The sequence below is a fragment of the Vulpes lagopus genome, chromosome 2 (genome assembly GCF_018345385.1).
Source record: "Vulpes lagopus strain Blue_001 chromosome 2, ASM1834538v1, whole genome shotgun sequence".
Lineage (NCBI taxonomy): Eukaryota > Metazoa > Chordata > Mammalia > Carnivora > Canidae > Vulpes > Vulpes lagopus.
The window spans coordinates 140,263,115-140,502,942 of NC_054825.1; the positions used below are offsets into that span (position 1 = coordinate 140,263,115).

At 38.9% G+C, this 239,828-nt stretch overlaps 2 protein-coding genes across 6 annotated transcripts; both read left to right on the forward strand.

Annotated features, from left to right (window-relative positions):
• The first annotated feature begins 14,136 nt into the window (after window positions 1-14,136).
• On the forward strand, window positions 14,137-20,456 carry C2H9orf40 (chromosome 2 C9orf40 homolog). Its single transcript, XM_041740910.1, has 2 exons — window positions 14,137-14,762; window positions 18,831-20,456. The coding sequence occupies exons 1-2, from the start codon at window positions 14,331-14,333 to the stop codon at window positions 18,987-18,989; spliced, it is 591 nt and encodes a 196-aa protein (XP_041596844.1). The 5' UTR covers window positions 14,137-14,330; the 3' UTR covers window positions 18,990-20,456.
• A 40,117-nt stretch (window positions 20,457-60,573) lies between these two features.
• Window positions 60,574-215,760, forward strand: TRPM6 (transient receptor potential cation channel subfamily M member 6). 5 transcript variants are annotated; one of them, XM_041744711.1, is made up of 41 exons: window positions 60,574-60,810; window positions 67,098-67,246; window positions 82,670-82,798; window positions 107,364-107,443; window positions 110,538-110,576; window positions 113,773-113,950; window positions 116,866-117,079; window positions 118,698-118,822; window positions 122,011-122,182; window positions 127,186-127,354; window positions 128,194-128,317; window positions 131,044-131,116; window positions 131,241-131,341; window positions 133,824-133,958; window positions 135,027-135,080; window positions 137,561-137,701; window positions 142,281-142,415; window positions 143,815-144,095; window positions 145,330-145,558; window positions 148,046-148,198; window positions 154,319-154,465; window positions 156,758-156,886; window positions 158,304-158,555; window positions 160,161-160,335; window positions 160,543-160,657; window positions 164,548-164,741; window positions 168,176-168,308; window positions 175,789-176,915; window positions 177,109-177,221; window positions 181,438-181,561; window positions 185,721-185,812; window positions 187,297-187,355; window positions 188,915-188,940; window positions 192,508-192,558; window positions 194,025-194,090; window positions 195,919-196,205; window positions 196,534-196,616; window positions 197,356-197,561; window positions 204,351-204,402; window positions 208,992-209,098; window positions 211,241-215,760. In XM_041744711.1, the coding sequence occupies exons 3-41, from the start codon at window positions 82,766-82,768 to the stop codon at window positions 211,372-211,374; spliced, it is 6,108 nt and encodes a 2,035-aa protein (XP_041600645.1). In that variant the 5' UTR covers window positions 60,574-60,810; window positions 67,098-67,246; window positions 82,670-82,765; the 3' UTR covers window positions 211,375-215,760. The 5 variants fall into 5 exon arrangements, with proteins under 5 accessions (XP_041600645.1, XP_041600644.1, XP_041600646.1 ...); XM_041744710.1 differs by lacking the exon at window positions 67,098-67,246; XM_041744712.1 differs by lacking the exon at window positions 67,098-67,246 and having other exon boundaries at window positions 195,922-196,205.
• The last annotated feature ends 24,068 nt before the right edge of the window (window positions 215,761-239,828 follow it).

The window sequence follows — 239,828 nt, forward strand, 5'->3', positions numbered from 1 at the left end:
TTTTAATATTCATTTCCTTATTAGGTTGAGCAATTTATGTAAGTGTAATGCTCAGAAAGAGGTATCTTTAGTCTGCCAGTCAGTAGGTTTTCAGCTGGCATACCAGACAGGTCATTGGCAACAATCCAAAGTTGGTAAAAGTGTATGATACTGAACAACTGCAGCCCCTTGGGCCCTACTAGGTTTCAACTTAAAGAACCAGGGATCTAGGCCCAGGAACTCAGAGAATGTGAGTCCAGAGCCCCCATTAAACCAGCGGCTTTGCTATAGGTGGTAAACTGGGGCATGAAGTTTACCCCTAAAGGAATAGCTGCCATTTTCTCATAGCACCAAAAAGCTGCCTAGGGCCAGGCCAGCTACATTCCTGAATATGCTATTTGACTTGGAAGGCTTGTTGGGTCCTTGTTGCTGCTTTAGTCATCAAGTTCAAACTGACCTGCCTCCAAAGGAGAATGTCAAACCAAAGAGGCATTCAGTCTCAAAAGCACAGTCACAGATTAATAGTTTCCCTGTTTTCTACAAAGGTGTCTTTGGTGATTGTCAGGCAGTTGATCCTACTGTCAAGTACCTGGCTGTGGCCTGTGAGAATTTAGGCAGCCAGCCATTAAGTCTTTGAAGCTGTGGTTTCTCCCTCCTGGAGTTCAATACCATTTCTGCTGGCCTGCCCAGGAAGGGACAGTCCATGCAGTAGTCCTTGAATGTGACTTACTGGAAGGAAAAGTGCAGGCAAATAATACGTCAAATCCATTGTACATGTTTTGAATTGGCCCAAAGCGCCTCAGTGAGAGGTTATTTTTGAGGTGTCTGACTCCTTGGTAAAAAAAATAAAAACTGATTTTTTTTTTTTTCCCCAGGTCTGAACATAGGTAATTACAAAGGCTTTACCTGGCCGGCTCATAGAACAAAGCTGGCCTCCCTGTACCAGACCTGCTGCATAGCTAAGGTGCTGCAGTCTCTAGTGGGACTTATAATCAAGGGCTCAGGCTCTTGGTCATAGCTTCGGTCCTAGCCCTGTGCCTCCATTCAGAGCCGCTTTATCAGAGGCTCTGGGGGAAGCCTTCCTCAGGCGCCTCTGCTGAGACCTGCTTAGAGGAAGGAGAGGGGTTAGCATGAAGGCACATTTCTGCACCTTGACTTGGTGCTTTTCCCATGCAGGCCCTCCTCCTCTTTCACCCCATCCCCTCAGGTCTACAAGCCTGCAAGAGTTTTTCTGGAAATCCACCACGATGTCTGCAGATCCACCTGCCCCTTGACTGGGGTGGTGGTCTGTGGTCCGTAGGAGACAGTGGAGCAGGGAGGAACCTATGGTTTGTCCAGTAGAGCCTCTTGCTTTTACTATTGAAGTGATTAGAGGTTGCACCTGTTATTTTCATTTTGGCTCCTTGTATCAACCTGCTATCCCAACACTTGGCAAATCAGCTCTCCTGGCTCAGGTGAGCCCCTAAAAATTTCTGCTTCCTTCCCACTGTAAGCGCTGTCCAAAACTATCAGTTGAATTCTTGTCTTTTTCCTCTATAGGATCATAGACCAAGAAGTTTAACAAGTACATCAGGAGCTACACCACAGCCGCAACAGACCAAGTGACCCCAGCTGGGAGGCAGGGCAGGCTGGTCCGTGGAGACAGTGGGAGGAAGTGGTAGGAAGCTAACCCAATTTTCTCCATTGACCTCTGGCTCCTGAGTTTATGTGCCCGAGCACTGCTGCCACTTCCTCCCCGTGCTTGCAGCATCCAGTGAGTGCCCAGCCCCCAGGGCCCTTTACTTTCTGCTCATGCACATGCCATTGTGCTCTCCGGCCCACAGTCTTCTAGCTTTGGCCACTCTGGCACCCAGAGCCCCAACTTCACTGCCAGCCATGTTCAGTGGTGGCAAGACTGTGCACTAATAGGCAAGGCTTTTTCCTCACTTTCCAGTGGCAAACTACACTCACTTCTACCAAGTGGACTTCTATTTTCAGATCACCCAAAGCTCTATATTGAATAGCAGACTCCTCATTGCTGACATTAATCTCAGTTGAGGACTCTCCTTAGCAACCATAGCCTTATTGCCTACTGGCTGAGGTCACAGGGCTTGCTGCTGTATGGTGATAGCATCCCTATCTCTTCTTGCCAAGAAGAGTGAGCAAATTTAAGTGCATTTGAGGGACTTAGCTCAAACCCACCTCTAGCTGTTCAACATTAACAGGATGCAGGGGAATCCTTGCTGTCCTGCCATATTTATCATAGGCAAGAGCGTTTGCTGCTGTATTCCAGGACTCACATTCCTGAACTGGCCTGCCTGTAGGACCCTTGTCCTTCCGAATCCAGAATGCCAAGTCTGTCAGCATCCCAGGCTTGTCAACAACTGTTGAGTCTGGGGTTTGGTTTTACCCTGTTGACAACTGAAGAGTTAGCCTATTAGTTTTGTGTGTGCTGACAGAAGACAGAAGTTACACAAAAGTAGAGTTCTTATGTACCCTTCACTTGGCTTTTGCTCCAAAAATAACATTTCATAGACCCTAAGACAGTAATCAAAACCATGAAATGGACATTGGAACTATTCTGTTACTGAACTATAGACCTTGTTTGAAGTGTGCCAGTTTTTGCATGCACTTTTTTAAAAATCCTTTTAAACTTTATCTCTAAAATGGACTTATTGACAATATATACCTAAGTCTTGCCTTTTTATTCATTCTGCTCTTTTTTTGGTATCTTGTAACTGGGTATTTTAAGCCATTTACATGTTAAAATAATTACTGACATAGGTGAATTTAAACCTACCATTTTGCTAGGTTTCTACTTGGTTCCATTTCTCCTTTTTTCCTCTTTTCTCACCTATTTTTGAACTATTTTCTTGATTTCATTGCCACTACTGGCTTATTAGTTATAGCTCTTTACAAACAAAAAAAAGTTTCAATGGTTTCCCTACGGCTTCCAATATATTGTTAGCTTGTCACAGTCTACCTTCAAAGTATTTTACCACTATTTAGCTGTAAGAATTCAACTTCTTACAATATACTTCCAATTCCTTTCTCACATCATTCATGCTACTGTCACACATTTTAATATGCATAATAAACCCCAGAAAACATTGTTACTATTTTTGCTATAACTGAATTCTTTTAAAGCAATAAATATATTTTTTGTTTTTTATAGTTTCTTGTGTGTGGTGTTTCTAAAATATCTCCACAAATTTCTCCCTTTGCTATAGTTTCATTCTTCTCCCTCTCAAGGTGTGGGCGGTAGAGACTCACTTCTAATGCATAGATGGAGGTAGAAACGTGGGATTTACACCAGCCCCCATCAGCAGCAGCTATACTGTACGTAATACTTTAAGCCAGGAGGACTTCCAGCCTCCTGATCTGCTCCAAGTCTTTCTCTTGAGCACCCAGTGGAAAGCCATGAGAAAAACCAAATCTTGTGAGTGCAAACATCCCCTGTGTCTGAGACTTCCACTATTCCAAACTGATATGGTAACCCACAATTGCCAAGAATGTAAATTTTTTTGCAGGTCATAAAAGTCATTGTACCTTCCATTTTTCTCTCAGGTCACTTAAATTAAGAGAGACAAAAAAGACATGTCATGAGGGCATTCACCTAACTCTGGAGAATCCCATGTGATGAAGAAACAGTTATACGTGTACAATGAGCTTGGAAGTGGGTCCCCCCAGCTCCAGGCAAGCCCGCTGATGAAGCCCCAGCCAACATCTTGACCGCAACCACATGAGCAACCCTAGTCAGACCCTTTAAGTCTGAGCTGATGTTGAATTCCTGACCCACAGACAGAAAATGGGTCAGGTTTGTTCATTTAAGCCACTGAGTTTTGGTGTAATTTATGACAAAACACTTCTCATTTCTTTGTGTGCATCCAAGTTTCCATCTGGTAGCAAGCCTGCACCTTAAGAACTTCCCTTAACATTTCTCGTATCTGGTCTGCTAGCAATGCATTCTCTTAGATTTTGTCTGACAAATCCTTTATCTTAAATTTTATTTTGTAAAAGACTTGCTGAATACAAAATTCTGGGTTGACTTTTATTCATTAAAGATGTCACTATTATTTAGATGAGTACTCTGCTATAATCCTTACTTTTGTCTCTCTGAATGTTTTTCTTTTTAAACTGGGTGCTTTCAAGTAGTCCCTCTTCAGTCTTCAGTAGTTTGACTATGAAATGTCTACGCATGTATTTGGTTATCCTTTTTGCTGTAACTGTGGCTGATGTTATTACTTCAGAAAAATCTTATCTCTTCAAATATTCCTTCTGCCCTATTCTATCTTTCTAGGACTTCTATTGAATGTACATTAGATGGCTTGTTATTGTCCATGATTCCTGGATGCTCTGTTTGGAGGTTGCTTTTTATTTATTTTACTATTTTAATTTTCCTGTTTCCTCATCTTCAAGTTCCTTGAATCATTCCTCATCTGTGTTCATTCTAATAATGAGCTGGTTAAGAATTTTCCATCTGTTATGCTTTTTAATTTCAAGCATTTCCATTTATCTTTATAATTTAATTTCCAACTCTCTGCTGAAATTCCCTGTGCATCAATGCATGTTGCTCAACTTTTCCACCATATCCTTTAATATATTACAGGAATTTGATTGATAAAGATTGATAATCCCAATATCCTGTTCACTGGAGTCTACTTCTGTTAATTGCTTCATCTCTTGATGTTTTTGTTTGCTTTCTCCTATTGCTTTTTCCCTGAGTCTTGAAGTATTGAATTCTATCTGTTGTGTAGAAAAACAACAAGCAAACAGAGATAAACAGTATTTAGGCGTGGGTATAAATATATGCCTGGGATGCTGAGTCATCTTGCAAGAAATTGAGCTGGGGGACACCTGGGTTGCTCAGCGGTTGAGTGTCTGCCTTCAGCTCAGGCATGATTCTGGGATCCTGGGATAGAGTCCCAGGATCAAGTCCTGCATTGGGCTCCCTGCAGGGTGCGTGCTTCTCCTTCTGCCTATATCTTGCCTCTCCCTCTGTCTCTTATGAATAAATAAATCTTTTTTAAAAAAATAAACTGTACAGTATGTAAGATGGGAAAATATTTTTAAAAGTTGAGTTGGGCTTGCATTTTATCTACAGTGCATCATGGGCTTCATCATGGGTTGAAGTTACAGCAGTAACTTGTTACCTTGTGCTTAGAGTAGAGGACACAATGCCAGAGGGTTTTTCACAGCATTGTTGCACACTCTCCAGCATTCAGCTGTGTCTGCGTGCCTGTGCCACAGAGGCGTTCTTGCTACACGCTCCTACCTCTGCCCCAAGGGTAGACTACTCTGTTCCTTGTGAGTCGGTGCTAGATTCATGATAGAGAAAATGGGAATTCATGTTTTCTTAGTGTAGCCTCTGTCTTAGGCAGGCTCTGTCACCCAGGCCTCATAGTGGGGTTTTCTCAGCATTCCCTATGTATTTGTGGTTGGTTTTAAGTAGGAATTTCCTTTTGCTTCTACTTTTCCTCCAAGGATCTTTGCCCTTGTCCTGGGAATAAGGTTTTCCTACCCCTCCCCTGAGGCAGAGGAGTTTTGCTTCCACTCCTTCCCTCAAAGAAACAATGTCTGTCCCTTCCAGTCTCCTGCTCTACCTCGTCTTTGTCTTGAACAATAGAAGGCTATGAAAAAAATCTTATGAATGTAAACATCCTTTGTGTAAGAGACCCAACTATTCCAAACTGAGATGCTAATCCACAATTGCCAAGAAAGAAAATTTTTTGCAGATTTCTTAGCTTATAAAAAAATAGCCACTTTGGGGATCCCTGGGTGGCTTAGTGGCTTAGTGCCGCCTTCGGCCCAGTGAGTGATCCTGGAGTCCCAGGGTTGAGTCCCATGTCAGGCTCCCTGCATGGAGCCTGCTTCTCCCTCTGCCTGTGTCTCTGCCTCTCTCTTTGTCTCTCGTGAATAAATAAAATCTTTTTTTTTTTAATTATTTTTTTTTATTGGAGTTCAGTTTGCCAACATATAGCATAACACCCAGTGCTCATCCCATCAAGTGCCCCCCTCAGTACCCATCACCAAATAAAATCTTAAAAAAAAAAAATAGCCACTTTGAACACAGAACTCCTACATCAAAATCAAAGGACAATTTATAACTTATAGGAATAACATTAGCCAGAGTATTAATTTTGTACAGTACCCTGAGACCCAAATCTCACAAAATGACACAAGAGAACGCTAGGTGATACCTGCACAAGCACTGAGTTGCATTACAGGAGAACTTGGAGCTTAGGAAGCCTTACTCTTTTATGATGGGCACATAGTAAGTGTGACTGACTTTTTGCCCTAGAAGAAGATACTATGCTAGATAGTAAATAAACCTACCCTTTGTTCCAGAAGGAGACACTGTCTCTATATTCCAGGCCTGTTGACTGTACACATATCCTTGAAAAGATAATCTAGAATAAAGTGACCCAGTACCTCTGCTTGCAAAATATGCTGAAATGCAGAAACTTGTAACCCACACAAAATACCAGTGTCACGAGATAATGAGATGGCCCAAAGATGTGTCCCATATGCCCTCTACCCATGTTTCCTAATATCCCACCCCACTGATTTGTGATAACATTCTTGTCCCAGGAACATTTTATGCAATACCAAAAGAATGCACATACAAATGTGTATATGTACTTGTATATAACACATTATTATATATCCTCTCTGCTCTTTCATGTTTTTGGCTTATATATACTATTGTGAACCTTACTTTTTGACTTAATATGTTTTGCCAATTGTTCTATATCCATACACATAAATTCCTTTAATAAAATCTGTATGTCTCCATGTATAATACACACACAATGCTAACAAGTAATGCTGAGGTTTTTTACAACCTTTTGCTATTCAGCATTACATTACAGTGAATAGTCCAGCACATTCTCAGTAGACACATTGACACATCTGCGTAATTTCTGAAGGTGAGCAGTGCATTTTAAAATTTTCATAGATGTTGTCAGATAGCTCTCTTAAAAGGTTACATTTTAAAACAAGGAGAGTGTCTGTTTCTCAATATCTTCACCAACACAGTCTATTAAACATTTTCATGATGGCCAAGGTGATGTTGGAAATTGCATTGAAATCTTTTGCAACTTACAATGTCTTTGTTTTTTTGTTTTGTTTTGTTTGTCTGTTTTGCTCTTTATTATCATGGGCCGCCTGGGAAGGAAGAAACAGTGTGGAAAAACACAGAATAGGTCAGTATCTTAGCCTCACTATTCAGCGTGGTCTTCACTTTTTCATTCACCCCACAAACATTTATTGGGAATTTGCACTGTATCAAGAACAAGGCTTGATCTTGGGGATTCAAAGGTCAGAAGTTATTGTTTCTCCCCCCAGAGCTTACGCAGCAGAGGAAAGGTGTCAAACAAGTCATTACCTCATTGTAAGAACTGAGATCACCATTATAAAGTTATAAAGGACAAGTGCAGGGTACTCTGAGCAGTAGGGAGGTGCTGACTTAGAGAAGAATGCCTTAAAGAAATGGTATTTGAGCTGAGACCTGAAGGAAGAACAGAACTTACCAAACACATGTACGGATATAATTAAAGATCTCTACTTCATTTTTAACTGTTCCTGCTATACCCTAATTTACTTGTACCCTAATTAGTACAAAGAGGAAAACTGGCATTTTTCCAGTCTGGAATAAAATTTATACATTTTTCTTTATACTGGCTGAATTCTTATAGAATAACATCAGGTATGTCATAGTCAGTGGTTTGAATATTACAAGGTTGATGACTTGTTTGTCTTATACATTGATGCTAGCTACATATTAATAGATATGAATGTATGTGTGTATAAGTACAATTTCCTACAAGAAACAAGGAAACAGGCATATCTCAAAGTTAAAAGTTATATAACCTTGAAGTCAAAGTAAAATCTTACAGGTAGGCATTGTTTGCTTCCAGTCAAGATGGAATAATGGACCACATTTACTCTCTCACCTAAAACAACCAAAAACCTGGGCACGATGTGTAAAATAACTGCCAACAAAGGAGACTGATAAATGAGAGATAGAAACAAGGTGAGCCCTACTCTCTCTCACTTTGAGTCTCCAGGATATGGCACTGGGTGGGGACACCTACACAAAGCCTGGCATTGTGCCTGAACTGAGGACAGGGAGTTGTTGACAGTCCAGGAAAACCAAGGCAGCTAGAGTCTGCAGGACAGAGTAACTGAGAGGAGGAAACCACACACAGAGCACTCTGGAGATCAGAGCAGAGCACCCTCCTCCACCCCCACCTCCTCTGGCCAAGAATACTGACCTACAGAGTACTGATCAGTGCATGTGGTTGAGGGAACTACCCAAGGGTAGAAGAAGAAGCACCAACAAGCAAAACTTATAATACCTGGTATCCAATAAAAAATTACCATGTATGCAGACACAGAACAAAATAACACCTATTATAGAGAGGAGAAAGAATCATCAATGGAAACCAACCCAGAACTGATACAGATGTTAGACTTAGCAGAGAAGGACATTAAAACAGAGAACATAACTGTTCCATGTGTTCAAAAAGTTATACAGAGATGTATTATAGACCAACCTTGAACTTCTGAAGATAAGTCTGGGATGAAAAATACAGTGTATGAGATTAACAGCAGAAAAGGCATGAGAGAAGAAAAGTAAATCATAGCAGTAGAAATTAGCCAAAACACTAAGAGAAAAAAGGCCACATTGACTTTCTTGGTGTCCCAAGTTCAAGTCAGACATGCTCTTGCTTTAGCACATTTGCACTTCTTACTACCTTCACCTATAACCACTCACCATTAAAATTCAACTCACCCCTAATTTTCCTCAGGTCGCTGCTCAAAAGTCTTATCTGAGAGACCCTTCTTGACCACCTAATATAACCTCTGCCAACCTTATTCTGCTTTGTTGTTTCTCAGCACTTGACAGATGTACCTTTTTACTGTCTGTTTCTCTCAATATAAGCTTCAGTGGGGGAAACATGAGACAGGGATTTTTGTTTTGTTTATTGTTGCAACTCTTTGAGTTTTCCCTGGTCCTTAGCATATGCTATATTTCAAAGAATAAATTAATGAGTGAGGTTGTGAAGGGGTACAGTTCTATTCCTGATAGGAGTACCTGGTTAGATGAATGATGGGATATAGGAGACACAAGAATGGACTATGAGATGCTTGTGAAACATCCAAGCGAAAATGATGAAAATGATGAATAGTCATTTGTTCAACAAATACATACCGAGCACCTGATCCATGCTGGGCACTGTTCTAGGTGCTTGAGTGAAAAAACAAATAACCTTACCCTCAAGGAGCTTACTTTCTAGAGAAGGACACAATAATAATAATAAATAAGTGAATCATGTAACAGATGGGAAGGTGATATGTGCTCCAGAAAAAAAAAAAAAAAATCAGGCAAAGGTAATCTCAAGAGTCCTGGGCAATGCTGAGTGAGTTGCGACTCACTGAGAAGTTGACAGCAGTCTGATCCTCTGGGGTGAGGTTCATCAGCAAGCTAGCAATATTTGCCAAGGAGTTCTGAGGATTAAATGAGGTATGTAAAAGGTCTGGCAAATACATAGTCGCTAAAAAAAAAAAAAAAAAAATGTTTAAAACCACTTCCCCACCCAAACTGCTGTAGGGCTTTAATCAGTCTGAAACAGGCAAATTTTTAAGATAAGCAGAATGTTTCTGAGTGTGCATCCAAGAGAAAAATTTCCTCTTTGTTGCTTTGCTGTTACTAGTGAGTTCTGAGTCATTATCCATGAGAAGTACTGGGGAAAGAAATCAGAGAGCTGTTTAAACAAAATTATAGGATAGGGAGAAGATCCTATTGGACTAATATGAAAATGTACCTGGACGGGGTGAGGATGGGAGTGAAGGGCTGCAGGATTTCTGCTTGAAATGGTACTTTAAGTGTTAACTTCAAACTGTGAAACATTAAAGATGTATATATCGTGATCCTTAGAGCAACAACTGAAAATTCATGCAAAGTGGTATTTAACAGATTAAAATTAAATTCAAAATGATACTAAATTAATCCAAAAGAGATCTAGAAAGAAGGTTTAGAGTCAAGAAAGGGTAGAGACAGCAAGTAAAGAGTAAAAGAATAGACCAAAATCCAGTCATATCTATAATTTATATCAAGTGCTAAAGCACTAAACATTCTAATTAAAATACAGAAATGGTCAGAATGTCAGGAAAACATGATCCAACTATACATGATGTCTGACTCCAAGAGAAACATTAAATATAAAGACAGATAAACTTAAAGTAAATGGATGGGAAAAAAGATGTACTATGCAAATGGTAAGCCAAAGGGGGCTGGAGCTGTGATGATATCAAACATAGATGACTTCAAAATAAAGAACATTACCAGAGATAAAGAGGAATGTTTCAAAAGAACAAAGGGCTAATACATAATAGACATAACAATTGTAATATAGGTGTACCTAATAAAGGTGCTTCAAAACACACAAAAACTGACAGAACTAAAAGGAGAAACAAAAATTGACTGTCGTTGTTGGATATTTTAACACCTATTTCTTAGCAATTCATAGAACATTTAGGCAAAAAACAACAAAACAAAACAACCCAAATCTGTAAAGACATGTAATATGTGAGAAACACAACCAACCACCTTGACCTAAGTGACACTGAGAGAGCACTCTGCTGAATACTCGCAGGATATTATGTTCTTTCCAAGAACACATATTCCATGTTCCATGATAATTCATATGCTGGATCATAAAATAAATCACAACAAATGTAAAAGGATTAAAATCACATACAAAATGAATTAAATGGAAAGGAATTAAACTAGAAATCAAAAGAAAGATATCTAGGAAAACCTCCAATACTTGGAAGGTCAACACAAATAGTCCAGAGGTAAAAAAATAAATTAGGGAATGTAATGTACAAGCATAGGGAATACAGTCAATAATTCTGTACTAACTTCATATGGTGACAGATGGTAACTGCAATTATCACGAGGACCATTTCGTAATGTATAAAAATATTGAATCACTATGACATACACCTGAAAATAGGATACAACATGTCAATTACACTTCAGTTAAACCAAAAATCATGAACGAGTATGCTTGCAGCACACTATTCCTCACTGCAAAAATCTGAAAAATCTCAAATGTTTATCAATAGAATGGATTCATATGATGGTATACCATACTCAGTATAAATTAATGAAATACGATTATATGCACAAAAATATAAAATAAGGAAAACAGTAAAGCAAGCAGCTCAATATTTTAAGTGGACAAAAGATTTGAACATTTTACACAGATACAGAAAGCAAAAAAAATCTATCATTAGTCAACATCATTAGTCACTAGGGAAATGTAAATTAAAACTATAATAAGGACCATGAGATATCTAGTTAGAAAGATTAAAAATAAACTCTGATCATACCAATTGTTGGAGAGCATGCGTAGGAACTGGAACTCTCATACACTGCTGATGGGAATGTAAAATGGTATAACCACATTTGGCGATCTGCTAGCAAGTTAAACATACACCCACCACATGGTCCAGCCATTATTCTCCGAGGTATTTTACCCAGGAGAAAAGAAAGCCTATGTCCATAAAGCCTTACACACAAATGTGCTCAGCAGCTTTATCTGTATAGCCCCAGACTGGAAGCAACCTACATGTCCATCAACAGATGAATGGAGAAACAAGTTGTGATAAAGCCACACAATGGAGAAGTACTGGGTAATAAAAAGGAAAGAACATGTGATAGCTGAATGAATCTCAATAGAATTGTGAAGGAAGCCAAACAATAACAGTATATATGATTCTGTTTATACAAAACTCTAGAAAATGCAAATTAATCTATAATGACAGAAAGTAAAGCGGTGGTTAGTATATAGGATTCCGTTTATACAAAACTCTAGAAAATGCAAATTAATCTATAATGACAGAAAGTAAAGCGGTGGTTAGTATATATGATTCCATTTATACAAAATTCTAGAAAATGCAAATTAATCTATAAGGACAGAAAGTAAAGCGGTGGTTAGTATATGATTCCATTTATACAAAACTCTAGAAAATGCAAATTAATCTATAAGGACAGAAAGTAAACCGGGTGGCTACATTTGCCAGGAAGGAGCCAGGGGTGGAGGGAGGAATTACAAAAGGGCAAATGGAAACTTCTGGGGGGTGACGGGTATGTGTATTATTGTAACTGTGGCTATGGTTTCTTAAGATCTTATTTATTTATCAGAGAGAGAGAGAGAGAGATTGCACATGAGTGGGGGAGAGGGACAAGCAGACTTCTTGTTGGACCATAAGTGCAACATGGGGCTCAATCCCACGACCTGAGCAGAAGTCAGATGCTTCACCTGGGCCACCCAGCCCTGACCCCGCTGTACCTATTGTTTCACAGGAATATACATATGTCAGAATTCAGCAAACTAAACACTTTAAATATATGCATTTTATTTTATGTCAGTTAGGGCTCCATAAAGTGTAACACACACACACACACACCACACACACCAGCAAAACCAAAAAAGTCACTTAGAAACACAGACAGCAAAATTACAAAGTAAAGCAAAGGGATGGCTGATACAAAATACAATTATTTTGTATTTTGAATCAGCCATCCCTTTGTATAGCATTTACCTGGAGAATAATTGTATAGCAATTACCTGGAGTGGAGGAAAGGGAGGAAGGCAGGCACCAGTTGGAGAAGCATGTGGGAACGCTCTCATGTTCTGGTCCAAGTAATACTCCATATGCGAAACTAGGTGCTGGGTATCTTACTACCATTCCTTTATCTACATATATATATTTTTTTAATTTTATTTATTTGAGGGGGGTGGGGTGGGGAAAGGAGAAGCAGGCTCCTCCGCTGAGCGGGGGCTGAGCAGGGAGCGGGACGCGGGCCTCCATCCCAGGATCCTGGAATCCTACCCTGAGCCTCCCGGGTGCCCACCCACTACGTGTGCTTCACACAACCTTTCTCTACACAGGATGAGGTTCACAATTTAGAAAAACAAAAGAGAGTCTGCGGTGAGGACCACAGAGGAGCGGACCTCCATTAGCTAAACTGCACACCATTTTACCATTATTGGGAGGCACAACCCTCAAAACCGTTCAAATAAAATGAAGATCTTCCACATCTGATCTGTGTGACCTGTTCCTGGGGGACTGAGGAGTCACCAACTTCAAAGAAGGAATGGAAAGATCAGACGGGAGAGCTAGAGTCTCACACCCTCACTTGGCGCCTATCAAGTCCTGGGTTGCCTATCTTCTCGCGACCTTGAGGCTCAGGGGCCACGGGGCAAGTGACATACAGGTTAAGCACTGACCACCTACGAGAACAGTTACCTGCCTTGCACTTCCTCTAGAAGATCCCTGCAGCTCCCTTGCTCCTCTTGGTCGACTTGGCTACTACCTTTATCAACCGCGAAGATACAAGCTATACAGTAAGGTCACTGCGCCCATCCCCCTCTGTTTGCTTGGTAGCAATAAATTCCGCCCTGGGGGCGGGGGGAAGGTCTTGGAATCTCCCTTCGCATCCTCCGAAGAAGGGAACTCTGTGCGCTTCCCACGTAATTTAAGAGCCAGGCAAGGTCTGGTTCGGTTGGCCACGGGAAAGCGCCGTGCTGCAGGCTTGGCTCCGGGACGAGCTACTTTGGAGAGCACATGTCCTCCGCGGCCTCACCAATGAATTTTTCATCGAAAGGTCTTCGAGGAATGCGGCGCCTACTGCGCTTTCCGCGACAGCCAGCGCCAGGCACGCCCTTCGTCCTGCTTCGTGTCCGCGCGCGGGCCCCCACCCCGGGCCAGCAGTCCGCCAGCGGGGGCCGCTTACCGTGGCTACCGCCTCAGCCCGTCGGCTCGCAGGCGGCCCCTCGGCGAGGGACCCGAACCTCCTGGAAGCGTCCCCGAGGGGAAGACTGACAACCACACGTCACAGGTCTGAACCCCGCACCGCCTCACCGAGTTCCGGGACGCGCACGGCCGCTCCCCGCCCCCGGGGGAAGCAAGGTCACGCCCTCCGGCCCCTGGGCCTTTAATAGGAGCGGCGGCCGACTTCCCGCCTCCCTCCGGGGCTCGCACTTCCGGCCGCGGGGGCGTTCGGGAGCGCGCCCTGCGAGCCTCCACCAACCAGCGGCTCCGCCCGGCCGGCGCGAGGGCGCGCGCGCGCATTCGTGCGCAGGTTCGAATCTCCGCCGCTTCGCGGTTTGCTCCCAACGTCCGGCAGCCGCTCGGCCGCAGCGGGGGCGACGCGCGCGGGCAGCGCCGGGCCCGGCCGCCCCGCCCCCCGCCCTCCCTCGCGCGCCCAGCCCTCGCCCCCCGCCCCCCGCCCCCGGCGTTATCGGCGCTGGGCCTCCCGCGCCGGGCGGGCTCCGCCCGAGGCCCCGGGGCCCATGGCCAAGCGGCGTGCGGCCGAGCCGCTGACGTTCCACGTGCCTTGGAAGCGGCTCCTGCTCTGCGACTTCCCCGAGGAGCCGCCGCCGCCGCCGCCGCTGTGGATCCCGCCGCCGGGGCCCTCGCATCCCGGGCAGCCTGTCGGCGCCCCGGAGCTGCCCCGAAAGCGCAAAATCGACGCCGGGGCTATGACTGAGCCTTCAGCTTCGCCCAGCAAGCGTCGCGACGGCGGGGACACCGGCGTTCCGGGCGGCGTGCAGCGTGAGGGCCGAGGCCTGGAGACGGGCGAGCCGCCGCTGCAGCAGCCTCCCGTGCGGCCCCGCGGGCCGGGGGAGGAGCCCCGGGGCGCCCGGCCCCCGGGGGGCGGCGGCGACGACGGGGCGGGGCGCACGGAGCCCCGGCGGGGAGACTGGGGGGCAGCACCGCGCCAGGTAGGGGCTGGAGGTCCGCCGAGCGCCCCGGAGGGCGGGGGCAGCCAGGCGCGCCCGGGGAGGGAGCAGGTTGCCCCCTCTTGATTCGCGTTCAGGAGGCCCCAAAGAGCCGGGGTCCCCGACTGCCGGGCTCCACACGGTGGGGGTCCTGTGGGCTGAAAGCACTTGCCAAACAGACGGTCGGGCGAGGTGGACGTGGGCTTGCACCGTCAGTGCCTGTGCTGGCAGGAGGGTGCGGGAGCGTGGGGCACGACAGGCCTGCGAGCTTTCTGGAGACCTTGCCCGCGAACCGCGGCAGGTCTGCTCACCCCAAATGGAGCAAGGTGTAGCGCGCCTTGCGTGGCTTAACGATGATTTCGTGTAGAATTCGTGATCGAGTTCTTCCCTAAGAGGGTGAACGATCTGGTAGCCATCCATTGGGTGGCCTGTAGGCATGGTACAGCACTTTGGGCAGAGAGAGGAAGGACCTCGCTCTCTCGGGAAGAGGCCTTTAAAAACTCACAGTGTTAAATCGCATCCTGTGATTATTGTTGAAGATTGATTTGGATCCTAAAGTAAAGCTATGCTAGGGTCACTTTTAAGCGTTCTTATTCTTTGGAAACGAGCCTGCCCCATCTCTGCACCTGGGATGTAATTTGTCTAGGTTTGTGCTGTTCGGTATGGCAGCCACTGCCCGTGTGGGAACCACTGAAGACTTGAAAAGTGACTGGTCCAAATGGAGATGTGCTCTAAGTATAAGATACACTAGATTTCGGAGATCTCAAAAATATATATATAGATATATATTTTTAAGGATTTTATTTATTCACGAGAGATGCACAGAGAGAGAGAGGCAGAGAGACACAGGCAGAGGAAGAGGCGGCAGGCTCCCTGCAGGAAGCCCGACGCGGGACTCCCTCCCAGGTCTCCAGGATCACGACCTGAGCCCAAGGCAGACGCTCCACCGCTGAGCCACCCAGGCGCCCGGAAGATCTCAAAATTTTTCCATTGATTACCCATCGAAAGAACTTGGAGATACTGGATTGAATAAAATGTATTAAAATTTACTTTTTTAGTATAGCCACTAAAAAAGCTTAACATATTTTTGGGACAGCCTTGGTCTAAACTTAGGAATTGAGGCTGCTTTTTGGCAGTTTTGTGTGTTGACTTACCAGGAGTTTTGGGAATAGAAGAACCAGATATAGGGCCAGAATTCACCAAACTCTTGAAGCACTACATCCTAGCGTCTATCTCACATTTTTCCATTGTTTTAATTATCTTATGCAGAATTCACTAAATGCCTTGCTGGAAAAAAGTGAACTGAGATTCCTTTGGTAGGACTTCTTGATGAAAAACCCAATAAAATGAGAATTTTATAGATAGGAAAGGACTTTTTCTGTGTGGGTGAGAAATTACCTTCGGATGATAATGATGAGCATTTCTGGATGAAATTCTAAATTGTATATATTTCCACCTCCAGTTTATTGGAATTTAGAAAACTTGAGAATTTTTTGTTAGACTTTTAAATTCATATTTCTTTTAGATGTTCAAAATCCAGTTACTTAAAACCAAATGATAGCACTTATGTTTTGAAAACAGAATAATTAGAATTTCCAATTATATCATTTCTGTTGGCAAAACCTAAAAAAACAAACAAAAACCCCAGAATGATAGTCATCCAGACCTGTTTGATACAGAGATGACTACTGTGTAGTTTGAAAACCTTTCCTCTTCAGACCATGTTGGTGCCCCACCCATACATAGGCTTGTCTTTTCTACCAGAGTATTCTGACTGCAGTATGCCACAGATTGATAAGAAGGAAATATGGAAATTGTAGGAAGGCAAAGAAGGAGAATTTTTTAGTGGACTGATGTACCTTCTTAGAATCTCTTAGTCACACCTGTATCTGTCACAGCAGTGACTACATCTGGCAGCTCTCTGCTTCCTAGTCACTACAGGCCCATAGCAAGGACTAAGCTTGGCCATAGGGATACCTTTTTCACCAAGACAATCCTTGTGCTCTTTTCTTTCAGCAAAAGCCCAGGAATCTTTATGTTTATTCCTTTTGTTAATTCTGTTCACAAGCTTTTTGTCTTCTGCAAATTTAAGAGAGAAACATGTTTCCTCCAGCACCTCTCTTTTGTGCCTCCAGAGGTAGAGGTTCTTTGTTTTAAGGGATTTGTAGCAAATTACCAGGATACAGGGTATGACAAAATCATGGAAAAGTTAAAAAGGCTTTTTTCAATTTAAGCAGTAAATGTCTCCCTGGTTCCTGGCATTCAGAATAGAGCTTAAGTCCCTACCCTCACTCTTGGGATCTCATTTAGGAGAAAGTTTCTCAGATGTGTCCTTTCTGCATTGAGGATTCAATTTAAGCAGAATAATGGTACCTTTTTTTCTGTCCTAGAACCTCAGAATATTTTTTGAGTTGTCTCAAAATTTTTTGTTAGCTTTTTCCTAGGATTTTGTTTCAGTGTTTTTAACCAAAGAACTAAAGTCAGACCAGGTATTTCTTCATTAAATATTTATGTGTTTTCTCATGATAGTGTCACTTTATGCAGATTCATTGCTCGGTCTGTGCTCTCATTGTTAGCTATTTTTATTGGAAAGTAGGCAGAAATGTTCTTTTTTTTTAAATATTCCTACGAAGAAAATAATGGATGACTCATGGGTTTCTTGGGATATACTATCTAGCACTGTTGAGCAATTACACTACTAATCCTTAATTTGAAAGAGAGGCCTAGGGGTACCTGGGTGGCTAGTGGGTTAAGCATCCGACTCGATTTTGGCTCAGGTCATGATCTCAGGGTTTTGAGATCAAGGCCCAGGTTGGGCTCTGTGCCAGGCATGAAGCCTGCTTAAGATTCTCTGTCTCCCTCTCTCTCTGCCCATCCCCCCTTAAAAGAAATAAATTTTTTTAAAAAAGAAAAAGACTCTTGCGTTTTACCAATGAGGAAACAGACTTAGATCAAGGTCAGAGTTAGTGGATGGTGGAGTTATGCAAACCCAGGTCTCTCTTGAGGCAAAATTTGTGCTCTTAGCTACTCGGTTATACTGATGTCACTATGGGATCTTTTTGGGCTCTGTTTATAAGTAGGTAATTAAAACGGTCAGCTTGGAATCCTGGATACAATTCCAGGGCTGCTTCCTTACACAAAGTATTTTGGGGATGCTTTTGAAATTCTGTGTTAATTTTAAACTTCATTGGAACATCAGTTTCATTTCATAGTTACTTGAAACAATAGTATAGCTATTCAGAGGAACCTGTTGAATTTTAAAGGAACCAATACTCAACTTGGATTTATCAGTGTTAGTATATTGATTTAAAGTCCTGCTGTGTACCAAATCTTGTATCTTTATAAATATGCTAAGTAGCAAGAAAATCTGAAACTGATTATTAGTCAAAAATTTTTTGGCAAGGTGTCAAAATATTTTAGCCTATGTAAAGTAACAGTTCCTTAAAATACCAAACCTCAGGGGAAAGACCAAAAATAAGTTTTAAGATATGTTTGTGTTACTTAAATAAATTGTTTTCCACACTGAAAGGTAAAAAAAAAAAAAAAATTAAGACCATTTTCCAACATTTTCTTTGGTTGAAAAAGAAGAAAATTATCAAGAAGAGATGTTCTTGGAAGAAATTCTTTTAAATTTAAACTACTAACAATATTTTTACAAATCCGTGAATATGAAAATGCACAGATTTGATGGAGTCCATGAAGTACTTTGTTTAGGCAGAATTTAAAGTGTGTTTGTTGAAGAAGCAAAGTAAAAGGCCACAAAATCTTTTTTTTTTTCCTAAGATTTTATTTATTTACTCATGAGAGACAGAGTGGGGGAAGGGGGGGGAGGCAGAGGGAGAAGCAGGCTCCACACAGGGAGCCCGATGTGGGACTCAATCCCGGGTCTCCAGGATCATGCCCTGGACTGAAGGCGGCGCCAAACTGCTGAGCCACCGGGGCTTCCCGGGGCCACAAAATCTTAATGTGTGTTTGCTTTTAAAATAAGAAAATTTGTTTCCTGAAAGGAAAAAAAAAAAAAAACTTTCTATAAGCCTTTGATGTGCTTTCATCTTTCTTTTTTCCCTAAAGCTCAATGAAGAATTTTGGCAGTATAACACCTTCCAGTACTGGAGGAATCCTTTACCACCTATTGATCTGGCCGACATCGAAGATGTGATTGAAGACAACTCAACAGAAGCAGCGCTTCAGGGCAAGAATGAAGTGGTTGAGATTGACATGGAGTCCTGACGGAAGGAGCTGAAGAATAGGTTCTTCTTAATTTGAGGAGACATCTCAAGTGAATTTACATATTCTTAAGAAGAAAAGTTATTTTCCATACTTGATGTGATACCATTCCCAAACCTGAAAAATGAGGAACAGTTATTTTAAAGATAAATGCCTATAGCCACTACTGAAACTCCCAAAAAGGATTTGTCAAGGATCTAGTACAGTTACAGGGGAAGTATTTTATATATGTACTCTTGCAGAGAAATTTATGTTTAGACTCTAAATTCGAAAACTTTGATCTCATAAAAAGGAATTCTGACAGTTTTAGAAGTGGGAAATGTTTAAATATTCTTCTCTGTACCAAAAAGTCAATTTGTGGTACATGAAATGAGTATTGTTTTATAATAACTTATTAATAAAATGCTTTCTAGTACATTGTATTGACTCTTAGTTGAACAAATAGCCCACTTAAACATCTATGCAAACTTAAAATGTGGGAGATATTTAAAGGTGGCATAGTTTTAAGAGAACTTTCTAAATGTAGAATGTAAAGTAGTGAGAATTTCAATTTGGGTAGCATGTTTGCATAGTTTCCAGTGTTTGATATTTGTTTAACTCTACTTTGGGGAATCATAAATGGATAAAGAGCAATGAGAGGCAAATAGGTGCTTTCCTCCCCCTTTTCCCAGGATAAGAGGAAAGAAATTCAGTTGTATTTCTTAATTTCTTGGTTTTGAATTGTTTTGAGGGTATGGTTTTTATTGCTTATTACTTTAGACTTGTAGTTCTCAACACTGACAATACTTCAGAAATCCTTGCCTGAGCCTCAGTGGAGAGATTCCTGTTTAATTGTCTGAATGGGGCTTGGGTATAGCTATTTTTTTAAGCACCAATCCTCCTTTTCCCCAATCCTAATATGCCGACAGCTTTGAGAACCACTAGACAGACTAATGGTAGTTTTTCCTGTTTAAAGGAGATAACTAATTAGAGATGAAGCAGCTCCTCTTAATTAGCTTTGTTTTTATTTCACTCTTTCAGTGGCTTTGTTACAAGTAAGTTATTGTGTTATTACTATTTCGTTGTTAACAAAATAAAGTAAGCAGTTTGTGTTTGAGTATCAATGATTAAGTTAATTAACTTTTGTACTACATCTAGAATGTTGGCTTTGTAATCGAGTAACTTGTCCTTGTATATATTTTGTTGTTGATAACAGTGGATCCAAAATTCAGAAAGGATGATAAATGCTAATGAGAGGGGGGAAAAAACCAATTTGTGTATACTGTAGGATTTAAGTATGGGTTGACTTTAAGAATATTCTAGAACAAAAGACATGTACCGTGGTTAAGAATGAAGGCTTTGGTGTCAGACGTGGTTCAAAGGCTTGTACTGCCGCTTTCTACCTATGTAACATTAAGCAAATTATTTTTCATCTTTAAGCCCCAGGTTCCTTAATTGTAAACTGAGAAACAATAAATAGTATCTACCTCAGAGAGGTTATGTTTATTGTCGAGCAATGTACTAATACTAAGTACTTTACCTGCATCGTTTAATTCTCATAATAACCTTATTGTAGGTACAAAAAATAGTATAAATGTGTTTTTTGTAGTTATACTTCATTCTACTTTAAGTTGCAACTAGAAGTTTCAGGATACGGATTGGAATTGAACTAGCAAGGATGGCAAGCAAGTGGGGGAAGCATTTAAATTACTGCGGGGGGGGCGGAGAAAATGGTAAACTTTCTTCCCCCTTCTTTTTGACCTGAGAGTAGGAAGGGGTCTGTTTTTGTTCACTGCTCTTCCTTGTGCCTGGGACAGTGCCTGTCACACAGTAGATAGTCAATAAAAATTGCATGAATGAATTAGTTAAGTTTTCTTCTCTATTGATGGGAAGGTAATGCTAATGATTTTCTAGGACCATATCACAAAGCTACACATTTTACCAAAGATGTGCATATAAAAGATGTGTCACAGGGATCAAGCAGTAAAATGCTGGAAACATAATAATGTAAAAACTGAGACATGTACACCTAATGAACTTTAGGAGGTAGTCATTTACTTTAATGAGAAATTTCATAGGATACTACATTGCAGGTGAGTGAATAGGATTTTCAAATAGTAGCTCAAACAGGGATTCTTGGCTGGCTCAATTGTTGGAGGTATGCAAACTCTTGATCTCAGGGTTGTGAGTTCAAGGCACCCATCAGTGTTAAAGCTTGAAGAAAAAAGTAGCTCAGACAATCTTTTTTGAGCATTATGTGTCAAATAGCATACAAAACTAAGGTAAAGATTCAGGGAAAATATTTGCTATCCAGGTTGAAGGTTGAATGTTTTTATATAGGTACATATATTAATGTAAACATTTAAATATGTTTAAATATAGAATATGAATATATATGTAAAGATGTATACATATGTGTATATAGAGATTGATTTTAAAAATTCCATCCTTTTAGAAAAATTTGTTAGTGAATCTCAAGATAATTAGGCAAAATTGCATGGTGGATAAATTAAGATAGAAATTTAAAAATTCTTTTTTAGTTGTATACATTTCACCCAGATTCCCTAATATAACATCTTACATTACCACAGTACAATTATGAAAATGAGGAAATTAATGTCAATATACTTCTATAATGCTATTATGAGGACATGGAAAGAGTTACCTCAGGCAACTCTTAATAGGATATGTCAAAAAATGGACAAAATGTATAGACTAAGTTTTGCCATCGTCTCACTAACATCCTTTTTCTGGCCCAGAATTCAATCTAAGGTCACATGTTCTATTTTGTTGTAAAATCTTCTCAGCCTCCTTTAAGTCAATTCCTTGGAATGTATTTGCCTTTCATGACCTTAGTACTTTTTGTAGAGTACTGAGTACTTTTTTGTAGAGTATAGTTATTTCATAGGGTAGCCTTCAATTTTGGATTGTCTGATGTTTCTCATAATTACACATTTTTGGTAAGAACTCCATATAAGTGTTGTATCCTCAGCGCGTTACGCCAGAAGGCACTGGATGTCAACTTGTCATTGGTTCCTGTAACTTTGATTACTTGATTAATGTAGTGTTGGCCATTTTTTTTCTATTATAAAGTTAATATTTTCTAATATTTTCTCCTACATGATAATTATCTCTTGGAAGATACTTTGAGACTATGTCCAATTTCTCATCATATTCTGCCCATGAATTTTAGGATATGTTGATTCTTACATGAAATATTTATTGCTCTTGGTATAGGTCAAATGGCAACTTTCTATTTCCATTATCCCTCCTATATCTATTAATTGGAATTCTGTAAAGAAAGAACTTTCCTTTCACCCCCGTTTTTTATTCAGTGACTTAATAACAGCATATATTAATGAGCACATATTTTACTCTATGAATTATAGTGTATTGCTATCATTACTTTGTTACACAAATTATCCCAAGAGATTTAGCCATTGGGAGGCCCTCTGAGTTGGTCTTTGTGCCCTTCCTCTTTTTTTTTTTTTTTTTTTTTAACATGTTATTTATTGTGTGAATACTGGTTAACACTGGCAATGCACTTTTGCATTTACGGGGTTAATGGATGGAAATTGTGCCACTGGGAAATGTTGTGTTTTCACTGAACAATGCTGTGTTTTTGAACTGAACAAAAAGAGGAAGCCTTGGCATCCTCTTCAGAGAATAGGGATGCTAAAACCCACCTCCAAGGAGCAGAGTGGGGATGAAATGACATGGTGGTTGTGCAGAACCCATAGTAGGCACTAAATATATATATCTCTTCCTTGCAGTACATGAAATGCACGTTTTTGCCATCTTCCTGATAGGTAGGTAGGTAGACTATTAATGACCTCTAACAATTCCTGAAATTAGGGCAAACTGACTGATTACTTTTAAAGAATTTCAATAATTACCTGGAGGCCACAGATCTAAACAACAGTGTTCTAGCAATTTCTATTTATTGATTGCTGTATCTTGTATCTTTTTGATACAACCCTGTGGTAAAATTCTAAAATAGGCCTCAAGATTCCCAGACCACAATATATTACCCAGTCATTTAATCAAACACTGATTTAGATACTACTGTGAGAAATTTGGCAAATGTAATCAAAGTCCCAAACCAGTTGATCCTAAGATGAAAGGATCCGTGTGGGTATGACTTAAATCACATGAGTCCTTTAGGTATGGGTGGACAGATGAGAGACAGAAGTCAGGTGCAAAATGTGAGAGGGATTTAATATAAGAGCAATTCTGGCTTTGAAGATGAAGAGAGCCATGTGATGAACCTGGAAGCTGCCTCCAGAGGCTGAGAGTGAGGCCTGTGGCAGCCAGCCAGCCAGCAAGGAAACCGGGACCTCAGTCCTACAACATCAAGAATCTGAATTTAGCCAACAACTTGAATGAACATAGATGTGGATTCTTCCGTGGAGCCTTCAGAGAGGAATGCAGTGCGCTGGCACCTTTCCACTTTGTGGCACTCTTAAACAGAGAGCCTTGCCTGTCAAGTGGGACTTCTGACCTACAGAACTGTGAACTGATTGGTGTGTGTGTGTGTGTGTGTGTGTGTGTGTGTGTGTGTATGTTGAAGCTGCTAAGTTTGTAGTAATTTGTCTGCAGCAATAGAAAACTTATATAGACTATCATTTTTAGCACTTCCATACCTTCTTACACAGAGGTTTTGGCACAAACATTTCTCTCATTTATCTCCACTCTAGTCTTGGAGTCATTTCTCCAAACAGCCCTGGTGCTTTACTGGAGAGTGCTACTTAGAAATGATCTGGGTGCAAGATTTACTCATTGTACTGAGTATCACTGCTTCTAGATGCTCTCAACTTGACAGAACTACAAAATGTATGTGTATACAGCTATATGTATTCCATCTATCAGTATGCTTGTGCCTATATCTGTATATAGACTTAAAAAAATCCCACATGATCTCATACTGATACTTCCAATCCCTATCCAACACCATTCCTCTCTTAATTCCTTTTAAAAGTAGACTTCATATCCACTATTTACTTTTATTTATTCATTCATTTATTTCCTAAATCCTCAAATACACAGAACACAATTTAGAAACTGCTAACCTTTAACTACTGTACCAAACAGGCCTGCTAATTGCAGTAGAATGTATGTACTTCTTGTGCTCAGCTTTGGATATTCAGTTAACATTGTCTCTAAAGCTACTTAGGTTAGTTCTTTTCTATCCTTCCCTTCAGAGTGATTGCGTTATTGTAATACAGTTGGATTCATTTGTTTCTAGATCAGTTTTGATTCCCCATCTCTTTTTTTTTTAAGTTTGTAAAACATTCACGTGGTTCTACAAATCAGAACTATACAAAAATGTATAATTGGAGATGTCACTCACCCTAACTTGTCCTCCCCCCATTTTCATTCCCCTGTTTTTCCTACTTTGTTCCCTTTTACTCCCCTGTAAATAAATAATTTCATTAGTTTCTGATTTGTTTTTACTGTTCTTCTTTTGCACTAATGGGCAGATATACATATAATTTCTATATTCCTAAAATACAAATTTATTATAAACTGTGATTCTAATAACTGGATAATAGACATAGAAAATAGTTTACAAAAGAAAAAGTATATATAAGCATAAAAAAATAAACATGTCTGCTTAAGTGTGATCCCAAATTTTAAACAAGAATATTTTTCTGTATAAATTGGCAAAAGTTGCAGATAGCACTTTATTTTTAGTAAAGCCGTTCTGAAAAGCTGCTTGGTAATATGCTTTAAGAGCCTTATCATAATCTTTGAACTAGTTTTCATTCTGTATCTAAAAATATGTCTTAAAGAAATAATCAGAAAACTAGATGCAAACATATACATCACTGTAATAGTAAAATATTAGAAATATCTTAAGAGAATTGATGGATAATTAGAATATAATGAGATCATAAATTGATGTTATTAAGAGTTTTAATGATATAGAAAAATGCTTACAAATAAAACAAATAGGAATGGGATGCTTGGGTGGCTCAGTCAGCTAAGCATTTGCCTTTGTTTGGCTCAGATCATGATCCTAGAGTCCTAGGATCAAGATCCACGTTGGGCTCCCTGCTCAATGTGGTGTCTACTTCGCCCTCTCCCTTTGTCCCTCTCCCAGCTCCTCTCTCTCTCTCTCTCTCTCTCTCTCTAATAAACGAATCTCTATAAAAAAGAGAAAAAATTAAGACTTTCAGACCTGATCAAACTCTCCCACTAATTGCAACTAAAAGCCCAACTAAAATACATTTGTAGTCTCTGAAAATTAAATGAAGGCATTATTGGATAGGGAATGGAAGTTAAACTTGGCAAAGCAACTCATGCAGAGTAAAGTTTTAGGATTTTATTTTTTACTCTTTCCCAGCTTTGATCCAAGAGTGACCACCCAGCAGAACTGCAGTGGCCAGCATGAGTAACCCAAACTCTGAAAGAAACTTGTCTTTGACCAGAAGACCAGGAGAGGGAGCTACTTTGAACAAGAGTGGAGGAATGGGGATGAGAGGGCTGGGTAAGTAATCCCACATTTCTGTATATAAACTGGTACTAGTCCCGGGCTCATTCTGGATTTTTTGTTTGTTTGTTTGTTTGTTTTGTTTTTAATTACTTTTTTTAAAAAGTAGGCTCTAACTGAGCTAGCCAGGCACCCCGATCCTGGGCTCATTCTTAAAGGACACATATCTGAGATAGATTGTGAGCTATATAGCAAAGACTTTGAAACTAAAAGACAATATAAGCCTACACTTAAATCCCTCACTAATGTCTAAGTGATACATGCATGGGACATGCCTAAAGCAACATAGCCAAGCATTGCTTAGACCTTAGAACCACGCCCATGGAAGAAGAGACAGTACTTACAGTATGAACCTAACTGGGTTGAGTAGGGAAAAAATTAATATCGTCTAGAATATTTTAACATGACCCATAGTCTCACAAAATAATATTCAAGACACAATACAAAATACTTGACATTAAAAGAATGAAAGAAAAATGTGGCCAGTTTTAAAGGGAAAGATAATAGTCACATGTAAATCATCAGGAAAATGTGACCAATTTTCAAAGACAATCAACAGATATCAAGTCCAAGATTACCCAAATGTTAGAATTACTCCAAGTTTTTTTAAAGATTTATTTAAAGATTTATTTATTTATTTATTCATGACAGAGAGAGAGAGAGAGAGAGAGAGAGAGAGGCAGAGACACACGCAGAGGGAGAAGCAGGCTCCATGCAGGTAGCCTGACATGGGACTTGATCCCAAGTCTCCAGGATTACGCCTTGGGCTGAAGGCAGCAATAAACCACTGAGCCACCAGGGCTACCTGAATTACTCCAGATTTTAAAGCAACTATCCAAACTGTGCTCCATAAAGAAAATGAACTGAATGAAAACAAAATTTCTCAAAAGAGAAATATAAACAATTAGAAACAAATGAAAATTTTAGAAGAGGAAATACAATACCTAAAATAAAAGATTTAGTAAATGTGCTAAGCAGCAGAATAAAGATGACAGAGGAAATAATCAGTGAATGTGAAGATGGATCAATAGAGATTGTCCAATCTAAAAAAAGAAGAAAAAAAATTAAAATGAACAGAGCCTCTGCAACCTATGAGACAATACCAAAATATGTATGTATTTGCGTCACTGAAGCCCTAGATATTATGAATGACTATATTCCTATACATTTGACAATTTAGATGAAGCAGACAAACTGCAGACTTCAAAGACATAAACTACCAAAGCTCATTTAAAAAAGAAGATATTTGGAATAGCTCTTTATCTATTAAGGAAATTGAGCTCCTAGTTAAAAACCTTCCAAAAGTAAACCTGCAGACTTACATGTTTTCACTGGAGAATTGCATCAGATATTTAAGGAAGAAATAATATAATCTCTTACAGAAAAATAAAAGAGAACACTTTTCAATTCATTTTATGAGGTCAGCATTAGCCTGATACCACAACCAGGCAAATATATTGCAAGAAAAATCTACAGATCAATACATCTTATGAATATAAACACAAATTCTCAAAAAATATTTACATACCTAACAATATATTAAAAGGATAATATAGGGGATCCCTGGGTGGCTCAGTGATTTAGCGCCTGCCTTTGGCCCAAGGTCTGATCCTGGAGACCTGGGATCGAGTCCCACGTCGGGTTTCCTGCATGGAGCCTGATTCTCCCTCTGCCTGTGTCTCTGCCAATCTCTCTCTCTCTGTGTCTTTTATGAATGAATAAATAAAAATATTTTTTAAAAAAGGATAATATAGAGAGAAGAAGATAGTGGTAGACTAGGAGGACCTTAGGCTCTCCTTGTCCCACAAACACAACTAGATAACTGTCAAGTCATCCAAAATACCATAGAAATCGACCTGAAGACTGACAGAACCCCAGAAAGAACAAACTTCACAACTAAAATTCAAGAGGTTGAAAGTGGATCAAAGAAAGTAGGAGGTGCAGAGATGTGATTTTGGGGAGAAAAGTATCATGTGCTGCAGAGGGGAGGGAGTCATCATTATGGTAAAAAGCAAGAGAGGAATACACAGGAATGCACAAGGAGAACCCTTCCCAAAAGCCATTGCCTAATTTCTGAAGATAAAGGGCTGAATTTAATGAATTTTTGCAATCAGTGGGGCTTAAAGCCTGAAGTTTTAAAAGACAGAGGGCTTGGCGGGAATAGGGCCCGGAGGGCACTGCACCTGCTCCTGGAAAGAAGGCAGGCAACCAACCCAGACAGCTTGGCAACAGTGATCTAAAGAACACCTGGAGCACACAGGGAAGATTGTTTACTCTTCTCCAAGTGCATCCCTAAGAGGCAGCATTCATGAAGATACCTATTTGGGAAGCAAGGAGTGCCTGGCAGCACCATTTCCCTCTCCCACCCCTCAGCATAAACACAGAGTCACCTGCAGGAAGCAGCACATTACTGACACTCATTGCCTAACTTGCTTACACCAAGCCCCACTACCCTGTGCCCTAGTGGAACAGCTCTTCTCAGTCATGCTTGCCTTAGTCCCAGCACAGCAGACACCACTTCCAGAAGACCAGCACAAACTTCTGCCCACACCACATCTCCCAACTAGAGAGTTCTGCATAGCCTCAGTTCTGGTAGGGATGATGTCAGGTCTCATTTCACAAACAGACCAGAGCACACCCAGTTAAAACTCACCACATTCAGGCAGGGGCCTCTGCAGATTACTGGCCTAAAGGATAAAACAGGCAAAACAAAATAGCAGAGTGCACACAGCACACACCAGATTCACTCTAGAAGCTCCAGGGCCTGGGCACTATGTGACTTTTTCATAAGGCCACTAATTTCAGGAGCAAGAGACATAACTAGTTTTTCTAACACATAGAAGAAGGCAGAGACAGAGAAAATGCTAAGATGGACGAATTTATCCCGAATGAGATAACAAGATAAGGCCATGGCCAGAGAGTTAAGTGAAACAGATATAAGTAACATGCCTAATGGAGATTTTAAAGCAACAACCAAAAGAAAACTCACTGGGCTTGAGAAAAGAATAGAAGACATCAGTGAGACCAGTACCAAAGAGATAAAAGAGTTAAAAAATCCATCAGAGTTGAAGAATGCAGTAAATGAGATTAGAAATAGGCTTGATGCAAAGAACAGCAGGCTGGAAGAAGAGAGGAACAAATTAATGGCCTCTAGAGTACAAAGTAATGGAAAGTAATGAAGCTGAACAAAAGAGAGAAAGAAGAATTATGCAAAACAAGGATAGACTTGGGGAACTCAGTAACTCTATCAAATGTAATTAACATTCGTGTTATAGGAGTCCCAGAAGAAAAGAAAGAGTGCAGAAAATTTATTTGAAGAAACAACAGCTGAAAACTTCCCTAATCTGAGGAAGGAAACAGACATGCAGATCCTGGAAGCACAGAGAACTCCAATCAAAATCAACAAAAGTAGGCCAACATCAAGATATATTGCAATTTAAAAAAATGTATTTTAAAAAACATATCATGGGGCAATGACTGGAGGCTCTTGGCGTCTTAAAAGCAGCAAGACGGGTGCCTGAGTGGCTCAGTCAGTTAAGAGTCTACCTTTGGCTTAGGTCATGATCCCAAGGTCCTGGGATTGAGCCCCACATCAGGCTCTCTGCTCAGTGGGAAGTCTGCTTCTCCGTCTCCCTCTGTGTGCTCTCTCTCTTGCTCTCAAATAAATTTAAAAAAAAAATTTTTTTTTTTTAAAGCAGCAGGACAAAAGAGTCATTAACTTACAAGAGAAAACCTATAAGGCTACCTGGAACTTTCTCAACATAAACTTTGCAGGCCAATATTCAAAGTGCTGAATGGGAAAAACCTGCAACTAAGAATACTCTGTCCAGCAAGGCTATCAGTCAGAATAGAAAGAGAAAGAGTTTTCCAGACAAAAACTAAAGAAATTCATGACCACTAAACCAGCTCTGAAAGAAATAATAAAATGGACTCTTAGAATAGAATGGAATGGAGAGCCTGAAAGTGACAAAGACAAGGAAGGATCAGAGAAAATCTCCAGAAATAACAACAAAACAAGTAATAAAATGGCAATAAATACATATCCATCAATAATTATGCTGAATGTAAATGGACTGAACACTCCAATCAAAAGACATAGGATGCCAGAGTTGATAAGAAAAACAACACTCAGGACACCTGGGTGGCTCAGTGGTTGAGTGTCTGCCTTTGGCTCAGGGTGTGATCCTGGAGTCCCAGTATTGATTCCTGCATTGGGCTTTCTGCATGGAGCCTGCTTCTCCTCCCTCTTCCTGTGTCTCTTCCTCTCTCTCTGTTTCTCTCATGAATAAATAAATAAAACTTAAAAAAAAAAAAAAAAAAACAAGACTCATCTCTATGCTGCCTACATGAGATTCATTTAGAGCTAAAGACACCTGCAGATTGAAAGTGATGGGGTGAAGAAACATTTATAATGCAAATGGGTGTTAAGTGACAAACGGATGTCAAAAGTCAGAGTAGACTTTAAAACAACAAAGAAGGGCACTATATAATCAATCATAAAGGGAACAATCCAACAAAAGGATATAACAATTGTAAATATTTATACACCCCAACATGAGAGCACCCATATATATAAAATTAATAACAAATATAAGGGAACTAATTGATAATGATACAATAATGATAGTGGACTTTAACATCCCACTTACATCAATGGACAGATTATTGAAGCACATAATAAACAGATATATTCAGAACATTCCAACCGGAAACAGCAGAATACACATTATTTTCAAGAGCACATGGGATATTCTTCATAATAGATTACATATTAGGTCACAAAACAGACCTCAACAAATACAAAAAGATTGAAATCATACCACATACCTTTTCTGACCACAATGTTATAAAACTAGAAATCAACCATAAGAAAAAATCTTGAAAGGCCACAGATACATGAAGGTCACACAACATGCTACTAAACAATGAATGGGTCAACCAAGAAATCTAATAAGAGAAAAAATACATGGAAACATATGAAAATGAAAACAGAGGTCCAAAATTTTGGGGAGGCAGCAGAAGCAGTTCTAAGAAGGAAGTATATAGCAATACAGGCCTACCTCAAGAAATAAGAAAAATCTCAAAAAACAACCTAACCTTACATCTACAGGAGCTAGAAAATGAACAATAAATGAAGCCTACAGTCATCAGAAGGAAGGAAATTATAATAAAGATTCAGGCAGAAATAAATGATATAGAAACTAAAAAACCAAAAACAACAGAAAAACCAACAAAACAATAGAATAGACCAATGAAACCAGGAGCTGGTTCTTTGAAAAAAATTAATAAAAATGATAAACCTCTAGCCAGTCTTGCCAAATAAAAAAGAGAAAGGACATAAATATGACATATTCAAAGTGCTGGAGGAAAAAACTTCAACCAAGAATACTCTACCCAGCAAAGTGATCATTCAGAAGGGAAGGAGAGATAAAGAATTTTCCAGACAAGCAAAGCTAAAGGAGTTCATCACTACTAAACTGGCCTTAGAGGAAGTGTTAAAGAGACTTCTTTAAGCTAAAAAGAAAGGACACTAATTTGTAACAATAACATATGAAAGAATGAACTTCACTTGTTAAGATAAATGTATAGGAAATGTAGTTGTTTAATCACTAACAAAGCTACAATGAAAGTTACAAAACAAAAGTACATCACAGAAAGACAATTATAAGAGAATATTATGAAAAATTATATGCCAATTAATTGGACAACCTGGAAGAAATGGATAAATTCCTAGAAACATAAAAATTAACAAAACTGAAATGGGGAGAAATAGAAAATTTTAACAGACCAATCACCAGCAAAGAAATTGAGTCGGTAATAAAAAAAACTCCCAACAAACAAAAGTTCAGGGCCAGATTGCTTCACAGGCAAATTCTACCAAACATTTAAAAAAGAATATCTACTCTTCCCAAACTATTCCAAAAAAAATAGAAAAGGAATATAAACTTCTGGATCCAGGGAGCCGGGGTCCTGATACTGGGGATACTGGGGGTGGCTGCCCTTCCCCAAACCGCGCCCTCAGCTTGAGCAGCTCCCAGGGGACTGGCCTGGGGTCTGGGGCCGTCAGAATAAAGCAGGCAGCATTGGGGGACGGGATCATTTCTTCCCCCCACGAGGGCCCTAGAACTCTCCCTGGGGGCCTCCCTTGTGCACCCCAACCCTTCCCCGCCCCATGAGGGAGGAGCCCCCACACCCCCCCTTCCCCACCCTATGTATGTCCTCCTGTTGGACTTTTGTAAACAGTGAGAAATAAAAGCAGGTGGACACAGAAAAAAAAAATTCATTCATTCTATGTGGCTAACATTATCCATTTTTATTTATTTATTTTTTATTGGTGTTCAATTTGCAAACATAGAATAACACCCAGTGCTCATCCCATCAAATGCCCCCCTCAGTGCCCGTCACCCAGTCACCCCCACCCCCTGCCCACCTCCCTTTCTACCACCCCTTGTTAGTTTCCCAGAGGCTGACATTATCCTGACAGCAAAATCAGGTTAAAGACTCCATTAAAAACAAAACTACAGGCCAATATCCCTGATGAACATGGATGCAAAAATTCTCAATGAAATATGAGCAAACCAAATCCAACAATACATTTAAAAAGTCATTCACTATGATCAAGTGGGATTTATTCTTGAATTGTAAGCATGGTTCAATATTCACAAATCAAGCAATGTGATAAAACACATTAATTAAAGAATAAGAACCATATTATAATTTCAATACATTAACAAAAAAGCATCTGACAAAGTACAACATCCATTCATGATAAAAACCCTCAACCAAGTGGGTTGAGAATGAACATACCTTAATGTAATAAAGGCCATATATGAAAATCCCATAGCTAATATCATTCTCCATGGGAAAACACTAAGAGCTTTTCCTCTACTGTTAGGAATAAGACAGGGATGTCCATTCTCACCAGTTATTTAGCATAGTACTGGAAGTCCTAGCCAAGCAATTAGACAACAGTAAAATCAGCAAGGAAGAAGTAAAACTTTCACTATTTGCAGATGACATGATACTCTATATAGAAAACCTGAAAGACCACCAAAAAAACCCTGCTGGAATTGATAAATGAATTCAGTAAATTTGCAGGATACAAAATCAATGCACAGAAATATGCTGAATTTCTAGTAATCTATAATGAAGCAATGGAAAGAGAAATTTATCAATCCCATTTACAATTGCACCAAAATCAATAAGATGCCTAGGAATAAACCTAACCACAGAGGTGAAAGACCTGTACTCTGAAAATTCTAAAATATTGATGAAAGAAATTGAAGATAATACAAAGAAATGAAAAGACATTCCATGCTTATGGATTGGAAGAACAAATATTCTTAAAATGCCTATACTATCCAAAGCAATATACACTTTTAGTGCAATCCCTATCAAAATACCAACAGCATTTTTCACAGAGCTAGAATGAACAATCCTAAAATTTATGGAATGACAAAAGACCTTAATAATCAAAGAAACCTTGAAAAAGAAAAACGCAAACCTGAGATATCAAAATTCCTGACTCCATGTTGTATTACAAAGCTGTAGTGATCAAAACAGTATAGTACTGGCACAAATACACAAATAGAACAGAATACAAAACCCAGAAGTTATCCCACAACTATATGGTCAATTAATCTTTGACAAAGCAGGAAAGAGTAGCCAATGGGAAAAAGACCGTCTCTTCAACAAACAATGTTGGGAAAACTGGATAGTAACATGCAAAGGAATGAAACTGAACTACTTCTTATACCATATACAAAAATAAATTCAAAATGGATTAAAGACCTAAATATGAGACCTAAAACCACAATAAGTCCTAGAGGAGAACACAAATACTAACTTATTTGACATTGGTTATAACATCTTTCTAGATATGTCTCCTGAAGCAAGAGAAACAAATGCAAAAATAAACTATTGGGATTTCATCAATTTAAAAAGCTACACGGTGAAGGAAACAATCAACAAAACTAAAAGGCAATCTATAAAATGGGAGAAGATATTTACAAATGACATCTCTGGGGGTGCCTGTGTGGCTCAGTCAGTTAAACATCTGCCTTTGGCTCAAGTCAGGATCCTGGAGTCCAAGGATCGAGCCCCGAGTCGGGCTCCCTGCTCAATGAGGAGTCTGTTTCTTCCTCTCCCTCTGCTCCTTCCCCTGCTCTCACTCTCTCTTTCTCTCAAGTAAATAAAATCTTAAAACAAAAAACCCCACAAATGACATATCTGATAAAGGGTTAATATCTAAAATATATAAAGAATTTTAAAAAACACAACACACCAAAAACAAATAATCCAATTAAAAAACAGGCAGAAGACATGAATAGGCATTTTTTCAAAGGAGACATGGATGGCCAACAGACACATGAAAGATGCTCAACATCACTGATTATCAGGGAAATGGAAATCAAAACTACAATGAGATATTACCTCACATTTGTCAGAATGGCTAAAATCAATACAGAAACAACAGGTGTTAGTGAGGATGTAGAGGAAGTGGAACTCTATTGCATTACTGGTGGAACGCAAACTGGTGCAACCACTCTGAAAAACAGTATGGAAATTCCTCAAAAAGTTAAAAATAAAACTACCCTAGGATCCAGCAATTGCACTACTAGATATTTATCCAAAGAATACAAAAACACTAATTCAAAGGGACGCATGCACCCTGATGTTTATAGTAGCATTATCAACAATATCCAAATTATGGGAACAGCCCAAGTGTTCATCAACTGATGAATGGATAAAGAAGATGTAATATCTATATCTATATAAAGAAGATGTGTTATACGTATATTTGTATATATATGTATATTCATATATATATATGCTTTAGGGATGAGTAATATTCTGTTATATATTATTATATAATATACACATGTTGTATATATTATTATACATATTGTATATATGTCATACAATATGTATAATGTATATGTATGTACAATGTATACATATGTATATGTATAATTATACATATTGTATATATTGTATATATTGTATATATGTATATATGTATTGTATATATTATTATACATATTGTATATATAATATGTACATAACAACTATATATAATATATACATATATACATAATATATAGTATATGTATATATTATATAGAGTGCTATTATTATTATTTTTTTAATTTTTTATTTATTTATGATAGTCACAGAGAGAGAGAGAGAGAGGCAGAGACACAGGCGGAGGGAGAAGCAGGCTCCATGCACCGGGAGCCTGATGTGGGATTCGATCCCGGGTCTCCAGGATCACGCCCTGGGCCAAAGGCAGGCGCCAAACCACTGCGCCACCCACGGATCCTAGAGTGCTATTATTATACATATTGTATATATATTATATATAGTATACCTATACATATTTTGTATATATTATACAATATTATATAATATATATACATATTGTATATATTATATATGTAATATATATAATAACTATATAGAGAGTTTTATATGTTATGCAATATTATATAATATATAATATACATATTGTATGTATTATTATACATTTATATATATTATATAATATACATATTGTATGTATTATTATACATATTGTATATATTTATTAATTATACAATATGTATATATTACATAGAGAGTGCTAGAGAGTGTTATGCTAAGCAAAATAAGAATGACAAATACCATATGATTTCAGACATATGTGGAATTTAAGAAATGAATGACCAAAGGGAAAAAAGAGAGAGAGAGAGAGGCAAGCCAAGAAACAATTAGTAGAGTAGTTAAGGTAACTACAGAGAACAAACTGATGGTTACCAGAGGGGAGGTGTGTGAGGGGATGGTTTAGGTAGATGATGGGAATTCAGGAGTGCATTTGTTGTGATGAGCACTGGGTTTTGTATGGAAGTATTGAATCACTATATGGTACACCTGAAACTAATATACTGTATGGTAACAAACTGGTATTCAAGTAAGAACTTGAAAAAATAAAAGGATAATACATAAAAAAAATAAAATAGATACTCCTCTCTGATCTAGTAGAATAAGTTGAATAGATATAAACATCATTCTTTTGTCCTATTATGCTAATTCTGATTTTTGTTTGTTTTTTATTTTAAGTTAGAATGATGTTGAATATTTTATTTGAGTATTTCTAAAGTTTAATGAGTCTTTTGAACACTTGGAATTTTTTAAATAGTATTGCTCTCCATTAAAGTGGCTCTATATTTTTAATCACCTCTTTAAAATATGTTGGCTTACCCTTTAGAAGAAAGGCGGTAATTATTATAATTACAAAGGACGTTATTACATAATTCTGTAATGCTTATTAAAATTTGAAAACAATATTTCTATTTTTATTAACATGATAGGTTTTCTAACTTGAGCTTGTAAAACTACAGGTGCAAAAACGTGGGTGCATCCAGTAATGTCTAATGTCACTCCAACCCTAAGCTTTACAGGCATCATTTGATTACTGTCTGCCATTGTTAAACAAGCACCTGTAAAGTCTTGTAGGCAAAGGGATTAGTGTAGTACATGGCTCTCTATCTGTACATAACTGTAAGTTAATTTTTAATCTATTTCTCCCATTCCTCACTCAGCACCTTTGGAAACTGCCAATCTGTTCTCTGTATCTGTAAGCTTGGCTTATTACTTTATTACTTATTTAATTTATAGATTCAAAATATAAGAAATCATACAGTAATGATCTTTTTCTGACTTTGACTTATTTCACTCAGCAAAATTCTTACAAGTTCTATCCATGTTGTTGCAAATGCCAAGATTTCATTCTTTTTTGGTAGCTAAATAACATTCCATTTTATATATATACTACAGCTTCTTTATTCGTTCGACCATGGGTGGAGACTTAGATTATTTCCATATCTTGGCTATTGATAAGTAATGCTGAAATGAACATAGAGTTGCATATATCTTTTCAAGTTAGTGTTTTGTTTTGTTTGGACAAATACACATGAGTGGAATAACCAGATCATATGTACTTCTATTTTTAATATTTGGAGGAACTTCCATACTGTTTTCCATAGTGGTTTTACCAATTTACATGTACACCATTAGTGCCCAGGTGTTTCCCTTTCTCCACATCCTTGCCAACACTTACTATTTCTTGATTAATGTTGCAGAGCCTCTTTTCAGAAATGCACCTGTTAGCCCAGATATGTCTTCTTTGGAAAAATGTCTATTCATATCTGCCCATTTTAATTTATTTATTTATATTTGTTTCAAATTTTTATTTAAATTCTAGTTAGTTAACATATAGTTTAATATTGGTTTCAGGAATAGAATTTAGTGATTCATCACTTACATATCATACCCAGTGCTTATCACAAGTGCCCTCCTTGGGATCCGTGGGTGGCGCAGTGGTTTGGCACCTGCCTTTGGCCCAGGGCACGATCCTGGAGACCCGGGATCGAATCCCACGTCGGGCTCCTGGTGCATGGAGCCTGCTTCTCCCTCTGCCTATGTCTCTGCCTCTCTCTCTCTCTGTGTGATGACTATCATAAATTAAAAAAAAAAAGGGCCCTCCTTAATACCCATCACTCCTTTAGCCCACCCCCCACCTCCCTTCCATCAACCCTCAGTTTGTTCTCTATAGTTAAGAGTCTCTTATGGTTTGCCTACATCTCCTTTTTCCCTTCCCCTATGTCTATCTGTTTTATTTCTTAAATTTCACATATGAATGCAATTATATGGTTATTCTTAGCATAGTACACTCTAGCTCCATCAATGTCATTGCAAATGGCAAGATTTCATTCTTTTTTATGGCTGAGTAATAATATTCCATTGTATATATACACCACACCTTCTGTACCCATTCAAGAGTTGATGGACATTTTGGGTCTTTCCATAATTTGGCTATCATTGATTATGCTGCTATAAATATTGGGGTGCATTTTACCCTTTGAATCAGTATTTTTGTGTCCTTTGGGTAAATACCTAACACTGCAAATGCTAGGTCTAGGGTAGTTTTATTTTTAACTTTTTAAGGAACTTCCATACTGTTTTCAGAGTTGCTGTACCAGTTTGCATTCTCATTAATAGTGTAAGAGCAGAGCTGCCCAATTTTTAATTGGACAATTTTTGCCATTAAATCATTTGAGTTACTTATATATTTTGGCTAATAGCCCTTCATCAGATATATGATTTGTAAATATTTTCTTCCAGTCAATAGGTTGCCTTTTTATTTTGTGGATGGTTTTCTTTCCTGTGCAGAAGCTTTTTAGTTTGATATAGTACCACTTGTTTATTTTTGCTTTTGATGCTTTTGCTTTTGGTGTCAGATTCAAAAAATTATTGCCAAGACGTATGTCAAGGAGCTTACCATCTACATTTTTTCTAGGATTTTTATAATTTCAGGTCTATGTTCAAGTCTTAACTGATGCTTTTAAGCTTTTTAAAAAGTAAACTGTACCACCAATGTGGGGTTTGAATCAATGACTTCAAGATCAAGAGTTGCATATCCCATTGACTGAGCCAGTGAGGTGACCCTAGTCTCTAATCCATTTTGAGTTAATTTGTGTGTGTGGTATAAGATAGTGGTCCAATTTCATTCTTTTGCATTTGGTTGTCCAGTATTCCCAGTACCATTTATTGAAGAAATTATCCTTTCCTCATTATATATTTGTGGCTCCTATGTTGTTAATTGACTCTATATGCATGGATTTATTTGGGGTTCTCTATTCTGTTGATCTATGTGTGTGTGTTTTTTGCTATTACCATTACCATTACTGTTTTAATTAACATAGCTTTGTAATATAATTTGAGATGAAGATGTATGATGCCTCTAGCTTTGTTCTTTCTCAAGATTTTTTGGCTATTCAGGGTCTTACATGGGTTCATACAAATTTTAGGATTGTTTGTTCTATTTCTGTGAAAAATGCCATTAGAATTTTGATAGGAATTGAGGCACCTGGGTGGCTCAGTCAGTTAAATGTCCAACTCTTGTTTTTGGCTCAGGTAATGATCTCAGGGTTGTGAGATTGAGCCCTGTGTCAGGCTCCACTGGGCCTGGAGTCTGCTTAAGATTCTTTCTCTCCCTTTCCCTTTGTCCTCCGCTCTCCCCAGTCTCTTCTCTTAAACAAAAAAGAATTTTGGTAGAGATTGGATTGAATCTGTAGACTGCCTTGCAGAGTTTGGGCATTTTATTTTATTTTTTTAAAAGATTGTATTTATTCATCAGAGAGAGAGAGAGTTAGAGAGCGAGCGAGTGAGAGAGAGAGAGCACAAGCAGAGGGAGGGGCAGAGGCAGAGGGAGAAGCAGGCTCCCGACTAAGCAGGGAGCCCAGTGCAGGGCTTAATCCCAGGATCCTGAAATCATAGCCTGAGCTTTAACTCAGGCAGATGCTTAACTAAATAACCCACGCAGGTGACGAAGTTTGGACATTGCTCAAGACAGCTCAGTCTTGAGCATGGAGCATCTTTCAATCTGTGAGCAATGGAATGTCTTGTATTGTTCCTGATCTTTAAGGACAAGATTTTAGCTTTTCCATTGAGTATGATGTTAGCTTTATCATTCTGAGGTACATTCCCTCTTACACCCATTTTGTTTAGAGTTCTTATCATAAATGGTTGTTGAATTTCACCAAATGCTTTTTCTGTATCTATTCAGACAATTATATGTTTGATGGTGATGTATGACATTGGCTGATTTGTGGATGTTGAACCATCCTTGCATCTCTGGAATAAATCCCACTTCACCATGGTGTATGATTTTTTAAATATAGTTTTAAATTTGGTTTGCTAATACTCCATTGAGGATTTTCCCCTCTATGTTCATCAGGGATATTGGCCTGTAATTCTCTTTTCTTATGGCATCCTTGTCTGGTTCTGATATTAGGGTAATGTTGGCTTTGTAAAATGAGTTTGGAAAAGCTCCATCCTATTCTGTTTTTTGGATAAATTTGAGAATGACTGGTTTTAATTCTTCCTTGAAAGTTTGGTGGTAGAATTCACCTGTGAAGTTGTTTGGTCCTGGACTTTTATTTGTTGGGAGGTTTTTAATTACTAATTCAACTTCCTTGCTGATGATCATTTTTTTTAGATTTTCTCTTTTTATTATTCAGTCTTGGTAGGGTATATATTTGCAGAAATTTATTTATTTCTTCTAAGTTATTTACTTTGTTGGCATATAATTGTTCCTACTAGTCTCTTATGATTCTTTGTATCTTTCATTTCTGATTTTATATATTTGAGTTCCCTGTCTCTTTTTCTCAGTGAGTCTAGCTAATAGTTTGTCAAAGGTTTATCTTTTCAAAAAACTAGCGTTTAGTTCCATTGATCTTTTCTGTTGTCTTTTTAAATCTCTATTTTATTTATTTCTGCTCTAATCGTTGTTATTTCCTTCCTTCTACTAACAGTGAGCTTCATTTGTCTTTTTTTAAAATAATACATTTATTTTTTATTGGTGTTCAATTTGCCAACATACAGAACAACAACCAGTGCTCATCCCATCAAGTGCCCCCCTCAGTGCCTGTCACCCATTCACCCTCACCCCCCCCCCGCCCTCCTCCCCTTCCACCACCCCTAGTTCATTTCCCAGAGTTAGGAGTCTTCCATGTTCTGTCTCCCTTTCTGATATTTCCTACCCATTTCTTCTCCCTTCCCTTCTATTCCCTTTCACTATTATTTATATTCCCCAAATGAATGAGAACATATAATGTTTGTCCTTCTCCAATTGACTTATTTCACTCAGCATAATACCCTCCAGATCCATCCATGTTGATGCAAATCGTGGGTATTTGTCATTTCTAATGGCTGAGTAATACTCCATTGTATACATAAACCACATCTTCTTTATCCACTCATCTTTTGATGGACACCGAGGCTCCTTCCACAGTTTGGCTACTGTGGCAATTGCTGCTATAAACATCGGGGTGCAGGTGTCCCGACGTTTCATTGCATCTGAATCTTTGGGGTAAATCCCCAGCAGTGCAATTGCTGGGTCGTAGGGCAGGTCTATTTTTAACTCTTTGAGGAACCTCCACACAGTTTTCCAGAGTGGCTGCACCAGTTCACATTCCCACCAACAGTGTAAGAGGGTTCCCTTTTCTCCGCATCCTCTCCAACATTTGTGGTTTCCTGCCTTGTTAATTTTCCCCATTCTCACTGGTGTGAGGTGGTATCTCATTGTGGTTTTGACTTGTATTTCCCTGATGGCAAGTGATGCAGGGCATCATCTCATCTCATGTGCATGTTGGCCATGTCTATGTCTTCCTCTGTGAGATTTCTGTTTATGTCTTTTGCCCATTTCATGATTGGATTGTTTGTTTCTTTGGTGTTGAGTTTAATAAGTTCTTTATAGATCTTGGAGACTAGCCCTTTATCTGATACGTCATTTGCAAATATCTTCTCCCATTCTGTAGGTTGTCTTTTAGTTTTGTTGACTGTATCCTTTGCTGTGCAAAAGCTTCTTATCTTGATTAAGTCCCAATAGTTCATTTTTGCTTTTGTTTCTTTTGCCTTCGTGGATGTGTCTTGCAAGAAGTTACTGTGGCCGAGTTCAAAAAGTTCAAAGAACCAACTTCTGGTTTTGTTGATCTGTTCCACAGTTCTTCTGATCTCGATTTCGTTGAGTTCTACCCTAATCTTTATTAACCCTCTTACACTATTGGTGGGAATGTTCTGCTGGGTGTAGGATCTATTTGCTGTTTTTTCTCTAGCTCCTTTAGGTGTAAGGTTAGCTTTTGTATTTGAGTTCTTTCCAGTTTTTGAATGGATGCTTGTATTGCGATGTATTTCCCCCTCAGGACTGCTTTTGCTGCATCCCAAAGATTTTGAATGGTTGTATCTTCATTCTCATTAGTTTCCATGAATCTTTTTAATTCTTTCTTAATTTCCTGGTTGACCCTTTCATCTTTTAGCAGGATGATCCTTAACCTCCACGTGTTTGAAGTTCTTCCAAACTCCTTGTTGTGATTTAGTTCTAATTTCAAGGCATTATGGTCTGAGAATACGCAGGGAACGATACCAATCTTTTGGTATCAGTTCAGACCCGATTTGTGACCCAGCATGTGGTCTATTCTGGAGAAAGTTCCATGTGCACTTGAGAAGAATGTGTATTCAGTTGAGTTTGGATGTAAAGTTCTGTAGATATCTGTGAAATCCATCTGGTCCAGTGTATCATTTACAGCTCTCGTTTCTTTGGAGATGTTGTGTTTAGAATACCTATCGAGTGTAGAAAGCACTAGATTGAAGTCACCAAGTATAAGTGTATTATTATCTAAGTATGTCTTAACTTTGGTTATTAATTGATTGATATATTTGGCAGCTCCCACATTCGGGGCATATATATTGAGGATTGTTAAGTCCTCCTGTTGGATAGATCCTTTAAGTATGATATAGTGTCCCTCTTCATCTCTCACTACAGTCTTCGGGGTAAATTTTAGTTTATCTGATATAAGGATGGCTACCCCTGCTTTCTTTTGAGGACCATTTGAATGGTAAATGGTTCTCCAACCTTTTATTTTCAGGCTGTAGGTGTCCTTCTGTCTAAAATGAGTCTCTTGTAGACAGCAAATAGATGGGTCCTGCTTTTTTATCCAGTCTGACACCCTGCGCCTTTTGATGGGGTCATTAAGCCCATTCACGTTCAGAGTTACTATTGAAAGATATGAGTTTAGTGTCATCATGATTTTTATTCAGTCCTTGTTTTTGTGGATTGTTCCACTGGACTTCTTCTTGAAGGGGAATTTTAAGAGTCCCCCTTAAAATTTCTTGCAGAGCTGGTTTGGAGGTCACATATTCTTTCAGTTCCTGCCTGTCTTGGAAGCTCTTTATCTCTCCTTCCATTCTGAATGAGAGCCTTGCTGGATACAGTATTCTTGGTTGCATGTTCTTCTCATTTAGGACCCTGAATATATCCTGCCAGCCCTTTCTGGCCTGCCAGGTCTCTGTGGAGAGGTCTGCTGTTAGCCTAATACTCCTCCCCATAAAAGTCAGGGATTTCTTGTCTCTTGCTGCTTTAAGGATCTTCTCTTTATCTTTGGAATTTGCAAGCTTCACTATTAAATGTCGAGGTGGTGAACGGTTTTTATTGATTTTAGGGGGGGGGATCTCTCTATTTCCTGGATCTGAATGCCTGTTTCCCTTCCCAGATTAGGAAAGTTTTCAGCTATGATTTGTTCAAATACATATTCTGGACCTCTGTCCCTTTTGGCGCCCTTGGGAACCCCAATTAAACGTAGGTTTTTCTTCCTCAGGCTGTCATTTATTTCCCTTAATCTATCCTCATGGTCTTTTATTTTATTTTATTTTTTCCTCATGGTCTTTTAATTGTTTGTCTCTTTTTTCCTCAGTTTCCCTCTTTGCCATCAACTTGTCTTCTATGTCACTCACTCGTTCTTCCACCTCATTAACCCTCGTCATTAGGACTTCTAGTTTGGATTGCATCTCATTCAATTGATTTTTAATTTCTGCCTGATTAGATCTAAATTCTGCAGTCATGAAGTCTCTTGAGTCCTTTATGCTTTTTTCTAGAGCCACCAGTAGCTTTATAATAGTGCTTCTGAATTGGCTTTCTGACACTGAATTGTAATCCAAATTTTGTAACTCTGTGGGAGAGAGGACTGTTTCTGATTCTTTCTTTTGAGGTGAGGTTTTCCTTCTAGTCATTTTGCTCAGTGCAGAGTGGCCAAAAACAAGTTGTATTGGGAAAAGGAGAAAAAGAGAGGAGAGAAAGAAGGAACGAAAAGAGAAAAAGAAAAAAGGAAGAAAAAAGAAGAAAAAGAGAAAGAGAAAGAAAGGGAAAAAAAGGGTGGGGGAAGCAAACAGAAATCAAAAAGCAAAAAACAAAACAAAACAAAACAAAAAACCCACGGTGGGTATCTTCTGATTCTGTATACTTTAAGTCCCTTGACTTCCCCTGGAACTTGTCCATCTAGCTGGTCTTCTGGGAGAGGGGCCTGTTGTGCTGATTTTCAGGTGTTAGTGCTTGGGGGAGCTGCTCAGCCCCCTGCCTGGTGCAGGGCTCAGTGGGTGATGTTTATCCTGTTTATCTGGTGAGGCCACTGTGAGGCTCAGTAGGGGTTGTTTACCCCATGAGGCCCGGGGAGGAACAACCGCAGTGGCCGCAGCCAGCTCTGGAGCCCTGGAGTCAGCTCCGCAGTAACTAGGGAGCTCTCTGCAGGGCCTGGATGCTCTGGGGCGGGGCTGCTGATCTGCTCAGCTCGGGGTAGGAGCGTCCTCGCTGTCCTGGACCCTCCCGGCCTCTGCCTGTCCCGCGGGGAGGCCGGATCCTGGGCTGTGTCCCGCCCTGTGCTCCGGGGCCTGCGCTGTTGGATTCGCGCTCCCGCCCCGCAGCCCCCTCCGCGGAGCCGCCGCCCGAGCCCCTCCGAGCTGCTCCGGGTCCCGCCGTGCGCGCTGCAGCCCTTAGGGAGCTCCGCGCACTCTCCCGGGGCGCAGGTGCCTGTTAGTGTCCCCGGGAGCCCAAGGGCATCCCCGCCCTCCTGGGTCCTGCTCTAACTCCCTGCGAGCCCCTTTCCGCGGGGAAGGTTGGTGCAGCTCCTGCTTCTCCGGGACGGGGCTCTCCTGTCCTGGGGACACTCGCCCCGGCCTCAGCCCGGCTCCTCGTGGGCCCCTCCCCCCTGGAGGCCTTTTGTGTCTTTCTTTCTTTTTCCCCGTCTTCCTACCTTGATAGAAGCGCGAACTCTTCTCACTGTAGCGTTCCAGCTGGTCTCTCTTTAAATCTCAGGCCGAATTCGTAGATTTTCAGGATGATTTGAAGGTTATCTAGGTACTTTGGTGGGGACAGGTGACTTGGGGACCCTACTCTTCCACCATCTTGCCCCTCCTCAGTCTGTTTCCATTTGTCTTTTTTATCTAGTTACTTGAGGCATAAAGTTAGGCTATTTACTTAAGACCTTTTAGTTTCTTGAGGTAGGCATTTATTACTATGAACTCTCCTCTAAGAAGTGCTTTTGCTACAACCCATAAATTTTAGTATGTTATATTTCTATTTTCATTTATCTGAAGTTATTTTTTGATATCTCCTTTTATTTCTTCAATGACTCCTTGGTTATTCAGTATCCTGTTGTTTAATCTCCACATATTTGTGTATTTTCCAATTTTCTTCATGGAAATTAATTTCTAGTTTCATACTATCATAAGAAAAAAATGTTTGATATGATTTCAATCCTTTAAAATTTATTAAAACTTGTTTTGTGGCCTAACATATGATCTGTCTTGGAAAACATTCCATATGCACCTGAGAAGAATGTGTATTCTGTTATTTTGGGATGGAATGTTCTATAAATATCTGTTAAGCCCATCTGGTCAAATGTGTCTTTTAAGGCCAATTTTTCCTTATTGGTTTTCTGTTTGATCTATTCACTGATATAAGTGGTGTATTAAAGTTCCTTACTATTATTGTTTTTCTCTATTTCTCATTAGATCTGTTAATATTCATATGTGTGTGTGTGTGTGTGTGTGTGTGTGTATATATTCCTATGTTGGGAACATAAATATTTACAAATGTTGTATTTTCTTGCTGGATTTACTCTTTATCATTATGTAATGTCTTTCTTTGCCTCTTATTAGAATCTGTTTTAAATTCAATTTTTTTCTGATATAAGTACAGCTACCCCAGCTTTCTTTTGGTTTCTATTAGCATGAAATATCATGTATATGAGTCTCTTCTAGGCAGCATAGAGATGGGTCTTGTTTTTGCACTTATTCAGCCACTTTATGTCTTTTGATTGTATAATTTAGTCCATTTATATTTAAAGTCATTATTGATAGGCATGCACTTATATATATTAATAATGACTTTAAATGTAAATAGACTAAACTTACCATTTGGTTAACTACTTTCTGGCTGTTTTTGTAGTTCCTCTGTTGTCTTTTCTAATTCTCTTGCTTTCTTCCTTTGTGGTTTGATGAATCACTTTAGTGATTATCTAAAGAAAGGCTTATATTCCTTTCTTTATCTTTTGTGTATTTACTTTAGGTTTTTGTTTTGTGGTTACCATGAGACATATATAAAAATTTATACCTCTAATAGTGTATTTTAGCTGATAAAAACTTAAGTTTGATCCCACTGGAAAGCTCAACATTATTATTCCCCCCACCACATATTATGTTTTTAATGTTATGTTTTATATCTTTTTATCTCATGTATCCCTTAATTATTGTAATAGCTTTTAGTACCTTTATTTTGTAACTTTCATTGTAGCTTTGTTAGTGATTAAGCAACTACCTTTCCTATACATTTATCTTAATGAGTGAAGTTCATCTTTCATATATGTTATTGTTACAAATTAGTGCCCTTTCTTTTTAGCTTAAGGAAGTATCTTTAACACTTCCTCTAAGGCCAGTTTATCTCTCCTTCCCTTCTGAATGATCACTTTGCTGGGTAGAGTATTCTTGGTTGAAGTTTTTTCCTCCAGCACTTTGTATATGTCATACCACTTCCTTCCGGCCTGTAAGGCTGTTGGTGAAAAATCTACTGATGGTCTTATGGGGTTCCCTTGTATGTAAGAAGTTTTGTGTTGTTTGTTTGTTTCCTTTTTGTTGCTTTTAATATTCTCCCTCTGTCTTTAACTTTTGATATTTATTTAATTTTTTAGAGATTTTTAAATTTTATTTGACACAGAGAGAGAGAGAGAGAGAAAGAGGGAGAGAGAGCACAAGCAGGGGGAGTGGCAGGCAGAGGGAGAGGGAGAAACAGGCTACCATCTGAGCAAGGAGCCTGATGTGGTGCTCAATCTCAGGACCTTGGGATCATGATCTGAGCTGAATGGAAATACTTAACTGACTGAGCCAACCACGTACCCCAACTTTTGATATTTTAATTATAATGAGTCTTGGCTTGGATTTCTTTGTGTTCCTCTTATTTGGAATTTTCTGAGCTTCCTGGATCTGGATGTATGTTTCCTTATCCAGGGTAGGTAGGTTTCCTGCCCCTAGTTCTTCAAATAAGGTTTCTGTCCCTTTCTCTCTCTGTTTCTTCTGGGACTCCTAAAATATGAATGTTAGTCTGCTTGATGTTGTCCTGTAAGTCCCTTAAGCTACGTTCATTTTTAAAATTCTCCTTTTACTTCACTACTCTGATTGATTGCTTGCCTTCTAGTTAACTGATCCTTTCTTCTGCTTCATCTTGTTTATTGTTAAACCCCTCTATTGTTTTTTTTTCCATTTCAGTTATTATATTCTTCTGCTTTGTGACTTCTATTTGGTACCTTCTTCTTCCTCCTCTTCCTCCTCCTTCTCCCCCTCCTTCTACTCTTCCTCTTTCTCCTCCTCTTCCTTTTCTTCTTCTTCTTCTTCTTCTTCTTCTTCTTCTTCTTCTTCTTCTTCTTCTTCTTTTCTTTTCTTTTCTTTCTTTCTTTCTTTCTTTCTTTCTTTCTTTCTTTCTTTCTTTCTTCTTTCTTCTTCTTTCTTTTCCTTATCTCTTTGTTGAGGTTTAATTTTGTTCCATTGTTTCAAGTTTAGTGAGCATCTTTATGACCATTACTTTAAATTCTTTACCAGGTTAATTATTTATCTCCGTTTCTTTAAGCTTTTTTTTTTCCTGAGATTTTATCTTGGTATTTCATTTGAGACATCTTTCTCTGTTTCTTCATTTTTCTTTATACTTTGTGTTGGTTTCTATAGCCGATGAAACAGCTACCTCTCCTAGTCTTGAAGGAGAGGCCTTGTGTAGGAGATGAACTTGTTGCTCAACCCACCTTGGCTCTTAGTTGTCTCTCAAATGTTTGTACTTGTTCAAGCAGCCTATTATATTTTTAATAGCTCCCACTCATTCAGGATATGCCAAGACCTGTCAGTGTCCCAAAGAGGAAGATCTTAGCACCTAGATTCCAGCTGACTGAATGCCAGATCCTCAGGCATCAGCTTTTAAACCTGTGCAACTATATACAGTCCTGTTGGACCACAAACATAAGGCGCATTTGTCATCAAGGGCTGGGTGATCTGGAGGTGTCCTCTGCACAACAGTCACAAAAATCAGGGCTACAGATCTGTATAAAAGCCCTTCTCTGGGAGATTCTAGCAAGCTGAAACAAGGCAGAAGGAGAGCACCAAGGTGGCATCCATAGCCTCAATTCCTGGAGAGCAACTCTATAGGCCAGTAAATGTGTGCCAAACCTGCAGTGTGATCCTCAGGCCAAAACTCCAGGACAAGTAAAGGAGCCTCCTTCATAGAAGATTGGGGGTTCTTCCTCAGCTTGCTATCTGTGTAGTACTTTAGGGGAAGTAGTCCACCAAGAGACATCTTTCTGATTGTCATCATCCCATGGGACCTAGGACTGGAAGCACCCCTGGCCATTAGAGTTATGTGATCAATAGTTGTCTCCTGGTTAGCAGCCACAAAAACTAGTGTTGCAGAAAGATATCTGTAAAGCTACCCTTCAGGAAACAGTGGTGTTCCAGAGCATGTAATCAGTAAGCTTGAATGTAATACATACCCTCTGAGGTCTCTGGAAAGTTTTCCAGTCAGCCCCAAGATGCATGTTTAATTAGAATCCTGTCCCTGAGACCTCAGTCATGATAATTAGCTAATAGGGCTCCTTCATGGTAAGACTGAGTTCCTGGGTCTGTTGCCTCTTGCTTTGCTCTGGAGATGGTAGCTGATTAAGAATTATTTTTCTATTGGTTATAATCCTGTGGGACTCATGAGTGGAAGCCCCACAGGCCACCAGAACCAGGTTATATTAGAGGTATTCCCTAGAAGCAGTCACAAAAATTAGGAAGCCAGACAGGGATATGAATATCTTTCTGGGTGATACCAATTTTTACAGTCCCATGGGTGCAGGAACAAAAGTTCCTCTGGGCCCCAGAGTCAGGAGATCAAGAAGCATGCCCTAGGCAGCTGCTGCAAAAATCAGGGCACCAGATGCCTGTAAAATCTCCCTTCCACAAAATACTGAGGCTTTGGAGCATAGCAAAGAGAAAGTATGAAGATGGTACCTGTCAGTCTCCATCCCTGGAAAGTGTTTTGGCAAGCTCCTAGATATGCGTGTTTAGTTGGATGCCTGCCTCTCAGACCAATGCTTTTAACAAAAGCGCATGTCCCTTCTTTACTCTTTAAGTCTGGGTGTGATGGGCTCCCTTTGGTTTAAGGCTCCAGAGAGGTGAGTCTGAGCGCATAAGCCCTTTGAGAGGTATTTCTCAGTCTTGTGTGTCTCAGGGCATGAATCCCATTGATTTTCAAAGTTAGATGATTTGGCAGCTCATCTCTCAGGTTCAGGTCTTAAAAGTTAAGAGTGTCTAATATGGTTTGTAAGCCTTCACTCCTCAGGAAGAAGCTCTGGATTTTGAGTTAGTTCCCAGTTGTGGGTCTCCTTGAAGGGGATGGAGTTTAATTGCAAGATTGTGTTCTAGCCTTTCCTACCTGGTTTGATGTTGTTTTATTCTAATTAGCCTGATGTGTAGTTGTCACTCAGCCAGACTTTAAGCTTTTTAAAAGGAATATTTTTCCATATGTAGCTTTAGCCTCAGTGTTGGAACAGATGAATTCAGGATCTTCCTATGTCACCATCTTGAATGAGAATGCTATAAATTAATTTTTTAAAATAATGAATATTCTTTTCCTGACTATATAAATATATAATTATATAAATAATAAATTCCCATTTTGGAAGTTCATGAAAGCAAAGAAAAATAGAAAAAATTAAAGACTTTTTATGTAAAATATAAAATTAAAGTCCTATATATAATAGTTACATACATATATATAGACACACACACATATATATAATTCATCATTATTTCTTTATTTTTACATTTTTATTTAAATTAATTAACATATAATGAATTATTAGCTTTAGGGGTGGAGATCAGTGATTCATCAGTCTTATATAATACCCAGTGCTCATTACATCACATGTGCTCCTTATCCTCATTTCATCACCCCTACCCTCTCCCCTCCACCGACCCTCAGTTTGTTACCTGTGATTAAGAGTCTTTTATGGTTTGTCTCTGTCTCTGATTTCATCTTGTTTTATTTTTCCCTCCCTTCTCCTATGATTCTGTTTTGTTTCTTAAATTCCACATATGACTGAGCTTATATGATAATTGTCTTTCTTGGACTTACTTCACTTAGCATAATATTTTCTAGTTCCATCCATGTTGTTGCAAATGACAAGATTTTATTTTTTTATGGCTGAGTAGTATTCCACTGTATATGTATACATTTTTTTTATCCATTCACTGCCCATGGATATGTGGGCTCTTCCATAGTTTGGCTACCGTGGATATTGCTGCTATAAACATTGGGGTGCAGGTGCCCCTTCAGATCACTACATTTGTATCTTTGAGGTAAATCTCTAGTAGTGCAATTGCTGGGTCATAGGGTAGCTCTATTTTCAACTTTTTGAGGAATGTCCATACTGTTTTCCAGAGTGGCTGCACAAGCTTGCATTCCCACCAACAGTGTATGAGGGTTCCCCTTTCTCCACGTCCTTGCCAACATCTGTCGTTTCCTGACTTGTTCATTTTAGCCATTCAGACTAGTGTGAGGTGGTATCTCATTGTGGGTTTGGTTTGTATTTCTCTGAAGCCAAGTGATATGGAATATTTTTTCATGTGGTCTGTTGGCCATTTATATGTCTTCTTTGGAGAAATGTCAGTTTATGTCTTCTGCCCATTTCTTGATGGGATTATTTGTTCTTTGGGTATTCAGTTTGATAAATTCTTTGTAGACTTTGGATAGTAGCCCTTAATCTGATATGTCATTTGTAAATATCTTCTCAGTTCTGTCAGTTGTCTTTGGTTTTGTTGACTGCTACCTTTGCTGTGCAAAAGCTTTTTATCTTGACAAAGTCCCAGTAGTTCGTTTTTGCCTTTGGAGACATGTATAGCAAGACGTTGCTGCAGCCAAGGTGGAAGAGCTTGCTGCCTGTGTTCTCTAGGATTTTGAGGGATTCCTGTCTCACATGTAGGTCTTTCATCTATTTTGAATCTATTTTTGTGTATGTTGTAAGGAGATGGTCCATTTTCATTCTTCTGTATGTGGCTATCCAATTTTCCCACACCATTTGTCGAAGAGACTTTTTTCCATTGGATATTCTTTCCTGCTTTGTTGAAGATGAGTTGACCATAGAATGGAAGGTCCATTTCTGGATTCTTAATACTGTTCCATTAATCTTTGTGTCTTTTTTTTTTTTTGTCAGTACTACATTGTCTTGATGATTAGAGTTTGGTAATAGAGCTTGGAGTCTGGCATTGTGACACCACCAGTTTTGGTTTTCAACATTCCTTTGGATACTTGGGATCTTTTCTGGTTCCATACAAATTTTAGGATTATTTGTTCCAACTCTGTGAAATAAGTTGATGGTATTTTGATAGGGACTACATTGAATGTATAGATTGCTCTAGGTAGCATAGACATTTTAATAATATTTATTCTTCTAATCCATGAGCATGGAATGTTTTTCTATTTCTTTGTGTCTTCCCCAATTTCTTTCATGAGTGTTTTATAGCTTCCTGAGTATACGTCTTTTGCCTCTTTGGTTAGGTTTATTCCTAGGTATCTTATGGTTTTGGATACAATTAGGGTTGACTCCTTACCTTCTTTTTCTTCTGTCTCATTGTTAGTGTATAGAAATGCAGCTGTTTTCTGTGCATTGATTTTATATCCTGCTACCTTGCTGAATTCCTGTATGAGTTCTAACAATTTTGGGGTGGGGTCTTTGGGAACATATGTTTCTATGGAAACATATAGAGTATCATGTCATCTGCAAAGAGTGAGAGTTTGACTTCTTTGCTGATTTGGATGCCTTTTATTTCTTTTTGTTGTCTGAATACCGAGGCTAGGACCTCCAGTATTATGTTGAACAGCAGTGGTGATAGTGGGCCTGCACTGTACACTGTACAAGGGGTTCTTGACCCCAGGGGAAAAGCTCTCAGTTTTTCCCCATTGAGAAGGATATTTGCTGTGGGCTTTTTTATATGTATTTTATGATATTGAGGTATGTTCCCTTTCTATGCCTACACTGTGAAGAGTTTTAATCAAGAAAGGATGCTGTACTTTGTCAAATGCTTTTTCTGCATCTATTGAGAGGATCATATGGTTCTTGTCCTTTCTTTTATTAATGTAGGGTACCAGATTAATTGATTTGCAGATATCCCTTCCAGCCCAGGGATAAGTCCCACTTGGTTGTGGTGAATAATCCTGTTAATATACTGTTGGATCCTACTGGCCAGTATTTTGGTGAGAATTTTGACATCTTTGTTCATCAGGGATATTGGTCTGTAATTCTCCTTTTTGGTGGGGTCTTTGATTGGTTTTGGGATCAAGGTAAAGCTGACCTCATAGAAAGAAGTTAGAGGTTTTCCTTCTATTTCTATTTTTTGAAACAGCTCCAGAAGGATAGGTATTAATTCTTCTCTAAACATTTGGTAGAATTCTCCTGGGAAGCCATCTGGCCCTGGACTTTTGTTTGTTGGGAGGTTATTTATTTATTTATTTATTTATTTATTTATTTATTTATGAGAGACACACAGAAAGAGGCAGAGACATAGGCAAAGGAAAAGCAGGCTCCCTGCAGGGAGCCTGATGCAGGACTATCCCAGGACCTCCGGGACCATGCCCTGAGTGAGCAAAGGCAGATGGTCAACCACTGAGCCACCCAGGCACCCCTTGTTGGGAGGTTTTTGATTAATGCTTGAATTTCCTTGCTGGTTATGGGTATATTCAGATTTTCTATTTTTTCCTGTTTGAATTTTGGTAGTTTATATGTCTCTGGGAATGGATCTATGTCTTCCAGATTTCCTAATTTGTTGGCATATAGTTGCTTATAATATGTTCTTTTAATTGTATTTCTCCAGTGTTGCTTGTGATCTCTCCTCTTTCATTCAGGGTTGTTTTTTGCATCCTTTCTCTTTTCTTTTTGGTAAGTCTGGCCAGGGGTTTATCAATATTATTAATTCTTTCAAAGAATCAGCTCTTAGTTTCATTGATCTTTTATACTGTTCTTTCATTTCAATTTCATTGATTTCTGCTCCAATCTTTATTATATCTCTTCTTCTGCTGGGTTTAGGCTTTATTTGCTGTTCTTTCTCCAGGTCCTTTAGATGTAAGTTGGGTTGTGTATTTGAGACTTTTCTTATTTCTTAAGAAAGGCTTTTTGGCTGTATACTTCCCTCTTAGGACTGCAAGCAAAACCTTTGCTGCATCCCAAAGGTTTTGAACAGTTGTCCTTTCATTTTCGTTTCCATGAATTTTTAAAATTCTTCTTTAATTTCCTGGTCGATACATTCATTTTTTAGTAGGATGCACTTTAGCCTCCATGTATTTAAATTATTTCCAAATTTCCTCTTGTGTTTGAGTTGCAGTTTCAAAGCATTATGGTCTGAAAATATGCAGGAAATGATCCCAATCTTTTGGTACCAGTTGAGACTTTATTGTGACCCAATATGCAATCTATTCTGGAGAATGTTCCATGTGCAATCAAGAAGAATATGTATTCTGTTGCTTTAGGGTAGAATGTTCTGAATATATCTCTGAAGTCTATCTGGTCCAGTGTATCATTCAAAGCCCTTATTTCCTTGTTGATCTTCTGCTTAGATAATCTATCAATTGTAGTGAGTGAGGTGTTAAAGTCCCCTACTACTATTGTATAATTATTGTTGTATCTTTAATTTTGTTATTAATTGGCTTATATAACTGGCTTCTCCCATGTTAGAGGCATAAATATTTATAACTGTTAGATATTCTTGTTGGATAGACCCTTTAATTATATAGTGTCCTTCCTCCTCTCATATTACAGTCCTTGATTTTAAATCTAATTTGTCTGATATAAGGATTGCCATCCCAGCTTTCTTTTGATGTCAATCAGCACCACTCCTTTATCCATTTATCTGTCGATGGACATCTGGGCTTTTTCCATAGTTTGGCTATTGTGGATATTGCTGCTATAAATATTGGGGTGTGAGTGTCCCTTTGGATCCCTAGTGGTGCAATTGCTAGGTCATAGGGTAGCTCTATTTTCAACTTTATGAGGAATGTCCATACTGTTTTCCAGAGTGGCTGCACCAGCTTGCGTTCCCACCAACAGTGTAAGAAGGTTCCCCTTTTTCCATATCCTTGCCAACATCTGTCATTTCCTGACTTGTTCATTTTAGCCATTCAGACTAGTGTGAGGTGGTATCTCATTGTGATTTTGATTTGTATTTTTCTGATGCTTAGTGATGTGGAGCATTTTTTTCATGGGTCTGTTGGCTATTTGTATGTCTTCTTTGGAGAAATGTCTTTTCATGTAAAGGAAATATTTTATTTGAAATATACAAGCAGGAAGTGCACACACATGAGTATATATCTCAATGAATTATTACCTAGAGAACACACCTGTGTAAGTACCACCCAGATCAAGACATAAAACAGAATTAGCACTTCAGATGACTGCATCTTTCCAGTTCCCCTCCTACCACCAAAGGTAATTAACATTTTGACTTCTGTCATTCTAGATTTGTTTCTGCATGTTGTTAAACACACACACACACACACACACACACACACACACATATGTAATTTTCTTTTGTGTTGGCTTCTTTTACTTAATATCATGTTACTGAGATTTATCCATTTATCACATGTAGCTATTTAGAATTTATAATTGACCCATTTTACAATTGAAGGATGAGTGAGTTAGGATGAAAGAATTATAATTTTATATTTCAACCACTCCTTTTTCTAATTTTAGCTTTTTGAGGAACAACTGAGAAGCATAGTTATATATTTTTAAACTATACAACATGATGTTTTGATATATATATATCTATACTAGAATGATTACCAAGATCAAAATAATTAACATATTTATCATCTGACACAGTTAAAGTAGGTAACTCTTTTTTTGTAGTGAGAATGCTTCAGCAATACTCTCAGCCACTTTCAAGTATATGCTATTGTTATTAACTATGGTTACCACCATGTTGTGAATTAGATCTTCAGAACTTATTCCTCTTATAACTGAAAATGTGTGCCCTTTGACTTTTCCCTTCCCCAGTCCCTGGCAACCACCATTCTATTCTCTGTTTTTATGAAATCAACCAAGCAGTGTGTTAAATGCTTTATGTATGCAATATTATTTATCTTCATAATAATCATAGACTTAGGTCTTCATTCATTCATTCATTCATTCATTCATTCCTCTTCAATTAACAAATACTTATTTATACCCATTATATATCAGGTACTCACTCTTCTAGGTGTTAGGGAATCAGCCAAAAGAAAGAGACATATATCTGTGAATAATAGTTAAATAGTTAAAGTGGATAAGAATCTTTTTTTTTTTTAATTTTTATTTATTTATGATAGTCACAGAGAGAGAGAGAGAGGCAGAGACACAGGCGGAGGGAGAAGCACGCTCCATGCACCGGGAGCCTGATGTGGGATTCGATCCCGGGTCTCCAGGATCGCGCCCTGGGGCAAAGGCAGGCGCCAAACCGCTGCGCCACCCAGGGATCCCAGTGGATAAGAATCTATGCCTTCCTGGAGCTTACACTTTATAAGCAAGATATTGGTATATTAGATAAATGTCGCTGAGAAAAATAAGGCAAGGAAGGGAGTATAAGGAGCTGGTGATGAAGGAGGAATGTTTGTTATTTTATTTTATTTATTTTATTTTATATTTTGAGAGAGAGAGCATGAATGGAGTGGGGGAGCAGAGGGGGAGTGAGAATCCCAAGCAGACTCCACATCCAGCATGAGCCTGATGTGAAGTTCATCTCACAACCCTGGATCATGACCTGAGTCAAAATCACAAGTTGGTTGCTTAATCAGCTGAGCCACCCCGGCACCTCAGCATGTTCACAATTTTAGATTGTAAGTGAAGGAATATATACCACTGAGAAAATGACCTTTGAGTCCAAGCTTAAAGGAAGGGAGGGAATAAACCATGCATAGAAGAGCATTCTATGCAGAAGAAAAGGCAAGAGTAAAAGCCTGCAAGAAGAAGCTTTTTGGTGTTTTGAAAACAAGAAGGGTGGTGTGGCTAGAAGGCGAGTGCAAAGAGACAAAGTTATGCAGGCAAAGGTTGGGTCAGATCTTGCAGGCAACTAACTATAAGGACTTAATTTTTGCCTAAATGAGACAGAAGGCACTGGCGTCTTTGATCAGAGGAGGGACATGGTAGGACCTACATATTAACAAAGTCATTCTGTCTGTTTTATTGAATGGGGCAAGGGCAGGGTGCCCTGCCATTAGCTATTAGTATCCCCATTTGGCAGGTCAGGAGAATGAGACTTGGACATGACCCAGGTTATAAACTCTTAACAAACAGAGCAGCAGCATCAGTATCATCTGGGACCTAGAAATGAAGACTCTCAGGCCCTACCCCAGACCAGCTGAATTCCAATCTGCACTTTAGGAGGAATCTCAAGTGATTTCCATGTGCCTTAAACTTTGAAAAGCCTTGGTCTAAACCTCTGCAATATACTGTTGAAGCTCATTGACCAGGGAAGAATACTATTGAAGGGATGTTCTAAGAAAATGTTATTTGGTAGCATATAAATAGAGAAGAGAAAGAGAGATCAACCAGGAGGAAATTGTAATAACCCAGAAGTGTGGGGCTGAATAGCTGAAAAGAATAACAATGGGAGTGAAAAATAATTTTTAACAAGGAATGGAAGGAAGTGTTTTTAATGAAGGAAAAAGCCCATAAAACTTAGGCAATGATTAGCTATACTCGTGAGTGGAAAGGGACCATGAGACAAAGAGATAAAACATGATACTGAATTTTCAAACCTTGGTAAGAGAGTTACTGGATCATTCCTGGAAAAAGAGAAGTAAGAACAGGGATCGTGAGGATGAAGTCAAGGCAAGTTTCAAATTGCTGAACCAAACTTGGTGTTGGTTGCAAACGTTCAGCAGGTAGTCAGGAATCTCTGAATAGAGAAGACTTGGAGCTGAACTACTAGTTTTGGAGTCATTTGCCTAGAGGTGCCTATTGAAGCAAAGTGAGTGATTGAGATATTGAGGGAAAAGACAGAAGTAGACTGACCACATACCTAGGACCAACACCCATTTTGGGAAGGGTAGGAAGCAGAAGAAGGGCAGTCAGTCACAGAGGGAAGTAGAGAGTGTAGTATCTTAAAATCAAAGACGGTAAGAGAGTTTCTCTTTGGCTACATGCCATGGAGGTTAGGAGAAATCAAAGAAGATGTATCTTAGCAACAGACAAATCAAGCTGTTGGTGTATTTCAAAGAATGATTTCACAGGAATGAAAGCCAGAGTCTTATACAGAGGGTGGGAGATCAGGAAACATGATCTTCACCCTTAGAGATGTCCCAATCACCAGAAAGGTAGACAAGATAACCCTATTAGGTAATTATCTAAGAACATGCACTTACTGACAAATGAACAGTTGTATATGTATGATTCATATTTTTTTGTAACCCATCAATGTATTATATAGATATATACATGGTTCTAGGATTTGCAAAACTCTAAATGAAAGTCAAACTTCAGACAAGATATATTTCTTTTTGGCTTTTTTGAAAAACCTGATTAGAATTTTTTGGGTCACATTTTATCTAACCAGTGCACACTTTTGCTATGGCTCTTATTTTATTGTTCTAATTGCTGATTACTTAGTGTAAAAGATATGTTTTTTGTTTGCTGTTTGTTTGCTTGTTTGTTTTAGGTCATCTTTGCTGCTTAACAAGTGTTACTACAACTGTGACTCCATTGTTATGGAGCACTAAGGGGGTCCATTAAACAATCAGCCTCGTGTAAATGACCATCACATGACCAAGAACTACAGCCTCATGGGGCCAAATGTCACTCAGTGATGCCAAGTCAAAAGAATGCTTCAAGAGCTGCTTCTGCAGTAAAAATCACTCGTGTATCACTCATGGGATACACTCTCTCAGAATCATAATAGAATTTATTTACTCTAAATAAATATTTGATAGTGTTCTATTTAATGACTTCCTAAAGATCAAATATACCAAAATATATCCTTCTTTAAAAAAGAAAATGTGACTGAGAATATGAAAAAAAGCGTGAATATTAGTGTTTGCAATTCCATTTTTTTTTTTTCAAAGAAGTCAGGAATCAGGAACACTTTCATTGTTGTCTCTCCAGCTCCCTGCACTGGTGATGGCTCTATACTGGCTCACCTCACACTTACACTTGAGGGGCTGTGTGTGTGCAGATGAATTGAATGCAAACTCTGGAGGATAAGAAGCCAGGGAGGCAGCAAGTGTAGTATTTCTTCAGAAATGAAGGAATAAGGGTTTACGCTAAATGAGAATAAACAGAAGCTAAAGATAAAATGTTGTAATGAAAATTAGAGAGTTCTGGTACATATCTTTCCAAGTTGTACTACTTTCAACTTAAGATTTGGTCTATTAAATGGGAATAAATATGGTGCCTATCCTATAGCATTGTTGTGAAGAATAAATGAGAAAATAAATGTAAAGCAAACATACGATATTTTATAGGTGATTGAGAAATGACAGTGGTTGTGCTCCTCACACATACTCTCTCTCCTCCAAAGCATTTATTGGGGAAGAATTGTATTTACTTTCTCTCCTGTGGAAGGAATTTGGGGCAGGGTAGAAGTTGGCAAACCTATGGAATCTTTCTAGAAAGGAAGCAAGACGATGGGAGAAGCAATAGTTCCTACCTCCTCCAGATGCCTGGTTCCCACAGAAATCTGTGGGTTGTCCAGCTGTGACAGTGGTCTATGGGGCAGTGTGTTCTCTGCATCAGAGACATTCCCTGCTTGGTTCAGTTGCTAGCTCTAGGCTTTAATTTCCTGTCCTTCATTTCCTGTATTCTGTCTTCCCTGTTTCTTTTGAACCTAAGATGGGATTCCTTCTCTCTGCCCAAATGCCAGATATGCAGAGTTCATTTCTTTGGGACTTCTCTGCACCTCAGCACCAATTCTCAGATGAGGGTAAGGATGAAATCAATCGCAGGTAGGACTCAGCTAGCATCCCAGGATGATGCTTAAGGCTTAGGGTTATGGCAGGTATTAACAAATTAAAGCATGAAAAGAGAGAAATTTGATTTGACCACATAAAGTTACTGTTGGTTTCAGGCACTTGCATTTCTTTATCATTTGTGTCTAATTACCTTGTAACACCACATATATATGGCTATCATTAACCGACTCTGACTCAGTTAAACCTGTACCATGATCGTCTGTTCATTTATGTTTATTGCACTATAATGATAGTAACCTTATATTATTTGTAATAAAAAAGGTAGTGATATTGTATGTTGTTCAAAATAGTCCATATTGTGTTTTGCCATAACATGGAGATACTATAATCCTTTCCTGATACTCTCACTCTAAAATCTACTTCACAAGCCCACCCCCCGGAGACTACATTTCTTTTTTCCTTTCCTTTATTTTGGAGACTACATATTTTTTTTAAAGATTTTTATTCATTTATTCATGAGAGATACAGAGAGAGAAGCAGAGGCACAGGCAGAGGGAGAAGCAGGCTCCATGCAGGGAGCCCGATGTGGGACTTGATCCTGGGACTCCAGGATCATGCCCAGAGCCGAAGGCGGGCGCTAAACTGCTGAGCCACCCAGGGATCCCTGAGGCTACATCTTTTTAATGCTTCTCTGGGGTGGTAGTTCTTACCCTTTTCTCCGTGTGTCATTGACCCATTTAATTAAGCATTTGATGAACCCTAACAGCCTTTTTCCCAGAAAAATGCATATAATCCTAAATTTTACATACAATTCAGGGTTCAGAGAACCCTTGGTTGCATTAAAATCTAGGTTAAGAACCTCAGTTCTGGAAGATTTGGAATTTTTTTCTTTTTTTTCATATGGACAACAGAGTAATAATTACAAATGAGTATTTGGTGCTTACTATGTGCCAGGCACTGTTGGAAGGTGACTTAAAACTTGCACGTGCATGCATGTGTGCATGCACACATGTGGCATTTTTTTCTCCAACTTCTCAACTGTTTGTTTTGACCCAACAAAAGGAAATGAGGGAGTAGCAATAAAGACTTTAAAGTGCTCATCATTTTAGGCATCCTAAGAGTATGTGAGATTCACTTAGAGCACTTGCTAAATTTCAGAGACAAAGCAGTGTATGGGTGTAGAGAGAGAAACTCGTTGAATTTATTTGGAATTGTTTTACAGCTTTGAAACCACTCCCATTTGTGGTGGTGGTGTGGAGGGTGGGGTGGCGTGGTGATGCAGCTGAGTTCCTAAAATGAGCTTGGCAATTCGTGGAAAATACCTCAGGAAGGGTGATAAGAACTCTGAGTCATCAATTTACTTCTAAGTCAGTAATCTAAGGGCTATGAGGAAAATGAAGTTTATAGCATGATAAACACAACCGACAGCTAGCTCTGAAGTTCCATACTCAGCACTATATTTAAGACCCAGTTTTGGCTTTCCTCAGCCACTCAACAGGAAATGCATAATCTACTTTGCCCTCTTGGCGGAGTGGAATACCACCTAAAAGAAACCATGTGTTTGCAGATATCATATCAGGCTTCTGTTCACAAGATACTGCACAATTTATGTAAATAAATCTCTGCCATTTCTTTCTCAAATCTTAGGTGGAATTCCCTGCCCCCCCAACTCCTGCTTCTTCTAGAAGCATTTATGAAGAAGCATTTATGTAACAATCATCTAAGAACAGGAATAATCCTTGATGGCTTTCTGGTGCCTCCAAGTTCTGTACATGGATTAATTAGTTTTTCCAATCTTTCCATACCCATGGTTTCCAGAAAATGAGAAAGGCCAGTTCAAAAGGGCACTGAAGTTCTTAGACTCAAGTATGGTGGGGAAGAAAACAGGGCTGAGGGAACCTAGGGGCCCTGCAAATGTTTCCTATCAAAGTTGGAAATTTTAAGAAACAGGATCTAAATGATAACCCATCTTTCAAGGTAGGGCACCAAAACGAAAGGTAAAAACAAACTCTTTTATACTTCGGTGAAAATAACCACTAACAAAGTTGGCAGAGGTTCTAAATGAATTTTTATTTTATCTAACTTAACGCCAAAGTCGAGCTTCGCTTGCTGAACAGCCACTCAAGGAGGACAGTGTATTCACAGTGCAAATGCCCAGGATCAATGCGGTTCTCTCAGCAGATTTGCTGCAGCTGGGGAGCTCAAGCAGCTGATGACGACAGGAGCAGGAGTGTTAATCATTTCCCCGACCAGGCGATCTTAGTCACAAGTTCCAGCTAAAAGTGAAATCACCCCCACCTTGGTTTAAAAACGGCTAAAAACTTTTTACTCCGTTCACGTTGCAATTTCTCCCTTTCAGGTTAAGCACATGGAAATTTGTTCAGCAATTCTTTTTACGGCACTATTTCCATTAGCTGCTCCCACAAGCTGGAGTTTATCTGATTGTGGGGTAGATGGAAACTTCAGTATAAAATTCAATGGCCGAAGGCTGAGTGAAGTTTACCCTGGCTGTGGTTATGAAGAGGGTAAGTGAATGAAACTCTTTGTTGCTCTTGTGTTTATTTTCTCTTATACTAGATTTTATACACCATAAAATGTAAAAGGCATACTCTTGCGATTATACTTAACCATGTAGATTTGCTTGATGATCATTTTTAAGTGATCGCAGGCCAAAACCAAGATATTAAAACACCCAATTAAGCATGCATGCCAAACAAAATTGCTTCAGTTTCCTCTTGAAAAAAAATATTTTTATTAATTAAACAGCCTGTTTAGTTAATTGAACTGTTAGTGAAATGTCTTTCTGCGTTGATGGAAAGTTGAACTCTTCAGTAAATAGATTTCTTCAAGGCCTAGAATAGTGCTGGGCACTTAGAAGATTTTGTGGAAGTAGCTAATGATTATTTCTCTTTCTTTTTTTTTTTTTTCTGTACTACATAAATTGGTTTTAGAAGGTATTTTCCATGAACTTGGGCAGCCCGGGTGGCTCAGTGGTTTAGTGCTGCCTCCGGCCCAGGGCCTGATCCTGGAGACCTGGGATCGAGTCCCACATCGTGCTCCCTGCCTGGAGCCTGCTTCTTCCTCTGCCTGTGTCTCTGCCTCTGTGTGTGTGGGTGTGTCATGAATAAATAAATAAAATCTTTTTAAAAAAATCTTATGTACTTGATATACCAGTGATGAATGAAAAAGGAAGTAGATAAGGTTTTTACGAAAATAATTTCACATTTTCCCACTATATTCAAACTATGATTCCATTTTTGAGAACATTAACAAGCACTTTTCTTCTGAATATTCAGAAAATTACTGAGATGACACACATGTTTTACAACATGGCTCATCATTGTGAAAATCTGGAAATAACCAAATAAATGTTCATGAACAGGAAACAGGATGGTGGCTAAATACACTGGAATACTACATAACCCATAAAAAGGATGAAGAGAATCTGTATTTATTATTTTTTAAAGATTTTATTTATTTATTCATGAGAGACACAGAGAAAGAGAGAGGCAGAGACATAGGCAGAGGGAGAAGCAGGCTCTATGTAGAAAGCCTGATACGGGACTCGATCCTGAGACTCAGGTCATGCCCCTAGCCAAAGGTAGATGCTCAACCACTCAGCCAACCAGGAGTCTGGAGAATCTGTATTTATTAACAGGAAATCAGTCCATCTTATATTGCCAAGTTAAAAAAGAAAAAGCAGTTTCTAAAAATAGTAAGTATAGCATATTTTCTTTCTTTCTTTGTTTCTTTCTTTTTTTCTTTTTCTTTTTTTTTTTTTTTTTTTGGTAAAAATAAATACCAATATCTACATTTACAAGTCTGTAGGAATATTCACCAAACCATTTGCAGTAGCTACATTTGGGGAGCTGAATGTGAAAGTTTTCAATCTACTCTGTAGTCATTGGAATGCAAGTGGTAGGGAATTTATTTACTGCTAAAACCGCAGTGTATAGAACTGTGTTTGGTACTTAATAGGCATGCAATAAATAGTGTTGATGAAAGAATAAATGAATGAATGAAGAAATTTCTGTAATATTTGAATTATTTAGAGGTGGCATGGGTAATTTGTAAGCAAATAAAATCCACAAAATACCTTAATTTTCAAGTATAAAAATGATTTAGAACAACGTCCAAAGTCTCCAATATGTCTTTTCCGCTTTTTGCAATGCTTTCCTTCCTTTTCCTAGCTAATTTTGTTTCAAAGGAAAATGAAAATGTTGTGGTGCCTGTGCTCCCTTAAGACTGTCAGCCTAGGCTTCTTACTTTGGGTTTGATGTCTGCCCTCCCTCAGAAATCTGTGCATCTCACATCCCAGATTGCTGCTTATCTTCTTACGCCCATGGCCCCTTTCCAATGTGATTACAAACCCTGGCAATTCAGACCCTGTCTCACAATCCCTTCTGTCCTCAATAGTTAGCACAGAGCCTCACCAACAGTAGGAGGATAGTTTTGTGGCTGGGTATTCTTTCTACAAACATCTGGGCAGTTACAAATAATGGAGAATTACTGTAACAATAGGCACCCAGTGCATATTTGCTGAAGGAATCACTGGGGCTTGATTCTGGCTCATAATCTCTGCATATACAGGTGATTAGATTTGGTTCTGAGGGAGGTATGAGGAGGCTGTATCAGTTTGGGATCGTTTTCATTGCCAATAATAGAACACCTAACTCAACTGGAAGAAGCAGAAGAGAAAGGGATTTTATTGGCTCCCAGTGTAGTTTAATTGGGACTGTACCTGGCTTGAGAAATAGCTAGACACTGTGCTTCAAAATGACATCTCTGTCTGTCTTTCTCTTATTCTGTTCTCAGAGTTTCTCTTTGAGATTATGAAATAGCTGCCCAAATCTCTTCAAACTATATTCTTTTGATTTCAGTCCAGTAGAGAAGATGCCTTTTGCTTCAGCAGCCCTAACTAGAAAACTAAATCAGGACCCTGGGAGTAAAGCAACACTAACTGTAGCTAGGAAACTTCATGTGTACTGTTTTCATGAGCTTTGTGGACTGGGGGTAAAGCTTCAAGCAGGCTAGGTAGACTGAGGATAAGGGAGAGGTGGAGCTCCAGGGAAAAATCAAGGCTGTTGCCATAGGAAAGGGAATGGATGTCTGATAGTTGAATGTAAATGCAAAGGAAGATGATTATGTATCATTCTTTTCTTTTCCACTCTCCCTAAATAAATGCATACAAATATGAGTAAATAACAGATACTAGCTCTATAAAGATGTCCATGTAGGTACTGTTACAAAGGTAGCAGGTGGAAAGATGGGGGGCGGGGGGCTGTCTGAATCAATCAAAGCCGGAATCCTAGTATGGAGCAATGACTCTCAAATTTGTTCCATATTGAAATTACTGGGGCTAATTCTGATGCCCATGCCACTCTTGATAACCATTATATCAGAGTATCTAGTGTCAGGATCAAGTAAATTGTATTGTAGCCAAGTTTGGGAATCAGTGATCAAGAGAGGTATCAGAGAGGATTTAGAGTAGTTTTAGAGGTACCTGAAAGTGTGCTTTGAATGTAGTAGATCCTCAATAAATAGTCTGATAATAGGATTTACAGGAGGAAAAGAACATGACTGAACACAGCAGGGGGATATTTGTGAACTGGCTACTGTATGTAGGCATCACATTCATTTCTTGACGTATATTTCTCCCTTGATCTTCAGAGTCAGGATTAAAAAATACACATCTCTATTTACAATGAGGCACTAGAGGTTCAAAAGATAAAACTTGCCAAAAGGCCAGCCAATGAGTAAAATAGGTCTGTTGGTCTCCAAATTGCATATCCTTTCACAACACTATAATTGAAAGTGTCAGACATGGGTTTATTTTTTTTTAAGATTTTATTTATTTATTCATGAGAGACGCAGAAAGAGAGAGACATTAGAGGTTCAAAAGATAAAACTTGCCAAAAGGCCAACCAATGAATAAAATAGGTCTGTTGGTCTCCAAATTGCATATCCTTTCACAACACTATAATTGAAAGTGTCAGACATGGGTTTATTATTTTTTTTAAGATTTTATTTATTTAGGGGATCCCTTGGTGGCTCAGCGGTTTAGTGCCTGCCTTTGGCCCACGGCATGATCCTGGAGTCCTGGGATCGAGTCCCGCATGGGGCTCCCAGCATGGAGCCTGCTTCTCCCTCGGCCTGTGTCTCTGCCTCTCTCTCTCTCTCTTTCTCTCTGTCTCTCATGAATAAATAAATAAAAAAGATTTTATTTATTTATTCATGAGAGACACAGAAAGAGAGAGAGGCAAAGATACAGGCGGAGGGAGAAGCAGGCTCCAAGCAGGAAGCCCGATGGGGGACTCGATCCAGGGACCCCAGGATCACTCTCTGAGCCGAAGGCAGGAGCTAAACCACTGAGCCACCCAGGGATCCCCATGAAAGTGTCAGACATGGGTTTAAAGGCAAACTCAGATTTTAGATGTAGCAACTAAACTTACCTGACTAAAGAAGGTATATGGAACAGGCATGAAAGCAGTTCTTAACAATTGACAAAGATGACATTATCTGCAGTATGGTTTGGCAAACTAGAGCCCATGGGCCAAATTCAGTCCACAGCTACCTTTTAAACAAATTCTTATTGGGATACAGCCATGTTCACTGTTTACGTATTGTCTGCAGCTGCTTTTGTATTATAGCAGAGCTGAGCAATCATGACAGATACCATATGGCTTACAGAGCTTAATGTATTTACCACCTAACACTTCACAGAAAAAGTCTGATGACCTGTGACCTAGAGTTTACATTTTTGTGTGATCAGCAATTCTGTGAAGGGATGAGATTGCTGTTACCAATTCAGGACTGATAATATTTTTTACTGCTGTATGAGTTGGATTCTGCAAACATATACCTACTCATTCATTCAATCAGTTAACATTTATTGAGCATTTATGAAGTACCAGACACTCTGAACTCAGCCTATTAGGCAGATGAAAGAAAATGGTTGAAATATGGTACAATGAATTTTACAGTGAAAAAAAGGATACTGAGGTATGATAACATTTCTCTCTACCTCTAAGCTACATGAGGAGAGGCTTTGGTTCTGTTTTAGCTTATCATTGTGTGCTCAGTTTCTAGCAGAGTGCCCAGAAGGCAGTAGGGGATCAAAAAGCATTTGATGAATGAACTAATGAATCAGTTAATATGACCGAGGTAACCATCAGATGCTAGGAGAATGCACAGAATCCAAACTCCAATAGGATGTCAGGTTATGAAACAAAGGAAGTGGCAGAAGTCAAGGGGGTGGGGCAGCACAGAAAGCAGGGTTGTAGGAGTTCAGTGGACCCATTTTGGAGGCCAACCACAAAGCCTACCACCAGGGGACTGGACGGAAAGAGAACTATGAGCCTAAGCAATATTTGGTTGGAGATCTCATGTGATAAATAAAATAGAAAACCCTCTCCAGTTCCTGACTCAAACACCTCCAGAAGCTTCTACAGGATAAGATTAAGTCCTTTGGGGCACCTGTATGGCTCAGTGGTTGAGCATCTGCATTTGGCTCAGGGTGTGATGGCAGGGTCCTGGGATCAAGTCACACATCAGGCTCCCTGCAGGGAGCCTGCTTCTCTTTCTGCCTATGTCTCTGCCTCTCTCTCTCTCTCTCTCTCTCTGATTCTCATGAATAAATAAATAAAATCTTAAAAAAAGAAAAAGATCAAGTCCTTTATAATTTGTTCTCTGCTAATTCAGTTTCATTGCCCTTACTTTCCTATGCCAGTTCCCAGTGTCCAGTTTGATACTTTCTGATTGTGCTTCATTCAGTCTTAACTCTGTGCTTTGTAAAAAGATATGCTCTCCCCTTAGGATGTCCCTTCCTCCTTCTCTAATCCATACTGCTCATCCTATAAGGCCCAACACAACTATGACCACAAAGGCAGATTTTTCTCACCCACCCATAATCATACAAATTATGGTGAACATCCTTGTGTTGTTCCCTCCTAGACCTAGTATGAGCTTCCGTGATGTCTCATCTCTGGATTATATCACACATTCACATCCACCACTCACGCTCACACACTAGGTCAGTACTGCCTTGGGCTGGTTTGAATCATTTCATGGGCTAATGCTTTGCAGGAAGTTTCATTAGAATGTGGGTTCCCAGAAAGAGGGAGCATGAGAGGTTTTCTCATATTCTCTAAGTACCCAGAACAATATGTACACAATATATGAGTAGACTCTTAAATACTTATTGAATAAATACATGAATGAATCAGATGAATAAAAAGTTATGAGGTTGGAAATGCTGCCAAAAAGGGAAGTCAGTGAATGGAAAATAATTAGAGATGGTTTTAGGATGGGAAAATAATTAGTACTTTGTAATTAGAGGTATTCTAAAAAGCACGGGTTTTGAGGGAAAATATTTAAGTTTATTAAAAAAAATTTTAGTAGAAATTCAGACATGGGGAAATGAATTAATTGACTTCTCAGTTTAGGGTACTTAATCATCATTGATCTGTGTAAGGTACTGCTCTTGTTTTTATGCATTCATTTATTTACTTATGTACATATTCCTTACTGTCCTCATTACTTATTGCCATTCCCCATCACTACCACAGGAGTGGCTCTAATGTGGTTAGTGTGTATCCTCTTTTTGTGTCTGTTTTTGAAAACAGTGTGTTTTGTTTTTTACCATGTATTTAAAACATTTATATATGAGGTGATGTGTTCTGAACATCAATCTGGTTCTTACCTTTTTTTATGAAGCGTTAAGGTGTTTAACATCTACACATATTGTATAGTATAGATCTATTGTTTCTAATTGCTACATAATACTTCATGAAGTGAATTTACGACATTTCAGATTTACACCTCCAGTGATGAAAACCAATACCACCTCCAAACCTTTGTCGCTACAAATTATGATGAACATCCTTGTGTTGTTCCCTCCTAGACCTAGTATGAGAATTTATTTGGGAAAAATCTCCAGGAATGGCATTACTGGATCACAAGGTATATATCTATTTAATTTGACTAAGGAGTACCAAATTCCCCTGCAGAATGGTGGCGCTAGTCTACGCACACATTCCCTCTCTGTCCCATAAAGCAATGTGTGGAGTTTCTATAAACTACAACCCTACTATACTTAGTGTTACCTAGCTTGCTAATTTTTGCTAGTCCAACAGTTAAAAATTGATATTTCATTGTTGTTTTAATTAGTGTTACTTTATGAAAGAGTTTCAAAATCTTGCTTTATTCCGTTTCTTTGAGGGTTTTTTTTTTCCCCCAATAAATTGCCTATTTGTAAATATTTTTTTACTTTTTTCTAAGGGAATTCTTGTCTTTGTTGTTATGAATTTACAATTAAGTGCTTATTAAGTCATTTTTTTCAACCAAGAAAATTAACTTAAATTGTAGCACTGAGTCACTTTGCTGAATACCTCTTAACTACTTTATTATTATTAAACATTATTTCTGATTTTGAGATACTAGTAGTGGCTGCATAGTTTTTAGATCTTCCCAAATCCCCACATATAAAAATGATTTTATAAAAAATTAAAACCCATGAACAACATTTGCAACAAAACTAAGTAGACTTTAGTCTCTATTCTGGCATGTGAGGAGATTAAAAGTTAAAAAATTAAAACCCATGAACAACATTTGCAACAAAACTAAGTAGACTTTAGTCTCTATTCTGGCATGTGAGGAGATTAAAAGTTGCCATTCCTTTTTTTTTTTTTTTTTTAAGATTTTATGTATTTATTCATGAGAGATACAGAGAGAGAGAGAGGTAGAGACATAGGCAGAGGGAGAAGCAGGCTCCCTGCAGGGAGCCCAAGGTGGGACTTGATCCCCGGACTCCAGGACCATGCCCTGGGCAGAAGGCAGGCGCTAAACCACTGAGCCACCCAGGGATCCCCGAAGTTGCCATTCCTGATGCCACATAACAAACTGAAAGTTAAAAACTCTTCTTTGAAGAAATATAACTAGGAACTTCTGAAACTGAAGTGCAAAGAGAAAAAAGAATGAAAAAGAAACAGATATCCAGTTCCATGAGACAAGTACAAAATGTTTAACATAAGCATAAGGGGAAAGAAGGAAGGGTACACAGAAATATCTGAAGCAATAATGACGGGGAATTTCCCCAAATTCATAACAAACACCAAATCACAGAACCAGGAACTCTGAGAACACCAAACAAGATAAATAACAAGTGAATTGACAAGTAGGAAACTCCAACTACAATAACCACAATTGCCAATAACCACAGACCGTGTATACGATCATCATCTATGTAGGAGATGGGAAAGGGAGATAATGGGTGGCAGGTGGAGTAGGAACAGGAGAAACTCAAATGAGCCAACAGATATTCCCTGAAAATTATGGTGTTCCCCTGTTTGGACCCTTCTGGAAAGAGGCTATAGAGGGTTCATTTTAAGAGTTCAAAAGTCCCTTTGCAATAGCTAATTCTAGTTTTGTAGTTATTAAAGACTATTAGAGTTATCTGAAGAGACAATTTGAAGAGGCCCTTACTGACCAGAGATAGGACTAATTGCATTTCAATAATGATAAGAAAAATGATAGGAACTGCACTGGATTGCAAATTAGTTATCTGGTGCTGTGTAACAATTGTTCTGAAGCTTTGCAAAGCCAGACACATTATATCACACAGTTTCTTGGAGTCAGGAGTCCAAGAGCAGCTTAACTTTACCTCTGTCTCAGAGTCCCTAGTGAGATTGCAGTTAGGCTGCATTTGTACAACCTATATGGACATTTGCATCTGGGTGTGGAAGATCCACATAAAAAAATCACTCATGTTGCTCTTGGCAGGATGCTTCTCTTCTTCACCATGTGAGCCTCTCCATAGGGTTGCTTACAATGTGACTTCCCTCTGAGTGCACAGAGACAGTGAGAGCAGTCCAGTGAGTGAGCACCAAGGATGGAAGCCACAGACTTTATAACCTAATCTGAGAAGTGACACACCTTCACTTCTGCTGTAGTTTATTGGTTACACAGACCAAATCACCTCCTTATGGTAGGGGACTATGCAAGATGTACAGGCCAGAAGGTAAGAATCACTAGGTGCCATCTTGCATTCCGGCTCCTGTAGTGTGAAACCCATCAGATATGCTTATATCCATGAGTTCACAATAATATTAAAAAACCAAAAGCCAAAAAACTAGTTGGGCTCCTGAGAATGACAGCCAGCTATACATTATCTTAAAAACTAGGGAAATGAAAGAATCAAGCTTTCCTATATGAACTATAACCAGAGTAGATGAGTGAAGGACTCTTCCTATAAAATTATTTCAGTTAATGAAATGAAATGATAGGGTTGGAATATTACCCATATTATAATCCCCCAGTAAATTAATGAATTTAGGCATCGAACATGAAATGCTGCTGACAATGAAGAAGAACAAAAATTAGACAGTATGTGCCATATGATGAAAGAACGCACCACCACCTTGACCTTGCCAGACTCAGTGCACGCTGAGTCTCATCAGGCCTTTGAATTCAATCGTCAGTTTGCACAGAAGTGAGAGGAGAAACAGTATAGTTATACTGAGAATGTGCAACCATCACAATCCAGACTGGAGGTCTCTTTAAGCCAAATGGCCTGGGTTATTCGACAGAAAAAGTGTAAGTATAGAAAGGAATGGAGAGGAAATACAAACAGCATAAATTAAAAAACCAGTTAAAGAAATGGGCAAGACTGTAGCAGCTCGGAATGCATTCTTGGTTGAGGGAATTATAAAGAAATACAAGGAAGTTATCAAAGCCAGGATAATGGAAGAAGGAAGAGGGTGATTATTATGTAATAATAAGGGACTGTAATTAAGTTGGGGCACAGGGAGAGGTTTCTGGGCAGCTGGCAAATTTTTCTGTCTTGACCCAGTCAGTAGGTAGGTAGCTACAAGAGTGTTTACCTTATAGTCATTCACTAAGGTATTAATTTGTTTTAAGTGATGTCCTTTATCTGTGTTTTATGATAAAAACATTTTAAAATTTATTTTATTATTTATTTACTTATTTAAATATATTTTTAAAGATTTTATTTATTTATTCATGAGAGACATACAGAGAGAGAGAAAGAGAGAGAGGCAGAGGGAGAAGCAGTCACCATGCAGCGAGCCTGTTGCGGAACTGGATCATGCCCCGGGCCAAAGGCAGGCACTAAACCGCTGAGGCACCCAGGGATCCCTATTTATTTATTTTATTTTATTTTTTTTCCTATTTATTTTTTTAATTGAAATTCAATTAGCCAACATCATTAATTTCAATATTTTTAATTGATATTCAGTTTAAAAAACCATTTTTGAAGATAATCTGTGAATGTAGTAAAATATTCAAACAGTGGAAAAATTCAGAAAGTGAAAGGTCAGTTTCCTTCCCAACCTATCAGTCCTTGAATTTTCTTCCCCAAAGGTAGCCATTGTCACCTGCTTCTTGTGTATCTGTCCAGAGAGATCTTACGCATATAAAATCTCACACAAATACATACGGGTGCTTCTTATATATGTATATATGAGTGTGTGTATATATGGATGTCTGTACATATATATATAAATATATAATGTATAATTCCCTCTTTCATTTTAAAAGCATAAACCATAAAATTAGAATGCCGTGCACATGTTCTGATCTTTATTTCACTGAATATTTTGTAGACTGTTCTCTATCCCATAGGGCCAAATTAGATAAAAATTATAAGGTCAGTCCCTCTTTCTAGGCTACAACCAATATATTTTTACCTGTAAATAGCAGTTTACATAATCAGGTGCCTTTTCTAAGAATATACTTTATTATGTCAGTAGACGTGCTCCGACTGTCTCAATGTGGAGATACTGCTCATATTGACTTTGAAGGTACACATTTTTCACAAAATTTAAAGTTCATTTGTCCTTTTTTTGTATCAGCTTAAACAAACCTGCTCACCCTTTGATTCAGAGAAGATAACCCTAAGGGAAGGGTGGATTCTAGAATTAGCAAAGTGCTCCTTCAGCATTTCCCTTAAGGAACTCAGAAGCATTTTATGGCAAGTGTCAAAACACACGTGTGACTAACCTTTGTGCTTCTCAGTTGATAACTGCTTGTTTGTGGTGATAGGTAGGATTAGAGGAGACAGACATGCCTTTAAACTCCAATCTTGGGCTAGTAAATGTTTTCTGGGCATCAAATCACATTAAAAAAAAAAAAGAACTTGGTGAGGTATTTTAACTATTTCCTTTTCATTTTTAAAAAATATTTTATTTACTTATACATGAGAGACACAGAGAGAGAGGCAAATACATAGGCAGAGGGAGAAGCAGGCTCCCTTAGGACCCTGATTTGGGACTCAATCCCAGGACCCCAGGATCAAGAAGACTTGAGCCAAAGGCAGATGTTCAACCCCTGAGCCACCCAGGTGCCCCTCTTTATTTCCTTTAATATTTTTTGCTTTTTCAGTCACTTAAGTAGTATCTCTTGAGTACCTACCCTGCATTAAGCAGTGGGCAGTGCCTCAGTACACCAAGGAAAGAGGTACAAAGACAGAGCTTACAGTCTTGCTGGAATTCACGATACACACACACATAAGGAACCGCTAGTGAATGAGATAGTATGGTATACATCTGCATGTTTATCTCAGTGAATGTAAGGCATGTGTTAACATATGTAACACATAGAGAATATATGTGTATGCTAAGTGGTGTGGCACAGATCATCAGAAAGCAGGCAAGATGCAGTTTGGAAATGATGTGGAGGGTTGGTAAACCAAAGCAGTTGGAAGACGATATGAATCTGGTTGTTGGGCAAGACTGCTGCAGAAAGCTCTAGAGCTGAGTTTTTCTTTTTCTTTCAAAATGATTATAGATTTACAGGTGGCAGCAAAAATAGAACATGTTCTCCTAATCATAACAGCTTACATAACTACCGTACAATATCAAAACTGGCATATTGACGTTGGGGCAATATACAAATCCTTTCCTGTTTTACATGTACGTACTTCTGTAGACCTGAACTTTGATAAATGAAGTTTGGTAGACAAAGAAGAGGAATGAGGAAGGACTTGAATAAGCAAACCTCACAGGGTAGTTAACTTTCCAGAACTGTCCTCTTTCTCTCTTCTTCCAGCTTGTAGGCATCCCACATAATCCTAGGTCAATTAACCACACCTTCCCCACTGGGGGTTGGCTTTCTACCTCCTCTTCACAAATGTTCCCAAGCACTTCCTGCTGTGTTCTTATTCCAGCCGTCCAAACACAGGCAGTCTCCCTTCCAGAAATCATTTACTCTGTGAGCTAGTTTGTTGAGAACCAATCTTCCCATGGATACAGAGGTACATGGGTGATGAGTTCCCCACCCTCTCTCCAGGCCTATGTGACTCAGAATGTAACTGAGCCTTAGTGAGAACAATATCTGTCATTGCTGTACATGGTGGTAGTGCAGCGTTTCTGGGAGTTCCCTTAACATCAGGAGGATTCTCTGATGTGTCAGATGGACTCCTATCTTAACAGGTCCTGTTCTATTGCTACAAACTGCCACTGTGTACAGTGGGTAATGTTAAAGGGAAAGCCCTTTTTTGATAGTTTTAATGACACCAAATAAAATCTTTTGTAATTCAAGTATCAACTCAATTAACTATCAGTTCCTTAAGAATGAGATAGGAGGGATCCCTGGGTGGTGCAGTGGTTTGGCGCCTGCCTTTGGCCCAGGGCGCCATCCTGGAGACCCGGGATCGAATCCCACGTCAGGCTCCCAGTGCATGGAGCCTGCTTCTCCCTCTGCCTGTGTCTCTGCCTCTCTCTCTCTCTCACTGTGTGCCTATCATAAATAAAAAAAAATTAAAAAAAAAAAAAGAATGAGATAGGAAGTGCAAGACAGGGAGCTGATGAGAACTAGGTGGAGAGACACTGAAAAGAGTTTCTAGAAAGAAACTCAGAGAAGTAATTACCAGGGATTTATTCTTCATATTCTTTCTCTCTTTCTGTCTCCTTTGTATCTTTCTGAATTCTCCAAATTCTCTATGACTAGGATGTACTGCCTTTATAATCAGAAAAATTAGAGTGCTTCTGAGATGAAAGAGGTGCATGCAGATTTGTTTTGTTTGTTTTAAAAGATTTATTTATTCATGAGACACACACACACACACACAGAGGGGCAGAGACACAGGCAGAGGGAGAAACAGGCTCCTCACAGAGATCCCAATATGGGACTCGATCCTGGATCCTGCGGTCACGTCCTGAGCCAAAGGCAGAAGCTCAACCACTGAGCCACCCAGGCATCCTGTGCATGTAGATTTGTAGATGCAGTTTCTAGCATGGCTGGAAGGAGATGAACAGGACCCTGGGGCAGTGTGCTCCTTAAGGCAGAGTTGAGCCCCATTCTAGCTCCAGCAGCATCAGGTAGGAGCTCTGAGCATATCCAAGCACATACATGATTCGAAACTTTAGAAAGGGGTGTCTACGCAGAAAAAAGAACAGAGGCTGCCCTCTCTTTGGTTTTCGTGATGAAATATGAAGCCACCATTGACACCTGCAGACTAGAGTCCTGCCAGAGTCAAAAAAGGAAGCCAGTTCCTTCCGGGTCACAAGCCCTTTAAACCCTGGGTTTACATCATTGTTCTGGAAAAAGTTACACTGGAAACCTTGCACTTCCATTAAGGCAATGTTGACAAACATCCTGCTCTTTCAGTTCTTGAACTAAACCTGCTATCACTAAGTGCTCATGCTCAGCTAGGGAGAAAGAAGGGCAAGTGTCCAGACATTCTCCGAGTAAGAGCCACCTGAAGTACTTTTGTTTTCTTAGGTAGTCCTGATACTGATTTGGTCCCATGATCATCATTATATATCCTTTTCCATTTCTGCAAAGAGCCTCAAACAGCAGTGATTGGGCTTCCTGTGTCCTATGTTGTCCTATATGGGACTTTTTTTTAATTTTAATTTTCTTTTCAAATTTTTATTTAAATCCCAGTTAGCTAACATACAGAGCAATATTGGTTTCAGGAGTAGAATTCAGTGGTTCATCACTTACATACAACACCCAGTACTGATCTCATAAGTGCCCTCCTTAATTCCCATCACCATCTACTCCATCCCTCCATCAACCCTCAGTTTGTTTTCTATCATTAGGAGTCCTAGAGGGGACTTGTAAGTCTATAAATACTTATATCAGTCCCTTTCAATACAGCTTATATCCCGCAGGAGTGTGTCTTCTAATCCTGCTCATTTTACTGATGAGATACATTATTTGCAGTAATCACCTTCTCCTTTGGTGGTTTTTGATTTCAATTATGCCCTTAACAACTTTGTAACACGCTTTATGGAAATATGATACTAAAATTTGTCCATGTCTGGTTTCTCTCTGTAGATACAGTTATGCCAGCCTAAGCATACTAATGCTATAAACAATTAAAATGTTCCAACTTGTTTTGTTCATACTTTTTTTTTTTTTTAATTTTTATTTATTTATGATAGTCACACACAGAGAGAGAGAGAGGCAGAGACACAGGCAGAGGGAGAAGCAGGCTCCATGCACCGGAAGCCCGACGTGGGACTTGATCCCGGATCTCCAGGATCGTGCCCTGGGCCAAAGGCAGGCGCTAAACCACTGCGCCACCCAGGGATCCCTGTTCATACTTTTTAAATGGGAATTCCAGAGCAGCATAAAATATACTTAGCAATTTGTATCTGTTTCCTGATAACTTTTAAAGTAAGAGAGGGTAATTTGGAGGAGTATGATACTTTACTAAAGAGTTAATAGATGATAGAACTCTTACTTCCATTTAGTTGGGTTGAAAAAATATTTCTTGCATGCTGGGCCATGTAAATGCTACGTGATACAAAGAGAAGTGGTTCCTATCTTTACAAGGTGTACAATATATTCAAAACATAATAAAAATTGATGAAAGCTGTTAAATGAATATCCCTTTTGTCATTACACCAAGGGAGATCTGTAATAGTCAGAGGCCAAAGTGATTGAGAAGAACCTCTTGGTCAAAGGGAGGAAGGTTGTGGGAAGGATTGTGGGTGGTGTAGGTAGGCTGACTACAAAAACATGGACCCTCTTGAGGATAAAAAAGGATGCTATTCATATTTATGCAAGAGGTACTATATGGGTCTCTTTTCAGGCAACAGGGAGTTACGGTGTCCCTCATTGAAGACCAAATTTAAGGAGAATTGTCATGAATCTGAAGGGTAGAAAAGTATATTAGTTTGCATGGCTGCCATAAATAGATGTCTTAACCAATGGAAATCTTATTGTCTTGTAGTTCTGGAAGTCAGAAGTTGAAAATCAAGGTGTCAGCAGGGTTTAGTTCTTCTGAGAGCTGTGAGGGAAGGATCTATTCCAGGCCCTTCTGCTTGGCTTGTTGAAGGTTGTCTTCTTCCTGTGTCTTCACATCATCTCTTCTCTATGCATATCTATGCACATGTCCACATTTCCCCTTTTCATAAGGACACCAGTCATTTTGGATTGAATCCAATTTAATGGCCTCATTTTGACTTGTGACTCTGTAAAGTTCTGTCTCCAAATAAGGTTACATTCTGAGGTTTTGGGGTTAAAACCTCTACATACCTTTCTGCGAGGGACATAATTTCAACTAATAACCGGAAGGATTGTAGAAAATTGGCAAGAGCATCACAGTAGTAGAGAGGTTAACATCTGGATAGTTGGTGGGCCCTAGCTTCCTAGTACACATCACAATCAGGAGGAAAATCTAGATTTTAATAAGATGGATGGGAGGGAATAAACAAAATGAAGGATCATGAAAGAAACAGAGACTTTTACTTTGGGGCATTATTTGTGCTCCAAGAGTCCTCTTTCCAAGTGGGCAATAAAGATTGGAGACTGGTGACAGAGGGATCTTCAAGTGACAGTTGACTAGAGCGTACTGAGGACTGTACCATGGGATTCATGTGTGGGAGGTACCACAAATAGGCTGGCCAAATTCTAGCACATTAGATGATAATTCTCTGTTATGAGACCTGATTTTCTTTACTTATGAAATTAAAGCTATTTTATCCTTTTCCTGTCTCCACAGGGATTTTAGGGTTTACAGAATAATAAATACGATGAATTTTGAGCTCTGTGGAAGAGCCATCTTGATTTAAATCAAAGTGTCCATAATAACAAAAAGGTTTGGGGCAAGTTCAAGAAATAGCATATAAAATTGATCACTTACCCTTGCAGAATGGTATGCAGACAAAAAGTCAGGGAGAAGAATGTAAACTTTGCTTGGTGTAGGTATTAGGGGCTTAGATCTAGAAATATTGGGCCTTCATGTTCTTGCAAAGTGTAATCCGTGTCTTTGTGTCATCACTGTGAAAGGCCAATGGGAAACATCATACATGCTATGACAATATGTGGATTCCTGCTGAAATTCACATAGAAATGTTTTCATTTTTATGTTGTTGCTCTTTCATCATTTATCTTGATCTCTACAAGTATTGATGGAATATACATTTCCTTGGCAAAGAAAAAAATGGCACCAGGGTTGGTGTGTTCAATTGAACAACCAAGCCAGAACAAAATTATCCTAACCTGTGTGGTTGAGCAGCACCAGGCTATGGAGTATAATACCTAAATCATAAAACATAAAAAAATAATAGCCCTGGTACTGAACTTTGGGCTCAAAGGGTCTGGGAAATGGGTGAAATTCCTCAGGGAATTTATTCATTAGGGAGAATAAATATCAGAGAAAGTATAAAATGGCAATTTCAGGTAATCCAATGAGTCATTTCAAGATACGTGAGATTTTTCACTTTTAATTAATTTTAAAAATCATAAAAATAATAAGATCACAGTACAGAATACTTGGAAAAAACAAAACGGAGCCATTTCTAATTTTTTTTCTATGTAGGTTTTTTTACATATTTGTACTCAAGCAGTCTGTATACTGTTCTAGCTCCCTTTTTGGCCTTCTTTCAGAATCTTCATTATTAGTACTTTTCAACAGCTACATAATTACACATCTAGTAATTTAGTTACTCCTCTAATAAGCCAATTTCTAACATATAATTTTGATACGAATATCTTACTATACCAATTAGCATCATATGTAAGGTTCTTTTGGAGACAAGAGTTCAAGATGTGATCTTTAAGCTAATTTCTAACATATCATTTTGATATGAATATCTTACTATATCAATTAGCATCATATGTAAGGCTTTTGGGGGCAAGAGTTCTAGATGTGATCTTTCTGGGACACAGGGTGGTGAAGCCTTTATGACAGCATTTTATTCTTGAGTAAAACAATCTCCATTTTACCAGAGTAGTGAAGTTCCTTATTCTAGCCCTCATATGGGCCTGCAGCTTTGGCCTTCCCCCTCATATAACACTACCCTAGACCACCATCCGGAGAAGAAAGATCATGTGGAGAGACTAATCAACCCTCAGAACCACACAGCCAATCCTCAGGATTTATTTACTTAAGGGGGCTAGATAAATTTTGTGGTTGGATTACAGCAATTCCAGATTTAATACCTAAACCTAATGACCTTGTCTCAAAAAGTTTGAATTATTATATCTTCAAGGTTTCGTCTAGTCAAACCTACATTTTTTCTGTCTTTCAGTTTTCTCACCTAAAATGGAAAAGCAAAATTTCCTAAGCTACTAGAGTACTTGTTCCATGGATGAACAACTATGATTCACCTTTCAGGGAAAATATAATAGATTGTATAGTGTTTTAGGTCTCCCCCCCCCCCCAACCAGATGGTGGTCTAGGGTAATTTAAGAGAAAAGAACTAACGGTTAAAATTTTAGTACTGGTAGACATTTCCTGTCAAATAAATATATTCTTGATTCTGATATATGCAAGTAATAAAAACCAACTTCTGATTCATAGAGTTAGTTATCGAACTAAATTTTTAATGAATGCTCATTATGTTCAAGGTGTGTGTAAAAAACAAAACAAAATAAAACAAAACAATGGACCTTTAAAGCCACACAGACCCGTGTTCAAATTTTCATTGGCTTCACACCTTACAAGTTGAGAAACTGGTGAGACTCATAATGAAGATTTCTGACCTTCAGTGAATCCTCACAGATTTTGTGTGGAATAACAGTGAGGAAAACAACAAGAAAATAAACTGAGTTAATGTATTGCTTCACAACAAGTAACCCCCAAATTTAGTAGGTTAAAATGACATTGGTTGATTATGCCACACGATTCTGAAAGTTGTCTGCGTACTTCTTTTTTTTTTTAATTTTTTAATTTATTTATGATAGTCACACAGAGAGAGAGAGAGAGAGGCAGAGACATAGGCAGAGGGAGAAGCAGGCTCCATGTACCGGGAGCCCGACGTGGGATTCGATCCCGGGTCTCCAGGATCGCGCCCTGGGCTAAAGTCAGGTGCTAAACCTCTGTGCCACCCAGGGACCCCTATCTGTGTACTTCTAAGTGTTGACTGGTCTCTCCACCTGGTATCTCTACCCTGGTATCTCTACCCTGGATGGTGACCTAGGGTAGTGTTATGTGAGGCGGAAAGCCGAAAGTGCAGGGCCACATGATGCCTAGAGTCAGGAACTTAAACCATGTTGCTGTGGCCATGTTTCATTGGCCACAAGTCTGGCCAATGAAAGTTAGGGCTGTGGAGAAGAGACTGGGCCTCTTCATGGGGATTGGGAGGGCTGTTGCAAAGTCACATTGCAAAGGGGTGTGTGCTGGGATGGGAGGAGTTTGTGATCACTAAACAAAATATAGTATCAAGATGTTTGTTTTAAAGATGCTGAAGAAGATGGTATCTATCAGCTGGTCTGGCAATTTGTTAGAGGTGCTCAACCTGTTTTAAGACCCTTCTTTTCTTCCCTTAAAGAATCGTTCAAAGTTGAATGTGAAGGTACAGTCCTAATGGAGCTTAGGTTTGGTGTCATTGTCTGTAATGCATATTTTAAAAGAGCACCTAGAGCTGCCTGAAGCTACCAAAGTAGGCTTGTGTAACAGCCTTGTGTGGTAGGGGAGCCTGGGGGCTCAGTCAGTTAAGTGTCTGCCTTCAGCTCAGGTCATGATTCCAGGGTTCTAAGATCCCTTGCTCAGCAGAGGGTCTGCTTCTCTCCCACCCTCTGCTCATGCTGTCTCTCTCTCTCTCTCTCTCTCTCTCTCTCGGGTAAATAAATAAAATCTTAAAACAAACAAACAAACAAACAAAAAACCCCAACCTTGTGTGATAGGATGTTCAGTTAAATTTGAATTTCAGATAAGTAATGAACAATTTTCCAATAAAAGTATGCCTTCCCTTGTTAACGGTTTTGCATATATTCTTCTAGAACTTTCCTGTAAATATCCCAACATATACATGCAAATCTTTTTTTCCAACCTACACATATAAACCTTAAAAAATGAAATATTTACTTTTATTAGTTGCCCTTTTCCCTTTCTACTTATGTACATTTAGATTTAACTCATTCTTTTGAAAACTGCATATTGTTGCATGGCATGTGCACACCAGTTTACTTACGTCAACGTTCACTGATGGCTGTGTTATTAGTAATCTTTCTTCATTATGGAAAGTGACACTACATATATCCTTATAGACACATCTTTGTGTATTTCTGAAGTATAAAATCCTAGGATTGGTGCTGTGTTGAAACAGGATATGCCTTGAGACTGGAATGTTAAAATGCCTTCAAAAAGTGTATCATTTAAAATCATCACCAAAAGCATGTGAGAATTCCTATCTCTCTACCTTGCCAGCCATCATTATATTTTTTTAGAGATTTTATTTATTTATTCATGAGAGACAGAGAGAGTCAGAGACATAGCAGAGGGAGAAGCAGGCTCCCTGCAGGGAACCTGATGTGGGACTTGATCCCAGGACCTCAGGATCATGACCTGAACCAAAGGCAGACGCTCCACCACTGGGCCATCCAGGCATCTAAGCCATCAATATTTTAACCTTTGCTTATGTAACAGGAGGAATAATCCATTTTCATAGCAAGTAGAGAAACAAATTGGGAGATTTCCTTTAAAAGCACTGAATAAGAGGGAAGTTATTTAATAAGCAGAAGAAAATAGATTGCTTCCTTTCAAAAGGAAATTCAATTTGTAGCTGTTTGAGAAAATAAATGCATGAAATTCAAACCCAACCCCTTGGGTCTGAATACTAAAGTCTAAGAACAGAAGCAGTTACACACACGAATGGACTGGGAGAGCTGAACTGCATCCCTCATTACTAGCGATACACCCTCATCTGACTTCTTCAATTTATCACCCATACCTTTAAACTTTCCCCACTGTGGAACACACTGTAGGCTTATCATAGTTGCTACTACCCCCTTCAGAACACCACTGCCTTTGTTCTGTTTCCTTTATGCCTCAGAAAGGAAAGGAGTGACCACCCAGAGTGAGGACCACAGACCAAAGATGATAATATGCCCTGATGCATTGGGCAAGACTTTTCCCATGGTGCTCTTTCTTCTCGCTGCAAAGGGACAGAGCTATTTTATTCCCCTCAACCATCCCCCACCCTGCCCCGTCCCGCCTTGGACTGTCCAGAGAGGATGGGAAATATAACCGTGCAAAAGCCCCAGCAAACCTCACTCCTGTCCAGATAAACCCAATCAAAACCAAGTCAAAGCTGAAACAACTTTCTTCAAGGGAAGAATGTGTATCTTAGAAACCACCCCTTAATGGCCTCCCAATTACTGGGACTCATTAAGGTCTTAACACATTTAAAAAAAAAAATGTTGTCATCCCCATTTTTCTCTGCTGAAAATTCAGCTGTTCCTTTCCATTCTGAAATCATTAGTTGACTTTAAAAGTTGGAGCAGTATCTTCAAACCATGTTGGGTCAGGAATCCAACATTTACAATGTCCAGGAGACATTACAAGGGAGATCTGACAAAGACGGCGACATTGGAGTTAAGAATGGGAAGAGGGAGACAGGGATAAGGGAGGGCAACAAATGAGAAAGTATAACCTTGTTTCTATTGACGAGTGTTACCAATGGCGCCCCAGGTACTGTTTCATTTTTGATTGTTCCTCCTCCTACAAACTCAAACTCCTTGCAGACTGGACAATGTCTTATTCATCTTTGTTTTCCCAGCACCCAGCAGGATACCTGACAAACAGTCTGTGCTCAGGAAATATTTTTTGGCCTGAGTCAAGCCACACTAGACTATTACTGAACATTTTAAAGTTTAAGTTTCAAAGCTAGTCTCTGGGCAGAGGTATGTTTGTGGCCAGGAGACTTCTATAGATAAGCCTTTAAGTTGATCAGGGAGTTTGTGAAAGATACAGATTCCTGGGCCCCACCCCAGAGATTCCAATCCCCATGGTCTGGGATGGGTGGGTGGGGCCCTGGGAATCTGCAGTTTTAACAGATGCCTCAGGTGCTTCTGATACAGCTTGGGAACCTAAGGCAGCTTGTAAACTAGCACATCAGATGCCATAAACCCTGGAATTTCCCTGGTATATCTTTGAATGGCCCTGGTAGTTTAGACTTTGTGTCTTGCTGCTTGATCAGAAAAGAACATCTGACCATACTAACATGTAAATTTACCAAAGAAATTGCTAGAAGAGCGGTCACAGTGGACCAAGATTCCTAAGTATCTCGGGTTCCAAATGTTCAGTCTTCTCGGTGGGTCTGCATATTTTTGAGAGCTTCAAGTGTCTAGTGCAGCGAGAAACCTAATGGGGGAGATATTTGGAGGAAAACCAATCAAGATGTGCTTACCTGCCTGAGGGGGCCTGCTGAACCTGTTAACTGCTCACAGATCATTAGCCTTTTGAAGGAGATGGATCAAGGAGAGGAAGGGTTCTATGTGTTAACAGGAAAACCAAATGTTACTACACACACGAGGTGTTCAAGTTTTCTAATAAACGTTCATTAAAACTGGGCTGAGATATGGATATGGGACAAAAACCTGTGAACCGAGTCTGCAAATGTGAGCTCACTGGGCAGAAATTCATAATGGACTAAAAGGGTAGGTGCCCCTGATCCGAGGTCAGTAATCTGGGGTGAACGGCCAGGATTGTTAACCGCCGCACTTGTAATTACAAGTGAGCATCATCGCCCCTGCCCACATACTGGGACCCACCCACAGTCAGGGACCCAACCTGAATCAAGACTGCCCAGCTAGGAGAACGCATGGAAAATAACAGAAATCAGGAAAGCACTTGCGTGGTACTTTATGGATTTCTTGGTTCCGTAGAAGCTCTGAGAGGAAGGTGGGTCTATGTGCTGCCATCGCCACCACGCAGAGAAGTGAACTCTGGCCAGAGGGGTCGCGGGACCTACCCAGGAACTCCCAGACCGTCAAAGTGGTGCCCTGGGGGCCAGCCTCTCCCGTCCCCCCACCACAGGGACGCCACGGGAGCAATACACACCACACGGGTGGGTGTTAGGGCCCCTCCTTGGCCCTCGCTACACCCCTTCCACTCCGGGAAGGTAGGCATGCACCTCCCTTCTACACAGGAGGCAAATGAGGCGAAAAAGTATCTTGACACATCTACAGGGCAGTAAACGGCGGCGTGCGGAGGTGGAGCCCAGACCCGACTGCACAAGTCGGAGGCGCAGATAAGGCTTCGCGAGCGGGGCCTGCAAGGCAAGGATGAAAGCGCGACCCGCTGCCGAGCGCTCGCAGGTAGGCAGGGCGGCCCGGGGCTGGCGGGGCGACAGGGCCTCAGGCCGGGCACCCGGGGCGGGGCGGGCGGGGCCGGTGGCGCCCGTATCTCGCTGGGATCTGGAATGGCTGGGACTGAGGAGCGCCGCCGGCGTGCCAGTGCCCGGGCCCGCGCCCGATACCATCTCTGCGGTCTCGGCGAGCGCAGGAAGGGCGGCCAGCGAGGGGCAGGCCCCGCAGTCCCGGCCCCGGCAGCTGGAATGGGGCCAGCGCGGAGGTGGCGGCGGGGCGGGAACCCTACGGGGCGCGGGGGTCAGCGCAGCGCGGGGCGCGCGTCCCCGGAGAGGAGGCGGCGCGGCGGGCGGCGGGCGGCGGGCGGCGGCGGGCGGCGGGCGGCGGGCGGCGGGCGGCGGGCGGCGGGCGGCGGGCGGCGGGCGGCGGGCGGCGGGCGGCGGGCGGCGGGCGGCGGGCGGCGGGCGGCGGGCGGCGGGCGGCGGGCGGCGGGCGGCGGGCGGCGGGCGGCGGGCGGCGGGCGGCGGGCGGCGGGCGGCGGGCGGCGGGCGGCGGGCGGCGGGCGGCGGGCGGCGGGCGGCGGGCGGCGGGCGGCGGGCGGCGGGCGGCGGGCGGCGGGCGGCGGGCGGCGGGCGGCGGGCGGCGGGCGGCGGGCGGCGGGCGGCGGGCGGCGGGCGGCGGGCGGCGGGCGGCGGGCGGCGGGCGGCGGGCGGCGGGCGGCGGGCGGCGGGCGGCGGGCGGCGGGCGGCGGGCGGCGGGCGGCGGGCGGCGGGCGGCGGGCGGCGGGCGGCGGGCGGCGGGCGGCGGGCGGCGGGCGGCGGGCGGCGGGCGGCGGGCGGCGGGCGGCGGGCGGCGGGCGGCGGGCGGCGGGCGGCGGGCGGCGGGCGGCGGGCGGCGGGCGGCGGGCGGCGGGCGGCGGGCGGCGGGCGGCGGGCGGCGGGCGGCGGGCGGCGGGCGGCGGGCGGCGGGCGGCGGGCGGCGGGCGGCGGGCGGCGGGCGGCGGGCGGCGGGCGGCGGGCGGCGGGCGGCGGGCGGCGGGCGGCGGGCGGCGGGCGGCGGGCGGCGGGCGGCGGGCGGCGGGCGGCGGGCGGCGGGCGGCGGGCGGCGGGCGGCGGGCGGCGGGCGGCGGGCGGCGGGCGGCGGGCGGCGGGCGGCGGGCGGCGGGCGGCGGGCGGCGGGCGGCGGGCGGCGGGCGGCGGGCGGCGGGCGGCGGGCGGCGGGCGGCGGGCGGCGGGCGGCGGGCGGCGGGCGGCGGGCGGCGGGCGGCGGGCGGCGGGCGGCGGGCGGCGGGCGGCGGGCGGCGGGCGGCGGGCGGCGGGCGGCGGGCGGCGGGCGGCGGGCGGCGGGCGGCGGGCGGCGGGCGGCGGATGACCGCCAAGATGAAAGCAGATGCCATCTCGGCGCGGTCCTGAGGAAGCAGTGCCCAGCGCACCTGGCGGGGTGTTAGCGCCCCACCTGGGCAGGAACCCGCGGCGGCTGACGTCACCCCTCCCTCCGTCCCAGCTCCCTGCCCCGCCGGTGAGGGGAACGCAGCTCGGGGAGGAACATAGGGATTTGAACCCAGGGCAGTGCTTTGGGACACTAAGAACGCGGTGTCCATCCGCACAGGGCATTTTGATCATTCCTTCCTAGGGACGAGGGGTCACCCCTAACTGCCGAGGTGGGAGCCGGGTTCCTCCATTTCTTTCCCCGGTGTAAAGTTTTGATGTGAATTTTCCATCTGCTTTGGTTTCTACCACAACTGGTAAAGCATTAAATAATCTGGCTACACTGACATTCGGGTTTGGCTGCAAGAATCTGGGCATTTCCTACCCACCCCCCCACCCCCCCCTCCTTTCCCCCCACCAGCCCCTATCTTGTAGGAATTATAAACCATTCCAGATGAAACTCCGCATGAGCCTGCTTTTGGGGGCCGAAATCAGGGACTAGTACTTTAGTATTAAGCTTGCCCTGATAGACAAGGGTATGAATGGCACTTTGAGTTGATTGTACCCTGGCGGAGAAGGAAAAGATCCAGACAACACACTGGTGATTTGCCACAAATGTTGCTCTTATCTTGACTATTTACCATTTTCTGTCTTGGCTCATGGTTGTGGCAGGGCCTCCACGTCAGAACTAACTGTAACTGTCAAGAGCTTGGTAAATATTGGACCTGAAATATGTCTCACCTCTTTTTCTTTCTCCCTGGATTTTTCAATCCTGGGTGTTCAGGATGGCTGAGCAGCCCCCACACTCTTAGAGTGATTTTCATTACACTTCTGTAGACTCATTCCATGTTAGAACTCCCAAATGTCCATCCTCCCTGTAACTCAGTTATTTCATGTCCCATCAGAAATCTACCAACTATTTCCTATAAAAAAAAAAAAAATCAGGGGCACCTGGGTGGCACAGTCACTTAAGTGTCTGCCTTCAGCTCAGGGTGTGATCCTGGGGTCCTGGGATTAAGCCCAAAGTCAGGCTGGCTCCCTGCTCAGTAGGGAGTCTACTTTTCCCTCTTCCCTCTGTGGCTCCCCCTTGCTCATACTCTCTCTCTCTCTCTCTCTCTCTCTCTCTCTCTCTCTCTGCCAAATAAGTAAATTTAAAATTAAAATCTTTAAAAGAAAATCATTCTTAGGTAAGATATTCTAATATGGGTCTTAGTTGTGCTTTTTTCCCCTTTTTTACTTCCTAGTTTTATTGAAGTTGTATAATAGTCAACTTCAAATAATTCCATAAGATCTGTTACTAAAAACAGCAGAACCCTCAATCATTTCCAGCTTTTCTGAAAGAGCAATAACATTCATCTCTTTAGCTTGTTGGTACTTACTCATGCCTCTAAAATAATACTTATGTGAGTCCTTCTTGATTTCTCAGGTGTAGCCATGCTTTACCTTCCAGATGGGATATAAGGTTTAGATTTCCTTTGCATTTCTGCATCTGCCATTCACATGATCCTTCCTGTTCCTACCATCTACAGAATACAGTTATCCATAATTTTTAGTTAGGTCAATATTTAGTCTGGTCAACATTATTATGCCTTCCTACACATACACTATTAAGAGCTGAATTATGTAGTATATGATTACTCCTCCCTTCTAACTTTTGTTTTCCTCCAGGAGTGTCTGGTGTGTGTTTCCAGAATTTTCTATGGAGTTTTCACTAATTTAACTGACAAGTTTTTGCCAGTTGCCTAAATCTTCTCTCAAGATCATCCTGTGTAATACCCATTTTAACCAATTTTATTCTGAGTACAGCTTTCTGACCTGCATTGCCTATCCAGACTGATTGGTCTTGATGTTGGATGCACAGCTATTACTTTGGGCTCTGTCTTCAGTATCATCATGGGGATTTCCTTTCCCTCTGTTACACTGGTTCGTGTTTCTTATATCCCATGTCCTCGTGATTTTTTTCTGTCATTTTGGTGGAATACCTTTTCCAGTTGCACTCTGATAAAGGATGCACACTAAGTACATTGAATTGATGTATTGTTATGACAAATTATCCTTGCAGACTTTTTTTTTTTTTTCCTTAAAAAGGTTCTGCTAACAATGCAGAAATAATTTCTTGTGGTAAATAATTCAAGCACTATTAATAGAAATTCCAAGAGTTCCCTTTTTGTCCCTCATCCTCATCTCTTTCCAATCCAGAGGTATTCAAAGTGTCGGATTTGGAACATTCAATCATTCTTTGGATTCATTCAGTCAACAGATATTTATGAATTTATGAGTGCCAACTAGGTGCTAAGACCTGTTCCAGAACTTAGGAATATATAGTGAACAAAACTTATTTTTGAGCTGGAGAGGAATGGTGTGATGCTTTTCGATGCTGGAATTGAGTCCACTGCAGCTTTGGTTAGCTTATTTTTCTTCTGGAATATGAACATCATATAATCAAGGCTCTCTTTGTCTCTGTCTCTTTTTCTTTCTCAGTATAAAATCATGACCACTACAAATTAAACTTCATAACTTGCCATTAGAGCAACATCATCATACCCCTGAGATGTAGAAATAGTTTTCTGAATGGATAAATGAAATGTGGTGTGTTTACATATACACATGTACTCACACACACAATGGAATATTTAGCCTTTAAAGAGGAAAGAAATCCTGACACATGCTACAACATGGATGGACCTTAAAGATGTTATGCTAATAGGCAATCATCAAAAGATGAATATTGTATGATTCCACATATATAAGATATATAAAGTAGTCCAATTTGTAGAAAGAAAAAGTAGAGTGTAGGTTGTCAGAGGCTGGGGGGAGAGGGAAATGTGGTAAATAATTTATTGGGTGTAAAGTTTCAGATTTGCAGGATGAGAGTTCAGGAGATTGGTTGCACAAATGTGTGAATATGCTTAACAGTACTAACCTGCACACTTAAAAAAGTAGTCAAGATGGTAAATTCTATATTATGTGTATTTTGCCACAATTAAACAGACAAGCAAAAAGAAACAATGGTAAATTCTATATTATGTGTATTTTGCCACAATTAAACAGACAAGCAAAAAGAAACAAAATGCACATAAACTCCATAATGGGATTCATCCTTGAATCTGATGAGGATGATTGAATCTACTTGCAGCTCCTGCCTGGAATCCAGGATTTTCAGGGTGAGTGCAAGGTGTAGCAATGGATTGCCCTGGGAACTTTCTTTTGATGCACTTAGCACCAGAACGTTTGGCAGGTTCCATTGTTGGGGTGGCCTAATGCCGCTCTCCCTTTCTTTCCGTGGTATTTCCATATCTCTGGGGAAGAGGTCCTCGGTTATTTATAGTACAGATAAACTGAGACTATTTCAGAGTGCCATGACCAGTTATGCAATTGGGAGCAGTGAGAAGTGGTAGTTTTGTTTGGCTTAGAGGTTACATTCTTTTTCTGAGTCTGCAAGCATGTGCCTCTTGAGAGCCTCCTGATTCATTTCCATTGGAAACGAAGATGTTGACTTGGTAGCACAGGCAGATACCTTCACCAGCGCTGGTTTCCCTGCATTTTCCATGTTGGCGTTCCTTTACAATCCTCTTTAGAGTGACCCTGTGCTATATGCTGGATCCCAGTCTTGAAATGCTCCAGGACTGCATAACGGTCAGGTATCCCAGGACTTGCTATGGCGTGTTGACTGGAAAGATTGGCCTGGTGAATTTGGTTGTGCTTTGTTCTACCTCTCTCTAAGCTATATATGGCCAACATATAGAATTTTATTCCAGGGGCACCTGGGTGTCTCAGTTGGTTAAGCATCCAACTCTTGGTTTCAGCTCTGGTCATGATCTCAGGGTTGTGAGACCAAGCCCTGCATCACTAGGCCTGGAACCTGCTTGGTATTCCCTCTCTCTCCCTCTGCTCTCCCAGCCCCCCTAAAAAAACCAAACAAACAAACATAGAATTTTCTTCCAGGCAAACTCAAAGCCCAGTGGGATGAATGACTGGGCAACCAAAGCTCTCTCTGCATTTTGCTGATTGTAGATTCAGAGCTTCTAATAATGGTCATTTTTGATGTGAGCAAACCACCTGGTCAGGGGTGGAAACACTCCTGTCAAAAACTTCTGTTTTCTGTAATAGGTGTGTGAGGTGACCTTGGAGAAAGTACACTTCCTTGGGATTTTATTCTCCTGCCATGTGTGCAAGATTAACATTCTTTTTATCTTTCCTAGTTTTGGAGTGTGTTGGGATATGGGCCAGGAGAGCCCCCTCAAATTGCCCATAGCAACTAAAGACACTTAGAGCTAGGCAAAACTTTCCTTGTGATTAGATTATATAGCCTGATTATCACCATTTTGGAATGTCTGGCATGTTTTTTATCACTGGTTTTCCTTAGGTGTAATCAAAAAGGGGCAGAATGTGGTAATTAATTCTCTAGAAGTATCAGCAGGAAGGTGAGAAGAGTAATAAAGGGAGTAGTTGGAAAAAGTAGTTTTACTGCTGGCTGCATGCCCTTCTGCCTCAGGCAAGCTACCTCAGTTTCCTTAGCAGTAAAGCAAATACCACTATTCATTGGCTACTTCCTTCCAAGAGCTGTGAATGGGTTTTGAGGAAGCAATTCCTTTGAAAATTCAATAAAAGACATGGATCAGGAGCTCAAAAACTCAAATTCAAAAACCAGGCCTGCTGGGGACTCAGGTTCACTGGTCAGTGTAAGCACTGAGCAAACATGGCTGCCCACAGTTGGCCCCAACTGACTGTTGGCCAAGTTGAAACACAAGCCCGCATTCCAGAAATGCAGAATCTGGCAATTGTAGTAGGAAATGCAGATACATAGGTTCTTTCTTGAGTGTGAAACCTCGTGGTTTTCACATTTCATTAGTTACTTCAGAAGATTTTTGGAAAAACTTTGCCAGTTGAATAAAACACATTTTTGGTCTGCTTTCTGCCTGTGGGCTGTTATTTATACAAATACAGTAGTCCCTTCTTATCTGTGGTTCTGTTTTCTGTGGTTTCCCTCAATCGGTCTGGAAGCAGATAATCCTCCTTCCAACAAGTCCTCACGAGGTTAAGTAGTTTCTCACTCCATCACAATGCCTCCGTCATTCAGCTCTTTCAGCTCACTTCATCTCCTCACACAGTCATTTTATCATCCCATGTCATCATCATGGTCATAAGGATGAGTTTATACAATAAGATTTTGAAGGAGAGAGACCACATTTATATAACTTACTGTAATTGTTTCTTATTAGTTATCATTGTCCCTAATTTATGAATTAAACTTTATTTTTTTATATCTATTTTAGCATTCTATTTTATACTTTAGATTTTAATTACGGTAAGCAGTCTTCTCTTTTTCTTTTTTTATAGTTTATATTTTAAAGTCCAAATTCAATTAACATATATTGTATTATTAGTTTCAGAGGCAGAGGTCAATGCTCATTACATCATGTGCCCTCCTTAATGTCCATCACCTAGTTAACCCCTCCCCAACCCCCTTCCCCTCCAGCAACCCTCAGTTTGTTTTCTATGATTAAGAGTCTCTTATGGTTTGTCTTCCTCTCTGATTTCATCTTGTTTTACTTTTTCCTCTCTTCTCCTATGATCCTGTTTTGTTTCTTAAATTCCACATATGACTGAGATCACATAATTGTCTTTCTCTGATTGACTTATTTCACTTGGCATAATACCTTCTAGTTACGTCCCACATTGTTGCAAATGGCAGGATTTCATTTTTTGATGGCTGAGTAGTATTTCACTGAATATGTATACCACATCTTTTTTATCCATTCATCTGTCCATGGATATGTGGGCTCTTCCATAGTTTGGCTACTGTGGACATTGTTGCTATAAACATTCGGGTGCAGGTGCCCCTTTTTGGATCACTACATTTGTAATTTTGAGGTAAATCTCTAGTAGTGCAATTGCTGGATCTATTGTAGCTCTATTTTCAACTTTTAAATTAAACTTTATCATAGGTATGTTTGTATAGGAAAAAAATATAGCATACATAGTCATTACTATCTGTTCTTTTAGGCATTCACTGGGAGTCTTGGAACGTATCCCTCATGGATGGCGGGGAGGGGGGGTTCTGCAGTTTTCCGTGATGGGTCAGTCTTTCTCTTTGCCTATGCTGCTCCCCACACTTAATTTTTGGGTTATAATTCACGTATCACTTGATTGATTGATTTATAAGTAGTCTTCATGCCCAATGTGGGGCTTAAACTCACAACCCTGAGATCAAGGGTTGTATTCCCTATCACCTGAGCCAGCTAGGCACCCCTAATTCACCTAAAGTATACAATTTAATGGCTTTTAGTAAACTCGCAGAATTGCACATCTATCAGCACAGTCAATTTTAGAGCGTATTTATCATCTCTAAGAGAAATCCCACATCCCTTAGCTGTCAACCCCTAGTCCCTCTATCCTCACCAGCCCTAGGCAACCACTCATCTACTTTCTGCCAAGCAAGTATAGATCTGCCTGTTCTGGGATATTTTGTATAGACAGACACATACAATATGTACTCCCTTTTATCTAGTTTCTTTCATTTATCATAATATTTTCAAAATTCATCCATGTAGCATGTTATCAGTACTTCATTTTTTGGTATCACTGAATAATATACCATATCATATTTAATTTGTCCATAAGCTGATGGACATTTGGATTGTTTTTTGATCTTTGGCTATAGTGAATAACATTGATGTGAATATTTGTATACAAGTTTTTGTGTGGACTTACAGGTTCATTTCTCTTAGGTAGGTACCTAGAAGTGGACTTGGTAATTCTACGTTTAGCCTTTTGAGGAACTGCCAGACTGTTTTCCAAAGAGACTGTGCCATTTTATATTCTCATGAACAATGTATATGATAGTCTCAATTTCTCCCCATACCTTATTCTTACTTTTTGATTATAGTCATCCCAGTGGCTGTGAAGAGGTACCTCATTGTGGTTTAGATTTTCATTTCCCCAATGACTAATGATGTTGAGAATCTTCATGTGTTTATTGGCCATTTGTTGCCCTCTTTGGAGAACTATTTGTTCAGATCCTTTGTGTGGCACTTATTTTTGACCCAACTCTTGGGATTTTCTCCTGATAAACGCACATTTCATGTCTACACAAAAGGGGGATATGTTCTAAGACCACCCAATGAATACTCGAAACTGTGGTTAGTATCAAACCCAATACGTACTATTTTTTCCTATATGTACATACCTATGATAAAGTTTAATTTTTAAATTAGGGATAGTGAGAGATGACTATCAATAGCTAATAAAGTTATGTGAATATGGTCTCTTTCAAAATATCTTATACTGTTCTTAACCTTCTTGTGATGTGAGATGAAGTGAGATGAATGAAGTAGACATTGTGACATAGCATTAAGCTACTATTGATCTTCTGATGATTTGTTAGACTGCAATTGACTGCAGGTAATTGAAACCATGGACAAAGGGGCACTACTATACACAGTTTCCAGGAGTTCATGAGCCTCTTAATATTTATCTATGTATCTGAGGATACTTACAGAAAGCATGCTATATAGCAGGAGTTTTTCTGGGAATTTCATAAGCTTGATCTTATATTATCTACTCTATTATCAACCTCATGGGATTCATGTGAAGATCAAATGTTCAGGAAAGTGATTTGTAAATATTAAAACACTCTACAGCTTCAGGGATTGCTGCAGGTACAATCTCCATAGGTAAGTGAGAGTGAAATTAAGTGGTTAAGTCTCCATGAACTGGAGACTGCCCATATTTGAATCCTAGTATCACTTTTATAAGCCATTGTGTTTTGGGGCAATCATTCAACTTCTCTGATTCAGTGTCTTCATTTGTAAAATGGAGATAATAACTGACCTACTTCCCATATTTTCTTGGGCAGTTAACAAAGTATTTTGTCTTGTGCAGGTGGGTGCACAGAAAGTGCTGAATAAATTGTTACCCTGCTGCTGTGGACTAAATGTTTGTCTCCCAAAATATATATGTTGAAGTCCTAATCTCTTATGATGGTATTTGGAGGTGGAGCCTTTCGGAGGTAATTAGGTCTTGAGGGAGGAGCCTTCATGGTTGGGATTGATACCATTATAAGAAGACACACAGAAGACATGATCTCTGTTTACCATGTGGAAATACAGTGAGAGAGTAACTATTTTAAACCAGGAAGATGACTCTCACCAGAGCTCGACCGTGTGGGCACCCTGATCTTGGACTTGTGTTCCCTGGAACTGTGAGAAATAAATGTTTGTTGTATAAACCATCCAGTGTATGGAATTCTGTTTATAGTAGCCCAAACTGACTAAGATAGCTGCTATTAATATTATCTTAAATGGAACTAGGCATATTATCTTATAGTGGGACATAATATATCTTATTTTTTTGTAATATATTTTTCATAATATATCATATATATATATATTTTGCAATTAGTGAGGTTTTTTGCAATTATTTTTTTAAAGATTTTATTTGAGAGAGAGGGAGAGAAGGAGAGCTCAGAGGAAGAATGAGAGGGAGATGCAGACTCTCTGCTGAGCAGGAAACCCGACATGGGACTCAATCCCAGGATCCTGAGATCATGACCTGAGACAAAAGGCAGATACTTAACCAAGTGAGCCACCCAGGCGCCTGAGCAGGTTGATCTTTGAATATGGAACTATCTTCCTTGCTTCTGGAGAAAATGGATGTCCTCCATTGATCTTTTAAAGACGTTTTTGTAAATTAAATCTTATAATCTTAGGAAAGAGAATTTTACTCCCAGAAGAATTAAGTCCATAGGGTACTTTATAGATCCTTGGCCTAGATAGTTAATTCTCTCCAAACTTTGTCACCACTGTTAGGGTCTGCTTTAAAGTGATTAAAAAAAACAAAAACAAAAACAAAAACAAAAAACAAACAAAAAATAAAAAAACAAAGAGAAGAGGGTCCAAAGTCTTAAAATTTAAACTTTCTAAAATTTGTTAGTGTTTATGCCAGCAAAGTAGGAGGAAATGGTCAATCGGCTTAAGACTTTGTAGGTCGGATCTTTGCTCTTGAATGTAATAAACAGGCAAACCATTCAGTCTCATATTTTGGTCTCTTGAGCTGGTAGCCACTGGCCTTAAGAGGGAAACCACATTCTTGAGAAGCAACTTGTAGAGAGGAGACTTTTCAGATAGAAATTGTGTCTTGCTAGCTGGTATTTGAGTTCAGGAAATATGGAATGTCATAGGTGAGAGGTAAAGCCTGGGAGCCATTTACCCAAGAGAGCCTCTACTCTGTGGAATCTTCTTGATGTCAGAGTCTATCATCAAGTTTAGCTGAAGGGAAAAGGTCTATAAGGTTCAATCTACCAGAGAGTCTCTGAAAGTTCCTGGGATACTGATGTTTTGTAAGTTTTGTTCTTTGACCTACAGACAATGTGTGTGTGTGTGTGTAGCTTGAGTTTTGTTAAAGAAAAATTTTTCACGATCCTTGTTAAAGATAGTAAGGAAGACCTTATTCAAGAGGGTTTGTTCCAGTGGGGGTTTTGCAGTAGGCCAGAGAGATGGGACTCAACTCCAAGTACAGCAAGAAGTGGAGATTTACAGCCAAGGAGTAGGGTAGAGGTCAGTGGGTGGAAAATTGCGAGAGAAAACATCAAAGCCAGAAGGATTCTTGCTAGACCAACTCAACAGGATTCTTGCTGAAGGCAGGCCAGAGTGATCAGATACCAAGGGTGGGGGATTTTCACTAACTGACCCAGCAGATTCTTGCTAAAACTGCATTAGCGGGACCAAGAACAGAGCCCAAGGTTGGTACCTAGTCAGAAAAAGGACTCAAGTCAGAAAGAGCCTGAATCAAGTTCGGTCAAGGAGAGAGTCTTGATCAGTTTGAAACATGAGGTGACTAAGGTAGGCTATTCCTCCTTATGTAATACAATCACGAAATACTGTGAGCATTTGAGTGACACATCCTTAAAAGAGAAAAGCTGCTTTTCTTTAGTTTAATCCTTTTTTTTTTAATAATTGCCTTTTAATTATAATAATTATGGGTCATTTCAAGGTCTTTTCTTTATGGATATAATACATTTCTTTCCATTTTACAATTTAAGAAATTTCTTTAATTTAAGAAATTAAATCCAGAAGAAACATCTTGGTGGACTGAAACTCCGTGAAAAGGGAAAACTGCTCTGTAGTTTGGCTCCTCAGTGACTTAGGGAAAGGCATTGTGTGGTAGATTTCTTCCCCTTTCCTTCCCAAATTGCATTGAAAGAATGGTCAGTTTCTAAACAACATTGGAACTTTTTGAAGATCAGGTATAACAGCCAGAAACAGAAGTTGAGAAACTATCCCAGCAAATGATAATTTCTCATCTGCCAGCTTCCATTACTCACAGAGCTCTTGGTATCCCACTGACAAACTTGTGTTTCTCAACTTCCTGGACCACACTCATTTTACTGAAGCATCATTTTCCTTCTGGAATACTAGTGGAATTAGTTATTCTGGATGAGAATTCTTTTCTTCTGAAGAAAACAAAACCCGATTGCTACCCCACTTTTTTTTTTTTTTAAGATTTTATTTATTTCTTCATGAGAGACATATAGAGAGAGAGAAAGAGAGAGAGACAGAGAAATAGACAGAGGGAGAAGCAGGCTCCATGCAGGGAGCCTAATGTGGGACTCCATCCCAGGTCTCCAGGATCAGGCCCTGGGCTGAAGGCAGTGCTAAACCGCTGAGTCACCTGGGCTACCCTGATTGCTACTCCACCTTAAATCTGTTAGCTTAAATTAAGATAAAAATCTTAAAGGTCCCTGTCTTTTTAAATCAACTTACCTATCTCAAAGGTGCTTTTTAAAAAGTAAGCTGAAAATCTTAAAGATAAGGATAGAAATCTTACATTAAGGTTTAAAATTTAGGGGAGGGAACATTCTGAATTGAGACCTAGCAGAAATCGCTTGGAAGGCTATCTCCCCAAATCGTACCCTCTGCAAACAAGTGTGTTTACCCTCAGAGATGATTCCTGATCAAATATAGTTAGGGGAACAATGGATAATAATGGATTTCTGGAGAGTCACACTGGTTGCATGTATTTATATAGCCATAAAACATTTTCTTTTCATCCCATGTAATACCTTTGTTCTCTAGGATATACCTAAGAAACTCTGGTATAATCCTCAAATGTGTACTCAGAAGTCAGGTAGACAATGAGGATAGAACAAGACAGTTCCCTGTATTCCAGGATTTAGAGTATAGTTGCTCTAAATAGGTTATAAGGGTAAGCACAGAAGACTTAGTGGCACATGGAAGGAGATCCTGATTCAGAGATTCAGAAAGAGAGTTTCTATGAAGGTTTTCATGATGTTTCTCTTGGTGGAGAAAGAAGGGCAGTGGGGAACAGTGTGGAAAGAGCAGGAAGTGGATTCAGGGAATTCAAAGTTGTTTAGTATATTAGATTGTAGGGATTGAAGTAGAAGTAGGGAGAGACAAGAGATGAGGTGAAAGAGGGAGCAGCTCAGATGTGGTAGGTAGTGGGCTGTATACCTGCTGAAGGACTTTTAAACTATCCTAATGATGTTGGGGGAAACACTGAAAGGTTTTAGGTGAGAATGACATGTTTACCTTTTCACTTTAAGTAGGCATTCCTGCAGAGAAAGGATCAGAGAAGGGAAATCTGGAGGCAGAAAGACCAATGGGAGGCCATCTCACCAAGAATTCATGGTGACTTTAGAATAGTGGCAATACAGATACAGAGAGGTGGCCTGATGCAAGAGGTATTTAAGAAATAAAATCAGTAGGTCTTGGTGATTGACTGAATGAGAAATAAGGATGGAGAATTAATGATGGTGCTCTGGTTTTTAACTTGGACACCTGGGTATACTGGTGAACACTTGGGGAATATAGTATAGTTGGGGGATAGGTTTGAGTGAGAGAAACAAAGGATACAGATTTGGACAGGTTAATTTGAAATAGGATACTCTTCTGTTCCTTTTTAAACCTGGTGAGATAAGGAAGGTAGGTTTTATATATCCCCCAGCCAAATTGCATTCGATGAATGGACTACCATAGTCAATGGGCGACAAAACACAAACCTCTGTACTCTACCTCCAACCTCTGTTCTTTCTCTACTATAACCCATGACTTCTCAAAGAGGATGTGACTTTTACAGATAACAATCAGAAAACCAGTACTTTTTTCATTGAAATGCTTTGGTTGAAGTCTTCTCGTCTTCAGTTGTCTTGCTGCTATTCAAATACTCATGTATTTTCAAAGTTCTGTTGGAGATACTTTATCACTTCTGAACATTAAAGCAATTTTGGATTGCTTAAGGAGATTCTTGTTCCTCAGGCAAGTAAATTTTTTGATATTTTATTTTATTTTTTAAAGATTTTATTTATTTATTAGAGAGAGAAAGAATGAGCAGTGGGGGAGGGACAGAAGGAGAGAGAGAGAGAGAGAGAAGGAAGCAGACTCTTTGCTGAGCAGGAAGTCCGATATGGGGCTTGATCCCAGGACCCAGCGATCATGACCTGAGCTGAAGGCAGGCGCTTAATCGACTGAACCACATAGGTGCCCCTATTTTATTTTAAAATTATTTTTAAATTGAAGGAATTTGCTCACTTCAAATTTTTTTTGGAAGGAAGTTGAGTATTAATAATAAAAAAATACCATAGTTCCCTAAAGCAATTAAAGTGCATTAGTGTATTCTCTAATGTTTAAGAGTTGTTAGTAACTCATACCTTTTGCTTATAAATTGGCACAACCTCTATGGAGGGCAATGTGGCAATATTTGAATTCACTGACATATTACTAGTAGGATTTTATCTGGTAGATATACATGCATGTGAAAGCTGTGCTGTGTATATTTTAGCTAAATAAATTATGGGACTTCCATACAAAGAAATACTGGTCAGTTCCCAAAAGAATGAAAGAACTCTGTGTACAAATATATTAGGATGTCCAAATTATTAATAAGTGACGAAAAAGCAAGGTACAGAATGGTATATATAATATGCCTCTATATGAAAAAATCATTTTTTGGTATACGCTTATAATCTTTGGCAGAATACATAACAGTTCATTTGGGGGAAGGAAATGGATGTCTGGAGTATAGGGGTAGGAGGAAGAGTTAATTCCCCCTGTATCATCTATTATACCTTGTGGATTTTATATCACTTTCAAAGTTATCTATTAAAAAAAAAAAAAAAAGGAGATCTCTGGGTGGCTCAGCGGTTTAGCGCCTGCCTTCAGCCCAGGGCATGATCCCAGAGTCCTGGGATCGAGTCCCACATCGGGCTCTCTGCATGGAGCCTGCTTCTCCCTCTGCCTGTGTCTCTGCCTCTCTCTCTCTCTCTGTGTCTCTCATGAATAAATGCATAAAATCTTAAAAAAAAAAAAATGTTGCTGAGTCCTGGCTTCTGTGTTCCACAAATGATAGAGTGAAGGCTTAGAATACAAGGACCAACATTATAGCAAATCTTTTTTTTTGTTTCTTTTTTGCTATGTGGTGGCTAGGCACATAGTTGTATATGGTGTACCTGAAGTGATCATAATTAAATTTTTTAAAAATGAAAGTGCCCATTTCTAAGTGTGGCTAAAGAAATGCTCATGAGAATTTATAGCTGGACAGCTGGACATTGTTCTAACAACCTCTGGGGTCAATCATCCGGGAACAGAAAGATTTCTCTGGTTTACTGATAGAAACTTCTTACCTTCCTCTTTCTTCCTGCTTCCTTTCCTCTCAGTATGCCTTGCCCTGACAGTCCGACTGCCCAGTGATCTCCAATTATGTTCATTCTTTTCCTTTATCCTAAATTCCTATTTGTTTAGTCTAGATGTCTGCAGACCCATATATTCTGAGGCACACATTTTTAGGTTAGTGTATTGGGGACATCCTTGGAATATCATGTTGCAGTTTGCTCCATAAGATGTTCATTGGGATACTATTGTTGTTCCCCATCTGTCTGAAGTTTGGTGGATCCCCTATTGAGAGAATATCTCTTATATATTTTTAAAAGATTTTATTTATTTATTCAAGAGAGACACACACACACACACAGAAAGAGAGAGAGAGGAGAGAGAGAGAGAGAGAGGCAGAGACAAAGGCAGAGGGGGAAGCAGGCTCCATGCAGGGAGCCCAACAAGGGACTTGATCCTGGGTCTCCAGGATCATGCCCTGGACTGAAAGCGGTGCTAAACTGCTGAGCCGCTGGGGCTGCCCATATCTCTTATATTTTGTGATCCATAAAACATACAGTGTATTGTTGTGTTGTACTGTGAAGTTCCAGTAATAATAAACGGGACCACCATGATTGCACATGTAGATCTCCTATCTTCCTTCTTCTCTCTTGATAAGGGGCAAAGAGGAACGCTGAGATTTGCAGCCTTCAGAGCAAAATGAACCGACTTCTATAGCACATAGGTAATAGAGTCTTGGACAAAATTACTAAAAAGGAAAAATTTGTCATCCTCTCCTTGCCTCTATCAGAAGAGGAAGCATTTTCTTCAAGGTTGAGCCCTCCTCCTTGGCTTTTCATACTATTTCTTCACCCTACACTCCAAAGTCTCTAAAGTCATTTTCATTCTTTCTTACATCTTCTCTCTCTCTTTATTGACTTTTCTTTTATCTACAAATAACGTCTAGGTTTCCTCAACCATAAAATAAGTTTTCTTTCAATTTTACCTCTTAAACATATTGCCAAAGTGCTCTAGAATTGGTATTTGGTAGAACCTGCTCCTTCTCCATTAGGAGGTAGTAATAATTGTACCCATCAAACAGTTGTGAATATTACTGTAGCTAAAGTACATAAAGAACTTAGCATAGCCTTTGGCACATACAAAAGGCTTACACTGATGATGGCTTTTGGCTTTTGCTTTATATCATTGGTTTAGTGGTAATACTGTTTTTCCCAGGGTATATTACACTAGCTGCCTCTTGTTTTGCAGCCTATTTCCTTTTTTTAAAAAAATAGACTTTTATTTTATTTTAAAAGTAGGCTCCACACTGAGTGTGGGGCTTGAACTCATAACCCTGAGAACAAGAGTCAGATGCTTAGCCAACTGAGCCACCCAGGCACCCCTATAACCTATTTCTTAAATCTTCCTCAATCTGCTCAGTGATCATGGACAAAATCTGCATTCCTCTTACTTTCTTGTCAGTACTAAATGTCTTAGCTTTTCTTTGAAACATCCTACTGGCATACTAATGCAAATTTTTTTTGAAGAGAGAAACTTTCTCCATTCTCTACTTCAGGTATCATGTCACAATCCTGTTTAGTAACTCTTTGTTCGTTATTCCCTGAACTCTTCTGCACCCTATGCTTAGTTATTTCTGAAGGTGATTGGCTCTTTCATCTTCTATATTCTCTGCTCCCCAGTGACCTTAAGGTTTTACCATAGGTGTTCTCTGAATTCTCTTCCAGGCTGAAATATCTGCATCTCTCACCACCATGGCATTCTATCACCACCTCCCAAAACTTTTGTCACCTTTCAAGAACTTTCCCAAATCTTATGTTCTCCTTGAAGCCTTCCCAAATATCTGCAGGTAGAGAGACTTCTTCTTCCAAGGAGTCCCAGATCCTGCTCTTGTGCCATACTTGATATATATTTATGAACATAGATTTTTTCCCCTTTGGTGTTGGTGTTGGTCTTTGGGACACAGCTTTATTTATTTTATTAGAATAATATATACCAACCAAAATATTTTTGAATGAATGAATAAATGAATGAATGAAGCTGTTATTCTTAGAGATATCAATATTTCAGAGGAAGAATAGAGAAATGGATAGAATATACTCTATCCTATCAGATATGGGTTCTGAAAGGCTGATCCCCCACTAATCATGCTTCTGTGACATCTTTAGATTGGAGAATTTGATATTTGCAATAAAGTCAACCATAAAGCTAGAAATGAATACAATCAAAATTATCTTTCATAAAGCATCTCATAAAGCATAATATGTGAAGATTTGATCTCTAATTGCTTTTTCTCTATGTTGAAACTTCTTTTCAGTTTAGCACCAGATTCCATAGGGGTTGTTGCAGTACTACCATGCACTCATTGGAGTGAGATGTGTAGAGTAAGATATGGGTGTGGGGCCTGAGACCAACAAGGAAACAGTACTCTAGTGCAATCATGCAATCACTTTTGGGCAGTGGTTTCTTAGGTGTGGTTCATGGACTCCTGGAGGGTCTTCAAGACTACTTCAAAGGGTCCTCAAATTCAAAATTATTTTTATAATGGTACTGAGACATTATTTGCCTTTTCTACTCATTCTCTTGTGACTGTACAGTGTTTTCCCTAGGTTACATGAATTCACAGTATCTACAAAGGCTATTAAGGTACTATTTCCTTTCCCAATTATGTGGCAGTGTGAGGCCAGTTTTCTTAATATACTTTAAGCCAAACCACTTATTGCAACAGATTGAGCATAGAAGCAAATATGAGAATCTAGTTGTCTTTTTTTAAAGATTTTATTCATTTATTCATAGACACACACACACACACACACACACACACACAGAGAGAGAGAGAGAGAGAGAGAGAGAGAGAGAGGCAGAGAGAGGCAGAGACACAGGCAGAGGGAGAAGCAGGCTCCATGCAGGAAGCCGGACCTGGGATTCGACACCCGATCTTCGGGATCACGCCCTGGACTGAAGGTGGCGCTAAAATCACTAAGCACCCCAGCCCCCCCCCGCCCCCCCACCGCCCCCCCCCCCCCCCCCGGGCTGAATCTAGTTGTCTTAAGCCAGACATTAAAGATATTTTTAAAAATAAAAGACAACTCTTTTCTCTTTAAAATCTTTATGAAACTAAAAAAAACCTTTATGAAACTTAAAAAACTTCTTTTCATAAAAAATATTTATGTTAACATAAATAGGTAAGTAGATTTATTACTGTTATATAAAATGAACTAATGAGTAAATATCTTAAAAAGTCCCGATTCTAAATTTTGATACATAAGTATTGGTAGACATATTCATATAAATTAAAGCTTTTTGGAGGTCCTTGGTAATTTCTATGAATATGAAGGGGTCTTAAGACCCAAAAGTTAGAGAACTGCTGCTCATGGGCATTGGGTACTCCTGAAAGAATGGCATTGAAGTTGCTCACACTCAATTTTTTTCTTTCTTCTCACCTTTCTTCTTCTAGCTCTTATTCTTTTAGCAAAAATTTAAAATTTTTCCAAGTTAAATATGTGGTATGTATCTTTACTGAATTTCAAGAAGTAAAATCCTTTTGCAATATTCTTTCTGCTGTGCTGCACATACATAAACCTTACAATGGGTGATCTAAAACTGCCTTTAACCTGTAATTCCAAATAAAATGTCATAGTCCCAGAGTATGGTGAGTTTCCTAGAAGTCAACTATTTAAGAGGATAGCTTCACTAATAAGGACACTTGTGGTAAGAGAATATAGTTTCATCATAAGAAAAGGCTTGTTAGACTATGTAGTTCGCTTGGATGAAGTCCTAGTAAAGTTTTGGATAATTTAACAAGATATTTGGAGCATAAATAAAGACCATCTGTATATATGGATAATAAATTCATGAATATTTTGGAGAAGACTAATTGTGTTACAGAATTTATTTTCCTTTTGTGCCTGTGTTCTTGGTCTCACCCCTTCCAAGAATGAAGAGGTAGACCAGATGAAGAGTGGTGGGCAGAAAAGCAAAGTTTATTGAGTGATAGGTACAGAGCTTCTGGAGAGGGAGGGGATCCAAGAGGGTCGGCACCCTAGTTTCTATGTCTAGGAGTTTTTATGGGCTTTTTGGTAGGCTGTTTTGATTTGTTTAACCTGTCACTCAATCAGGTTTGTGTAGTCTATCACATGGGAAAGAGTGGAGGGCTTCTTCCAGAGTGGTGTAAAAATCCTTTTAAGGGTGGTTTCCTCTTAGGGTTCAGCCCCTTATCCCTGCCTTTCTTCCAATTATCCTTCATTAAAGATGCATCCCATTTGAAAACTTTAACAGATTAGAGTAGTTATATAGCAAATAGGCCCAGCATTCAGTTAAATTCTGTAGGTTACTACCCAGGGACAGTTGTAAAGAATACTCATAAAGGAACTTCCTATTTCTTTTTCCCTTCTTATCAAAATGATTTAATATAATCTGCGATTATAAATGTTTTATTTGCATGTTTTATTCCCCAGGGGACTGGATAAAGCTGAAGCCTGTGTGATGGCAGAGGAAAGGATGTCTCCTCACTGCTATTTGAAACTGTGTTAGTACTGACATAATGAGGACTTTCACCAGTGTGGGAAGGGAAGCGAAGGGACAGGCCAAGACATCAGTTTAGTTTGAACCTTTATGATATGCTCGACTTGGCTGGTCACTGTTGAGTTCTTCCAAGTCCCTATTAGGCTCTGTGAAGAATTCATAAATGTTTTACTCATGTACTTATGAGTTTATATAATGTAGACCTTCATTCTGAAGTTCTAAATGCCTTGGCTCAACGAGGCATTTAGAAATGTTAGCAAAATTCCTCACTTAAACAGGTGAACTGGCATTTTAGGAGATTTTGAGTTATTTAGTTGACATTCCATTTTTAATGATGTTACAAAAAAAAATCATTACCAGCAAAAATAGCGTTCACTTTTTTCTACCTCAAAGGAAGAAATCATTTAAGATTATTTTTTTTTTTTCTGAAGTATGCCTAAATTTTGCCTGCTGGAAAGATTATTTACTGGAAATGAGATTCACTTGGGGCAGTGTGGGTGAACCAGATCTTTGAGTTTTGGTTATTTTAGGTTTCAACACCCTTTGCCTGAGACTGTTAATCTTGGATCAGGTGAGTCCTATGCAGTACCCTGTAGAATGTGTACAGAACCCCACAGAAGACCCTGAGCTGACCCTTCCAGGTGGATGGGCTTGCTTTGCACTGAAGCTGTTCCCTAAGTCAACAGATTGTGCCGTCAAAGTCTATTCTCCTGTGACTCAGTTTGAAGAGGTCCTTGCTCCAGAGGAGAGGCCATGTAGAGGAAATATCAAATGTCCATCTGGAGTCTGAAAATATCACTTCTCTTGTTGGTGCCTTCTGGTGCCTCCCTGAATATTGTAGATTCCAAGATTACATGAGCTAGCACTGTATCTTAATGTAGGTTAGGTTGATTTTAAGAGAAAATGAATTAAGTACAATGATGCATTGTTCATGCTATGATATGTATAAGATAGTGTGGGGAACATAAAAGGGAATAAGTCCGTTTCACTTGGAAAAGCATTTCTTAGACATTAGATTTTTTTTTAATTACAAAAGAGTTTTTAAAAAGACAACAAATGGCCTGTAATCTGTGTTCCCTTTCACCCCCAATCACACAGCCCTCTGGATGTTTAAAAAAAAGAAAATTCATGCACACATGTAGAATTCTTTTTTTTTTTTTTTTTAAATTAAGGAATACCTCTATTACTATGCCTTCTCAGAGATTCCCCAGAGAGAGAAGCTGTTCTCTGGAAGACCTAAGAAGCCCCAATATAGCCTCACTTTCAGTGAGGGGAAGGGTTAATTCACATATAGCTTTGTTGGAGGATTTGTTTTTGGACATTTCTGTGCTAGTGGCCATCACTTCAGGCCTGAGATTTTAAGTAAAATCTGCTTATATTTTAGGATGAGGTACATATTGAGCCTGAGACCAAATATATATATATGTTGTATATATTAAAAATATATGTTTATATTTTTTATATTATATAAAAAACACCCAGCTTTCTAGCTGCCGTGATGGCTGCAGAAATGGCATAATCTCCACTGTCAACCACTACCCATGAGAGTTGGCTGCTCCAAGTGGCAGAAGCCAGCACATCAGGCATTTGTCCTCAGTAGATTTGGACCATTGAATTAAAACCAACAAACTTTTGGTTTCTAATCATTCTCTGTTGTCCTGAACACTGGGGCCTCTTCCATGTATGTTTCCGAGTATACTGAAAAGGCTACCATTATGAGGTAGAGGGGAAAAAAGTAACATTAGAAGTTGGGACTTATTTAAAACTCTTGGAATTTAAGCCTGCGTTTCTTTTCCTGTAGTTTTGAGATAAGATACTTGAGTTACAGGAGCAGAGTTTTCATGTTCTTGTTATGGCACTGGTTTCCTGTTTACACCTTTGAAGGGAAAATTGTATTCGTGGATTCCTGAAGTTCTAATTTAGGTGTGTTCATTTTGTTGTTCTTTCAGTCATTATTGGGTTGGGCCCTGGGGCAACAGAAACGACTGGCATGGGGCCTATGGGTGCTCAAGTCTAGTGGGGACAGTGGACCTGGAGAATCATTCATTTTTAGTGTGAGAGGTTCCAGGGAGAAGATTTGGAGGTCAAGAAGTATTTTTCTCTGAAAAAAAAAAAAAAAAAATCAAAGTTAAGTTCCCTGGCCACCCACCCAAAGCTAATTTTTTCTTTTTGATATACCAATAGCTAAGCTTTATAGAACCTTTAATAAGTCCCAGGGAGAATTCTAAGCCTTTAATTTATCTATTCCTTTCAACAGACTATTATTACTATTATCTCTATTTTTAATATATGAGCAAACAGGCATGAAGAAATTAATTTGCTCAGGTAGTCCTACCAGTCAGACATCTAGTCTTGTAAAGAAATGAATGGCAGCACAGCCTGCTTAATTTGTGGATTGAGGCTCCTGTCTTAGGGACCCTTTCTGGAGCTCTTTTGAATAGTTGATTGGTGCACATGGAAGTGTAATGATATCATTTCATTATCTGTTTGCTTCTTTTTATTCCAAGTTCCAGCAGAGGAAAAAAACCTTGCCTTGCCTGCTATAGAATTCCCAGCATGTAGCAAGGAAACCTATAAAATATATTGGTTGAGTGAATTCAGAATGAAGAGCCCTTTGAGACCATACCAATTCCCTTTGGCACTTTTCTCAGCGCTTTGCAAAAATTAGGTACTTAATAAATGTTTGCAGAGTGAGTAAATGAAATTGTTGGTTTTTGAAGAAGGGACAGGGCTTACTGATTCTAAAAGATTATGTCATTTCTTGTAATAAGTAGATTTTGAGTTCACTTTGTTTAGTTCATTCCAAGTTCTGTGACTCTGAACTTTTCAAGTTTGTATGTTTTTAGTGATTTACCAATTTAGCAAATGTCTTAAAAAGCTACTGACTATGCAAAAGGGATGAGAGGTAGAATGATTATAAGATGATCTGAGCTTGATTTGGGAAGTTTTCTTGTTAGATATGTTCAAAATGCACAGGAACCCATCAGTCAATGCCACCCCTGCCCCCAAGCTTCCTTTTTGCTTAACAACATCTGGATTCTGGTTATATGCGGTTCTATTCAGTAGTCAACACTTACATTTAGGGTTGGTGAATATTGAACAAAATCTATGAGTTTAACATTAAAGTATCCAGAGAGGATTCCATAAATGCCTCGTTTTTAATTGTGGGAGAAGAAAACTTTTCCTCTGCTCTCTTAGGTTTGATGGCTGGGTCTGTGAAATAAACTAACAGAAGAAAGGATATAAATATTCATTTTTTAATATTATGGTCATGGCAGTATCACAGGAAAACAAATGTAAATATCCCCAAAGTGGTGATATTCGGGAATTTACATACCGTCTTATTAGGGGGAATGTCGGGGGACATAGCCAGCAATTTAGAAGAGAGCAAATGATTTTTAGAAAAGATGAATGGTCTCTTAGAAGAAAAGATGGGAGATATGATAGTTTGTGACAAGGTTTGTCTGGGTGTGGTGTTGACTTCTACTCCCTTCTCTTGAGATAAGAGTCAATCCTTTCCGGTTAATGAAATTCCCAGGGATTTATGACAATTGAATTCCTTTTGGAAGCTCTGTCTTTAGACAGATAAAGAGAGTTCAGAGAAAGCCTCTCACTGCATTTGCTGTTTTTCAAGTGCCTACGGCTCAAAATAACCTATACACCAAAGCCGCATGTTTTAGGGTGGCACGTCCTGAACATCTGGGACCAGCAGACAGCATGATAATGAGGCTGCACAGCTGGATTTGTAATCCATTGTCTGGTGCAGTGCATTTCCTGCAACTCTAGGATGAGAATAGGTGTCAGAGTGAGATGGGGACTGCACTAACATGGGGTTTGCAAAAGTCCCCTTATAGATTCCTGTTCACCACCCTTTGGTCACTGCTGTAACATGTTTGTTTATCAAGTTATATCTGTACTTATATTTTCATACCATACAGAGCTAAAATGTTTTCATATTAGGAGAAGCCCAAACCCATCAGTTGGTTGGGGCCTGTTGTAGATCCAGTGTCCTCTGCTTCTGGATTTACTACAGCTTATGGAAGAGCTTGGCTGTGACTTGAGTTTTGTACAGTGGGAGAGGATTTATTAAGAGGATGAGCAAGTACCAATGTCCCACCTGGGTTCAGGCATGGCTGTAGGTTGTGCAAATCGAAGCAGCACAATCCATCGTAAGCCATGCTTACAGAATGTGTATCAGATTGTCTTAATAAGGAGGTAAACTGGGGCAAGCCCTAATGACCAGAGATTGAATTTATTCCAGAGGAACAAAAGAATTGCAATTCAGGAAAACACTGTAGCAAGCTACAACGTGAGTCCATTGAAGGCCCGGGGTGGCTTATAATTACGGGCAAGGTGTGCAAAGAGGGGAAAGTACAGCTGTGAATTCATTGGCTTGAGGATGGGGAAAGATTCTTGGCAGATATTCATTGATCAAGAGATAAGTCTCAGTCTTCTGTAGGAAATCAGTGTTTCAGTTTTTAAGTTCTGTTCCTCTGAGGGTACATGTGTAAGATTCTACTTTTCATATCCTCCGGGTCCATTTTAGATTAAAATCCTTTCACAGAATCTTGCTGAGGTTCTAGCTTCCATGAAATCTTAGCCTACGTGGTACTTTATGAGGTAGAATTTTGAACTTTGAGAGCTTGAAATTCACTCAGTAGGACTATGGTAAAGATTTTAAGGTGACTTTTAGCAGAATTAAGGGAATGCTTTAGTTATGACATTACTTCCTTCCTAGAGTTTCATACATTTATGGACATTTTGCTGAAAATAAGATTATGGATCTATTAATTTTGTGAATATTTTTGTGTTCACATTTGGCTTATTTGTGTCTATGTTGTCTGTGATAGAAGTCAATAAATGCTTAGCCTATTTGGGGCTCGTCTTGGCATTTTAATTCATCTCCATGATATTTAAATATGTTTTGCCTACCTGAACTACTGTGGTTACGTTGCTTTCTCACTTAATTATAATATAAAAATAACGACACTTTTTCTTCAGTCCCAGAAATCCTGGATTGAAGGAGTGTTCAACAAGAGAGAATGTAACAAAATCATACCTAGCTCAAAAGACCCTCACAGGTACAATTTTTAATTATATTTTTCATTTTGAGAACTGTTTATAGAAACTTAGAGGTGATTTGTCTAGAGGATTTAATAATATCTGTAATATTAGCATTTATTTACTTTTATTTTTATTTAAGATCTTTTTATTTGAGAGAGAGAGAGATCATGAGCAGGGGGAAGGGGCAGAGGGAGAGAGAGAGAGAGAGAGAGAGAAGCAGATTCTTCTGCTGAGCAGGGAGCCCATTGGACCCAGGGCTCCATCCCAGGAATCTGAGATCATGACCTGAGCCAAGGGCAGATACCCAACCAACTGAGACACCCAGGCCCCCTAGCACTTATTTATTTTTAATATTTGTTTCTTTGTCTTTATAAAAATAATACGATTATTGTAGACAACCTGCTAAGATCAAGAATCTTGTCAGTTTCGTACCTTACTCTAACCCTGGTGCCTTGGACAGTGCTGCATAGTGGGCTCCTGAAAAACATCTGTTGAATGATCTAATGAGGTATAAAGAAGAAAAAATTTATCATAATGACATCACCCTGATGGAGCCACTGTTACTAGTGTGGTAGATTTCATTTCTTTAATGCTCCTGTTTCTCTTAGTGGGAGAATAGAAATTAGGGGGTATTATGCTAAGTAAAATAAGTCAGAGAAAGACAAATACCATATGATTTCACTCATATGTCAAATTTAAGAAACAAAACAAATGAGCAAAGGAAAAAAAAATGAGAGCGAGACAAACCAAGAAACAGATTCTTAACTATAGAGAACACACAGGTGGTTACCAGAGCGGAGGTGGGCAGGGGATGGGTGACACAGGTAAAGGGGATTAAGAGTACTCTTGTCATGATGAGCACTGAGCACTGTACAGAATTGTTGAATCATTATATTGTACACCTGAAGCTAATATGATGTTGTATGTTAACTATACTGGGATTAAAATTTAAAAATTTAATTAAAAAAGAAATTGGAGAAATATCTAGTGCTGCATCCATTCTACCACTCCATTCTCTGCAACTTCTGAACATCGCATATTCAAAATATTGTGGATTGTTCCTTACTGCCAACTCAAGCGTTTAGGGAAAACAGTGACAATAGAGACAATTTGGGATATTTCAGGACACTGTGCTCAGATTATGTGGACAGTCCATGTTTTCCCCAAAGGCTTTTTGCTTGAGCAGGTAATGGACAGCAGAATGGAATGATCTGAGTTTGACTGCTCTCAGTTGCTGAGAACCCTTTGGAAGTTCTACTCTTGGAACAAAGTTCAAAACAGCAGCCAGTGAAAGATAGGAGAATAAAAGGCTATGGAAAATTCCCCAGGGTAATTGGGTTCATGAAATTAAGATTGGGTGGCATTGCCCTTGGAGAGTAGAAATTAAAAGGAAAGGAAAAATAGAAGAGCATTATTTTAATTAGTAGGACTGCTCTATTTTTAGATTTTTTTTTTTTTTTAAGCATTTGGTCTTATATTGATTTAAAGTTTAGAAATCACAGTTGTAAGCTGATGAAGGGTAGCATGGTGAGGCCACTGAAATTCTTGTTCTTTGGGGATGACTAAAACAATGTTCCTTGCCTTTGTTAAATATTTACTAGCCCCACCCTCAGTGAATTACCTGGGGTTTGTAAGCCCCATGATTGGAAGTTCTCATTTTACCCACTTATAATATGTTTACAGAATGGCAAGATAAACTTGTTTTTTCCCTTCATCTTTTATGATCTCTTTTAATGTGATGGTGGTTACAATGGCTGGCTGAGCTCAGGCAGCTCCTTCTGCTTCTGTAAATGGAAAGTCATCTTTATAATCATCTTGAACCTGATGAAATCTGATAACCTATAGGCCATTAGCCCACAGACTCAAGAAGAATATCAATGATTATAATTCCATGTTACAGAGTGGTCCAAGATCTACTTATTTCATGGAAAAAAGCAGTCTCTAGTTCTATGGGATTGTGAAAAAAAATGAATGGATGATTATGGATCTTCCTATGCCAGCCTTTTTCTGAGATCTCAGTAAGAATCTCAAAATTGTAGCTTTTATGAACTTTTCTTCCTGATGGTGGACAAAAAAAGGTGGTAGTTCATGTTTTTAAAATTAGATAAAGTTGATCCTTTGCTGATAATTTTTGTAGTTCCTAATAAGAAACTAATTGGATACACTTGATTACAATATCTTTTTCCTTATTTTGAATTTGTTGTTGAAATGAAGCTTCTGAGAAAAGACAATCCCAAAGGGCTAGGACAGGAAGAAGTGAAAGGCCCAAGTATTTGTTTCTGAACCCTAATTCTGTGAATACTGTCTTTTCTTTAATTGTTTTAACTAGTATTCTCTTCTAGTTAAAACTTCTTTATACCTAAAATATGATCTTTGATGATCACAACGATCCCCCAACTTCAGAAGTTTCTTTTGAATCATAAAAAGAAAGATTAATAAGGATAATACTTATAATTATACCAACTGTCTTTTGATTTGATGGTGTTTTATGGTTTTAAAATGATTTGTATATAAACATATAAATATACAATAGTTATTAACAATTATATATAAATTATATAAAATTCATATACAATGCATAAATAATATATCATTATATACCCATATTTATATAATTATGTGTTTATATATTATATATTTATAAATATATAAATGTTTTTTCTTTATTCTCAGAATTCTAAGATTCTGTTATCTTCATGGTATAATGACATAGTATAATGACAATGATAGTCACCATTATTATATATACTGCAATGTACCACTGTAAGACACATTACACACATCATCTCAGGTAATCCTCTTAATAGCCCTTTAGGCCAGATATTACTTTCAGATGTGAAAACCAGTGCTTAGAGGAATTGTTAAATCAATGAGATTTCAATCCAGGTATTTAGGTTCCAAATTCAGCATTCTGTTAATTAGGTCATGGTTGCTGCAGTGTAATTATATTTGGGAAATGACATATTGGAGGAATATTTGGGGAATGATCTATGAGTACTCAGCAAACCCTGATTTTTAGACCAGGGAAAATAATAGATATTTATGGTATAAACATTAAATATGCTTTCAATATTTCACTTACCTAACAGAGGTTTTGTGTTTTTAATTTAGATGTACTACAGGATGTCAGGTCTGCCATAATTTAATCAGGTAAGACAGACAAGTAAAATTTCTTTTAATATTTAGACACTCTGATTAAAATTTTTTGGGACAGTTTTCTCACATCTTGAATGGATTCAATGTAGGGACTTTATTGGTGCATCCTATTTACCTTTCCAAAGGAAGTTTTAAAAAAGAAATGTGGGATTTTTTTTTTTGAAGAACAATTATTTGAATGCAGTAGATAGATTACTTGATTTACTGAGACATGTAAGTGGCAAGGGCCTTTAGCAAGAACTTCTACCAGTTGAAATACTTGTATAGCATTACATGTTCATTTGACCTTGTTATATTTTATTTGTTTTTTTTTTTTTATTTATTTTTATTTTTTTATTTTTTTGAGAGAGAGAGAGAGAGAGAGCAAGAGAGTGAGACTGGGAGAGGGTGGCAGACAGTGGGGCAGAGGGAGAGGGAGAGAGAATTTTAAGCAGGCTCCATGCTCAGTGTGGAGCCCAACATGGGGCTCAATCTCACAACCTTGAGTCATGACCTGACTGAAATCATGAGCTGAACATTTAAGCCACCCAGGTGCCCTTATATTTTAATTGGATAATTAAGATGGTTTGTTCACATACAGCATTGTATTTGATCTATGATTTGAGAGTGATATGTGTTAATGTCAAGCTCTAATTCTGACAGCGGTTTTGATGTGTATATGTGTGTTTCTCCAATACTTCCAGGTAATTAACTAAATCTCTGGGTATATAGTAGCAGATGCTATAGGTTAAGAGCTCAGTCCTACAAGACTACCTTTCCTTCCTGCACTTTGGGTGCCAACCACAAGTCCACATTGTCCCCTGTGCTCACTGTTGTCCCACGTTGTCCCCTGGCTCAACTGCTGAGCCACCCAGGCATCCCTGGACATGGAAATTAAAAAAAAAAAAATTGGGGGGGGGGTAATTGGTTTATTCTATGGGATCATTGTGCCATAACTTAATGAAATGACCTGGTAGAAACTGGAATAAAACTATGTTAACTCAGATCAAATGGATTAGCTAGAAAAATACTTAAAGCAAAGTGGGTTCAGACTGAAGAACAGTCATGTGGAAGGTTAGTTATTTATCTCATCAAGTATGAATTATGGTTGCCTCCATTCATGTTCTGTTTAGAAAAAGCCACAGTGAAATGCATCATTTAGTTTATGAATAAATGTTTTTCCATTTTGAAGACTAACCCTCATTCTGAAAGATGACTAAGTGATACATTTCTCTCTAACAGATTCCTATTATGTATATTGTGTACATTTGAGATTATTTCGCTACTCTTTGGTTCAAGAGCCCCTCTAGTGATACCTGAGCCTGGGTGACTCTGAGGTTGAGCATCTGCTTTTGGCTTAGGGAGTGATCCCGTGGTCCTGGGATCGAGTCTCACATCAGGCTCCCCGCGAGGAGCCTGCTTCTCCCTCTGCCTATGTCTCTGCCTCTTTCTGTGTCTTTCATGAATAAATAAATAAAATCTTTTTTTTTAAAGCCCTCTATATAGAATTCTAAAATGGTCCTCTGACTTCTTGTCATCCCATTTCCTTGCTTAGCTGAACCTCATAACCTCTATGTGTTTTTATGTTGCTTTTCACATATACACACACAAAAACCCTGAATCACTTATAAAACTGAATTTCCTCTTGGTATATAATAGGTATATGATCTAATGTATTTGATGCAAATAATTTCCTTGGTCTGCAGATGTGTATAGTTTTTCATTGCTACAAATTTTAAACTTCCATATGCTCAAATTTTAATTTTTCCTTCTGATTTTTTCTAATTCACGAAACATGAGTTTATTGTCCTTTCACCAATATGATTATTACTATATTTTGTTAGTTTTTATATAGTTCTGGATTCAAAAAGATTTAACCTTTTAATTGCTTATTTTGTTACATAGTGGAAATAATGTCTATGTATCTGAAATAGTTTTTAAAACTTTTAATTATTTGCAAGAATATTTATTGAATTTTCCTTCTTTTGTAATTATATCACATATATTAATTTATTATTTATTTATATTTATAATCAAGCCTCATTTATGACTCTTATGTTAATTCTGTTTGCATATAGCTCTGAAGTTGAATCTTTTTTGCATTGATGAATATTCTTTCCTTTTGATGTGCATATTATGTTTTATATGAAGACATTTTCTGACTCTCCTTAAGTGTTTATTGCATGTTAGAGATTTTTAGTTTTTTCTTAACAGCTTTGTTGAGATATAACTGACCAAAAAACCGCCCATGTTTAAAATGTACAATTTGATTTTTTTACCATCTTAACCATTTTAAGTGTATCATTCAGTAATATTAGACATATTTCCGTTGTGGTGCAGCACATCTTCAGAACTTTTTCATCTTGCAAAAATAAAACTGTGACAATTAAACAATAACTCCCATTGGCTACTCCTCCCAGCCCTTAGCAACCACCCTTCTACCGTCTGTCTCCAAGGATTTAACTACTGTATATACCTCATATAATTGTAATCATACAGCACGTGTTTCATGACTGGCTTATTTCATTTAGCATAATATCTTCAAGGTTTACCCATATTGTAGCATATCACAGGACTACTCCCTTTTTAAGGCTGAATAATATTCCATTATATGTATATGCCACATTTTGTTTATCCATTCATCTGTCAGTGGACACTTGGCTACTGTGAATAACACTCTACTTTTAAATATTTATATTTAAATAATAGTGTTTTAAAAAATATTCCCTAAATGATTTTAACATGCAGCTAAGGGAGAGAACCACTTGAGGGTGTTTCTGAACTCAAATGATGGGGCACCTGGGTGCTCAGTCAGATGGGCGTGGGCCTTTGACATCGGGTCATGATCCTGGGGTCATGGGACCAAGCCCTACATTGAGCTTCTTGCTCTGCAGGGAGCCTGCTTCTCTCTCTCCCTGCCAACAGTGCCTACTTGCACTCTCTCTCTGTTAAATAAATAAATAAATAAATAAATAAATAAATAAATAAGCATAAATACATAAATACATAAATAAATTCTTTAAAAAATGATAAACTCAGAAGATAATCCTAGTGATATAAATCTAATATAAATCTTAATGTGAAGTTCTAAAAATTTGTTCATATATGTCATTTATATATTACCCTAAAAAATGTAGAAACATTACAGCTATTTTCTATTTTGACATTGTTAGTTTTCTATTCTGAAACTGGTTTTCATCCCATCTTTAAGGTGTCACTGTGGTCGATTGATTGGAGACCATCATGGGCTAGATTATTCCTGGACCATCTCAACTGCCAACGATAATGAAAATGAGCAATGGTCTGTTGAAAAGCACACGACGAAAAGCCCCACAGATACGTTTGGCACTATTAATTTTCAAGATGGAGAGCATACCCACCACTCCAAGGTTTGCTAATAGCTCACATTATTTTTGCTAGTTTTTTTTTAAATTTATTTTTATTTTTTATTTTTGCTAGTTTTTAACAGAAGATAACCTCCAAATGTTTCTCCAAATTGTATCTCCAAGTGTAGATGATCAGATGACTGGAACCTGACCCTTCTCTTTCCTTTCTGTCTGAGAGACTTTGTACGTTTCGCAGGTGTGGTGTGGCCAGCTCTTAATTTGATGTCCTTTAGCAAGCTTATGCCTTCTCTATAGGAGAATGGCTTATTGCTCTTGAGACAGTTGCCAAAGGGCTGCCCTTTTCTTAAGGAATGGAGAAAAGTCACTGCCAAAGAGATGGTTTTAGCTGAAGCATGGCCATACCAATTATTAGTAACTTGTGGCTGTTCATGCCTGCTGTGTCCTTGTGAGACGAAATGCAGGAATTAGGTTTTCTAGGCCAATTTTTCTCCTGTCCCTAATATGATAATCTTTCATGTAATTTGCATAGTACAGACAGGTCAGCTATCTTGCAGATGTTTTTTCTTGAGCTTGTTGATCACCTGCTGCTTTTTTAGAGGCAGATTTCCCTGGAGAAACTGCAGGGTGTGTCCATCTCAGGAAAGCCTCAAATCAGCTTTACCTTGGAGGGTGACCATCAGTTGGATGGATTTGAAACAACAGTTCTTAATAATGTAGTCATAATCAAGTTTCATAATATAGTTTTACCATAATAATTCCAATTCTTAATCCTCTTGCATTTAGCTTTGTGCATAGATGTTTTCTTTAGATGGTGAGAAAATTGCCTTTATTCTTCTCTGTGATCCTTTTTGGAAGCTGACTCTTCTGGAACCCTGTATGTAATCTTCCCCTTTCGCTTTAGTCTTCTTCCTTTTGCTTTTATGTTTATTTGTATCATCTTCATTTCCTCATTTTTTCATCCATTTGACAAATATTTATGAGGTGCTCATACTTTGCTGTCCAAAGAGCATACATTCCATGTATTAACATTGCTTACAGTCTAGTGAGGGAAACAGGAAATAAATATACAGTTACTACAGGTGGGGGCAGGGGCAGAGAATGCTTTGGATGGACATACAGGGTTCTTCAAGAAAATGGAAAGGGTAACTCCTGTTTTTCTGGGGCAGTGTGTGTGTGTGTGTGTGTGTGTGTGTGTGTGTGTGTGAAGGAAGCCATCTGAAAGTAGGGACCCCTAAGCTGAGATCAGAAAGGTGAGTGAGGTGTTTGGTAAGAACACTTTGGGCTTGTGGGAAGGCCAAGGGAGAGTATGGTGCATATAGAACAGAAAATATGGTTCAACAGATCTCCTGATCACTAATAGGTTTTATACTTAGCGTTAGATTGCCATTACATCCTGAGTACCTGAGTGCATTTTACTTGGTTTCTCAGAAGAGAAGAAGCTATTCCTTTATATTTAAGCCCAGAATTGTTCTTCATGTTTACGGTGAGAGGAGCTGTGAGAGTTGGTTACTTATCTCCCTCTGCTTTCCCATACCCGGTTTTATCCCTCCCACCTCATTCTACAAAGGATTTGAGGAGAATTCAGGCCAGTTAAGAATCTGCCTGAGTTAGTTATAAAGGAGGGGGTGGGGGAAAGAAAGCCATTAACCTTTAGCACCATTTTGGGTTGGCCTTTGGAAGAAAAGACTAGTACTGATCATTTAGTTGATCAAGGTTGTTTATCTGAAATCTCAGAGTATCTGCTAGGAGTAGAAGGACTTCTAGATGAAAGAAAGAGGCACCCAGGAGAAAGAGGTGAACCGTTGAGCCACATCAGAGCTGCCTCCTGCCTTTGTTCACCATGCAGAGCAACACAGACCATTTCACAAAGGTCAACTTTTATTTTTTCCCCTCCTACCTGAATATGTAGGAAAGCCATGGCAACTCATTTCTTTCACTGACCAAGTGAATCCTGATCATCTTTAGGTTCTATTACCTACTGTGATGACTGTACCAACTCAATGTTTAGGAATTCTAACATTTTAGTAATTAAAGGGATTGTGTTTTAAGAATTTCAAAGATGAACAGACAATTGTTTTAAGTCACTATCACATTCTGGAAGATAAGGCAATAATTTTCTCTGCATATATCTGAAGAGCAGCGCCTGTGATTCTTTTTGGTTTTCTAATTCATGGTTTCTTATCCAGGGATCAGGTTCCCTTATCCAGGCAAAGCTGACTTAATCTTAGTGTTGTTTGGCTATGCTTGAGGCTGGCAAACTCATCTCAATATGATTTTAACAGTCTGAATGTGGCTGCATCTGTTGGAAAAAGAGAGCCAGCTATGATCTTAGGAAGAACACAAAATGATTCCAGTCTAACCTGCTGATTAGAATTTCTCTCTTCTTTTGGTTACACTGACTAACTAAAAATATGACTCTTGTGAAAAGTATTTGTTTTAGAAAAAGATGTTTTTGGTGGGATAATTGTATATAAAGGGAATGGTTAGAATGTAAAATTTACAGTAAAATAAATATACATTCTCCTGGATTATAATTCAATTTAAATTGTGGAAATACATGAAATAGTCAAGTAAATTAAGTCATAGGATGTATGAAAAACCCCATTTTACCTATTTCTAAAAGCCTTTTTTCTTTTAAATGGGTTTCCTGGAGTAGCGTTTTTTGCCAGTTTGAAGTATTCCTGCCTCATCTTAGACCTTCTAGAGAACATTGGTGGGCCAACCCTGAAAGCCAGAGGAAGCCTTCCTACCGTGACTTGTAATTCCCAGAAGGAACTTACAGGGGGTGTGGGATCCTTTCAAAGTAAATGTTTCCATTATACAAAGATGAACTTTTAAAGAAATCTCAGACACTTCCTTTTAAGTTTTGGCTATTTCAGCTGCCCTGCTGTGTGCTCATTGTTACTGGCATATAGTTTTTCCTATTTTATGTACATGTGTATATGCATATCTTCCAGTATATTAGGACTTCTTATGATACCAAGTTGGATCATCTGTTACATTTAATGTTGAAAGAGTGGAAGATGGAATTGCCAAAGCTGGTGATCTCTGTCCATGGGGGCATCCAGAACTTCAAGATGCCCTCCAAACTTAAAGAGATCTTCAGCCAAGGTTTGGTCAAAGCTGCAGAGACAACAGGAGCATGGATAATAACGGAAGGCATTAATACTGGTAAAGTGCACTCCCTGCTTCAGATTCTTTTGTTTTTTAAATTCCCTCTTCTAACTCAATCAGGCAGTATGGCACCTAATATCTGCTCTACAGTGCTCCCAGGAGACATGGTGGCATGAGAAAGATGAAAAGTGTAGTAACTAGAAAAAACCCCAGAAGAGTCATAGACTTTCCTGGAATGTGTTTTTATCATTGTTAAAACATGCTATTTTAATACAACTTTGAGTAAACTTCTGGCAAAGAAAATAGTCTTTTCATGAATTTTAGACTATGGTGAGGTTTGAAAGGACATGGAATCCATGCAAGTATGGACAGTGCAGGCTTGGGTGTGAGCTAAACTTGCTAGGGTAAAGTCAATAACAAAAATACAGCTGAGAAAATTTGAAGATATAATTGGCTTTATTAAGCAATTCATGAATTAGGCAGCATTCCATATAGTAAGTAAAGAGAAGTTGTACAAAATGGAAGGCCTTTATGGGAAGGAGGGTGGGGCAAGGAAGTTATTAGCAAAAGAAAAGGGAGGATTGTTCCAGGCAAGGTCACCTTCCCTTAGGGGGAATGACAGGGGGTCTAATCATCTTCCTTTGTGGATGGGAGAGCCTTGTGATAGATTATCTCTCCTTGGTGCTGATCAGAAAATTTCTAATTGAGTGATTAAGACTGCATTCTGGGGGAGGTTGGAACTGCAGTTAGGTTAGGTTAGGTATTAAGCCCCAATTTGATAACTTTGCTTAAGTGATTCCATTTTGGGCTGTGGTTTCCCTTTTAAACAACACATGCTTTATTTCACTTACCCCTTTTTTGTGAGTTTTTTTTTTTTTTTTAACATTTTAGGTTAGGACCAATTAAGGAACACATATAATAGTGTGAAGACTATTGAAATACTTCATATAAACAAAAGAAATAAGAAATGAGACCTACCTGAAGCTTTCTTAAACAATAATCCGAATCTGACCCCATTCAACCACAAATCCTTGGGGTCCGCATGCTCAGGGTGGGACATCTGGACCATCAGCTTCACCTCATTACTCAATTCTTGTCTGTACAATGGATTAAATAAAATTAAAGTTTCTACTTAAAGTGTAAATACATGTAAACCCTTTAAAAAGCTACTGGTGCATTGTAAGAGTTTGGTCAGTGCTGGCTATTATTATTATTGTTGTTATTATTAATTCCAAAAGGGCAAATACGAATGCATTAGTTTTGGAATGTTTATGTATATAAAGCTATTAAATTAATTTACTTCAATGAAGCAAGGGGCATATCCACAGGTTGTTTTGTTGGGGCAGTAGAGAAGGTTAGAGGAAAAACAAAATAGAGCATTCATGTTGGCCTTGAGGACTTTCTGGTCAGTCAAAAATAGGGGCAGAACTGAGGTTGTAAGCAAAAATTGCCCAAAGGGAGAGGAGAATTGTTCAGGTAAAGAGGTCAGAGATAGGAGAAAGAGGTGTTAAAAGAGTAGAGGAAGCAAAGATATCAGAAATTCATTCCACTGTGCCAGTAACTTTCCCTAAGAATGGCCCTTTACATATTTCTGCCCATTTGTCTCTTTCTAGCAGTCACGGTGTTTTGCATGATTTTTGTGTTAAAATTTCATCTCTAAACTGATTGCTCATAGGCGTGTCCAAACACGTTGGGGATGCCCTAAAAGCCCATTCCTTCCAGTCCTTGAGAAAAATCTGGACAGTTGGAATCCCTCCTTGGGGTGTCATTGAGAACCAGAGAGATCTTATTGGAAAAGATGTAAGTAGACAACCTATTCACAACAAAAAGAAATGAATGTGTGTCCAATTGCCAATTCAGCACTATACCTGGGTATCTAAAAGACATCTTGAATGTAATATAACCCAAATCAACTTTTGTCTTCCCACTTGCCTTATCTTAGAAAATGATGATCCCATTCTTGCAGTTGTTCAAGCCAAAAACATTAGACTCATCCTGGAATGATCTCTGTCTCACACTGCAAACCTAATCCATCAGTAAATTATCTCAGCTTTACTTGAAATATAAAAATATATCCAGAATCTGACCTTTTGTCATTACCCCCACCATTACTGAGCAGGTCCAAGACACCATTTTGTGTCACCTGGATGACTATAGAAATAGCTTTCCCATTTCTCACCCTTGTCACTTCTTCTAATCTAAGCTCAATACAGTAGCGAGAACGATTCTTCTAAAATATAAATCAGATCATGCTACTCTCCTATGAAAAACCCTTCAGTGGCTCCTGTCTTGCTCAGAGTAATAGTTCAATTTCTTGTAGCGGTGTGTTTGCGATAAAACAAGGAACATTCATAATTTGACCCTCCTCTTCCCTATCTTTTAGGACTCTGCTTTATTCATTCCTGTGTATCGATTCTTTCATCCTGTTTTTCTATAGGGAATGGACTTGTCTAAGACTGTTTATAAGAATAGTGTATATTTCTGATAAAAATCTCAGGTATTACAAAGGGTAGGAAGAGGAAAGATAACCACTATTAATATCTTGGCGTGTATCATTCCAGAATTCTAAGTATGTGTACATATGTATAGTAAAAAAGTTTGTATGAAAAAAAGTGGTAAAAGAAACCCACCAATGTGAATCTGTTTTTTTAGCTTAACTATTTAACAGTTACTTCTCTGTCATTAATATAGACATGTATATGGTTTACCTTAACTTTCATTTTGAAAAATTTCAAACATATTAAGGAGTAGACAGATTAAAATAGTGAAATCCTATGTACCCATTTCCTAGCTTCAACAGTTATGAGCTCAGAGTTAACTTTGTTTCATCTATCCCTTTATCCATTCCCTACCTCTTCAGTCCAATATTTTGAAGCAAATTCCAGACATCAAATAATGTCACTAGTAAATATTTTAACCAATATTTCTAATTTAGCAGTTAATTCACCAGTACTTTGATATTTCTAAATACCAATAAGTAGATATTTCTGAAATATGTGGACAATTAAAAAATGCATAACCACATTGCCATTTTCATATTAACATTTCAAACTAACAATTCCTGAATATCCTATAAATTGGTAGTTTGATCTAAAAGTATGATCAAATGCAAGTTCTTTTGTGTGTGCAAGTTTATACCATAAGAGATGTGTCCTTCCCTTGTAACATATGATTGTTTTTCTTTTCATGATGTACTTGCCTAGATTCATGATCTCAACTGAGTTGCAAATGCTGATATTTAATTATAATATTCTTTCTTAAAGGGAAACATTTTCTCATCAACCATTTGGTTTACCTTGTGGTATAGTTGTATGGGAAAGGGCAGAGTAAATGCTTGATTCTTTCTCTTTATTTTCCAATTTTCAAAGCACTGATTTGTTATTTACCTCCAAGGTGAACAATGAGATTTTTTTTTTTTTGGTTCCTGAATTGAAATGTATCAAACATAATTTATTTAGTATATTTCAATTAATTATTCTATTCTAGTTATTACTTTTAATTATGCCCAAATTGTCCCATTTTGGCCAGTGGAAATTTTTCAAGTTGTCTTGAGTCCTTTTAACACAATTCTAGTTGTTTTTCATTGCTTCTTTGTGTTTTGGTATGAAAAAAGATTTCCAGGCTAATAATGTATATTTTTTGCTCCTTGAGAAATGACTGATTTCTTTTAGTGGGAAATTGTATTCTGGGGACCAAGAGTGCATTCTGATTTTTCATGCCTGATAATGTTCTACTGAACTGTTATACTTTAATAATAATATAATTTAACCTTTCCTCTATTATTGTCCATTTTTACTTGCATAAAAACGATATTAATAGTGTGATAAGATGCTTAAGATGTATTAAATCTATCAATTATTTTCCTTTTTGGTTTCTGGTGTCAGTGTCACACTTAGGAATTAATAAAGATAACTTTTAGGGATGCCTGGGTGGCTCAGTGGTTGAGCGTCTGCCTTCGACTCAGGTCATGATCCCAGATCCTGGGATCGAGTCCCACAACAGGCTCCCTGCATGAAGCCTGCTTCTCCCTCTGCCTGTCTCTGTGTCTCTCATGAATAAATAAATAAAATATTAAAAAAAGATAACTTTTAAAGACTAGTGTTGGTAAAGTTTATAGTACTTTTCCCATCATTATTTCTTTTAAGCCTCAGAAGTACCCTCTGCTGTAAGAATTATTATCCTCACTTATACATGAGGAAAGTAAGCCCGAGAAAGGAGACAAGAGTTACCCCGAGTTAAAATTAGGAAATAGAAGAGTCTGGACTTAAACTTGTACTCTCTGACTCCAAATACTGTGCTTTTGTCTCTAAAAACAAGTAAGAATTGGAGTAGCTTAAGGAAGAATCCACAAGTATCAATAAAGATCTGGATGTAAGTTTTATGGATGGATATCCATTCACTTGGTTGGCTGTTATTCTTCATTTCATTTGGAATACTTGAAAAAAAAAGTGATATCACAATATTGTTCTCGAATAGGTCTACTGAAAGGCATATTTTTGGGATAGTGATGTAGTCTGCATATCACTGCACCTCTTTGAATTGTTTTATAATGGTATGAGACAAGATAAGTACAGAAATTAAAAATAAATATTTAGAACCATTTTTAGCAATGTGACAGTGCTGTGATGTCTAAGCATATGGCCAGTGGGCTTATTGTGTTGAGCACAGTGTGTGTGAGAGTTATTGAACTTATGCCATGAGTCTTATGTAGTATGAGACCTCATCCTCATGTAGGATGAGAGAGACCTCATCCTCGTGTAGGATGAGCCAAATGCTGGTTACACATAGGACCACATACTAATCCATCAAAAAATGTGATATTAAAAAAAACAAATTGATCCTTCATCACAGATAGCGTGACAAACACTGTTCTAGGTAGTACTTATTAATCTTGGCAGGAGCTCTGTGGTGCTGGACAGGCCTTATGGAGCATTTGAGCCCAGGGAAGGACCTTGAGTTCTGAGCTTCTCATCTTTACTGTCTTCCAGGTGGTATGCCTGTACCAGACTCTGGGCAACCCCCTTAGCAAGCTTACCACACTCAACAGCATGCATTCCCACTTCATCTTGTCCGATGATGGGACTGTGGGCAAGTATGGAAATGAGATGAAGCTCAGGAGGAATCTGGAAAAGTACCTCTCTCTGCAGAAAATACACAGCCGTGAGTACCAGAGGCTCAACCAATAGGGCCTCGCTGGGGGGCTGCTCTGGAAAAAGGCACTCCTTCGTTATCCATACAGAGTAGAGACATCCAAGTTGGTCCTTGCCTTAAATGAACAAATGTGAACCCACAGCCAGAAGAAAGCAGGATGTGAAGTGGTGTGGAATTGTGCGTGACAGGAGAGAGGAAGAAGTCTTAGAGGACATCATAGTCATCATAGAGGTTTTCTAGAACAGTGGAGACTTTAGCATAGCCCCCAGCTGTTTGTAGGGTAGGATGAGTGGAAGATGCTAGTGTGCTTGTGGGGAGTATTGATGCCAGAATGGGAATGACTGAAGAGCAGTAAGGAGGCTGGCCTGAGAAGAGTGGGGCATGAGTTTGATCAGCTAAGATGGCATTTCATGCCCCAGATAGGGAAAGGTTAAAACCAGACAGGGCTTTTAGAAATAGGGACCTTTGAAAGTTTCAGTGTTGTGTGCTGCTTCCAAGGGATGCTTTGAGATAGCCATTTTGGTAGTGTTAAAAAAAAAATTCAGCTGAGTATACGTAAAGATCTTACTGGTCTTATTTAGTGATTCATCAGTTGGGCAGCATCCCATCTGGCAGATGGAGAGGAGTTCCAAGGAGATAGACAGAATAGAAAACTTTTATGGGCAGAAGGAGGTGTGTCAGGGGAGTTATTCTGACAAGGAGTGGATTGTTTTGGGCAAGGTCACCTTCCGTTGGGGGAAGGTGGAGTGGGGGTGGGGGCAGATGACCTCAATAGTGCCAACCAGGTAATTCCAGACTGACTGGTTAAAGGTTACATTCCTGGGAGAGGTTGCAACTGCAATTAGGTAAGGTATTAAATCTTGGTTTGCTGTTGTGGAGCTTAGCACAAGTGACTCTATTTTGGGCTTGTTGTCTCTTTTTTTAACAGTGGTACCTATAGGAGGGAGAAGGGAGGGGAGGTGTGAAAAGGTAGGTGCTGCCTGAAAAAATGGTGACTTTTCATAGAAGGCAGCAGAAAGTGGGCCTCTGCCTCTTTTCATGAGTTAAATCTTCCATAAAATGTTCCCACCCTGGGGGCAGAAGACCAGGGAGCCAAAGCCCCTTGAAAGGCTCAAGTCCTCTTCAACTTTTGACTTTTGGCCAGAAGTGCTGAATGTCCTTTGAGTTTTTTTCACCTTGATCTCCTGAGGCAGACTACTGTCTACTACTACTGTCGATGACCTTGGCCAAGGAAGTTAATATTTGTTGAACAGTTTTCTTAATATAAAAGGGAAGGAATTGCCTGCCCTTTGTTGTGAGAATTGAGATAATGTATGCTTGCTGTGCCTAGGATAGTGTTGGGTACATCGTATGCCCTCAGTAAATATCTGTTTCTTTCTTTTATCTTCCTTTGATATAGGCTTAATTTCCTTTTTGGGAGGGTAGGTGTGGGAGGGACCCTTGGAATTGTTGCCAGTCACTTAGAGCTTAGTGTGAATGAGGGTTGGAGGCTTATTTATGTAAGAAAAGGAGAGAGAAGATCAGATATGTGGTCCTCTGTGGAGTAGGTGTGAGTGAGGATAAGGGAGACCCACAGAGGAGAGGAGAGGAAAAGAGAGACAAGGAGAGGACTGGTTAGGGACTGGCTCTGAAGAAGAGTCCCATGGGTGAGGGCTCCTTTAGAGGTCTGAACTATCGATTGCCTAAAATATCCTGTTGCCTCTGTTGACCTATGCTCACCACAAAAATTGCTCAGGGGTTTCGTACAGCATCAGAATGTGTGCCCCAGGAGAGCAAAATCTTATCTTTCTTATTGTAACCCTGCTGATTCTCCATTTGTGGATGCGTGGATACAACCTGAAGCTTGCATATAGCACCAAGTAACACTTCTACTTTCAAAGATCTTGAAACTGAGGATTTATTCGGAGAGTTTCGCTTTGTGTGTAAAAGAATGTAGAGTCCATTTCAGTGGATTGGTAACATTATTCTAACAAGAACCAGTATGAAGGAGCAAAAACAGTAAGGTACCTACACACACACATACACACACATACACAGGGAAGGAAGAAAGGAAGGAAGAAGGAGGAGAAGGACAAGGAAGAGAAGAAGAAAGGAAATAGAGGAAAGGAAAGGAGGACAAAAGAAAAAAGCCCCCAATGACCTCAAACTCTTACATATCAAAGCTGATCTTTGTGCCCACAATGCTCACTAGGGAGGTTTTCTACTTGTATTTGTACTGCTCAAAAAGGATTTATTTGGATGGAATGAAAATAGTTAAATATTTTGTTGATTTCTTTCTTTCTTTTTTTTTTTTATTATTCAGCAGGACTTCTTGCTTGGAGTCCCTGGAAAACCCTTGATATTGGCCAAGAGTACTTAGAAAAAACCCCCAAAAATCAAAACCCCCTAAACCCTGATATCATAAAGTTGCTATAGGAATTCCGGGGTTTCAGCTGTTTGAAATGTGGCCAATGTCAGTTCCTAAGAATAGAAAGCATAGGATCAGATGCATGCATTAATGCCATGGTATCTCTTCATAATCCAACTGACAGTGGAGAAGAGTGCTTTCCTAGGATGTCTTATTATAGGAGCTTTTAATTTGGAGGCATGATATCATATTCTTGCCTAACCCTGGGGGCCAAGAATAAAAGCAGTTGTGTAGTGAGATTTCTCAGCAAAAACTTGACAATTTTTTTTCCTTTTTAACAAATTTAATTAGCATCAGTAAGATTCTTTTTGTAGAAGACAATCACAAATATTTTTATTTTTGTGGGAATTAGTTATTGCTTCAAGAAAGATGTACCCAGTAGAAATTGAATTCCCTTTTTACCTTATTGATTCTTTTGTGATGGTAAGAGTGCTATATACTCTCATATTCAGATAAAGCAAAGATAACATATAGGAGAAGGAAAGGTTTTCCATAATCTCCCAATAAAACTAGCCATTGTCAACATTTTCATATATATGCTCTCAGAAATTTTCTTTCCTTTTTCAAAAAAGATTTTAATTAATTTATTCATGAAACAGAGGGAGAGAGAGAGAAAGAGAGACAGAGAGAGAGAGGCAGAGGGAGAAACAGGCAGGGGAGCCTGATGGAGGACTTGATCCCTAGACCTTGGGATCATGCCTTGAGCCAAAGGCAGATGCTCAACCACTGAGCTGCACAGGCATCCCTATTAGGAATTTTCTACACACACACAGAGCAACATTTTTTAAAAATGTTGAACACTAGATTTATATAATAACCATGCTTCATTTGTAGTCTTCTCTCTGCCAGTAAATATGGGTACATTTCCACATCAGTAAGCCTAGTTTAACACATCTTTCAGGGCTGCATAGTATTTCATTATATAGAGCATAAGAGACTTTCTTACAAAAGTTTTTTTCCATCTGTGTCATTGTCTCTACTTCTCTTTCTGCTCCTGGCTCTGTCCCTCCCTGCCAGGGGTTTTACACACACATAGTCACCTGGACACCCTAGCCTGTATGTCCAAGCTCTTATCTTCCCCTCCCTACATCCCAGGGTCACTGTCAAGTATGTCCTGGGGGAGAACATATCTGGGGCATAGGCCCGACATCCCCTGGAAGCAGGAATTTGGGGGTCTAGGGCAAGTAGGGGAGAGGGCACAGGCTTCTCTCAACCATTGGTCCTGTAGACCCTGCACTGTGAGGGGGTGGCATGGCCAGAGGAGGGTCTGTTAAAGGGCCTGGGATAAAGTCCTCTGATGTCCAGTGTGAGCGTGGTATTGCCTGCCAATTTTACTTCTTTAGAAAAGTAAAATAAAATGTTGATTTAAATATATCAGTACATGTACAGCATAAAAGTTAAGTAAGTCTATAGAATAAACAAGTTCCTCAAGTTTTCCCCAAATCTTTCCTTCCCTTCTCCATTATTAATAGTTTGATGTGTACCCTTCCAGAGTTTCTGGTTATATATATATGTATATATATATATAGTGTAGAATGAATATATATACACATAAATATATAAAAATGTATATATATATAAAATGTGTATATGTACAAATATTTATACACATGCATGGATATGGATATATCTAAATGTATACACGGGTATGTACATATAATAAACATTTATGCACACATATACACATGTATCATGCAAGCACATATAAATACCTGTACATAATGCAAACATTATATAAAATACATACTCATGTATGTGGTTTTAAAAATATAAAAAGGTGGGCAGCCCAGGTGGCTCAGTGGTTTTGTGCCACCTTCAGCCCAGGGCATGATCCTGGAGACCCGGGATTGAGTCCCACATCGGGCTTCCTGCAAGGAGCCTGCTTCTCTCTCTGCCTGTGTCTCTGCCTCTCTCTCTCTCTTGTGTCTCTCATGAATAAATAAATAAAATCTTTAAAAAAATGTATAAAAAGGATTATACTATACATATATCATTCTGTAACTTTTTTTCATTCAATATCTTCAAAAAGAAAGACTCCATGGTCTTTCCTTTTTTTTTTTTTTTGGTCTTCCTTCTTTAATAAAATGTGTACTCATGATAAGAAATTTAAACAGTGAAAAGTGGAATACATTGAAATGTAAAAGTCTGAAAGTTATCCATTCCATCTTGTTCTTAGAAATATCATCATTAGAAGTTGATTAGATTGGCAAGTTTGATCATTTCTGGAGATGAGTGATAGTTATATTGGGATCCATATTTTTGTTTTTCAAAATATGCTTGAAGTTTTCCACAATGAAAAGTAGAAATTTCTTGAAGACTAATTTTTTAAAAAAAATTTAAATTAATGAAAATCTTTGGCTACTTTGTTAAATGGGGAAAGCTTGAAGAAGCTCTTACCATATTTATGCAAGTTTATTGAAAGTCCAAGCTTCTGGCTTGGTCTTGAACTAGGGAAGCCTGAGTGAGTCAAGGAAGGAAGAGAGGTGAGCTTAAGTATTAGGTATATGGGGTAATTGAAAGACTTGTGTCCAGGAAAGTAACATGGATGACTGGCCAATATAGGGTTTCTTTGTAACAGTTTGGTATTGTCTGTCATCCAAAACAGGCTCAAGACAAGGGGTGCCTGTGGTGGGGCTGGTGGTGGAAGGAGGTCCCAATGTCATCCTCGCTGTATGGGAGATTGTGAGAGACAAAGACCCGGTGGTGGTGTGTGAAGGCACAGGCAGGGCTGCCGACCTCCTGGCCTTTACCCACAAACACTTAGCAGATGAAGGGTGAGTGGCTGACTCCTCAGTTTTTAAACCATGGTAACTATTTATTCCTCCATTTTAGTTCTTTAAGCTCTCCATTTATGTGGGCCACATATCTTGGAGGCCAGAGATTGAGACTATAATTAATTTTTCAGTGATTTTTATATGTATTAGTTAATGCCAGAATGCCCTTCACTGATGTAAGTTGCTGTTTCCATAGCTGAAGAATGGCCTGTCTCTCTCAGGAGCTCTAGAACCCTGTGTGAGCTGGGGTGGGGTGGGGTGGGGGGAAGGGGTAAAAGCACTTTCAAGGTGGGAGTGAGGGAGAAGACCAGTGCTGGACCTAGATCACCTTCGGATTCATTTCCCATTAGGAAAAAGAGCAGGAATTGGGGAAATCAGCATCCTGGCATTAGTATACATTGTGTTTATTTAAGGTTTTCTTTAGCCTTTTCAAATAAAAAAGGTGGTTTCTCTCTGGCCATCCGTCTATCTAATGTGATTCTTCCAATTTTAAAAGCGTGGTCTTTCTCCTGTGTTAAGTAAATCTAATGCCTATGAGCTAAAATATTGACCCCACCCATTTACTTAATAAGCATGTTTTAGAAATCTGTCAGCTCCAGAACCTTGCCCCAGAGTGCATTCTTTCCAGGATCCTAGTAGATCCATCCATGCTTGCTTTCAAATTCAGGCTCCTGCTACCTTGCTTCCCTTTGCTTCCTGCTCACTTGCTCTCAGAGCAGAACTGTGCAAGGAATCCTCTTCAGTAGGGTTGGACACACAGGTGCTCCCCCGCTGAAGTTGCTGGCTCCATCCTTTCTCTGCATTGTGCTGAGTCATGACCATTTATCTCTCTCTCTCAGGGCCCTACGTCCTCAGGTGAAGGAGGAGATCATCTGCATGATTCAGAATGCTTTTAACTTTAGTCTTAAACAGTCCAAGCACCTTTTTCAAATTCTAATGGAGTGTATGGTGCACAGGGATTCTGTGAGTATGATGAGTTGATAACTCAACTGACTTTAAAAACTGATAATTTGTATCAGTTGTAATATTTATTTCCACAACTTTTAAAAATAAGGAGTTTTTTTTTAAGTTTTATTTTATTTTTAAAAGTAATCTCTACACCCAACTTGGGGCTCACACTCATGATCCCAAAATCAAGAGTCACACACTCTTCCGACGGAGACAGCTAGGTGCTCTCGAAACAAGGAGCTTTTCATTTTAATTTGATTGTATAGAACTCGGTAGAACTTGACTGTTAGTTGGGTAAACTTGGCTTTTTATTTCCTCCTCTCCCCACCTCCTCACAATGCTTCAAATTTCAGAGTGCACTTAGGAAAAAAACTTAGTATAAAGTATTACAGAAAGTGACCACATTTAGTGAAGATCACACATAAATATTTTCAGAGGGTAAAAGAGCAGCTCCATGTTTTAAAAGAAGTCTAATCTGCTGGCTTAGATGACTGCATCATAACATCCCAGTAGGTCCTGCAGGTGATCTTTGGGAACGCACTGAACACTGGGGAATACAAGTATATACTCTGGGACAAATGAAGGCCATAAAACTATGGTCTGTGAACATAATGTAGATTCAGGAAAAGATTTTAGTGTTTTAGGGTACTTTGACCCAAAGTTTTATCAATGAGTTGGATGAGATGAAGCCAACAATTATAGTAAATATGCAAATATGTCATGATTCACAGTGATCTTTCTAGAATTCAAAGGCTAGACCAAATCATTCAAGATTTTGATAATACTTAAGCACCTGGCCTCAAAAACAAAAACAAAAATAAACAATTGAACAAGCTCAGGGTGGACAAAGCATAGCTAAACATACATGACAAACACTTGGTTTCAGCAGACCTAATAACAAAAAAATAACAACCATGTCTACAATTAACATGTTTTCAGATGTATTTTTTTCACCTTGAAGTGGCCCCATGAGTGAGTTCAATATGGCAGTGATCTTTTATTCCAGTTTCAGAGATGCCAAAGCTAGAACTTAGAGAATTTAAGTGATTTGCCCAGAGTCATGTGGCTACAAAATGGTAGAACAGAAATGTGGGGTCAGAGATGAAATCTTGTATGCGGTCTACTGCATTTGTTATTTCTCACAAAAACCAATAAGAAATGGGCATCTAGGGGTGCCTGGGTGGCTTAGTTGGTTAAGCTTCTGACTTCGGCTCTAGTCATGATCCCGGGGTCCTGGGGTTGAGCCCTGCAAAGGAGTCTGCTTCTTTCTCTCCTTCTGCCTGCCACTTTGCCTACCTGTGTTCTCTCTCTCTCTCTGTCAAATAAATAAATAAAAAATCTTAAAAAAAAAAATAAAGAAAGGAATGGGCATCTTAAAGAGATTTGTGTCTTCCTGTTATCAAAGAGAGTAATGTACATGTAATCATCAAGAGGAAACTAGAGTAGGTGCCAAAGGTTTGCACTTCTTAGGAATTAGGTCTTCAGCTCCTGCATAATTAAGAGCTGATTTTATTCATGCACATAGAGGGGCGAGCCAATACTTGAATTGTGGAAGCAAAGGTTTTCTACCTTTGTGGAATCTTAGAGATTATTTAGTGGGTTCCTCTCACCTTGTGGATGAGGAATCTGAGATTCAGTGGCCTTAAGATGTTTCCCCCAGACTGACTAGTTAGTGGTATATCTGGGCTCACCAGACTTGACTCTTTTTGTTGAATAGTTCCCTTGACTATATAAAATATATTTTCATTTTTAAAAAAGATTTTATTTACTTATTCATGAGAGACAGAGAGGCAGAGACAGGAGAAGCAGGCTCCATGCAAGGAGCCTGATTTGGACTCAGTCCTAGGACCCTGAGATCATGCCCTGAGCTGAAGACAGAAGCTCAACCACTGAGCCACACAGGCATCCCATAATTTCATTTTGAAAGACTGAGATACATTCATTAACTGCAGACAATCTTTTCTTTTTTTCTTTTTCTTTAATTAATTTATTTAAGGAGTGAGGAGAGGCAGAGGAAAAAAGAATCTTAAGGAGATTCCACATTAAGCATGGAGCTCTAAGCAGGGCTCCATCTTAGACCTTGAGATTGTGATCTGAGCCAGAACCAAGAGTTGGGCACTCAACTGACTGAGACACCAGGCACTTTTATAATCAGAAATAAAATTCTTGTCTTAAAAAAATTAGCCTCATGGCAGGGTGCACTGGACACAGACATTGTGAAGATTATTTGTGCTGCCCTTTCTACTCATTAATTGCATTGTAATTGCCTCATGTATTTTGTGACTGAATCCTTGAGGATTCACCTCTCATTAAAAAAAGCAAAAATCTTAGTTTCTAAGATGAGGTAAACAGAAGCAATATATTTTGTGATATCTCTTCAAAAGGAATGATTTTTTTTTCATAAGGAATTGATAATGAGTTTCTTTTTATCCTAGTGAATGAGTAGTAAATTCAGTGTATTAAATTTTTTTTATATGTTTCCTGTAGGATAGGTAGATTTTTCAGTTTTTTTTTCTCTCTAAATGTTCACAATTCTCCATTAACCTATGTAAGAAGTTTTCTATAAGTAAAAAGAGAGTAACTAATGAAGAAGATTAACTCTGTGTGGGTTTTTTTTTTTTTTTTTTTTGCATTGTTTTGGTCAATTCATTACCTCTAGAACACATTTTGTGGGTACTTTTTGAAAACATTTCTTTGCTAGTTTCCAAAATGTATGGCTTCCTGTTTCTCAACTCTTATAGATTACCATATTTGATGCTGATTCCGAGGAGTCACAAGACCTTGATTTAGCAATCCTAACGGCTCTGCTCAAGGGTGAGTGTCTAAAGAGGGTTACATTTCTTCCAGATTTCCTCTTTTCACATTCCATGGAACTTGGTATTTTTTTAATGTTGATATTTTAAATAAGATATATGATTGTTCTCTTCTTTTACCCTAGGCACAAATTTAGCAGCATCAGAACAATTAAATCTGGCAATGGCTTGGGACAGAATGGACATTGCCAAGAAACACATTCTAATTTATGGACAGCATTGGAAGGTATAGTTAAAATGAAGTTATTTTGGAAAAATATTTCATGTGTTGGCTTGTAAGGAGGAAGTCAAAAGAAAAAATTGGCAGAGAGATAGATTGGTTTGAGAGGAGTATGGAGGTAGCTTCTCTGTAGCTGGGTGCCCAATACCTGAGACATTTCTCTCATCAACTTTGCCTCCCTAAAATCATTTTTTCCTCAGGCTAATTGAAATTGGTAAATGGAAGGATGTTTTACTTATTTTTTTAAATGGCTGGATTTTTATATTGTTATTTAAAACTTAAATTTTTTTCTTATTTTTGCATTGAAGTGTCATGTACTCACAATAGAAATAAGTGAAAACAGAGAAAAGCAGAAAGAAGAGATATTATCTATAGTGCTAATGATAACTACTATTAACATTTCATTTTTAAACATTGCAGTTGTGACCATACCACAAGTATATTATTTTTGAGTCAAAATTACACATGCATATTATTTAAGAAACATCTAATGGTACTAAAAGGCAACTAAAACAACAGTAGTACTCTGTCCTGCTAATCACAAAAGTGAAGTAATTTTGACATTTTTTTATTGTATTGACATTTATAAATCTCCATATTTTTAAATAAGTCATATTGCTATTTTCTGATTCATTCATTTTAGAGACCTCTCCACTTTTCTGTCTATGGTCCTGTCCTCACTGCTACAATCTGGACTGGTTGCCTGCTGTTCCTGGTTCTGGGCTGTCATGCTGGGATCCACCTTCATCGTATTGGAGATTCCCTTTGCCTCTCTCCTGTGTTAGAACACCTGTTTTCCGTATCCCATTTCTTCTTCCTTGATTTAATCCTTTGTTTCAATGAGATGCATCCTTCAGTAACTGTCTGAGTAAAGGAACATGGAACATAAATATTCTGAGAACTTAGATGTTTTGATATATTTTAATTAAAGATCAGAGCTAATTTTCTTGAATAATTTTGAATGCTTAGCTTTTAGCATTCAACACTGCTATTGAGAAGTAAAAATATTTGTTTTCTAATCCTTTGACCATTTTTTTTTTTCCTCTCTGGAGGTTCAATAAATAATCTTTCCAATGTTTTGAGATTTCACAGTGCTGTGTGCTGTTGTGAGTCTTTATATCCATTATGCTGGGCATATGCTTTCAACTTAGCAATCATGGGTTTCCATGCTGGGGCCATCTTCTTTTCTCTGTTCTCTTTCTGGAATTCATAGCATTTAAATGTCGGACCTATGGACTGTTCCTCTAATCTTTTTTCCTTTTATCTTTCGTATTTTTCCTTTGGTAGATTTCCTCAACTTTAATTTTTCATGCCTTATATGGAGCTATTAGTTTCTGGTAGCATGTTATTAATTTCTATGAGCAAATTTGTTCTTTTTTTTTTTATTATTTTATTTTATTTTTTTAAGCATCCTGAATATAGTATCTCATAGTATCTATAGGACCTTATTTCACTGATAGTAATGATAGTTCTTTTGAAGTTTTCTTCTTCTGCATTGTCTGATTCTTACTAACTGATGTTTTGTGGTGTGTTTATTATGGACTTTTTATGTAAGAATGGAGGAGAGAAAGCTCTTTAGAAGTTCTGAGCCCATAGGTAGGGCTTAACTGTAGGTTTAAGCTTCACAGAGGTCTGATCTGGCTTCCAGTTGCTGGGAGGACCTGAGATGACAGCATATTCCTGCCTTTTCTCTTAGTCCCTTTACAGAAAAGAATCCTCCAATCCCCTGCTTGGATAAGATAAAAGCCCTCCTGCTAGTGCATAACAGAAGTCAAAAGGGGGAAGATGATTGGGAAGTCCTCTACATTAGGGATTCTGTATGTGTACATTTATTTCATCCTGGAGCCCCCAGAATTCTGTGGCATAGATTTTTGTGGTTGTTGGCTTTTTTGCGATTCAGTTTCTGGGGACTTTCACCTTTTGGGTTTCTGGGGATTGCTAAGTCAATTACCATTTGACTTGTCTGCTTTCCAACTTCCAAAACGTGACACTATGGACCTCCTTGTTCTAGTGGATTCATTTCTTAAAAAAAATTAAAAAATTAAAAAATCCTTTTATTGTAGTTTTATTGAAGTTTTAGGTCAAAGTAAAATAAGTGAGTGTGTTTAATTTCCTGTTTATATTCAGAAACTGGGTATTTAAATGAAAATGTACCAAGTTAGAATAACAACAACAAAGAAAGAAACCTTGCATTTTTATTAGAATTGCATTAAACCTGTACATTAATTTGGAAAGTAATGAGATCTTTATAATTGTCAGTCTTCTAGTACAAGAACAGATTTATTTAAAGTATCTTTTATTTCATCAGGTTCACTTTTGGCTATTTCTTCAGTCAGGTCCTGAACATTTCTTAGTAAGACTGTATTTTATGATCATTGTATCTGCATTGTTTTCAGTTCAAATATATGTAATTCTTTAGTTATTTCTACTTTTTAAAAAATTTCTACTTTCTATATCTCTTATTTCTACCTTTATTTATTTGTTTAAGGCTGGTGCACTGGAACAAGCAATGTTAGATGCTTTAGTGATGGATCGAGTGGATTTTGTGAAGCTCTTAATAGAATACGGAGTGAACCTACATCGCTTTCTTACCATCCCCCGACTGGAAGAGCTCTATAACACAGTGAGTATTGGAACATTCCATCAATCACCTCCCTTAAGATTCATTTATTAATTAGCTTAAGATTTAGCGTAAGCTAAATATTGAATGTTCAAGCCTCATTGAATATTGACGTACAAAGATAGGTTAGAGAGAGACAGATTTCTCAACCAACGGACATTCTTACGAAATCCATTTTATCCTCTAGCCATGTCTGCGTTTCTTATTTTAATTAATTACACAAAAGAGAAACATAAACTAAATTAAGAAAACAAAACAGTAAGACCATAGTTAAAGCCAATGATGTGAGTAAGAACAAATTGCTTTTATTGAATTGTTGGAAGCATCTCCATCTATGGCGGCTGTTAAAATTCTGTTCCTGCAACTTTCCTATGCAAACCCTTTATTGAAACCAGACCAGCTTACTCATTGTAAAAACACCAATTGCTCAAGCCAACCATGCTTCTTGAAATGTACTTCCTTGTCCTTTGAATCTTACCCTTTCTTCAAAGCCCTCTTCAAGCCCTTTGTGAATATTCCAGTTTACAGTGATCTATTCCTATGGTACAGTTTTTTTGCAACTCTTTGAGCACACATCTTCGTAGCTTATTTTTTCATGTATTTTTCATGTAAGTCCCCTGTCTCTTCAATTAACTGTGAAAACTATGACGAAAGTACTTATATTCTTCATTGACTCTCTTGAAAGCTGTATTGAACATAGTAGTGATCGATAAGTAATTGTTGATGGAATGTAATTGTGTGATGGGGTTTGTAATTGTGTAGTTTATATATGATAAAGGATAGTTATAAATTAAAATTTATTTTTGTCTCTTGAAAAAAAGTTTTTACCACCTACATCTATATCCTTTTTTTTTTTTACATCTTTGAAAAATATTTCAATCTAATTATATCTTCTCTTAGGAAATAACTTACTTATAACTAATTGGGGTAAGCTTCATAACTAAAGATGTTAAAGACAAATTTCAGTATTCTGGGTTATTTACATATTCTGAAATAAAATATTTTCGCCCTAGTGCATGGTAATTAAAATTAAAATTAAAATTAAAATTTTTCTTTTCTTCTTTATTACAGAAACAAGGACCTACTAATATGCTCTTGCATCACCTTGTCCGAGATGTAAAACAGGTAACCTAATTATGAATGTGTACAAACTTCTTTGTGTATTGCCTTAGCTTTGTGATTGAGGTGTTGCCAGATTTTGCTTCATAAAATGTAGATTTGGAATTTCTAGAGAGTTACCTACCCTCTTTGACTGAACAATTCATCACCAAACTACTCTTTTTTTTCCTTGTAATTTATTTTATGTTTTAAAAGATTTGATCTACCAAGTAAGTGGCATTAACTAATAATTATTGTCTCTTATAAAATATGAATTGGAGACATACAGAACTTTCGATCAGAATTTTACCTCAATATAATATAACTGTATTTCCAGTGATAATGATACTTGCTGAAAAATGAAGAAATTTCCTTGTTCTGTCATGTTTATCAGAGGACTAATATGTGATTTTCATTGTCTTGTTATTGTTTTGACTATGAGGGATGGTTTGGGATCCCTATCTTCTTTTGTGAATCTAAGCATTGTTCTAGGGAGCCAGGATGAATCCCACTGCTCTATACCCTCACTCACGTTTTGCTCATGGTGTTTTCACCAAACTTTGAGTTAAATCAGACTTAAAATAATCTCATCATCTATTAGTTATCAAACCTTTAGCAGTCTCTTATGCTTTAATTCTTTCTCTTTTAGTCGCCAAGAACTCTTATTCACATCTGCAGAAAACTAAGAGAGACATTTTTGTCCCCATAATTAAAATCCATCCATGGCACACTTTATAGTACTTCATCATTTCTCAGAAGTCTGGTATCTTGATGGAGAGGGTGTGGGCTTTCTGGCTATGTTGACTTGGTGGGAGAGCCAGAGTAAAAGGACTGTAGAGGAAGACATTTAGTTGGCAAATTAAAAGTAAGCAAAAGCATCCGTACTGATGTAAATTTAGTTTGCATGATCAAAATGATTTTAGATTACTTCCTTGAACTTTGATTTCATTACAGTAAACTGAAGAAAAGGGAATAGAATAGGTTAAATATGCTCTTAACTCTTAGCAATTAAGAGCATTAGTTTTGGTGTTCCCTGAAAAAAGTAAATTATGAGTGTATTTACATTTATTCATATATGTATCAGTGTAATAAGCTCAATAGGTGAAGGGGATTAAGAGGTACAAACTCCAACTATACAATAAATAAGTCATGGGAATGGAATGGAATATACAGCATAGGGACTATAGTTCAATAGTATTGTAGTAACTTTGTATGGCAAAAGATGGTAACTAGACTTTTCATGAGGATCATTTCATAATGTATAAAAATATTAAATCTTGTGATATGCACCTGAAACTAATAGGATATTGTATGCCAATTATACTTTAAAAGGTACTGTGAGTGGGAGTTGAGAAGTGACAGTTAAGAAGAGGTAGTAAGGTGGAGTTTTAAGTGGTCAAAGTAATCTTCATTTGGATTAAGACCCTGCCAACCTGTGCTGTTTTGACACAGCCTCATGTTTTGATATCTTATTTTGTTCCCCATTCCATGTTCCTTACTTCTATTTGTTCTACTTCTATTTTCAATCTTCTCATTTTGTGTATGAATCAATCAACATAGTGCAAAGTGCTCTAGAAAGATTGAAGATCTCACCCAATGTTAATTTTGGATCACATATATTCAGTATATTGAAGGGGAGGAAGAAATATTCCTTAGCTCAAGGTTCTTCCAGCTAACCTAAGAATGAAATTTTACATGAGACAGATTAACAGGAGAAAAAACCCCCGAAGTTTTATTATGTGTACACATAGGCCCAGTAATGAAATGGAGACCTCAAGAAATGAGCAAGACAGGCAATTTTTATACTTTTCAGATAAAGAGACAATAAATCTGTGAAGAATTGATAGAACAAAGAAAACTTAACTTCAATTAGTAAGGAATTCTAAACAGAATTTTGGCTGGAGAAGTAAATTAATAAAAAGTAATGAGGATTGCTTATACAGCCTTCTCTACTCTGAATTTCGCATCTCTGGTGATAAGTATGTCTCTTTACTTCCTGGGGCAAGGAGGGTCCCTTTCACATGGGAGAGTTATTTACTGCCTTCAGGGAAACAGAGGAGGGTCTGAGTGTTCTTCTCATACAGGCTGTCTCTTAAGTAACTTTTATTTTAAATAATATGTCAAAATTGCAAATTTTGGCAATATCCTCCAGTAATTTTACTCCTATTGTAGTAGTTATATAATTTCCAGTTAAAAACAATCTTTTATACTATATTTAAGTGTATTTTATTATAAAGTGTATCTATGCATGAGAGAGAGAGAGAAAGAGAATAGAATGAGCAGATATAAGCACACACTTGATGTGTGTGAAATGAAAAACACATTAAGGCTAGGGTTTTCCATCTGAGCAAGCAGACTATCAGTAGTTGGTCACATTAATCAATCAGTTTGTAAAGATGACTGAAATGTATGAACTGTCTGCAGTTGATTGGTTATGTCCTAACAGATGGAATAGGAGAAACAAAAAGGGAACTGAAAGTTACAATCCTTACATGGTTTTGTTTCAGCATACCCTTCTCACAGGCTACAGGATAACACTGATTGACATTGGATTGGTAATCGAATACCTCATTGGTGGAGCATATCGAAGCAGCTACACTAGAAAAAGTTTCAGAACCCTCTACAACAACCTCTACAGAAAACATAAGGTACCACAATTGATAAGTACCCTTGTAAAATATGGGATAACTAGAAGTTACAATTTTAGAAAAATGGCTTAGAGAGTTAGCATGGGAATAGCTTCTAAAATGGACATCTGTGTTTATCGACATTTATTGAGTCTCTGCCACATGTAAATTACAGTGTTGGCTTAGGATGAACATAAAGATCAGGAGTTTAGAAACTCTCAGAAGAAACAGATTTATGAATAACCAGCCATCATACAGAAGAGGATACAATATGTACCATATATAAGATCTATATATATATATAAGATTTTTTTTTAAATTTTTTTTTAATTTTTTATTTATTTATGATAGTCACAGAGAGAGAGAGAGAGGCAGAGACACAGGCGGAGGGAGAAGCAGGCTCCATGCACCGGGAGCCTGATGTGGGATTCGAGAAGCAGGCTCCATGCACCGGGAGCCTGATGTGGGATTCGATCCCGGGTCTCCAGGATCGCGCCCTGGGCCAAAGGCAGGCGCCAAACCACTGCACCACCCAGGGATCCCTATATATAAGATTTTATTTATTTATTCATGAGAGACACAGAAAGAGGCAGAGACATAGGCAGAGGGAGAAGCAAGCTCCCCATAGGGAGTCTGATTCAGGACTCAATCCCAGGACCCTGGGATCACGATCTGAGCCAAAGGCTCAATCACTGAGCCACCAGGTGCCCTGTGCTATACTGACATAGAAGTAATGTCTTGAGTAAGATTTAAGGGAGAGATGACCAGTTCTTTTCTTTCCTTTTGAAAATGCAGAAGGCAAAAACTTTTTTTTTTAAAGATTTATTTTTATTTATTTATGATAGTCACAGAGAGAGAGAGGCAGAGACACAGGCAGAGGGAGAAGCAGGCTCCATGCACCGGGAGCTCGACGTGGGATTCGATCCCGGGTCTCCAGGATCGTGCCCTGGGCCAAAGGCAGGCGCTAAACCGCTGCGCCACCCAGGGATACCTGAAGGCAAAAACTTAATGGGCTTATATCTATAAACTCATGAGTCCATAATCTGGAGATGACAAATTTGGGACAGGTGTGTTGGGGTTATACTGGAAAATGCATGCAGTGTGTACTATATGTAAAAATATACATCGTATATATTTTATTTTCTATGAACATTTTGAAAGTTTAGGAATGAATTGCTGCCTGGTTGATTAGCAGAGAAAATGTTGTTCATTTCTTAAAATCACCACTATTGCCCAGTAAACCAAAGAGAGCCTTTCTTCTTAGAGGATAATGGACGTGTTAGAAAAGATAGTTTGGAGCATTTGGGGTTGAGAGATGAGCAGGGACAGTGAAAGGCACAGTTCTATGGACATCAGATTATGTTCTTGCAGTGACAAGGAGATCTTTGTTGCCATCAACATGTTAGAAGATTGTGAAGGGTAGACTGGAAAGGTGGTTTGGAGTGGGATCACAGGAATATCCAGAATATTGAGCCACTTTTGACTTTTATTTATAAAGAATCAGGTGAAGTGAAGCCCAACTTGTCTTTAAGAAATAAAAGAACAAAACAAAAGGACACTCAAGTGTCATGGAGAAAATGATCTTCACTGAGATTTCAAAGGCAGAAAGACATACTTGAGGTATTAGCTCCTTCAGCTAAATGAAATATACTTTGCTGTGAGGTTACCTGTGACAAGTATGAGGACCAACTATGCTCTTGGTGTAGCCCAGTGGGGAGCTTGCTGGCCACGTACCTTTAGTGCTTTTTGTCTTTTGAAATGGTGTGAAATTACTTCCCATTTCTGTTTCCTAGTGAAGGAGTAGAATTTATTTAGGAAACTCATAGTAAATTAGAACATAGCAGTTACAAATATATGGTTTAGAGTCAGAGAGATTTGGGATGGAGTATTAGTTTTGTTCATTAGCTGTGAAATCTTGAGTAAGAAGCTTAACCTCAAAAAAAAAAAAAAAGAGAAGCTTAACCTCTCCATGTGTCATTTTCCTTATCTATAAAAAACAAATATCATAAATTCGTCAAAAGGATTAGATAAAATAACACCTGGAAAACCCATATTCTGGGTACACAGAGATCACAGAGTAACTGTTAATAATAATATTGTGATTACTATTGAAGATGCTATTAATCCTATATCACAATAATAATGATAATAATTTGAGTATTATATTTTAGAAGTCACGATCCTGTCACTTCTCTATCTAATATCCATAAAATGCAAACCAAAATAAATGAGTAAATAAAGTAACTTGAGCAAGCACTGACATGGACTCCAGGCACTGCATTTGCTACTGAGCCTTGTGTGGGTGGGTGCAGCCCAGGGGATCCCCCAGGAGGCCACATGCCACTGGGTTCAGAAGGGGGCCAGGCCACGGATGTACTTTAGGCAGCACAACCCTGAGTCAGTGTGCCAGGCGGGGAGGCTACTATGAGAAGTCCTCCACTAACCTTTCTGTATCTCTGGATAATATGCCTTCAGAAATCTTGCTGAAGATCTTTTCCTTCTTTGGATGCTGTGACCCTGCTATGTACTGGATGTGTGAATAGGCGCTTTGATCATATGGCTAATGACAATTTTATCAGAATCTCTTCAACTGCCTTTCAACCTAAAAGATCTCATTGGAAAGTTATTTGAGCCGGGAAGACCACTGTATCTGTGAACTTACTATTGGTTAAGGGTAAAGAAACTGGATATTGGAAGAAAGAATATATTATGACACAAAGAACGTCTGCAAAAGCAGTGCTAGCTCAGGTTCTCAAACCTGTCAACCCTTACCTAGGCCTTCCAGTTAAAACTGAAGACAACCTCAGAATACCTAAGTTGGGTAATTATATTGAAAGAAAAAATATTGCAAAAGAATACATCATGGAACACATTGACCTTCCCATAAATGATTTGTCAGTGATGATTATGTGGTATGGCAAACACTGGCCACAGCTAGCCATGTTGTCGATCTTAGATTTTACGTTATGACAACAGTTTTTATGGACCAGTCTAAAACCACCCCCAAAATGAACCTTAGTAGCACTCTTTTTTTTTTTTTTAAGATTTTATTTATTTATTTGTAAATAAATTTACAAATAAATAAATTTATTTGTAAATAAATAAATAAAAGGCAGAGACACAGGCAGAGGGAAAAGCAGGCTTCCTGTAGGGAGCCCGAAGTGGGACTCGATCCTGGGACCCCGGGGTTCACTCCCTGAGCTGGAGGGAGATGCTCAACCTCTGAGTCACCCAGGTGTTCCAGTATCGCTATTTAATTGCAAGTTAGTATAGTAACTTAACTGAATCCACCATGATTGGTTGGGACAGACTCATTCAGATCTTCTGCCTATACCCAGGCCTCCTGGTGGGGCTATGGTAGAGGAAGGAAGAACTGACTTTTGTTATGGCAAATCTTCATTTCTATCACCTTGTGGAAAAGAGCACATTAGGCTCAGCCACCGTCCCCTATTAGCCACCTCTTCATACCCTGCTTTTGGATGACAACCCAGAGTATTGACTGCATGGCCGCCAAAAATAATACAGAACACCTACCTTTTATTGGAAGAGATAACCTACCTTGGAGAACTGATTTTTTTCTATGGCTGTATAAAGAGTTGTTCTATAATGGGAATAACTTTTGGATGAATATGTGAAACCCTTTTGGTGCTTGAGTTCCTTGGTATGCATGAGATTTCTGGGCCCTCCAATGGTCCTAATTTCTTGGGACAGACTTATTATGTTGGCTATGTGGACACAGAGGGAAAAATGCACATGATGTGTGCATTAAAGAGACAGAATGCTTCCTCGTCAGCCGGGTCTTTAACTGAGGATAGCAAAACTACGCCACTGGTTTGGGATATCATACTAAGTATTAGCAGGAGGTGACAAATTACCGTTATTTTGGACTAACCACTTTTGTTCTTTGGTGTTGGAAGTTGAAATAGAGCAGTGGTCTGTTTGATGCCTTCTTATTTCAATAAATAAATAAATAAATAAATAAATAAATAAATAAATAAATAAAGTAGCTCAAAGCCCATGGTTTGTATCATCCATTTCTGTATCAGCCCCTATAAAAATACTTCTTTTTGTTTCTTACTGATGGAAGTTTCATGCTGATAAGCAATAAATCATGTTGTCACTGGGCCTAATCACTGGAATTCCGGTGGTGATACATAACATCTGGAGAAGTTCCATAACTTTCTAACTTAACCTTGGAGTTGTTTGTGAGTGGGAACTTTTTCTTGTCAGAACTGTGCATCTTTATTGCCTATTCTGAGTTTGTTCTAGGTTCAATCATCCATTGATTTTTAATGGAATTTCCACCTAGAGAAGGAATGCAGATATGTAATAGGGAATGAAATAGCATGTTCTCTAAGATGTTAGGAAATAACAGTGTGCTTAATAAGGAAGAAATTGTGAGAGGCTTTTGCTGGGGGAATAATTAAATACTAATCATGGGCTAGAGATAGAACCTTTGGATTCTTGGTAGGACACAGTATCCTATTTTGTTTTCATTACTGTCTAGAAACAAAATGTTAATTGTTTCCATGATAATCTTCTTTTCCCTTTTTGTTCTATTTTGTTATTTTTATTTTAAAAATAAAATGACACCTGCCAGCGAGTGACCAGTTTTGCTCAAAGTCTTTCCCAGCCCCCTCTTCACCGAAGACACCCCTCAGGAAATCGAAATGAATCTGCAGAAAGTACGCTGCATTCCCAGTTCATTAGAACTGCCCAGCCTTACAAATTCAAGGTACCGCTTTATTTCTTTTTAGACATGAAAATAAAACTGTTCCTGCAGGCTAGCCCATTTCTTCATTCAAAGTTGGAGAAAGGAGCTACCCATAGGCCGGTGGCAAGTACCATAAATGAATGGGTACAAGTCAACAGCATAACAACAATTTAACAATGTGAGTGATGGTGTTAATCCAACTCTCCCCATTTTACCTCAGTCCTGCTTTCCTCTGGGCATGAATGCTTTTGCTCAGGAGTTTCTGTATAAAAGATTCCTATGTTGGCCGAAAGAGGTTTGCTTTCCATAGCTCCTAGGATGAAAGGGTGTTTTATAAAATTACCCTTGATTACCATCAATGAATACAAATTTCCTTTTATTTCTAGAAATAGAGGAAGCTTATAATTTTCTCTCTTATCCCCTTTTATTAAAAAGAATAATTGTCTAATCTGGTTATTCACCAGGCATTATGTTGGGTACTTGGTTGAATTTGGGATGCAGGTGGGTGGAGAAAGTATAATGATGACTGAGAAATGACGCCCCCTCCTCAAAGTAATAGCCATATTGCCATATAATGAATATTGAAATATAAATGTGTACACAGGGATACAGAAGAACATGAAGGTTGGGGAGTGGCATTGAGATGAGCTGTAAAGGATTAGTTTATCCAGTAGAGAACAGTATTTCATTATTACATGCTACTATTACTAGAGGAATATAATCAGACTAAAGGAAGGGAAACTTAAAACCAATCAGTTTGGGTGCTTGTTGGCGATGCTAGTAATATTTTTCTAAGGGAAAGATAATGAATTTATTTATAAAGTCAGGTTAGAGGGGTTTTTTTGTGTGTGTGTTTTTTTTAATAGTTCTCATTTATCCAATATGTTATTTCAACCATTTCCTTAAGAAATTGAAAATTGTCATGTAGCTATTGGGTCTATCTCAAAGGTGTAGTGTTTTAAGTTGTGCTAAATGAACACAGGGTATCTCAGCTTGTGAACCCTGGATCTATCAGATACAACAAGAAATAGATCACTAGGACAGCCTGGGTGGCTCAGTGGTTTAGTGCGGCCTTCAGCCCAGGGCCTGATCCTGGAGACCTGGGATAGAGTCCCACGTCAGGCTCCCTGCGAGGAGCCTGATTCGCCCTCTCTTCTCTCTCTCTCTTTCTCTCTCTCTCTCTCTCTCTTTCTCTGTGTGTGTGTCTCATGAATAAATGAATAAAATCTTAAAAAAAAAAAAAAGAAATAGATCACTAAAAGGCCAAATTTTTGGTTTCTGGTTTATAAAGTTCTATTGTTGTTTCTGTCTCTTTTCAGAGATTTGAAAAATATTCCTAGAAATACCTGAGATGTTTCATTGGATTGAATGTCCTGCATCTGACTCTTATGGAATCCATTCTTATTTTATTTTCCAACAGGAAAAGTCTGTAGTTCTTCATAAGTCAAGGAAGAAGTCAAAAGAAGAACAAAATATATCAGATGACCTTGAATCTACTGGCTTTATTTACCCTTACAATGACCTGCTGGTTTGGGCTGTGCTAATGAAAAGACAGAAGATGGCCATGTTCTTCTGGCAGCATGGAGAGGAGGCCACGGTCAAGGCAGTGATTGCCTATAAACTCTACCGAGCCATGGCCCAGGAAGCTAAGGAGAGCAACATGATGGATGATGCCTCAGAAGAGCTGAGAAATTATTCAAAGTAGGAGTTCTCTCTTCACTTCATACTAAACATCGACAGTTCTTAGAATGGTTAGATACTTTTATCTCCCTCGCCTTAGACTTTGTAAGATGTGTGGACTTTTTGCCTTGCATTTCCTGGGCCCTCCCACTAGTAACAGTCTTTAGGTATTTCAAAGTGCCTTGTGGAATAAAGGGAAAAGAGGTAGCCCTCTAGTCAGGAGATGTGGCTTCCAGTCCTCATCCAGCTGTTTACTAATTGGCCAGATTTTGAGACTATAGATTCCTCCCACAGAAGGTTCAGTTAATGATTTTGAAAGTCCCTTCCAACTCTCAAACTCTTTGACACTAAGTTAAATGAAAACTTGTTTACTTTCAGTACCTCACAGGCAGGGAAGCAAATAGAGGTGTTAAGTATCAAAGAAGCAGAGTGTGATGGCAAAAGATAGAAAGGTTGGAAATGGTTTTGATTTTTTGATTACTCAAGCATTATAAGAGAGAGGAAAGAAGCAGAACTAGTGTTCATAGAAAGTAATGTATAATTGTGATTTTAAAAATTCCAGAGAGTAACAGCATCTACTTTTTAGAAAAAACAACCCTCCTGAAAATGTCTCCACATCTAGCTTCTTACTTAAGTCATCTATGTATTTGCTAACATTTTTTTAAAAAGGTGACTCCATGATTTCCCTTAATTGCTTATTCAGTATTCAACAGTTTTTTTCTGTCAAAAAATTCTTTATTAGTTCTTGTCAAGGAACCCCAAACCAAGCTCTATGTAGTCTTTTTTTTTTTTTTAAGATTTTATTTATTTATTAATGAGAGACATGGAGAGAGGCAGAGACACAGGCAGAGGGAGAAGCAGGCTGCCTTTAGAGAGCCCGATGTGGGACTCAATCCCAGGACCCCGGGATCACAACCTAAGTGGAAGGCAGATGCTCAAGGACTGAGCCACCCAGGGGTCCCCATATATAGTCTGTTTTGCAGAATGGTTAGGCTTCTCCCCGGGGATAGATAGTTCAACAACTCCTGGTATAAACCAAATTCTGTATGCTGCAGTGTAAACCCTTTTGTAAAGGGAGAATGCCCATTTCCTGTGCAGCAACCACATTGAAAGAGCTTCTGCAATCTGAGGTTATTATGTTGCTGTTCATTCTTTTGTGTTTGATCTTTCCTCAAGTCTCCTAACTAATCTTTTAAAATGTTTCTGGGACTCTCACCTGCATTTGTTTTTGCCATTCACCACTGTGTCATTACAGACAGTTCGGCCAACTTGCTCTGGATGTGTTGGAGAAAGCATTCAAGCAGAATGAAAGAATGGCCATGAAACTGTTGACCTATGAACTCAAGAACTGGAGCAATTCTACTTGTCTGAAACTGGCTGCATCTGGAAGATTGCGGCCCTTTGTTTCACATACTTGCACCCAAATGCTACTGACAGACATGTGGACCGGGCGCCTGAAAATGAGGAAAAACTCCTGGTTAAAGGTACATTCACTTACACGGAGAACAAACTGGTGGCTGCTGGAGGGGGTGGGGGAGAGGTTGGGCAAAATGGGTGTAGGGGAGAGTGAGATACGGGCTTCCAGTGATGGAATGAGTAAGTCACAGGGATGAAACATATTGCATATGGAATAGAGTCGGTGGTATTATGCTAGCATTGTATGGGGACAGATGATAGGCACACTTGCAGTGAGCACAGTGTCACCCATAGAGGTATCAAATGACTATTCTGTACGCCTGAAACTAACGTAACCTTGTGTATCAACTATACTTCAATTTTTTTTTGTTTTTTTTTAAACTATACTTCAATTTAAAAAAAGATATATTTGCTTGCTTTATAGAGTTTAATATTCGTTTACTCTGAATGTCTGTGCTCTTGAGTTCATTTTCCCCTTGTTCTGGAAGAATATATTCAGGAAAACCAGTTAGTATCTTTGGTTCTCATGAATGAGCTGGGACAAATACTTTATCTTCCACTGTCACAGTTTCTTTTCAGAAATGGGGATGATTATACCAGCTCCATCCGTCAAAAGGCATTTCCTTGTGCAGGTGCTTAGAAGTTTAAAGCAGATACAAGCATATACAAGATTTCATTCTTGGCAAACTCCATGGCCTCTGATAACTATAACAGAAGTAAATGAGCCTTTTTAGTGAAATTTTTTTCAGTTTAAGAATATTAATTGGGGGACTCCTGGGTGGCTTAGTGGTTGAGCATCTGCCTTTTTGGCTCAGGTCATGATCTTGGGGTCCTCGGATGGAATCCCACATCAGTTTCCCTCCGGGGAGTCTGCTTCTCCCTCTGCCTGTGTCTGCCTCTGTCTGTAATAAATAAAATCTTTAATAAATAAAATCTTAGAAAAAAAGAATATTAATTGGTAACACACTAAATAAAATTAGCAATTTCTGTTCTGTTCATCCAATGTAGGTTAGATGCTCTATTTTATAAAGCTTCCTGATACACCTATTTCCAGATTCTTCTATCCATCGGAGTTTGGCCTCACCTCTCATCTTGAACTATCAAGAGTAATTTAACTACTAAAGACATTTCGCTTTGGACATCAAACCCAAGCCTAAAGCTTTAGGTTATGGTCAAGCTTATGAAATACATATGCTCATAAACTGAATAAAAGGGGATAAAGCATGAACATTAAGGGCTATAGAGGACAAAAATTTTACTTTTTGTACACTTAAAGTGTATGTCCCAAATAGAATGATTTTCTTAAAAATATTTTTCTGTGGGACACACTAGAGAAAACACAAAGAAATAAGATATAATATACAAAATATATAAAAGAAATAGCACATTTGAAATCCACTAATAAGATTGCAAAAATAGGATAAATGTGAACCAAAAATTATTTCATATAGATTCCTCTTTTGTTTTTTCAGTTTTTTTTTTAAGATTCCTCTTTTAAAAATATTGATGAAGTAACAATTATTTCTAGAAGAAGTTCTCTTTTGATCTATTGATTTCAGTTTTAGAAAAGATGAAGCATAGAAGTGAACAGGTCCACCGCTAGCTACACAATCTCTGACAATAATTCTTTTTAAATGTGCAGAGAACAAGATAGGGTATAGATGGCTGGGAGTTTGAGGAATAATTTTCCCCATAGCTGTGTTCTGTACCTACTTCAGTTTACTAGAAGCCTTTTTTACCTAGAACTTAATACCATTTTGATCCTCATGTAATTCTATGCATAACGAGACTTAAAGGAAGCAAAACTGAACGTTTTGCCCCAAAATGTTGTGTCAACAAAGAAGCCTGGATTATCTACTTAAAATCTCTGAGCTGCTGGCAGTTCTTCTCCATGCCTAGATCCTAATTCATCAGTTCTTGGCTGGTGAGTTTTAGGAAGACATTCCAAATGGCTTTCAAGAATTATGGAAGCGATATGCTCATGTTCATTGAAAAATAATATTTCTCACTGCCTTGCCCCTAGGGATAAATAATAATAGTGTATATATATTTTTAAACCTTTAAATGCATAGATGTATATGCACATATCTTTTCTAATTTTTAAATTTCTTTTTGTACAATAATAGTATCACATACTATATATTGCTATATAACTTGCTTTTATTCACTTAACAATATGACTTGGATATCTTCTCATTATACTAAAAAGTGTTTTTATCTTTTTAAAGATTGCATAATATTCCCCGTTTGTTAGGTTGTCTCACACCAGCTATCCTTCTATAGACAGATATTTAGGTTGACAGATTTTTTTGGTATCACACATAACACTGCATTACACATCCCTGTACACATATGCTTGAATTCATGACTATTTCTGGGGGAGACACTGCTAGATTTGGAATTGAATTAAAAAAATATCTATAGAATCAGGGTATGAACTGAATTAGGGATACGCCTGGTACTTTATGTATGTTAAAGTCTTCATTTTGTTATTTGACTAATACTTGTGCCTTGTGTGACCCTTACTACTTATTTTGCTTTATTTTCTTTTAAAGATCATCATAAGTATTCTTTTTCCACCCACCATTTTGTCATTGGAATTTAAAAGCAGAGCAGAGATGTCGCACGTTCCCCAGCCCCAGGACTTCCAGTTTGTGTGGTATTATGGTGACCAGAACCCCAGCAGTGCGAAAGAAAGCGCTTATACGGTTAGTACGATATCATTGTGAACTAAGTTTTCATGGTTTTGACTGCACACAAACATACACATTCTTAAAGTTTGTTTATTAAATAATTTATTTAACAAGCTTAATCATATTATCTATGATCAGCTACAACATGTATGATGCATCTAATTATGATTGAGCAAAACTGGGAAAGTCTTTATTATATCTTGACAGCTTCTTAATTTTTCATTTTCTTTTGTGACTAGTAGAATAAATAGAGTTATTATTTCTCTAAAATTACAATGAGGAAGAGTACCTGGGTAGCTCAATCAGTTAAGCATCAGACTTGATTTTGACTGAGGTCATGATCTCAGGGTTGTGAGATCAGCCCCATATTAGGCTCTGCACTGAGTATGGAGCCTTCTCTAAGATGCTCTATCTCCCTTTGCCCTCCCCTACCTCTCTCCCTTTCTTAGAAAAGAAAAAAAGAAAAAAAAAGTTACAATGAAGAATGCCTCATATCCTTAAAATCTTTATTTTTAAAGATTTACGTTTAGATTTTACATTATCTTCACTGTTCCACTCCAAGTTTTTTTTTCTTTTTCATTTGTTGTATCCAGTGACCAAATAATGTCACGTGAGTCCCTGGATGTATATACTTTCCTGAGTAACTTAAGATACTGCTCTTGCAACACATCTTCACTGGAGGGTCTCCAGTATGCTGTCTCTGCATATATATATATATTTTTTTTTTTTTCATTTTATGTCTCAGCTTGGATCATTACTTATAAAATTATTACTGAAGGTGCAGTGAACATCTCCCCTGGTACTCAATACTTTCATGAGGCATTTTTAGTAGCGTCTTATTGGATATACTTTTGCACTTGTGAAGTATTTGTTACAATATTTAAAAATGTACTCAATAAGTATTAAATATTAAATGGAAGATAAGCAATTATAATTCGTTTGTATGGCTGACAGCTGTTGTGATTGGGTGAGCATCCCTTCTGATTAATGCCTCTATCAAATCAGATGTTAAATATTTTGACTATCATGCCTATTTGGGTATATATATATATATTCTTCTTTTCTACCCTCTCCCCCTTTCTTCCACTCTCACTTTATTAAGCCTGATAGTTCTATCTGGGGTTCTCAGAATACAAGATGGCAGGTGCATTCTAACCTCTGTGGAATGTGTGAGCAGTTATCTTATAAAGCTGGGCTAATTGAGTTGTCACAATTGTGATTGTACTGGCTAGATGATATGGTCAGTGAGCTTAGACCATTTCAAAATTTTTTAAGGAAAGATAAGAAATGTAGTATTGACTTAATGCCTCTAGAAATAACATGAAGTCTTTATATGTGAGATATTTTGTTTGATTTTGCTTATTTATATGTTCACGTTTAGTTTGTTGAAATGAACAATGGAGAAAGCTGCTTATTTAGGTACAGCCTACCTACTTAGTCCCTATCTATCTCTATAAACAAACATAAATATGTTGTCAGTTTAAACAAACATGTAAATATGTTGTCTGTTGGTAGCAGATAGTACTTTGCAAGTGGATGTGACTTCACTTTTGGCTCTTACAGTGTTCATGGAAAGGTAAGGTCTCATAAACACTCAAGGCAATAAATGGTTAGAGCATGCTACTAAGTAGCCATTCTTAAAGGGAAACTTTTAGAGAAGGAAGTCCTTCCTTATATGGCAAATAATGTGCTTTTAAGATAAAAAAATATAGTAAGTTCTCACAGTTCCCAGAAAAATTAAACTTTGGCTGTAGTATAGTGGTCCTATTTATAAAATTGCCCACCCGGATGACTTGGATATGGCCATATTGATTTATTAATTCCAAGAATACTTAATGGCCACCGTCCATGTGCCAGACAAGATATGATGTTCTGGGAACACTGCGGTAACTAAGGCAGATGTGATCCCTGTCACCATGGAGCTTATAATCAGATAAAATATCCATTATACCTCAGCATTATTCAATTTAAAACATTTATTAAAAAGTGTCTCAAACCTGTTCTGTTATGAATGAATTATAATCACAGTAATGATGTTCTTTTGTCTCTGAATTTAACTAGAACAATATATTTTTTTAAGATTTTATTTATTTATTCATGACAGACACAGAGAGAGAGGCACAGACACAGGCAGAGGGAGAAGCAGGCTCCATGCCGGGAGCCTGAGGTTGGGACTTGATCCCGGGATCCCAGGATCATGCCCTGGGCTGAAGGGAGGTGCTAAACTGCTGAGCCACCTGGACTGCCCAGAACAATAGTTTTTAATTGTCTGCTTGGTGTTTGGAATTTTGCTAAACAGAGAGTAGGGGCAGAGTCAGCATTTGATGGAATGTGTAATTTCACAATGCTAATTAAATATAATGTGCTTGATTAGTTAAGGAACACAATTTGTGTTATATATTTTGGGAGAAAAGTGAAGACAGATGAGACATAGATGTACTTTTAGTGGATCTTTGTGCTTTGTCTTTGTGGTAATAGTGGGCGATAATTAATATAATGAAAACACAACTGGTAATTGGAGAAAGGAGGCCATTGTCCTCAAGCTGTATAGACTCAACTACTGCATCTGTTTTTTGAGATTTTATAAAAGTCCTTACTGAAGTCTCTACAGGCAAAAGAACTTTGCCATGAGCACTTTAAATCTTTCTAGTGCCTAACTCTTTGAAAGCATGACTTTTGATGGCATGAGCTTTCCTAGGAACAAATTATAGCAAGATGGCAGAATGACTTAACCAGAGGAAGAAGATTCTTCTCAATTGTGTCAGTTGGTAAGGATTACAGATTGGTGGCGGCTTCATGTATGAGGTGATGAAGCTAGGACTTGATGTGTGGAACTAGCATTTCCATGGAAAGATAGTAAATAGGGGTACAGAGGCAGTAAATGCAAGATGTATGTTAAGCATTATAAGTTCTATGGTTTGGCTAGAGTCCAGGTAGTAGTGGATATGGGACAAGGAGGGAATATTTGCAGGTATAGCTGGGAAAGTAGATTGAGGCTAGATCCTGGAGACTCTTGTATATCCTATGAAGGAATGTGCTGTTTTTTTTCCTGTAGGTAATGTATAGCCAGTGGATTCACATAAGCAGAGTAGCAAGATGATGTGACCATTAGGAAAATTACTTTGTCTCCAGTATATGGGATGATGTAGCAGGAAGATAGGCTGAAAGCAGGGAGAGCATAGGCTGGTGTACCCATCCAGAGGAGAAGGATTAAAGGCTTTTCCCAGAGTTAGTAGCAATAGACATGAAGAGGAAAAAGAGAGATCTTAGATGAAGAGTCAAATAATATTTGAAAATGGGGCATAGATGAAGGGAGATAGAAAATATGACCAAAAGTTTGATGGTTAAAACAAGGCCATCTTGAAGGGATATGAGAATTTTTAGAAAAGGAGCAGGTTTGGAAGTAAAAAGACAAGTTTAGTCTTAGACATGTTGATAAACCATAATGAAAAAATATTTTCCAGGGACACCTGGGTGGTTCAGCGGTTGAGCATCTGCCTTTGGCTCAGGTCGTGATCCTGGGGTCCTGGGATCGAGTCCCACATTTGGCTCCCCACAGGGAGCCTGGTTCTCCCTCTGCCTATGTCTCTGCCTCTCTGTGTGTGTCTCTCATGAATAAATAAATAAAATCTTAAAAAATTTTTTTTTCTGAAGTTGAAGAGTAATCTGTTTTATCAGAACATTGTTAAGTGGGAAAGATGGTAGTAATAGCAATGGGAAATAGGTATGAACTGCAATAGAATTGATATAGTTATAATTTTATTCTATGTGCCTGCTGATCAGATTCCTGTTAGAAAGAGGAAGGAGGACAGGGGAGAGGGGAGAGGGTTGGGGGAGAGGGAGGGACGGAGGAGGGAGGGAGGGAGATAGAAAGAGAGTTTGATTGATTATATTGAGGTTTGAGTAGAATAAAAGTTAAGTAAAACATTTTTGTCTTTACCTTCTTCTAAGGTGGGGGAAGGAGAGGACATCCTTTTTTTTTTTCCCCCTTTTTTAAAGATTTTATTTATTTATTCATGAGGAAGACAGAGACATAGGCAGAGGGAGGAGCAGGCTCCCTGTGAGGAGCCTGATACAGGACTCAATCTCAGGACTCTGGGATCATGCCCTGAACTGAAGACAGATGCCCAACCACTGAGCCACCCAGGTGCCCACACTGTTACTTTCTTTTTATATATATATAAATTTATTTTTTATTGGTGTTCAATTTGCCAACATATAGAATAACACTCAGTGCTCATCCTATCAAGTGCCCCCTTCAGTGCCCATCACCCAGTCACCGCCACCCCCTGCCCACCTCCCCTTCCACCCCACCTAGTTTGTTTCCCAGAGTTAGGAGTCTCTCATGTTCTGTCTCCCTTTCTGATATTTCCCACTCATTTTTTCAGGGGAGGACATCCTGATTCTGAATTTATATTCTTTTTATTTTTTAAGATTTTATGTATTTGTTTATTTATTTGAGAGAGATAGAGATAGCAAGCCCAAGCAGGCAGAGTGGCAGGCAAAGGGAGAGGGAAAAGCAGACTCCCTGCTGAGCAGGGAGCCCTATGTGGGGCTCAATCCCAGGGTCCTGGCATCATGACCTGAGCCAAAGGCAGACCCTTAATTGACTGAGCCACCCAGGTGTCCCAGAATTTATATTCTTACATTGTCTTTACCATGATAGTTGATGACTCGGAGTTCAACTCAGAGAGGCTCAGTGAGGACTTTATAATCCATACCAAACTGTCAAGAGTAAATAAGATTTAATGAGAAACACCTAGAAAAAATAATTATAAGTCATTTAATAAAATAGTCATTACTGAAATTGCTTTCTGGGGTCTTTTTAAAGTGGTACAGATGTCATTAAAATCATAGTAAATGATGACTTTTCTCATTGGTTCTAAGCTATTTTAACTCTAGGCAACTTCAGACCTATTAGGAGCTAGGTCACTTCCTACACCCTTAGGTCACAATGCTGATTTCACAGCCCCAAATGATATAAGTGACAGCAGTTAATTAGGCACTGAGGTAGCCCATCCTGATGCCTGAAGCCTCAAAAATTACATTTTATCAATTTTATGGACAATTCAAGCAATAGTTATTCCTAGGCTTCTAAATCTTACCAGTCTTGCAGGTGTGACCCTAGGCAGACATCTTTTGTGGATAGGTTGAAGAAATGTATTCATCTAAAAAGCATCAGAGAACATTCCTTTCTTTTAATATTTTTTCAGATCACAGAAGTAATGCATTTCCTATTTAAAAATTAGAACCACACAGAGCTCTGTGGAGTAGAGTAACATCTCTTTTGCTTCTCTTTTATCATCCGTAAGTTCTCTCTTCCCTAAAGCAACCAGGTTACAAGTGATTTTTTTTCTTTTCAATTCCCACCCCCCCACTTTTAAAAGGCTCTTCTCTGTACATCTGTGTAGTCCATCACACAACCACTTGTCTGCCACACAGATACTTACTGCTCATCACTGACAAGGGTTAACCTCCTTGGACTGACATTTTGAGTCAACTGATGAAAGATTTGATGCTTTCCCTAGAAAAATGCATGTACAACACAAATACTTGCAAATAGTTGCAGGAGGTTCAAGAAACTTGAAGCTCAGAGAGTGCAAGAACTTGAGGCAAAGCACTTCTGCTATAAATGAGTGGAGAACCATTTCTATCAAAGCTGGAATTCTAGAACTAATGCTGTGCCTGAGTTTCCTAGGAATTGGAAAATTTATCACTGTTGGGTGTCCATTTTGTTCTCCTCTGTGATGGAAATAACTGTATTATCTATTAAGGATTTCATGGGGATTTTTATGATATTTTTAGGTTCTAAAATACTGATAAAGGAGACAAAGCAGAACAGGAACAGGGATCATTTTTAAATCCTTGGAACTATGCTTAGTTTGTCTAGGTTTCATTATTGGAGACTAAAGCTTGCATTTCAGACATGTCCTGTGCTCCTTACCCAAAAGTCCAAGATTTATACAGTACATATAGTTTTCTTTCCTTCCAAGATGAAGATTATAATTTGGGAGGTGAGTGCCAATTAATTTTAATATATTTATTATATTCATATATATGACATATTTTGGATGTTCTCAAATGTCAGTATTTTACTTAGGACTCTGACAATAAATGATTATATTTATTTTGCAGAAAGACTATGATTTGGAAAGAGGCCCTGATGAGAAACTAGATGAAAATCAGCACTTTGATTCAAAGAGCGATCCCCAAAGCCTTCCATGGACCAGGAAAATCTATGAGTTCTACAATGCTCCAATTGTCAAGTTTTGGTTTTATACGGTTGGTCTCATTGAAGCAATTAAATATAGTCTTCATGCTGGACAATAGTTAATGATGATTTTGGTAATGATATGCCCAATTTGCCAACTTGTGATAAAATGTAGAAATGCCATGACGGGGGCGGGGGGGGGGGGGGGGGAAGCAACAACGAGAATGACAAAGTAGGAAAGAGATTGGAGGGAGGTGAGGAATTAGAGCAGATCACTCCTACTATGGGAGTGAAAGAACAAGCATTTTCTTCTTTCCTGAGTGCTTTTCATTGGCTCTGCTGGAACTGGAGCATTTGAAACTTTGTGGAACAATCCTTAACAACAGTGGTTGTAGAATTAAGTGATGGAGGTGGATTCTTTTCTTATCTTGGGCAAAGAATTCAGCAGTTGAGTTGATTTTCTATTTGTAAGAATAATGTATAACATAGAGGAAAAAATGCAAAACTTTTACTTTTTATCTTCAATAGCATATGGTTATAAATATATAGAGGACAATAAAATTTTAGAGGACAATAAATTTATGAACAAATACTACATCTTATATTGATCACAGTGATACAGAGAAATCATGAACGGCACTTTAAATGTAATGAGTGCTTTCCAAATTTATTTAATAGCATTTGTTTTTCTGATGCTTTATATATACTCTAAATTGTTCATGGCCAAGATTGTGTCTTTCTAAAACATATGAAGTGTGATTTTAAAAGGATATTTATCTAAATGTGTCATATTTCAAAATATATACTTTTTCATTCAAACATTTATTACATATACTTATGAAATGCATACACAGTTCTGTTTGATTTCAAAAATCAAATCTTCTTTCAAATGATGAAGTTTCACCCTTTTTGTAAATATGCAACAAAATATTCCAAAGGCTCTGATGGTAGCTCCAAGAGGTTTTTAACTCAGAGACAGCAATACCCATCATGCCTGTCCCGAACACCACCTGCTGTAAATATCATTGCAGCTGTAGTTACAAGTGGTTTTAACTATTCTATATGTAGAACTTAACTGAGAAAATAACATACCAAACTTAGGTAGAGCTTAAAAAGATCTGAGAAATAGGGATTCAGGTTAAAATAATATGATTCATCTCCTTGAGAATGAACACACACACACACACACACACACACACTTCTTTCAGTTGATCTGGGCCTTTAAAACATCTGTCGATCAGTGAACACCATGGACTGTCACTGTCTATTTAAAGAACTGCACTGTCTCATGCATTGTTGGTTTCGGTCAAAATTGGTAAAGCCTTTCTGGTGGATAATTGAGTAATATGTGTCACTGTTTTAAGTGTGTATGCCCAACGATTCTACTTCTGGAAATGTATCTTAAGAAAACAAAGACTTCAGATAAGATTGCAAAGCTATTAATCATTATGTATATGTGTGTGTGTGTGTGTGTGTGTGTGTGTGTGTGCTTACTGTGCCTTAATTCTTTGAAAATATTAGAAATCTAGGTTTAATATAAACAGTAATTAAGCGTGAATTTCTTGAATGTCTACCATGTGTTAGAATACTCATGCTGAGCGCTGCAGATAAATATGTCGATAATCTTTTAATTACAAGGATTCACAGTTAGACAATACTTTTCTACTAACCAGTAGGTTTTAATTAACATAAAACTACCAGCAGGAGCATCTGGGTGGCTCAGTTGGTTGGGCATCTGCCTTTGGTTCAAGTCATGATTTCAAGGTCCTGGCATCAAGCCCTGAGTCGGGCTCTCTGCTCATTGGGGAGTCTGTTTGTCACTCTGCCCCTTCTCCCTCTTGTGCTCTCTCTCTTGTGCTTTCTTTCTCTTAAATAAACGAAAAAAAAAAAATAAAAACAAACAAAAACCCCAAACCTCCCAAGCAGAAGTAAATCACAATTCATTACATTTGAAAATAGGTACTTCCTGATACTGCTCATTGCTGTACTTGGGACACACGTTTTCTATGCTTAGATGGAGGGGAGAGTGTGTGATTCCCTCTCACCTTGTTGATTGCCTGACAGTGACCATGCTGGCATGTGCAGAGTTCTGGAAATTCTGTTCAGGAGCCAACAAGATGAGTCAATGCCCCCTTCCATGCATTTGAGAACAATGACCTTCATTCCTTCCATTAAATCCTGTATTAGAAAGCTGCAGACTCTTGTGCTTTCCTTAAAATCAGATTAAAATCAGTCCCAGTTATATTTCCATGTTATTATGTTAAAGTTCTTATGTGTGTGTTTCTGCTTGGCTCTTTGTGTCTGCTTGGCATTCTCCATTATGACTCTCACTCATGTCTAGGGAATGTGTGTCCCCCTCATAGATGGCATATTTGGCATTCCTCATGCTGTTCACTTACACTGTGTTGGTGGAGATGCAGCCCCAGCCCAGCGTGCAGGAGTGGCTTGTTATCATTTATATCTTCACCAATGCCATTGAGAAAGTCAGGGAGGTGAGTCATCCCTTCTACCTTTGTCTTCTACATCTCTGCAAAGAGGTATTTTGGGCTCATGATGAAAACGGACAGCGGGTCAAGGGTGGGGGTGAGACAGACAATGCTGATCTTAATTTGCTTGCCCTAGGAAGGGTATTTAGGGGAAAATCTCTGATCTTAACCCTTACTCCCTGCCAGATACTTTTCTGGTTGCTGCTCTTTGAAAGCAATTATTTTTGTAGAAGTCCTAGTGTGTTTTATCAGTCTTAGAGTGATGCTATCTAATTTTTGCTGTTAGGCCCTCCATCTATTTGATGTCCCAGAAGTTTTTTTTTTTTTCGAGTAAGATTGATTTTTATAGCCTACCATTGCTTGCATACTGTCAGCTCCATTTCACACTAGGCCCAGAAATGACTAGAGTTGTGCAGTCGGTAAATAATTCATTTATAGCTTTTGAATTATTTTACTAAACACCTTTGAAAATTGAAGCTGAAAATCCCTGAGGCAAGTAGTCCAAAAAACAAAGCAATACAAAATTTTCATTTTTAGTTTTGCAAATGAGTCACTTAAAAAAAAAAAGAATTAGCATCCATGCAGTTGTAACTGCAATCATGTATAGTTACAAGTTTGTTTTATGCATCAATGTATATGTATCTCAGTGTGCATATATCTCTATGTCTATGCATTTGTATACATTTATTTTGTCCCAGAGCTAATATGACTACTATACTAAGTAAATGTATTCTTAGTAATTATATGTATATTGCTTGCCTGTTACCACTGTGGAGTTTATAGAAAACAATTCAGGAAAAAAACATTATCTGAATTCACTTTTTTTTTTTTTTTTTTTTTTGCTTCAGGGAAAAAAGTTAATTATTTTAAATTTGAATTTGTCTGATAGTCTATTGCAAGGGTAATTTCTTATAGTGATTTATAATATTGCATTCTTAGTAATTTCTCAAAAACCCACTAAATAGCAGTAGGAAGACTAGATTGCAGGATTCGTGGATTTCAAACCAATGTCCTCTGCACTTGGCTATCCCTCACGAAAATAGAATTGTAGGTATATAGATCCTCTGTAATACTGGGTTTTAAAATGTCTTGGTGGTCCCCTGTGTTAGCTTAGGATTCATGAAAGCTAGGAAAAGCTGCTCCTTTTTTTTTTTAAACTTCTGGTTTGTTTTTCAAACTGCTGGTTCACACTAGCAGTGACATTAAAACACACTTGTTTTACTACTTGTTTAACTACTAAAATTATTTTAGTAGTTCATTAGCCAAGGATAACTGAAGTCTATAAAATATCCAAGTGACCTAAGGTTTGGTGGGATTCAAATTTCTCTGTAAGCAAGCACTTGATGTACCAAAGAATGTTATTATGAGGCTCTTGAGTTATATACCGCATTCTTTAAATTTCCCTCTTTCTTTCTTCTTTTAGGTCTGTATTTCAGAACCTGGGAAGTTTACTCAAAAGGTGAAGGTATGGATTAGTGAGTACTGGAACGTGATAGAAACTGTGGCTATTGGCCTGTTTTCAGTTGGCTTCGGCCTCCGGTGGGGCGATCCTCCTTTGCACACAGCGGGAAGACTGATATACTGCATAGACATCATATTCTGGTTCTCACGGCTCCTGGACTTCTTTGCTGTGAATCAACATGTAGGTCCATATGTGACCATGATTGCAAAAATGGTGAGTATGGTCTGCTTATATATTCTGGGGTCCTTTGGACCCCAGATGGTTCTACCTACTTTCATGGTTTACAAAAGTTTAACTTTTAGAATTATTTACAGAAGCCCAGACATCCAGCTCACTTCATCTCTGCTTTCCTTAAAACCATGAACTTGTATTTCACAAATGTCCTAGGAGAGTGTATTGGCTCGTTGATTTGGATACTCTGCTTATTAGCTTTTTGGGTAGGGGCCAGATAGTATGATTGAAGCAAATTTGTCTCTAAGCATGGTAATTCTTGGGGGTGAGGTTTATGTGAGGATAGCAGTAATATTTTCTGCTAAAGTATCTCCTCACCCTTGGCCAGCTCTTAAATAGTACATATTATAGTACACACCCAGTTCTAAGTACTTTGTACCTATTAACTCAATCTTCAAAATGACTTTATGAAATAGGTACTATTATTATCCACATTTTACATATAAGGAAATGGAGATTAAGCAGATCTCCCAAGGGCATAAGTAGGGAGGTCAGGTTTCAAATCTGAACTACCTGTCTCTTTCACCTGAGCCTCCTGTGCAGGTGGGTTACCCTTCTCTAACAGGCTCTGTAGAGGGACCTGAGACCCACCCTCTAGGAAGTACAGTACTTCCAGATCATCTTTGGTTGTTCCTTCTGAAATACCCATTGGCAGGGAAGGGACAAGTTCTAGAGAAAGAATCATAATGTGAAAACAAAGAAGAACAGAAAAGGGAGTGTCTTCTGGACTCCAAAGACAGATTTTTCTTTCTTTACACTTTTAGACTGGCAATGTTTTCTCTGATTTTGGTGACATTGGTATTTACCAGACAGGCTATACCGAGGTAACTAATATATCTTAGTGACATAGTACAGGTTTATTTCTCCCTAATGCAAAGTGTAATGAGTGTTCATGGGGACTGACCTCTACCCTATAAGTCAGGGATCCAGAATCCTTCCACCTGGTGATGGAGTCATGTCAGCATGTGGCTTCCAAGGTCTCCTATGATGGGGAATGAGAGGGATGGAGAAAGTCCAATGGCTTTTAACTGTTCTGGACAGGAAGTAAAATAACTTCCCATCACTCCAGAGGCCATTGGCTAGAATAGATCATAGGGTCCCAGCTTTGTGGAAGGTTGGCTAAGAAATGCCAAGGAGCTCATAAGATACTCATGGCATAATTATCTCTGCCACAGTGAACCAGTGGGTTGAGGTGATGTACATTTAGTAAGTGAAATGAATCTGACTTGATCAGTTTCTCAGACTCTAACCAACTCCTGAAGATAATCCTAGGAATAAGGATTTTTGACTAATTTGAATACTCCCTATTTTTTGTTTAAGCACAAATTCTTTACCCTCAGCACATTTCTGTTCCTCCGTAGACCACATCAACATAAAACATGTATAGAGAGAAGGAGGTGATTTAGCCACAGGAAGCCCAGCTCTTCATGGACTAGGGCATTTTGGTCAATGACTAGACAGTCTTATTATTGGAGGTGTAATTATGAATGATGCTAGCGCTTGATTTTGTTTTAAAACAAAACAATTTGATTTGTTTTAAATTTCAAATCTGTGGTAAACTTCTGGTTGTGCCTTGCTATTTTGCAGACAGCAAACATGTTCTACATTGTGATCTTGATGGCCATAGTCCTGTTGAGCTTTGGAGTGGCCCGCAAGGCCATCCTTTCGCCAAAGCAGCTTCCATCTTGGAGTCTTGCTCGAGATGTTGTATTTGAGCCATACTGGATGATTTATGGAGAAGTCTATGCTTCAGATATAGATGGTGTGTAGGGGATTTTGCCATCATGGAGAAATCAAACCTTTGTGGATATTCAGAGTAAAAGAAAAAAAATCTGGAGAATACTCATCTGGATCTTAAAGATGCCGAAAATTGGCGGTATTCTGCTAAGTTAATGTGCTAAATATTTGTGTAGAACCATAGGACTGTGATTCATCTTATCTCTCATTCTTTTAAATTCTTTATTTGTAGTTTGCGAAAGCCGCCCGTCTTGCCCTCCTGGTTCTTTTCTTACTCCGTTTCTCCAAGCTGTCTACCTCTTCGTACAGTATATCATCATGGTGAACCTGTTGATTGCTTTTTTCAAGTAAGTTATTTTAATTAAATATGGTTATTTTATGTAAATCAAAATTAATCAAAATTAAATCAAAATGATTTCATTTAAATCAAAATCTATTTTGAGTATGAAACCTTTGGGTTTTCTGTGTTCCTTTTTTTCCCCTTTTTCACTGTAGTTTTGACATATGGGCATGAAACTACTGGTAGATAGGGAACAGAGCACAAGAAAAGAGGAAAAAACAATAAATGGAGAGAAATTAATAAAAGCAGAATGAAAGGAGAACATGCATTGTAGTAAAGCAACGAATTGGAATCATGGAAGAATAAGTGTCTGAGATTGAAAGCTGACAGTGGGGTTCTTGTTGACTTTTCCTTTCTTGGCTCTAGTGTATCTTATTCTCTGTTTTCTTCTAGCTCACTTTTCATTTCCTCTCAGTCTGCTTTTCTTTTCTTTTCTTTTTTTTAAGATTTTATTTATTTATTCATGAGACACACACACACACACACACACACACACACACACAGGCAGGGACACAGGCAGAGGGAGAAGCAGGCTCCATTTCAAGCAGGGAGCCTGATGTGGGACTCAAATCCCGGGTCTCCAGGACCACACCCTTGGCTGAAGGTAGCGCTAAACTGGTGAGCCACCTCGGCTGCCCTCAGTCTGCTTTTCTGCATCATCTCCTCCTTAACTTGTAACATTGGAATGTCCCTGGTCCCAGACCTTGCTCATCTCTCTCTCTCTCTCTCTCTCTCTCTCTAATAAAGGTTTCTGTTTATTTGTTTGAGAGAGAGAGAGAGAGAGAGAGAGAGAGAGAGAGAAAGAGCACACAAGTTGTGGGGAAGGGCAGAGGGAGAAGCAGGCTGCCCACTGAGCAGGGAGCCCATTGCACGGCTCAATCCCTGAGAGGACCCTGAGGACCCTGAGATCATGACCTGAGCCAAAGGCAGACGCTTAACCAACTGAGCCACCGAAGCACCCACTCATCTCTTATTTACATTTTGTTTGGTGATCTTGGTCAGTGTCCTATAATGCTGACAAATTCTACTTTATGTTTCCATCCCCTATCTCTTCCTCAGAGAGTCCAACCTCACAGATCCAGCTGCCCACTTTCACTACCAGTTGGATGTATAATAGAATTCTAAAATTCTAAATGTCCAAACTCTTGATCTCCTCTCTTTCCCAGCATATATTTGTCATCCTTCCCAAATCTATGCAGAAGACCACAAATTTCTGTCAAGTCTCCATTTCCCCAGCTGTTCAGATCATAAGCCTTGGAGTCATTCTCAATACCACTTGTATCTCTGTCTCAAAACTGTCAGGAACTCCTGTTGGCTCTGCCTCCCAACAGATCATCAATCCAACCATACTGCTACCAGAGAGCCTCCTACTCATTTCTCTGCTTCTATCTTTGGCCCCATATTCTCTTATCAACATGGTAGCTCCTAGTGACCCTTTAAAAACATATGTCACATGATGTCACTACTCTGCTCCGAACCCTCAGTGGCATCCCATTTCAAAGTTCCTGCAATGACCTAGAGAACCCCAGTGATCTGGCTTCCCTGCTGCTTTTCAAATCATGCATCACACTCCTCTTCCCCTAACCCTTTCCCCTCCAATCACACTGGCCCCTCATAGGTTTTCAACAAGCACAGGTGTGTTTGTAGTTGCTATTCTCTCTGCCTGGAGTGCTCTTCCATCACCTGCTGGTGTGATCCATTTTCTTACCCCTTTCTAGTCTTTGCTCACATGTTCCCTTTATCATTAGCCCTAACCTAAGGATGACATTTGAAAGTACAGCCCCTTTTCCCTCAGCCATCTCTTTGACATGCCTGGTTTCCCCTACTCTTCTTTCTTTATACCCACTTATAAATACAAATATATTTTATAATTTATTTATACTTCCCCCCTTCCCTGTTTATGGGTCTCCTTTTCAGGAATATAAGCACCATAAGGAAAAGATATTTTACTGTCTTTTTTGCTGATGAATTTTTCCCAAGAAGAGAAGAGAAATCAATGCGATGGGATCTAACTAAAAAAAAAAAATAATAAAATAATAATAATAATAATAGAGAGAAGCAAAAATAAATCAGAATACTTAAAAAAATGACTATTGCAAATACATGGGGGAAGACATACCTTTCTGCTTGTCACAAGATTATATGATAACTGTCATCTCTTTTTATAAACTTCTAACATTTACTGGTATTTAATGTAGCTATTTTTTTTCGACATTTCGAATAATATTGAGTGTTAAGTATGAGATTTTTGTTTCTCAAAAATGATAGGTTGAGTCAAAAGAAAGGTTAAGAAATCCTCACATAGACCAGTCCTCTCACTCTAGAGAGGAACACAGTGAGGACCAAACAAGCTGAGAAACCCAGATCTGACTACTTGTCCAGGGGTCCATTCCAGATTCTTTATATCGAGAATTACCAAAACCCTGAAATACACTGTGAAGATTGCCACCTGCTGGTGGGCAGGCTGTAGTCAGACTTGGAGTGACAGCAGCATTTTTTTTTTTTTTTTTAACATTTTTTAAAATTTATTTATTTATGATAGTCACAGAGAGAGAGGCAGAGACACAGGCAGAGGGAGAAGCAGGCTCCATGCACCGGGAGCCCGACATGGGATTCGATCCCAGGTCTCCAGGATCGCACCCTGGGCCAAAGGCAGGCGCCAAACCGCTGCACCACCCAGGGATCCCGTGACAGCAGCATTTAATCTTGGTTCTCAAACTTGCTGGTGCAGCAGAATCACCTGGACGGGTTCCTGAGACACAGATCACTATAATGTCTCTGCTGCAATTTCCAGTAGTTCTGGGCTAAGGCCAGAGAGTTTACATTTTTGACATGTCCTCGGGTGATGCTGATTCTGATTCAGACCACACTTTGAGAACTCCTGTGAAAAACCACTTTTCTATCTTTCCATCATTTACTTGATGGATTCTGTGAAACTTTCCCCTTCCTCTTTTTCTAAGCTAACTTTCTCCAGAATAGTTCTGGCTACTTCTCTTTATCCTTGCTCAAGTTTAGGGTTTCCTGTATTTTTATTGGCTAATTTTGGCTGTCCTCCTCAAGTACGACTTTGCCATCTTTCTCTAAACAAACTAAACATTAGCCCAAGCAGAATGTTAAGGCAGACATTCCATTGTGTCCTCTCCCCACTCCTATCCTGTTACAAACTTCACATTAAGTAATTTGGGATGATAGGTTGTTTTAGAATAATTGTACCACCCACCACAACTTCCATCACTGGTTCTATAACGGTATTTATTGTACTATCTGCATTTTAATATTGATGTCCTTAAAGTGATAATCCAAGGTAGCCTACCAATTAAGAGGTTATATTCATTGTAAAGTTAATGTAAACAATTTTATCTACTTTCTAAATATAAGCTCTGCTTCTTGGTATTTTAGGATGAACTGAGTTTTCTTCCCCATCACTTCTTCATTAATATTCTTTCACTTGAGTATTTTAACTAGGATTATTCTATCAGTTCTCACATTTGACAGTAGGAGAATCTCTTCATAAGGTTGATGATATAGAAACATTAATGATTTTATAATTTACCATTCTGGACCAAAAAGAGCTTCTTCTTTGAGAAGAGATGGGGAACCAAGAATAGGACAGAGGGCAGTTATATGTTCATTGCTTTTAAAACATTAGCATTTTCTCTGTGATTGTAATTTCAATCTTTTGTTTATTATTCTTATGAGCATTACTTGATTGTAGAAGATGATTAAATGCATCTTGTTTGGCTAGATGAAGAATCACAAGTGCAATAGCTATAATTTTTATTGACTAATTGCTGAGAATGTCAGGCAAACCAGTCATAAAAGTTGTAAAATAGAGAATCTGTTATGTTTCAGGATGCTATACTAAAACATTATCCCTCTCTTCACTACAACGTACAGTAATGTTTACATGGATATGAAATCCATCTCCAATAAGCTATGGAAATACAATCGCTATCGCTACATCATGACCTACCACCAGAAGCCTTGGCTGCCCCCACCTTTCATCCTGCTGAGCCATGTTGGTCTTCTCCTTCGCCGGCTTTGCCATCATCAGGCCCCAAATGACCAAGAGGAGGGTGATGTTGGATTAAGTAAGTTTTCATTGGTGGGGCACCAGCATGAGAGTAAAGAGTGGAGATCTGAGGTGAAAACACACAGTTCAATTTAGGGCACAGGGCGGAAGGCTCTGGGGGGGTCACTCAATATATATATATATATATATATATATAGAGAGAGAGAGAGAGAGAGAGAGAGTACTAGCTGAAGACCTGGGTGGAAGGAAATACATTGATCTCATCAGGTGGTGGTAGTACCTTTTGAGGAAATTAACCAATACTCTGGAAAAAAGGAAGAGGTTAAGAACAGAATCTCTCCTTGAGTGTGGAAAGGCTTTATGTTACTTGGAAAAAGCTGTGTTTTCTCCTTTCACCTGGGAGTTCATCAGAGTGACTCCTGGGGAGCAGTCACAGTGAACTGTACTCGTTGCCTGTTGTTGAAGATGGAATCCAAACAGAAAGGAGTCACAGAAGGTCTCATGGACGGAGGGAAATTGATAAGACAGACTCGGCTTCACTTATTAACCAGAGTCCTGATTCTCTGCTTCCTAATCTACTGAGAATGGAGGTTATTCTGCATAGTTGCTTCATATTTTCAATTCAAGATGCAGAAACGTAGATTCTTGTTTTCCTTTTCTTCTTCTTTCTCTTCTTTTTGCCGTACTTAAGTCTGCCTATTTTGAGAGTCTCCTAGCTCATTTTGCTTATCCACATCTTCACTGCATGCTATGACTCTCACACTAATTGTTATAATAGAGTATTTCTTATTGTGGATTTACAGACCTATTGTAGTTTCTCTCAAGCAATTTCACAATTGGTACCAGGCCCATTTCTAGATAATTCCTACACATAGAGAAAAGGGGTGGCATAAATTCACAATTGTTATCTCCATTCCTACATCCAAAATATCCCTGAAAACAGAAAGCTTTTTTTCTTCTTAAGTTACAGATTCATTTGGACAAAAGAGGCTGATGGGACTCCTGTGAAGCCGTTTATTCTCTTTATCTATTGTAGCATGAATATTCACTGGTTTTGCTACAAAAATAACGTGTTGGATTGTAGGGTACTGCCCTCCCCTCAGTTAGGGGTTTTACTTCATTTATGGCATATGCACTATATTATCTTTCCAAAAGGAGAAAAGGAAAATTCTGAATTCTAAAATATACTGGGTTCCAGGAGTTTCAGATAAGGGATTGTGTACTCTTCCATTTCCCTGGGCTCTTAAGGGGACAGGTATTATGACAAGGTTGATAGGATGATATGCTTTTGTTCCTGCTGGTAATTGGCTTAGTGAGGTATTTTTCTCTTCTTAAGTCACTTTGGAGATTTACTTTTCTTTTCCCTCCTGCACTCATCCCCTCCATAGATTCAGACTGTATGAGGAAGGCAAAGCACAGATGAATTACTTTTTAAAAAAAGATTTATTTATTTTAGAGAGAGGAGATGGGGGATGGATAAGCAAGGGAGATGAAGAGAGACTCTCAAGCAGTCTCTGCACTGAGTGTGGAACCCCATGCCGGTCTCAATCCCACAGCCCTGAGATCATAACCAGAGTTGAAATCAAGAGTTAGCCACTTAACTGATTGACCTACCCAGCACCCTACAACGGAAGTTACTTTAAAGGCTTATAATTATACTATAATCTTTAGGCTTCTAATAGAGAGCCATCGCAGGCATTGACTGAGGACTATTGTAATCTAATAGGAGAGTGTCAACTAGGGGAGAGATCCTGGAATTGGTTGGGATTTGGCCAGATTTTGGCTTAACCTTCATCTGCACTTGTAGGAAGATTCTGGTATATAATTCAAGTAAATTTCTGATGGATAGAGGTGTGTTCATCCTGAGTTCTGAAAAAATCTTGAATTTTTGTAAAACTTCTTCCAATCCTCTAGTGAAGATTGACGTTTGCATATGGGGCAGCAGTGCCACCTGGTGGAGAGTCACAAGAATGCTCCACATGTGCAAGCTGCACCGGTCACTGGAATTGATTGGTCTTTGGGTTTTGTTTTCAGGAATCCACAGAAGGATCAAATCTTGATCACTGTAAAATTTCTCACTCATAAGAGATTCCTTAATGAAAATGAGTATTTAGAGTTTTGGGGGGTGGTTACTGGATTTTTTCAGTATCTTAGCATTCTTTCACACCATAAGATCGGAAAACATTGTGTATTGCAATTGTGGACATATTTTTATGGCTGAATATTGTTTTCTCTTTGCCACGCTTTTCAATTTAAAATTTGTATTTTTGTCTCATTTTATTGGAAAATAATGAAATGTTTGGATTTCTAGTAAGTTTGAAGGAACTCTGATGTTTTTTTTTTCCTAATTTAAGTGAAACCACTAAAGGAAGAGAATGCTCCCTTTTTAACCTTTTGCAGCACCATTTATATATTTTCCAAGTGTTAGAAACTTGTTCATAAGCTAGTATACCTTTCTGTTAGATCAGAATGAGGGCCAAAGGTGGTAGACGAAATGTATCACTGAAGTCTGACAATTGAATTGTGTTAGCTTCGCAACATCATGATAATGTGTCTTTTTGTGAGTTAATTATGATTATGTCAAAGAAAGTGGATAGTCTCAGTCAGTGGCTGGCAATAATGTCTCTGTTTCCAATAGAGTAACTTAATGCAGTTAACCCTTAAGCAACATGGGGGTTAGGGGCACCAGCCACCTGCGGACTCAAAAATCTGTGTATAACTTTTGACTACCCCAAAACTTAACTAATAGACTTCTGTGGCCCAGAAGCCTTCCTGATAACATAAACAGTCAATTAATACATATTTTGGGTAATGTATGTGTTATATACTGAGACTTACAATAAGGTGAGCTAGAGAAAAGGTTTATATTAAGAAAATAGTAAAGGAGAGAAAATACATATACATCACTTGACTGTATTTACTGGGAAAACAACAAAACAAAATGAACCATAATGCATACAAGTGGACCCCCACACTTCATGTTGCTCAAGGTTCAAGTGTATACACAAATTCAGTGTAACAAGGTGAAACTTTCTTACACTTGCTGGATTAATTTAACAGACTTCAACTTGATCTTATCTTGATTTTAACCTACAGGTTGCTTATGTAATTTTGATAGAAAAAACAGGTGGTGAGGAAAAATGACAATGAGATTCTTTCCCCATATGCATATAAATATAATGAAGCTTGGTTAATGTGTAGATACAGTCTACCCTATGAGCATATTGAACAGAAAGTGTTCCTCATGAGTCATCTTCAAATCCCCACTCCTGTTTTTAGAATAATAGGAAAGATCCAAACTGGTATTTCTATTTGTTTCTGCATAGTGCTTCTCTATTACTATTAGGAATTTGGTGTGACGAAGCAGCAAAGTTTATCACACAAGCTATACTTTATTTTCAACACAAATGGAAGAAAAGCCACTCTTATTCTGTATCAGCTTCCTATTAAAGACAAATAATGATTTTTTATGTGCCATACTTATTTACATAGAACTCTATCTGAGTGAGGAGGATCTGAAAAGACTTCATGATTTTGAAGAGCAGTGTGTGGAAATATACTTCCACGAGAAGACGGAAAGTCTGAATAATAGCTATGAGGAACGAATCCGAGTAACATCAGAAAGGTAAAAGATAAGTCTTTTTTTTTTTCCAGCTCCTCAAACCTGCTTTTTAAAAAAAGATTTTATTTATTTATTCATGAGAGACACACAGAGAGGCAGAGACATAGGCAGATGGAGAAGCAGGCTCCATTCAGGGAGCCCGATGTGGGACTCGATCCTAGGACCCTGGATCACGCCCTGAGCCAAAGGCAGATGCTCAGCCACTGAGCCACCCAAGCATCCCCCCAAACCTGATTCTACTAAGAATGTCTGAAGAAGTAGAAAGATGGACTTTCAAAACCTAGAGGTTTGGGTGCTCTACAATCTTGTCTAGTAGCATATAGTATTTCCATAATGGATGTGTATTTATTGAGCACCTCCTATGTTCCAGGTGCCCTTCCAGTCACCAGAGATAGTGAATAAGAGATAGTGAATAAGAAGAGACAGTCCCTGACTTCATAGGACTAGTGTGTGCAGGCAGAGGGGTCAGGGGGCAGGGGAGAAGTAATACACAGAGAAACACATGCAAATATGCAATTTAATATCAGTTAAAGAACAATGAAGAAAAAATCTAGTTGCATTTTTTCGATGGTAGTGAGGGGTCTGCCAGAGTTGGAGGCGGGGGTGGGAGGCAGTGGTGGTGTTGAGTGGACTCTTCGACTTGGGCCTGGGCGGTCACGGAGGAGTTGGAGGAGGAGAGACCCGAGGGAGGTAGGCCAGATATGCAGTGGGATGGTCCCCTGGCTGCAGGAACAGCCAGTGAGAATGCCCGCGGCAACAGTGTGTGTCCACCAATGGTGGGTTGGACTGGAGAAGCTGTAGGGCTGCGTGCTGGTTGCACTGGGGAGACAAGGGCAGGTGAGGTTTTGTTTTTACATGGGGATAACAAAAGAAATGTGTATGGTCCTGGAGATAATTCACCAGCAAAGGAGAAATTGCAGGAGCAGGAGGGAAGAGGCGATTGGCCCCAAGAAAGGGCTTAATGCCTGGGCTTCCCACACCCCCAGCAGGGGGGCCAGCAGAGAGGTGGCAGCTAGGGTATGCCTGTATGCATTTAAAAAAAAAAAAAACCCAAAACAAAAAACCCACAGAATTTTTTTGTACCCAGAAGCGAATTGACAGAACTTAAATGTGTTCCTTTATTTTCGAATATACACGGACCTGACTATACAATGTTATAGCTAATTATGCATATATTTTTTCTGATGTCCAAATGGATAGACAGTGAATCCTTAAATGTGGCTCTCTGTAAAATTGAATTACATGAAGAACTCCCTAAATGGTTTGCTATGGGTAGAAGTCATATTTCTGGACTTTTCAATTGGTATCATATTATGTAAATGTGTATTTAGGTGGCTGGTTGAATGTCAGACCAAATTTTATTTTGAGGAAAAGATATCAAATAAAGGTTTGCGAGCACACAAATTTTATTTTCCTTAAATAATATCCTCAGGCCAGAGCTTGATGAGCTTTTCTTACCTTTTTCCTCTACTGCACATTCTGCCTCCTTGGTGGATATGCTATGCTCACTGAGTCCTGTGGGCCAGCCTGGCTCTCTGTTTCCTAGGAAACACATGCCCAGATAGCAGTTTAGAGAGCCCGGGTAAAGACCTGCTTCTGTCACTTACTGGCTCTGTGCACTTGGGCAAATTTACTCTGGGCCTTTGTTTTCTTATGTGTAAGATGCACCCAAAAATAGACCTAGCCCTTAGAGGTACTGTGAGGATTGCATGAAGTAACAGAGATGGACTATGTGGCAGAGTGCTGATCGATAGTAAGGGTACAGTGAAAGTAACAATAGTCTCCCCAAACTGTGAGTGTGATTTCTTTTTAAATACATATTTTCTTTCAAAACTTAAAAAGAGAATAAGTACATGAGATGAGATGACCTCCTTGCCCCAGATTATGAATGAGGACAAGGTCACAGAAAGCCCCTCCTTTACACTGTAAACTAAAGATTTTTAGGTGGTCAGATATGGACAGATTTAAGTTCTAGGCAAATGCCTTCAGTTACAGTGTGGATTCGAGGTGTCGGAATCGGAAGTATGGAGATAGCAGGGGTTGATGCAGCAGGAGGATGAGTGACGGGGGCTAACCAAACCAGCCATGGTAGGTTTGAAAGGACATATCTGAGTCTAATTTGGGCTGTTTGTATAACAAAGTGCCAGAGGCTGGGGGGGCTTGTAAGTAGCAGAAAGTAATTGCTCACAGTTCTGGAGGCTGGGAAATCCAAGATCAACATTGTTGGGTGACAGCCCCCTTCTGGGTTGCAGACTTCTCTTGTGTCTTCCACATGGCGGAGGGGGTGAGGGAGCACTGTGGGGTTTCAAGGCACAAATCCCATTCATGAAGACTCTACCCTCATGACCTATTCACCTCCCAAAGGCCCCACCTACTAATACCATCACCTTTGGGGGGTTAGAATGCAACATATGAATTTCAGGGAGATCTAAACATTCAGACCATAGCAGAAAGGATGAATCGAGGCATGTTTAGAAAGGGCGAGTCATGAGGGGAGTTAGGGGTTGGACATGCAGCCAAGGGAGAGGGTGGAGTCCAAGATGACTCTCCTATCTGTAGCAGGAGTAATTAGGTGAAAAATGGCATCACCATGATAGGAAAAAAAAAATGTGCAAAAAACATGGGTAAGGGGCAAGCAATGAGTTTTAGCTTTGTTGAGCTTGAGACTCTTGTGGCACATTTAGCCAGAGATTTCTGGGAGGCATGTGAGGCTATGAAGTCCTGAGGCCAAGATTGAACTAGACAAGGAGATTTGGGAGTCATCTGCCCCTTGTGAGAAAATAAAACCATGACAGGGGAAGTGATTATGCCCAGGAAGCAAGAAGGATGAGGAAACTCAGTGGGCTGAAGGTGGAACCCTGGAGGAGTGTCAACACCTGTGTAGCAGAGCAGGGAAGAGGGGCTTATGGGGAAGATTAACCAGAACCCACCAGAGGAGAATAAGGAAAACTAGGAAATGGTATGAGTCAAATGGATCCAGTGTGCAAACTTGAGAACTAGACATTTATGAACAAGTAATTCAATAATAGTAGTAGTGGTGGTGGAGGTGATTGTAATATGACCAGCACCATCAATCATCATATATCATTATATCCCTCTTGAGTCTTTTCCTTGGGTAGAGGAAGGAATAGAAGGTAGATGGCTATGTAGCTTCTGAATAGTATTCTGGAGGCTTTCATGGGTTCTAGAATTTGATTATGAATGCCTAATTTCACTTTTCAAAACATCATCATTTCTCCCTCATGCTAGAGCTACCTCACCAGCCTTCTAATTGCATGGTCAGCCCTGTTGAGGTCATCTCTGGGGAGTTCACAATGGAAGCACGAGAGGGATGGAAGAAGACTTCCCTGAGGTAGCTTGAGCTAGTTTGAAGAGGAAGGGAAAGGAGATTAGGAGGATATTTGCACAGCTGCCTACCTGTGAAGGAGAGATCACCTATATCCTTGCAGAATTCAGTGAGTGAGTTGTGAGACCTGAAATTGAGAAGTATTAGGCTGTTTTATGTCCTCCTTTCTCTGGAACACTGGCTACTTTTTGACCCTAGCAACACAAACCAGCATTTCTTGCTTTCTGTTCTATGGAGTAAGATGTTAATTGGATATTAACATCTTTTGGATATCTTTTGGATTGGTTAATTGGATATTAACATCTTATATTTTGGAAATATTGCATTTAGTTTTTTAAATAATTTCTGCACCCAATGTGGGGCTCGCTCGGACACACAACCCTAAGATCAAGAGTTGCACACTCTACCACCTGAGCCTACCAGGTGTCCCTGGGAAATGTGACATTTTAAAACAAGTCATATTGTGACTCAGTAAAGTTATCATTGGAGCAGGTCCTGTCATCCTGTCATCATTTTACTTTGAAACCTTATTGAGAAACATTTGTGAGCACCCCCAGCATGGGAAATGTTGGCATAATTTGTTTAGCACGTCCCATGCTTCTAAGGCCTCTGTGAGAACTTTGCCTAGATCTCCGATGAGTTGCTCAGAGGTGCCAGAGTGCCGGGGTTCATGCTACTAGTTGTGGAGTCAGACTGTCTGGGTTCCAAGCTTCACTCCATCTCTAGCCATTTAACTGGCCACATGAACTAATCTCTTTTATGAAAGGAGTAATAGGAATGCCTCCATTATAGGGTTGTTATGCAGATTAAATAAAATAATACTATAGAGGCTTGTAACATGCCTGGCACCTAGTGAGCACTCAGAGAATATTACAATTATCATGATGATTATAATTACACTCCTTATAATCTTATTTTAAAACATCTTCTCCAAGGACCCACAGTAAAACAATAACTATACTGGTCTTCCCCCCACCCTCAGATTGTGCTCAGGGGAAACTAAACTTCTAAGAATTTATTTTACATGTCAGAATTACTGAAAGTCTAGATTAAATTAACATAGGTGGTGGTTGAGGAATATGATTAAAATATGTCTCATGGGACATAATGCTTTAGGGAAAAAAAATAAGCAAGAGAACCCGATGTGAGGGTGACCAGGTTATTTGTCTAACCAGTCTCTATTGTCGAATGTTACCTGTTGCTGTGAATAGTTGCTGGTTTCTATTGTATCCATTTGATGTGACTGCTGCTAATGGAACTTAATGAGCCTCCATTACTGCTGTTCAGACTGTTCTGTTTTTGAATTAGATGAAACACTGCACTAAATGGAGAGGCTCTAATTAAGCATATTTGGAAGGGAGTATACATATATTTTGTGCTCTTTCCCTCATCGTCTCTGCCAATTCTTGTTTTGCAGGTTCCAGAAGGTCAGGAAGCATTTATTAAGCCTCTACTTAGTTACAGAAGTTGAATTCTATAGCAGAAGTAAGAAAGAGAGGGTCCTACCCACGATATAATTAACACAGAAAATATCAGCCTCTTTGTTCTTTAATTCCTATCTGCCAAGCTCCCAGAAAGAAGAAATGGAGGATTTCTCAATCCATGCCACTTGGGATACATTCTAGAGAGGGATGTCTCACACTATGTTGGGGAGTGCTTCTGCAGCTGAATGCTAAGTCCTTTATAGCATAATCACTGCTTCTTCCAGGCTCCACGTAAGACCAGGGATCATTCTTAATTTTTGCATATGGTCATGTCAGCCATGAAACTGTTGATGAGATTCCCTCCCTTGCTGGGTTGGGTTTTTCCCCCCACCCTGTATTTCTGTTTATCAAAGATGTTCATTATTGAGAATTGGGCCAGAATATCACTTATCCAAATAAAAGAATAAAACAGGGAAAGAAAAGAAAGAAAAAATGTCATAAGTCAGAATGCACTGTGAACATTTTGTTCTTTTTTCCATTTAGTCTTCCATATATTTTTAGTTAAAATTATACAAGTTGGGGCCGCCTGGGTGCCTCAGTGAAGTATCTGACTTTTGATTTTTGTCTCTGGTCATGGTCATGAGATTTGAGTCCCACGTTGGGCTCTGTGGTCTGCATGGAGTCTGCTGGAGATTCCCTTTCTCTCTGCCCCTACCCCCCTCAAAATAAATAAATAAAATCTTTAAAAAAATTATACAAGTTTATATGTTACCCACCTTTACACACCAAAAATACTTTTCAAATAATTGTTATTTATAAATATTTTTTAACTTCTATTGTTTCTCAACTTACAAAGTTTTTATACCAAATTTAAAAGCATAGAATATAGAACATAACAGACATACACATCCCCATGCCTACCATCAGAAATAGCCAAAGGAAATTACACTCTACAATGTAAGTATGATTTTTAATGGCTGCGTAATATTCTATCTCATAACGCAAGGAGTATCTGTCTGCGTTAGCATAGTGAAATCATAGTCTCTTTATGTACATTGCTTAATTGAATGTCCCAATGTTGCAGCCTTGTCACCATTTAGTTATTTTAATCATTTGCTAGGCTAAACAAAAAAATACTGTTACAATGTAGAGGAATCTATCATTGTTTTAATTTCCATTTTCCTGCATGCCTAATGAGGTGTAATATTTTTACCATGTCTCTTTATCTTTTGTATTTTATCTTTTGTGAATTGTCTGTTCACGTCCTTTGGAGTCTTTGTAATTTTTTCTGTAACAATTTGTGAAAGCTATGATTTATTAAGGGATACAAACATCACATTTATTAGAATAATTTCTAACTTACTGCTTATTTTAAAATTTTATATTTTTATGTGTATGAGTTTGTTTTTATGTAACCAAACATGATGTATTTTGTAATTTGTTGTATTGTAAAGCTTAGAAAGCTGTATTAGTTTCTTAGGGCTGCCATAAGGAAGTATCAAAAATTGGGTGTCCTATGACAGTAGAAATAAAGCAGAAATAAATTGTGTCACAGTTCTGGAGGTTACAAATCCAAAATCAAGAAATCGGTAGGGCCATGCTTCCTCTGATGACTCTAGTAGAGAATCTTTCCTTGCTTCTTCTAGCTTCTGACATTTACTGGCAATCCTTGATATTCCTGAGCTCATAGATACATCACTGAAGTCATAGGGTGGCTTCTCCCTGTGTATATTCACTTCATCTTCTCACTGTGTCCAAATTTTCCTTCTCTACGGACATCAGCCATAGTGGCTTAGGGCCTACTCTAATGACCTTGTTTTAACTTGGTTATCTCTGTAGAGACCATATTTCCAAATGAGGTCTCATTCTAAGAGTACTAGGTGGTTAGGACTTCAACCTATTTCTTTTGGGATGGAGAGCACAAAACCCATCCTGATACAGAAATTTTTACAGATGGACAGATAATATTAACCAACATCTCCTTCATTCTTTTCCCTGTCTCTGAATCAGATATTCCATTTAATTAGATTCTATTTTCAATTTAACTTCTGACTTTCACAGCTGAAAATATCTTGCGTTGCTTTTACATGAATCAATGGCCGGACATTATAATGTTGAGTTAAAGTATTCAAAATGACTTCAAAAATTTGCCACAGGCTTTCTCAGAATGTAGGTCTCTTAAAATGGGTTTTGTTTGAAGCTTGGGAAGCCTATTTGAACTGTAGACTTGGATTGTTTTTAAGATCTATACGTTTATTTTCTAATTACATATTTACATACATTAAATTCTGTTCCTCTCATTCTGGCTTCTTCCTCCAGATCTTTTTTTCCTATCCAGAATAGCATAGTGCTTGTCACTAGGAGATTTGGGGATGTTTGTCATGTAAATTAATGAATGTATTAACGAATACAATAGAGCTGATGCATGGAACTTTTGGAGGGATGACTAGCAGGAAGCTGGAAACATGGTTGTGAGATGTTAGAGAAATAAGGGCTAGAAAAGGAGACGTATCATGTCTCCTCATTGGGGCAATAGTGGGAATTATAGGAGGGCGTGAGGTCACCTGAGATGAGAAGACAGAAGACTCACCCAACTTGGGGAAGCATTTAGGCTGAGGCAGCTCCAAAAGATGGAAATAGGACAGGAGGAGAGCCAGGCAAGTTCCCACTGGCTTAACGTGTTTATTGGTTTTCTCTCTCCCTTTACCATCAGGGTTACAGAGATGTACTTCCAACTGAAAGAAATGAATGAAAAAGTGTCCTTTATAAAGGACTCTTTACTGTCCTTGGACAGCCAAGTGGGACATCTGCAGGACCTCTCTGCCCTGACAGTGGATACCCTAAAAGTACTTTCTGCTGTTGACACCTTACAAGAGGATGAGGCTCTCCTGGCCAGCAGAAAACACTCTACTTGCAGAAAACTTCCCCACAGCTGGAGCAATGTCATCTGTGCAGGGGTTCTAGGCAGCGTGGAGGTCTCTGGGGAGAAGAAATACCAGTATTATAGCATGCCTCCTTCTTTGCTACGGAGCCTGGCCAGAGGCCAGCACACCCTGAGAGTACAGAGGGAGCCCCTTCTTGAGATCACAGACAATCTGAGAGAGGCTTCAAATATAAGAGATGAGCAGGAAAAGCAAGAAACAGAAACTGCTATAGTTGCTCCTGGGGTGTCCCTTCATGGGCAAGGGCAGTTTCTCTTGGTCCCTTCTGATCTAAAGCGAGTTCCTTTCTCTGCAGAATCTGACTTGCCTCTGTTCAGAGCATCCATGGAAGCAGGTACAAAGGTGCTGGCAACTGAACAGGTCCCCCAGGGTGAAGTGCCTGTTCATCTGACTTGGCAGACCCCAGCTGTCTCAGCTCAGGGCTCAGTGGCCGAACCCGAGGCACGGTACAGGTCAATCGCTCAGACACCGGCCAGACAAGACGAGGCGGAGCAAAGTCTCCCCACTCTGATTTGCACATCTGTGCCAATGCAAGTGACCTCCCTCCCCTCCCAAGTAGAGAGCATGGGAACTGGAGGTGGATATGTGAACTGGGCATTTTCAGAAGGTGATGAAACTGGTGTGTTTAGCATCAAGAAAAAATGGCAGACCTGCTTGGCCTCCACGAGTAACAGTGACTCTAAAGAGAGTGGCCAAGGCCAGAGGCAGATCCGGGCCAGATCCCTATCTGATAATTCATCAAGCTTGGCCCCTAGTAGTGACTGCTCAGAGGTAGGACCATGGCTACAGCCAAACACATCCTTTTGGATCAATCCTTTCCGCAGAGATAGGCCCTTCACTCGGAGTCATAGTTTGAGATTCCACAAGGAGGACAAACTGAAGATCTCTAAGATTAAAAGTAAGAAGTGAAATTATTATTTTTTTATTTAAAAAATGTGCTCTTGAATTATTAAATTTTATGCATTGCTATTATTTTTAAAAAGATGACCTCTGAGTGTATCCTCATTCTCCCCCTTCTCCATGGCCTGTAAAAAACCAAATGGTTTCCTGCACAATCTTAAACTTTTTCATGCTAACCTTTTCCCTTACAGATCTTTCAAGATCCTCAGAGATAGGGCAGTTAGCATGGATCAAAACAAAAATGCTAATCAAGGATAAGAGATCGTCAAAGAAAAAGAAGAAAACACAAGGACTACAGGTGCCAGTAAGTGTCTTTTGTGTTGTTGGCGATTGAGGTAGTAGCCTATCTTTGTTGGATTTCTCTGACTTTTAAAGCACCAGGCACACTATAAAATGGCACTGTACTGGAAGGAGTGAAGATGTAAATTTAAGAGTCATCAGAGTGGATACACCACAGCTCATTTATCAGCTCACATGTTGAAGGACACTTGTGTTATTTTCAGTTTTGGGCTATTCCAAACAAAGCTGTTATGAACATTTGTGCACAAGGCTTTGTGTGGACATATGTTTCAATTTCTCTTTGGTAAATATTTAGGAGTGGAATGTCAGAGTCATATGGTAAGTATTTGTTTAATTTTAGAAGAAACTTCCAAACTGTTTTTCAAAGTGGCTGTACCATTTTACATTCCCACCAGTTTATAAGGAGTAGTTTGTAAGTGTTCCTGTGGTCGACGTTCTCACCAATCCTTAGTATGCTCAGTCTTTTTAACTTAAGCCATAGTATGGGGTAGTTAGTGGCATCTCATGGTGTTTCATTTGCATTTCTGTAGTAATGAGTGCTGCACGGTGTCTTTTATGTGCTTATTTACCATCCATTTTCTTTTTCTTTTCTTTTTTTTTTTTTTGGTGACCTGTCTATTTGAATATTTTGTCTGTTTTAAAAATCGGGTTGTCTTCTTATTAAGTTGTCAGAAGTTTTTCTAGATATAAGTTCATTGTTGGATATGTGTTTTGCAAATATTTTCTCTTGATCTTGCCTTTTACTTTTCATAAATATCTTTTGCAGTGTTTCCTTTTTTTTTTTATGTTGGTGAAGTCCAGTATTTGTTTTTTTTTCCTTAAATAGTCTATGCTTTTTGTGTCCTATTTAAGAAAATTTGCAAAACCCAAGATCACTAGTATTTTCTCTTATGTTTTCTTCTAGAAGTTTCATAGTTTTTTCTCTTATTTTTAGGTCTAGCACCCATTTTGAGTTAATTATTGTATATGATGATAGGTAAGGATTGAGGTCCCTCCTTCTTTTCCTTTTTTCCTCCTCTCTCTTTCTTGCTTTGTTCCTTCCTTCCTCTTTCTCTCCTTTCCTTGAATACAAATAACAACTTTTCCACCATGTTCTGGTAAAAATATTGTCTTTTTCCTCTTGAGTTACCTTTTGACATCTTTGTCAAAAATTAATTGACCATGTATATCCTTAATATGTATGGATTTATTTGAGTCTATTCTATTCCATTTATCTATGTCTAGGATAATATTGGACTATCTTGAATACTGTACTTTATATTAAATATTGAAATCATATAATGTGGGCCTGCCAAAGTTTTTCTTCCTTTTCAAAGTTCTGTTTTTTTTGGTGTTTTGTTTTGTGTTGTTTTGTTTTTTGGCCATTCTAGTTTCTTTGCATTTCCACATATATTTAGACTCACTTTGGCAATTTTTACAGAAAAGCCTACTAGGGTGAGTGGAATTGCTGTGAATCAACCTGGGGAGAATTGGCATCTTAACAATAATAAGTTTTTTGTTCCATGAACATGATATGTCTAATTATTTAGATATTTCTCAGTTTCTCTCAGCAGTGTTTTGTAGTTTTCAATATACAGTTCTTGCATGTTTTTAAAGATGTTTCCCTAAGTATTTAATATATTTTATTTTATTATAAATGCAATTATAAAAATTTCTGATTTTTTGTTGGTGGTATATGGAAATACATATATTTTAAAGATTTATTTATTTGAGAGAGGGGGAGAGAGAATGTGAGCTGTAGGAGGAGGGGCAGAGGGAGAGAGTCTTTGAGCAGATTCCTTGTTGAATGTGGAACATAACACAGGGCTTGATCCCATGACCCATGAGATCATGATCTAAGCTGAAACCAAGAGTTAGACACTTAATCAACTGAGCCACCCAGGTGCCCCTAGAAATATATTTTCAAAATGTTGATTTTATACCACACAGTCTTGCTAAATTTACTAATTTGTTTGAGTAAGTTTTGTTGCTTCTATAGGATTTCCTATATAAGTGGTCATGTTATCTACAAATGAAGATAGTTTCACCTTTTAAATTTACTTTTTACTTTTTATTTATTTTTCTTGCCTTCTTACACTGGCTAGAATCTCTAGTAAAATATTGAATAAAAGTGGCAATAGTACATAACCTTTCCTTGTCTCTGCTTTTAGGGGGGAAGCATTTAGGCTTTTACCAATAAGTATGATTCGAGCTATACCTTTTTACGTAAATGCCCTTTATCAAGTTAACTTCCCTTCTACACCTAGTTTCTGAAAATTTTTGTCATTAATAGAGATTAGCATGTGTCAAATGCTTTATCTGAACCTACTGACATAATCAGATGGTTTTTCCTTTTCATTGTTAATATAACTAATTATATTAATCAATTTTATAATGCAGAAGTTCTATTTAGAATATTAAGTAATATTAATATTTTAATAAGATTTTTTGCATCTGTATTTTTGAGAAATATTTGTCTATAGATCTCTTTTCCTGTAATGTCTTTGTCTGGTTTTGGTATCAGGGTGATGCTGGGCTTATTGACTGAGTTGGGGTGTTCCCTCTTCAATTTTCTAGGTGAGTTTGTATAGAATTGATACTATTTCAATTTTTATTGTTTGGTAGAATGGTAGAATTAACCAAAGAAATCATCTTTGTGGGAAAGTTTTTAGCTACAAATTCAATTTCTGTAATAGAGATAGGACTATTTAGGTTATCTGATTCATCTTGAGTGAACTTTGTATCTTTCAATTTGTCCATTTCATTTAAGTTGTTGAATCTATTGGCATATAGTATTTATAATATTGTTTCCTTACTCCCTTATTGTCTGTGGGGTCTGTAATGACATCACTTCTCTCATTTCTAATATTTTGTATTTGTATTTCTCTCTTTGTTTCATGATTAGTCTGGCTACTGGCTTATCTGCTTTATTGATCTTTTCAAAGAACCAGTACTTGGTTTCATTGATTTGTCTCTGAATATTCTTTCATTGATTTCTGCTCTATTATTTCTTTTGTTTTGTTTACTTGGGGTTTAATTTGCTCTATTTTTTTTCTAGTTTGTTAAGATAGAAGCTTTGGTCATTGATTTAGACTGTCTTCTTCTCTAATACAGGCATTTAGTGCTATAAAATTCCCTCTAATCATTGTGTTAGCTATATCTCACAAATTCCAAAGTGTTCTGTTCACATTTTCATTTAGTGAATCTTTTTATTCGTTATTAAGTAGCCTTAGATCTGACTTAGTAATTCCATAGGACTTCATCTTTCATGATCTTAATGCCCTGCTTCATTTTTCCATATAATAATCTGGTTGCATTTTTTAAAGCACCTCAGCTCTTTTTAGAATGAGAAGCAGAAGCAAAGAGAAAAGTATTAAGAAAATTATGTAAAATTACCTTTTTTTGCAGGGGAAGATTTAGCTTGTAAAGACTCTTTTTCAGGGAAAATGATATGAGTTGCTGGAATCTTACAAAATATGAATTCAATAGATTTGTTTTTTTTTTAAATGAAAGTTTTTTTTAAATTTTTTAGATTTGTTTTTTTGCAATCATTAAAGTGGCCAGAATTTAACTAGAAATTGAAACCAGGCTTGGGTACTAATAACTTGCATTTGCTTATTGCTTAGTATTTTGTCAATTTATCTCATTTCTTCTCTGTCTTCGGTTAGTACATATGGCAGCCATTAGTGTTGATTATCTGTTATTTTAATGACAAAAGGAAAGTGGCTCACAGACATTAAGTCATTTATCGAAGTTCACATAAAGTTATAGATCTCTAGAATTCCAACACAAGTCCTTTTTGGATCCAAGCCTTATGGTTTTTTGCTCTATGCCACTGGTTCTAAAATTGTGGTCTTCTATCAGCAGTATTAGCATTATCTGGGAACTTGCTAGACATGCAAGATTCTTTCTCCCTCTAGGCCTACTGAATCATGAATCTTGGAGGTGGGAACCAGTGATTTGTGGTTTAGCATTGCCTTGAGTGATTCTGATGGACACTCAAGTTTGACGACTGTTGCCCCCACCCTTGTTCTCAGTCATGACCACAAAGAATAATCATGGGTGCTTGTGTCCTGCCAGCTTGACTAATGGAAATTTTCAAAGATTTCCAGGTGATTCTAATGCGCAGCCAATGTTAACAACCACTGCTGTTCACCATAGTACCTCTATGAGTCACATTAATGACTCAAAATGTTTTCAGGTTGATGTCACTGTGTTCCAACAAGTGTCTTTCTCTCCAGGTCATAACGGTCGACACCTGCTCTCAAAATGACCAATTGGATTCAGAGCCAGGAGAAAATAAAATCTCAGAAGAAGAGGTCTGCAGCAAGAACTGGCTCACAGTGTCCAAATTTAATCAGATAAGTATGTAACAGTCTAGACTCTTGGATCTCAAAAACTGTGAGAAAGTTTCCTCATGATACTCCTGGACCACCCAAACTTAAATTCAATTAGCCAACATATAGTACATCATTAGTTTCAGATGTAGAGTTCAGTCATTCATCAGTTGCATATAACACCCATGCTCATCACATCACCCCAGTCACCCCATCCCCTCATCCACCTCCCCTCCAGCAACCCTCAGTTTGTTTCCCAGAGTTAAGAGTCTCTTATGATTTGTCTCCCTCTCTTTTATTTTCCATTCAGTTTTCCCTCCCTTCCCTTATGATCCTCCACACTATTTCTTATACTCCGCATGTGAGTGAAACCATATGATAATTGTCTTTCACTGATTGACTTATTTCATTTAGCATAATACCCTCCAGTTCCATCTATATCGATGTAAATGGTAGATATTCATCCTTTCTGATGGCTGAGTAATATTCCATTTTGTGTGTGTGTGTATCTGTATATATGCGTATATATGTACACATCTTTTTATTCATTATTAGGAAGCCTTAGATCTGACTTAGTAATTCCATAGGACTTCATCTTTCTAAGGCTTCCTAATAATGAATAAAAAGATGTGTACATATATACGCATATATACAGATACACACACACACACATACATAAATACATACCATATCTTCTTTATCCATTCATCTGTTGAAGGACATCTTGGCTCCTTTCATAGTTTGGCTACTGTGGACATTGCTGCTATGAACAGTGGGGTGCAGCTGCCACTTCATTTCACTACATCTCTATCTTTGGAGTAAACACCCAGTAGTGCAATTGTACAACTTCTTGATCAACCTTCATACTGTCTTCCAGAGTGGCTTTACCAGCTTCCATTCCTACCAGAATTGTAAGAGGGTTGCCCTTCCTCCATATCCTCACCAACATTTGTTGTTTCCCGTCTTGTTAATTTTAGCCATTCTAACTATTCTATCAAGCAGAGATGAGAGAATGAGAGGGAGGCAACATTCATTTAGAAAAATAACTTTTTGATTTTTAATTTTTATGAAAAGGACACAATTTCTGTTCATTTAATGGAATAGTTGTTGAGATCCAGAGAGGAAAAATTAAGGTTTAGATAGTTTCATATCCAGAGCTGTTAAACCTGGCTCAGGGAGTGTTCATTTAATCTGATGTATGGAGTGGGGTGATCTAATGTTATAAATTCTTAAGGTTCATGAGACATTGATATGGACCCTTACACAGAAAGCAGGATGAATTGTGGCTGGTTATTTATTACAACTGACATATAGTATTTATTCCATGGGCAAATATCCCTTAATGGTGTTTGTAAAGGAGAAAAGATGATCAACTAGCTATGAATGAAAACTATGAGGTAGGAAGAGAATGTGAACTAAGACTCGACAAGTGAGATAAAGCCAGATTATGGTCAGAATTGGGAGCAATGGTCAGAACTTTGAACTTCTTGTGTTAAACAATAAGAGACCTTTACTAATTATTTTATTTGCTTTCCCACATTTGAGGTTTATTCTTACTTAGGCAAAGCCCTATGCAAATATTTGACAGGGAGCCTCCCAAGTAGGGATACAGGGACCCAGGTTCTATCCATGTTGTAGCTCTATCATGTTCAACATGGGGTTCTGCAGGACACCTCCATAGCTGCCATGGCAAGAGGGAATGCAACTGGTATCCAGATTTTGTTTATCCATTCATCTATCAATGGACACTTGAGTTGTTTCCACCTCTTTGCTATTGTGAATAATGCTTCTATTACATGAGTGCAAATACCTTCTTCAGTGTGACCTCTTCTCTACCTTTAGTTATGGAGTTTGTTCTGCTGGTCTTCAGGTCAATTTTTGGAGTATTTAGGATGATTTGATAATTATCTAGTTGTATTCTTGGGAAGAGGTGAGCCTAGGGTCCTTATACTTCATCACCACCTTCCTCACGCTCCCTTTTACTAATTTTTAAACAGGAGGAGCTATGTGATCAGGACTCATAAATATTTAAAATAATTTGGAATACTAAAACTAAGGTACAAATAGACACTGTATTGAAATTTATGATATTATGCTTCTTTAAAACCTTGCTTTGTCTTATGCTTGGTGGTTGTCAACCAATTGCCTATTTTGTACACCTTACACCTCTCTTCTCTAGGACATTTGACAATGTCTGAAGACATTTTTGGTAATGCCAATTAAAGGAGGTACAGGTATTCTTGACCTCTAATGGCTAGAGGCCAGAGATGCTGCTAAACATCCTACAATGCATAGGATAGTGTCTTTCCTTCTGACAAAGAATTATCCAGCCCAAAATGTCAGGGCCACAGTTGAAAAACCCAAATTTATATTTTAAAATACTCAATTGTCTGTTAAATCACTGAAAATCAAGTGGACTCTAAGCTGAAAGAGACATTAAAAATTAAATTATTCAGAACTCCCTTAACCTACAGATATGACTTGATAGCTCAATTGTCTTGCCTTAAATCACAGTTTATGAGAGCCTGTAATATTGAATAAATCAGGTCCTATGTCTAAAGATATGATTCTAGAACCAATTGCAAATGTATTTATTTATAAATGTTTATTTATATTTTATATTTTTATAAATAGTTTAACTGATATTTAAGTTATTATGTCTTAAACTATTCAAGTTCTTTTTTGATTGAGTTATAATTGACATAACATTGTATTAGTTTTATGCGTAAGATGTAATGACTTGGTATATGTATATATTGTGAAATGATTACTACAATAAGTTAACAGTAATCACTTCACATAGTTATAATTTTCTTATAATGAGAACTTTCTTAGATCTATTCTCTCAGCAACTTTCAAATATACAATATTGTTAATTATAGTCACCATGCTGTACATTAGATCCCCGAGACTTAGTTATCTTACAATTGGAAGTCTGTACCTGAGACCACCTTCACCCATTTCACTCAACCTCCACTCCCAAGTTATTGAAGTTTTTCCTAATGACTTTCGAATAGAGAAAGATGCAGGTGATAGTGGGGATTTGGGGAAAGAATCTCAAGTCTGATGATAAGAATGGGAAAGAAGATGTAGGGAAATAGGCTGACTCCAGGCACCAAGTTAATCTGAGGAGATAAGGAGGCCCAGTATCTACCTTGAACTACACTCTGAATAAGAATTTCATTTTTTTTGAAGTGTATCTCAGTTACGAATTAATTGAAAAAGAATTTAAAAATAAATTTTGAGGGTTGGGTGATATGCTGTCAGGTAGCTCTTCCTGAATACAAAAAGTTCTGAGGAATGTAACTATGAAAAGGAAGTTAAAAATAATATTTCTTATAAATATTTTATCTTAATTTTAATTCTGTGCTCTCAGTAAAACCATATTGATCATATGATATATATGCTATTCAAAAATATCATATGACATTTTGTGATTTTTTTTTCCAATAGGTTTTTTTTTGCGCTTTGTGTGTGTGTGTGTGTATTTTTGTCACAAAATAATTAGAGAAAAAAGTTACTGGTACCCCCTACATTTAGCCAAGGACTCTTAATAGCATTATTCACAGAATTAATCCAATTGAAAAATTATTATTGAGCACTTACTGCATGCCTGTGATTTTATAGGTACCAGTATGAAAAATAACGACAATAATGATCCTTGCCTCCTTTTTAAGAAAGAGCTGAAAACGAAACACATCTCCTGGCAATCTTTTCTATCTTTTGCTTATGTTTTGTTTTATTTTTTCAAGTAGGCTACTATGATGCTTGATACAATTGTTAAGGAAGGATTTCTAACAATTTGGAATGACCATTTTATGTGTTTTAAATAAAGCATGGACAATAGGGTGCAGGAGAAGGTGAATGTAAAAAGAATTGGTAAAAGTGTTCTGCAGGGAGGATTCAAGTTATGGATCATTTAATTCTTGACTTTGATTAGGGAGCATAAATGATTATAAATGCACATGAAATTACTGATGAATAGAAATGTTGTAGGATATATAGCTTTCAACCACTTGAGAAAAAAAAGGACAAAAGAATCTTGGTACCACTTGCTAAAAAGAGAAAAAGAAGCTATATTCAAATTTAGATGAATGCACTATGTTCAGATCTTTCTATTTAGGAATGTGATTTGAATGTAACACATTTTTATGTATTCTCTAATTTTTTTTCTTTCTTTTAACAAGGTCTAGAACCCTCTCTATATCAGAAAATGAAAACTAAAGAAAAGGAACAGCATGCCATACAAGTCAGTGATTATTTAAAGCAGTCTCAAGAGGTAAAAATAACTTATTTGATATTAAAAAAAATTTATGCACATACTCCTCTAACTCCTTGACCATGTCTGTTTTACCTTTACGTCCCTTAATTGGCTCCTACTTTTTATTGGTATTACATTTAATCCTTGCTTTGCATATATGTTCAGTTTTTTCACTCCCCTCACACTGCCCGCCACCCCCCCACACACAACCTTTATGCTTTCCTTGTTGTTTTTCTCCATGCAATTTATCTGTCCACCTAGTAATTTATGGTGGGTGTTTTTAGCATGAAAGATAAATAATTCAGAAATTTTTGAAACTGTTTTGAAATATATGACTGTTGCCATGTGGGAGAAAAATAGGTATTTTCAATACGTGTTAAGAGGCGGAGTTAGAGTCAACATATAGAAACTACAGGGAGGCAGATTTCAGCCCAATTTGAGGAGGAATTTTTAGCAATTGGAACTTTCTAAGGATGGAATGGTTTATTTCTGGAAGTAGTAAGTTCCTTGCTTAGGGTGGTTAGTCAAACAGGCTGAGCAAACCTCTTTGCAGATGTGTCGAAGGGGCTTTGGGCATTGCAGGGTAAAGGACCCTCCGACACTGAGGTTTTCTGATTTTATGGTCATTTTTCCTTACTATCCGCAAGTATGTGCCTGTTTTACTGCCATATACCATGTGGGAAGCGTGGTCTAGTTAAACTAACCCCAAAAATCTAATTTTGGTCTTGGTTTGAACATTATTTCTATGAACTTGGGAACACTATCCACATTACTTTTATGTATGTATGAAGTTAATAACCTCATGAGTATTATCTGTGGAAAGTTTTGAAAATAAAATGTAAGACTGCTTGCAAGTGAGTGGAGGCAAGAACCTGTCTGCCATGTGCTAGGTTTCAGAGCTCTGTATATTAATTAACATCTGAGCTTCATTAACTGTATCTCTAAAATGGGGCTAATGCCATCCTTTTGAGACTATTGTTTGAGGATAACAAAATAACACCAGAGCAAATGCCTAGAGTGATACGTGGAATATAGTAGGTTTCAAGAGTAACAGTTGAATCTAAACAGGAAATAGAATGATAAATTCAAAGTAATGTTATTCTAAATAATCATCCACTGAAACAACAATGTTTGGACAAAGGACATAGAGATATAATGACTGATGTTTCTTGTCAACTTAGATCTTCATCCCTTCTTTTTTTTATCATTAACTGTTTACTCTCATTTCTGCAAAAATCATTGTATAAAATACATTTTCTCTATGATGTCCCCATAAAAGCAATTTCATTCTATTAAAGTCAGTCAACACACTGAATTATGCAGATATTGTGCTAACATTATGCATCTTTCCAACTTGAGTTGAGTGCGTCCAGTAAGAGAAATATTGAGCTGGAGGAAGGGTCAAAAAAAGAAGTAAACCTCCAAGGCATGTGTTTTGCAAATGTATTTCTGGGGTTGGAGACTGTTGGGTGAACATCTAATGACCTTTCCCTTTTTCTTAGGATCTGAGCAAAAATTCATTGTGGAACTCTAGGAGCACTAACCTCCCTAGGAACTCCCTGTGAGTATTTTTAAATGTGTTTTAAGTATCCTTGGCTGCTATTTTTTTTTAACCTTATTTGGAACAAAGGTTTCATTGGGTCAGAAAAATAGGGGGGAAAAGTATTTCCAATGACAATATTTTTCTTTTGTCAGCCAGAAGGAAAATAATTTATTCTCCAAGTTTTCCCGTCTCTTGGCAATAAGAGCTCCCTTAAATGCCTTTTAAGAATATAATGAAACATGTTCTACCACAGCAGCTTAACCATTTGCCTTTTCAATGTCAAAAATAAAAGCACATGTGGAATAATGAGTATCCTATCTTTTCTGACAGAAAAGATTGTGAAATTTGCATTAAAGAGTAGGAACAAATCTGTCTGACCTAAGGAAAAAGACTGAAGGCCTGATAGTCTTCTTTTTAGATTATTTTTTCAAATTTTTAATTTTAGTTTATGAGGTTGATCTTTTTTATTTTTGGTTTCTCATGAACATTCGAAGTGTCTGTCTTTAAAGCAGAACCCATTGAGGATTAAGCCAAAGGGAAGATAGGGATCAAAAGAGAGAGGAGCTAGCAAACTCACATGGTTGGAGGCTGGAGTATTTTCCTGGAATTTTGTTTATTCAGAGCAATAAAGTTTGAAAACCAGCCAAGCAAAGTTATTGCATTTCATTTGGAGTGTTTTCTGGACTTTTCTAGTTATATCATCAAATTGTCCATATGGCTATGGGAGCAGAATTCAAAACCATCTATTGTATGAAGGGCCAGTTGATACCAAGTAGGTGGAACATGACTTGGAGTTTGCAGCCAGCTCTATTTGAGATGGACTTTTTTTCTGGAACTCCCATCCAGGCAGGTCTCTGTGCAAGCCTGCCTCTAGACTTCAAGTGCACATGACTCTCTCCTCCCAGAGGTTTGGTAGTTTGTGCTCATGCAGAGTAGTGGGTTATTGCAGCATGAAATTAAACAATAATTGTAATTGTACTCTCTTCCCTAAGGACCTTCAATACCAGAGATATTCTTTGAACACATTTATTCAGACTTGCCCATGGCCACGTGTGCACTTGAGCAGGGCAAGTAACAATTTGCAGAGAGCTAATTTCAGCCTGCCAACATTTAGGAGCCACGTGGGCTAATGAAACTGATTTGCAGGCTTGTCCGGAGACATTCGCAGACTCATTTGTAGGCATCTGCTTTGCATAGTTCAGGAACCCTTTAGTTTAATTGATCCAGAACAACACAAACACAGTTAAATCTTATATATATCTTGTGTTCATATAGCTAATTAAAAACAAAATCCAACAACTGCTTTCTGGTTAGCTTAGGGCATGCACTTTAAGTGAATTGCACACATATGCAATGCTCGTTTTTCTATGAAAATAGTTGTAGGGTTGTAAACCATTTCTCTACTGATAGAGATTGGGGTCCAATGACACTTTTCTTTCAAAAAAAATAACACACACACACACACACACACACACAGACATATAGATGCTGTATTGTTACTGTTGCACTTACTTTTCCTTTCTTTGGTCATTGAAAAATTTAAAGCATTATCTAAACAACTTTAATTTTTCAAACAGGTTGAGAAGTTCAAATGCAGCTGACAGTAAGTTTTTATATTTAAAGATCTTATTCTTTTCAACTTATTGATGGTGACTTTCGCTCTCCTAGATTTTCATAGCTCTTGAAATTCTATATGAGATTTTTGTCTAGTGTATGAAGGAGAACTTTCAGTAGAAAAGTAGAAAGTTGATTTGTCTTTCTCCATGTAAATAAGGACTGAGGTCTTGTTCACAGATATTTTTAATTGCCTAGTTCTGACAGTGATTTTCCAGTGTTCTCCATCAGTGAGGGTGTTGCCACTGAGCTCGTTTTGACTCTTGGACAACTCTTACCATCACTCTTTCACATATCACTCCTGAAGAGCTCTTCATGTTTTTTTTTTTTAAGATTTTATTTATTAGAAACAGAGAGAGAAAGAGAGAGAGAGAGAGAGAGAGAGAGAGAGAGAGAGAGGCAGAGAGGCAGAGACATAGACAGAGAGAAACAGGCTCCATGCAGGGAGCCTGATGTGGGACTCGATCCCAGGTCTCCAGGATCAGGCCCTGGGCTGAAGGTGGTGCTAACTAAACCACTGAACCACTGGGGCTGCCCCAAGAGCTGTTCCTCTTTATGTGGACACCTTTTCCTGCCTGGCCTCCGTAGGACTCTGTGGTTGAGTAGGGCTGGGTCGTGTGAGATGACTCCCTGGCAAAGCCACTGTCAAGGCTGTTCCCAAATTCTACCATAGACTATGAGCTCCTCTCCATGTTCTTGACCTCGTGATGTGGATTGGGCTCCTTCCCTTCCATGGCCCTGTGCATCCCACTCTGTTTTCCAGCAGCTTCTGTGCAGCAGTCCTTCTCCTCCAACTACAAACACACTTAAGTCATTTTCCATACAGAAGAAATAACCATTTTCTTGATGTTACCTAACTTTCACACTGCCACTCCTGTCCACCTCCAAATTAATGAAAATACGTTATCATCTTCCCTGCCTGGTGTCTGTGGCCACCATGACTGAAGCTGCTAAATCACACAACCTCTTTTTAGACCTCATGGAACTTGCAGCATTTGACATCCTTGACCATTTTATCCATTTTTGAAGTTTCTTTGAGGCTGTTCTTAATTGTATTACTTTGTTGACTGTTGTCATTAATCACTGACTCTTCCTTTACCCAAACTGGGACTCTGAGTTCATGTGCAATGCCTTTCCTTCCCAGTCATCAACTCTGCCCATCTCAGCCATCAGCTTTGCCTCTGTACTACCCACAGCCCCATCCTTAGAACCTGTGTTGCTCTACCCCACAGCTTCTGCCTTAGGGCCTCTAACATTTTTTTTCCTATATAAAAAGTTTTGCCCTCCATTTTATGTTAGCATTCTGTTTGGTTTCTCTCCATTTGCACGTCCCCATGCTCCCACTGGAATTATCTTTCTGAACAATAAATTGTCACCTATTTTGAAGCTTCCAGTGGCTTCCCGTTACCTACAGGATAGGCTGCAAATCCCTTTAGTCGTTTTCAGTGCTCTTGACAGCTTGGCCCTCGTCCAGATTTCCAGGCTCATGTTCATTCTTTCACTCAACATTTCTGCCATGCAGAATACCACCACCTATCTATTTACCCCTTCATTTGGGTGTCTACAAGGTATCTCAAACAAAACATGCCACATTCCTTACTTATCTTATGAAATGGCAACTGCACCTTTCCAATGACTGAGGCCAAAGTCTCCATCATATTTGACTCCTGCTTTCTCACATCCCCACTTCCAAACCATCAGTAAATCCTTCAAAATTTATCAAGAAACTGATCACTTTGCTACCTCCACATACCACTCTTTATACCCTCCTGGATCATAGGATTACCTCCAAACTATTGCTTTCTGACAGTCTGTTTCCAGACCCCAGCCAGAATAACACTTTTAAATCGAAAGTCAGATCGAGTCACACTTCTGCTCAAATGGCATCTTATCTCACTCTGTAAAAGTGAAGTCCAAACGTGGTCTACAAAGCCCTGTTGATCTGCTGCTTCTTCTCCAACTCTCCAATTCCATTTCCTGTCAGCACAGTCCATTCTGACTATACTCTCCGTAGTCCTGCCTCAGGACATTTGCACCTGCTGTCACCTCTGCCCGGAATACCCTTCAGTTTTCCATATGACCTATTTCTCCCTTCAGGTCTATGCTCAAATTTCACCTTATTACAGAGGTCTTGACTTGCCATCCTTAAAATAATAACCTCTCTGATTCTCACAATTTCTAGCCCTCTAACTAACTAACTAACTAACTAACTAACTAACTAACTATATATATATATATATATATATATATATAATTCCTTATATATACATATATAAGGAATTAGTCCCTTATATATATAAAATACTGTATGCACTATATATTTACATAATTATTTATTTTCTTTTTCCTCTCATTAGAAGGTAGCCAGAGACTTTATATGTTTTTACACTGGTCTTTCTCTTAAACACATAGTAGGTGTTGAGTAAATATGTGCTGAATGGATGTGAACAAATTCTCACAGCTCCTTAAATGAGTCAGGATTGAAACTCAGCATTATCAGATTCAGATGGCTATGCTCTTTAAGAATATCACGTTGCTTGTCTATAAAGGTTCCATAAAGCCTGTGTACACATCTATTATATTACTTTGCCAGCTGGGTTGTGACTATAGTTTACATGTCTTTGGCTCCTAGTATTTCTCATTTTCTCTTTTCTAGAGCGGGAGCCATAACTTCTTCACATCTGTCTTGGCTAGCATGACCTATAGTGGGAGCTGAATACTTTTTAATTTTTGTTATTGAATGAACTCAAAAGAAAGGGTCCTTTCTGCTGATCTTACTTTATACTAAGCACCCCCTAAGGAAGGGATTTTTGTTCCTTTCCTTATCCAGCAACAAGAAGCCAGAGAGATCTGTGAAATTGGGCTCATTATGCTGCTTACTCTACTAGGTATAAAGCAGTTACCACCATGAGACTAAGGCTCTCTACTTTAATTTTAATTTTATGAAATGGCAAAACTGTTGCAAAGGATTTCTCCAGAGACTTGTAATTTAGGACTTGAGGAGATAGAAGAGAAGCAGTTAAACTTGCAGGAAGTGGTCCCCATGAACAAGTCCCTTGGTGTCATATCCTCCGCCCCCTCCTTTGTTTCTGGTATATGCCTCTTAATGTGTTTTCATCACTTTATTGTCATTTTAGGTCAGTGAAGTAGACTGCTAATAACTTGGTATTAATAATGTCTTTATATGGGTACTGCATCTTGGTGGGAGCTCAGAGAATTGTGCTTTTGGGATGTCATGAAGTGTGATGGGCAGCCCAGTGCTTTCTGCAACCCAGAGGTGTAATTGGTTCGGAGGAAATACATCTTTGAGGCTAATATTACCTGTCTTTCTTCAATTCCCCATATAAATATGTTTGGAGATATTACATTGATGATTGGAAGCTGTCAGGATACCATGCCCAATAATGTGGTTAAAGGATATTAGGAAATCTTTCTCAAATACTGAGGAGCCATTCCGATTAACCTGTTCGATAATAACTTTGAAGGCAATATATTCATAAGCATGTATTTATCTCCAGCCCTGTAATTAAAATGCCAATCTTCTCTATAATTTCAGAAATCTCAGCCTCCTTAAAAAGCCCTCCAGAGCCTCACCATCATTATTCAGGTAGGATGCATGTGCATGTCAGACATGTCAGCTGAGCCAAACGTTTGTGATTCTGCAATTGTAAATAGAAATATTGATGAATTGCAAAGTATTGATATGATTCCCAACTTGAAAAGCTGTTGTTCACTCTCATGAGAAGAACATTTGGATTTCTTACCTTGTCATTTACTTGGAGAAACAAATTGTTAGGATTTAAGAGAATGTAGGATTGAGAAAAGAAAAATGTATTGGCAAGTTCCAAATGGTGACAAAGGGTGGCCTTGAAGTCTAAAAATTCCTTCCAAGTCCAAAGCCAGAGATCTTCATATTTTGGACTGGGGCCTGAAACTAGTTCTTTGAAGGAGGATTTTATACCCTCACTGGCCCTCAGCAAACCTAACTGCTAAATGAATGCCAGCACCACTGAGAAAGTTCAACAAAGACACCGTATAAGGATGTTATTAAACAAGATGTCGAGGGTCTTGACTCTCATAAGCAGCATTGCTTCACAGTACTTCAGTTGTCTTTCTTTCAGAGTGGGAATAATTATACTTGCCCTTCCTGAGGAACAATCTGCCAGAGGGCTAGCTGAGAATTAAGAGAGAAACACTTTGAAATGCAAAGCAATGTAACAGCCCACTGGACTTGTGCCACTGGTTGGTCTTTTGCGTGTCATTGCGCTCAGCATTGGATGAGATGATATACGGGCAAGGCTTTTACACAGTCTAAAGCTCAGCACATGAGTAAAAGTTTACTGGTGTGACAATTACCATTATTATTACATCAAGGACATGCGTTCAGGGTCCAGGAATAGACTGCCTTTTCCTAAATTCTCCTCAGTAGTGAACAGTGTTTCAGTGGATTCCAGGCCCTGCATTCCAGGCTCTTATAACTGGGTCTTTCAGCTCAGCAGTAATCCAATATTTTGACTCCAGCTGTCAACTTTGGAAAGTCTGGTGAAGAATACTGTAACTCATATTGACTCTGATCTGTTAGGAGACGGCTCTTAACAGGAAAATGCAGATCACTTGCTTCTAATTAAAATTGGCCTTCGGTTCTCTCTGGGAAAAGAAGGTGAACTGCGCAAAGTCAACAGTAGATGTCCCCACAGTCCACTGTGCATTAGATTGGCTCTGGAAAAAGAAAAACCAGAGAATGAAGACCACAGAACACTCTTTGAAAGAAAGTTCCACATATGTATGCATTAGTCTGTGATTTGGTATTCAGGAGAGTGGAGGTATAGCCCTACCTCAGACCATGGTATATAATCTCATATAATCCTCAAGACGGGGGTATATCCTTCCCATTTAAGGCATAGTTTATTTTAAAAGCTGGATTATGGATAATATTTTTGATGAAGGCAAAAATAAGGGGTCTTTGAAATAAAATAATTTAGTATTGTATGAATAGGTTGATGTGGGGGAGGCTTTCTGTCAGTTCAGTCCACTGATGCATACTTAAAACAGTAAATCTGTTTTTGTTTGCAGCCATTGAAAGGAACAATTTAATGAGGCTTTCTCAGACTATACCATTTACACCAATCCAACTGTTTGGTGAGTGCCATTTCTACCTTCCTGAGGCTGTGCCAGAGCAGAGGCATACCATCTGATTAAATTGAAGGAGAAAGTACTTTGCAATATTTTAGTGGAAAATTTTGTTTTGCCAGTGGTTGCAGTGAGATTAATTTTCTAAAGTGGTAATTCTTGTTAACTGGTCAGCTAGCATCCAGGGTCAAAATCTAGTACTGTGGGGATGGGACCTATAATGAGCAGCAGTTGGGAAAAAAGCAATAATGTTGCACCTGGCATTCACTGATTTAAGGCTGGAAGTAAGTAGGAAAGAAAAGAACCAACCAACCATGTGTAATAAACACAGAAGAAAGCGATAAATGTCAATACAGTAAAAACTAACAGGCATCTGAAGAGAAATCTTTGTATATTGTTTTCAGTTTGTTTTGTCTCATGTAAACTAATTGCTCTTAGCTCAGATAGTAAATGTCATTTTTAAAGGCTAGAGTAGTAAAGAAAAACAAGCTCGCATTAAGCCAAGGCTACCAGAGTCTCTCTGTCCAGCCAACTGACAATATAACAAGGGTCCCCACTCTGTCCTAGATCTTAATTCTCTTCACACAGGGACAGATAGGTGGCTTCTGATCATGGATGCAAATGCCTTCTCCTTCCTCATGGCTCCGTGGCTGGTTTCATAACCCAGGAGCTGTACTGTAAATTCTCTAAGTATTTAGAACTCTGAACAGAGCTCAGTGGCATTTATCTGGGCACCAAGAATAAATATTTGAAAATATGTTATTAAGAATTACCTAGATGTGTTTTTTTTTTTGGCAAGCAATTCATTCAAGAGTGAATAAATACCTTTCTTTGTAAACCAGAATAGTATTAACAACAACAACAAAAGGTATTTGAAACAGGTGTAAGAAGAAAATCAAATACAGGCTGGACAGAAGTTATGTATAGAATATGCTACTTCTGTTATAAAGCGTTAAACACTAGGAGTCTAGGCTGCATTGCTTCCTGTTCAGCAGCCTAACAGTGGAAGCTATCTGGGAGTTAAAGAGCATTTTGTGTGTAAAATCTTGTAAGTGGGATTGAGTTTGTGTCTGAAGGTCTAGGTCACATTAGCCAAATTAACATATTTAATCCTTACAACAACCCAGTGAGGTTGAGCATTATTTTTACCTTCATTTTACTCATCAGAAAAGGGAGGCTTTAAGTAACTTGTCCAAGGGCACAAAGGAAGGAGGGTGAGGCTCTGGAGTATGACTGTGGTGTTAACTCCAACTGTGTTAAACCATGAAGTCTCAGTGGGGTGATATCACCCCCAAGGGAGCAGGAACCTCTTTTTCCATATAAAGCACATATATAAATAGGTATATACACTGTATGTAGATGCTGTGTGTGTACATACTGTATGTGTACATGCACATATATATATATGGTATATTTTTGGTATTAGAATATCATGGAAGGAGGAATTAGGAAAAAAAAGGCTTGTAAAAGGGATGATAATGAAAACATAGGGCTAAACTATCTCTTTGAAAGTTTTTGTCTTTAACAAAGGAATCCTAGCCCTGCTACTTTGATTTTGTTTGTCTCTACTTATAGTTTATAACAAGAACAACTTAATTCTTATGTATCATTTGATGCTTTGTCCCTTCCTTCCCTCTTCCACTCACTCCCTTTATGGGACAAATAACATGGCCAAAATCCATGCCTTTATTCTCTACTTGTTCATGCATAATTGAAATTCCCATTCTCTCCTGATCATTTGGGAAAGTAAACTGATTCTGAGTTGTTATTTAGGACATGGTAACCTGCTACAGACACACGATGTCGTTGCACTTCTCACCTGTATTTCTTTTTGCAGCAGGAGAAGAAGTAACTGTCTACAGGCTGGAGGAGAGCTCCCCTCTGAACCTTGATAAAAGCATGTCTTCTTGGTCCCAGCGAGGGAGAGCTGCGATAATCCAGGTGTTGTCCCGTGAGGAGATGGATGGCGGGCTCCGTAAAGCCATGAGAGTCATCAGCACTTGGTCTGAGGACGATGTTCTCAAGCCAGGGCAGGTTTTCATTGTGAAGTCCTTTCTTCCTGAGGTGGTACAGTCATGGCACAAAATCTTCCAGGAGAGTACTGTGCTTCATCTTTGCCTCAGGGTAAGTCTGAGACCCAGAGCTTAGAGGGATAGGTCAAAGAAAGTTCTGGACTACACCCAGATACATAATTGTATGTATTATATATGTAATGATTGGAGGCCATTGATTATCTTTAATGCAGAGGACAGCCTATTCTGTTCCGAAAGTGGTGGTATTCCATTATTTTTGTTTTGTAGAGGTTTTGCTTTTGGAGTGGAATGGAGTGTTGTGGGAGCTGAGTGAGGCTAAAAATCATACTGGGGGGCCCTCTAGTTCTTCTATGATTATTGATTGCATGCATATGATAACAAACCAATATTTTTTATCATCGATGCTCCCTATTTTGTAGGAAATCCAACAACAAAGAGCTGCTCAAAAACTAATCTATACCTTCAACCAAGTAAAACCACAAAACATTCCCTACACACCAAGGTGAGTACAGGGAGTATGGGCACCATGATCCTTCATTTTAAGTGGGAATTTCTTTCAATTTCTTCTCAGTCCTCTTAGTCACGAGAAATGCCAGCGCTGTGGGAAAGTTCTCTATCATCTTATTTTTGGATTCTTTCTTCTATGGTTCTGTTAAAAAGAGAATTAGATGTCTCAGGAATAGCTTGACTTAAACACTGAACATAAATGAGTGGAAAAGAGAAGTTTAGGCAGAGGCCATGACTAACATCTCAGTTATGTGAAACATGAAGACCCTAGATGTAGTTCTTAATGTCCAGGAACATTATGGAAGAAAATCATTTCTATTTGAAGCACAGTTTCTTCCCCTGATATCTTAGAGAAGTTAGGGACTTTTTGAGATTGAACTCTTGTTACTTTCACTTGAGTGTCTCAAGACACTGGCATTCATTTAGCAAGCCAGATATAATTTCATGCTGGGGGTGACAGTAAAGTGTTATTGTTTCAATTACAAGGAACTTTATAGAGCACAGTAAGAAAAGTTAAGTCTGATACTCATGAAGGAGTTGAAAGGTTTCCTCAAAGAGAAGGGAAGTGGGTAAATGTGGGGAAAATGCTTAATCTTTGCGTTCTGTCCCTGCCATAGAAAGGTGAGGCATGTGCATAGTTAGATAATTTCCCCTGCTACTGACTGTTTGGTAATGTAAGTCTCACCTTTGCTGCCTTTTGGGGATTCAGTGGCCTCCTTTCCCCACCCTTACAGGTTCCTAGAAGTTTTCTTAATCTACTGCCATTCGGCCAACCAATGGTTGACCATTGAGAAGTACATGACAGGAGACTTCCGGAAGTACAACAACAACAACGGTGATGAAATTGCCCCCAGCAACACCTTGGAGGAGCTGATGTTGGCTTTCTCTCACTGGACCTATGAGTACACTCGGGGAGAGCTGTTGGTTTTAGATTTGCAAGGTGATTAATAGCCTAAGACTTCATACAAACATGAGGTACAGTTTGGGAAACATTGACAAACCAGGGATGGTTTGTCCATGTCGTTGTCACCTACATTTGACCTTGGTTCTTTCTTTGTAAAACCATCATTAAGGTATTTTAATGGAGACATTCCCTGATAGTGTATGTGTGTTTCTTAATTTGAAAATTGAAAGATTGTATCCATTTTCTGAATGTATTTATTATTGTGAAATTGTCTAAAGTGTAAGGAACCAGACAGGTGGCCCAAGAAACCTTATAAGAACTAGGATGTGTAATGTATGGAGTTGTTCTACCTAGCTTTGAAGGGAGGTAGAGGCATTTATTTCAGAGACATTGTGCGGTGATGATTGTGAGCACCTACTATGTTGTTTCCCACTTAGCACAAGAGAAAAATATAGGCAGATGATTAGCTGTCTAAAATTTAAATACACCTAAAACTTTTATCTAAATGGGGAATGATTTTTTTAAAAATTTATTTTAGGGAGAGAGAGAGCGAGAGTATGCAGGGAGGGGTAGAGGGAAAGAGAGAGAGAGAAAGAGAGAGAGAGAGAATCCAAGCAAACTCTGTGCCGAGGGAAGAGATCCATGTGGGGTTCAATCTCAAGACTCTTGAGATCATAACCTCAGCCGAAACCAAGAGTTGGTTGCTCAACCAACTGCACCACCCAGGCACCCCTAAATGAGGAATGATTTTTGTACCAAATTTTCTAGCTTTATGGCTTCACCTTGAACTTATATTCATAATAACACTTCAGCATGCATTTATACACATGGGAAAGTATAAATTCTGGGCATTTTTCAACTGAGATATATAATCCTGAGGCACTGTGAGCAATGTCCAGTAAATTCTGATTGAAATTTGTGCCATGTGTTCAAGGACGTGTATAGACTTTTTAAATGTACTGATTTTGAGCTCAGTGCTTGGCAGTTTATAATTTAGCTTGCTCTCTTTGCTGTGTACCTTGATATGACAGTTCATAAGAGTACAAACTCAGTCTGAGAGAGGTAACACAGTGCACTCATAATTAATGGAAGCCTTTGATCAGTGCATCTCCCCACTATCAACACCTCACATGTGACTTATAATCTTGCAGCACGAAACAGAGTATCTCTAGCAGGCTTTCCTTGCAGACACAGAACGAAATATGTATTCAGGTCAAAGTTTAGTCCTTGGGCTCACTGACTGGGGCTTTGGTTTTAAATAAGGGATTTAGCCAGGGACTTTCATAAGAGTTATCTCAGAAGCAGCACCTCAAGGTAGATTTTATAGGGAATGTAGGCCCAGAAAGTTTAAATAACTTGCCCAAGGTTGCACAGCTACTGAAGAGGGAGCCAGGTTGCAGACTGAAGCTGTTTTGACCATCTATATATTCTTTCCTTCTCACTGTACTGTCTTTTATTTCTTTATGAGTTTCATAAGACATAATCATGTTATAGGTTCATTTAAACAGATTGGGCATAATCCTTGTCCTCTCTGACTTCCCCACCTCTCCAGTCCTGGGATTATGTACCAAAAGCCAACCTTGGAGGCTGGGCACAACTGAGATATGTAATCCTGAGGCATTGCGAGCAATGTCCAGTAAATTCTGATTGAAATTTGTGCCATGTGTTCAAGGACGTGTATAGACTTTTTATTAATAAGTCTCTCTGTCTTTTCAGATCTGCACTGTTCACAGAGTTGAGTTATATTTCTAACCCTCAAACACAATATTTAGGGAAGCAATATAAACAAAGTTAAAACAGTAAACATGATTCAGCTTTTAAACCAGCAAGTGCATGATCCAGCCCAGCATGCTGATGCCCACAGCATCTGGTTTTGTAGCTCATGTTGGGGAGAGGTTGATTGTTTTCATCTGTATTCGAGTGTCTGTGCTTTGAGTTTTGGGTGGAGTTGTTTAAAAAGCAAAAACAGAAACAAACAAACAAACAAAAAAAACAACCAAAGAAAAACTTTAAGGAATTAATGATGACTCTTTAGTGTGTTTTGTATTCCACTTGAATAGGTTTTTGTTTAATGATGTTTATGTTTGGGGATTTTTATGTCTCTAAGTAATCCAAAGTGACACTAAACAGAACAAATGCTGCGTTGATAGTCTTGGGGGGAAAATGGAATTAACTTTATTCTTTTACTGGGCAATTATGTGAATTGCAGAAATAGGTCACTCCAAATAAACTATGTCAAAACACTGACCTTCAAAGAAAAGGAGAGTGGGCCTCATAGGATGAGCGTGAAGAAATTGAGATACTTACTGGAGAGCTTTGGCCAATTGGTTAGACCTGCATTTATGGAAGAAGATGAATCCTATGCTAGTAACTATGAACAGTTATACAACTACAACTACTAGCTAATGCTTACCAAGCACTTATTTTCTGTCAGACACTTGGATAAAGACTTAATGCATTATTATATTTAATCCAACCCAGGTTGGAAGGGAAAAATGGGGAGAATATATGTATTCTTAAAATACCTTCATAGTTTTGGTTCAGTTTTGTATTTAATTGATTAGCATTTCTAGTTTTTGGAGAGACGATGGTATAATTGTTCAGGTAGTACTAAGTAGAGACTGAGAGGCCTGGTACCAGCAGTTTGGAGGAAGAGCCCTGGAGTTTCAGTGCTGGGGTAGGACACCTGGCTACACCGTGAATTGGCTGTATAACCAGGGGACAGCCACCCAGAGTCCCACTTTGCTCATTTGCAATTGGGGAAATAATATTAAGCACTTACCTTGTTGTTAATCTCTCATGTTAAGGAGCTGAAATGAGGCAAGTTCTTGATCTATAGTAAGCCCTCAGTATTATTGTTGTCGTTAGTATTAATCTCCATGTAGCTCATTAAAATGGCAGTGACTCTTCATCAGCTTGCTGTGGTTCCCTAGTGCTTTGGGGGAAAAGTGGAATGAGAAACACTCTGGCAGTTTATCCTGGCAGCTTTTCTTTTTCTTCTCCTTTCTACTGTCTTCCAAGGGAGTGCCAATCATTAACCCAGGAACTGCCACACTGGGCTTGGAAGCTGAATTCTAAGGAAAGGTTTGACCGGTTTCTGCTCACTTGTAATTATACTATAGTTTTCTACTCTCTTTCCATTTAGAAATCCTACATGTGGGGCTTGCATCATCATCATTACATATGAAATCCAACACTTGATTTCCAGCAATGGCAATGAAAAACAATTACACTTCAAATCAAAGTGGTCTAGAGCATTCTCTTTTTCCCTCTCTCTTTCTTTCTTTTTTTCCAGAGGGAGAGAGAGAGAGAGGCTGGGGGAGGGGCCATGGAAGGAGAGAGAGAGAGAGAGAGAGAGAGAATCCCAAATAGGCTCCATGTCCAGTGTAAAGCCATTGCGGGGCTTGATATCACGACTCTGAGATCACAACATGAGCCAAAATCAAGAGTCGGACACTTAACCAACTGAGCCACCCAGGCACCTCTAGAGCATTCTTTTTCTTTTCTTTTCTTTTCTTTTCTTTTCTTTTCTTTTCTTTTCTTTTCTTTTCTTTCTTTTCTTTCTTTTCCTTTCTTTTTTTTCTTTTCTTTTTTCTTTTCTTCTTTTTTTCTTTTCTTTTCTTTTTTCTTTTCCTTTCTTTCTTTTTCTTTTCTTCTTTTCTTTTCTTTCTTTCTTTCTTTTTTTTTTTTTTTTTTACAGCTCATTATATTTTTTCAAAGAATTTTGGAGATATTAGATTTTTTTTTTCAACAAAGCAGTTTCCAGAATGAGTCAGCCTTTGCATCAACACCATCATCATGAATTCTACTGCTACAAAGAAGTTAACTTATTTCCACAGATTTAGAGGTTCACAGATGTATCTTAAGGTGGTTGGAATCAGAATGTATGTGTCTGGGTTTCTTGCAAGGGTATGCAACATACCACCTGCACATGGGCATTTACCTTATTAAAGTTGGTAAATAAGTGTGATGGGGATATGGAGAGGTTGAAATGCCTAGTTTTCTTCCATATTGTATCACTCTCTAGAATGTTCCTTCTGCCATTGGAGGACCCCAAAATATGTATTTAGTAGTTATGCTTTGAACCGTTAGATTGAGTTTAGGAATATACAGATTTGTGGAAACTCCACTCTCATTCTTTTAGAGGGATTTATTCATCAGGAAAATGAGATCATCAGAACATGATTTTACCAGTGATAAGAAAATAGAATTTTACTTTACAATAGGTCTTGATAGAATAAAGATAATAAAGATAGTAGTTGACATTTTTTTTTGGCTTCCTCTGAGTGGGATACTTTGTGAAACAACTTGTATACAACAGTTCATTTAATCCTCAGTAAACATGTAAGATAAGGTCCATTATTACTCACACTTTCAGATGAGAACACTGAGATTCAAAATGATTAGAGGTGTCCAGGTCACATAACTAGAAGGTGATAGAGCCATGAATAGGACCCAGTCCTTTTGACTCCTGCCTATATAATAGACAACAAGATTTAAAGTAAACTGGAGCTGATGTGATTTTGATCACATCAAAATCTTCCCTATAAACTTTCTTTTTCCTGGTTGACATGACCTCCTTAGGTACTAGTGTATTCTCAGCTTAAATTTACAGTTTCCTTAGCCATCAGCCTAAAGCTTATCATTGCTACAAAGTCCAGGCTTAAAGTTAGATCTGAGCTTAAACATGAAAAGGATTTTTAACCTTTGTAGTCTCTCTGCTGATGATCCTTGGACTATCTTTCTGTCTGTTTTTCTGTTTATTTACTACATTTTTGGAAAAGCAGAGTCAGCCTAGGCTGTTCCTTCTTGTATGTGTAATGAGAAAAGTATAAAGAACCCAATCCTTCCTATGACTTCTTTAAAAAGAATAGAGGCTGAGCAGATCACATTTTACACACCTCCCCCTGAGCCTTACTTTTTCTTTCCTTATACAAAATCAGAGAATGAAGAGATTGTAAGCCAGATGCTCTTAAAGAGAATTCAGAGGGTTTGTGAACTTTGATGAAAAGACATATTACACCATTATTTTCACTAACCTACAACTGAAATTCATCATTTCCTTCAATTATGGGGGGGAGACCACAAACCACAGTGGTATTAGCAGTACCCATGACTATTTGCAATAGCAATTACCAATATTAACATAGCACATTATGGTGTTGGCAGATATCACAAAAACAGTGTTTATATGTATTACTTGATGTTATGGTAGTTATAGACTTGCACTAGATTCTGTTATTTAATGTGTTAGTAAAGAGGCACATGTATTGCAGAACAATTTAAACAAAGATTTTGATGCCTGTTTTTCAGTATTGTTGGTTTTCTTTGTAATCTTATGTATTTAATTTACTCATTTTTAAAACATTATTCTGAGAAGGGGGTCCCTTATTTTCCCCAGACTGGCAAAGAGGGTCCTGATGCAAAATGGTTGAAAGCTCTACCCTAAACGGGTTATTTTTCTAAGGAAGTCAGTTTTTTGGGGGAAAGGTCTACAAACTATAAGGATTACATTTCCTTGTGAAAAGTTTAGCATATGGTAAAACATACTGAGCATGGCAAAAAAAAAAAAAATCTTTTTAAAATAGTGGTTAGAAAACATGAATATTTTTTTACCAAATAGAAATACATAATAAAGCTCTACATTTCATATGATTTTTAAAAAAGATTATTTATTTATTTATTTGCGAGAAAGAGAGGGGGTGAGAAGCATGCTGCCTGCTGAGCAGGGAGCCCTGCCGGGCTCAATCCCAGGACCCTGAGATCATGACCTGAGCTGAAAGCAGATGCTTAACCAACTGAGCCACCCAGGCACCCCTTTCATATGATTTTTAAATAATTTTCCTGCAAGGTTGGTCTCTTCCAAGCAAAGAGAACCAGTACAGACCAGAGGCTGATCTCTGAAGTTGTTGGGTAATGTCCAAATGATGCATTTGCATCTGATCAGCTTGTCTGTACACGTTACTACTGGTGGAAGACGGCTCCTCTCCAATTGCATTTTATAACAGATTCATTCTGAAGGTCGATTGCCGTTTCGATCAGTGTTAGCACTAAATTCCATTCATGCTGTCCTTTTATGCTTTGGTGTCAGTTTTTTAAAAACTAAATCTTATTGAAGAAAAACATTTGTTCAGGGACGTGCACACAGCAGAAGCATACCTCTCAAGCACAGGTGTAACCAGCATCCAGATCAAGAATCTGTTTATAAATGCTGAATATGTAGCATATGACAGGTGCTTTCAATGGAGCAGAGGTTGTATCCACAGAATCGTGCAGCCCCTTGCGCCTTGCTGAGCACTGATGGACTCCACCTACGGAGATCACAGCCTCATGGGAGGGTCACAAGCTTTGGCTCAGCTCGAATCCTGTTATCATCACTCGTGAACTGTGCAGTCTCTGACAAACTGCTTCATCTTCTTGAACATCAATGTACTCGTTGTCAAAATGAGGATACGAGGATGCTAATACTTTTCCTTTCTAGTTGCTGAGAATTACAGGGAATATAATTAGAATGTCTAGTATAGGCAAATGGTAAATGAATGATGGATGCCACTGTCAGTAACTGTGAACACAACACTAAAACGTTCATTTGTGGCCTCGAAGTTTATTATGGCATAACAGGGGATTGCGGGAGACAGTGAATTTACTAAAATCTTCAGGCTCACCTGAATAATTTTTATGGCACACTGAAGTCACATAATGTTGAATTTACTACAGGGTGAATGTAAGTTTAAAGAAAGAAATTAAGACTTGGTTATTATTTACTTGAATTCCTGAGGAAATGAAATCCCCATTTGCTAAATGTATTTTATTTTTCCTTTGGAGGTGTTGGAGAAAATTTGACTGATCCATCTGTTATAAAACCTGAAGACAAACAGTAAGTTGATTTATGATGTTATCATTTAGAAAATTGCACTTAACACATTGTACATGGCTTTTAAAAATTAATTTCTAAACATATATATTTCTTGCCTAGATCCTAGAAAGATTTTGAGATGGCTTTATTTACCTATAGGCTGGATATCTGTGTTGGATATCTATGTATCTATATCCAATACAATAAGATTTTTTTATAAAGAAAAATGCATAGATGAGGACAGAGGGGCAAAAAGAACATATGGAAATAAAATAAGATGAAATTTGGAGTTAATACACATAAATGGAAAGTATAGAGAACAATGCAGCAACTAGGATTTTGTTGCAAATTTAACTCTGAGTTTTCTGGTGGCCCAAGCAAATGGGAAGTATGGGGTAAGCTCCGTGTCTATAGGCTTTGACCAGGAAGCAATGTCATAGGAGAAACACAGCTTCCTTGTTGTGCTCACAACGGAGTCCCTGCGTTCTTATCATGGGCTGGGTCTTCTATCACATGCCTATAAAATGAAAGGCGTAGAGTGTGCTAGTCAGTAACAGCAAATCTACAAGCGTTCAAAACAATGGGGCTTACATATGAAGCATCAGATTGTCTGACTTAATTCAGGGATTCAGTTTAAATTATGTAGAAGAATGAATTGTCTGCCTGGCCTTGGAATTCCTGTGGGCATTTGATCCCATATATAGGCTTTTGGGAAAACTTGGCAGCAGAGGGTCAAGGTTCTTCTGAGAAAGGTGGAGGACAGAGCAGTGTTGGTGCTGATTAAGGACTGATCAATATGGCAGACGACAGCGGTTCTCAAACATGAGCTTCCATCACAACCGGGAGAGCTTGTTAAAACACAGATTGCTGTGTTTGTGATTCGGCAGGTTTGGGGTGAGGTCAAATAAGGTAACAAGTTCCCAGATGATTCTGATGCTGCCTGCCTGGAGCATACTTTGAGAACTGCTAGCACGTGGTATTTTTACTTCTTTGTTGCTGTACATGTCTGGATTGTAGAAAAAATATATATAAAAGAAATTACATAGATGGGAAATGTTTGTAAAATAAAATCTGAAACTTTTACTTTTCTTCCACAGCACTCACATTGTAAACATTCATTGCTTTAATGCTCTATTCCTTTCCTCGGTGATTTCCTCTAAATATGTTCTTATCTGTAGGCAAAGAGGTCCATCTAGAAGTAATATTAGCTATTCTTTTGGACTAGATGAGTTAGAGAAGGTAAAGGTGAGCCATAATGCCCCCGTGCATCCAACTCCTATGATATTTGAGCATGGAATTCATGTTGTAACCCTTAGGGTTCAGAAAAAGGCTTTATTGTTTGTTTTTGTTTTAGCAGAGCTAAAGTGTTTTTAGCTAAGGATATTATTATTATTTCTTCAATAGCCCTGTGTGCCCATGAGTTTGTAGGGAACCAGAAACCTGGTACTTCCTTCATAATTTTGCAGTGAAAAATGGTTCGCGTATAGAATGAACCCAGTTTATGTACACTCCATCATCTATTACATTTCGACCTTGATATATATCATTTAATATGACCTGAATGTTTCCAACTTTTAGAATTCAGAGGATTATATTATCCCAGTTGAGTATTTTAATTGCGTTCTGTAGGCCAGTGGGTCTCAATTTCTATTAAGGTCACTGAGGAAACTAAAAATAAAAAAAATAAAAAAAAAGAAAAAAGAAAAAGGAAAGAAAAGGAAAAGCTTCTGAGAATGAGTATCACATCAAGATTTCTGAGGATGGGGCTCTGATGTTTATATTTTTTGAGAAGTTCCCCATGTGGTTCTGATGGGCAACCAAGAATGGGCACCTCTTGTCTTATGGCAAACTTTATCGTTTATGACTTGAAGATAGGAACTTTGGAAATTGGTAGGATGGCCGTAGCCTGCCTGGTTTCATGAGGTTACTAATTTTGGGTGCAGTTGGTTTTCCTGGGTAAGGTAACTTTTATCATAGTGGTGGCAGGCGATGTCTAATTAGTTCACCAACACACACGTTTTTGAGTGCCGTGTGAGCTACACGAAGCACAGGCCATAGACCAGTAACAGCAGTACCATCTGGGAGACTGTCAGACCTGCGAACTCTCAAGACCCTCCCTTGACCTACTGAATCAGAATCTGAATTTTGGTGAGATCCACAGGTGATTTGGTATAAACTGTAGTTTGAGAAGTGCCTAAGCAAGCGTGTTCACATGTTTGCTTTACCCTTAAGAACAACGTTTGGAGGAGGCTTCTTCTGTCCCCGATCCCAAATGAGAAAACTGAATCTCAGTCAAGATGGTAAACTAACTTGCCCATGAGGATAAGAAGTCAATGAGAGGACAGACTCGTCTACCAAAGGAGAAGAGGGTTGTGTTTTTTTGGATTTGTGTGTGTGTGTGTGTGTGTGTGTGTGTGTGTGTGTGTTTGTGGTACAGATTCTGATATTATGTGTAGTGCCAGTTATCCCTGAGCACACTTGTGTGTGTGAAGACACGGTTATCTGGCTCCTCCCCAAGCCCTCTCTGGCCACTTAATGCACTTCCTCAGGTCACTGAGCCTCAGTGGTGGCAACCTCAGTTACTGGCCGTCTGGGGTTGTCTTCCACTTCCTGTCTTGATGGTTTGGGGCCTTTGACAAGTGCAAAATGATGGTGATTACAGGATCTGTATCTAAATCTGTATCTAAACTGTGTATACATTGCACTAATTGGCGAACCTCTCTTGTAGAACCAAGCTACCACTTGCTTTTCCTATGCTGTGGAAAATCTGGAAAACAGGTGTTTGTTTGTTTGTTTTTGTTTTTGTTTTTTTTAACTGAGACTGGAAGTCTGTAGGCCATGCTAGGATCGTAGACCCGATAGCTACAAATAGGTATTTCCATGACTCCTTCCCCATCTACCCTACACGGGGAGTGGTCACACCCCTCGTGTAGACATTTCAGAGACACTTTGATCCTTTTGTGTTAACTTTCACAGAGCTCAGAGAGGGAAATTATCTAGTTTACCACTTTTATTTGAGAATCAGGAAAACCCTCTAAGTTGGGGGTTTTCTTGATTTTCTAGGGGTGGGGTGGGGGTAGGGGGGAAGTAATGACAGTATGGAATGCAGGAGTGGAGTATTCCAGCAGGGTCACGCTAGAGAGAATAGAAAAGGAATGCTTCCATCTGAATGGCTGAAACAACACCTTTATTTTTCACTCCAGCGGCATCATAAGAGTTCTGGTACTAAATTGCAAGTGGTTCTATCTTTTTTTTACAAATAGTTTTTGCCACATTTGGGTTCGTCTTATTAAAGTGGTTCCTTAGCAGATGCTCTGAAGGAGAGGAGTAGTTAACAAGAGGCAGCTTATGCAGCCGGGTAGATACCAGCAGAGCCGCACTTTGTAAAGGCGATTGAGTGACCAGGAAAGTTAATCCTGGGTGTCTGTTCACGTTGTCTTCCCCAGAGATTTCCTCCACCTCCTCGCCTCGGAGCCACGAGGCAATCCGAGAGCAAACTGACATCAGCCCTCATTCTGAGCTTGGCACATCTTCAGAGCAGCTACTGTTGTTCTGCCAAAAGGAAGTGGAAATTGAGATAAATGTTTCAATACTCAGATGGAAAAAAGTCCATTTTTACACCACGTCCCTTTTGAAAAACCACATTCCTCAGAAGCGAAGTTTATTGTTTCCTTTTGTGAGAGTTTGCTTTTTCTTTTTTCTTAAGACGTGGTATTTAAGAGTGGTAATTGAGTTCAGATTTTAGAATGTGCTGTTTCCACTCTGCATGTCATTAAAATAAAATATTACCTTTCATGAAGTCTCTTTGGGAGTGTCCCTGGTGTGCTCTGTTCCGTGGTGTGCGGAGTGTCAGCCTGAAAAAAGCGTCGTGCAGGATCTAACCACGGATGAACATGGATCCTAGAATCCTCTAGGGATCTGTCGTGTTCTGGAATGTTCAAAATGTGCCTCATCTGTGCTGGTCTGTTTATAATTTTGTCACTTACACGTAGCATATGTAGTTTACGTCCACAAAGTCACTGTGTCCTCGTGGTCTTGTCTTTCCCCCAAGGAGCCCAGCTAGAGCAGTTTGCAGGATAAGAACCAACTGTCGCAAGAGCTGTGAGTACTAGAAGTAGGGTTTTGTCAGGCATTTATTTTTGAAGACGTCAGTTATCTTCTGAAAAGTATTTTGGGTTGGAAACAGTGTATGTGAATCTTTTCAGAAGGTGTGTTCTGATAACAAGTTTGTTTTACGTCTCACCTCACCTTTCGGGTACTCGAGTAGAAAGAACATTTGGTGATGAATGTCATTCTCTCACCCCATATGCATCGCAAAGGGTCTCACTGTATTTTGTTCTACTGCGGGTACATAGAAAATTCACTCTTCTATCAGATTAGCGTTGAAATGAGTTTCACAGCAGGTCTTGGAGTTGGGTACAAAGATTGAAGTGCATTTGAATTTTAAATTTGCAAACCTAACATAGTTGCTTCCCCAAAGCGCTCAGTTCTTTGTTGGCTCCTTCAAGTTTACTGGGTTACTATGGGATACTGCTCGGTATCTCTGAGAATCCTAGTTGAGCTCCTTTTCCTCCGCTGTGATCTCATTGATATTCTGATATTTCCTCTAGATCAAGAGGAATGGTGTTTGGACCAGCCAATTTAGGGGAAGATGCAATTAGAAACTTCATTGCAAAACATCGTTGCAACTCCTGCTGCCGGAAGCTCAAACTCCCGGGTATGCCCCGAACAATTCTATTTCTCTCTGAGTAAATCTCTCCTAGAACAACATCCATTGTAACCTGGGATAGAGCCGAAAATCTCAATCACATTTTTATCTCATTCACAGTCGAGGCCTGACTTTCTGACTGCAAATTTCTCAAGTCTCTGAAGGGATTACAAGGACTGGGGATTTACTTCAGGTTCTGCCAAAATGTGATAAAACAACATTGGGCCCAATTCTTGTCACAGTCTCTCCAAGGGGAGAGGTTTACCGACTTAATTGGGGTAAAATTGAACGGAGGCGGGTTCCCCCACCCCCACCCCTCCTGCTCTGAGTCCTGTGTGGCGTCCACAGGATTTCAATTCTTATTTACTCGTTGGACACTTGGGACCATGAAGGATCTGGGGACACAACAGCTGTCAATTAAAGTAGTGCCGTTCACTACAAAAAACCTGCCACGTTAAACATATATTGCAATGCATGTTTTCAAAAATCTGATTTGATAATATGGCACACTTTTTCCGGAACTGATATAGTCACCGCAGACAAATATTCTTAGCATAAAAGCAAGCAGCTGGACGTCTGTGTCCCCAGGCTGGCAGTCCCAGCTCTGTCGAATTCTTCTCTTTTATTCCAGAACGGATGCTTCATGTCCGTCCCTGCTTGTTCACTATTTTTCTTAGGTCATACCAAACTTGTCCTTAGACCGGAATCTCACATTTTAAGCAGAGTAGCCCTTCCTGCCTAAGAATAAATGACCAAGCCCGGAATCGGAAATCAGTAAAAGATCATCATCCTTTGTAGCTTGGGATGGAGTAGGTGTAAATTTACAACAAAGAAGGGCAATTTCTAATCTTGTTGGAGATAGAGGTAGGACGTCGAGAAGCTCTCATGGGCATGGCGTAGTCAAAGACGGGGAATGGGAGCAGGCTTCTAGTTCCAGTGGGAATTAGCCTGCCAGCCAGGGCTGGCAACGGGGGAGGCGGTGGGGGTGGGCAGATCGGACTGGAGTGGCAGAGAGGGGGACCGTCACTTTCATCTTGGGACAGCTCAGAACCCAGTCTCACAGTGGCATGGCAGACTTGGGCAAAGAGATCAGTCCACAACACATCGGACATGCTGCCCAGGGGCTTCCTCTCTGGAAGACACGGGGACTGTATCTGATCAGCCGGGAGAACAGGAGGCGGGAGGCATAACTCGCTGCTTCCATCGTGAGCTCAAGTTAGCTCTTCTGCATGATTAAAGTTGAGATCTTTTTTTTTTTTTAACCCATGATGGTGGGTGTTGAGTAACTCAATAATTCCTCCACGTATGGACTTAATTTTTGTTTTCTTTCAACACTATAGTTAATGCATTTAAGTGGAAATTAGGAATATCCCCATTTATTCAGACATTTGGTAATATGAATATAAAAAAAGCTTAGTTAGGAAAACAGAACTGCAGGTGATATTTCTTTGCTCTTGATTATGTTTTTTTTTTTTTTTTCTCCCTCTCTTTAAGGAAAGGTAGTTCAGAATAGAGTATAAAAGCATGGAATCCAGAGCCAGATAGTTGAGCTCATATCCCACTAATGTGTTTTACTAGCTAGGGAACTTCAGGTCTTGATTTTTCTCATCCATAAACTGAGTTTAATAACACCTAGTTCCTAAAATTGATGTGAAGATTGAAGCAATATATGGATAGGTCTAACAAATGTTGGTTATCAGTTAACTATAATATGTATTAGTTTTATATCCAGATAATCCCCTTTTAACATTAAAAAATAATATTGGGAATATACATTTAAGGTTAACAAACTTAATCATTACAACCTGGTCCTGTGCATCTTTGAGCAATGAAAATGCCCTGTTTCCAGGCTGGCCTCACTCAACTCCAGCCAGATTGTGCCTTCTAGGGCGCAGTGTGTGGAATCTAGCAGTCACATCTTCCCTCCCCTGCCCCTACAGCAGCACTAGGGAGTTAGGGTGGCACACGGACTCTGGGGCCGGGGGAAAGGGATAGTCTGGACATGGAGGGCTCAAGTTTCACATATCTGCCACCTGAGGAAGCAAGCGGGGTCCTTTCTTAGCACTTGGCCAGACCTAAAGTTCATTTTATCCATGTGGACACTGCCTTCTTGAGGATCCCCTGTAACTGTCTTCATTGTTTTCCTTGCAGATTTAAAAAGAAATGACTATTCCCCTGGAAGGATAACTTCCACTTTTGGACTTGATATCAAAATGGAACCCACGGAGGGGGCTCTGGCAAGGAATACGGAGAGGAACTCTCCAGAAGATGTCACACGACTGTAAAAAGAGAAGGAGAAGCGAGAGGATTCCAGCCGTTGCCCTCCTTCCCATGAAATCTTTGGCAACAGAGATGGATTGGAGTAACGTAGGTGACACCAGAGCCTCTGTCAGGATGGCTTTACCCTGTGGCCCTCCTTGAGACACGCCTTCTGAGCCTCAAGTCTCACCTGCCAAAAGACCTCACTGGTGTCTGATGAACGGGTTCTCCCAGATACTGACCTGGGCGCATGGTGCTCTGCATGCGCTCATCCTCCTGCAGTTTGGTGGGAAGACACTCAGATGATCCAGTGGGAAGACTGCTCCTTCCTACCTCATTGCTTTAGCTGGTGGCTTAGAACCCCTGGAGCAGGACGGGTGGGGGGTGGGCATCAAAGAACCAGGGAAATGAATTTAATTTATTTTCTCACTGTGTGTGCTGACTCTTTGCCCCCACTGCTGTTTGTTACCTCATCCGCATATTGTATTTTTGTGTGGACGTGGATATAAAAACCATCTGACTTCCTTTCTCCTTTCCCACGGCAGAGGGCTTTGAATAGCAACAACCAGCAAAGCAATGGAATGGGGAATGGGATGTGTTTGCACAGATGAGACCATACTCCTGCACGGTCTCACCAGTTAAAAAGGTAGTATCCTGGTGAAATCTAGATGCGTTTGAGGTTTTTTTTTTTGTTTTTTTTTTTAATTGGTAAATCACAGGATGCCTGGACATTTCAGGTTTTTTTCTGGAAGAAAGGAGAAAGGAAATCTAAAACAAATGCTCCTGCATGCTTTAAAAAAAAAAAAATACATATATATATATATATATATTTTTTTTTTTTTCTTAAAGGGGAATGAGGATATGCAGAATTAGGAATTACCAAAGAAGTATTTCCCCTTCCCTTAAGCTCAGGGGTACTATCAGTTAGCATTGACTAGGCAAACCTCTAAAACACGACTCTCTTTTCCAAAGCTGTGCATATAATATCATGGGCTAAGTTACTCTATTCGGTCCTCTGGGGAAAGATGGGGTTTCTTACTGAAAACTCGCTTTGAAGGTGTTCACTTCGTTCCAGTGCAGAACGCTGGTGGCTTAAAAGAGTGTCCCGGGGTGCATTTTTAAGTTAGGCCTCAGAACACGCCAATCAGTTTCTGAGGCCCAGAGGAAGGCTCCCAGGACGGTGCACTGCACAGAACCTTTGGGGAAGCAGCCATCCCTCTTTTGCACCCTCTTTTGCAGAATAAGCATGGACTTTCACACAAGGAGAGAGTGGAAGGGCTTGAAACTCCTCTTTATCTTTAGCCTTTACATGAGCTGGTTTGCTTAACCCACCTTCCTGTATTTCCAGGTTATACCTCAGGGGACATGTGGCCTGAGCACATGGGGCTTGAGAGCCACAGATTTAATTTGCCAAGGGTTGCAGTTGGTTCTTAGGCGATTTGGAAGAAACTAATTTGTACCCCTTTTACTTTTGGTCTTGGAAGTGGTGGTGGGCAGGACATTTGGGTGATTTCTAGATTGACAATGGGGATAAAATGTTAACGCTATTTTTCAGGACCTAACTGCTTTATCCTATTCTGCAAATCACTAAGAGATCTATTGGGTGCTGCACTGAACTGTGGAAAGAGGCAGTTTTACTGTCCAAGAGCCAAACTAAAGGCATTCATTGATTGGTCAAATATTTGTCACCTGGCATGGAACTTGAAAACAAATGCATTGTGATTTCAAATGCCTGTGTTGTACCTCGTCTTTTCTTTTCTCTTCTTTTCTTTTCCTCTTCTTTTCTTTCAGAAAAGCCACCAAAATAATATACTTATAAAGATGAAGTGCTGATCAGAGATCCCCATAGGATTGCTTGCATGCAAAAACTGATGTGACAGTCATGACTTTTGAGTGATTCATGACCACTGAAGGGTGGATGTCCATTCATTCATTCGGTCAGTTTTATTTTATTCGGTCAGATTTTTACCAAAGTGCCTTCTCTGTACTGTGTGAGCAATGAGGATGCAATGAACAGAGCATTTCTTTGCCCTTAAAAAGCTTTATGTCTCGTGTTTCTTTCTTTCTTTTTTTCTTTTTTTTCCCTTTGGTACCAAGTTTGGATTTCTGGTTAATACTTAAAAAAAAAAAAACAAAAAAAAAAGAGCCCTGATTTCTGTGGAGAATGTTGGATCCAGTGATGTGTCCCATGCTTCCTCTGCCAATGGGTAGTAGGTTCTGACTGGAATAAGTGAATTAGGGCAAAAAGAAGACCTAGCTAGGGCTGGTTTTAGGAACCACTGAGGAAAAACAAAGTCTACAATCCTTGCATGAGTACAAAGCCCATCTCACAGATGGGATCTGACTTGGGGGATCAGAGAAGCTGCCGGGTTCCCAGGAGTCCTTTCTGAGGGCATCTTGTGTACACATACTCCTTTCCAGGAGGCTGTATGTTCCTGGAGCGACTCCTGCCCCATGACATCTTAAAGCCTCTGTCCACTCTGGGGAATGAGATCAGATATAGTTTTGGGTGTTTCTTCCTCATTGTTATTTCCTGTGGTTTTGCAAAACAAGTTCTAGGTGACTAAGACTTCCCAATCAACCATTTACTGAATGTTTAAAAAAATAATTTTATTTTCTTGGTGTTTGTTAACCGGTTTTAGACGAGATGGGCCACTGAGGGTCTAGAAGGCATGATACAAATGCCCCATCATAGTCTCTTGTCTTTCTCCATCAGTCACTAGCATCTGGCACAAAACATGGCACATTATAAACTTCCAACATTATTTGTCGAAAGAAATAATAAAACCTTCAAATGGTAATGGATTTTGTTCACTAGGTAATAAATCAGATTTGCATTTTTAATCTAGAAGGGAATGATTACCAATTCCTTAAGACCCAACACAATTCTTTTGATCTCTCTCTGTTTTAATTTTCCAGGAAATAGCTTTTAACAACCTATACCTTGTCTATTGAATTCTCAACCAGTTCTTGCCCTTATCATTGTTGTGATACCAGAGTACAGTCCTTCTTACTGGCGACTGTTGAAATGAGATGATAACTTCCCAGAAACTGCCTAGAAATAATCATCACTTTATTACCCTTTGAAAAGAAGATTGATAGAAAAGTCATTTGAAAGATGGTTCATTACCATGCCCTAGTCCGATTTCTTTACTCACATCTATCCAAAGCATGAGAAAGGGAGGATTATTCTCTGAGGTCGGAATTTGAAGGCTGTGTGTTTGCCTCTTTGAAGTCTTGGTATTTAATTTTCTGTAGTCATTTCTTGGGCAATTTTCTAAGAAACTAGTTGAAGCTAATTTATCATAAGTTAAAGTCAAATGACAGAAAAGATTTTTTTCCCCCTTAACAGTCTTTTATTCCACAGAGGTTAGCTTCTGAAGGAAAATGAGACTTAAAATAGCATTTCAAATCTCCAGCCACATGGGTGGGTCCATAGAATAGAAAGCGTTCCGGAAACCACACTGGTTTTTTTATTTCGCACAGTTATTATTTTGTGACTTTTCTTTCCAGACCATGATGTAAAGATAAAATATATTTTTGTGAAATGCTCTCCTAAAAATAATTAGTAAGTTGCTTAATGTTTCAAAGAGAGATTTTTTTTTTTAGTCCTCGAGCAGTAACAGACCTTGGTCTGTATCATTGGCAGACTTTGGTATAACTTTATATAATTTGCCTAACCCTTGTCTTAACCCCTAACTCTGAAATGGAGATGAGATGCTTACCTTTTCAAACAAAGGTGAACAATAATGAGAGAGCATTTATAAAGCCTTTGAGAATCTCATTCACCAGGTTTCCTGTGCGCATGGGATCCAGTTCAATAAATAATAAGAGGTTTTCATTTTTGATATTATGTGATCATTATTTAATGTTTATAGAGGATGCTCAGTGGACCTGTTTCAGTGTAAACACAAAAGTGGTCTCTGCTATTTCTCTGTTTCCGAGGGGAAGAAGCTCATTGCTCCCTTTTTGTTTTGAAGCTTAATTAAATAGCTCAAAATCAGGACATTTACCATTTCACAGTATCTCCTATTTATTTTGCTTTTCGGTGTATTTAGGTTTATGCAGTTAATTTCTTTTGCCATCTTCTGCCTAAAAAAAGCCTTCCGGAACAAGTAAAGCCCAAATCTGGCACCATGACCAGTGATGCTTTTGGGAATAAAGGAGAGCAGGTTTAGAATCTTGATGTTTGTAAAGCTGGATGTTTTACAAAAATTCTAATTAATGGTGACTTACATTTTGTCAGTATGGGGCTGTTTAGTAATAAGAAAATTCTGGCCTCTAGCTTGCCAGCATCTTTTAGCAACTACAGTTGACCATTGAACAACATGATTCAAATTGCATGGGTCTGGGGATCCCTGGGTGGCACAGCGGTTTGGCGCCTGCCTTTGGCCCAGGGCGCGATCTTGGAGACCCGGGATCGAATCCCACATCAGGCTCCCGGTGCATGGAGCCTGCTTCTCCCTCCGCCTGTGTCTCTGCCTCTCTCTCTCTCTCTGTGACTATCATAAAACAAAACAAAACAAAACAAAAACAAATTGCATGGGTCCACTTATACACAGATTGTTTATAGTATAGTATTGTAAATGTATTTTCCTTATGATTTTCATAATAGCATTCCTTTCTCTGGCTTACTTTACTGTAAAAATAGAGTTTATAATACATATAACATTGAAAATATGTACTAATTGACTGTTTATGTTATTGATAAGGCTCCTGGTCAAGAGTAGGCTACTGATAGTTAAGTTTTGGGGGAGTCAAAAGTTATGCATGGATTTCCAACTGCAAGGGAGGTTGGTACCCCTAATCCCTACGTTGTTCAAGGGTCAACTATAGCCTCCTTTAGAATTTTCACCTTTCCCCAGTGATTTTTTTTTTTCATTGTGAACCTGTAGAAATTCCATTTGCTACATTAGTATCACAAAGTCCTCACAAGTATTATGGTAGAAACCCTTTAGCTAATGACTGTCCAAATGCCTTTCCATGGAGACATTTGGAGGAACCATTTATTGATATCATGTGATTGCATTTTGGCTTCTAATGAACCTTTTTCTCTGTTTCTCTATTGGTCATCGACTAAGAGTTTACACAGCCTCAGGATCTTTTGGTAACCAAAAGAAACTCTTGGTGTGTGTTATAGGCTAAAATGTGCCTCCCCTCCTTTCACCCCCAAATTCATGTGTTAAAATTCTAACAAAATTGTGACTGTATTTGACTTTAAAGAGGTAGTTAGATTAAATCAGGTCATTAAGGTGGGCCCTGGCCCAGTATTACTGATGTCCTTATAAGAAGAGGAGATTAGGACACAGACACACACAGAAAGATCATGTCGAGACACAGAAGGTGGCCACCTGCTAACCAACGAGAGACACCTCAGAGGAAACTGGACATGGCGACACCTTCATCTTGGACTTTAAGCCTCCAGAACTGTGAGGGAATTAAGTCCTTTCATTTAAGCCACCCAGTCTGTTACTTTGTTGTTATGGCAGCCCTAGAGAACTGTTATGATGTGTTGCCGTATTTTGGAATTCCCTACTTACTTTTGAAATTTTGTAGATAGGGGCTTGGGGATCAGAGATGCTGGTATCAACAAAGAAGAGGAGGAGGAGAAATGATTGTGGGATGCATGCATCTGCTGGAGGTGAGGATAGAGTACCACGGGTGGTGGTAGGACTAGTGAATTGCTTTATTGAGAGAGTAGAGGATGGTGTGTTCTGAAAGATCACATGAATGTTGCAGATGAAAACAAGCATGGGCTGAGCTTCATGAGATTGGATATTTGCTTACTGTTAAAGGGCTTCTGGGGATATCTTAGGGGATAGGGTGGGAATAGAGGTGCAATCCCTAGTTTTATACTACTGTTCAGTACACATCCTATTCAAGAAATATTTATGGAGGCTTACCATGTTTTATCCCTTACACTAAGGTTAGACTTATTAGATAAGACCCATTTCTGTCCTCAAAGGTCAAATAAGGACCATTGTCCTCCAGGACAAATAAGGAATTCACAGTATGCTGATCATCATTGCCCAGCAGTAATAACAATTAGAATGGTAACTTTTTAATGTTATTATTATAGGCAACATGTATTGAGCACTCATTATGTGTTAGACATTGTACTAAATGTACACTACACGTCATTTCATTTATCTGAACACCAACCTGATGGCTATGCTCATTATAAAGATTTGGAATACTGGTTAAAAGTTAAGTAACTTGATTAAATCAGTACCCAAAGGGGACCTAGGAGTTAAAGCTAGATCAAATCAGTAACATAGAAAGCTAGGTAATACGAGCCAGCACATTTAGTATGCCTTAAAACTGTAAAAATACTTATGAAGGAAATTAAAGATGACACAAAGAAATGGAAAAACATTCCATACTCATGGATTGGAAGAACAAATATTGTTAAAATGCTTATACTACACAAAGCAATCTACACATTTAATGCAGTCCCTATCAAAAACACCAGCATTTTTCACAGCGCTCTGGAACACACAATCCTAAAATTTGTACGGAACCACAAAAGACCCTAAATAGTCAAAGCAGTCTTAAGAAAGAAAAGCAGAGCAGAACATCACAATTCCAGACTTCAAATTATATTACAAAGCTGTAGTGATCAAGACAGTATGGTACTGGCATGAAAACAGACACATGGGGCATTGGAACAGAATAGAAAACCCAGAAATGGACCCATAACTAAATGGTCAACTAGTCTTCAACAAAGCAGGAAAGAATATCCAATGGGAAAAAGATAGTCTCTTCACCAAATCGTGTTGGGAAAACTGGACAGCCACTTAAAGAGTGAAAATGGACTACTTTCTCACACCATACACAAAATAAATTCAAAATGGGTGAAAGACCTAAACATGAGACAGGAAACCAACAAAATCCTAGAGGAAAACACAGGCAGCAATGTCTTTGACCTCAGCCATAGCTAATTATTACTAGATATATACAAATGTCTAATCAACACATGAAAAGATGTTCAACATTACTCATCAGGGAAATACAAATCAAAGCTACAACGAGATAGCATCTCATACTTATCAGAATGGCTAAAATTAACAACACAGGAAAAAATAGATATTGATAAAGATGGGGAACAAGGGGAACCAACCCTCTTACACTGTTGGTGGAAATGCAAACTGGTGCAGCTACTCTGGTGAATAGTATGGAAGTCCTCAGAAAGTTAAAAATAGAAGTACCATATGAACCAGCATGGCACTACTAGGTGTTTACCTAAAGGATACAAAAACACAGATTCATTTTTTACAGATTTTATCCATTTATTCATGAGAGACACAGAATACAGGCAGAGAGAGAAGCAGGCTCCATGCAGGAAACCTGATGCGGGACTCAATCCCAGGACCTCAGGATCATGCCCTGAGCCAAAGACAGACGCTTAACTGCTGAGCCACCCAGGCATTCAAAAAAAAAAAAAATGATTTGAAAGAGTACATGTGCCCTGATGTTTATAGCAGCATTACTGACAATAGCCAAACTGTGGAATGAGCCCAAATGTCCATCAATTGATGAATGGATAAAGATGTGATATATATAACTACATATATAACTGTATATATAACTATGTTTATAAATATATATATGTAATGGAATATTACTCATCCATAACAAACAAAATCTTGCCATTTGCAGCAACATGGACAGCACTAGATAGCATTATGTTAAGTGAAATAAGCCAGAGAAAGACAAATACTATTTGATTTCATTCATATGTGGAATTAAAGAAACAAAACAATTGAACATAGTGGGGGGCAAAAGAGAATCTTAACAAAAGAACAAATTGAAGGTTATTGGAGGGGAGATGGGTGAGGGGAATGGGTTAAATGGGTGATGGGTATTAAGGAGGGCATTTGTAGTGATGAGCACTAGGTGTTGTATATAAGTGATGAATCACTAAATTCTATACCTGAAATTTAAAAGAAGAAGAAGGAGAAGGAGAAGAATAAGAAAGAAGAAAGAAGAAAGAAAGAAGAAGAAGAAGTTCTAGAGCATGCATTCTGGAACAGATTGAATTGCAGATTTGAAAGTCAGGGCCTAATTTAGGTCATCAGATGAGAAAATCCAAACTGGCATCTGTGGAATGTTACCTTGTGTCCTCTGCATCTGTCAATATCAAGGAAATCTTTCCTGCACCTCAATGGCCACTTACAGACTGTGTAAGTCCACGGTAAAGCCTTTCCCTTTTGACATCACACAAGGTAAGTGCAAGATGATGAGTGGGTTCTCTTGAGTCCAGCATTGTGTCTGCCAGTGAAATTTTCTGCCTCTACTGTACTATTATTTATTTATTTATTTATTTATTTATTTATTTATTTATTTTGTTTTCCTAGACAATTAGATTTTTTTGGTCAATACAACAACTATTGGATAACATCTAGTGACATTCCAGTTTATCAAATATAGTGAAAAGTAGAATCTATGCAAACTACAAAAACTTCATCAGCCTGACCATCATCACACTGTGTCCCTGAAGGACTTGGCAGATGAATTATCATCAGAGGGTTGCTTGAAGTGCATGGATTCAGAACAAAGAGAGTTAGATAAATCAAGTACTTAATGGTTCTGGGCTAAGACATTCTGTTTCATCCCATCTTCTCCAGAGGGATGGGCCTGCTGGTGGGAGTGGAATACCAAAGCCTACAAAACTCCAGACTAATTCCAAAGGATGCAACAGAATTTCAGTTGATTCTCATTATGTTACATCTTTTTTACACTATATTGACTGCAAATGTGGACCAAGAAACATTAATTTTACAAGTGAGATACCAATTTTTTTCAGAAATGTAGAATTAGAAAATGTGAGAACTACAAAGACAGATGAAAGTAACGAGAGCCAAAGAGATTATGCTTCACTCAAAGTTAATATAACTATTGTCAGAGGAGGGACTAGAACTCAGGCCTTCCTAAGTCACCATCATTTATATTAATAATGATCGAATTTGCGTTAAGGCAAATGATGTTCTGTTGTATTAAAACCTTTCTCTGTCTTCTTGGGAAATATTCAGATATTTCTGTGACTAAGTTCTGAACTTGGAAATCTTTATATGGCTGTCATTAAGATGAGTCAAATGAGATTTAATTGTTTATACTTCTCAATAAGATTACTACATTAGATAGGTGACTTCAGAATTCTAGTTGCAAACTGATACTGCAAATTAATGATTTTAACAATTCTTTAATTTTATGTGTGTATGTGTGCTTGTGTAAGTGGAAAGTAGCTATTTGAATACCAGGCTTGGGTAACCATTGAAGATATGTAGTGAAAAGATTGTATAAGACCTGGATTTCAATGAATCTGTCAAATATTCATTTACTGAGGATGATTTATTTCCTATTACCATAAAAAGTCTCTTAGACCTGTGGCATGCCTTGAGTTTTCCTAGGATGGGTTAATGGGAATGGTAGAAAATTCTCTAGACTTTGGAGATAGTGGACTTAGGTTTGAATTAAATCTTTACCACTAAAAAATTTGTGATCTTGGGCAACTTGTTAAACCTCTCTGAACCCATTTTATCATCTGAATATGGCAGGATAATCTGATAATATACTGACCTGTGTTTCTTCTTGCTATTTTCTGTCCCAAGAAGGTAGGTGGATGCACTTGCCTCAAGACATGGCTTACTACAGAAGTTGCAAAGCCCCAACATGACAACCTCTCACTAAGATTTCTGGAAAATTGATAGGGGCTAGAATGCGGAGTTGATGAGGCAGAGGAAGTCTACCCTAGGGAAAAGAAGAGGGATTCATTCCTGTAGATAGGAAAGATGGCAGTGTTTTCAGTGAGGGGTTTAGGGCTTGTGAAAGGGCTGGTTCACGGATATCAGGAGGACTAAGAACTACGGCCTGAGAAGTCACAGGGAGCATTACATGTCCATGCTAGTCATGGATCAAATGGAACCTCTTGCCTCTCAATGAATCATGTAGGCTGCGATCAGGGGCCTGATGTCCTGAAGGTTAGAAGACCTTCCCTGTTTTCCAACAAATTACCTTTGTTTTTACTTGTTTTATAATTGGAAAGTATGACTGAGATTGACTCTTATCATTTTACAGAGAGGAAACTTCTTTCTAGATTTAGAAAAATAAAGAAAGGTGCCATTTCTTGTACCTGAGCATTATAGAGAACATTATCTCTGCAACCTAATCTCTACCATGCAGGATTATTTTGAGAATTAGAAATAACGTACATAGAGTACTTAGGGCAGTGTCTGGCACAAAATAGACTTATTGAGAAATTGTTAATAATCATTATTTGAGACATTTTTATTTCATCATCAAGACAGCCTCCAACTCAAGATTGGTGGAGCTAGAGCTTCTTTCTCTTTCTTTTTTAAAAAATAGACTTTATTTTTTTAGAACAATTTTTGGTTCACAGAAAAGTTGAAAAAAAGGTACAGAGATTTCCAGTATACTCCTTACCCCAATATATGCATAGCCTCCCCATCTGCTTCTCTTTTCAAACAGAAGACTAATATGATAGTTCATAGGATTGGTCCTAGAATGCCAAAACTAAGAGAGTCCTATATTAGGGAAAACTAGGCAATAACAGTAAACACCAAAATGTGGTGACTTAACACAATAGACATTTATTTCTTTCTTACTTAATATTCCAGGGCCCAGGCTGACAGTAGTTCTTCCATTTTTAACAGATGGATCCCATGATTGCCCTTGTTGCATATCCACAGCCCTGGGTCCAGAAGGGGTTCCAAAAGGGTTCCATGGAGGAGACACATGGGAGGTTTTATGGACCATCCCTAGAAGTGAAACATCCTTTTTTTCATAACACTGGCTACAACTCAATCACAAGGTCATGCCTACTTGCAAAAAGGCAAGTGCAGTCTAGCAATATATCTAAGAAAAAGAGAAATAAGAATGTGATGAATAGCTAGAAATCTCTACCAAATTAGGGATTATCTAGTCTGATCTAATTCCTCATTTGAGTGAGTGTGGCTCTGAAAGTGGAGTGTTTTTTGGTAAGGCTTTGGAGAGTGGATTTTTTTCTTACTTTCTTCAGAAATCTTTAATAAGTTCTCCTTATTTAGGACAGGACACATTTTTGACTAACTCTCCATATCTTGTACCAGCCATCTTCAAAATATCATCATATATATTCCCTATTGCTTTCCCATAATTCATTTATAATGGCAAAAACTATTGGACACAAGGAGTAAAATCTAATTAGAATGAGAGTAGGCTTTACTGAGCACTGTTAATTTGGTGACAACTATAAAATATGTCCATTGTAACTTTCCTTCCGCTGCTTGAACCCCACCCATTTTCCGCCTTATCATCCCTTTAAGCAACATCATGTGAAATCAAACATATCTTGCCCTCATTTCTAAATTGCATACAATCAGCTAGCAGGCATAGAAGCAGTGAGGTAAGAGTAGAAATTTACATAAGAAGCCTATTAATATACTATACAAATGAGGGTCCTGTGGAGAATGTTAATTCATTTCTTACACTGAATGGCCATGATCACTGTAAATTTTCATCACGGCAAGAGCTAAGATGGAGGTGGAAAACTTGGATGTACATAAGAGATGGGAATTGACTACATTTTATGAAGAGAGTTATCACGTACCTTTTCCACAAAGTAGAAGACCTGAAAGGGTGCTTTGACTTTAAAGCTTACATGCCAGGGATCCCTGGGTGGCGCAGCGGTTTAGCGCGTGCCTTTGGCCTGGGGCGCGATCCTGGAGACCCGGGATCGAATCCCACGTCGGGCTCCCGGTGCATGGAGCCTGCTTCTCCCTCTGCCTATGTCTCTGCCTCTCTCTCTCTCTCTCTCTGTGACTATCATAAAATATATATATATATATATATATATATATATATATATATATATATATATTTAAAAAAAAAAAGCTTACATGCCCCCCAAAAAAATTTAAAAAAAAATAAAGCTTAGGTGCCTAAGCTTGAAAATAATTTTCAAGAGTCATCTTGGATCATTTCTTGAAGTGCAGTGGGTGGGGAATTGAAACATTTAAATAAAATATTTCAATTTATCAATTTTTAAAAGGAAAGCCATTTCTAGAGTAATTTTGTGAAAATTTATTGTCTCTTTTTTAAGCTGCCCAAGGACAATGGATGATAGAGCGCATGTAGACTAGACTAGATGTGATCTTTTTGTAACCCCCGCCCCCAGTGGCTCCTCAATTACTTTATTGGTTGAGTCGTTAATTCATTGATTTAACTAAGATTCATTAAGTGTCTAGCATTTGCCAGCCACTATGCCAAGATCACCAAGGTGGGTGCTCACAGGTCCATGGTAAGACAGAAGTGTTTAGAAACCTTCCTGTACCACAAGCCACAATTGAGACATTTGCAAAATGCTCTTGGGAGTCAAGTGAAGGAAAGGCTTCCTCCGTCGAGAAGGAAGGGAAAGCTTCACAGAAAATGATAAGAATTTACCTGGAGAAGGGAATGGTAGCCAGCAGAGATGGTTGGGGACTGATGAGTCCATGGGTGGTTATTCCTAGAGCACATTATGGAATAAGATGGAAGGTGGCAAGACAAAAATGTGAGAAGAGCGGGGGAAATTTGTTAAAAGCCTTTCATGTAATTATAAGGAATTAAGTTTTACCACGCAGGCTGGAGAAATAAGGAACTGCTCTCAACACAGTCGATACTGGGTTAATGAATCAAGTAACTAACCACTGAGTATAAACTGTTTGGCCTTAGTAGTACAACACTGAGAATAATGTAGACTCTGCCCATAAGCAACTCTCAGTTTGGTGAGCAGTTACAACCAATGGAGATGGCTCTAGGGGTTTTTTGGGAAGGGCTTTAACTGTTCACACCATCAACCCCTTCCAAATTCACTTCATATCACCATTAACAACGTTATACATGGCTTATAGAAGTTTTCCTAATCTTATGTCAAATCCATTTTTTGGAAAATACTGCTATTCTATTGATCTACAACATAAAACTGTATGAAAACAATGTCCTCAAAGGACAAGCAAGAAAAGATCCTTAGTCTGCTCTTTCAATCAGATTGTTCCCTCTCTGTAGCTGCCCCGTACAGGAAGTCTGGAACAGCCAACAAGGACAGGTTTTACTGTATACAAGGTACTATACTAGGTGTGTTCTAGAGGGACACAAAGACCCAAATCAGTTGTTACAGCACAGGGGAGAGAGAGCGAGCAGGTACATGCAAGAGCGTGGCATGGGGAGACTTCCTGGAGGGGCCCAAACTTGTCCTGAGTCCTAGGGAATGAGAAGACTGGGGAAGAGCATGTTCAACAGAGAGCATGCCAGGGAGCAGGAACATCAGTGTTTTGGACCAATTGCTGTGTTTTTTTTGGGGGGTGGAGAGATTGGAGGTTGAGGGTGGGAGAATGACACGGTCACCTTGACAAATGAAAGGTTTTGAAGAAAGTGTCCAGACTCATTTGATCAAGATCTGTTCCTTGACAACTATACAATAATTTAAGTGAGCTATGCAGGGACGGGGGAAAGGAAGCCCACTCTTATTGACTCAGCATCACTGTCCCATTAATTCATTCCCTTGCTCCAAGAAATCTCATAAGAAACATCAGGGCGACTGGGTGGTGCACTCAGTTGAGTGTTGGAGTTGGTTTTGACTCAGGTAGTAATTTCATGGTCAGAGGATGGGTCCCCAAGTCCAGCTCTAAATTCAGCCCAGAGTCTGCTTGAGATTCTCTCTCCCTCTCCTGCCCCTCCTGCTCCTGCTTTCTCTCTCTCCCAAATAAATAAATAAATCTTTAAAAGCAAAAAGACTCAAAAACAATGAATATCATGGCCCCAGCATAGACTGCCAAAGATTTCTTGGCCATAGTCTGCTTTGCAAGATTGTTGGCATGTCTTTCGTGACCTGTGTGTCCTGGTCTGAGAAGTTGGGTGTTGCATATTTGAGCCTGGTTGGTATTCCTCAGACTAAGAGGAACAACTGGTTTAGTAAGAGACCGATTTCATTGTACCTCCTAACTTGGGGACTCAGGAGAAGCTTCCTGAGAAAAACATAAAAACCTGTAGATACCTGTGACTTTAAACAATAGAAACTGGCTTTGCCCCATTCCATTTTTAGAGAAAGCATGGAAACTGAAGATTAAAACCTCTGGCAGGGAAATAACATTGCAGTTGACCAGATGGGGTTTCTTAAAATGCCAGGGACCATGGGTCCTCTTCATTGAGGCCATCGGCTACACGTACTCTAGGAGGAGTGGGAGGCCTCTCCTGATACATGCTCTGGTCACAGTCTGGTTTAAGCTTTCTCTGCCAAGGCAAGACGAGACCAGGAGTTTCCCAAAAGGATTAAAAAGAGATGCAGGGAACTTTTCTTAGCTTTAGCATAAACTTTCCAAACTGTAGCCATTTCAAAATGCCCTAATCTGGCACTGCTTTCCAGTAGTTTCTCTTTTCCTACCAGTATAAACTGACTTTTTCTCCTAGTATAGACTGATTGACTGTATCAAACACCTTGTGCCTGGGCCTTGTGTCTCTTGTCCTGCCCCAGTTGAAAGCAGTTCTTATGTCAAGAGTAAAATTTTAAGTTGTGTATCTCTGACATACCTTTGACTTCTGCAGAGGAAGTATTTCATTAGATTTTGGAGAATTAGCCGAAAACTCCGCTGGCCTCTGGGCAAGGGAGGATTCTACTGCTCAGGCATCCCCTTCACAGACAGACACATGCCGTCTGGGAAGGCTACTTTGACCCTCTTTTCTGGAAGGAAGGGGGCCAGATAAGTCAACAATACCAACAGCTCTGGTCCCTCTCTTCTGACACAGAGAACACCCCCGCCTTCTCATCTTATTTTTGGCCTCACTGAGGTACGGTTACCTCCCGCACATCCAGCCAGATCAAGACACTCACCCCAGCCTCCATAACTGAACCTTCCAGCCCCAGCAAGGACTTGAACTCGTGGTCCCAAGAGCAGGATGGATTAGCGCTCAGGGCTCCCACGCTGACTCTATCAAAGCTTTCCTCCGCACATCTCCATTATGTGAACAGCTCTGTTAACCAAACCTATTATCTTTCCCCCTTGGTTTCAAGTTGAGAAAGGGAAAGCAACTTCTTTAATGGCCCACAGATTGATGATTAACATTTTACATGTCCCTGCTGCTAAGTAAAAGAACTGCTTTGTGGACAGTGAAAATGCCTAGGAGAAAGAAGCGGGAGTCAGCTTGGTTTATTAAGTTGTGCTGCTTCATTAATCACAATCTTTTTTTATGGCAGTACTTAAAGGCCCATCCATTGTACTTCTCGGGAATGGGGTAGATCAAAAACAAGTGCTTTTAGTGCACCTTTGACATCTGGCATAGCAGCCGGCTATCTGCGATATTGCTCTCCAGCAGTGTGGGGAGCTGCATTTACTGTGACCGTGCTGGCCCTTCTGATTTAAGCTACTGCAGAGGGCAATGAATTACCTTAAAGGAGCTCCGCTGCCGAACTCCCAAGTTTTATGCCGGACCCCTGCCAGCTTCCCCACTTTATGAGTATGAACAATCAGACAATTGAACTGATTTGACTTTGCCACTCCCGGAGTTTCATTGCCGTGAACCTGGGGATGTTATGATGGCAATGCCACGCTAAGTGCTGCTCTGACTAGCAGCAGCGCCCGCTGCCCGTTCAAGTAGGGCACCCATTCTTGTTAGCTGAAAAACTCTTCTGATTTGCAGCAAGGGGGAAAATAGATCCCATGCAATCAGATTAATTCAACTCTGAATGTTATTTTCATTTAACACTGTGGAGCTAGGCAGTGTCCCCAATTTTTTTTTAATGGTAAACTCATTAAAAGGCAGGGTTCTTTAGCAAGGAGTCTTGTAGCACTGGTGTGGAAGGCACCTGCCAAGTCCTGATGCAGATTTGCACACACACACAGAAATTTACGTACATAACACATATATACCTACCTACTCCACAGGCTGGCTTAGGCTTAATTTGTCAATAAAGGGCATCCAGCCTAGTCATAATCTGAAAAGGGGTGATTTACAGTGTTCAAAACTGATGTTAGGACATACTCATTCTGGCTCTTTATGTAAACTGAAGACACGTGCTAAGGTTTAGTTATTGTACACCTGCGTCAGAGAATGTATTTACTTTCAAGGTTTATTACATGTAAATTTCTATTATCTTTTGAAAGTAGTGTTATTGTATATGAAAGGACAATCTAATGTTCGTTGTAGGAAAAATTCAAGCAGTGCAGCAAAGAACCCAAAAAGGACGTGCAAGTCACCCACTATCTTACCACCTACAGATTCTGATTATTAAAACTTTATCCAGATTTCTCTGCCAATGTACACTGATTGATTGCTTCATTCATTCATTTTGCAACCCATCTTTCCCTAAACCCACACTCCCTACCTCCTCACAGATGCATATTTAAGACACTCAGTTGACTTCCCAATGGCCTATCTCAGTCTCCCACATTGTTACCAGATTGACTTACCAATATGAAAATCTGGCAATATTATTAATGTCATTCTTCTAGCCCAGCAGAGGGGTTCTGCTGCACTTATAATAATGTCCAAACCCAATGTGGCACGTGAGTCCCCTTTACCTCTCTGGATGCAGGTCACAGCCTTGTACTTCCTCCTTCTTGCCTTTGTTATGTTGTCCCTTCTGCCTGGAGTCTTCTTTCTCCACCTTCTCTTTGATGGCTAAGTCTCAGCCTGTAAAAATCCCAATATTTATTTATTGATATATAGTCAAATATAGAAATCTTAAGCATACAGACTAGTGAATTTTGATAAATTATTCACATAACCATCATCTAGATCAATATAGATAATGCCATTATCTCAGAAAATTTTTTCATGTGTCATTCCAGTCAATTCCCAACCCCTACCTTGGTACTGATTTTTATTACTATAGATCATTTTTTCCTGGATCTTGAACTTTTTATAAATGGAATCACAAGGTATATACCCTTTTGTGTCTGACTTGTTCTGCTTAACATGTTTTTGGGATTTTTCTCACGTGATTGTGTGTATAAGGACTTTGTTTCTGTTTTGCTTTGGTTTTTTGTTTTTTTGTTAGACTTGAATATTTATGTAGTTGTATCTCATAGTTTTAATTTGTACTTTCCTGCTATCTAGCAATTTTGAGTATCTTTTCCTGTGCATACTGGCTTGTTCCTCCTTTAAACCAATGTTTTACAAACTACAGGTTTAGTCCAATGGTAAGTCATGAAATCAATTTAGTTGATTGTAAGCCACATTTAAAAGAAAAAAAGAAAGAGATAAGACAAATTATCATAGAATGCATCAGAGAGATTCATACATGGTAAGGTTATGTATTGCTTCGTGAAAATTTTTCAGTTTTTGGGAAGAGTGTATGTGGGTGTATATATGTGTCCTGATAGCAATTATATTTGTGAAAAGAGTTTAAAATGGCTTAAAAGCAATGAATTAAATTTCAATTAATGGAGACACTCATTGGGCACAGTGAAGGATGGAGAATGAATTGGGGTGATGAGCAAGCAGGAAACAAGTATCATAACTTTTTTTTTAAAGATTTATTTATTCATGACACACACACACACACACACAAACACACACACACACACACACACACACAGAGAGAGAGAGAGAAGCACAGACACAGTCAGAGGGAAAAGCAGGCTCCATTCCATGCAGGGAGCTTGACGAGGGACTCAATCCCAGGTCTCCAGGATCACACCCTGGGCTGAAGCAGCGCTAAACCGCTGAGCCACCCAGGCTACCCATATCATAACTTTTTAAGAAAGCTTTACCTGCTTCCCAAATAAGTTTGAATTCGATGCCTCATATCTGATTCTATTTAGCTAATGTTTTGTCATTATTGAATTTTGACTCATGATGGTGCTTATTTTTGTTTCTCCGAAATATCTACTTCCATTTTTCTTCTATTTCTTTTTTTAAGGTTTATTTTAATCACCTTTAATCACCTGGTGTTCATCATGATTAAGTTGTTTATTTATTTAAATTCCAGTATAACTAACACGCAGTGTTAAATTAGTTTCAGGTGTACAATCTAGTGATTCAACAACTCTATACATTACTCAGTGCTCATCACAATAAGTGTACTCTTAACCTCCTTCACCTATTTTACCCATCCCCCTCTGGGAACCATCAGTTTGTTCTCTATAGCTAAGAGTTCTTTTTTTTTTTTTTTGTATTTTTAGGTTTATTTATTTTAGAGAGAGCATGAGTGGGAGAAGCAGAGGGAGAAGGAGAGAGAATCTGAGGCCGACTCCATGCTGAGCATGCAGCCCAACTCAGGGCTTGATCGATCCCATGATACTGAGATCACGAACTGAACTGAAACCAAGAGTCAGATACTTTAACTGACTGTACCACCCAGGTGCTACAAGAGTCTGTGTTTTGGTTTGCCTCTCTCTCTCTCTCTCTCTCTGTCTCTCTCTCTCTTCCCCTTTGGCTGTTTGTTTTGTTTCTTAAGTTCCACATATGAGTGAAATCCTTGGTATTTGTCTTTCTCTGACTGACTTATTTTGCTTAGTATAATACTCTCTAACGCCATCTATGTCATTACACATGGCAAGATTTTATTCTCTTTTTTAAATTTTTATTTATTTATGATAATCACACAGGGAGAGAGAGAGAGAGAGAGGCAGAGACACAGGCAGAGGGAGAAGCAGGCTCCATGCCCTGGGAGCCCGACATGGGATTCGATCCCAGGTCTCCAGGATCGCGTCCTGGGCCAAAGGCAGGCGCCAAACCACTGTGCCACCCAGGGATCCCTTATTCTATTTTTTTATGTCTGAATAATATTATATATATATATATATATATATATATATATATATATATATATGGCACATCTTTATCCTTTCATCAGTCAGTGGACACTTGGGCTGCTTCCGTATCTTGGTTATTGTAAATAATGCTTCTATAAACATTGGGATGCATGTATCCCTTTGAATTAGTGTTTGTGTATTCTTTGGGTAAATACCTAATAGTACAATTGCTAGATCCTAGGGTAGTTCTATTTTTAACTTTTTTGAGGAACTTCAATACTGTTTTCCAGAGTGGCTGTACCAGTTTGCATTCCTACCAAGAGTGTAAGAGGGATTCCCTTTCTCCCCCTTCTCACCAACACCTTTTGTTTCTTGTATTGTTGATTTTAGCCATCTTGACAGGTGTGAAGTGATATCTCATTGTCGTTTTGATTTGCATTTCCCTGAGGATGAGTGATGATGAACATCTTTTCATGTGTCTGTTGGCCATCTGTGTGTCTTCTTTGGAAAAAATTGTCTATTCGTGTCTTCTCATTTTTAATTGGACTATTCATTTTTTGAATGTTGAGTTTTATAAGTTCTTGATAGATTTTGGATACTAACTCTTTATCAGATGTGTCATCTGTAAATATCTTCTCCCATTCTGAAGGTTGCTTTTTAGTTTTGTTGATTGTTTCCTTTACTGTGCAGACGCTTTTTATTTTGACAAAGTCCCAGTATGTTTTGAATCATAGCTAGACATTCTTTTAAATCCTTTATGAGAGATTACATCAAAGCTTTTTAAAAAGAGAATTCTTTTTTTTTTAATTTTTTGTTTATTTATTTATTTAGGTAATCTCTACCCATAACATGGGACTTGAGCTCATGGCCTCAAGATCAAGAGTCACACACTGCTCTGACCGAGCCAGCCATCTTTGTTTTAAAGATGTGTTCTCCACTTTTTAATCTTCATTTATTTTCCCTGGGACTCTGCATTGTGTTCTGTACATTCAAATAATTGTACCATTTGAAACAAAACCTCTTTTTTTAGTGTTTAGCTTTGCAATAAGTGAAGTAAATATTCAGATTCATCAATTAACTTTCGTGATTATGTTTACAGGTTTATTAAAGGCAGGAAGGATGGGCAGCCCTGGGTGGCTCAGCGGTTTAGTGCCACCTTCAGCCCAGGGTCTGATCCCGAAGTCTCGGGATCAAGTCCGATGTCAGGCTCCCCCCATGGAGCCCGCTACTCTCTCTCCCTTGCCTCTGCCTCTCTCTCTCTCTCTCTGTGTCTCTCATGAATAAATACACAAAATCTTAAAAAAAAAAAAAAAGGCAGTAAGGTATAAGGTCTGTAAGTTTGAAACTCAAATCCAGAATGCTGCAGTTCAAATCCTGGTACCACTTCTTATTGACTGTATGATTTTGAGTAGCCTTTCTATGTTTCATCCTCCTCACTGGAAATGGGGAATAATAGTAGTAGCTACCTCATTGGTTTGCACAAAAAGGCTCATTGAATTATTATAAGCACCCAGGAGAGTGCCTAGCATATAGCAAGCACTATTAGCTATTATTATTTTTTCTTTTCTTTGTGTTTGGCTCATCCTCTAGTGTTTTGGCAAATGTCTTTGAAAGTGACTTCTTCTTTATCCAGAAAAAGTAGTTAATTATGATTATTCTGCAATCTTGCATATTTGAATATGATTTTTTTTTGCATCCTCACATAGGAGCAAGAAATTGATGGAGTAGGAATCTTGGATAACAATTTTTTCCCCCTGAAAGCTAGTAAATAGCGTTTTATTGTCTTCCAGTGTTTATTGTTGCAAAAGTCAATGCAATTTTTGTCCCTTGAAGGTGAACTGTTTTATCTTCTTGGATTAATTAATCAGTTCAATAAATATTTATTATGCTGTTTCTATGTGTAAGATACAGTTATATGCTTTAGGTATACAACAGTGAACCAAACCTTTTGAAGCTGACAACCTCTTTGGGGTATGGGGCAGGAGGAAGACAATAACCCAATTACCCAGAGTTAGCTAAAATCCAAGGTCTGAGGGAACAGTTCCCACAAGACTGCTCTCACTTCTGACACCAATTATAAATTTAGGGTATTCACAAAACCACCTTCAGATTTGATAATTCACTAGAAGGTCTCACAGAATTTGCTAAAAGCAATTGTACTACTGGATTCAGTTTGCTACAGGGGAAAAGATACAAATTAGAACCAACCAGAGGAAGAGACACATAGGGAAGATTCTTAGAGGGGTACAAACTTTTGGTTGTCCTCTCTTCATGGAGTCATGGTGGCATTACCTCCTCCTGACCACAATGTGTGACAGTTTGCAGAGAGTATTGGCAACCTAGGAGACTCACTTGAGCCTCTGGGATCCAGAGATTTTACTGGGCTCAATCACATATGCAGCTTGCCCTGTTGTCTTTTAGGCTCTAACCCTCCTGAGGTTGGGCTACTATCTTTAATCTTCTATCCCTCCAGAAGTTGGAACAGATGCGGCATAGCCCAAAGTCCCCTGTGTAAATCACGTTTTTACACATTCCAGTGCCCCAAACCTCCAGACAACGACATTCTTATTATGACATTCCAGGGCCCTGCAGTTCACCTCCCTGTAGCGAAGGGCAAAATCAAACCTCCTTTTAGGTGAGGTTAATTCTTCATTGCACACTAATATGTATACAACAAATGCACAGAAGAATAATAAAGCATGGGAAGGGGGATAGAGAGGGACGTGAAGGTACTTCTTCCTGTAGATGCATTGGCAAGAGAGGCCTCTCTTGAAATCTGTTTTAAGCTTTTTCCAGGGTCAACTCTTTGTTTTCTTTTCCTTTTTTTTTTTTAACCTCTTTGTTTTCTTGATCAACTCTCCTTAATTTTAATTAATTTCTGCTTTTGTCTGCATTATTTCTTTCTCTTAACTTTGTGTGTTATTTTATTCTAATTTCTTGAGCTGAAAGCTTAGTTTTATTTCTTAAAACATATGAATATATATTCATATGTATATTTATATTGGTATTTAGAGCTTAGATTACTTTTATTTCTAAATCATTTGTAATTTAAGTTTTGATTTCCTCTTTATCCAGGAATTACATAGAAGTTTATTTTTAAATTTCTACATTCGTTTTCTTTCTTCTTTCTTTCTTCTTTCTTTCTTTCTTTCTTTCTTTCTTTCTTTCTTTCTTTCTTTTCTTTCTTTCTTTCTTTCTTTTCTTTCTTTCTTTCTTTCTTTTCTTTCTTCTTTCTTTCTTGTAATGGTGTTGTCTATTAGTTGTTTAACTTCTAGTTCTTTCCATTGTGGGGTGTACTTTCATCTTTTTGGAATTTATTGAGAGTTTCTTTGTGACTCAATACATAGTCCATTTTTATGAATGTTCCATGTTTTTGAAAATAATATGCATTCTCTGTTTATTGGGTACAGAGTTCAATATTTATCTCTTAGATCAAAGTTGTTAACTGTGGTATTAAAATCTCTAAATTTTCTTGATAAAAAATTGATCTTCTAGAATCTGAGGTCTGTGTGATTTTTGTTCACTGTAGCTTTTTCAAGTTCTGCTGGGAACTCTAATAAATTTTGATGTATATATATTTCAAAACTACAGTGATAGGTACGTTAAAAAATAGATGACTATTGAATCTTCTAGGTGGATTTGTAATTTTAAAAAAAGCTAACTAGTCCATACTATAATGTCCTCGAGGTCTGTTTTGTCTGACTACTATTTCTACATCCTTAGATCATTTTTTGTTATCATTATTAGGGTATCTTTTAAAGTTTCTTTATTTGCAACATTCCTGTATCAATTTGTTTTAAAGCTCTCTTAAAAACACGATCTATTTAAATTTTTTACAAAAACCTGATTTGTGCCTCTACCTTTAGAAAGGTGAATTAACACATTTCTCATAAATTATTGCTACCATAAACTTTTTTGAGTCATTTTATTATGTTTTCTACATACTATGTTTTTGTTGTTTCTTTTCTCATTCTTCATTTAGGAATGCTGTGTGATGAGTCTCTCTGCCTTATTGAGAAAGTTTGTAATTTTGTTCATATAAGTTCTGTAGTTTTACTGTCAATTTATTTGCTGAATTTTATAGTATTTATTACTGTAGCAAATGAGACTTTTTTCACTTCATTTTTACTGATATAGTAATTTAAAATTTAGGTTTTTGCATATTTATCATCCATGAAGCTAATGAAATTATCTTTTTACTTTGAATAGATTTTTGAAAAGTAGTCTTTTGGCTTTTCTAGATATTGTGTAGACTATAAGGATGCTTTTTCATTTCACAGCTGAATTTTGCAAGTCCTGGCTACAAATATTGATGATCTTCTGTAACACCTGTTTTTCCCATAGTGGGCTTGTTGTGATGCTCAAGTGAAGAATATATGTTAAAGGCATTTTAGGGTACGAAGAACTCTGCCATGGTTGGTCACTATTGTTAGAGTGAATACTCAGTCAGTATGTGCTGATTCAATTTGATACCTATTTTGGCCACCTTTACCACATATTTCCTTTTTCAATTATCTGTGCCCTTTACAAAAGGCATATGAAACCCTGTGCCCAGGGACACAGTAGATCATGGGAATTTTTATTTAGAAATGAATTACAATATAAAGCTTTCTTTTAAAGTAAGACATTAGGGTCTTTTTTTCCCCTTTTTTTCTGTTGATTCTGATAACACATCTGTGGATACATGCATCCCTGTGGTCATTTTGGTCAAACACAAAGCTGAGCAGATGCTTGCTTGAGCCCCAACCACCTGGCAGGCCTTTGTTATCTCAGCAAGAGTCTCCAGACTGGGAAATCTAAGGGACACATTTCATTGCAGCTGAAGGCAGGATTATGAGCTGATGATTTACTGTGAGACCCAAGCTTTACTGTAGGCACCATTTGGAATGGGAAGCACAGGGATTTGCATCCATCAGGCAAAAGGATCAGGAGCCAGGAGGTGAATTATGGACCAAAGCTGTTTCACCAGCTGGTGAGACTGCGATTCGGGTCCACACAGGTAGGGTTGTGCTCATTAACAAAGGGCAATCAGGCAAGCTGGCATCAACCCTGCCTATGATGGTGAGGGTATTTGCCTAAAAGAACACTATCTTCCCGTGAGGCAAATGGAGACTTAGAGAGAAAACATTCTCTGGCTTCTCCTGGGTTGAGTTCCATGAACCATTTCCCAACCGGAGAACTGGAGAGCCTCAGAAAGTCTTCTCTTGCTTCATGCTCATCAAGTGTATTCAGGTGTCAGAGCTGCTGGGACCCGTGTTGCTCCTTACAGAAAAAAATCATACATTAAAGGGATGCCTGGGTGGCTCAGTCGGTTGAGCATCTGCCTTCGGCTCAGGTCATGATCCCAGGTTGCTGGGATCAAGCTCTGCATCAGGCTCCCTGCTCAGTGCAGAGACTGCTTCTTCCTCTCCCTCTGCCACTACCCCCAGTTCATGCTCTCTCTCTCACTCTGCTGTCTCTGTCTCTCTCTCAAATAAATAGATAAATAAAATCTTTTAAAAAATCATACATTATTATCAAATATTAAGATTAGTCATAAAATAATTTAATATGTAATTTTGTTTTAAATATTATTTCACCAGTGATTAAGTTCTACTCTAAACTTAAAATTGGCCAGAGCTTTCATTTTCCATGATCTAGCTTAAAACACACCAATTCTACATCTCCATCTAATATCTAATTGAAGAAGTCTAAACATCTTCTAAAGATTTCTGTGAGTATCTGCATATCTAAATCCTCAGGGCCACATAGCATTTTGAGGTTGATATTATTAAAAATCAGAAGCCACATCAATGGGAGGTGTATGTCCCACATGGGGGTGTATGTCCCATGTGGTTCCTTGAGCAGCAAATAACCTGAAACCATACATTTACCATCCCTGCTTTATTTATTTTTTAAATAAATGCCCTTTTTATTTTATTCATGTATTTATTTGACAGAAAGAGACAGCACAAGTAGGTAGAGTAGCAGGCAGAGGAAGGGGAAGAAGCAGACTCCCTGCTGAGCAGGGAGCCCGACCTGAGACTTGAACCCAGGACCTCGGGACCCGAGCCAAAGGCAGATGATAAATGGACTGAGTCACCCAGGTGCCCCACCATCCTTGCTTTAAAACTCCTTTGGGACATTCCGACACTGACAGTTTCTCATTGATCCTTTGGCCCATTAGTGCCCAAGCTTCAGGGTCTCACTGACTCCTTTCTTGGTGTCTTTTTCCCCTTTCCTCATGTACTTCCTTTGTCTTTGGAACTCTGTATTCTCCAAAACTTGTAAATCCAAAACCCTCAATGAAACTGAGGGTTTTCTATTTACCAAAAACTGTCTCCCTGAGCAAGTAGTTGTGGTTATGAATAACAGATATATATTTTTTTAATACACCAGCATAGAAGAGTGGCAACCAATCCCAATACTTAAAAAAAAAAAAGATTGATAAGGAAATAACAGATCAGGTATTTGATCCAACTTATGAGTGACCAGTTCTGTAAGGCACAGTCATAGAAACACTGAACTACAGAAGCTTCTCGGGTAGGCATTCCAGAGCCATTGTAGCAAGGCTACTTTGACTTCTCTCCTCTGATCTTCTGTCATCGCTCCCCACGAACGCAATCGTCGAAGGAACCAGACAGGTTAGGAAAAGAGTAAAGAGCAGAACTAGAGAAAACATGTCTTATCTAAAAGCAACAGTTTTTCCAGCTGGGAATATGTGCACAATGTTGCTAGATCTTCTATTTTTTATAAAAGCATCTGGAGGGACACCTGGGTGGCTCAGTGGTTGAGCATCTGCCTTCGGCTCAGGGTGTGATCCCAGGGTCCTGGGATCGAGTTCCGCATCGGGTTCCCTGCAGGGAGCCTCCCTCTGCCTCTCTCTTTATGTCTCTCCTGAATATATAAATAAAATCTTAAAAAAAAAAGCATCTGGAGATTCCAATTTCGTACAGAATTTATGTAATTAAGTATAACACAGGCAAAACATGTCTGGGGGTGATATTCAGAATGCAGCTCCAGTGCTCCATGTTCTAGATTTCTCACTTTCTGTTGGCTCGGGCTTCTTCCCCAGCTGGAAATACTCCTCTGATAAACATCTTGTCACCCTCAGGGCTCAGTTCAAATGGCCCTATTTCTCTAGATCTCCCCCATTTTCTCCTACAGCGATTCCCAAATAGATATAATGACTCCTTCTTTACAGTGATCAGAACCCTCTCTATAAATACTGCTTTAAATGTGTGGCTGCTCTTGCTCAGCCGCTCTGCCTGCTTTGCCACACCATGAAAACCTCAAGGACAGGGACCAGGTTAACCATCCTTTTATCCTCGGATCTGCTATGATGCTTAGCCCAGAGCAAGCACTCACTCAGTGTTTGTTGGATGGCTGAGGGAAATGGACAGGACTCTGGGGGTGGGGCCTGAGCTCAGCTTTCTTTTGTGCTTACCTTTCAGATGGTTCTTTTTTTTGGGGGGGGGGTTGTTTATTTATTTTTTATATATTTATTTAATTATTATTATTATTATTATTATTTTACATTTGCTCACAATGCCTTGCCTTTTGGCAGTTGTTATTCCTGACCTCCCGGGACACGCAGAAAAATAACTAATACAATCTCTGTGAAAAGCTAGCAGGGGAAAGACAATTTACTGGCCATTTTGAGCCAGTATCTGGGCTCTTTCACTGAAGAGTTTATTTTTAAAAAGTATTTCACTGCACAATCCATTGAGGGCAATTGGACAAGGCATTTGTTCTCGTAGGGTGAAGGAGAAGGCGGGTGTGAGTGAGGCAAAAGCAGGACGTGAGACAGAACTGTCTAGATGGCACCTGGGAGTCCTCTCTGAAACATGAATTAGAAAGCAATCTGACTGCTACCTTGAATTTGTCTGGAGACGAGATTTAAATTCTAAGAAGTAGATGAGTATTTCCCATAGCACGATGCCATTTAACCATCTGAGGGATAAGTCTCCACACATTCCTATAACATTACTTTTAGGAATTTAATTCTTAATCTTTTGGGGGAGAGGGCTACGGTGTTTTGGAGGAGAGAATTTAGAGTGAGAGAACTTAAATCCCCTACCCTCTCACGAACCTGGAATAGTTAGTTTTAATTTTAAAGATCAATGACGATGAAGATTTTTTGGTTTTTAGATGGATGATGTAGAATTAAGACATACACCAAGGGATTCTTTTTCAGGGGCCTGTTATTTTAACACCTAAAATATTCTGACTTTCTCTTCCAAGACTAGAAACATCTTAGGATTCCATGGCTTTAAGCACAAAACAAACAAACAAACAAACAAACAAAACAACAGTTTTCACTGGTGTCATGTTTCTATCTTGTCTGGTGTGTGCAGAGGGAGTTTCAAGGCTTCCTGAACAAGAATTGCCTGACCAACAATGTGGGTGAGAGGTTTGCAGAGGGAAAGCTTCTGTGGATTGAGGGTTGAGTTTAGAGTTACTATTTATTTTGGCAAAATCTTTCTTGACTTTGCCTCCCCTGCTTACCTATCCCCAACTCTTAGTAAAATGGCATTTTACCCAGGTTTGTTAGGAAACTTCAGGTCTTTAGGTTTGTAAAGTGTGGTGATGATGGAGAGTATCCAGGACGAGGTTGTTAACACATTCTAGATGATACTAAGTAGTATCTGTATGGAACATAGCGCCGATAAAGCTTCCCTACTTGGCAGATCCCTTCTACTGCTACTTGGAGTTGTAAAAGGATTGTTAATTCCATTTTCTGCCTTCCTGGTTAAACATTTCTAGCTGGCTGTGAGAAAGTATAAATTCTCAGTTCCTGTTTGAATAGAGAAGTGGGGCCTTTGGTCTGTGGGAAAAGCTCATAGGAGGATGATTGGAAGGTTTGGGGTTGGCTGGCCATGTTGGAATCTCTGAATTCCCACTTAATTCACTTACCTCTTAAATGCCTCTTATAGCATCCTTTAAACAACTTTCTCTCTTCCCGCTGCCCTGTTATTTTCTAAGGCTGCTTTGGCCTCTTTCCTTTGCCTTATGAATGAGTTGTGTGATCTGTGTATTGTTGGTTCATACAAATGTTCAAGAAAAACCTTTATTTTCTTGAGATCAAATTTGAGTGTCATCTCATTGGACAGGTGGAACTTACAAAATGTCAGTGGAATGCATGCTGTGTGAGAGGAAGGAACTTGTGTGCTTGTTCATTATTTTTTCCCCCTACTTTTCATGAGCTGAACTGTGTCCCTTAAAAAAAGGACATGCTGGTGTCTTAACTCCTTATTCCTCAGAGTGTGATCTTATTTAGAGATAGGGAGTTTACAGCAGTAATCAAGTTAAAATGAGTTTATTAGAGTGGGCCCCAACCAATAGGATTTATAAAAGGGAGATATTTGGACACAGATACACACACACAGGGAGCATGCCAGGTGCAGATGAAGGCAGAGGTCGGGATGCTATTTCTATCAGCGGAGGAACATGAACGATTTCCAGAAAACCCGAGAGGTTAGGTAAGAGGCACAGAACAGGTTCTTTTTCACAGCCCTTAGAGGGATCCAAGCCTGCCAACATGTTGATCATGGACTTCTAGCCCCCAGAACTATGAGACAATAAATTTCTGTCATTAAACCACCCAGTTTGTGGCACTTTATCACAGCAGCCCTAGCAAACTATTATTGTAATGATCCGCACACTGTCTGGCCGTAGTAGGGTGCTTAATAAATCATGGTGCTCCCCCTCACTAGGGAGGTCTCTGTCCTGCCTAGAAATTGTGATAAAGTGTCTTGTTCCAGTCAGCA

What these genes read in the sequence shown, in the direction of transcription:
- C2H9orf40 (XM_041740910.1), top strand. Translation starts at nt 14,331, where the DNA reads ATGGCCAAGCGGCGTGCGGCCGAGCCGCTGACGTTCCACGTGCCTTGG. An exon ending in GGGGGGCAGCACCGCGCCAG is followed by an intron (nt 14,763 to 18,830) that starts GTAGGGGCTGGA and finishes TTTTCCCTAAAG; the next exon opens with CTCAATGAAGAATTTTGGCA.
- TRPM6 (XM_041744711.1), top strand. Translation starts at nt 82,766, where the DNA reads ATGAAAGCGCGACCCGCTGCCGAGCGCTCGCAG. An exon ending in CTATGCTTCAGATATAGATG is followed by an intron (nt 160,336 to 160,542) that starts GTGTGTAGGGGA and finishes CTTTATTTGTAG; the next exon opens with TTTGCGAAAGCCGCCCGTCT. An exon ending in GCCTCACCATCATTATTCAG is followed by an intron (nt 192,559 to 194,024) that starts GTAGGATGCATG and finishes TTTTGTTTGCAG; the next exon opens with CCATTGAAAGGAACAATTTA.